The sequence below is a fragment of the Heloderma suspectum genome, chromosome 2 (genome assembly GCF_057233095.1).
Source record: "Heloderma suspectum isolate Gila_16-S chromosome 2, 16-S_ref, whole genome shotgun sequence".
NCBI classification, from domain to species: Eukaryota; Metazoa; Chordata; class Lepidosauria; order Squamata; family Helodermatidae; genus Heloderma; species Heloderma suspectum.
Genome location: NC_139459.1, coordinates 363814503 through 364099678, shown reverse-complemented (window position 1 = coordinate 364099678; position 285176 = coordinate 363814503). Strand labels below are relative to the sequence as shown.

At 47.1% G+C, this 285176-nt stretch overlaps 8 protein-coding genes and 1 long non-coding RNA gene across 27 annotated transcripts; 2 read left to right on the top strand and 7 right to left on the bottom strand.

Moving 5' to 3' along the window:
- The first annotated feature begins 14116 nt into the window (after positions 1 to 14116).
- TNXB (tenascin XB) lies at positions 14117 to 124348 on the top strand. The gene is made up of 43 exons (XM_084830637.1): positions 14117 to 14558; positions 15926 to 16600; positions 17943 to 18055; positions 19994 to 20147; positions 21490 to 21771; positions 23073 to 23858; positions 27205 to 27534; positions 27935 to 28222; positions 30189 to 30470; positions 30650 to 30952; positions 31370 to 31657; positions 32180 to 32206; positions 47411 to 47427; positions 50703 to 50976; positions 52902 to 53213; positions 56076 to 56381; positions 56849 to 57136; positions 58315 to 58602; positions 59161 to 59448; positions 60807 to 61079; positions 61360 to 61365; positions 62063 to 62353; positions 66295 to 66600; positions 67912 to 68229; positions 72684 to 73016; positions 77725 to 78057; positions 79455 to 79778; positions 81027 to 81320; positions 82513 to 82803; positions 85500 to 85787; positions 87435 to 87719; positions 93493 to 93804; positions 97124 to 97246; positions 99034 to 99177; positions 100165 to 100284; positions 104365 to 104508; positions 104839 to 104969; positions 105412 to 105544; positions 106814 to 106965; positions 108905 to 109001; positions 117432 to 117593; positions 118544 to 118707; positions 121461 to 124348. Exons 1-43 carry the CDS (start codon positions 14117 to 14119, stop codon positions 121557 to 121559), a joined length of 10866 nt encoding a protein of 3621 aa, XP_084686763.1. The 3' UTR covers positions 121560 to 124348.
- Positions 53445 to 64259, bottom strand: LOC146355735 (uncharacterized). Its single transcript, XR_014787246.1, has 3 exons — positions 64051 to 64259; positions 53904 to 54357; positions 53445 to 53809 (listed from the first exon to the last, which is right to left on the bottom strand). It is a non-coding gene; the product is annotated as an uncharacterized LOC146355735 (long non-coding RNA).
- Positions 124349 to 129039: 4691 nt separating the features above from the next.
- CYP21A2 (cytochrome P450 family 21 subfamily A member 2) lies at positions 129040 to 157385 on the bottom strand. The gene is made up of 10 exons (XM_084831029.1): positions 156976 to 157385; positions 153490 to 153579; positions 148664 to 148818; positions 146808 to 146903; positions 146534 to 146635; positions 140021 to 140107; positions 138979 to 139182; positions 135640 to 135809; positions 134746 to 134849; positions 129040 to 130626 (listed from the first exon to the last, which is right to left on the bottom strand). Exons 1-10 carry the CDS (start codon positions 157286 to 157288, stop codon positions 130364 to 130366), a joined length of 1584 nt encoding a protein of 527 aa, XP_084687155.1. The 5' UTR covers positions 157289 to 157385; the 3' UTR covers positions 129040 to 130363.
- A 2638-nt stretch (positions 157386 to 160023) lies between these two features.
- Positions 160024 to 175004, bottom strand: CENPA (centromere protein A). The gene is made up of 5 exons (XM_084831131.1): positions 174903 to 175004; positions 170804 to 170962; positions 166318 to 166427; positions 162754 to 162831; positions 160024 to 161375 (listed from the first exon to the last, which is right to left on the bottom strand). Exons 2-5 carry the CDS (start codon positions 170955 to 170957, stop codon positions 161241 to 161243), a joined length of 477 nt encoding a protein of 158 aa, XP_084687257.1. The 5' UTR covers positions 170958 to 170962; positions 174903 to 175004; the 3' UTR covers positions 160024 to 161240.
- Positions 175005 to 175692: 688 nt separating this feature from the next.
- On the bottom strand, positions 175693 to 193660 carry LOC146355731 (uncharacterized). 2 transcript variants are annotated; one of them, XM_084830811.1, is made up of 5 exons: positions 193523 to 193660; positions 192706 to 192718; positions 189320 to 190060; positions 186902 to 186998; positions 175693 to 181848 (listed from the first exon to the last, which is right to left on the bottom strand). In XM_084830811.1, the coding sequence occupies exons 3-5, from the start codon at positions 190037 to 190039 to the stop codon at positions 180620 to 180622; spliced, it is 2046 nt and encodes a 681-aa protein (XP_084686937.1). In that variant the 5' UTR covers positions 190040 to 190060; positions 192706 to 192718; positions 193523 to 193660; the 3' UTR covers positions 175693 to 180619. The 2 variants fall into 2 exon arrangements, with proteins under 2 accessions (XP_084686937.1, XP_084686936.1); XM_084830810.1 differs by lacking the exon at positions 192706 to 192718.
- A 2392-nt stretch (positions 193661 to 196052) lies between these two features.
- On the bottom strand, positions 196053 to 206385 carry LOC146355730 (uncharacterized). Its single transcript, XM_084830828.1, has 5 exons — positions 206057 to 206385; positions 204393 to 204455; positions 201810 to 202511; positions 199839 to 199941; positions 196053 to 198836 (listed from the first exon to the last, which is right to left on the bottom strand). Exons 3-5 carry the CDS (start codon positions 202488 to 202490, stop codon positions 197668 to 197670), a joined length of 1953 nt encoding a protein of 650 aa, XP_084686954.1. The 5' UTR covers positions 202491 to 202511; positions 204393 to 204455; positions 206057 to 206385; the 3' UTR covers positions 196053 to 197667.
- LOC146355727 (uncharacterized) lies at positions 206208 to 281570 on the top strand. 14 transcript variants are annotated; one of them, XR_014787216.1, is made up of 11 exons: positions 206208 to 206301; positions 221052 to 221108; positions 242693 to 242755; positions 246018 to 246080; positions 247065 to 247127; positions 247614 to 247662; positions 249661 to 249725; positions 273757 to 274002; positions 276149 to 276214; positions 280840 to 281093; positions 281245 to 281569. XR_014787216.1 is itself a non-coding variant. In XM_084831072.1 (11 exons), exons 2-10 carry the CDS (start codon positions 221084 to 221086, stop codon positions 277031 to 277033), a joined length of 861 nt encoding a protein of 286 aa, XP_084687198.1. In that variant the 5' UTR covers positions 206208 to 206301; positions 221052 to 221083; the 3' UTR covers positions 277034 to 277078; positions 280840 to 281564. The 14 variants fall into 14 exon arrangements, 9 of the variants coding, with proteins under 9 accessions (XP_084687198.1, XP_084687206.1, XP_084687202.1 ...); XR_014787215.1 differs by adding an exon at positions 276865 to 277078 and having other exon boundaries at positions 280840 to 281564; XM_084831072.1 differs by adding an exon at positions 276865 to 277078 and having other exon boundaries at positions 273757 to 274054; positions 280840 to 281564.
- LOC146355729 (uncharacterized) lies at positions 212113 to 215345 on the bottom strand. Its single transcript, XM_084835251.1, has 5 exons — positions 214854 to 215345; positions 214276 to 214381; positions 212734 to 213517; positions 212528 to 212649; positions 212113 to 212171 (listed from the first exon to the last, which is right to left on the bottom strand). The coding sequence occupies exons 1-5, from the start codon at positions 215343 to 215345 to the stop codon at positions 212113 to 212115; spliced, it is 1563 nt and encodes a 520-aa protein (XP_084691377.1).
- On the bottom strand, positions 223890 to 240733 carry LOC146355728 (uncharacterized). Of its 5 annotated transcripts, none has more exons than XM_084830882.1 (5): positions 240504 to 240733; positions 236607 to 236746; positions 231251 to 231764; positions 230083 to 230164; positions 223890 to 228717 (listed from the first exon to the last, which is right to left on the bottom strand). In XM_084830882.1, the coding sequence occupies exons 3-5, from the start codon at positions 231740 to 231742 to the stop codon at positions 227489 to 227491; spliced, it is 1803 nt and encodes a 600-aa protein (XP_084687008.1). In that variant the 5' UTR covers positions 231743 to 231764; positions 236607 to 236746; positions 240504 to 240733; the 3' UTR covers positions 223890 to 227488. The 5 variants fall into 5 exon arrangements, with proteins under 5 accessions (XP_084687008.1, XP_084687010.1, XP_084687006.1 ...); XM_084830884.1 differs by having other exon boundaries at positions 223890 to 228714; positions 236607 to 236743; XM_084830880.1 differs by lacking the exons at positions 236607 to 236746; positions 240504 to 240733 and adding an exon at positions 234100 to 234229.
- Positions 281571 to 285176: the final 3606 nt, after the last annotated feature.

Genomic DNA, 285176 nt, shown 5'->3' with positions numbered 1-285176 from the left:
CCAGCATAGTTTAGCTGAAAGCTCTTGCAGTTGGTAACAAACCCTTAAGAGGGGCATTCCAACCTTTTATAATGGGGGGAAAACAGCACAAAGGCCGGGAAGGAAGCCACCCAGTGATAAATGGTTGGGGGAAAGAGGGAGGGGCCATGGAAAGGAGTGTGGTCATCTGGGGAAACACGGAGGACTGGACTGGAATCCCAGGTGGGCCAGATGTTGACTATGTGTTGTGTGAAGAAGCACTTCTTTTGCTTGTGCTGAACCAAATCCCGATCAATTTCAGTGGGTGACTGCAAGTCCTACTATTTTGAGAAAGGGAGGGAGGAGGAGATTCTCTCTATCTACTCTCCCCACATCCAATCATAAGATAATAATTAATTTAATATGTGGTTTCAGAAAATGCTGACCACACTGGGCAGTTTTTGTGGCTTGAACTATTATGGCCTTCACACACAAATGGCTACTAATCTTGATGGCTATGTGCTACCTCCAGTACCAGAGGCAGTGAGCCTATGTACACTAGTTACTGGGGAACATGGGCGGGAGGGTGCTGTTGCACTCATGCTCTGCTTGTGGGTTCCTGGTCGACAGCTGGTTGGCACTGTGTGAACAGAATGCTGGACTAGATGGACCCTTGGTCTGATCCAGCAGGGCTCTTCTTATGTTCTTAAATACCAAGCTGCAGCACACAGATGTTTTGGGTTCCTGGCAGAAGCCACCACTGCCAGGAAAACATGTGAAAGGAGATGGTTAGGGAGGGCAAGAGATGATACTGGGAAGACTGAGTCAACATTTCTGGCTGCTTTGTTTCCACTCCTTAGACTGGCAATCAGTCCAAGAGTTGTGGGAAAAACAACAACAATGGGCAAGTCAAAGGAAGTGCTATGCGTAAAGATCTCATAATGGCAACTTGGAGGAAAAGAGAAGTGGGACCTGTGACAAAATGCTGCAGCATGGGCTTCTTCTGTTAAGCATCCCAGTCAGCCAGCCATGCCCTCTTTGAGGATACTCCATTTCCTTTCCCTGAATCTCTCTCCCTCCCCCCAGGTTTCTGTCCTCTCTTCCCAGTATGCACATTTTGGGTGTGCATTTTCCCCAAGACGAGTTGCTTTGGAAAGCTCGCCAAAATGCGGATTTTGGAATGCAACTCTGCCTCGTCTTGCTGAAAGGTTTGGGAGGTAAATCCGTTTTTTAAATTCGGTAAATCCGTTTTTTAAAAAAACGAATGGAGTAAATTTCCCACCCATCCCTTTCTGAGAAGCCATTTGCACCCAGCTCTGTATCCCCACCCCTGAAAATACTGAGCTAGATAGACCAATGATCTAATTCTGCATAAGCAGTTTCATGTGCACTTCTAAGTCTACCTATTGTTCTAGGCCTGCATCATTCATGAGGAGTACTGGCAGGTCTGTTTGGGCCTCAGCATCACAGAGGGTGAACTGGCAGAGGATTCTAGGTAATACACACTCCCCTGTGTGACTGTATATTGCAGGGGAAGTGAAATAATTGCAGGCCAGCTGTCTTTGGGGGAAGCTTGGCCACAGTTACCCATCATCTCATTAGGAAACTCTGCTAAGTGTCTAACACAGGGGTGGGTTCCACACAGGCTTTGGGCCCCATATGGCCCCCCTGGCCTTTTTTGCAGCCCTTACCTTTACCCCCACTGCTGCCATTCTACCGAAATTCAGTGATGCATCAGCTGCATAAAATCTGTGATTTCTCTTTAAAACAAACCATGCAGGGAGCCTGTTTTATAGAGAAATTGGGGCGGGGGGGTTGCTGCTGATGTACCCTTCAGCGTCAGCAAATTTGGTCATGTGGGGTTGGTGATGGGGTGGGGAGGGGAGGGGGGCAGCCCCTGGTGGATTCTGGGGGAAGGGGAATTGGCCCCTGGAATCCCAGATTTTGCCCACCACTCAGTGGCAGAACATATGTTTTGCATGCTGAAGGTCCCAGAATCGATCCCCAGCATCTCCTGGTAGGGCTAAGAAAGAACCCTGCCTGAAACCCTGGAGAGCCGCTGCCAGTCAGTGTTGACACAACTGGGCTAGAAGGCCCAATGGCCTGACTCTGTATAAGGCAGCTTCTGATCTTCCTAAGTCTCCCCAGGAGCACATTTTGAAAGCCACCGTTGTCCTGCATCGCGTTAGGTCTTGTATGAGCCCATTTATAAAAATGTGACAGCCAAATTGGCTCATCCTAGTGACATGTATCATGCTTAGCAAGGGGGTTGTCAGGCTGAGGGTATTTTTGAGGGGGGGTGTCTAAATTTAGACTGGGACTGAGGGAGCGGGAGATCTGTGTTGGAATCTGAAGCAGTGTTTGCATTGATCTGAAGGATATCATTAGCGCTGGCTGCTTATGGGCTCTTCATTAAGAGGACTCTGTTTCCTGAGCAAAAGGAGGATTAAGACTGCGGTTGTTTGATTTGGATCTGCGATTTCTCCCCTTTTGCTCAAAGGTCAACCTTTGTGCAAACATGAGTTGGGGTTCTTTTTTGGAGGATGGGGTGGGGAGAGAAAACTGCAGGGGGACGGAGCCTGCAGCTTGAGCAAAGATGGGGAGCAGATGGCTGCATGTGTGGGGATGACTCAATGGGTAGGTAGCCTGAACAGCCATTGCTGACCAAGGGGGTGTTCAGGTATCAGATGGTTGCAGTGGAAGGGGGGGGGGGCTGTTTGTTTGTTTTGGAAACAGCATAATTTTCAGGATTTAACACTTAGTTTGTATGTACTTTCTCCCTGTTGTGTTTTCAAGGCTGGCCTCTTGAGTCCACCTCCAGTTCTCAGAGCTCTAAATGGTGTACCTGTGAAAAGTCAATATGACTGGCAGGTCACCCTTTCCACGAGAGTTAGTTGAGAAAGGTAGAAGCCCATAGCTTCAATGGTGCCATTATAGCTAGACTTCAGGGCTGAAGTCTGAGGGCCGGGGGACCCAAATAACCATCAGGGCAAGCAGCAGATTATGGGGGTGGGTGGCAGGAAAAAGGCCTGGCATCAGCACCCAGCATGGGCTGACCCACCTGTCACCACAGTGTCTGTCTGTCTGTCTTTTTTCTTTATTCATTAAAAAAACAAACATTTAAGGTGCAACCTTATGCATGTTTATGGTGCAATCCTATGCATGTTTATGGTACAACCCCATGCATGATAGCTGGGACATGCTGGGAGTTGTAGGCCTTTTTGCTGTCTAAACTTGCATAGGATTGTGCTCTTAGAGGGGTAGGGCAGCTGGGTGCTTTGTGCAACAATGCACCAAGGATCAAGACATGCATGCCATCTTCATTTCCACAGAGTTTCTTCACTTTAGAAAAGGCTAAGACCCATCTGTTTACCCCCGGTATTTCCTGGTAGACTTCAGATACAATGGTATTTCCTGGTAACCGTTGCATGCCTGCAAAGCTACCCACCACTGAAATTTCCCACAATGCCCTGGCATAAGACAATGTCAGCCACCAAGGAGTAGTGTGGGAAATTTTTTTAAGGAGGTGGCTTCCCAGGCTCATATACTGCTGCCAGGTAGGTCTGTGGCCAGGGAAATGCATGAGTGGGAAGTGTGATATCGTGAAATGCACGATATCAGCACCAATGGAACTTCAGTAGAGATAGATGAATTTGTCAGTTCTGGTTGGTTTCTCATGTTTGGCTTGTGCCAAACCTCAAGAATGTTTCCTGTCTTTTCAGTTCATCCTGAACTTTTGAGAATTTGAAAAAAAGAAGGTTGCATGAAAATTCGTATGCAGTTTTGTGCTAATTTCTCCTAATATATGCATTTTTTCTACGCAGTTTTGCCAGGTGTACAATTGTTTTTGCTAGCAATTTTTGCAATATTAAACACTTTTGAACATTATTTTCAGTCATATAAGCATTTTGTGTGTGCACACACATTTTTAATTGGAGAACCCCATTGCAAAATCTGGAAATGTGCAAATTTTGAAAGATAACCTAGTTTCAGTTCACGTATTGGTTCAAAAATGTAAAAATGGGCAAGTTTGCATTAAAATGCAAACCGAACAAAGCTCTCCTCCATTCCGAGGCTAAGGCTGGCATCCATGTCATTGGGTCCTGTTGATCCTCTGCAGCTACCCGAGGGTGCTCGGTGCTGAGGATTGCACAAGTGTGTAGAGGACTGGTCCATCGATGGCTATATGGTACCTCCATGTTCAGAAGCCATGCACCTCTGAATGCCAGTTGCTGGGAGGGGCTATTGCCCTCATGCCCGGCTTGTGGTCTTCCCAGAGGCATCTGGTTGGCTGCTGTGGAAAACCAGGTGCTAGGTTAAATTGGTCTTTGGTCTGATCCAGCAGAGCGTCTCTTAAGTTCTTATGTAAGGAAAAGTGTGCAGGTAGCATTCTGCCCAACTGCTCACTAAGAAGTAATATAGTAACTACAAACATATTAGGGAGGCTCAGAAGGTGGCAACAAGGGAAAGGGCCTTCTCACTGGTGGCCCCCAGATTGTGGAACAGTCTCCCGACTAAGGCCTGCCTGGTGCCAACGCTATTATCGTTCCAGCACCAGGTTAAGGCTATCCTCTACTCTCAGACATTTAATGGCCTGTGATGGGGCGCTGATGTCAGCTGTCTTTACCAGGTTTAGTATCTTAATTAAATTGTTTTAGCTGTTTAAATTGTTTTAAATTTTGTATATTAAAAATATTATACTATGTTTTAGTGTCTTGAATTTGTGGTTTGTAATTTTTGTGAACTGCCCAGATTGCTTTGGCTGTTGGGTGGTATAGAAATGAAAATAACAGTAGTAGTAGTAGTAGTAGTAGTAATAATAGGCTACCTGTATTCATATTCTGACTGTTTTCCAAGGGTTTCCCCACCCTGTTCAGCTCTGTCACTACAACTTTTCTGGCTACAGCCTTGTAAGACAATCTTCTGTGTCCTATATATCTGTATGGGAGTCCTCTCCTCCCTTATATCTAGTAACTGTAGTCTGGACTCTTTAAACTTTGCACTACGTCAGTAACTATTTCCAGGGCTGGCTGCAGGGTTGAGGGAACCCTCAGCAAAATCAGTGGGATTGCTTGCAGGTGACAGAGGAGGCAGGCAGTTGAGCACTGGGTATCATGCCACCATTTTAATTTCTCACAGTAATTATCCTGACATAGTGTCATTCTGGCAAATTAAAATGGTGGCTTCCAGAGCCCTGCTGGAGGCCACCATCATCTCCTCTCATATATACCCACCTGGATCCTAAGATATCTTCAGAGGCCCTCTGAGGAGAGGTGGGTGACTACTAAGGGGAGGGCCTTTTCAGTGGTAGCATCCCAGTTACAGAATGACCTCCCCAGAAAGGCTCACCCGTGCCTACATTGTGGTTTTTTTGGCACCAGGTGAAGACCTTTTTATTTTCTCAGGATTTTTAGTCCTTCAGTTTCATTTTTAAATGTGTTATTGTGCTTTTAAATCTTTCCCTGCTGGCAGTTTTTACTTTGGTTATATTCTGTTTTAACGTGTTTTATTATGTTGTATTTTAGGGTTTTAATAATTTTTGTGAATTGCCCAGAGAACATTGGCTATTGGGCAGTATAGAAATGCGGTAAGTAGGTAGGTAAATAAATAAGATTTTCTACAGTGCCCCACAGTGATGCTTCTTTGAAGTCATTGTAGAATTGAAAGGACCCTTGGCAAAATCAGTGGGCTCTCAGGCAGGTGATAGAGGTGGACAGTGAAGTATTGGGTAGCGACCTGCCATTTCCCAGAGTCTCACTGGAAGCCACCATTTTAATTTCCCACAATGCCCCACAGTGACACTACTTTGAAGTAATTGTGGGAAATTAAAATCCAGTGCTGAGCAGATTGCCCAAGGCAGATGCCAGTGATGGCCTGGGGTCCTACCTGAGGATGCTACGTGCTGATGCCATGCTTGATAATTTGTGTGAATGTGGCCTAGGACAGTATAGTTCATAGCTTAGTGGTAGAGCCCCTGCTTTGCCTGCAGAAGGTTCCAGGTTTAGTTCTCCAGGTAAGGGATGGGAAAACGTCCTGCCTGAAACCCTGGAGAGCCGCTGCCCATCAGAGTCGACAATACTGGTCTAGATGAATCCATGGACTGACTCAGTATAAGGCAGCTTTCTATGTTCCTCTCTACTGAGCTCCCTCCCAGATGCTGGACAGTAAAATAAAATAAAGCATATTTCTGACTGTTTGGAAGTTATAAACACCCTCTAGCCATTTGGGCTCAATGGGATGCCCCTAATTTGTGTGTCACATGGAGAGTTGCCACATTAAAAAAAAGAAAAATAGGCCATGCTCCTGTGCCTCAAACAGCAGTCTGACACACAGAAATGCAGCAGGTAAAGCTTTTTTCCCCCATCACTTATTTCTATGCCAAGAAACGTTTCACCTCAAAAATTTCTGTGAGTGAGGTAGCTGCGAAAGGCACAAGAGCAAGGCCCTTAAAATACAGTTAAAGCTGGCAATCCTACTTGCAGTGTGCAAAGAATAAATATAATTCTATTCCTCCACCCCACAAGGCCAACTGATATCAACCGCCCTGTGGAAAGGACCACCAGATGTTGGCTCCTGCTCCAGTAGAGCTGGTTCTGTTGTTGAGTTTTGGGTTTGGGAGGCATGTGGTTTTTTCTGTATCTGTTGTATGTTATAAATATTGTAAGTCACTTTGAGGACCCTAGTTGAAAAGTGGGATAAAAATATGCTAAATAAAATCATATTTTTATTTTATTGATTGATTGATTACATTTCTATCCGCCCAATAACTAATTACATTTATATCCCACCGTTTTTCCTCTTGCAAAGAACCCAAGGCGGCTTACATAGTCCGCCTCCTCTCCATTTTTTCCTCACAACAGCCCTGTGTGTGCGGTAGGTTAGGCTGAGAGTCAGTGATTAATCCAAAGTCACTCAGTGAGCTTCATAGCTGAGTGGGGACTAAAACTTAGATCTCCCAAGTTCCAGTCCTACACTTTGACAACTATGCCACACTGTCTCTCTAAATAAAAGTAAAAGGTGTCTCAGAGCATATGAAGAGTGCCTTTCCCCTTACTGCTGAGTACCTGCTTCCCCAGTGGAGACCCTTGGCACCGAGATCTCCCCTGGCTGTTTTGTCCCAGTTCAGAGCTCTATTTAATCCCCCTTCAGGCTGGGCGTGTGGTGAGGTGACAGAATTGGCTTGTGTCGGGAATACCGGGCCGATGAATCAGAGCTGCCGCTCCTGCCCCCGCCCGATACATTGGGGTGGGGTGGGAGGAATGTGTGGATTTGATTTAGCCGGAGGAGTATCAAGCATGTGTGCTTATCAATCAAAATCTTTCTTATACTAAAAGGTGTCTGTTAAATTTAAAGCTGAGGGGAGTGGCAAGTCAGACTACTGAATCCTCTCGGAAAGGACTGGGGCCTAACTTGTGGATTTGGGAAGTGGGGGGGGGGGCTGAAGGAAGGGGGAGAATTTGGAAGGCACAATTCCTGGTTCTTTTGCTCTGTCCTTCTGTGAGAGGCTATTCATATAACATGAGGATAACAGGCGTTTTATTTACTCTCAATAAGTAACGGAGCAGCCCCTGGAGGGAACGAAGGGAAGTCCAGGAAAAATTATTGGAAAATTGCAGCACTTCAGGCCAACAGCTGGAATAATAATAAATCGGTGCAGGCTTTTCTCCAGAGCTCAGATGTTTGTTAACTCTCATGGATTCCAGCAGTTCATTGACCTGACTCCTGAATTGTGGGGGGAATGTTAGTTCCCCATCTATAGAGAAAGGTTAATTCAGGATACTGTTGTCACCAATCACACCGGGCCCCCGCTGCCGGGACTCTTGTGCCTTCAACAGCTGCATAGCAGGCAGAAATTCCACTGATTAAGCTTTTTATTTTTCCCCTGGCACAGAGATGTAGCTGCAGAGAAAGCTTCAGCTGCTGAATTCCTTGCTGTGATATGGTTGCTAAAGGCACAATAGCCCTCCCAAGAAAAAAAAAACAGGTGGCAACTCTAAGGGAGCCCTAGCTTAAAAAAAAAAGAAATTAAAAAGCAAATGGCTGTCCCAAAGGGCTTCTCTATATGAGGCATTTATCATGTGCTCATCATTCCCCACTCATGGTTGTTTATGGGTTCTTTAGATGACGTTGTGACTCTCCAGTTTCACTTCTGTGTCTAACAAGTACTTTCAATGAGTTTTTTTAGAGCAAGGAAAATGTGGTATTTATTGTAAAAGTGAAACTACTATTTCCACTTGTGTATTTGTGCTATTCTGCTATACCACAGTGCCACCTAGAGGTTATGTAGTGGAAAAGCAGGAAAGGAAACGTTCTTTGGGTAGTGCTCAGATCTCAATTCTGCCACGAAACTGAAAGCAGATACAGCAGATTAACAGCCTTGTGTAGAGAGAAGCTCTTAAGGAGGGGTATTTGCTAGCTTGGAAATTGATAAAAAAAAGAAGAAATGCATCATCTATGAAAGAGGGTAAAAGAGGATGCAGATTTGCATGAAATTTGCATATGCTAATTCATATGTATACACAATTTTAGAGATAGCTTAAATAGAAATAAAATACATCTGACCATAGTGGGGAAGAATGTGACCAGGTGACCTGTGTGCTTGCTCAGTCTGCTCTCCTGGTGCTAACTGTGGATGCGCAACTGCAAGACCCCTAGTCTCCCTTCTGAGAGTTCTTTACCTTTAAACCAGACTTGGACGGAACACTCATTCAAGCAGAGGACACTCCATCCCATTCCATTTTCACCCAGTTTTCCATTCCCCACTAACAGTCAGTCAAGATTTTGTGCTCCCTGAGCATGCTCAGCCCTTATTAGGCGATTTGAGGTATTCCCCACCCCCACCCCCTACTCTGAGATTTTTTGGGGGGGGCTTTAAAAAATTGTACTTCTGCAAACCTATTAGCAGGGTCCCCAAGCCTGCTGATACCTTCCTCTTGTGAACGGATGGTGCCATTTTGGCTGCATAAGTAATGGCACTCGGTGAACAGAGGTCACTGTTAGCATACAGAGAAATTGTGTAAGGCCCTGTTAATGTCAGAGGTGTGACTGGCTGGCACAGGAGAGAGAGACTCCTATATGTGCCTGCCCATACCTTAAGATCATCCTCAGCGGCTCTTCTCCATGAGCCCCTGCCAAAGGAAGTGAGGTAGGGGGCCACTAGGAGAGGGGCTTTTTCTGCTGTGGCACCCTGGCTGTGAAATGAGCTCCCTAGTGAGGTTCACCTGGCACCTACATTGTATTCCTTCCGGCGCCAGGTGAAGACCTTTATATTTTCCCAGGCATTTTAGCATTTTAGCTTTGCTGTTTTAAATCTGTATTTTAAATCTCTACTTTGCTGCTAGGTTTTATTCTGGTTGTATTGTTATACTGTGGTTTTAATGTTTTATATATTTTATATTGTTTTATTGTGTGCTCTTTGGTTTTAATTTTTGTGAACCGCCCAGACAGCTTCGGCTATTGGGTGGTATAGAAATGAAATGAAACGAACGAATAAATAAATAAATCTCCCTTCCTAGGCAGGTTCATTTGGCATCCTCTCTTCAGCCTTTAGCTTAGGATTGGGGATGTATGAGATATTCGTTTCAGTTCATTTCTGAGCAGGAATTACCGCATTTACAGCTTCCAGACTGAACAGGGACCTGGATGCAAGCTGCGGTCGAAGTCTGTACATTTTCGAGCTTGCAATGTGATTCACGGACACCCCCCCAAATTCATTCAACAGCATGTGTGCATTTGAAAACTGTGCATGAAAAAATGGGTACTTTTGAAAAATGTGCACAAATATGCTTTAATGAATGGGACAAGAATGCGTACATTTCAAAGATGCACAAAACTGATGTGTACATTTTGAAAAATACACACAAAAATATGCACAGATTTTCATGCAAAAAGAAAAAACACAATCTGATACGGACTCAAGGCAGAACGAGCTTTGAGATGGAATTCAGAGAACTTTGGCGAGCTTGAGTTTTGTTGATTCGCACACCCTTACTTAGGGTGGCCACTTCCACATCACTAAAACAGAGGACTAAAGAGGACACAGATCAGCATAACTTTTGTATATGCTAATTTATATATATAGCTACAACTTTAGAAATAATTACTAAAATTTCAATAGCTATACAATATGTCTCAGCAGAATAGTGAAAGCTGATGTGATTTGTGTGCCTGCCTGCTCAGTCTGCTATCCAGATGCTAAGAGCTGATGGGCAACTTCAAGGTCCCTGCTCTTCTTTCGTATGGTTCTTTATCTTAATCTGGATTTGGACTGAATAGCCCTTTAAACAGAGGACTGTTTTCTGTAAAGTAGGACCCATGACCACTGTACCTGAAATTCATTCATTTATTGCATTTCTATCCTGCCCAATAATCAAAGCTCTCTGGGCAGTTCACAGCATGATAGAAACACAATACCAAACATTTAACATTCAGAAATTTGAAACAGCTTAAAAACGAGTTTAAAACAATTGATAATAAAACTACCAGGACATGATAAGAAACTAAAATACCCCTTCATTTGCTGTCAAATGCCTGGGAGTAGAGGAAATCTTTACCTGGAGCCATAAAGATGACAATATTGGTGCCAGATAGACTTCACTGGGGAGAGTGTTCCATAATTGTGGGGCCACCACTGTGAAGGCCCTCTCTCTTGTTGCGACCCTCTGAACCTCCCTTAGAGGAGGCACTCTAAGGAGGGCTCAAATGTTGACTGTGGTGTATGATCAACATCTGAGTACCTTCTAGCTGGGGGTGCCATAAGCACTGACTATTGAATTCAAGTTCCATAGGGACTTATCTCACTTTCCCTTAGACTAGGATAAATCTTGCCATAGACCTGAGTTAGGAGCTCTGCCAGGGAAAAGTATATAATATTGTTAAGTTATCCATACCTGCGTGGAGTCTGAATTCAAGCCACTAGAGTTCAACAGACAATGCTATCGGGCAGTATAAAAATGAAATAAATAAATATCCCCATCTCCAAGTTCTGATAGGAATCTCATTAAAAAACACAGACTGCATTCCCAGCTATCAAGGGACTGTCTCCGAACCATTAGCGCCCATTGACAAAGCATCAGCCAATCATCCTGTACTTATTAATTAGCAAATCCAATCAGCAAAGGAATAGTCAGCCACCACCCATTAACAGTACTCTTGAACTAGCCTCTACTTCTTTAACAGCTGATCGCAGCACCGGCTCCAGGTTTTTGAGGGCCTTTTGGCAAGACACCCCCAATGGCCCCCCTCAGTACCTTCTCACCGCCATTGTCACCAGCTGCTGTTGCTCTCCTTTCTCATCATCGCTACCACTTGCTTGCTTGATAGGCGGTGAGCCAGGGAGCAAGTATGCCGTGGCGTCTGCTGTGCTTCCTTCTCATCACCACCATTGTTTGAGCCAGAGCAAGAGGCAGGTGAACAAGCAGGTCGCAAGGGTGAAAGGGAGGAACAAGTCCAGGGGGATCTGGTCAGTGGGCCCCTGCTAGGGTGTGGGCCCTCAGCAGGTGCCCAACCGTGCCTATCCTTGACTTGGTTGTATGGGATTCATGCAAATTTCACACATCAGTTATGGTCATGTAGGACCTTAGTCCCATGTGAAGTGGCTCTAAGTAAGGAGATCCCACAACCTCTGGAGGAAGCTCAATTCATCACCGCACAGCTATTATCATAAGACAGTTCTAAGGAGATGTTTGTGCTCCCTCTGTCCGCTCTGGCCTGCTCTTATCTAAACCTGTTTCCCCTTCCCTGCTGGCTTCCTGCTCTCAGACAGGTCTCCAGCTGCATTCAGAGCACCCTGTGGGTCGTTTTTCTGCCGCTGTTACTGTTTCCCAACCACCCGGCTTTGGCGAGTGCTCTGGGATCCCCGTCTGCAGGCCTCTGTTTGCATTCCTGCTGTCCACATCAATGTGATAGGCGATATCCACATTGTGCTTAATAATTCCCTCAGTGGCTTTTTTTATCCAATGGTGAGGCACTGCAAGAGTGGGGTTGAAACCCAGCCCTTTTATTGGGCCTATCTGACTGCAATGTATTAAAGCCACAGTGCTTGTGTGCGTGTGCATATGAGAGAGATTTTTAACACTTGTTAAGAGGCATGAAGTTGGCTATACCTGATCTACACACATTGCAAGTTTCCCTATTTATGAGGGACACTCTCTGTTGGCCTGTACTTGTTGCTGGCAAATCGTTTTCCCTGGTGTGGTTTAAAAAAAAAAAATCTTATATTTATTTCATTTATATCCCTTCTTCCCACCAAAATCGTGCTCGAGGTGGTTAACCGCAATAAAATACAAATTAAAAACAAAATCTCAATTAAAATAATGTAAAAACAAATTAAAAACACAACTATAAAATCAATAAACGGCATGCAACCAATTAAATTGGGTTTATCAGAACTCTTGTTTCTTTTTAAAAATAGTAATTCTTTTAACATGGTGTTTTTATTCTTTTATCTTATCTGCTGTTCACTGCTCTGAATTCTTTAGATGTGGAGCGGTATACAAATATTGTAAATAAATAAATAAAACCAGCTTCAGCAACAAAGCAGCTTACATGCCAAAGGCCTGCTTGAATAAAAATGTCTTTGTCTGCCAGTGGAAGGACAGTGACGAGGGGGTCAACATAACTTAGCGTCGCTCAGCAAGGAGTTCTGAGTTTGGAAGCAGTCACTGAGATGGCCCTCTGTCTTATCCCTACCAAACGTGCCTCTGATGGTAGTGGGACCAAAACAAGCACTTCCCCCAAAGATCTGAAAACCCGAGCAGGTCGATATGGGAGAATGCATTCTTTCCTGAAGCCTGGTCCCAAGTCAAATTTTGACTTCTCCTGCACAACCAGCATAGAAACCAAGTGGGCTATCAACCAGAGGAGGCAGGCTCCATGCCTCTTTCACCAGCCTGCTATGCTTGTAGCTGGCAACATTTGTTTAAAAAGGTAAAGGTAAAGGTGTCCCCAACCAGTCGTGTCCGACTCTAGGGTGCGGTGCTCATCCCCGTTTCTAAGCCGAAGAGCCAGCGCTGTCCGAAGATGCTTCCATGGTCATGTGGCCGGCATGACTGAACACCGAGGTGCACGGAACGCTGTTACCTTTCCCACCAAAGCGGTACCTATTTATCTACTTGCAATTTCTTGCTTTCGAACTGCTAGGTTGGCAGAAGCTGGGAGCTCACTCCGTCACGCAGCACTCGGGTCTTGAACTGCTGACCTGCTGACCTTCCAGTCTGCAGTTCAGCGTCTTAACCACTAAGCCACCCTAGTCCCTCATAACATTTGTTTACCAAACTGTTTTTTACTTATAAGAGAGGAGCTGGCCAAAGAGGGCCATAGTGCTTTGCCTGAACTCCACCAGCCTGTCTTATTTACAAAACTGGACTAATTGTGTACAAAGAAATGCTTCCTTTTGCCTGTCCCAATTAGTCTTCCTCAAGTCGGCACCCCCCAGATGTGTTGGACTACAACTCCCACCATCCCCAGCCAGCATGACCGATGGAGTTGTAGTCCAGCACCTTTGGGGAAGGCTGGTGCAGACTATCCACTTAGTGACGCCCACTTCTAGTACGTGTTTGAAGAAGGAAAATGTCCATCTCTTCCCACACCCTCCAAGCCATTCATAATTTTATAAACCTATATCAGGCAGGCCCCATCTCCTCAGTTCTTTCCCCCCACCTGTACTTGCTTGCCTTTCCTTGTAGGAAAGAAGCTCTAACCCCTTGATATTTTGGATTGCCCTTTTCTGTAACTTACTTTATTCTTTCTTTCTTCCTTTTTTTCAAGTATTTTTATCCTGCTCCCAAATCAAAAAGGCTCCCGGAGCGCCTTACATGCAATCAGTAAAACAAGACAGTCCCTGCTGACACACTTACAATCTAAAAAAAAGACACGACACACAAGAAAAATGGGATGGGGCGGGAAGAAGGGAAAACTCAAGTAATCTTTCAGCAGGGCTGGTGGAATGGCTTCACTTCCCTCTCATCTCCCGTTGCGCAGCCTGCTGGAATGGGATGGAAGAGCCTTCATAAGGAAGGTCTTTCCTGATGTTTCATCAAGGTTGGTGGAATGGCCCTGTTTCCCAGTCCAGTTCTACTACCACATGTTGCATGACTACCCTCTGCAGCATTGATTCCTTTCTCTTTCTTTTTCATCCCCTCCCTCATAGGTCTATACCATGGGGAGCTTGCCGAGAGCCATTTCCTTTCTCCTGTTTGTCTTTTGGCTGGGGGTCTCGTGGCAGGCACGTGTGCCCCATCCCAGCATCCCCTCCAATGCAACAGTCTTCTCTCACGTCTACACTATAAAACTGGCAGGAGAAGGCACAGAGATTGAAGGCGCTTCCCCTCCACCACAAGAGGCCTTGGGCCCTCCCAGCTCCTCCCAGGGAGGGGACCTGTTTGAGCACACCCTGGAAGGGCCCGACCAAGAGCACGTGGTGTTCACCCACCGCATCAACCTGCCCCCGCAAGCCTGTGGGTGCCCACCTGGCACTGAGGACACCCAGGACCTTCTCAGACGGCTGCAGGCGCTTGAGGACGAAGTGCGGACGCTACGGGACACCTGCCAAGCTGGGGGAGGCTGCTGCCCTGCAGCCACCAGTTCCCAGGCCAGTACAGGTAAGGCCCTGGAGGAAGAAAAACACGGCGGGGATAAAGGATCACTGTGTATCATATTCACAACCAACACTTGACTAGTGTGGCCACTTGCACGGTGTCAAAAAAGAGGAAATGCATCACCAAATAAAAGGTCAAAAGTACATGCTGGTTTGTATAACATTTGCATAGGCAAATTTAGATGTGTGGGGGCAAATTTGGAAATAATTATTATAATTTAAATAGAAATACAATATTTCTCACCATAGTGGAGAAGACTGTGACTGGTCTGTGTGCCTGCTCACACATACGGTGCATGTCCTAGGGTGGCCATATGTCCTACTTTACAGAGGACAATTCTCCATTTGAAGGTGTCCAGAATCTGAAGGGCTGTCCAGTCCAAGGCCTACTTAAAGATAAAGAACCATAAGAAGGGAGGGAGATCAGGGGCCGTGGAGATGCCCATCCACAATTAGCACCTGGACAACAGCAGACAGAGAAGCCACACAAGTCACCTGGTCACAGTCTGCCCCACCATGGTGAGAAATATTGTATTTTTATTTAAATTATAGTAATTATTTCCAAATTTGCACCAGTACATCTAAATTTGCATATGCAAATGTTATGCAAATCTTATTTATTTATTTGTTTATTTCTATACTGCCCAATAGCCAGAGCTCTCTGGGCAGTTCACAGAAATTAAAACCACAAAGCACAGCATAAAACAATATAAAATACGAAAGCTTAAATCTGTATCCTCTTTTAGTGGCCACTGTATCACCATTCCAACTCTTGTGTAGTATTTTCACATATTACTCCTATGTAGGGCAATCACAGATACAATAGGGCCCGGGTGCATGCCACTGGCACAGCCCTGAGATCGAAACCCCCCACTGACCCCACTCCTTTGCCATTCATGTATTTGGTATGGCTATATGGATGGAGGCACGATGAGCTGCAAAGGGGTGGAACCTGTGGGGTGGAACCTGCTTCCCACTGTATCCATGATTGCTCTACACATTCGTAATGTGAGAAAAAGACATGTGTATTGGAGTGGGGGCAGGGGGAAATCTCAAACATTACAGGAGGGGTAAAATAAGAACCAAAATCTCAGACTAGGACCCGAAAGACCTGGGTTCATATCCCCACTCAGCTGTGAAGCTCTCAGTCAGTGGCCTTTGGTTCTGTCATGCTTTCTCGGTGCTACCCACCTCACAGGATTGTTGTGAGGATTAAAATGGGGGCAGGAGAGAACCATGAAGTCCTTTGGTGGGATATAAATGTAAATCAAAACTGTAAAAACAAACTAGATGTTTATAGGTGACCTAGCCCTTTATCACCCCCATCACAAGCCCCTTCCCTACCTCATTGTCTCCCATTCCCTCACCTAGGTCAAACAGACATACGCACCTTGTGTTCACACCATGGCTCCTTCGACCTTTCTCGCTGCCTGTGTGAGTGTGAGCCAGGTTGGGGCGGCCCCACATGTGCCGAGGCAGTCTGCCCAGGTGGGTGCGGTGGCCCAGAGCGTGGCAAGTGTGTGAAAGGCCGTTGCCAGTGCCACCCCGGCTACTCTGGTATCCGCTGCGAGGAGCCACCATCCTGCCCAGACGACTGCAACGACCAAGGCCGCTGCGTGGACGGACGTTGCACCTGCTTCCAGGGATATGTCGGCCCTTCCTGCTCCGATCCAGCCTGCCCTCAGGGCTGTCAGGGTCATGGCCAGTGCGTGGCGGGTCGGTGCGTGTGTGACCCCGGTTACTCCGGAGCTGACTGTGGGACCCGGGCCTGCCCTAGCAACTGTAACCGACGTGGAGAGTGCCACAATGGACGCTGCGTGTGTGAGCCAGGCTTTACAGGCCCAGCATGCGGCACCAAGGCCTGTCCCAATGATTGCAACCAGAGAGGCCGCTGTCTGAAGGGAGCAGTGTGTGCCTGCCACAAGGGATACACCGGGCCAGACTGCGGGCAGCTGGCGTGTCCGGAGGACTGCAGTGGCCACGGAGAGTGTGAAAATGGAGTGTGCCTATGTCACGATGGTTATTCCGGAGAGGACTGTTCCATAGGTAGGCAGAAACATCTCATACTAAACATCTTGTTGGATGACCTTCTTACCTCAGGGACAACCCTACCGTTAGGCAGAGTGAGGTGGTCACCACAAGCAGCTGACTTTATGTGTCATAAAAGGGCAGCAAATTGTTTAATTTAATTCATTATTATTATTGTATTTTACTGCCATGGAGGGGCAGAGGTGCTGGTGGGATTTTCTGCCTCAGATGCCAAAAGAGCTTGGCCAGCCTTGGGTACAGTGCACCATGACTGGCGTGGGGGAGAGACACCATTTGCACTCTGTCTCGGGTAGCAAAATGTCTTGTTCCCCAATAGAGCCTGAGAAGAGTCTAAAACCCTGAAACCTCAGGTCAGAGCCTGATGTCTGGTAACCATATAAACGAGGCTTCATTTTCATAAGGAAATGGAGGTACTGGGAAGTGTGGTGGGTACAGGGCCTGTTCACAGCCAGGCCTCCAGGCCTCATTCGGTAATAAACTAACATGGCCGCCCTTTGTGGATTTGTCTGCTTTTGCTTGAACCAGGGGAGAAACAGCAGCAGGCCTTTTGTTTCTCTGTGAGGTCTTCCTAAGGTTCAGCTACAGAGCTAGGCCAGTGTTGGCCCCAGGGTTTGAGGGCCTTTGGGGGAGGCCCCCTCAATGTGCCCCCTCTCTCAATGAGTCTACCTTCTCACCACCATTGTTATCATTTGCTATTGCTCCTCATCTTCTTTCTCATCATCATTGCTCCCACTTGCTTGCTTAATAGGCAGAGAGCCAGTGAGCAAGCAGGCCGTATGGCATCTGCTGCTCCTTCTTCTCACCACCACCATTGTCTGGCTGGAGCAAGAGGCAGGTGAAGAAGCAGGTTGCAGTGGCAAGGAGTAGGAGCAATTCCAGGGCGCTCTTGTCAGTGGGCCCAAGCTGGGATGTGGGCCCCGGGCAAGTGCCCAATGATGCCTGCCCTTGATACTGACCATAGGCCCAGCCCTACCATTATGTGGAGTGAAGCTGCCACCCTTAGGCAGCTGATTTTGAGTGTCCTGAAAAGGCAGCAAATGTAATTATTTACTTTAATATTCTTGTATGTTTACTGCCAGGGCAGGGAAGAGGCACTTGAGGGGTTTTCTGCCTCAGGAGCCAAAGTAATTGGATCCTTTGGCTGTGCACTTTGACCGGCAGGGTGCCATTTGCTGCTCTGCCTCAGGCAACAACATGTTTGGGCCAGCCCTGTTCAGGTGGACACCATCTTGGCGAGGCTTTGGGGAAGATATGTATGAGAAGAGGAGTGGAGAAATAGCAGCCTCTTATTCTGTTCTACCTCTCCCCAAACACCCAACCTCTCTTCTGGCCTAAACAGAGATTCCATCCATCGGCGTCCGTGTGTCATATCGAGATGAAACGTCTTTCCGCTTGGAGTGGAACCACCCAGAGATTTCTGTGGAGGGATATGAGATCCACGTGGTACCCAAGGTAACCTGCTGTACTTTAGGACAATGTGCTTTGGGAGGGATAGTGATTGTGGGGATGGTACTTGTGGTGTGTGTGTGAGACAGAGAGAGGGAGAGAGATCCTACGTCATTTATTTCGCTAGCGCAGTGCATGCTGGGACTAGTGGGGTAACCTGAGCGGAGGAGATATTGTATATCTATTGAAAAATACAGACTGTAATGTATTTTTTTACATTAAAAAACATAAAAAGAGCCCTGCTGGATTAGACCAAAGGTCCATCTAGTCTAGCATGGTAAATTATGAACTGCAGATGCTCATCATGACAGTCCCCATAGCCATGCCCCCAAGGAGAGTCCAAAAATTCAGACCAGTTCTAGCAGTTTTCATCTCTACCAGGAGCAAGTCTTTGGTAAAGCAAATGGGTCCTCCTTGCCCATTCCAGACCAAGACACCCCAAAATTCTTTGCATTACAACAGGGAGCAATATTTTGTTGCTGGGAAAATCCCTTTCTTCCCAGCTGCTGCGAGGATTGTAACTAAGCTCAGAGAGAGCAGAGAATTCAAGAGCGGTCAGGAGAGGACATCAGTGTCCCTGGCTGGTGCTGCGTTCCTGCGAGCCCTGCCTCTGCTACACCTCTGATTCTGATTAACACAACAAGATGGCTCTGGGAAGCTGGGTGTGGAGGTGACAGCCCTCTCCCGCTGTAGGTGACAGCCTTCTCCCGCTGTAGTTCCCTAGCAACTGGTTTTGACAGACATGCTGCTGTCTCTGAGCCTCAAGGCTGCATGCAGCCATCATGACAAGTGTCCATTGATAGGACTCTCCTCCTCCATACATGTTGTTTAATACCCCATCTAAGGTAACGGCCTTCACCACATCTTTTGGCACCAAATTCCATAAGTTAAATGTGCATTGTGTAAAGGAGGATGTTCTTTTGTCTATCCTAAATCTCTTGCTAATCAGTTATTTTGGATAACCCGTTTTAAATGCACTTTCCCTTTTAAATGCACTAAGAATTGTTTGCCCTCCTCCCCCAGAAAGCCCCCCCACACACACACACACCACCTTCTGCATGAATCACTATCCTGGGTGTGCTTCCTAAACTGAGGACTGACCCATGCAGCAATATCTGTTGCCAAACCTCCCAAAGTCACTGTGGTCTAGCAGCCTGAGCTGTAGATTAAGACCAAATATTACCTTAATCCTAGATCACTATGCAGCTTTGGCCAAAACCTGATTCTCTTAAGTAATGACTTGTGGAAAAACAGAACAGGCAGCTTCCTCCAAGGCTGCGTCATTCTGCTCTCTCTGTGTTACAAGTTAGAGAAAGCTCCAATCACCCAATGCAGAGAAGTGCCAATATTACTGTCCCAGTGAGGTGTGCTTGGATAGAGGCAAGGCCAGAGCAATGAATCATACAGACACACAACAAAGACGCTACTTGCTGAGTAGGTTCTTTGGGCTCACAGGAGCTGTTAGTTAATGTTCAGTGGTGCATTAGGAACTTTCAGTTTCTGAATTCTTGATTTAATCAGACAGAGGATACAGTGATTTGATCAAGTGCTCATTAGGAGACGTGTTGTCCATTTCCTGTTGTTATTATGAAGGCTTTCCAGCGCCAGCCCTTTCAGGAGGCAGAGTGAACCACTTGCCTCAGGTAGCAAAGCAGGAAAAGCAGCAAATTGCATGCTTCCCCCACCACTGGAAGGCCTGCTGCTGCATGCTGCCCACCTACCTACCCCTCCCTTTGCTGTCACCGCGTCTCCCACCCGCCCTCGCCCACCTAACCCCATGGCAGTAGTGGGGGGCACGGCTGCAATGGGGGGCAGCAGCAATGCAGGGGTGTTGTGGTGGCAATGGTGGGCAGCGATGGCACATGTATGCTCTCCCACCTCAGGCAGCAGGAGAGCTTGCAGCGGCACTAATCCTTTTAATTAACTTTTCCTCCCAACATGCAGCAGGATCGTCAGGGAGGTGAATCTGTACGCTTGTCTGGGACCCAGACAGTCTTTGAACGCACAGGGTTGAAACCGGGAGAGGAATACACCGTCACTGTCCGGGCAGAAAAGGGGCAGCGCTATGGACCCGCTGTCACCCAGACCGTGCGTACACGTATGTAGCCTGGAGTAGCATGTGTGTGTGTGTCTCTCTCTTTCTCTCTGTCTCTCCCTATTTTCTTGTTGACCTCTCCAGTGTGTCTGTACATTCCTTTCCCACTTCCTTTTTGCATCAACAGAGGGTTGATTCAAATCTGAATAAAGAGTAGACTGCAGGCAGAAGCATAGTTTGCCAGCCACACAACTCAGTGACCAGGTTTGCAGATCACGGAAGGTAAATAAGCCAATATGATATATTCCCCAGCCTGTGTGTGTATGTGCTGGGGGGTGGATTTGCATAATTACCCTCAGCAGCATAGCTTGTCATGTCATGCTGACCTGGCCAGGGTGGCTTTTTGCCGTGGGTAACAAGCTACCCAGAGCCCATGGGCTGTTATAGGGTTCTGGGTGGCTTGTTACCCACAGCAACAAGCCACCCTGGCCGGGTTCGCATGACACAACAAGCTGCGCTGCTGATTATGCTAATTCCCGCCTACATGCAACAGGCACATGCAGTGGGGGGCAGAGGGATAAGCTGCCATGACTTATTTTCTTTCTGTGATCATACAAACTGGTACAGTATCTTTCTTTGTGGGGAGGCTGTATTAGTGATTGATCAATATATAGAACCAGTGTGTGTGTGTGTGTGTGTGTGTGTGTGTGTGGATACATACAGACGCGTGCGTGCACACACACACACATCTATATATGCTTCTCCTTTCCAGTGGAGAAGATGACAAGTCCCTGTTCCAAGGAATATACAATCTAAAATTAGAGAGAGACAGAGAGAGAGACTTGAAAGCAAACAAATGGCAAAGTAAATAAGTAGGCCTTGAACTTTTTTGCGTCACATCTTTCCTGCATACGTCTCACCTAACATTTGGATGAATTCAAACTGAACCTGTTAATAATGGGCCTGACCTGACCGAATAAGGAAGATCATACATAAACCACTACATGAAAAATCTCTTAAGAAGCATCCTTTCTGGGAATTACATTGATTTATCATGAGATAAATTGGTCTGCTTTCCTAATTTAATAAATTAATGGTTTACATTTGGGACTATATGCTCTCTCTTCCACTTTCCAAAGCTCTCTATACAACCTTCTCCTGCTTTAAATATCTGAATATCCTGTACACACACACACACACACACACACACATAATCTACTTCAATACATCAAGGTTCTAGTCTTTTAAATCACTCTGGCCCTATTCCCTCGTAATTGTCTTGCTACTTTTGTTCTGCACTGTGGTTCTGCATCCTGCACAGGCCCATCCCTCCTCCCAGTCCTGTCCTTCTCTCACTTCCATTTCAGTTTCTTGTGCCGTATCTGTGTCTCTTCCTTTCTCCCAGGAGTGGCTCCTCCCCGCGGCCTGCGGTCATCGCAGGTGACAGAGAACACCTTGACCTTGCAGTGGGAACCGCCTGCCTCTCGCCCCGATGGCTACATCCTCAGCTATGTGCCTCTGGTTGCCGCCCGGCCCGCCCATGCCACAAAACGCATGGAACTGCCAGCTGCACCTGAAAGCATCACGTTGGGAGAACTAGAGGACAGTACCCGGTACCGCATCACCTTGATTGCCCGCCAGAGCGGTGACAGCAGCCGAGCCACCAGCATCGTTGTCAGCACTACCGGTAGGGCACTGGGCGAAGGCTGGGGCATGGCACTGTCTTTTGTCTCAACCTGCTCTAGGGATGGGGACCAGGGAAAAACTTGCTTGTCAGCCTTTGAGAAGCCTCTGATTGAACATGGGTGGATTTGGGCTTGATGGACTTAGGATCCAGCGGAAGAGGAACCAGAGGTGACAAAGAACACAAACATCTGCATTTTGATTTTTCTGTTGTTGCTAATTAGCAGCCCCTTATAGCTGCTTTGAAGATCAGAGGAGTGGTGGAGGGTGTGTGTGTGAGAATCACATAGGTATCTGTATATTTCTCCCCATGGCATGGAGGGAATAGCAAGCTTGGTGGAGAAGGTAGGATGATTTCGATTTGGGGAACAGTGTGGGAAGAAAGGGTTATTTATTAACTGCCTTAAAAGCTTCAACTGAAAGGCAGTCTGACCAGAAATCTTTTAAATAAGATTTTAAACAAGATAATAAAAAGCCCCTTACTTCAATATCACTTCTGCACTTTTCAAAGCGTTCATTTGAAGTTGTCTGATTAGATCATTTTGAAAAACAGATCCTGATCTTGGGACTATTGTGTTACATCCAGTTTGGCCCTCTGTGTTAATTAATTAATTAATTAATTAATTGGGGCTTCCCACAGTGGCCCTTGGACATCGTAGTTCTGTGAGAGGGTTAGGGGTCCTTCATAGAATTTTTCAGCACCCTCTCCAACTACCGCTCCCAGTGTTCTTTGTGGTAAGGCACCCTGACAGATAATCTGGACTCCATTTGCAGTGTTTGTTCGGTTCCTGTACAGAAGAAAGGATACCTGAAAGAAGAGTATGAGATTTCCCACATTTGTTGTCTCAGGCCCTTCACCATAACAGTTTTCTCTCCTTTCTACACAAGGATGAGCTCATTCCTTCCTTCCTACAGCTGCACCTGCTTGTGGTCGCACGATGGTGGATTCTCCCCCCCCCCCTTTTCATCCCTTATTCATCCATTCTCTTTATAGCCCACAGATCGCTGAAGAGCAGACAGATGGAGGGACCAAGAGGCAGTTGTATGAGGCAGGCTCAGACTAAATCCATCTCTTTTATTACAGCTGATGAGAAAACTCAAGACAGGTGCCAGAGAGTGAGGGTGCTCCTGTTTGTGAGGTGCCAACTCCAATACAGGCCTGTTTGGAGAGGATGGGTAAACTGGGAAGTTGGACCAAATGGGGCTCTGCCTCTCCAGTTGGTACCACTTCCCATATCTCCTGCCTCTGCTACTCATTTCCATTCCATTCTTTGACATAACCACCTCCATTTTTGATCCCACCAGCACCTGCTCCGAGCCAACCAGTCCACCACTACTCAACACCGTCCCCTTCTTCCCATCGAAGGTCTGAAGCTAGGAAGCCAGGCACCACCCCACTCATTCCATCTTCTGGGCCTGAAGCCAGACAGCCAGGCACTGCCCCCCTCTTCCCATCCTCTGGGTCTGAAGCCAGGAAGCCAGGCACCAAGCCACACCCAGGCCGCACCCCGTCTAACACCACCTTGTCAACTAAGGAGCTCTTCTTGAAGAAAATGACACAGAACATCTCAGCCAAGCTCTCCCCATACAAGGGGACCCTCCTTGAGCGCTTGGAGAGCTACCTCCGTGCCACCAACTTCCCTCTTCAGGGCAATCGAACCATAGAGAGTGTGGCCAGGGACATATACATTTACCTAATCTACCGGAAGCCGAAGGAGATCCAAGAGAGAGTTGAGGAACGCCTTATTAAAGAGACTAATAATTCATTTCCAAAAAGGGAATTCCCAATAGGGGGAGCAGAGAGCGTCTACTCAGACGGATACCTCCGTCCTGAGCATGTCAAACCAGCGGTGGTAGCCAGCTTCCCAGATGGCATTGAGGTGTCCTTGGATGGCGTGAGGGGGGTCTCGGACAATGTGGTTATCCGCTTCCAAAATATGGGGAATGGAGAAGAAGGGGAGTTAGTGGTGCCTGGAGATGCTTCCACAGCGTCTATCACCGGACTGGCTCCTGGCACAACCTACCACATGGAGATCCACGGTGTTGTGAAAGGACAATCCTCTAAGTCCTACTCCTTTATAATTGCCACAGGTACCAGGGTTGGTAGGACAGCCATCTTCCAGGGTGGTTCACTGTCTTCTTTTGCCTGTAACAGTACCATAACATGCCTTACCTGTCTTGCTGGTACATTGGGCTTCTGCGCCAGCCACATGTGGCTGAATACTTAATCTGTGTTGCTTTCACATTCTCCAGAAAGTCACTCAGACCCCAGCCTGCTAATTATCTTCCTCTTTAAAAAACAAAACAAAACACTTTGTTGTGTTCCTCACCTGTATTGTCCTTGCACAGACGTCACAGTGCCTTTTAGCTTATTATTTTCTTCCTCCTCCTCCAGCCAAGTGATGCAATCACGTTTTGCTCCAGAGTTTGTTCTGTCTGTCCAGAGTTCATTCACATCGCTTCCTGCAGCCAGTGTGTTTGCCTTCAGCCCCTTTCTATGTTGTCCCTAGTTCATTTGAACATCTACTACGGATGAGCTGAATTAGGGCAGGTTGGGTTGGGATTCTCAAACAGGGCCGTCCCAAGACATTTTGCTGCTGGAGGTGAAGGACAAGATGGCCTACTCCCCATTTGGTGAAGTTGATCAGCCTGGCAGTTGAATCTTACTTCAACACTGGTGACAGGACAGTGACCTGGGCCACACCCAAGGGCAGCAGGCTGGCTTACAGGGCTCAAGGCAAAGGTCATGTGGCTCTGTCCTCCAAAACTTCACCATCACTCCCTAACCCCTACCCCCAGTATCTGCTGCCTGAGGTAAATGCCTCACTGCCTCACAGTAAGCCCACCCTCATCTCAAGGCACATTCCCCTATTAATTTGTTCACCAATGGTACAGACGGCCCTGATCTCAAGGCACATTCTTCTGTGAACTTGTTCACACAAAAGGGAAGAAGAGGAAGAAGCATTTATAGTCTTGCTAAAATGTTTACATCAATCCCGTTTTAGAGAAGAAAATGAGGTGATAGTAAAGTACTCAGTGTATTTATATACTGCATGTTAATCCTGCTGTTTTAACCCATCTTTTTATCTTCACAAGTCTCTGAGGTAGGTTAGGCTAAAAGATTGGCCCCAGATCACCCTGTGAGAACTCCCATTTCCTGACAAAAGGTGGTATACAAACTATTCCATACATAATAAATAGAATTTAAGTCCAGTGCTCTCAATATTTAGCAAAACACTTAGCACTATTTAGTAAAACATTTAACACTATGCCGTAAACCCTTGTTAGCAAGAGCCAACGTTTCTGTTTATTCCCCCAAAAGTGGCCCTCAAAATTGAAATTTCAAAATTTTCACATTTGGATTTTGAAATTTCCCTACTTTTCAAATGTCTGTGAAATGTTGTTTCAGTGCTAATTCTTTCGTGTCATGTGATCTTTTTATTTCCCCCCCTTTTTTAGCTATAGTTGTGTGCTGACTCTGGTCAAGAGTATCTGGGTGCCTTTGTGTTTAACTGCTTTATTCTTCTTCCAGGCAAAGCAGTGCTCCCAACTCTTGCCTCCATGTTGCTTCTGTGTGGCCTAGAGATTTCTTTTTTCACAGTTTCCTTTGCAGCCATGTCGGCTTCTGTCATACACCCATCACTCAGCTGCTGCTACCACCGTCCACATCTCAACCTCTAAGTCAGGGGTGCAGAACCTCTTTTCACCTGAGGCCCAAATTCCATTTCAGAGAAGCTCTCAGGGGCTGCATTCCAGTGGTGGGTGGGGCCAAAGGCAAAAGAGGCAGGGGCCCAAACCTAAAATACCTGCATAGTTTACCTTAAAGCTCTTTCTGCCAGTAACTAAGTCTTAGGAGAGGCATTTCAACCTGTTAGAATGGGGAAAGTACAGCAGTTGGGGAAACAGGTGGGGCCAGGGGAAGGGGGCACTTTCTGGGGAACCCCAGAGGGCTGGATTGAGATCCCCAGGGGGCCCGATTTGGCTCCCAGGTCTGAGGTTCTGCACCCCTCTCAAAGTACCCCCCTTGAAATTACCTGGGATATATGTGGGGCTTTGTTTCTCCTCTCAAGGAGGGGCTCTGTCTGTCTGGAGTGGAGGGGAATATATAGGAAATTCTTAACATTTTCTCTTCTGGGAGGAGGGTCAGCTCAGATACGGGTTTCGGTAGCATACCTCTCAATCGAATGTAAATGTATAAGTTGTCCAGCTGTCCCTAATGTGTTTATATTAGGTCTAGATGAAAATGGGGGAAGGGGCTGTTTTGTGCAAATGCTTTCACCTGCTGCAAAAAAAATCCCCTTTTGTTAATTGAGGGGGGGCATTGAAAGGGTGCCACAGCATATGCACATTCAGAACAAGGGCACTGTGATTCAGGAAGCATTGCCTTCACTCTAAATTGGCTTTGTTCACACTTTTCTCAGGAAGAAAGTTGAGTTAAGGGGGGGAAATAGCAATAAAGTTGCTGCAAGTGGAGAATAAGCAGCGTTCAAAACAATGCACACAAAGTGAGTGCTGGGAAACCCTTTGAGGGCCCAGAAAGTTTGTTTTTTGCCTTGAAAATATTCATGGGCAAATATTTGATGCTACCCTAATTTATATGCTAATTACACCACCAGCCACCAGCATTTCCTATTATGGATGCTATCAAATTCAGGAATTTTAGAAAATGCGAAGTACAGAATTATTGAATTTTGCATCATGATTACAGTCTTAATAACTAAACATGTTGTATTTGCATTTTTTTAAAAAAATAACTCATCGTATATATTGAGAGAGAGAGAGAGAGAGAGAGAGTGAGAGATGCTTTGATTCCTTAGCAGGACTTTACTAGGTGTTAGTATGCATGGGATTCTGGATTTGCAGAGATGCTTGAAAGAGATCCACCACAGTCCAGCTAGGAGCAATAAATATGCCGAAGCAAGAAAGATAAAGTGGAATAACTCCACACACACACACGTGCGCGCACGCGCGCCATGGGGGAAGGATGGAATACAACTATAGCAAATACAACGAACATTTCAATGCTAGCATTAACACCTTGTTCATTTTTTTAAAATATTAGGCTTTGTGAAGAAAAAATGAAATTTGAAACTTTTTAAAATTTAAAAATTGAACTTTGGAAGTTTTGCAGAATCTTAAATTTGTGTGAAATTTCATTGCATCTCTAGCACAGAGGCTGGAGAGCTACTGAGATGTGTTGTCACTGACCCACATCCCTAAAGATGTGGACTGCCACATCCTTCATTAGCTGAAGCATTCTGATAGCCTTCAAGTGCAGCCCCCCCCCCCCCCGAGTGGATAACAGTGGTCAAAGAACCTTCTTCCCTCATGTCGAAGTCTAGGGAGTGGAGAGGTCTGCTGCCTGGATTAAAATTGGGGAGGAAGAGGTTGAAGCTTCCACAAAGGGCTGTCTCACCCTGCATCTGTCTTCCTTCAGCTCCAGCTTCACCTACAACTGCCAAGACTCGAACTGCCCCTGCTCCCACCCCAAGCCCTGAAGCACTGCTGAAGGACCTATCGGTGACCGACATCTCTCCCAACAGTCTCCGCGTGACTTGGTCAGCCCCGCCCAGTTCCTTCCACAGCTTTTCCCTTCAGTATAAGGACCCCAAATCCAGTGTACCTCCAGGAGAAATCAGTGTACCGGGGACAGAGAGAAGTGTCAATGTGATGGGTTTGAGTCCCAATACTGAGTATGAACTGGAGTTACGTGGGGAGAAACCTAACGGGGTCTATGATGCTCCACTCGCAACAAAGACATCTACAGGTACCTCACTGGGCTCTCTGAATAATTCGCCCAGGCATAATTACCTTTCTTTTTTCCTTAGTTCTTCTATAGCTGATTTCAGTATCTGAGCAAAGATTTCAAAGTACTTTTTTTTACACAACTTAGGACATTTTCTGACCCGCTTAATCTCATGTTTCTTCCAGATAAGTATTTTTGTCTTTTAGCCACTTGTTTCTGTGCTCAAACGTGTTAACAACTATAAATTCAGTGCCATTTCCCAGGATTCTGAGAGGATGGTGGTTATTACCAGATGTTTGCAGGACAAGTAATAGGGCAAGGGTCCCAACCAGGTCTGGGGTCCCAATCTGGCCATGCCACCTTTCCCTGGTCATCCTCTCCCTGGTGGTGCTCACTCACTCCTTGGTCCTCTCTGTTCCAGCCCCACTGATGGAGAAACCCACTCTGCCACTCAGGCTGGGGGAGCTGATGGCCAGTAACACCAAGCCGAATTCTCTCGATCTCTCCTGGACTGTTGAGGCTGGGAACTTTGACTCTTTTATCGTCCAGTACCGAGATGCTCAGGGCAAAGCCCAAGCCCTCCCTGTCAGTGGGAACCTGCGCTCTCTCCATCTCCATGACCTGGCTCCCTCTCACAGATACCAGATCAACCTCTATGGCATCTCAGGCAGGAAGCGCCTAGGCCCCATCTCCACCAAAGCCGAGACAGGTCAGCTATCGTCCTTCTAGGCCAGAGTTTCAAAACTTCAGGCCCATGGGCCAAATCCAGCCCCACTGGAGTTCTCCGGAAGGCCACTCCTTTCCCCCAGCCCCACCCTCTTTCCCCCAGCCACTAATCATTGGGTGGTTTCCCAGCTTTTGTGCAGTTTTTTTCCCATTCCAAAAGAGTGAAATGCCTCTCTTAAGGCTTAGCTACTGGCAATAAGAGCTTTAAGCTGAAATAAGCTGGTACTTTTGGCTCCACCTCTTTTGCCTTTGGCCACGCCCGCCCCTGGGATGTGGCCCGTGGGCTGAAAGCGGTTCAACAACCCCACAGTAGGGGATGGCTGTCTCTGTCGCTCTTCCTCTTGAGCTTCTGTGTGGCATCAGGTTGGCTGCTGACGTAAACAGAGTGCTTGTGGCTCGTTTAGTTGTGTTTCATTTTGGATCACTCCTTATCCAAAACAAACAAACAAAACACAACCCAAGGCCACTAGAAGTACTTTTGGTCGATGGATTAGATCAGCTTTTTATTTAACCACTTGCCAGGTTGCAGCAATTCCAGGCTGGCGAATGAGTGGGCTGCTGCCTACTTCACCTGCTTGGCAGAAGGCCATTTTTTATTGCCTGCTGATAAACTAGTAGCCTGTGTTTTCATGCTGACTGTGGAGGAGCGGGCTTCTTAGCAGGCTAGGGTTGCTGGGTTTTTTTGTTTTTTTTTTGCAGACTAGTAACTTTTGTAGGTTTAATTACAAGCCTGGGTTGGATCAACAGTGGCTTTCTTCACATTCTCCCCAGCCAAGCAACTTGCAGACCAGTATAATGTGGTCACCCCTCTTTCCTCCCCCACCCCAGGCAAGAGAGTGTGCCCTCCACCACTACCCGCAAAAGGTTCAAGAACCTGGGAGCAGTGGAGGCTGCTGGCTCCGATTTCAGTGGAGCTGTGCATCCATTCCAGGTTTCAGTCAGAACCAGCAAAACTCTACAGGAGCTATCCAAGGTGCTGAAACCTATCCCCCGAATAGGCTCAGGACCTTGGATAGCTTCCTTAGAGTTCTAGCTAGCTCTGACTGAAACCCATCACTTGTTACCCAGTTGACAGAGGCCCCTCCCATCTGGAAATGGGCGACAGCACCAGAGGCCTCTGCCTCGGCATTGTCTGCTACGAGGGGCCCCTGCTGCCCTATGAGAAGCAGCCCCGCCATGTCATGAGGCACAAAGGTGACCCTGGGAGGAGCCAGATGTTGCCCATGGGCTGCTAGTTGGCCATCTCTGCTGGTCTGATCCAGCAAGGAGATAACGGGTGGGCAGAGAATGTCAGTTAAACTAGTTGAAATCAGTATTACATTTTATTATTATTATTATTATTATTATTATTATGTGCCTTGTTTTCCTCTTGCAAGGAACCCAAGATGACTTACATTGTCCTCCTTCATCGTCTCCATTTTATCCTCATAACAACCCTTTATTTATGGCTCATCTTAAAATACATGTTAAGGTGGCTGCTATTGGTGATTTATCTGCTTTTCCTTGTGATCTTGTTGCTATTGATTTAAAAAATTCTTACTTTTACCAGCCTTGGGGGGTCGCTACGTAGATGTAGAAAGTTGGGAAGCAATAAATGGAAGTAATAATCTCAAAGGATAGTAAGTAATTCTTCTAAAATGCTGTTACCTGAATGCAACAATCGATGGTGCAGTTTTATTTCCAGAACAGATGTGCTATCAACCAGTTCTTCCACTGTGTTAATCTGTTTATTAGTCTAGTGAAGAAGGTTCTAGCTCATAAAATTCTTATAAATTTGTTATCCTTTCAGGTTCCTCAAAGCACTTTTTTTTTCTTCCTAGCACAAAAAACAAGAACTCAGGAATAAATCTTATATTTTCCCCAAAACTGATATTTCTCCAGTTGATTTACTTCTGTCCTTCCTAAGAGTTTAACAGCCATCATCCTCTCCTTCTCTTGTTCATTTTTAGCCCCAGCAGCAGAAGCAGAGAAGCCTAGCCTAGGACAGATCTCGATCTTGGAAGTGACACAGAAGTCTGCCCGCCTCTCCTGGGATGTCCCCACTGGGACCTTTGACTCCTTTTTGATCCAATATAAAGATGCTGAGGGCAAACCAAAGGCACTACCTGTGGACAAGGACTTGCGGGAAGCCACAGTCTCTAACCTGGTACCTTCCCGAAAATATAAGTTCAATCTTTATGGACTTGTAGGCCGCAAGCGTCTTGGCCCTGTTTCCACAGAGATCATCACAGGTGAGCAAAGACACCCAGAAATGGGATCCTAGGAGGGCTGGATTTGGTCCGCAGGCCTGAGTTTCAATACCTCTGCGCTAACTCCTACTCCACACCAGTTATCTTTCACCATAGCTCAGTTCTAGTGCTCCTTAATTTCCTCTTCCACTTTCTTCTTCTTTTTTTGCTACCTGTCTTAGCCTCAGTGGCGTCAGAAAAGCCAGACAAGAAACTGACAGCACCACCCAGTTTGGGAGAACTCTCTGCCTCGGATATCACCAGCGACACTGTCCGTTTGTCCTGGAGTGTCCCTTCTGGGAGCTTTGATTCCTTTTTGATCCAGTACAAGGATGCTGAGGGCAGACCCCAAGTATTGCCCGTGGAGGGGGACTCCCGTGAAGTCACCATCCCTAGCCTGGCTCCTTCCCACAGATATAGGTTCAATCTCTATGGCATCTCCAATCGCAAACGCCTTGGTCCCGCCACTACCAATGTCACCACAGGTCAGCGGAAATAATATATTTCCTGTAATATGGTATTTATCACATGGGAGGGGGCAGATCATGTGATAGGTTTCCATGCCAGCTCTGCTGGTCCTCAGCAGGGCCAATGTCAAGGGTAGGCGTGGTTGGCCACCTGCTAAGGGCCCACAACCCAGCAGGGGCCCACTGACAAGAGTCCTCCAGAGTTGCTCTTCCTCTTCACCTTGTCAATCTGCTTCTTCACTCTTCACTTGCCTCTCACTCTGGCCCAGACAACAATGGTGGTGAGAAGGAGGAGCAGTAGATGTAGGCCCTCAGCAAATGCCCTACCATGCCTACCCTTGATGCTGGGCCCTGAGGGGAGGAGCAAGAAATTTCAAGGACTATCAAAGGGTGCTGATAGCTCTGGTTAACTTTTGTTTTACATCCCCACCACAGCATCATGGGAGGAAAAGCCCTTACCTGAGCCTGTCCTTGGTGACCTCTCCGTCTCAGATGCTACCAGCAACTCTGTCCGTCTCACATGGAGTGTCCCCACAGGCAGCTTTGACTCCTTCTTGCTCCAGTATCAAGACTCAGAGGGCAATGATCAAGCCCTGCCCATGAACCGAGATTCCCGTGAGGCAACCATTCCCAATTTGGCTCCCTCCCAAAGATACAGATTCAATCTCTATGGCATCTCTGGGTCCCAGCATCTTGGACCCGTCTCTACTGATGCTTTCACAGGTTAGCAGCTTAACGAGCCAATCCCACTTTCTGGGTTTGTGGAATGCTTGTCCTCTTTCTCCTTTGGGGATGACAAGGCTAGAAAAAGGTATCTTAATACTTTGAAACTCAGTTGCTTTGAGTGATGCTACCCAGAGGATTGGGTCTACACACTAAAGAGTTAAATGAGTTGCAAGCTAGTTTCACTGTCATGAGTCCTACCTAACTAGGGAACCATGGGAACTGTAGTTCTACTATGGAGACATGAGAATTGCAGTTCTACTAAGGAGCCATGGGAATTCTAGTTCTGTACAGAAGCTGGAGATCTCTAAAGAGGAAACCTTAGCATCTTGACAAAGCTACAAATCCCAAGATGAAGAGGGAGGCCACGGCAGTTAGAACATTTTTCTTTTCACTTCCCCCCCGCATTATCATTGTTTTTAGTATTCCTTCCCAGGAATAAAATAAAATACCAGAGGTGGTCAATCCTAAATGTATTGAGTGTTGCTGACTTCAACTGTTGTTCTTCTATGGCCTTCACAGCAGCATCTCAGGAAAGAATAAAGGAGAGTCCGAATGAGATGATATTGACTCAGCCCAGCCTGGGGGAGCTCTCAGCCTCTGACATCACCACTGATTCCGTCCATCTCTCCTGGACTGTCCCTACTGGGAGCTTTGACTCTTTCCTTGTCCAGTTCAAGGACTCAGAGGGCAAGCTTAATTCGCTGCCTGTGGAGGGGGGATCCCGTGAGGTCATCGTCCCCAATCTGACTCCTTCCCGCAGATACAAGTTCAACCTCTACGGAGTCTCTGGCCGCAAGCGCTCCAGCCCCATCTCCACGGATGCCACCACAGGTCAGCAGCAGGAGTCAACCTGGATGAAGGCTTTTCAGAAATTGCCTTCCCATTTTAACAATCCAGCAAGGGCCAGCGCTGGTGTCAGAAGTAGTCATCTACCACTTCAGCTTCTATTTTTTTCAGCAGCTGCTTCTTCAAATACTGTGCTTGTTCTTTTTCTTTCCTGATGTCTTTGGCTCCTGCACCCCCTGCTAAAGATGGATAGCTTTCTCTGTATCCATCGACTCGAGGCCAGTTCACACAAACACCTCATTTGTGATTAGATGTTTAACTTAACTTGTTACACTATGGGTGAATCCAAAGCACTTTTTGACCCAGTGTTTCTCCATTCCTCTTAAAGCTATTCCTGCTTTATGTATTTATTCTTATAATAATTTAGGAATAACACAAAGTGAGCCATCTGTGCTGGCTGCACTAATCACTACTTCTTTCTCTTATCCTGGATTGCAGCCTCGCAGGAGGTAGAGGAGCCCACCACTGTTCAGCTCAGCCTTGGGGAGCTCTCGGCCTCTGACGTCACCACAGATTCCGTCCATCTCTCTTGGACAGACCCTACCGGGAGCTTTGACTCTTTCCTGGTGCAATACAAGGACGCAGAAGGCAGACCCCAAGCATTGCCTGTTGAGGGGGGATCCCGCGAGCTCACCGTCCCCAATCTGGCTCCTTCCCGCAGATACAAGTTCAGCCTCTATGGAGTCTTTGGCCGCAAGCGCTCCAACCCCATCTCTACAGATGTCATCACAGGTCAGATGCAGGAGTCATCCTGGATGGAGGGTTTTCAGAAATTGCACTCCCATTTCTGTCTCTTTATTTTTTCAGGGAGGCAACGTTTGTGTCAGAAGCGGTTGCCTAACTCTTGACTTTCTCATTTTACAGTAGCTGCTGTAGCACGAACTTTATACAAACTGTCTGTCTGTTCCTCCTTTTTCCTATCTGCATTTGTCTTTTCTTCTGCTCCCCTCCCCCCTCGGTAGCTTTCTCTGTATCCATCAACCTGAATCCAGTTCACCCAAACACATTTCTCGTGGTTACATCTTCCTTTCCTACCTGGGTTGCTCGATGCCTGTTGCCAGTGGGCCATCAGAGGGCCTTTCCAGCCATTCCGATTACAGGGCGATAAATGCACAATTACTTCTGATGTGTTGCACAGGATCTAATCATCTTCACACATAAAAACGCTCCCGTTATGAATGTATCAGATTTTACAGATGCTCAAACTACAATATATTGTTATTGGGAAAATGCGATTCCAGAGTGGACTGGTCAGTCTGGAGGGTGGATGAACCTGCTTCATTGCAGTGGCTGAACAAAATGGCTGTTTATGTCATCCAGCTGACGATATTCATATTTTTATATATAGTCGTAATATTCAGTCATGATACTGGACACAAGACTATGTATCTATTTTTGCATTAGCAGAAGGTTCTTACCCCCCCAAAACTGAATACATTTGGACAATCAATAACAGAAATTGTTACAGTATAGATGAAACCAGGGGGTGGTTTCACTCAGTGTGTTTCCCTTTCTCTTAAAGATTTATTTGTATTTCTTTCCTAGCAGGATTTAGGAAATACACAAACTAAACCATCCCTGCTGCTGCCTCCACTGGGCACCATCTCTTTATTTGTTTTATCTCACCCCCACTACAGCCTCACAGGAGGTAGAGGAACCCACCACTGTTCAGCCCAGCCTGGGGGAGCTCTCAGCCTCTGACGTCACCGCGGATTCCGTCCGTCTCTCCTGGATGGTCCCCACTGGGAGCTTTGACTCTTTCCTGGTGCAGTACAAGGACGCAAAAGGCAAACCCCAAGCATTGCCTGTGGAGGGGGGATCCCGCGAGCTCATCGTCCCCAATCTGGCTCCTTCCCGCAGATACAAGTTCAACCTCTACGGAGTCTCTGGCCGCAAGCGCTCCAGCCCCATCTCCACGGATGCCACCACAGGTCAGCAGCAGGAGTCAACTTGGCTGGAGGCTTTTCAGAAATTGCACTCCCATTTCTGTGTCTTTATTTCCTGAAGGGGCAATGTTTGTGTCAGAAGTGGTTGTGTAACATTTGAATTTCTTGTTCTACAGTAGTTGCTGTGGGATGAACCTTCTCCAAATAGTCTGTCATTTGTCTGCCTGTCTTTTCTCTTTCCTCTCTGTCTTTTGCTTTTCTCTCCCCACCCCTCAGCCCCCGTTTGTATCTTTCTCTATATCCGTCCATCCATCCATCCATCCATCCATCCATCCATCCAAGGCCAATTTATTCTAACACTTGACTTGTGGCACCATGTTTCTCTTCCTACCAGGATTGCATTGTGCTTGTTGCCAGTGGGTCACTGGAGAGGCATTCCAGCCAGTTACATTATAAAACAACACATACACTGTTGCTGCTCATTTCAATGGACAGGATCCAACTCATGAAAGTGCCACTGTCATGGGTATATCGTATTTCTCCTGCACTCCTATTGCAATAGATTGGTGCTGGGAAAATACGATTCTAGATTGGACTGGTTAATCTGGAGGGTGAATGAGTCTGCTTTACAGCAGTTGTTGTTGTTTATTCGGTCAGTCGCTTCCGACTCTTTATGACTTCATGGACCAGCCCACGCCAGAGCTTCCTGTCGGCCGTCGCCACCCCCAGCTCCCCCAAGGTCAAGTCCGTCACCTCCAGAATATCATCCATCCATCTTGCCCTTGGTCGGCCCCTCTTCCTTTTGCCTTCCACTTTCCCTAGCATCAGCATCTTCTCCAGGGTATCCTGTCTTCTCATGATGTGGCCAAAGTACTTCAGTTTTGCCTTTCAGATCCTTCCCTCAAGTGAGCAGTCTGGCTTGATTTCCTGGAGTATGGACTGGTTTGATCTTCTTGCTGTCCAAGGCACTCTCAGAATTTTCCTCCAGCACCACAGTTCAAAAGCATCTATCTTCCTTCACTCAGCCTTCCTTATGGTCCAGCTCTCGCAGCCATAGGTTACTACAGGGAATACCATTGCTTTAACTATGCGGACCTTTGTTGTCAGTGTGATGTCTCTGCTCTTCACTATTTTATCAAGATTTGTCATTGCTCTCCTCCCAAGAAGTAAACGTCTTCTGATTTCCTGGCTGCAGTCACCATCTGCAGTAATCTTTGCGCCTAGAAAGACAAAGTCTGTCACTGCCTCCACATTTTCTCCCTCTATTTGCCAGTTATCAATCAAGCTGGTTGCCATAATCTTGTTTTTTTTGAGGTTTAACTGCAACCCAGCTTTTGCACTTTCTTCTTTCACCTTTGTCATGAGGTTCCTCAGCTCCTCCTTGCTTTCAGCCATCAAAGTGGTATCATCTGCATATTGGAGATTGTTAATGTTTCTTCCAGCGATTTTAACTCCAGCCTTGGCTTCTTCAAGCCCAGCACGTCGCATGATGTGTTCTGCATACAGGTTGAATAGGTAGGGTGAGAGTATACAACCCTGCCGTACTCCTTTCCCAATCTTAAACCAGTCCATTGTTCCGTGGTCTGTTCTTACCGTTGCTACTTGGTCGTTATACAGATTCCTCAGGAGGCAGACAAGATGACTTGGTATCCCCATACCACCAAGAACTTGTCACAATTTGTTACGATCCACACAGTCAAAGGCTTTAGAATAGTCAATGAAATAGAAAGAGATGTTTTTCTGAAACTCCCTGGCTTTCTCCATTATCCAGCGGATATTGGCAATTTGGTCTCTAGTTCCTCTGCCTTTTCTAAACCCAGCTTGTACATCTGGCAATTCTCGTTCCATGAATTGCTGGAGTCTGCCTTGCAAGATCTTGAGCATTACCTTACTGGCATGTGAAATAAGTGTCACTGTTCGATAGTTTGAACATTCTTTGGTGCTTCCCTTTTTTGGTATGGGGATATAGGTTGATTTTTTCCGATCTGTTGGCCATTCTTGTGTTTTCCAAAATTGCTGGCATATGGCATGCATCACCTTGACAGCATCATCTTGCAAGATTTTAAACAGTTCAGCTGGGATACCGTCATCTCCTGCTGCCTTGTTATTAGCAATGCTTCTTAAGGCCCATTCAACCTCACTCTTCAGGATGTCTGGCTCTAGCTCACTGACCACACCGTCAAATCTATCCGCGACATTATTATCCTTCCTATACAGATCTTCTGTATATTCTTGCCACCTTTTCTTGATCTCTTCTGCTTCTGTTAGGTCCTTGCCATCTTTGTTTTGGATCATACCCATGTTTGCCTGGAATTTACCTCCGCTGTTTCTAATTTTCTGGAAGAGGTCTCTTGTCCTTCCTATTCTATTATCTTCTTCTGCTTCCGCACATTGCATGTTTAAAAATAATTGCTTATCTCTTCTGGCTAACCTCTGGAATTTTGCATTTAATTGGGCATATCTCCCCCGATCACTGTTGCCTTTTGCTTTCCTTCTTTCTTGGGCGGCTTCCAGTGTCTCAGCAGACAGCCATCTTGCCTTCTTGGTTTTCTTTTTCTTTGGGACGTTTTTTGTTGCCGCCTCCTGAACAACGTTGCAAACTTCTGTCCATAGTTCTTCCGGGACCCTATCTACTAAATCTAGTCCCTTAAATCCATTCTTCACCTCCACTGCATATTCATGAGGAATATTTGTGAGCTCATATCTAACTGATCTGTGGGTCTTCCCTATTCTCTTGAGTCTGATTCTAAATTGTGCAGTAAGAAGTTCGTGATCTGAACTACAATCAGCTCCAGGTCTTGTTTTTACCAACTGCATAGATGGCCGCCACCTTTGGCTACAAAGGATGTAGTCAATCTGATTTCGGTGTCGACTGTCTGGTGAAGTCCATGTATAAAGTCGTCTCTTAGGTTGTTGGAAGAGAGTGTTTGTTATGCACAGTGAGTTGTCTTGGCAAAATTCTATCAGCCTATGTCCTGCTTCATTTTGTTCTCCCAGACCATGCTTGCCTGTAATTCCAGGTGTCATTTGACTACCCACCTTAGCATTCCAGTCTCCTATAATGAAAATAACATCTTTGTTTGGCGTACTATCCAGTAGCTGCTGCAGATCCTCATAGAACTGATCTACTTCTGCTTCTTCAGCATCTGTGGTTGGGGCGTATATTTGGATTACCCTGAATTCGAATTGAGATCCTTCTGTCATTTTTTGGATTGTATCTAAGCACTGCTTTAGCCACTTTATTATTAATTATGAAGGCTACTCCATTTCTTCTGTGGTCCTCTTGTCCACAGTAGTAGATCTGGTGGTCATTTGATGTGAGGTGGCCCATTCCGGTCCATTTCAGTTCACTGACACCCAAAATGTCTATATTTAATCTTGACCTCTCCCCAATAACCACATCCAATTTGCCCTGGCTCATAGATCTTACATTCCAGGTTCCTATGGTGTGTTGATCTTTAGAACATCGGATTCGTCGTTCACCACCAGCACCATCGGCTGCTAGCCGTCCTTTTGGCTTTGAGCTAGCTGCGTCATCACATCTGGGGCTAGTTGAACTTATCCTCTGTTCCTCCCCAGTCGCATTTTGACCATCTTCCAACCTGGGAGTCCCATCTTCCAATGGTATACCGACATATCTCTGGTTGTACTGATCCATTTAGTTTTCATGGCAAGAATGCTGGGTTGGGTTGTCGTTTCCTTCCCCAGGGATCGTATTTAGTCAGACCTCTCTGCCATGACCTTCCCGTCTTGGGTGTCCCTTCACGGTTTAGCTCATGACGTCACTGAGGTGCTCAAGCTGCAGCACCACGACAAGGTAACGATCTCCTTTGCTGGAGTTTACAGCAGTAGCTGAACAAAATGCCTATGACTTCCAGCTGGTAATATTTATATATCCATTTATAGTCATAACATTATATAGTGATATCTGTCCCTGATAGCCATGATAGTGCGGTCACTGAACTTGAGCCGGACATCCTAGAGAGTGAAGTCAAGTGGGCCTTAGGAAGCATTAGTAACAACAAAGCTAGCGGAGATGACAGTATTCCAGCCGAGCTATTTAAAATCCTAAAAGATGATGCTGTTAAAGTGCTGCATTCGATATGCCAACAAATCTGGAACACTCAACAGTGGCCACAAGACTGGAAAAGGTCAGTTTACATTCCAATTCCAAAGAAGGGCAACGCCAAAGAGTGTTCAAACTACCGCACCATTGCGCTCATTTCACATGCCAGCAAGGTGATGCTCAAAATCCTACAAGCTAGGCTTCAGCAGTATGCGAACCGAGAACTACCGGAAGTACAAGCTGGGTTTCGAAGAGTCAGAGGAACTAGAGATCAAATCGCCAACATTCGCTGCATAATGGAGAAAGCAAGAGAATTCCAGAAAAACGTCTATTTCTGCTTCATTGACTACGCTAAAGCCTTTGATTGTGTGGATCACAACAAACTGTGGCAAATTCTTAAAGTGATGGGAGTACCAGACCACCTTACCTGTCTCTTGAGAAACCTGTATGAGGGTCAAGAAGCAACAGTAAGAACCAGAGATGGAACAACCGATTGGTTCAAAATTGGGAAAGGAGTACGACAAGGCTGCATATTGTCACCCTGCTTATTTAACTTATATGCAGAGTACATCATGAGAAATGCCGGGTTGGATGAATCAGAGGTCGAAATTAAGATTGCCGGGAGAATTATCAACAACCTCCGATACGCAGACGATACCACCCTAATGGCAGAAAGCGAAGAGGATCTCAAGAGCCTCTTGTTGAGGGTGAAAGAGGAGAGTGCAAAAGCTGGTTTGAAACTCAACATTAAAAAAACTAAGATCATGTCATCTGGCCCTATCACTTCCTGGCATATAGAAGGGGAAGAAATGGAAGCAGTGACAGATTTTACTTTCTTGGGCTCCAAGATCACCGCAGACGGTGACTGTAGCCATGAAATTAAAAGACGCTTGCTCCTTGGGAGGAAAGCTATGGCAAACCTAGACAGCATAGTAAGAAGCAGAGACATCACCTTGCCGACAAAGGTCCGTCTAATCAAAGCGATGGTTTTCCCAGTAGTAATGTATGGCTGTGAGAGCTGGACTATAAGGAAGGCTGAGCGCCGAAGAATTGATGCTTTCGAACTGTGGTGCTGGAGAAGACTCTTATGAGTCCCCTGGACTGCAAGGAGGTCAAATCAGTCCATCCTAAAGGAAATCAACCCTGAGTGCTCATTGGAAGGACAGATAATGAAGCTGAAGCTCCAATATTTTGGCCACCTAATGCGAAGAGAAAACTCCCTGGAAAAGACCCTGATGCTGGGAAAGACTGAAGGCAAAAGGAGAAGGGGACGGCAGAGGATGAGATGGCTAGATAGCATCACGGATGCAATGAATATGAACTTGAGCACGCTCCGGGAGAGAGCGCAGGACAGGAAGGCCTGGCGTGCTATGGTCCATGGGGTCACGAAGAGTCGAACACGGCTAAACGACTGAACAACAACAGAAAAAAAAAATTTGGAACCAGCTTCAGTGCTTCAGATAGAGGATGGCTTTGATCCAGAGCTCTGGAGTGACATTTTGCTTCATTTTGAATCCAGATTGGAGCCTTGCTTTGGTTCATCGAAGCTTTCAATGTCTTCCCCATTGACTATAGTGGGGAAATTAACAAAAGGTTATAACATTTTTCTTCTTTGACAGAATTGGATGAAATATGGAGGCATAGCAGCCTCCTTGAAGGGGAGGAACCACACCAAATCTCAGACATATATGGGTGCAGGGGGTCTTGTGAAAGATTTCTTTACAATTTCCATTTTTGATAAAGGGATGCCCAACCTTCTCTCTGGTTTGAGGGACAATTTGCATGAACAGAATGTACAATGTGGAGTAAGATTCTTTCAAAATTTCAGAAGGATAGAAGCAGGGGTTACAGAATTCTGATGAATGAAAAACAGTAATAGAATTTGTTTGTTTCACTCAAAATTAGCACTAAAGTCACAGGAAAAAAATTGGATCCAAAGGATTGGGTTTTAGGAAAGGATTACTCTGGACTGGAGTAAGGAAAGGTCACATAAGCGAAACACAACCACCAATAACTCTGCTAAGAGAGCAATCCTATGGCTGCTAGACAGCGTCTAGACAGCTATAGGATTTTTCAGTTCCCAGAAATCTAACTCCCCATCCCCTCCCCTGCCGCCTTGCAGGAGGCACGGTTCATCCCTAGCTCCACACTTGGAAGAGCAGCACGGAGCAGTTGAAAAGGGGGTGTTCCTGGGGGAGGGGACCACGGAAGCGCTGTTATGACACTTCCTATGCGCAGTCCAGCCTCCCCACCCCCACTCTGAGGCACCTTGGTTAGACAGCAAAAATCGTCTGTCTAGCCGCAAATGCAGGGCGGCCAGAGTGCGGAAGAGAGGGTCCCCTCCATGCTCCGCCCACCCTACATTGGATAGTCGTTCGCCTCCAAGTTTGGAGGTGGCCACCTATCCCCATAGGATTGCACCCTAACTTTCTCAGTGCTGCTGCCCCTAAGAGAGCCAACTTGCAAAGAGCACTGAAAACACTAGAACAACATCTGATATGTTACTTCAGCATCCCTCCTAAAAGCACTGTGACTGGAAAGCTCTAGCAAAGTCATTCCCTGATTGGAACCTAGGGCTGTCAGTCACAAAAATACACACACACACACACCCTGGTTGGGGTTTTCCTTTCATGGAGAGCTTGCCTGTGGAACCTTCAACATTATATCATTTTTAGGCTTATAAATCTGAAACTGAAAGCCATTGTCTGAAACTCCAAAGTGGATCTGAATATTTGGGAACAGCCTGCCTCTGTTTTCACTGCTTTGGACACAAGCCATTGTGCTTTGGTGTTAGGACTTCTTCACACAGAGCTTTTATCCTACCATTGAGATTGGTTACTCATGGAAGTTCGTGGGTCCTTTAGATGTCGTAGTCAACCTCCAGGGCGTCTCTCGCACAAATGACCTTTATTCCATTTTTTAAAAGATCAGAGATAATGACCTATCAAATTACAGTGCTTGAGTTGCACTTGAGTTCCCTCCATGAAAAGAGGAAAAAACTGCAATAAGAGGAGCTAGACTGCAGCACCATCTAGTGGCTGTATAATGAAACATATGGAAGACTCAGATAAGGGGGGAAAGGAGAGGCGGGGGGCGGGGAGAAGCATGTGTAAAGGGAGTCTGTTGTGATCCTGCATTTAAAACAGAAGCGGAAAAGCCTGTTTTAAATGTGGGATTTTAGGCTGGTGTAGAGATGTTCGTAGTCTAAATACCTCTGAATGGGGCCACTTTTGTCTGGTATTCAGGTCTTAATACGTTTGCCCACTAACAAACAGTTCTATCCTCCCAAAATGGAAGACATCTGGATAATCAATAATGTAAATTGCTACAGTGTGGGTGAAACCTAGTTTTTTCTCCTCTTCTCTTAAACCTATTCCTGCTTTTGACTTCCCCCCGCCCCAGCATCATTTAGGAACTACACAAACAAACCACGTCTGCTGCTGGCTACACTGATCACTGTGTCTTTATCTATTTACCCTGCCCACTGCAGCCTCGCAGGAAGTAGAGGAGCCCTCCACTGTTCAGCCCAGCCTGGGGAAGCTCTCGGCTTCTGACATCACCACAGATTCCATCCAACTCTCCTGGACGGTCCCCACTGGCAGCTTTGACTCTTTCCTGGTCCAGTTCAAGGACTCAGAGGGCAAGCTTAATTCGCTGCCTGTGGAGGGGGGATCCCGCGCGGTCATCGTCCCCAATCTGGCTCCTTCCCGCAGATACAAGTTCAGCCTCTATGGAGTCTCCGGCCGCAAGCGCTCCAGCCCCATCTCCACGGATGCCACCACAGGTCAGCAGCAGGAGTCAACCTGGATGGAAGCTTTTCAGAAATCACACTCCCATTTTAACTTCCTTGTTTCCTCAAGGTGTAACATCGGTGTCAGATGTGGTTGCCTAATACTTGAATTTCTTGTTTTGAAAGTAGCCACCGTGGCACAAAATTTCTTCAAACATCTTGTCTGCCTGTTGCTTCTCCTTCCTATCTGTCCTTTGCTCCCCGCAGCCCCAGATTTCTCTGTTTCCATCTATGGAAGGGCAATTCACACAAACACATAAGAACATAAGAAGAGCCATAGTGGATCAGACCAAAGGTCCATTTAGTCCAGCATTCTCTTCACACAGTGGCCAACCAGCTGTCGACCAACAACCCACAAACAGGACATAAGTGCAACAGCACCCTTGATAGCACATAGCCATCAAGACTAGTAGCCATTGATAGCCTTTTCCTCCAGGGATTTGTCCAACCCCCATTTATAGCCATCCAAATTGGTGGCCATCACTACATCCTTTGGTAGCGAATTCCATAGTTTAACTCTGCGCTGTGTGAAGAAATCTTTCCTTTTATCTGTCCTGAATCTCCTACCAATCAGCTTCATAGGATGACCCCGGGTTCTAGTATTTTGAGAGAGAGCTTATGATAACATGTCCTTCCTGCCTTGATTGCATATTGCGTGTTGCCACTGGGTCATTGGAGGGCCTTTCCAGCCAATCAAATTACAGAGCAATAAATGTTAAGTTACTTCTCATTTGATGCACAGGATCCAACAGCCATAGAAGTGCCCCTCTTATGGGTATACTGCATTTCATCAGAACACAAATTGCAATATGTAGTTGCTGGGAAAATGTGATTCCAGATTGAATTGGTTAATCTGAAGGGTGGATGAGCTTGCTTCAGGGCAGTGGGTTGAACAAAATGGCAGCTTATGTCATCCAGCTGATAATATTTATATTCCCAGATATAGTTATAAAATTAAGTCATGGTACTGAACACAAGGACATGCATATATTTTAGGGATGTGCAAGGAAACACATTTGCTTCAGAACCAGCCTTGGGGCTTAGGATAGTGGGTTGCTGTAGTTTGGGGTGTCAGACAGATCTCTCACTTCATTTCGGATCTGAAGCAGAGTCATGATTTGAATTGTTTTCCAAAGCATTCAATATCTTCCCCATTGACTATAATGGGGAAATCAACAAATGGCTGTAACGGTTTTTGGCACAATTGGATGACATTTGGAAGCATAGTTTCCCCTTCTCAGGGGATGAAGCCTACCAAATTTCAGACAAATAGGTTCATGTTATTTTGTGGAAGGAGCTGTTAAAATTTGCAGGGTTGTTGTTTCTTAAATGATTCTTTGTGTTTTTCCGAGCAGTTTGCATGAATGTGATGTACAACTCAGAGGTGCCCTGAGTTAAGTTCCCTACAAAATTTCAGAATTATAGGTGCAGCGGTTAGGGCAGTATAAGGAATGAAAAATAGTATTTCAGCTGGGGGGGGGTTGCTCAAAATTGGCACTAAAGTCACAGAAAAAAATGTAATGTAAGGGATTGGATTTGAGGGAAGGATTGGTCTAAATTGGAGTAAAGAAAGGTCACACAAGCAAAAAGCCTACTCTGCTAACTCTCTTGGTGTTGCTGCTCCTAAGGGAGTCAACTTACAAAGAGTATTAAAAACACTGGGAAAACTGGGTTTTTAAAAATTTTATTTGATTTATACTCTGATTTGCCACCAAGAAAATGGTGTTCAAGGCAGGTAACAATAAAACAAATACATTAAAAAATAATTAAAACATAACTATACAGCAATTAAAATATCACTCAAAGCAACAGACCGGCTTTCCTGTGGAAGGCCTGCTTGAATACAAATGTCTTTGCCTGCCGGCAGAAGGACAACAGAGAGAGAGCCACCCTAGCCTTCCTTGGTAGGGAGTTCCACAGCCTGGGAGCAGCCACTGAGAAGGAACAACTTCTGACACGTTACTTAAAAGTTCCTCACAAAAGCGCTATTTATGTATTTTTATGTATTACATTTCTATACTGTCCAAAAGCCGAAACTATGATTGGAAAGCCCTGATAAAGTCAGTCCTTGATTGGAACCTAGAGCTGTCTGTCACAAAACTATATCCTCTCCCTCTCTTCTTCCCTGTGCCTGGCATCTATCTTCCTTCCAGAGAGATTGACTGTGGGAGGTTTTGGTTTTGTATAAATTTGGGGTTAAAAAAGCTGAAACTAAAAAAACACCCTCCAAAATGAGTCTGAAGTTTAGGAACCTCACTTAGAGCCAGTTCACTTTTGGTGGCGTCCTAGCCCCAAATGCCTCTGATGGGCTGCTTCATTTCAGTATTCAGGCAAAGACTGAGGTGGATGCAGACTTCTAATATATTTGTCCACTGTACAAGCTGGGTTTCGAAGAGGCAGAGGAACTAGAGATCAAATTGCCAACTTTCGCTGGATCATGGAGAAAGCAACAGAATTCCAGAAAAACGTCTATTGCTGCCTCATTGACTACACTAAAGCCTTTGATTGTGTGGATCATAACAAACTGTGGCAAATTCTGAAAGAGATGGGGGTACCAGACCACCTTACCTGTCTCCTGAGAAACCTGTACGAGGGTCAAGAAGCAACAGTAAAAACCAGACATGGAACAACCAATTGGTTCCAAATTAGGAAAGGAGTACGACAAGGCTGCATATTGTCACCCTGCTTATTTAACTTATATGCAGAGTACATCATCAGAAACGCCGGGTTGGATGAATCACAGGTCGGAATTAAGATTGCCGGGAGAATTATCAACAACCTCAGATACGCAGATGATACCACCCTAATGGCAGAAAGCGAAGAGGATCTCAAGAGCCTCTTGTTGAGGGTGAAAGAGGAGAGTGCAAAAGCTGGTTTGAAGCTCAACATTAACAAAATGAAGATCGTGGCATCTGGCCCCATCACTTCCTGGAATATGGAAGGGGAAGAAATAGAAGCAGTGACAGATTTTATTTTCTTGGGCTCCAAGATCACCGCAGACAGTGACTGTAGCCATGAAATTAAAAGACGCTCCTTGGGATGAAAGCTATGGCAAACCTAGACAGCATAGTAAGAAGCAGAGACATCACCTTGCCGACAAAGGTCCGTCTAATCAAAGCTATGGTTTTCCCAGTAGTAACGTATGGCTGTGAGAGCTGGACTATAAGGAAGGCTGAGTGCCGAAGAATTGATGCTTTCAAACTGTGGTGCTGAAGAAGATGCTTACGAGTCCCCTGGACTGCAAGGAGGTCAAATCAGTCAATCCTAAAGGAAATCAACCCTGAGTGCTCATTGGAAGGACAGATGCTGAAGCTGAAGCTCCAATATTTTGGCCACCTAATGCGAAAAGAAAACTCCCTGGAAAAGACCCTGATGCTGGGAAAGACTGAAGGCAAAAGGAGAAGGGGATGGCAGAGGATGAGATGGCTAGATAGCATCACCGATGCAATGAATATGGACTTGAGCACACTCCGGGAGAGAGCGCAGGATAGGAAGGCCTGGCATGCTATGGTCCATGGGGTCACGAAGAGTCAGACATGACTGAATGACTGAACAACAACATAAGGTTCTAACCCTCCCCAGACGTCTGGATAATCGATAACATATATGGCTACATTACAGATGAAACCAAAGGGCCCTTTTGCCCAGAGATTCTAACCTTACTCCCTAGCAATCTCTCTGCTTTATGTATTTATTTGTAGCATCATTTAGAAACTGCACAAAGTGAACTATCTGCTGGCTGCACTAACCTCTTTCTCTGACCCCGGATTGCAGCCTCGCAGGAGGTAGAGGAGCCTACCACTGCTCAGCCCAGCCTGGGGGAGCTCTCGACCTCTGACGTCACCACGGATTCTGTCCGTCTCTCCTGGACGGTCACCACCGGAAGCTTTGACTCTTTCCTGGTGCAGTACAAGGATGCAGAAGGCAGACCCCAAGCATTGCCTGTGGAGGGGGGATCCCGTGAGCTCATCGTCCCCAACCTGGCTCCTTCCCGCAAATACAAGTTCAATCTTTACGGAGTCTCCGGTCGCAAGCGCTCCAGCCCCATCTCCACGGATGCCACCACAGGTCAGCTGCAGGAGTCAACCTGGATGGAGGCTTTTCAGAAATTGCACTCCCATTTCTGTCTCTTTATTTTTGCAGGGGGCAATGTTGGTGTCAGAAGTGGTCGCCTAACTCTTGAAATTCTCATTTTACAGTAGCTGCTGTAGCACGAACCTTCTACAAACTGTCCGTCTGTTCCTCCTCTTTACTATCTGCATTTGCCTTTTCTCCTGCTTCCCTCCCCCCTTGGCAGCTTTCTCTGTATCCATCAACCTGAACCCAGCTCACATAAACACTTTGCGTGTGGTTACATTTTCTTTTCCTACCCATTTTGCTCCATGTGTATTGCCAGTGGGCCATCAGAGGGCCTTTCCAGCCAATCTGATTACAGGGCGATAAATACACAATTACTTCTGAATAGCTGCACTGTTTTAACCATCTTCAAACATAAAAGTGATCCTTTTGTGGGTGTATTGGATTTCCCAGATGCTCAAAGTGCAATATATTGTTATTGGGAAAAAGCGATTCCAGAGTGAACAGGTCAATCTGGAGGGTGGATGAACCTGCTTCTTTGCAGTGGCTGAACAAAATGGCTGTTTATGTCATCCAGCTGACGATATTCATATTTTTATACATAGTCGTAATATTATGTCATGGGACTGCATACAAGAATATGGCGGGGGGGGGGCTGCATTAACAAAAGGTTCTTACCCTCCCAAAACTGAATACATTTGGACAATCAAATAAATTGCTACAGTATCGATGAAATCAGAAAGTGTTTTCAGCCAGTGTATTTCCTTTTGTCTTAAAGGGTTTTTAAAAGAACAATTCCTAGCATGATTCAGGAACTACACAAATTGAACCATCGCTGCTGCTGCCGCCACCGGTCAACACCTCTTTATTTGTTTTATCACCCCCCTCCCCACTTCCCACTACAGCCTCGCAGGAGGTAGAGGAGCCCACCACTGTTCAGCCCAGCCTGGGGGAGCTCTCGGCCTCTGACGTCACCACGGATTCCGTCCGTCTCTCCTGGACAGTCCTCACTGGGAGCTTTGACTCTTTCCTGGTGCAGTACAAGGATGCAGAAGGCAAACCCCAAGCATTGCCTGTGGAGGGAGGATCCCGCGAGCTCATCGTCCCCAATCTGGCTCCTTCCCACAGATACAAGTTCAATCTTTACGGAGTCTCCGGTCGCAAGCGCTCCAGCCCCATCTCCATGGATGCCACCACAGGTCAGCAGTAGGAGTCAACTTGGCTGGAGGCTTTTCAGAAATTGCACTCCCATTTCTGTCTCTTTATTTTTTGCACGGGGCAACGTTGGTGACAGAAGTGGTCGCCTAACACCTTTCTTGTTCTTACAGTAGCTGCCGTGACATGAACATTCTACGAACTGTCTGTTCCTCTTCATTCCTATCTGCCCTTTCTTTTCTCTCCTCCCCACTCCCATAGGTTCCACCGTTTCCATCACCTCAAGGCCAACTCACACAAACACTTGCTTGTGGTGACGTCTTTTTCTTCATGTCTGAATTGCACATGTTTATTGCCAGTGGGTCATTGGAGGGCCTTTCCAGCCAATCAGATTATGTTATCTGATTGGCAATAAATGTTCAGCTACTTCTCATTTGATGCACAGGATCCAACCATCTTTGCTCATAGATGTACCTCTCTTACGTATATATCACATTTTCCCGGCTCATATTGCAATATGTTGTTGCTAGGAAAATGTGATTCTGCATTGGATTGAATAATCTGGAGGATAGGTGATCCTGCTCTGTACCAATGGCCTAACAAAATGGGTACGTGATCCAGCTGCTCATGTCTATATTCCCTTATATAGTTATTAAAAAATCACTTGGGAACCTGCTTCAGTGCTTCAGAGAACGGATTGCCTAGTTCAGTTCAGAACTTCAGAGTGACATCTAGGGATTGGGGAGAAATTTGTTCAGGTCTCAACTTGATGCGAATTTACCTAATTTTGCACTTTCAAACCAATGCCTGAACTGAAACTCAATTATCCTTTGAAATTCACACTTCTTTGAAGTTTGCAATGGAATTCTCCAGTCAAAAATCTGTACAAAAAATGTGTATACTAGGGGAATGTGAGTGAACATAATGTTCAAAAATGTGCTTTATTAGGGAAATTACTTGCAAAAATGTGTATATTAGGCAAAATTGCATACGAAAATGCATATATGAGGAGGAACGTGCACGAAAACGTGTAAAATGTTAATGTGAACTTGAAAAAAAATTGCAAGGTTCGGAATGAACTGAATTTAAGACTGGGAAAATGAGAAACTCAGAGAAATTAAAATTGACAGATACGTCCATCCCTGGCGACATCTCACTTTGTTTCAGATCCAAAGCAGAGCCCTGCTTAGGATCATTTTCCAAAGCTTCGGATATGTTCCCAATTGACTTAAGAGGGAGGAAATCAACAAATGTCTGAAACATTTTCATTTTGTGACGGAATTGGATGAAATGTATAGGCATATATTCTCCTTCAGAGGAGATGAAGTATACCAAGTCCCAGACGAATAGGTGCCTTCTTTGTGTGCAAGGAGTCTTTAAAGTTTGAGAGGGCTTGGGCGGGCGGTTAAAAGGGGATACCTATACCTTTTGGTCACCATTTCTTTCTCTGTTATTACCCTCCACTGCAGCCTCGCAGGAGGTAGAGGAGCCCACCACTGTTCAGCCCACCCTGGGGGAGCTCTCAGCCTCTGATGTCACCACGGATTCCATCCGTCTTTCCTGGACAGTCCCCACCGGGAGCTTTGACTCTTTCCTGGTGCAGTACAAGGATGCAGAAGGCAAACCCCAAGCATTGCCTGTGGAGGGGGGATCCCGCGAGCTCATCGTCCCCAACCTGGCTCCTTCCCGCAGATACAAGTTCAGCCTCTACGGAGTCTCCGGCCGCAAGCGCTCCAGCCCCATCTCCACGGATGCCACCACAGGTCAGCAGTAGGAGTCAACTTGGCTGGAGGCTTTTCAGAAATTGCACTCCCATTTCTGTCTCTTTATTTTTGCAGGGGGCAACGTTGGTGTCAGAAGTGGTCACCTAACACTTACCTTTCTTGTTCTTCCAGTAGCTGCCGTGACATGAACATTCTACGAACTGTCTGTTCCTCTTCATTCCTATCTGCCCTTTCTTTTCTCTCCTCCCCATTCCCAGTGCCCATCTCTAGGTTCCACCGTTTCCATCACCTCAAGGCCAAATCACACAAACACTCGCTTGTGGTGACATCTTTCTCTTCATGTCTGAATTGCACACGTTTATTGCCAGTGGGTCATTGGAGAGCCTTTCAAGCCAATCAGATTATGTTATCTGATTGGCAATAAATGTTCAGCTACTTCTCATTTGATGCACAGGATCCAACCATCTTTGCTCATAGATGTGCCTCTCTTACGTATATATCGCATTTTCCTGGCTCAGATTGCAATATGTAGTTGCTAGGAAAATGTGATTCTGCATTGGATTGGATAATCTGGAGGATAGATGATCCTGCTCTGTACCAGTGGCCTAACAAAATGGGTACATGATCCAGCTGCTCATGTCTGTATTCCCTTATATAGTTATTAAAAAATCACTTGGGAACCTGCTTCAGTGCTTCAGAGAACGGATTGCCTAGTTCAGTTCAGAACTTCAGAGTGACATCTAGGGATTGGGGAGAAATTTGTTCAGGTCTCAACTTGATGCGAATTTACCTAATTTTGCACTTTCAAACCAATGCCTGAACTGAAACTCAATTATCCTTTGAAATTCACACTTCTTTGAAGTTTGCAATGGAATTCTCCAGTCAAAAATCTGTACAAAAAATGTGTATACTAGGGGAATGTGAGTGAACATAATGTTCAAAAATGTGCTTTATTAGGGAAATTACTTGCAAAAATGTGTATATTAGGCAAAATTGCATACAAAAATGCATATATGAGGAGGAACGTGCACGAAAACGTGTAAAATGTTAATGTGAACTTGAAAAAAAATTGCAAGGTTCGGAATGAACTGAATTTAAGACTGGGAAGATGAGAAACTCAGAGAAATTAAAATTGACAGATACGTCCATCCCTGGCGACATCTCACTTTGTTTCAGATCCAAAGCAGAGCCCTGCTTAGGATCATTTTCCAAAGCTTCGGATATGTTCCCAATTGACTTAAGAGGGAGGAAATCAACAAATGTCTGAAACATTTTCATTTTGTGACGGAATTGGATGAAATGTATAGGCATACATTCTCCTTCAGAGGAGATGAAGTATACCAAGTCCCAGACGAATAGGTGCCTTCTTTGTGTGCAAGGAGTCTTTAAAGTTTGAGAGGGCTTGGGCGGGGGGTTAAAAGGGGATACCTATACCTTTTGGTCACCATTTCTTTCTCTGTTATTACCCTCCACTGCAGCCTCGCAGGAGGTAGAGGAGCCCACCACTGTTCAGCCCACCCTGGGGGAGCTCTCAGCCTCTGATGTCACCACGGATTCCGTCCGTCTTTCCTGGACAGTCCTCACCGGGAGCTTTGACTCTTTCCTGGTGCAGTACAAGGATGCAGAAGGCAGACCCCAAGCATTGCCTGTGGAGGGGGGATCCCGCGAACTCACCGTCCCCAACCTGGCTCCTTCCCGCAGATACAAGTTCAACCTCTACGGAGTCTCCGGCCGCAAGCGCTCCAGCCCCATCTCCACAGATGCCACCACAGGTCAGCAGCAGGAGTCAACCTGGATGGAGGCTTTTCAGAAATTACACTCCCATTTTACCTTCTTTATTTCTTCAAGGGGAAACATTGATGTCAGAAGTGGTTGCCTAACACTTGATTTCCTTGTTTTACAGCAGCTGCCATGGCACGAATATTCTACAAACTGTCTGTCTGTTCCTTCACTTTCCTATCTGCATTTTCTTTTTTCCTACTCCTGTCCCCTTCCTCTAACTTCCTCTGTATCCACCAATGCCAGGCCAGTTCACGCAAACACTTGGTTTGTGGTTAGATGTTCAATATAAACTTAACTTACTACAGTATGTGTGAAACCAAAATGCCTTTTTTGCCCTGGCTTTCTCCCTTTCTTCTAAAGCTATTCCTGCCTTATGTATTTATTCATAGCATCATTTAGGAATAACACAAAGTGAACCATCTGTGCTGGCTGCACTAATCACCATCTCTCTCTCTTATCCTGAATTGCAGCCTCGCAAGAGGTAGAGGAGGCTGTCACAATTCAGCCCAGCCTGGGAGAGCTCTCGGCCTCTGACATCAGCACTGATTCCGTCCGTCTCTCCTGGACTGTCCCCACTGGGAGCTTTGGCTCTTTCCTGGTCCAGTACAAGGATGTAGAAGGCAGACCCCAAACATTGCCTGTGGAGGGGGGATCCCGTGAGGTCACTGTCCCCAATCTGGCTCCATCCCACAGATACAGGTTCAGCCTCTACGGAGTCTCCGGCCACAAGCGCTCCAGCCCCATCTCCACGGATGCCACCACAGGTCAGCAGGAGGCAGCCAAAGCAGACGTCCTCTTGGCCAGAATTGACAACAGTCCCTCTTGTAACATCTTTGCTTTGTTTAAGGCAGTGATGCAGAATCTCAATCCCAGGAGCAAATCTGGCCCTTCTGAGATCCTACTGTGACTCTCTTGTGTTCCCTACACGGCCACACCACTTTCTGTGGCCCCACCCACTGTCTCCCAACCTTCGATCATCTGTTGGTTTCTCATTTTGTGCAGTTTTTCCCCCACTCTAAAAGGTAGAAATGCCTCTCCTAAAGCTTAAGTGCTGGCAGTGACTGGCAGTAAGCCAAATGGTGTTTTTGGCCCTGCGCCTTTTGCCTTTGCTTTTGCCTACCACTGGGATGGGTCCCCCAAGAGCTTCTCCAAAATGGAATTCAGCCCTCAGGCTGAAAGAGGTTCAGCACTCCCGCTTTAAGGGAACAGATCTAGCAGAAGAAGGCACCCACTGCATTTCAGGGGATAGTCCCTGAAGTATAATCTTGAACAGATGGTGCAACTTGCACTTCTTTCTCAATGGTGTACTTTCTCAAGCATACCTTTCTGGGTTTCATGCTGAGAAAGTATCTCATGACTAGTGTCATTGTAAAGGATATTGTTTCCTATGCATCAAGTCTGCCAATTTTCCGTTTCAAACAACAGAATAGTGCACTAACTTGTGAGTTAGGGTGCATCCAGATGTACATAAATCCAGTGGTGATCACACTGTGGAAGCAGACTTGCCGCATTTGCAACACGTTTACTATCTTTTCCCCAAGAGCCAGATTTTCGCAACACTGATTGGCTGGCCCTTGTGTCAGTCACAAAGCCACCTCCCCCTCCTTCTCCGAGCAGTTTTAAAAGCATCAAACCTAATGAAAGAAACAGTTTTAAAACAGCACTGAACAAATGCCTAACACTTCTACGGGCACTTGAGGGGGGGGTGTCAGAAAGCAAAGTATACAGTCTGCCTTAAGCATGTGGAACTGGGGCATAACTTCATAAAGTCCTTCCTTCAAGCCTTTGCCCTCTTCTGTGTGAGAGCCCCTTAGGTGTACCAAGCATGCTAAATGCCTCACACCACCCTTGTCACATTTAGTTTAGTCCCAAGTCTCATCCCACCACGACGGGTAACCATCTCTCTCTGCTTTAGCCGCTACAGCGACCTCGCCAGAGGTGACCACAGAAAGGGTGGTGACCATTCAGCTAAGCCTGGACCAGCTCTCGGTTTCTGATGTCTCCAGTAACTCAGCCCGTCTCTCCTGGGTCGTCCCCACGGGGAATTTTGACTCCTTCCTAGTCCAGTACATAGATGCAAAGGGGTCGCCTCGGGAGTTGCCTGTGGATGGGGCTTCCCGCACGCTCACTGTCCCAGACCTCGCGCCCTCCCAGAGATACCAGTTCAACCTCTATGGAGTTTATGCTGGCAAGCAATACGGCCCTCTCTCCCTGGAGACTGTCACAGGTCAGCAGTGGCTAAATCAGCTGATAAGAGTTGGGATCATGCTGGGCACCCTTTTGTGCTTCTTTCCACAGGGGGCAACTGCAGCGTCAGAAGACACATCCTAAGATATATACATTTCCCTTATCTTTCAGGCATACCTTGCAAACCCTGGATTTTAGACATCGCTCAACCTCTTTTGGGGGTGGGGAGGCAGGGGGGAAACAGCTTGTCTTGGTGAGCAATAGCCTTGCTGCAGAGGGATATTGATTTGTTTATTAGATGTATATGAATGTTGATGCAAAAGTGCCCCCCCACCACTTTCAGGAGCCCATTTGTAGGCCATTAAGGTGTGTGTGTGGGGGGGAGCATTTTGGCAGTTTGGCAATGGGGCTGAGACATTCTAGAAATTTGTGGGGATGTTTAACAGGAAATGCAACAGCAGTCCCCCTCCCCACCTCTTTATTTCTTAAACATACAACCAATAGGAAGCGTGCCATTGGAAAGGGTGGGGAAACCGAGTGGGATGAAGTCACATCTAAGGAATCTCTCAAGTTCAGTTTTGCTCAGCTTCTCATTTTTCCAATGCTAAGTTCAATCCGTCCTGACTTTGCATTGGGCTGCAAAAAAAAAAAAAAAATTAATACTTTTTTTAGTACTAAATTTTAGATGCACTTTTCTGTCATTCTTTTTCTGTTGAATGTTCCATGTTACCTGGTGGCCACTGACCATGCTCAGTCCTCGTCAGGCTGTTGCTGTGGGGGGTGGGATCCCCCCTTTTAAAAAGTGTTTGCACTTCTGCAAACTTCAGATTTCCTTCAACCATGCCGACACCTCTCTATTTTTTCTCAGGATCCTTTTTGTTGTTGTTTCATTTCTGCACGGCAGCACTGATGTTAGAGGGAGTGTCACTTTGCATGCAGAAGGTCCCAGGTTCAATAACTGGCAACTGTGGTTAAAAAAAGGGATGGGGAAATCCTTGCCTGAGATCCTGGACAGCCACTGCCAGTGAGAATAGGCAATAATGGGAGATATATATATATGACCTAGTATAATTGGCTTCCTATATTCTTAAACAAACTGTATAGCGGAGGCATGCCTTCTCCTTCCAATGCTCTTCCAATGTGTAGTTTTGGTCTCAGTCAGCAGTGTCTACTTTTCAATATTCCTGTTGGGAGAAAAATGGGTGAATTCATACAAGCTTCGATTATGGCGTCATTCTTCAGCCCGTTCTTGCCTTGCGGCAGAGTTGGGCAACCTGCGGCCCTGGGGCCTGGGCCCAATTTCCTGTGACACTCAGCCTAATTTCCAAAGCCCTCTGCATGCAGTCATTCCAGACCTCTGTCAGGCATGGTGTGTCCTTTCCCTGGCAGCTCGCTGCTTGGAAATGAAGACTGAGAAAGACAAACACGAGTGGCAGACAGAGAGCAGAGGGGACCCACCCACTTTTGGCACTGGCACTAGGGATGTACGAAAGTCACTTACCTTTTCGAAGGGTGACATTCGCAGTGGGGGGGAGGCGCTCCGCCCTTCCCCCTGAAATTCTGGCCGGGGGGGGAGGCGCTCCATCCCTCCCCCCCGAATCCTGGCCGGCCGGCTCCACAAATGGCGGCGGCCATAGCCGCCACCGTTTGCGTCCCTGCAGTCAGCCGTGATAGGCTACATAAATGTTTACGTAGCCTATCACGGCTGATTTAAAAGAAAAGAAAAAAAACCGCGTATTTGTGTTCCTTATTTGTGTTTCTTATTTTGGCACGTCTTAATCTACGTAAACATTTACGTAGACTAAGATGGCAAAAATAAGGGGAACGCAAATAGCGTAGATGCTACGCTATTTGCGTTCCCCTTATTTTCGCCGTCTTAGTCTACGTAAACATTTATGTAAATGTTTACGTAGACTAAAATGTGCCAAAATAAGGAACGCAAATGGCGGCGCCCATGGGTGCCGCCATTTGCATATGCACGTTTTTTTTTTCTTTTAAATCAGCCATGATAGGCTACGTAAACATTTACATAGCCTCTCACGGTGTTTTTAAAAAATCTAGCCGTGATAGGCTACGTAAATCTTTACGTAGCCTATCACGTTTTTTTGTTTGTTTGTTTGTTTGTTTTAACTGGAAATGGCGGCGGCGGCAGCCAGTCGGAAGACCGGCCACCGCCGCCGAACCGCCGCCGTAGCCGCCGCCACCAGGAAGATTCACCAAAGGTAAGTCCTGTCCTGGGGGGGGCAGGGGGGGCAGACCATTCCACCACCAATTTCGGGGGGCTGAATGCGCTGGCAGCCTCCCCGAGATTCGTGGCAAAATTCTCTGACATCCCTAACTGGCACTGCCTGCTGCTGGCTTCAGCCTCACTTACTGGGCCTGTTCACACAACATGCTAAGCCACACTTAGCGGTTGGGTGTGTGTTGTTGTTGAACTGTGGGTTACCGTGTTGTCTGAACCCAGGACATTTTCCATAGGGTGGCTTCTAACCATGCAGTGTGGCTGGTTAACCACCCTGAACAACCCAACAACGAACCATGGGTTCTCAACTTGGCTTGCTTGAGAAAAACAAGCCACCCTGCATGGTTAACAAGCCACCCTGTGGAAAATGTTCTGGGTTCAGACAACATGCTAACCCACATTTCAACAAATAATCCACGGTTCAGCAACCACTGATTGTGGCTTAGCATGTTGTGCAAACCCAGTCACTGTCAACATGCAGCCCCTGACAGATTGTCTATGAGGGAATGTGCCCCCCGACAGAAAAAAGTTTTCTCTTATGGGGACTTGACTGGGAGATCCTTGCATTCTTCTAATCACAACTTAATTCTTACAGGAGCAGAAGAGTTTCAGACCACCATGATGTATGCTTCACTCTCCCCCCACCCCTCTCTGTTCTAGCCCCAGCACCAGCATCACTGGAGGAAGTGGAAATCTTGGCCCCACAGCCCAGCCTGGGGGAACTCTCAGCCTTTGTCATTTCTAGTGATTCACTCCGGCTCTCCTGGACTGTCACTACCGGGAGCTTTGACTCCTTCCTGGTCCAGTACAAGGATGCAGAAGGCAGACCCCAAGCATTGCCTGTGGAGGGGGGATCCCATGAGGTCACCGTCTCCAACCTTGTGCCTTCCCGTAGATACAAGTTCAATCTCTACGGAGTCTCTGGACGCAAGCGAATTGGCCCCCTTTCCACCGACGCTGTCACAGGTCAGCTGTGGTCACAATAACCATAATTCTTTCACAGGGGCAGTCTCCCTTCTTATCCTCCTTTCTGTCTCAGGAGGGGGTGCTGCTGCTGCGGGTGGGTCTACAGAGCAGACTCAGGCCACGTACAAAAAAAGGCAGCAGCCACTAGGCTCTGGAAGCACTGTCCACATACTTGTGAACTATACATAGCATAACAAGCCAGCTGTGTACAGCGATGATTGCCAGTACTCGTGACATCATGAACCCCTTTCCCCCTCCTCCGAACAGGATTATAGATAAACCAAATGGGGCAATCGAAAATGTAGGCTGCATGGTGAGGGAGGGAGGGAAGGAGGGACAGCCAAGTGCTCAGTTCCAGGTATTATCAAAGGCAGAAAGAAACTCCCCCTGGCCTAGGTGGTAAGTTGCAACTAGCAGAGCTGTCATCCTGGTGGTGCTCATTCACTCCTTGGTCCTCTCTGTTCCAGCCCCACTGATGGAGAAACCCACTCCGCCGCTCAGGCTGGGGGAGCTGATGGCCAATAACATCAAGCCGAATTCTCTCGATCTCTCCTGGACTGTTGAGGCTGGGGACTTTGACTCTTTTATCATCCAGTACCGAGATGCTCAAGGCAAATCCCAAGCCCTCCCTATCGAAGGGAACCTGCGCTCTCTCCACCTCCATGACCTGGCTCCCTCTCACAGATACCAGATCAACCTCTACGGTGTCTCAGGCAGGAAGCGCTTAGGCCCCATCTCCACTGAAGCCGAGACAGGTCAGCAATCGTCCTTCTAGTCCAGGGGGGCAGAACCTCAGGCCCATGGGCCAAATGCAGCCCCCCAGAGTTCTCCAGAAGGCCACCCCTTTCCCCCAATGCCACACCCTTTTGCCCAACTACCAATCACTCGATGGTTTCCCAGCTTTTGTGCAGTTTTTTGCCCATCCTAAAAGCGTGAAATGTCTCTTCTAAGGTTTAGTTACAGGCACTAAGAGTTGTAAGCTAAAATATGCTGGTATATTTTTGTTCTCACCCCTTTTTCCTTTGGCCCCATCCCTTTTGCCTCAGTCTTGTCCAGACTGGAATGCAGCCCCTGAGATGCTCTCTGGAATGGAATTCAGCCCTCACGCTGAAAGAGGTTCTGCACCCCTGTTCTAGGCAAATGGGTGGTGCTTCTCTCTCTCTCTCTCACACACACACACACACACACACACACACATGCTATGTTAGGGCTGAGGAACTGGAAAGCTGGGTGACCAGCCAGATGGGCGATTAATAAATTTAATAATAATAATAATAATAAAGCCAGATGGAATCAGCTTCTACTGCTTTTATACCTCCTCTTTCTTTAGTTTGGTCTTTCCCTTACCATTTTTCTATTTCAGATAGTCTTTTTCAGGGAATAGCCCTCTTCCACTGTTGCCACCCAGCAACTGGTTTTCAGAGGTTTGTAAGCCTCTACTTCTGGAGGCAGTATGTAGCCATTGGGACTAGTAGCACCCAACAGCCTCATCCACTGGCATTATTGTAACTGTGTGTGTTTTTAAACTGTTTTAAGTTGGTTTTAAATTTTGTATGTTAAGGTTTTTTATATTATGCTTTTGTCTTATGTTATTATTATTGTTATTATTAATAATAATAATAATAAACCTTATACACCACTTTCCACAAAGGTGTTAAAGGAGTGAACATAAGTACAATTACATAAAAACAACAATAAATATAATAAAAACAACACAATATAAATTAATCAGGTATAAAACCACACACTCTGTTGTGTGCTACAAATTGTAGCTGGCTGGGTCATACTTCAGGGAAAGCCTCTTATTTTTATTGCAATATTTTGAGAGCTTTCGCTATTGGGGGTATAAAAATGAAAACGATGAAAGGAAATGAATGAGTTCCTCCATCCAATAATATCTTTGGCCTCAAGTGGTTCCTTCACTGTTTTTCAGCCCCATCACCTACAGAGCCACCAGCCCAGCCCAGTTTGGGAGAGCTCTCTATCTCAGACGTCACCACGGATTCCGTCCATCTCTCCTGGACCATCCCCACCGGGAGCTTTGACACCTTCCAGATCCAGTACAAGGATGCAGAAGGCAAACCCCAAGCATTGCCTGTGGAGGGGGGATCCCGCGAGGTCACCATCCCCAACCTGGCTCCCTCCCGCAGATACAAGTTCAATCTTTACGGGATCTCCGGGCGCAAGCGTCTTGGCCCGGTTTCCGCTGACACTATCACAGGTCAGCAAGGCCTTTGTGGGCCTTTTGAAGATGTTGGAATATTTATATGCGTAAAGATTGCAGTATATTTTAGTTGAGAGTGGGTTGTTATTGAACCATAGGTTGTTTAACTGTGGGTTAGCGTGTTGTCCAAACCCAGGACATTTTCCGCCAGGTGGCTTGTTAACCATGCAGCGTGACTTGTAAACCATCCTAAACAACCCAAAAACAAACAACAGGTATTGAAGGTGGTTTGTTCAAGAAAAATAAGCCACACTGTATGTTGTTCAACAACAACCCACACTCAACCACTGAGTGTGGGTTAGTGTGTTGTGTGAACCCAGCCATTGTGTTGGTAGTTGTTTCTTGTGCTGGGTCTTAAGATTTTTTAATAGACTTGCATGTTGGATTTTTATCTTATTTCATTTTTAAAATTTTCCATTTTTATGGTACCTAGGGAATCTGTTTTAAAAGGTTTTAAAATCAATCTAAGTAACAAACTGTTTCCCCCCTGTGCGCATGGAATATTTGTGCACTCTTCAGTTCACCAATCTCTCTATTGATTTCTGTTTCTCCCAGCATCTTCTCTGCAGGATCCTCCGACTCCTCCCAGCCTCGGGGAGCTCTCTGCTTCTGATGTCACCAGCAACTCTGTCCACCTCTCCTGGAGCGTCCTCACTGGGAGCTTTGACACTTTTCTGATCCAGTATAAGGATACCGAGGGCAAACCTCAGGCAATTCCTGTGGAGGGAGCTTTCCGTGAGATCAGCGTCCCCAATCTGGCCCCGTCCCGCAGATACAAGTTCAACCTCTACGGCCTCACTGGCCGCAAGCGCCTTGGACCCGTTTCTACCGATGCTGTCACAGGTCAGCTTAATTTGAGCTGGGGCTCTGTCTCAGGACCTGTTTTCATCAGTTCATGCAACCAGTCTAAAATGATAAAGATGGTGATTGAATCGTAGAGTTTTAGAATTGGAAGGGGTTTTGAAGGTCATCTAAACCAACCCCCTGGTCAATGAAGGAATCTTGCAATGACATCATCCTGTCTTGAAAATGGCCGTCCAGCCTCTGCTTGGCTTCTAACTAGTGCTGAATCCTGCCCCCTATTTTTAGGAACTTCTTCTCTCCCTGTGAAAGAGGCATTGTTTTTTCTGCCACTTTCGTGGGAAGGAGGAGAATTTCGGAGGGGAACAGAGTTTCCACATACCTTTTTAAGTGTAGGTGGTTCTTGAGGGTTTTCTTTCTAGGTTTTTTTTTTAAAAAAAAAAATCCCCTGCACTTGCAGGAGCCCAGGACTCTTCTCCAGCCCAGCAGTTCTTTCTGAACTCAGGAGACCATGTGACCTGCCCTCTCCAATAGGCATTCAGGAAGAACTCCTGGATGGAGAAGAGTCCTGGGCTCCTGCAAGTGCAGGGGGTGTTTAAAAAAAAAGAAATGGAAAGAAGAGCCCTCAACAACCACCTACACTTAAAAATGTTTGTGGAAAACCTGTCACCCCCCCGTCCGCAAGGAGAAAATTCTCCACAATTCTCACCTCTCCCAGCCTCTTTTGCTAGAGTTTTCGTCCCCCTTCCCCCCTGAACTGCAAAAAAAGGAAGAATCAAAATTTTCAGCACAGCACTACTTGTAACACCATGCTTATGTACAATGCTCATGTACTGGTTCAGCATATTTCCAAAGCTGGTTCAATTCCATTTCATATGGTGGAGCAAGTAAATTAAGCTAATTGGTTTCAGCTAAGGGCAAACTAGATTTTACATGCAGATGCAAGTAACATTCCCTCATTAGGTTTTCTTTTTAACAATAACCAGCCTCAGGAAGCAGTGTTCTGGAATTGAAGAGTGGCAGGCGGGGGGATCAGGGGCGTGCTTAACACTTTCCCTGCCATCTTTCCCCACCACCACCCAAAATCCCCCCCTCCCCCAGCCAGCTCCTGCTTCTTTCCCACACAGGAAAAACATAGGGGTTGTATCTCTTCCCCTGTGGGGAAAAGTAACTGGGATATTGGTGTTGTTTCTGAGTACCGAAAATATGTCATGACAGAGAAAAAAGGTTAAACACACAAACACCCCCCGCCTGCCCTCCACTCACATCTCTCAGCTGCTTTTCATGTATTGTATTTTCTTCCTGTTAACTAACTTGCTGCATTTCTCTCTCTCTCTCTCTCTCTCTTTCTCCTCCCTGCTTCTCTTTCTCTTCTATTCAAGTAGCAGCACCTCCAGCAGAAACATGGTCTCCACCCAGCTTGGAACAGCTCTCTGTCTCTGATGTCACCAGTGATTCTGCCCACCTCACCTGGACTGTCCACACAGGGACCTTTGACTCCTTCTTAGTCCAGTACAAAGATGCTGAAGGCAAACCCCAGGCGTTGCCCTTGGACGGAAACATCTTCGAGACCACCATCACTGGTCTGTCTCCTTCCCGCCGATACAAGTTCAACCTTTACGGGATGGCAGGGCGCAAACGCCTTGGCCCTGTCTCTGCGGATACCGTCACAGGTCAGCACGTGTGCTTTTGGCATAAGAAAGGCTACATCAAACGTTTTCCTGTATTTCAGACAGAATTCTGCAAGAGACCCTGAGGGGCAAATAGCATGTTATACGCAAATGCATGTAACAAAGGCCTGAGGGTCCCTTTTTGAAAAGGAAAGCAGCAGGCCCGGTGTCATCACAGGCCATATTTGGGCAAATGCCAGAGCCCTAGGAGGGCCCGCAGCCAAATCTAACGCTGGGCCTTTAAGCCCCCCTTTAATTGTGGAGGGCCTAGCACTGACAGGAGCGCCAGGTCTGAGTGGCTGGGCTCAGCAGCACGGGCACCATTTTAATTTCCCCACAATGCAATGGCCCACAACACATGCATCATGGGCATTGCATTTTGGGGAGATTTAAATGGCTGCCATGTTGGCAAAGCCAGTCATGGAGGCCCAGCTCTTATCTCAGGGGCATCAGTGGGCCATCCTCCAGTGCTTGCAGTTAGGTAAGCCAGGTGTGATCAGGGGAGGGGCCTGGTACTACCAGAAGAAGGGGCCACTGCTGCTGTGCAGGATGCCAAGGGCACTTTACTCAGTGCCCCCTGGAACCTGGTCCCATCCCTGATAAACAGCTTTCTTGTTGGGAGGGGGAGCAGAAAATTGCCATGGGGAGTGGGTGCTTAACCCTTCTTTGCCAGCCATTTTTCATGCTCAAAATTAGACCTCAACCCCAGCTGTTCCTCCTGCAGCATTTGTGAGGTAAACTTTCCAAAGAACATGCAATTCCCACCAGAGAAGGAGTGATTATTAAAGCAGTTTAAGACTCTAGCATACATCTGCCCAGTGTCAAATTTGTGGCAGATCTTAAGCATTACTTATTAAAATCACTGGCAGAGTCTGAATTTGAACTCAGCACTCAAGTTTAATTTGCCAGCCTCTGAACCACTTTACTTGTCAGAGACTCTTTGAGGAGGATATGGTTTCAATTCCTGTTTTCCCTCCTGGCTCCAGCATCTGCAGTAGAGAAGGAAGACGCAGTGAAGCCCAGCCTAGGAGAACTCTCAGTCTCTGATGTCACCAGCAATTCTGCTCTCCTCTCCTGGACTGTTCCCACCGGGAGCTTTGACTCCTTCCTGATCCAGTACAAGGATGCAGAGGGCAAACCCCAGGCCCTGCCTGTGGAGGGAGCCTCTCGTGAGGTCACCATCCCCAACCTGGTTCCTTCCCGCAGATACAAGTTCAACCTCTTCGGTCTTTCTGGTCGCAAGCGCCTTGGCCCTATTTCCTCGGAAGCCACCACAGGTCAGCAGAAGCAGAGCCCTCATTTAGAGATAGAGATATATAGTGAGGGGGGGGGGCAGGGGGGGTAATTCTCTCTGTTACATCCTCTTTTCTTCTAAGCCAGGGGTGGGGCATGTGGGGCCCTCCAGATGTTGTTGGTCTCAAATGCCCATCAGCCTCAGCCAGCATGGCCAGTAGTCAGGGATGATGGGAGTTGTACTCCAAAAACACCTAGAGGGCGACATGTTCCCCAGCCATGTTCTAAGCTGCATCTTCACCACCAGCCTGCTTCTGTTTACAAACTCTACCATTTTGTTTCTGAAACCATTCTTTTCTTCTATTTTACCTGCTTCCTCAGTCAATAAGAACTTTCCTTTCAGACTTTTACAGAGTTTCCTTCCGCGTGAAGGAGATCTGTGGCATTTACAATATTTGTTTGTTTTCAAATATACACGTTGTGCAAGGAAGGAGCAGCAAACAACTACTAGAGTATTGGTTAGTGCTGGACTGGGACTGGAAAGACCCGGGTTCAAGTCCCCACTTGGCCATGCACTGGGTGACTTTGAGCCAATTACTCACTGTCAGCCTAACCTATCTCACAGGGTGATTGTGAGGAAAAAATGGAGAGGAAGAGGATCATATACACCGCCTTGAGCTCCTTGGAGGAAAAGCCAGGATATAAATGTAACAAATAATAAATAAATAAATAAACAAACAAACAAACTGCTAGACTAAGGGCACAATCCTATGCAAGTTTAGACAGAATAAGTCCTACAACTTGGGAAAGTTCTACAACTGGCTGCAGAATGCTGAGAGTTGTAGGACTTTTTTCTGTCTAAACATGCATAGGGTTGCGCTGTAACAGTGCTAATATTTCAATAATTATCAGTAGCCCCAAAAGCACACAGCATGTTCTTGGTTCCCCTCAAGGTTCCCTCTTGCCAGGTAGCTGTAAACATTCCTATTGTCTTCACTTTCGACTAGTGCCTCCATCCTGGTGGGATGTGGGCAATAGTTAGAGTAGCCACTACAAAAGCCATCAGTGCTCATTTAAGCAAGAATCTTCTAGCCTCGTGTGGCGCAGAGTGGTAGGCAGTAGTATTGCAACTGGAACTCTCCCCACGACCTGAGTTCGATCCCAGCAGAAGCTGGATCTCGGGTAGCCAGCTCAGGTCGACTCAGCCTTCCATCCTTCCGAGGTCGGTAAAATGAGTACCCAGCTTGCTGGGGGAAAGGTAGTTATGACTGGGGAAGGCAATGGCAAAACACCCCGCTATAGTCTGCCATGAAAACGCCAGCATAAGTGGTGTCCCTCTAGGGGTCAGTAATGACCCGGTGCTTGCACAGGAGGAACCTTTCCTTTTCTTCTAGCCATCAGTGCTTAGTCATGAAACATCATTCCCTCCAACAGCGAACGTGGGTGGTTGAGTGCCTATCCGTTCAAAAGCCACTCAAAAATAAGGGAGTGGGTTCTACATACTCAGGGACTCCCTTGGTACGCAGGAATATGGGAGTTTGTAAACTGAAAGAAAACTATTTTTTGTCAGGTGTTCGCTCCCTGTTGCCTTCTGAAATCCTCCGGTAGCCAGAATCAACACGCAGACAATAGGGCTCTTTTCCAAGGCATTATTCCCATTCAACCTAATTACGCTTACAGATGCTAATTGCTTGATCCTACAAGTAAGACTTAAGAGGGCTGCCTACTCAGGGGTTCTAACCTTAGGAATCAGTTGATCTCCGTTTGAAGGGGAAAACAGGAAACCGCTGTACTTATGAGCTAGGAAGAGAGAGTCCACCCCTTTCCCGTGGGGCATCGGGGCGCCGCTGTTGTCGACGCGCCATGCGGGCTGAGCACTGCCTCTCAGCGCCTGCCATCTCACGCTTGAGGGTGCGCCGGTGCCTAGCGTCCAGAAATGGCTGTCGCTCTGCCCGCTCCCTGCCAGGGTCATTATCATTCTCAGGACTGTGTACCGGGAAGGGCTCTCCCCCTGGCTGCTCCTCTGAAACTCACGTGGGTTCCTCTCCCGCAGTTTCTAACTCTTCCTCAGAATCAGAACTGCTTTGGGGCTCTCTGGGCCCCGATCCAACCCTGACAGTTTTTAAACCCCACAAAACGGCTCAACAAAGACCTGCGACCCTCCATGCTCAAAAGCAGCACAGAGATGGGAAAATACAGGAATAACCCATTTCATTGTCTGGAGAAGGAACTTCTGAGTTCACACCAGCACCAGCAGCCCTGCTGCTTGAAGCCCTTTGAACTGGAGATGTGACCTGGGACCCTCTGCATGCGAAGCAGGTGCCACCCGACCCTTCCTCATTCAGGGCCAGAGGGGGACATCCCAAGGTCTCATGCAGGGGTCTTTCCAGTGATGCCAGCTGAGACTCTTTTAGCTGAAGATGCCGGGGATGGGAGATGCCCGGGTATCTTACACACGCAAAGCCTCTGCTCTCCCACCCTGACCTGTGGATCACCTCCTTGTGTTCCGCTGTGGTTCCAGACTGAGTAGGCCAGCCTTCCCCAACCCTGGTCCCTCCGGAGGATTTGGACTACAACACATATCATGCCTAACCACTGGGTTGGGGCTGTAGGGAGTTGGAGTCCAGCAAATCTGGAGGGCAACTGTGGAGTAGGCTGATCAGGGTGGGGCAAGGTGGGGCGGCAGTAAAGAGTGATTGTCCTTTTCTAGAGGAGCAGACTTGGGAGGTGGTGGACTCTCCTTCCGTAGAGGTTTGTAAGCAGAGGCTGGGTGGCCCACCTCTCAGGGCTGCTGTCGCAGCAGATTTTCTGCATTGGCAGGAGGGCTGAATTAGAGGACCTCTGAGGTCCCTTCCGACCCTAAGATTCTATGATTCCATCTCAGCAGTTCTGTTTTCCTCAATCCTCAGTTTTCCATCTCCACTCTTCTATAAAGGACAGACATTTCTTGCTCACTGGGCATAAAGAACTGGACTGGGACAGTTTCTCCTTTACCTTGCCCACAATCTCTCATGGGATTGTGTCAGCCCTTTCATGCTTTCTTTCCCACACTTCATAGCAAAATAATCCTGGTTAGGGATGTATGAGAATTTTGTTTCAGTTTGCAAATTGATAATGCCCTGTTTGCTACCCAAACGGGAGCACACGTTCTCCAGAAATGTTCACAAATTCCCAAAGTTGCATTCGCAAAATGCACACTTTAAAAAAATGTGCACTTTTAAAAATGCACAACTGAAAGTGTGCATTTAAAAAAATGCAAAACTTTAAAAATGCATAGCTGAAAGTGTGCATTTAAAAATATGCACAACTTTTGAATGAACTGAAAAACAGGTCACAAATGAGAATGGGAGTGAGCCCAATGGAGCTTTGAAGTAAAGTTCAGATAATTTCAGTGAGCTTGAACATCCCTGGTTCTCCCATCTCTGATCAAGGCAGGACATAAGCATATAATGAGTGGCTATATATATATATAGAGTGGCTGGGTGACCAGCCAGATGGGCGATTAATAAATTTAATAAATAAAAATAAATATAAGACCCCTGCTGGATCAGCCCAAGGGCATCTGATCCAGCATTCTGTTCACATAGTGGCCAACCAGCTGTCGACCAGGAACCCACAAGCAGGACATGAGTCAGCACCCTCCCACCCATGTTCCCCAGCAACTGGTGCTCATAGGCATACTGGATCTGATACTGGAGGTAGCACATAGCCATGAGGACTAGTAGCCATTGATAGACGTTTCCTCCAGGAATGTGTCCAACCTGCCTTTAAAGCCATCCAAACTGGCGGCCATCACTACATCCTGTAGTAGCAAATTCCATAGTTTAACATTTTTAAGGTTAAATAGCATTATTTCCATAACCTTCCATAGTTTTTAAAGTGCGCATTTTGTCAACACAACTTTGGGAATTTGTGAGCATCTCTGGACATTTCTCATGACCACAGGATCTCTTTTCCTCTCCCCCCCCCCCATTTTTTGATCTAGGTGAAACAGAGAAGGAGGAAGAAGAAGAGGAAGATGGAAGGAGGAAGCCTAGCTTGGGGGAGCTCTCAGTCTCAGAAGCCAACAGTGATTCCGTCCGCCTTTCCTGGAGTGTCCCAGTAGGAAGTTTCGACTCCTTCCTTATTCAGTACAAAGATGGAGAGGACAAGCCTCAGGCTTTGCCTGTGGATGGTGGCTCCCATGACGTCACAGTCCCTAGCCTGGCTCCTTCTCAGAGATACAGATTCGACCTCTACGGCATCTCCGGCGGCGAGTATCTTGGCCCCGTATCCACTGATGCCTTCACAGGTCAGCAGTGCGCGCTCACCCCCGCCTGAGCTCCAGAGACAAAGTGAAATGGGCTCCCCCTCTGCTACAGCAGGATGGGCAACATCCAGGGGCTCAGATGTTGCCTCACCACTGCCAAATTTGCCAGCACCACGTGTGCTGAATTTGCCACTGCAGTGGCAGCAAAAATCATGGTGATTTTGCAGGGAAACAAGACATGTGGGGAGCATGCACCTTGTTGCCAAGCAAAATTGTACTTCCGGGAGACTTCCTGGAGCTTTCCAGGAGCACATGTCTGCCTGCAATCTAGGCGCATGCTCCACGCATGCCTTGATTCCCTGCAAAATCACTGTGAAGCAGCAGGGGAACACAGGGGCTCAGAAAAATTGCCACGGGCAGCATGTTGCCCACCCCTGTGCTAGAGCATTACCCTGTTAGTTTGCATGTAGCAGCTGGGAGCAGGCCTCCAGCCATCTTGGTGCTTAGTAGCCATCTTGGGAAGCAGAACACCATTCTCTCTCTGTTTGTCTCAGAAATGGAACAGTACAGGACAAGCTGCACTGAAAAATCTGGGAGTAGTGAGAGAATGGCTGAGATCTCTAGGGCAAGGACAAGTGGCTCCACACAGAGGCCCAGGCTTCAAAACCACAGCACACGGAGGTGGTGCCATATCACCATGCCATTATCTTACATAACATCCGAACCAGAACCTACCTACGTTAGGTTGCCGATCTGATCCTTCCTTTCCAATCTAATTGGGTAGCAGCTGTTGCAGGTAGAAGATTTGGGGTGGGAGAGCGACACCTCTCTTGGTCAAAAGTATAGTATTAGGCTAGCCAGCTTTCATGTTTCTGGTATGGCAGACACTTGACCCAGAGAGGTTAGTGGGGCTCAACATCTCCGCTACATTCCTAGAGAATTTTCCCTCTCAAGCTCTTTTCAGCTCTGTCTTCTACCCATTTTCCCCATTTTCATTTAGGTTCCTCATTGCAGGGCCCTCAGCTACTGATTTTGTTTTGACAGTGTTTCTGGAAAGGAGCCATTATAGTTTAACCTTTCATCTTCCCTTCCTCTGTATGACTGTTTGTAATCCTTCCTTTCTTATCTACCAGGCTTTTTTGAATTGGGCCCAAACCAGCCCAAATACAGCAGGTTTGGTAGAGAAGTGTAGCTGTGTCCTAGGTCTACCTTAAACCAGGATCAATAAAGCTGTGTCTAACTCAGTATTTTCGCTTCTTCTTTGTACATCCACATCTGGAAGTTCATCAGTTACGGAAGCTGGGCTACACCATCAACTTACCCTTGACTTTTTTTCTTTCCTTTTCTTTACAGCTCCATCAACACCAGAGCAGGACGTGGAGGAGAAGGGGACAGCAACACCAGCCCCAGAACCCAACCTGGGGGAGCTCTCTGCATCCGATGTCACCAGTGACTCTGTCCGTCTCTCTTGGGATGTCCCCACTGGGACTTTTGACTCCTTCCTGGTCCAGTACAAGGATGCTGAAAACAGACCTCAGTCGCTGCCTGTAGACAAGGAGACTAACTGGGTGGTGATTGACTACCTGGTGCCTTCCTACAGATACAAGTTCAACCTCTACGGTGTCTCTGGACGCAAGCGCTTCGGCCCAGCCTCTGTCACTATTGCCACAGGTCAGCAAAGGAGCTAAAAAGTACAGTCATTTTCTCCATAATTTCACTATCTCTTTTAAAAACAACAGCCAATCTCTGAGGTTTTTTCGTTCCTTCCCCACTAGCCCTTCCTTAGTACTTTGCTTTCAGATCTCTTTTCAAGAAGGAGCCGGCCTAAAAGTCCCATCAGGCCATCTGCCCAGTGGGATGGAGACACAGAAAAGTAGAACTACAAAGAGCCTTGTGGCAGCATAAAGTCTCACAGATTTGTTGTGGCATCACCTTTCAGGGCTCATGCTTGAAGTGCTCTCCTTAGTCAGCAGATATATTATTGTATGGTCCTCACTTCTGTCAGTGGGAGCACTAGAAGTGAATGGGGTTCGTGTTGTAATATTTGTTTTATTTTCAAATGAACCAGCATGGAATGGGTTGGATTTAGGATCTGCCTTCTTCAAGAGGAAGGGACGTTCTGCAAGAGTAAGGGCTCCTCTTGTGGAAGCCCCTCTGCCCAATTATGGGGGAACCCCCCTTCCCTTGCAAATGACAGCTCACCCCTGTGAATGTCCCAGTTGGGAGTTTTAACTCCTTCCTTGTTCAGTATGAAGATGGAGAGGATGAGCTGCAGACCTTGTCTATGGATGGTGGCTCCCATGAGGTCACAGTGCCTAACCTGGCTCCTCCTTATGGATACTGATTTAACCTCTGCGGCATCTCCAGTAGCAAACATCTTGGCCTCATATCCACTGGTGCCTCAACAGAGCAGCAGTGCATACACACCCCTGCCCAAGCCCCGGAGACAAAGTCAAACAGGCTACTTCTCTCTTTGAGTGTTTACCCTGTGTTGTTAGTTTGCTTGTAGCAGCTGGGAGCAGGCCTCCAGCCATCTTGGTGCACACGAACCATTTTGGGAGCAGGGCACCATTCTCTCTCTCTCTCTCTCTCTCTCTCACACACACACACACACACACACTCCCTCTCTCTGTCTCATAAATGGAACAGGACTGCACCCAGACATCTGGGACTGGTGAGAGAATGGCTAAGGTCTCCGGCCCAGGCTTAAAAACCATTAGACATAGAAGTAGTATCATATCACCATCCCACTATGTTACATAACATCCTAACCAGAACCTACCTACATTAGGTTTCCAATCTGATCCTTCCTTCCTTTCCAATTAAATTGGGTCGCAGCTGTTGCAAGTAGAAGACTCAGGCGGGAGAATGACCCACTTCTCTCTGTCAAACGTATAGTATTAGGCTAGCCAGCTTTCATGATTCTGGTGTGGCAGACATTTGACCCAGATAGGTAAGTGCGGCTCACCATTTCCGCTACATTCCAACAGCATTTTCCTTCTCAAACTCTTTTCAGCTCTGTCTTCTACCCCTCTTCCTTATTTTCATTCAGTTTGTTTGCTGCAGGGTCCTCGGTTACTGATTTGGTTTTGACAACCTTTCTGGAAGGAGCCATTATAGCTTAACCTTTCATCTTTCCTGCCTCTGTTTGACTTTGATCTTTTCCTCCTCTTCTTCCCCATGAGGCCATTTTGAATTAAGCCCAAATCTGCCCAAATCCAGCAGGTTTGGTGGGGAAGTAGGATTTAACCAGGATCAATAAAGCTGTGTCTAACTCAGTATTTTCCTTTTCATTTTGTACATCCACAACTGGAAGTTCATCAGTTACGGAAGCTGTGCTACACCATCCACTTACCCTTGACTTTTTTTCTTCCTTTCTTTCCTTTTTTTTACAGCTCCATCAACACCAGAGCAGGACGTGGAGGAGAAGGGGACAGCAACACCAGCTCCAGAACCCAACCTGGGGGAGCTCTCTGCATCCGATGTCACCAGCGACTCTGTCCGTCTCTCTTGGGATGTCCCCACTGGGACTTTTGACTCCTTCCTGGTCCAGTACAAGGATGCTGAAAACAGACCTCAGTCACTGCCTGTAGACAAGGAGACTAACTGGGTGGTGATTGACTACCTGGTGCCTTCCTACAGATACAAGTTCAACCTCTACGGTGTCTCTGGACGCAAGCGCTTCGGCCCAGCCTCTGTCACTATTGCCACAGGTCAGCAAAGGAGCTAAAAAGTACAGTCATTTTCTCCATAATTTCACTATCTCTTTTAAAAACAACAGCCAATCTCTGAGGTTTTTTCGTTCCTTCCCCACTAGCCCTTCCTTAGTACTTTGCTTTCAGATCTCTTTTCAAGAAGGAGCTTGCTGAAAAGGCCCATTTTTACAGCAGGCCTTCTGCCCAGAGTAGGGGTGTACTAAACCCTGCTTACCTGGCTCCGCCGGGTTCTGCAGGTGGGGGGAGGCAATACATTCCTCCCCCCCGGAATCCTGCCCAGCTGGCTCCGCTCCGCAGCCAGGCCGCGGAGCTGCCAGCCAGGTCAACCCACAGTGGGGCCACCAGCCACTGCCGGGCTGGTACAGACGCAAATGGCGTCCTGTGTAGGGGACGCGATTTGCATCCCTACGATGGCCCGTGATAGGCTATGTAAATATTTACGTAGCCTATCACGGCTAAAGCAGGGACGCAAATGGGGTTCCCTACGCCATTTGCGTTCCCGCTTTAGCCGAGATAGGCTACGAAAATATATACGTAGCCTATCACGGGCCGGTGTAGGGACGCAAATGGTGGCTGCTACGGCAGCTGCCACCGCCAGAGCCAAAGCCAAAGCTGAAGTTTGAGCCACAGCCAGGTAGGCTCTGTTTCGCGGGGCTTTCACGGGGGGGGGGGCTCCGTTCCGCCACAGATTCCGGGGGGCCGAATTCACTGGAATTCGGCTCCCCTGGGATCCGTGGCGGAATTCTCTAACATCCCTAGCCCAGAGGGATATAGATGAGTAGAACCACAAAGAGCCTTGTGTGAACCTAGCCTCATTAACAAGTTATGGTTTGTTCACCATGGACAACCCATGAAGATAGCCCATGGTTTGTTGTTAGGTTGAGAACTATGGATTGTTTGTGGTTAACAAACCATGGTTTGTTAGCAGGGATGGGTTCACTCAACACATAACCCACGATTCAACAACAGCACATGGTTCAGTGTCAGCCCACTGTCAACCCACTTTCAACCTGTACTCTGGCTTGTCATGTTGTGTGAACATATTATTGTGCAGTCTTCACTTCCATGAGCCACAAGATATTCCAGCACAGTGCTACTTTGGCATTGGATTCCTACCAATGAGGGAGCACTGGAAGCGTAGGAAATTCTTATGTAATATTTGTTGTATTTACAAATGTATAAGCACAGCATACATAGAGGCAATCAGCAGACACTGTTGCAAGATCCCCAGAGAGAGATACCCTGCACCCCCAGGGGAGCATGAATGCACACATCCATCAATCTGAGAGGATCGGGAGAGATGTGTTAGCCAACTGACAGCTACCTCTCTGTGCAATTTATCAAACTGCTATGTCTTCACCCAGCGCAGGGCTTCTCCACACCATGCTTTTTATCCTGCAACTTACCAGGACTTCTGCTTTCAGATTCTTTGCAGGATTAAGATTGGCTCCTTACATGGGCTGACACAGGCTTTTTTCCGGGAATTCCTTTGTCTGCAAGTTTTACATGTTTCATTATACAGCCACTAGATGGTGCTGTGTTATAGCAGAACTGCGCAATTTCATACGGTCATTAAAGGAAATTAACATTTATTACTGCATTATCCCCAATCTTTTAAAAACTGGGATAAAAGTCAGAAAGCCCTGGAGACACTCTGGAGGTTGACAACATCATGTAAAGGACCTGCAAACTTCCGTGAGTGACCAATCATGAGCATGCAATAAAAGCCTTGTGTAGAAATGCTCTTATACACATCTCTCAGATGGATGTGTGCTGTCATCCTCTCCAGGGGGTTATCTCTGATGGTTATCTCCTGAAAACAGTCAGGAGATATGTTATTTATTTTGTTTATAATTATTTTAGGCCACCTTTAATGGTAGAACCCTCCAGCTATCAGGATATGATTTCGTAACTATTAGCTCCAATTAAGAGATATCCATTGATCATTCTGGCCACTAAAAAGCAATCTCCATAACAAAAGGAATGCTCAGTCTGCAGCCAGTAACATCTCTCTCTCTCTCTCTCTGTCTCTCTCTCTCTCTCTGTCTCTCTCTCTCTCTCACTCACACACACACACACACACACACACATTGTGTGTGTGTGTGTGTGTGTGTGTGTGTAAGCCACTTTGAGTGGGCCAGTTTGCATGAAATGACAACTCATGGTGGGTTAATTTACCTCCAGGGATTATTTGAGGGTTAAGCAACCCTTACACAATCCTAAAGCAGACCGTGGGTTATGCAAGGATTATTTAACCCTCAAATAACCCCTGCCGCCCGTGTTCGGAGAGCACGACAAGCCACAGCAACTCCTGGACAGGGCTTGCATATTCAGAATGGCAGGCAGCCTGCACCACAGCTCCTCACAGATAAATTAACCTGCTCACTCACATCTTTGTTTTAATTCTAGCAACCACTGAAAATGAGAAAGGGCATGTAGTGCGAGAAGAACCAGATAAGGAGGTCCCTACTGGAACGGAGCCCCGCTTGGGAGAGCTCTCGGTCTCCGAGATCACCAGTAACGCTGCCCGCCTCTCATGGAGTGTCCCCACGGGAAGCTTTGATTCTTTCTCAGTCCAGTATAAGGACGCAGAGGGAAGACCCCAAGCACTTCCTGTAGGAGGGGGTTCCCGCGAAGTCATTGTCCCCAGCCTGGTCCCTTCTCATAAATACAGGTTCAATCTCTACGGGATCTCTGGACAACAGCGTCTCGGACCCATTTCAGCCAACGCTGTAACGACAGGTCAGCAGATGTGCTAGAGGAGTCGTGGGGGGCTCACAGTTGGTTTCACCCTTACCACCCTTTAACTCAACCTTTCTGCTGTATTAGGTTTTGGGTCAATCTGTAGTCTCTGGAATCCTCTGGAAAGATCATCACCTGTCTCCTTTTCTTTCCTCTTTGGGCTTCTTACAGAGGCTTTTTATACCACAATTTTACCAGGGCTTCTGTTTCTGGATTCTTCGCAGGATTACGATCAGCCCTTTATATGCACTTCCCTTTCTCCCCTTTATCCGCAAATTCTATATGTTTCATTATACAGCCACTAGATGGTGCAGTGATATAGCTCCTCTTATTTTGCGACTTCCTCTTTTCCTGAAGAAATTCGTGCTGTACTTTAATGGCTCATTATCTCTGATCTTTAAAAAAAATGGGATAAAGATCAGAAGACACAGGAGAGGCCCTGGAGGCTGATGATGTCATGTGAAGGACCTGCAAACTTCCATGAGTAACCAATCTCAATCGCAGGATAAAAGCCCCATGTGGAGAAGCCCATTGTCTGCCCATTTCTTTCTCCTGATAGGTAGCACTGAGCGCTTAATGTGGATCCACAGGAATGCAGAAAAAAGTTCCTTATGGGCGTAGAAGTTATCTGTTGGGCACACAATTCAGATTATCAGCTTTCAGTTAAATAAAAGCAAGTTCTAGCAATGATGGACCTGGAAGACACATTTGAAAAGCAGTGGCTGAGGTTTCCGAGATCCAGATGTTTCTATGGGCATTGGTACCTCTTTCATGAGGAACTAGCCTCCCATCAAGCAATCCCTGAACTGCATCCCTAATCTGAACAAGTTATTATTACATTTATATTCCGCCTTTTTTCCTCCTTAAGAAATCCAAGGTGGTGCACATAATCCTCCTCTCCATTTTATCCTCACAACAACAACCCTGTGAGGTAGGCTGGGCTGAGAGTCTGTGACTGGCCCAAAGTCACCCATTGAGCTTCTTGGCCGGGTGGGGCCTAGAGCCCGGATCTCCTGACTCCCAGTCCAACACTCTAGCCACTACACCACACACTGGCCATCTGTGGTGTGGTGCAGACTGCACCAGTTGTTTCTGGATCTTCCTGGGATGCATCATATTTTGATTGATTGATTTGCTTTGCTTTGCTTCATACGCCGCCTTTCTACCAGAAAATGGCACTCATGGTGGCTTACAAAAACAATTTAAAATAGAGTAAAACAATAAAACACATTAAAATACAATAAAAACATAACAGTTGCAGAAGAAAAACAGCACCCAACCCAACAGACCCACTTACAGGCCAAAGGCCTTCTTGAATAAAGTGGTCTTTGCTTGCTGTCAGAAAGATAGCAGAGAGGGAGTGAACCTAGCCTTCCTTGGGAGGGAGTTCCACAGCCTGGGAGCAGCCACTGAAAAGGCCCTCTCTCGAGTCGCCACCAAATGCGCCTCTGATGGTGGCAGCCTCGAATGAAGGGCCTCTCCAGAAGTCCTTAAGAGTCTTTGCGGAAATAGCTTGGGTAGATACACTATGCAGGAGGAAAGTGTCAGAGGTCTGCCTGAAACATGGGATATGTCTCCTGCTTGTACTGGCAGTTTTGCATGTATACTTGGCTTTGGCGTTAGGCAGCCACTGGGTAGGAGCCAGGAGACATGAGCTAGGAGTTACTGTTGTTACCTGGGCAAAGTCCCAGCCTAACTTTTATAGAACTTCCAGGTCATGGGGAGCCAGTGCCTGGCCTGGCAGGTGGAGTCACTTTGGAGCCTTGGAGCACCGCAAGCCCTCGTGGCTCACCAAGAGGTGGGCTGAAGGATGCACATCCTCACTCCTAGCCCTATTATTTTTAAGTCATTTAACCCCGTTTTTCATCTTTAAAAGTTTTCCCAGGCAGTGAAGACATTGAAAAAACATATAAATAAGCCAACTATGAAATTAATGGTGTTAACAAAGGTAGCATAAAACTATAATATGGGACCTGCAAGAAAATGTCGCACTGTGGAGTGTTCCTGTTTACAGTTCTGGCTAGCCAGTCACATCCTCTCCCAAGATACTCCATTCCCCCTCCCACAATTTCCCATTCCCCTGCTCCCCAATTGGCACCATTGCCCATGCTCAGTCCTCACTGGGTTATTTGTGGGGGGATTTCCCACCATCCCTCACCCCTTTTAGTACTTCTGCAGGCCCTGGAGTTCCCCTGAGCCTGCTGATACCACTGTCGTGTGTGTGTTCCGTTTTGGCTATATGTGGATCAGCACATACCCCTGAACATCACTAAAAGAAGGAATAATAAATGGCAGATCAAAACAGCAGATAGAGCATCTAATTCAAATGGAAAGCAGGTAAAACAGAATCATTAAATAAAATCTGTCTGTTTTTAAAGCCTTGGGCAAATGAAAAGGTCTTTACCTGGCCCCTAATGGTTAGTGATGAAGGCATTAAGGAGAACTCTTTGGGGAAGGCATTCCATAGTTGGGGGGCAACCACCAAGAGACCCTCTTCCTGGTCACCTCAGAAGGTGAGACGACCAAAGAAGGGCTCGGAAGGCCCTCGGAAGAAGATTTAATCACGCGTGCCAGTTTGTATGGGATCAGGTGGGCCTTCAGATGGCCAGGTTCCAAGGTAGAAAGGCTTTGTTAAGGCCAGCACTTTGGATGGTGCCTAGAAAAAAAATAGGTAGCCAATGAGGGAAATCTTCCAGCCTTGGTAATATACAGTCAGGGCCAGAAATACTGGAACAAGGATAACTGTTTTGGCAGTTGGCTTCTGTACACCACCACATCGAAGTTGAAAGGAAACACACCCAGATGGGAGCGAAGTCAGGACTTTCAGCTGAAATTCAAGGGGTTTGACAAAAGTGGGGCACTAACCATTCAGGAAGGACAGCCAGTGGCATACAGACACACACATCATTGGTGGCTCATAAGTAATGGAACAAACCAACATCATTTCAAATTTAAGGATCGCCTTTAATACCTGGATGAAAATCCTTTGCAGTCAATGACTGCCCGAAGTCTGGAACCCATGGACATGACCAAATGCTGAGGTTCCTCCCTCGAGATGCTTTGCCAGGCCTTTACTGCAGCTGCCTTCAGCTGCTGTTTGTTTGTGGGTCTTTCTGCCTTCAGTCTTGTCTTCAGTAGAAAAAGCATGCTTTATTGGGTGGAGATCAGGTGACTGACTTGGCCATTGAAGAACAGCCCACTTCTTTGCCTTGAGAAACTCTTGGGTAGCTTTTGCTGTATGTTGTGGGTCATTATCCACCATCTGCAATATGAAGCGGCATCCTATCAGTTTGGCAGCATTCGGGTGAATCTGAGCAGAAAGTATAGCCCTATACACTTCAGAATTCATCTTGCTGCTTTTATCAGCAGTCAGGTCATCAACACCAGTGACCTGGCTCCACTGGCAGCCACACATGCCCATGCCATAACACTGCCTCCACCATGTTTGACAGATGATGTGGTATGCTTTGGATCATGAGCTGTTCCTTTCCTTCTCCATACTTTTCTCTTCCCATCATTCTGGTACAAGTTAATCTTGGTTTCATCAATCCAAAGAATCCTATTCCAGAACTGGGCAGGCCTTTTTAGGTGTTTGCTGGCAAAGGCTAATCTTGCCTGTCTGTTCCTGAGCGTTTCCAGTGGTTTGCACCTTGTTGTGAAGCCTCTGTATTTACATTCATAAAGCTGTCTCTTGACTGTAGATGTTGACAATGACATGCATACCTCCTCAAGAGCATTCTTCACCTGGCTAGATGTTGTGAAAGGGTTCCTCTTCACCCTGAGCAGAATTCTGCGGTCATCCACTTTAGTTGTCTTCCGTGGTCTTCCAGGCCTTTTGCTGTTGCTGAGCTTGCCAGTTAATTCCTTCTTTTTCAGGATGTTCCAAACTGTTGTGTTGGCCACTCCCACTGTTTTTGCTATCTCTCCGATGAGTTTATTGTTTCCTCAGCCTAATGATGGCCTCCTTCACTTGCATGGACACCTCTTTGGACCTCATGTTGGGAGTTCCAGTGAACACTACCAAATGCAAATGTAACACTCAGAACCACCTCCAGGCCTTTTATCCACTTGATTGGTCATAGGGTACCCAGGAAACAGGCCACACCTGGCCATGCAGCTGCTTGTCAGCCATTCGTTCCATTACTTATGAGCCACCAACGATGGGTGTGTGTGTATGCCGCTGGCTGTACTTCCTGAATGGTTGGTGCCCCACTTTTGTCAAGCCCCTTGAATTACAGCTGAAAGTCCTGACTTCGCTCCCATCTGGGTGTGTTTCCTTTCAACTTCAATGTGGTGGTGTACAGAGGCCAACTGCCAAAACAGTTATCCTTGTTCCAATATTTCTGGCCCTGACTGTATATCCTCTTCAGTTGGACCCAGTCAATAACCTAACTGCCAGATTGTGCACTAATTGAAATGAAATGAATTGAGGACTACTCATTGTAGTCTTCAAAGGCAGCCCCATGTACAACACATTGCAGTAGCCTAGTCTGGATGTTACCGGGACTGGGATAAGTGTAGCCAGGTGATCTGTTAATTGGAAGGTCTCTGATCGTTTTCTCTGCTATCTTCAATTTCTCTTTCTAACCTACTAGCATGCTTTTTTCTTCTTATGCCAGATAGCTCATTAGAAGACAAGAAGGCAAAAGTCCATCACATTAATACGCCGGCAACAGTCTCTCACTCATCATCTTTGTTTTGACTCTAGCAATGACAGATCAAGGGAAGGAGCGAGAAGTGGGAGAAGAGGCAGACAAGGAGGTCCCTACTGGAATGGAGCCCCGCTTGGGAGAGCTCTCAGTCTCCGAGGTCACCAGTAATGCTGCCCACCTCTCATGGAGTGTCCCCACGGGAAGCTTTGATTCTTTCTCAGTCCAGTACAAGGATGCAGAGGGAAGACCCCAAGCGCTTCCTGTAGGAGGAGGTTCCCGTGAGGTCATTGTCCCCAACCTGGTCCCCTCTCATAAATACAGGTTCAATCTCTACGGGATCTCTGGACAACAGCGTCTTGGACCCATCTCTGCCAATGCTGTGACAACAGGTCAGCAGATGTGCTAGAGGAGTGGGAGGGGAGCACAACTGGTTTCATCCTTACCACCCTTTAACTCAGCCTTCCCACTTCATTAGGTTTTAGGTAAACCTCTTGTCTCTGAAGGGATCATCATCTCTCCTTTTCTTTCCTCTTTGTCTGCCCATTTTTTTCTCCTGACAGGAAGAGCTACATGCATGACCCAGATCCACAGGAATGCAGAAAAAGTGAATCAAGGGTACAGGATTCATCTGTTAGGCATATAATTCAGCTTCCTCCACTTATTAGCTTTTATTTACAAATAGAAAAGCAAGTTTCTAGCCCTTATGGTCCTGGAAGACACATTTGAAGCATTGTAGTTATGGTTCCAGAGTCCAGATTTTTCTATGGGCATTAGTACATCTTTCAAGAGGAAATAGCTTCTTTTCAAGCAACCTCTGAACTGCAGCCCTAATCTGAATAAGCACCATTTGCAATTCCCGTAAAAAAACCCTAAGAAGCAAGTTTCTGGACCTTATGATTTGAAATATAGGTCTGAAGAATTGTGGCTGGGGCATCAGGCATCCACATTTTGCAACTGGCCATTACAAAAACGTTGGTCCTCTTTAGTGTGAAACTAACTTCTCTTCAACAAGTCCCTGAACTTGAGCCCTTAAAAGATCCTCTGGAAACAAGCTGTGAGAGTGAAGCTTGCTTTGTCTCTGGAATAAGTACTCTAAAATGTAATAAGCTTAACTGAATTTTAGTCAATGCTTACCCAGACTCTGGTTTGGAATGCTGGAAATTGGGAGTCTTTGAGCATGTGCAAAATTCTTTCCCCTCAGCACTTTGTGGCTAATGCCTAGTAATATCTCAGAAACCAGAAAGGTGACTGAATATTATTCCCAGTGGAGAAAGGACATTGGCTTTCATTAAAAAAGATAAAAGCAGATATATCGAAAGGCCACAATGCCTGCTGAAATTTGGAAACCTGGGGGGCCCTCTCCTTGCCTAGCAAAACTAGGATAAATTAGTCAAAAGGGCAGATTAAATTATGCAAAATAAGAGAAATTATGCATATTTGTCCTATGTTCATAATGCATATAGGTCACCAGATCCATTTTTTCCTGGCATGGAATTTCGATTTTCTAGAGGGCACAGGATTTCAGTTCTTTTATTGTAACCCACTCACAGCCCCACAAAACGGAAATGTCAACAACAGCTGAGATGTTTGCATGCTTTGCACATGTGGGCATTTTTCCTCTCTCCCTTTGAGGTCTCAAACAGGAAAAGGAGCTCTGCAAACGAGCATCTCATAGAGGCCAACACTGAAAAAATCGCTACTGCCACCACCCTTACTTCAAGGTCACATTCTTTCCTAGAAATCACATCTCAGGGTCTTCCATCCCTTTCCTCTCTTATTTTTGTAGCTGCAAAAACACCTGGGCATGCGGCAGAGAAGAAGCCAGAGGAAATGGTGGGCGAGAGTGTTCAGCCCAGCCTTGGAGATGTCACCGTCTCTGAGCTCACCCCAGATTCTCTCCTCCTCTCCTGGAGCATCCAGGAAGGCAGCTTTGACTCTTTCCTCATCCAGTACAAGGACGCCACGGGGAAGTTCCAGAAGTTACCAGTGGACGGAGCCATGCGCTCTCTTCACCTCTACAACCTCACGCCTTCACAGAGATACAAATTCAACGTCTTCGGAGTCTCTGGCTACAAGCGCCTTGGGCCTGTCTCGATTGACGCTGTCACAGGTCAGCAGAGGCTTTGCGTGGGCCCCTGGATGCCCACCATTTGGCTGCATTGACACTATAAACCTAATCACCATGCCTCTCTCCCTAGGGTTGCTGATGGGTTTTGCTTTTTATCTGCATCCCTAACAGGTGCACAACAGGCAAGAATATGGCACGGGAAGCTTTTTCTGGGATTGTGGTGCAATGAAAGGCAGAGGAGCATCTCTGTCTAAAACAGTGGCTTTCAAACTTTCTACCTTCAGAGGAGGTACTCCAGAGTTGAGTTGACAAGAAGGACCATAGCTCAGTGCAGAAGGTCCAAGATACCATCCCCAACATCTCCAAGTAGAGCTGGAAAAGGCACACACACACACCCCTCATCTCAAACCTTGGAAAGCCACTACCAGCCATGACTGACTCAGTATAAGGCAGCTTCCTCTGATGTGTTCTAGAACCCCTGAGTGATTGCCAGACGATCCTGGAACATGTTCCCAAGAGCTGAGCTGAATGTTCTTCAGCTGGATTTTTACCTTGAAAGTAGTGGCTGTTCACAAGTGTTTACAGGCAGTCATTAAGGGCAAACAGAGCCACACACTTTGCATATTGCGACATGAGCAATCCTAGCCAATCAGGGATCACTGAACAATTTCTCCGCCCTTTTGCAATGATTAGTTCAAAGAGAGTGCAGGTCAGGCCTATTGGGCTTATCAGTTCAGGTCCTTCTACAAACATCCTGGAATCCCTGACCCCCCAGAAAGTCCCCTGCCTCTAGTAGAGGACAAGTGTCTTTTAGGGAAGTCTTTCTTCCATAACTAATCTCATTGAGGAAGCAGTGATGAGCTTCCAAAGAACCCCAGGGTTCCTCCTTGGAGCACAAGTTTGAAAACTACTTTGTCTGAGGCAGCCTTCCCCAACCTGGTGCCCTCCAGATGCATTGGACTACGACCCCAGCATTCCCACCTGGTGCCCTCTAGCTGTGCTGGATTACAACTGCTACCATCCCCAGCCAGCATGGCCTTTTCTCCATTCGAAACTACCATCACCACTCCATCTCCCAGACCTGAGGAATTTTAGTTCAAGCCTCCCCCACCGGCTTCCTCGACTCCTAATTCTTCTCTCCAACAGATTGGCTTTCCACATCAACTTGCTCCAAGCTGTGGTTCTTTAACTATTATTCCGTGTGTGTGTGTGTGTGTATTAGGGTTTCTATTTGTGACAAGAACCTGCTTTTCTTGATCCTTCCCTTCCCACCCTTCTCTTCCCCTCTAGCTCCAGAAGCATCTCTGGGAGAAGTTACTGTCCAGCCCAAGCTAGGAGACCTCTCTGCCTCCAAGGTCACCAGTGACTCAGTCAGTCTGTCCTGGAGCGTGCCTGCTGGGGGCTTCGACTCTTTCCTAGTCCAGTTCAGAGACGCGGAGGGCAAACCCCAGGTGTTGCCCCTCAGCGGTGATTCCCGCGACGTCACAGTGCCCAGTCTGGCTCCTTCCCACAGATACAAGTTCAACCTTTATGGCATTTCTGGGCACAAGCGTCTGGGTCCCATCTCCACAGATGCCGTCACAGGTCAGAGGGAATCTTTGCTGTGGGGCCTTCTCAGTGGAGCCTGTTCTCTTTCCCCGGCTCACCTCTTTACTTCCTTAGGGAAGAAGTGTCTGTCTTCACACCAACTCTGACTTCAGCTTAACAAAAACTGTATTGTTACTGTAATGAATACAATTAACACAAACTGTATCATTTATATAGATAGATTATATTTCTATCCTGCTCTTCCCCCACAGAGATCAGGGCAACATACATGATTCCTCCTAACTCATTTTATCCTCGTGACAATCCTACGAGATAGATTAGGCAGAGAGGAAGGGACTGGTACAAGTTCAATCCATAAGCTTTGTGGCTGAGCAGGGATTTGAATCCATGTCTCCCCAGTTCTAGTCTAATCCAGGGGTGTAGAACCTCTTTCAGCTTAACGGCTGCATTCGGGGGCGGGGCGGGTTTGAAGGCAAAAGGGGTGAAGCCACAAAAAACCACCCCAGTACCTTAAAGCAACCATTCTTATGGGTCTTCATCTTTAAACCAGGTTTGAAGTGGACAGCCTTTCAAACGTAGGACTGTCCTCTGCAAAAGAGGACACATCGCCACCCGAATAGTCTGAACTGTAATTTTCCCTGTTTATTTGACCAGATAAGGGCCTGCTCCATCACCAGTTTGTCCACAGTTTTCCTCACAAGATAAATATTTTGGGTGACTCGTTATTTCTATATAATTATCAAACTGAAGTAAGTTGAAAAATCAATGAATAGGTTTGTTTCCCAAAAACGAAAAGATGGAGAACAGATATGGTATGTAATTCGATAGCCTCTCGTTTTAGTTATTTTTATTGTTTCCTTGTACTTTGCATTTGTTTTAAACTGTAACATTCACCAATGAAAATAGATTTATTTATCTTTTAAAGGCCACCTTTGCCTTTAAACTGATTACCTAGGGAGGTTGTGGGCGCTCCCACACTGGAGGCATTCAAGATGAAACTGGACAGCCACATGTCAGGGATGCTTTGAATTGGACTCCTGCATTGAGCAGGGGTTTGACTCAATGGTCTTATAGGCCCCTTCCAACCCTACTATTTTATGATTCTATTATTCTTTGATTGTAATTATTAAATAATTTAAATAATTCAAGCACTATCTCCTTAGTAACTCTTCTCCTCAGCAAAGGCTCACTATAGCATTTTCAGTCTGGCATCCTGTCTCTGTTCCAGCCGCAGACACTCAACCAGAAGGCGAAGCTCAGCTCAAGTTTGGCGAACTGTCAGCCCACGACGTCACATCAGAATCGGTCCTCCTCTCCTGGACTGTGGAGACCGGGAATTTTGACTCCTTTATCATCCAGTACCGGGACGCAGACGGGAAACCCCACGCTTTGCCTGTGGACGGGAGCTTGCGCTCACTGAGGCTCCACGACATGCTCCCCTCTCACAGATACCGGTTCAACCTCTACGGAGTTTCCGGACGCAAGCGCCTTGGGCCCATCTCCACGGAGGCTACGACAGGTCAGCTGTGGCCCAGTGGTAACCTAGCAACCATTTCTCTCTGTCATAATGCTTTTGCTTTCTAGGTCAGAAAATTATCTCCCCCACCCCACCCCCTCCTTTAAGCAAACTTGCACAGCCTTCAGAGTTGGAAAGATTATGCCTGCCCTGTCTGAATGAAGCCATGTCTGCTGGCACCCCTTGCTATGGCACACCCCTATAGCTGCCTGAGGATAGTGTCTGTCCACTCCATTACCCTGGGGAGGTCTCTGCCCCACAGCAAAGAGGAGGGGGCAGAAGCCTACTAATCTCCCCTGGCTTCAAACTGTATGGACTGCAAAGCTATGAGCTGGTTAGGGAAGTCTGCCTCAAGTGGCTGAAGATGTTACTGCAGGCTTCAGCTGTATGGGCACATTAAAATTATTTAAAACTAATGAATGCATTACAAAAAACAAAATAACCCGAAGGTACACAGCCCTAGGGTCCCCTCAGTATGTATGCCAGGTTTAGATGTCTTGGTAAATGCTCTCCCAAGGCGGCTTACATAAAAGAAAACTGTGCATGTTTACTCAGAAGTAAGACCCACTCTGTTTACTTGACCTCTTGATCATTTGTGAAGCTTTTTTCCAGGGCTGGAAGGGTTGCTATTGCAAAAGGACAGGGCAGGGAGATCTGATTCCGCCAGCCCAAGTTGCACATGCCTAAATCTGGATCCAACCCTACATTTTAGATGATAGATAGATAGATAGATAGATAGATAGATAGATAGATCACACAGCACTTGTTATAACCTTTGGTTTTAATTAGTCTTCAGTGGTCTCTGATCAGTAACACTCCCATTCTAACCCCAAGGATCACTATTTGAATTACACACACGCTATTACATGCTGCTAGAGATAACTGCTCCCCCTAGTGTATCATGTGTAAATGTACCCTGCAATATAGCTTGTTGTACAATTAGACATGGACATATAATCATAGGGTTGGAAGGGGCCTACAAGACCATCAAGTCCAACCCCCTGCTCAATACAGGAAGCCTGGTTCCCAGGCGATCTCCCATCCAAGTACTAACCAGGGCTGACCCTGCTTAGCTTACGAGATCAGATGAGATCAGGCGCATCCAGCCCTTCTTAAAGTTCGGGCTTTTCTACACAGGGTATTTATCATGCGCTCATCATTCCCTTCTCACAATTATTTATGGGTTCCTTAGACAATGTCATGACCCTCCAGTTTCACTTCTGTGTGTAAAGAGCACTTTTGGGGAGTGTTTTTAGAAGAGGGAAAATGCAGTATTTAATTGTGGAAGTGAAGGAAAAAAGTGAAGATTTTTCACTTGTGTATTTGCACTGTTCCGCTAAACTGCAGTGCCCCCTAGAGATTATATAGTGGAAGAGCAGGAAAGGAAACGCTCTTTGTGTAGCGCTCAGATTTCAGTTCTGTTACAAAACCAAAACTAGATACATCGGATTAACAGCCTCATGTAGAAAAGCTCTTACACTCTAGGAAAAAAACCCAGGATGTAATGTCGTCATCTTTATAGCAACTTTAAATTGTTATAAGGCAGGATATAAATGTAATAATGAATAGTAAATAACTGTTTAACCTCACCTTCAAGAAGGAGGGTTTAAAACCTGAAGAATGGCAATCACTTTTTAAAAGTCTTTCCCCAAAACTCCCACAAAGGCAAAAAATAGGGGGAACATAGGAGCGGTATTTTACCAGGGGCAGGCATCAGGAACAGGTCTGGCTCCATAACAACATAAAAAGAGCTGTGCTGGATCAAACCAAAGGCCTACCCAGTCCATCATCTTGTTCCCACACCAGATTCCCCAGTGGGAAGCTCACAAGCAGGCAGTGGTGCAATAGCACTTCCTGCTCATGTTCCGCAGCAACTGGTATTCAGAGAGATGCTGCCTCTGATACTGGAGGTTAGCGTATAACCACCTCTCCCCAGCTTTGCTGTGCCTGTCGTTTTTCTGACAGCTGCTGGGATGTGGGGAGGGGGCAAGTATATGGCTCAGGCAACTGTCATGAGAGATCGTGTAAAAACACACAACGTTGCTCAGCATCAATGCTCCCATCAACTTTAGACATCCCGTACCATTTAAAGTGAGAAAAAGGATGTCGGGAGATCCAATCACAGGTCTCCCTTGTCACATCCACCTTGGCCCTTAATTGGTCCTAAGAAAGGTATTGATGCGACTGTTGATCTTGGAGCTTCCCCAATGGACCAGCATAGCAGCCTGCGTGCCAATGTTGCTGTTGCTGGTTTTTCCACTGTGCCAAGAGAAAGGGCAGGCTCGTGTAATGTATTTATTTATTTAGGTATGTATTTATTATTTAAATTAGTTATATACTGCTTGATATCCTAAAACCTTTAAGCAGTTTACATAAAAGTACATATAAAACAATATAAAAACCAATGTAAAAACAATATAACATAATAAATGAATTACAAAAGTTACAACTAGAATAACAAATTGCAAATCAGGGAAAAGCCTGAATAAACAGATATGTCTTCAAGAGGTGTTTAAAGCTCGCCACAATTTCCACCTCTTGAACCACACATGGGAGAGCCTTCCAGAAGGTGGGTGTCACTACTGAGAAGGCCCTCTTACGAGCTGTTACCTCATGATATACTTTTAGTTGTGGGACAACCAAGAAGGCCCATATCATCCAAAGAATGAATCGTCTGCCTCTCTCTTTTCTAAACCCAGCTGCTTCGGAACAGCTCGCCCCTCCACAGCCCAGTCTGGGGGAGCTCTTGGCCTCCGACATCAACAGCACGTCTGTACATCTGTCTTGGACTGTCAAGACTGGGAATTTTGACTCCTTCATCATTCAGTACCGAGATGCAGAGGGCAAACCCCAAGCGTTGCCTGTGGACGCAAGCTCCCATGATGCTGTTGTCTCCAAGCTGGCACCTTCCCGTAGATACAAGTTCAACCTCTACGGCATCTCTGGACGGAAGCGCTTTGGCCCCATCTCTTCCGAAGCAGCCACAGGTCAGAGACCCAGAATTTCTAGGGAGGATACAGAACTTCCTTTCCCCCTTCCCTGATTTTCTTCCTGATTTTTTTCCCTTCAAGGCCCTTTTTATCCAGCATTTCCAATATCTATAGCAGGGGTGGGGAACCTCAGGCCAAGAGCCAAATCTGGCCCTCGTAGGCTTCTCTGAGGACAAACCCCCTTTTCCTGGCCACACCCCCTTTCCCCCAATCACTGATCAGTGCTTTGTAGATTTGTATAGTGCCAAACTGGTCAATGCCTTCAGGGAAGTTTACAATCATAAAACCAAGCAACAACAACAAAATACAACGATAGAAGTCAAAATGATACGATATTGAAGATTAAACTATTTAAAACATTGAGGAGCTATCAGCAAAATTAATAATCAAACAACAGATTAAAGATTAAATGACTGCTTAAAGAAGATCTTAACCTGATCTCTAAATGTATATAATGATGTTTGGTCATTTCCCGGCTTTTGTGCAGTTTTTTCCCCATTTTAAATGCTTGAAATGCTTCTCCTAACACTTGGTTACCGGCAGGGAGAGCTTTAAGCTACAATGCGGTGGTACAGTGGGGGCTGGGGGCTCTAATGCCAGTGGGGCAGTGAATCCGCTCCGGCTTTCAATGAGTCAGAACTCTAAAGGAGCTATCCAAGGTGTTTGGGTGGCATCAGAGCCACCAGCCTCCACTGCACTGGTAGTTTTGTATTTTTTATTCCACCTTCTTTGCCCATTATGCTGAGTTGGACCCAGGACATTTCCCCCAAAGTCCTGCCCTGGCAGTACCATGGTCCAAATGGAGAGCTCACAGACACCTTTTATTTATTTCATTTCATTTCTATACTGCCCAATAGCCGAAGCTCTCTGGGCTGTTCACAAAAATTCAAACTGCAAGTGCAGCATAAAACAATATAAATGAAGAAAGTTTAAAACTACAGTATAAAAGTGCAACCAGAATAAAACCTAGCAGCAATGCAGAGATTTAAAATATGGATTTAGAACAGCAGAGCTAAAAGACTAGAGTGCTAAAATAATGCTGGGAAAATAATAAGGTCATCACCTGGCGCCAAAAGGAGTACAACATAGGTGCCAGGCGAACTTCTCCAGGGAGCTCATTCCACAGCTGGGGTGCCACAGCAGAAAAGGCCCTCTTCCTGGTAGCCACTCCCCTCACTTCCTTTGGCAGGGGCTCCTGGAGAAGGACCCCTGAAGCTGATCTTAGGGTCTGAACAGGTACATATGGGAGGAGGAGATCCTTCAGCTAACCTTGCCCCACACTGTTTAGGACTTTGAATGTCATTACCAGCACTTTGAATCAGGCCTGTAAATGGACTGGCAGCCAGTGCAGCTGGAAAAGTACTGGCGTAATATGATCATATTGGCCAGTTGCCATTAACAATCTCGCTGCCCTGTTTTAGACCAGCTGAAGTTTCCAGACCATTTTCAAAGGCAGCCCCATGTATAACGCATTGCAGTAATCCAGACAAGAAGTTATCAGAGCATGGATAACTGTAGCTAGGCTATCTCTGTCCAGATAAGGGCGTAGCTGGTATATCAGCCTAAGCGTAGTTCGTACATCAGCCTTTTGAAATGAGGCCCACACTTGGCCTGAAGGAATTTCTTTATTTTTGTTGGTTCCAGCTCCAATGGCAGAATCGGAGATCGGGCCTGCACTGGGTGGCCTCTCCATCTCCGAGGTCACTAAGGAGTCTGTTCGCCTCTCGTGGACTGTCTCTGCTGGGACATTTGACTCTTTCCTCATCCAGTACAAGGATACCCAAGGAAAGACCCAGACGGTGCCTGTTGATGCCGACTCCCGCACGGTCGTCATCTCTGACCTGAAGCCTTCCCACAGATACAAATTCAACCTCTATGGCATCTCTGGGAGGAAGCGGCTTGGACCAATCTCTACCGATGCTGTCACAGGTGAATGGTCCTCACCTAGGGCATCTCTACATCAGCCTAAAATCCTGCATTTAACTCGGGGCTTTCTGCTTCCATTTTAAATGCAGGATCACAATGATTCCCTTTTTCACCCGCTTCCTTCCCCCCTCCCTTCCCCCCTCTTTCTCCCATATCTGAGTCTTCCATTATCTGTCATTGAGCTCGCTCCTCTTCTTGCCGCTTTTACTCTTTTCATGGAGGGGACTCAAGCGGAACACAACAGGGTAATTTGACAGCTCATTATCTGCTATCTATTTAAAAATGGAACAAAGGGCATTTGGTGCAGGAGACGCCTTGGTGGTTCATGGTGTCACGTGAAGAGCCCGCAAACTTCCATGAGAGAGCAATCTCAATTGCAGGATAAAAGCTTTTTGTGAAGAAAGCCCTAGACCTGAATCACCGATTCAGTATCTTCAGTACTATCTGTAGATCTCTCTTCCTCTTTTTTTCTTACACTTTTATCCATCTCCTCTCCCCCTTATTCTTATTTTATCCTTCCCATTTTGCCGCTTCTTCTAATCTTCTTCCCTTTCTCATTTTTTTTTCAAGAAGATAAGAGCTGTGCTGGATCAGCTCCATCTAGTGCTGTTTCCTTGCAGTGGCTGGCTGGGGATGATGAGCATTATAGTATAACACACCTGAAGGACACCAGGTTGGGAGAGGCTGGAATAGATAATACTGAGCTCAATGGATGAAAAGTCTGACCTGGTTTAAGGCAGCTTCCTATGCTCATGTCTTCTCATAGAGACATACCCACAAATGCACAAGACTTCTATCAGTGTGTGGGGAGTGGGCAGGGGAAGGAAGAGAGCTGACAAAGCTAACGGGGGAGATGTGTGCATGATCATGTTCTCATTTGATTTAGAGATAGAGATGTGTGAGAAATTTGCTCCGTAGAGGGTTTTTTTAAACGGACGTATCCAATTCACATCTCCCAGCCCCGAACATGAACCTGAACACAATTTGTGGTTGGAAATCTGTACGTTTTTGAGTTTGCAATGCGTTCTGCAAAGCAAAACAACAGTGACATGCACACATCTGAAAAAATGTGCACAAACGTGCTTTAGTCAATGGGTGTACGCGCCCAAAAATGCATATGTCTAAAAATACATACATTAATGCATACATTATGGGGGAGGAAACCCCATAACCTTGTGCAGAAATGGGAAAGAATGAGCTTGACCTCAAAAACCCGACAATCTCATTGAGACCGAGACTGACACATCCATCCATCCCTATTCAGAGACTGCCCAACATTCATTTTGGTGTCTGAGGTAGAAAATCCAAATGGCACTAATCACCCCACCTTATCCACTGTGGTGGTAAAAGTTTAATTGAACACTAAATAATTGACCATTTGCTTCCCTTGAATGGTACGCAAATCTGCCTTCTGAGGTTGAGCCCCCTTCAATGCCTCGTGGTAGGCCCAGCCCTGTTTTGCTAAAGGAAAGTGGGATAAAATCAAAATCAAAACCGGCATCAGCAGCTCCCTGGGGAGCTGTCAGGGCCCCAAAACCCTGCGGTGACTACTGCTGACGACTGCCCTTAATTGTATAATTTTTTTTCTAGAGGGTGGTGCTTGGACCAGCAACCAGGTGTCTGAGCCTGGCCACCATTTTAATTTCCCACAATGCCCCTAATGCACTAGGGCATTGTGGGAAATTTAAATGGCAGCCCTCAGCCATCCAAAGTTGCCAGTGGCCACCACCATGGCCAGATAAGCCCATGAGGGCCCACCAGCAGAGGAGGGGGCTTACTAGTGTGCACTTTGCCCAGGGCCTCCTCAGTCCTAGAGCCTTGGGAAAAAGGATTTTTTTCCCTAGAAGCCTTGGGAAATAGGATTAATAGTCTATTTCCCAAGGCTCCATTTCCTCCCTTGTTTTTTTATACTTTGTCTCAGCTTTTCACAACTCCTCCTCCCTTTGCCCCCACCCATCCCTTAGCATCTCCCGGTCCCTGGTGGTTTCCTCTTGTCCTGGAGCTGAAATAAGCTTGAGAACTCCAAATTCTTCATAAGATTGCCAACTGAATGGGGGCGGGGGGTGGATAAGAATAAGAAAACATCTCCCTCCACAGAGCTTCAGTTCTGCTTTTCTAAGGAGCAGCTTGAGCTGCAGAAATCAGCAGGTGGAACTTTTCACAGATCAAGCACGATCTGCTCCGGTTCATGGCTGCAGAGCCAACATGGTCTAGCGATCAGCATGTCAGAGCAATGGCCACGTTACTAAGGAACTGATAGCCCTGGATGCCTGCATTTGGCAAACAACCCGCAGGGGGTGGGGCGGGGGGGGGTGAGACATGCTAACCTGTGTGCAGCTGCTAAAGCATTTGAAAAATGAGGCAAGTGACTTATTACACACAGTTCTCTGTGTCGAGGCCAACCCTGAAACTGAGAAGAAGGGAGGAGGCTGGGGGGGAGAGGCACGGCTGGAGAATCAGCCACGGCTTTCAGTCAGAGACAGGCCGCTAGTAGGAGGAGGAAGGAGAGCGAGATGTAAATCCCCACTCAGTTGTGACGCTCACTGGTTGACCTCGGGCCAGTTACTATCTCTCAGCACAGGGTTGTTGTCACGATAAAATGGAGGGGGGATAATGTACACCGCTTCAAGCTTGTTGAAAGCTCTGCTGTGTAGTCCACCAGGGAGAAGTGTGAGATTAGATGGTACCAGGAACAGGGCCTTTTCTTTCGAAAGTCCTCCCCCAGGAATTGCATACAGCCCTCTCCTTGCTGGTCTTTAAGAGGATTTTATAGACTCATTTATTCCATTCTGTATTTGGTTCATTTTATTGTATTGTGCTTTTAACGGAGGTTTTACCTGCTGCTACTTCTATCTTCTTCGTTATTTTAATGATTTATGCACTGAATATTGTTCATTGTTTTTATGGTTTGATTATTCATTTTTTTATTTTATAGTATGTACTATAGTATATACCTTGTGTACTATAGTATATACTTATTAAAATAAACTTAGTTTATGTTTGTATGCACATTATCAAACAATAACAATAACCATGATAATCAGAGGAGAGTTGGGATATAACTGTACTAACGGAGCAATCCTATGGCCACTAGTCAGCGGCTAGACAGACATAGGATACGTCGGTTTCCAGGAATCAACCTCGGAGCCCGTGCTCTGGGGTCAGTTCCCCAAGAACCGACCTTCCCCCACTCCCGCACTGCTTCGCAGGCAGCTCAGAATGGCCCCATACTTTGCACTCGGAAGAGGAGCGTGGAGCAGTGAAACTGGGGAGTTCTGGGGGGGCATTCTGGGGCGGGGAAGGCAGAAATGCCAGTATGACACATCCTATGTGTCATCCAGCAGCCGCTTCCCCCACTGCGGCTTCACGCTGTAGCTAGACAGCCAAAATCAGCTGTCTAGCCGCAAATGCAGGGTGGATGAAGTGCGGAGGGGATGATCCCCTCCGTGCTTCTCCTGCCCTGCATTGGATAGGCATTCTCTGAGTTCGGAGGTGGCCACCTATCCCAATAGGATTGCTCTCTCCATAAATCAAGCTGCTGTTCAAGGCACAGGAGCAGAGGACAATCCCCCCCACAATTAGAAACCCTAATTCATTACCTTAATGGTTTTCTACAGCCAAGGATGTTCAAGGAAAATATATGTAATGAATCTGCCTTCTGCAGAGTCAAATCACTTGTCCATTTAGCCCTGGTAACCTCCCTGCAAAGAAAAGCATTACGTTTTGCTTTGCTTTTCCTTGAGAAAAAAAAAGACAACTAAAGGTAGGCATGACAGAGGTTTGTAGAATTATGCACGGTGCAGTGATGGGGGATAGAGAAAAGTTTTCGAGGCCCACAGGAACCAGCTTAAACCAAGCCAGGGCATGGGTCCATTTGGCTCAGTACTGTCATCTACAGCAGGGGTGCGCAGACTTCAGGCTTATGGAATAGAACCCCAAGAATAAGGGTGCAGAACCTCAGGGCTAGGAACCTCAGGGGGTTCCCAGAAGGCCACGCCCCCTTCCCTGGCCCCACCCCCGTTCCCCAACCATCGATCATTTGGTGGTTTCCTGGCTTTTGTGGAGTTTTTCCCTAATTCTAAAAGGTTGAAATGCCTCTCCTAAGGCTTCGTTACTGGCAGGAAGAGCTTTAAACTAAAACATGCTGGTAGTTTTGGTGTTTTGGCCCCACCCTGTTTGCCTTTGGCCCCGCCCACCACTGCAATGTGGCCTCCAAGAGCTTCTCTGAAATTGAATTGGGCTCTTGGGCTGAAAGAGGTTCAACACCCGTGCCCTAGATCCAAAACTTCAACAGACTTGCTTTCAGAATGACAGCATGCTAAGAATTAAAGAATTCTAAGAGCAGGAATTTGTTTCGAATACTAGAACTGAACAGAGCTCACAGTCCTTCTGCACACAACAACCTTTCAAGCTTGTGGGATCTATTTTCTTTTTTAAGTACTCTTCTTGGGCTAATGGGAGCTATTTTTCTAAGGCTAATAGCAGCCGGGGAGGAGGTGGGTTTTGTCAGGACCGCAGCTGGGGAGGGTGGAATTAAACCTCCCCATGCATTGCGGTTCCAATGAAAAGGGGGAGAGGGCTGATGTACTTCCTAATGACGCATTTCATGTCGCATGTAGTTTGGCCCTGAATGGACTAACTTATCAGAGTGGGAAGATTTGTATTTGGATTCTGCTCCATCCCCTTGGCTTTCAAAACAAGACAAATGGCCTGGAGCAACAGCCTGCACTCATCAAAGGGAGCAGGACGCACAAAATGTAGAAATGTGCATAAAGATTAATGGTGCGAGTCAGACCACTTACTAATGAACTGACAGCGGCGGCCGCTTGTGTTGAGTAAACACGCGAAGAAAAGAAAAATGTGCTGGTGTCTGCAGTTGCGGACATGTTTGAAAAGCGAGGCCAGTGACTTGTTCCATACCTTCTTCCTCTGCGTCAAGGCCATCCCTAAGAGAGAGCAGAAGGTCAGGGCAGAGAGGGGGTGAAAGGCAGAGCTAGAGAACTGGCCATGGCTTTCCACTTAAGACAGGACTGAGGGCCAAACCAGATATGACAGCAGCACTTTAAACCACAAATTGGCCTTAGTCCCACAGAAATAAAAGGGTGGGTGTTGGGTTTGAAAAGCAAAAGGGGTGTGGGGGGGCAGGGGCAGGTGAGGAGTGCAGAACTTTCCCCCAGTCCTACCCACTGAGTACCTCCCCACAGCCCCCTCGCTACGTGTGCTTTCATCCTAGGTGAACACATCTCCAATATCGGAGCTTGGTTGAAGAGAACAATGCCCGTGGGGAGGCAAGCTGCAGGCAGGCAGCAGGGGGAGGGTTCTGCAGTCCTCACCCCTTTTGCCACTACTAAAAAATAACTGCCAGGATCTGCTGGTGAAGGTATACGACAGCCTTCCCCAACCCGGTGGTGCCCTCCAGATGTGTGGGACTACGATTCCCATTGGGGATGATGGGAGCTGTAGTCTAACACATCTGGAAGGCGCCAGGTTAGGGAAGGCTCATATAGGACTTCTGTTTTTGGTAACTGAAGATTATTTTGACAGGAGTCTTTTCAGCCTTCTGCATGTGAGAAAGACAAACCCCGAAATTGAGGGCATAATTAGATGCAACTCAGGAGATGCATGAACAGGATCTCCTGTAGATTAAAAAAAAAAGATCAAGGAGTCAAATGTGAAGTTAGGATTTTTTGCTCTGGTGTGCATCACTTTATACTTAATTTGAACCTCATTTGCTATCTTTTTGCCCATTCACTCAACCCTGTACTCTCTTGTGTAGCTTTCCCAGATGCCCCTGGTGGACCAGCGGCCCTGCTCAGTCACCTGGTTGTCTCTGAGGTGACACCCACAACTCTGCAGCTCACCTGGGAAGCTCCAGAGGGAGGATTTGATTCCTTCCTGGTCCGATACAAGGACTCTCCTCAGGGGAGGAGCCCCCCACCAGCCAAGGAAGTGACAGTGCCTGGGGGTGAGACCACTGCCACGCTTCGGGGCCTTACACCCAACACTGAATACAGCCTTACAGTCTATGGCATCAAGGATGGGTCAGAAGTGGCCAATGTCAACACAGCAGCAAGGACGAGCGGACTAGGTAACAAGGCCACATGTGCCATCTCACTGCCAAAAGAGCAGGAGGAAAAGAATATTGGGGCCAAAACATGTTCATTTCATTTACTATATTTCTATACCGCCCCATAGCTGAAGCTCTCTGGGCAGTTTACAAAAATTAAAAGTCTTAAAACAGATACTACTTTAAAGCTGTGTCTAGCAGCTATATCGTTTTCATGTTTACTCTAGAGTAGGTGCAGGGGGACTGATCCAGCTCTCAACACACACCCCTCAACCCTCCTACTAGGGTCTTGATCCAGATTGGGCTCCCTCACCCTAGACTAAATGTTAAAAAATGCAGCTACTAGACAGATTTAAAGTAATCCCTGTTTTGGCCTATAATCAAAGCATTTGCACAGTGCATGAGGAAACAGTCACCTGTATTAAGTTCTCACACATGGATAATGCTGAGCAGAGAGACTTGGAACCCCCATTCTGTGGCAAGGCTTAAAACTGGCTGCCTTTTGCTTGTGAGCCTTGACCCACAGCTATTGGCTGGGTTTCCATGATGTCACGGAAGGTTTGCGATAAGAAAGTCTCTAGCTGCTGAAGTGACCATCAATGCAGTTCTTGCCAGAGAAGAAGAAGTCCTGTAGGAGCTGGGGTGGGACTGGGGGCAGAAACTTCACACTGTGCCTTTGGACATGAAGGGATGGGTGTTGCTGACAGAAATTGAATGAAGAGTGGGGAGGACTGTGGAGGCAGAGACCCAATGGGGAAAATGACTAGTTTTGCTCGAGAAGAAAGGATTGAATCTGAGAATATTTGTCTAGAAATTGGAGGGGTAAGGGGAACAAAATGGCTACCCTTTCTTTACCGTTTTCACCACTGCTGCCAGACTCACAAGCGAGACAGATAAGTGACAGCAGCTGTGGCAGTGCAAACTTTTCCCAGTGGCTGGTGAGAATCATCTGTGAACAACATTGCGTGACAATGTAGACTTGTTCCCATGGGACTTCTGCACGGGGCGGGCGGATGTTTGCATTGCCACTGGTAAGCCCCCTTCCCCATTTCAACCCTTTTTGACATCCCACTCTTAAAAAAGTCACCCTAATGCCCCTCCCCCATTTCCCCACCCACACACGGGGCATCTCAGCTTGGCCCTAATGTGCTCCACAGCCACAGATTTTGCAAGCGAAAGCTGGATGGTTGTGTATGTGCCTGTCCCCGCCTCCCGCAGCCAGCTGCAGCCCTCAAGATTAACTACCAGTTAACCTGTGCTAAGCGGGCCATCAAGAGGAGCGGGTGAGTGCAGAAGCCATTACATTATGCTGAAGGATCCGAGCTGATCTTTTGGGAAGCAGCAACTCAACATCTGCGTCCCTGGCTTGGTGCACAACGGGCTGGGCCGGCTTCCAGCTGTGGTTTCCTTTGTGAGACCCAAGGAATTAATCTCTGGCGCGTCTCTGTTTCCTTTGCGGTCAATCAGGTTGGCCGCAGCTAATCCCAGGAGAAAGGGAGGGAGGATTTCATGGGTGGGGGGCAGGGGGGGTTGAGTAAGAGAGAGGCAAATGCCAAAGCGTGGATCTTGTTCTGTGCTCCCCGCTTCTTGGAGGGCCAAACTTACAACCACGTCACATTGGAGTTCCACAATTAGAAATCCGTTTCAACGTAATTTTTTCCTTCATCTTCCTCCTCTTTCTCTTCCCTCTCCTCTGTCTTCTTCTTCTTCTTCAAAAAAAAAGGCAGCCAATTTGGATTGGGACTATGACAGGGGGCAGGTAGCCCTTGGCCCCCAATCCAAGTCAGCCTTCCTCCCTCCACTGCCACTGGTGCTTTTTAAAGAAGAAATTTACATTAAGTTCCAGTCACGGAACTCACCCCCCACCCCGCCAACCTAAGTTGCTTCTTTGAAACAGCAGCCAGTTTGGATTTGGGCTATTGTACAGGGAGAGGGGCAGTCCAACCTCTTGCCCCCATGCAACAGCCCTAATCCAAGTCAGTTTCCTTCTCCCCCCCAAGCCCCAATTGCTGCTTTAAAAAAAAATTTAAATTAGGATCTCCAATCATGGAACTCCAAAACTGAACCTCTAAAACAGCCCTGGAACTCCCTGACATGGTTCTTAGCTTTACCCTGCCACTGCCAAAGGTTTTTCATCGAAATGCGTTTAATGCACCTTAGAGCAGGGACAGAGAATGTGTGGCCTACCAGATGTTGTTGGACTTCAACTCCCATCATCCCTGACCATTGGCCATGCTGGCTGGGGCTGATGGGGGTTGGAATCCAGCAATATCTGGAGCTTCACAGGTTTAGGGCTCCCCTTCTTTAGAGGTCTTCTCCTTCCTGTATTGGTGCTTTCCAGCATAAGAACATAAGAAGAGCCCTGCTGGATCAGACCAAGGGACCATCTAGTCCAGCGTTCACACAGTGGCCAACCAGATGCCCCTATAGGAACCCACGAGCAGGACTAGGGGTGTACAAAGTACTTACCCCATTCCGGTCCGGGGCAGGTGGGGGGAGGTGATCCAGTCCTCCCCTCAGAATCCTCCCTGGCCAGCTCTGCTCCGCGGGGAGTCCGCAGAGCCACTGGCCAGCTCCAGCCGCTGCCAGACTTCCGGCCGCGGCCGGTCTGCGGATGGAAATGGCGTCCAGCGTAGGGGACACCATTTGCGTCCCTCCCATTGGTTGTGATTGGCTACGTAAATATTTACGTAGCCTATCACGGCAAAGAGCAGGGACACAAATGGCATAGGGGACACCATTTGCGTCCCTGCTGTTGGCCGTGATTGGCTACATAAATATTTACGTAGCCAATCACAGCCAACGGCAGGGACGCAAATGGCATCCCCTACGTCGGACGCCATTTTGTTCCGCAGCCCAGCAGCGGAACGAAGACAGTGACCCAGACCAGCCGCCATCAGGTAGGTTCCATCCCAGGGGGATTTCGGGGGGGGGGTAGGGTTCTGCCATCCCTAAGCAGGACATGAGTGCAAGAACACCCTCCCACCCGTGTTCCCCAGCAACTGGTGTACATAGGCACACTGCCACTGATAGTGGACGTAGCCTATAGCCATCAGGACTAATAGCCATTGATAGCCATCTCCTCAAGGAATTTGTCTAACCCCCTTTTAAAGCCATCCAAGTTGGTGGCCATCACTACACCTTGTGGAAGCAAATTCCATAGTTTAATTCTGCACAGTATGAACTCCTTCCTTTTATCTGTCCTGAGTCTCCCACCAATCAGCTTCATAGGATGACCCCATTGGGATCTAGTATTGTAAGTATCCTTTTCTAGTATCCTTTTCCGAAGTGATTCCCACCCAAAGCCCCCTCTCATCTGTTCCCTCCTTGCTTCCTCCAGAGCTGGACAGTCCCCGGGACCTGCGGTTCAGCGACATCCGCGAGACCTCCGTTGTGGCCAACTGGAGAGCACCGTCCTCTCGCATCGATCGCTACAAAGTTTCCTTCCAGCCCTCCGATGGGGGTGAGCATGGGCACTGCTAGGCCCTTCCGAGATCCGGGGCCCAGACCCATAGGACACAAAACTGGGTGCAATCTACATAGGCGCATTCAGAAATCATTACGAGGGTTTATTCACATTTCACAGGCGGGCAAAGCCAGCAGTTTCATTTCTCATCCAAATCACCTCCAATGAAACAAACTCTCCAGTTCATTTGCACCCTGACCCAGATCATCCTGAAGTCAGAGAATTCCACCACGGACCCCAATGAGGCCAGATTCCAAGAATCCGGCCCCATTGAGGTCCGTGGCGGAACAGAGCACTCACCTCCGCCCCCTCCAGAATCTGTCCAGGCCTGCTCCTCCACGTGGTGATCCTGATAAATTATATTTATCTCCGTAAATATAATTTGCATTGCCTATTGTGTGAAAACAGGGACGCAAATGGCGTAGTGGACGCCATTTGCGTCCGGACTTAGCACACTGATACGGCATGGCAATGGCAGCCGGCCGTATTGCCAGCGCTGCAGAGCCGGTGGCTGGCTCCGCAGGATCACCACAGAGTGGATCTGGCCTGGATGGATTCCGGGATGAGGGACGGATCGCCTCCCCCCCCCACGGACCCCCCCCACCTGGAACGGGGTAAGTGATCCACCCATCCCTATCCTGAAGCCATGGGAAAAGTTTTTTAAAGTTTAATTTCCATGCAGGAGAAGATTTTTTTTGGTGTAGGTGGTGTTGCAGTATGTGGGAAGGGGAAGCCTTCCCTCCCTAGCTACAATCCCCCTTGAATATCACCCCTTTCATGGCAATTAAGCTGAGGAAAGAACTTCCTATTGGCACCAATGGACACTTGGGGCTCTGTGGAATAGATCCAACCGGTGCCCTGGGAAATAGATTCGGGGCTGGGATCCCATGGGCCCTGGCCTAGCAACACCCCTGGGGGTGAGGCTCTGATTCCTCCTGTCCCATGGGGGCTGGCATTAGCAGCTGGATGGACCTCCTGTGGTCCATCCTTAGTCTTCAGCCTTTTCAGACCCAAGACCAGCATGTAGCCCAAACATGCTTCTTAGGTTTTTTACCATGGGTTGGATCCAAGACCTGCCTTTCTTGAGAGGAAGGGACATTCTGCAAGAAGAAGGGCTCTGCTTGCAGAAGGTCCCTCCTCTCGATTTTTGGGGATTCTCCCCCCCCCCCACACACACACACACCACAGCTCACCCCATTCAGCATGGTCCCCTGACTCTCTGGCTGGATTCACACAACAAGGTTGTGTGTGGGTTGTTGAACCTTGGGTTGTTGTGTTGTCTGAACCCAGCCATGCTAACAAGTCATGGTTTGTTAACCATGAACAACCCTTGAAGAGAACCCATGGTTTGCTGTTGGGTTATGAACTGTGGGTTGTATGTGGTTAACAAACCATGGCTTGTTAGCACAGCCAGATTCAGACAACACAACAACCCATGGTTCAACAAGAACCCATGGTTTAATGACAAGCCACACTCAACCTGTACTCAAGCTTGAGTGTGGGTTATCCTGTTGTCTGAACCCAGCCTCTGTGTAGCATTTTCAGGGGGCTGGAGGAGCTGCTGTGGGAAGGAGGGAGTGGGAAGTCCACTTCTGCCAGTGCAGTGGATCCAGCGTAAATCTGGATCCAGCATCACATATATTTGCACAGTCGTAGTGCTGCTGTTGCAGCCCGCCCACCTTAGGTCTGTTCACCATGACCCCCAGCAGGTCCCCACCAATCAAAGGCCAGCATGCTACCTCACAACAGTTCATGTGGTTTTGCATTCTGGTATTGTGTTGCAGGAGAGCCCAGAAGCATCTCTGTGGATGGATCCAAGCTCAAAACAACCATCGACAGCCTGACCCCCGGGGCCAGCTATGAAGTCACCGTGATGTCTATTCGTGGGTTTGAAGAGAGTGAGCCCTTGGTGGGCTACGTCACCACAGGTAAACCCATGGGGCGGGGGGAGTTTACCACTTATGTATCGGTAGTCTTGTTTGCATTTACTTACTTACTTAGATTTATACCCCATCTTTCAATCAAATGAATCTTCAGGTGGCTTGACAAACTACTGGCAATCATACAAAAAAACCTTACGCGGGCGTACCTACAACACAGCGGTCAGTGCCGGCTGCAGGCTTTGGATGGCCTTTTGGCAATGCCCCCTCAGTGGCCCCCTCCCTCAGTGAGCCGTGGTCACCGGCTGCTCTTGCTGCTCCTCCTTTTCCTCCTCATTGTTCCCACTTGCTTGCCTGACAGGCGGAGAGCCAGGGAGCATCTGCTGCTCCTCCTCCTCTCCACCTCTGTTGTCTGGGCCAGAGCAAGAGGTGGGGGAACACGCAAGTTTCAGTGGGGAGGGGGAGGAGCAACTTCAGGGGGCTCTTGCCAGTGGGCCCCTGCTGGGTTGTGGGCCCTTGGCAGGTGCCCCACCATGCCTACCCTTGATGCTGACCCTGCCAGCAGCCCTTAGCCCTCTGGCTGAAGGCTGACCTGCAGCTGAAGCTGGATGTTCTTTCTGGCAGGGAAGGGGGATGGGAGCTTCCTGCAGCTGCTGCTTCTCTGGCTGATGGATGGGGCCAAGCTGGCCTTCCTCTTGCCATGATGTTCTTCCTGGGAGGCAGGAGTGCAACCTCCCAGTAGCCCTTGGTGCCCTGGCTGGCAGCTGAGGCCAGAGTGTGCTTCCCTTCACACCTCTGTCTTCAACCCAGGACCTAAATGTAGCCTCACCCAGGAACCAGGAACCCAGTTTTATGAAGCAGCCTGCCTTGAACTAAGACAGCCCATTGGTCCACCATCACACCCGTTTATAGCTGCAGCACTCCAGGGTTTCAGCTGGAGGGAGATATTTCCTGTCCTTGATACCTACCTGGGATCCCTTAGCTGCAGGTGCTGGGGCTGGCAGCTCCTTTCAACAGCTGTCTCTCTCTTCACAGTCCCAGATGGTCCTTCCGACTTGCGTGCCATCAACGTAACCAATTCCTCAGCCGTGCTAACATGGCATCCTCCTGTGGCCGAGATGAACAACTACATTGTCACCTATGGACCCATTGGTGGTGAGAGATGGGACCTGGCTAGGGATGTACGAAAGTCACTTACCTGGTCCCGCAGCTTGCTTCGCGGTGGGGGGGAGGCACTTTGGTTCTCCCCCCGAAGTTCAGGCCGGGGTGGGAGGCGCCCCGCCTCGCCCGGCCGAAATTCAGGCCGGGGAGAAGCGCCCCGTCTCCCCGGCCGCAAAATACAAAAGTAAATGTAAAAAAAACACACACACACACACACGTGATAGGCTACGTAACGATTTACGTAGCCTATCATGGCTAGATTTCCAAAGTCAGCCATGATAGGCTATGTAAATCGTTAGGTAGCCTATCACGGGTGACTTTGAAGAAGAAAAAAAAAAGCGCATCCGCAAATGGAGGCGCCCATGGGCGCCGCCATTTGCGTTCCTTATTTGGGCCCGGGTAGTTTACGTAAATCTTTACGTAGACTACCTGGGCCCAAATAAGGAACGCAAATGGCGGCGCCCATGGGCGCCTCCATTTGCGTACGCGCTTTTTTTTTTTTTTTCAAAGTCACCCGTGATAGGCTACGTAACGATTTATCTAGCCATGATAGGCTACGTAAATCGTTACGTAGCCTATCACGTGTGTGTTTTTGTTTTTTTACATTTACTTTGTAATGGCGGCAGCGGCGGCAGCCGGTCGGAAGACCGGCCGCCGCCCCCGCCGAAACGCTGCCGGGACCTGCCGCCAAGAGGGACATTTGAGGGAGGTAAGTCCCATCCCGGGGGGGGCGGGGGGGCGGAGAATTTCACCGCCAATTTCGGGGGGCCAAATGCATTGGCATTCGGCCTCCCCGAGATTCGTGGAGAAATTCTCCGCCATCCCTAGACCTGGCCAGGGGCGGGCAGTGGTGTAGTGGAGCCAGGACTTGCAAGGATGCCGCTCTGTCGCTCTTTGACTGGCAGGGAGGCTGACGTCAACTGCCAGCCGCCTCAGACTTCCCTGTTCCCTCTGGGCTATGCTGCAATTCCCCAGGAACTGGGGCGGGAATGATTTTCCCAGCAATGATATATTGTCCCCTGTTGTCATGTAAAATATTTTGGGGCGGCTTGGTCTGGAATGGGCTATTAAGACTTTACAAAAGGGGCTTTACAAAAGACCGGCTCCTGGTGGAAATAAAAACTGCCAGAAGTGGTTTGTGGAAATGGATCCACACAGCAGCAGCCTGCATTTCTGGACTCTCCTTGCAGGCGTGGCTACAGGAGACTGTTCCGATGAGCACCCACAGTTCACAATTTGCCACTACGCCACTGGGGGTGGAGGTGATCGTTTGAGGACTGGCCCTGCATCTCTGTTCCCTATTCCATGCAGGAAAAGGCTGAACATGTAACTGATGGACGATATTCCTTGCCACAAGACTTTATACCTTTAAAAAAAGGGTTACAAAAAAAGCTCCTCTGGGTGATTTTGGCCGCTGTTCGCTGCCATAGCTAAATGAAACTTCCATATTCAGAGGCAGTGTACCCCCGAGCACCAGTTGCAGGGGGTCAGTCAGTAGGCGATGCCTTTTGCCTCCGTGGCCTGCCCGTGAGCTTCCTCGGAGTGTATGGCCAGCGACTGTTTGAAAAGGATGAATATGTGCGGGATGAACAGGATGAATGTTCTCCCACATTTGATTTTTTTAAAATCTCAAGTTTTTTCTCTCCTGAATATACACATTTTAGTAAATTCCTATTTAAAAAACCCTGAAATGAAATTCTCACCCATCTGCACCAGCCAAATTCAATAGGCAAAACTATTCCCAGCACAGAAAGGACTGTGATGTACCCACTGGAGGCTGGTGGCTCCAATTGCGGTAGGGCTGTGATTCCATTCTGGGTTATAGTCAGGACCAGCCAGAACTCTCGAGGAGCTATCCAAGGTGCTGAACCCTTTGGGGGGGGTTAGGGTTCAGCACCTTGGATAGCTCCTTGAGAGCTCTGGCTAGCTCTGTCTATAGCCCTGAATGGATCTACAGCCCCACCAAAATCGGAGCCACCAACCCCCACTGGATGTACCTGCTTGCCATGTAGCTGTCAAGGAGGAGGAGCCTGTCAGAGGACAAAAAGATGTCAGCCCTAATTAAGCACTAACAAGGATGACAATGTAGGGATTCAAACCCAGACTTTTAAGAGCAAAGCACTCAAACGCCCTGGGCTGGAATGGACAGATCTGTCGGCTTCAATTTCTCCCACATTTGAATTTCTTAACCTCACATTCTTTTTGTCCTGAATATGGAGAACTTTGTGAACGTTGGTAAATTCTTATCAAAACTGAACTGAAGGGAAATTCTCACGCATCTTTGGTGAAGATGTCTTACAGTGATCAAACCACTGGTGTGCCTAGCCGGTCTTGTCTACTCCAGGCATGGGCAGACTCCAGGCATGTGGGATCTACCTTTTCTCTTCTGTTTTTGATTCCAAGAACTCCAAGGTCCATCAAGTTGTGAAATAGTAGCTTGGGGGTGGAGCTGGATGCAAACTGGTGGCTGGGACTGAAATGAACTGAAACAAATTTCTCATACATCCTTAAGTGGCACATCACCCCATGCACCACTTTGGGATGTATGGGAAATTACCTTCAGTTCTTTTTTGATGGGGATTTAGTCAGTTCGCACCTTCCGGATTGAACATGCACTCGGACGCCATCTGTAGTCGCAGTCTGTACATTTCTGAGCTTGCAAAGTCATTTGCAGACCAACTTGTGTTCGACGGCATGCACACATTTGAAAACTGCGCATGAAAAAATGCATACTTTTGAAAAATGCACACAAATATACTTTAATCAATGGGAGAAGAATGTGTACATTTGAAAAATGTGCACACTTGATGCGTACATTTGGAAAAACACACAAAAATATGCATGGATTTTCATATGAAAAGGAAACAGAAAAGCTCACAATCTGATACAAACTTGAGTCAGAACGAGCTTCAGAGAAATTCAGCAACTTTTGCTGGTTCATACATCCCAACATACATCGAGATAACCTGCATATACAAGTGCTAAATCTGCATCTGAATAACTACAAATCAGGACATCTAATTTGGAGAAGCTTTTTCTTTTCTTTTCTTTCCTTTTTTTTGCTGCTAGTATTGTTAAATAATTGGGAGTCAGGAAACTAAGCAGGGTCAGCCCTGGTTAGTACTTGGATGGGAGACCACCTGGGTATCAGGCTTCCTGCACTGAGCAGGGGGTTGGACTCGATGGTCTTGTAGGCCCCTTCCAACCCTATGAGTCTATGAGAGACCTTGGTTGATCTACTGTAGCCTTCCCCATCTTGGTGCCCTCCAGGTGTTTTGGCCTTCATCTCCCATCAGCCCCAGCCAGCATGGCTAATGGTCAAGAATGCTGGGAGCTGTAATCTGCAATGACCCTGGCTGGATGCACCCAGTCTCGTCTGATGTCAGAAGCTAAGCAGGGTCAGCCCTGGTTAGTATTTGGATGGGAGACCACCTGGGAATCAGGCTTCCTGCATTAAGCAGGCGTTGGACTCGATGGTCTTGTAGGCCCCTTCCAACCCTATGATTCTATGATATGATATCTGGAAGGCACCAGGTTAGGGAAAGCTGATCCACTGCAAATCATCCAGTCTACCTTCTACCCTCCCCTGATCTTCTCCCAGCTGGCATCAGTTCTCCAAGGACTCAGGCAGGGTCTCTTTTCCAGACCCTCCTACCTGAGATGCTCTTTCTTTGGAGATGCCAGGGATTGAACCTGGGACCTTCTGCATGCAAGGCCTGTGCCCTGCCACTGAGCTACAGCTCCTGCTCCAGGGATGCTCAAGTAGACAGACTCTTGATCTGATCCTAACAACGTAAGAAGAGCCCTGCTGGAACAGACCAAGGGTCCATGTAGTCCAATATTCTGTCCACACGGCTGCCAACCAGCTGCCCAAGGGAAGCCCACAAACAGGACATGAGTGAAACAGCACCCTCCCACCCATGTTCCCCAGCAACTGGAGCATACTGCCTCTGATACTGGAGGTAGCATGTAGCCAGCAGGACTAGTAGCCATTGATGGCCTTATCCTGCAGGGTTTTCTTCATATGTTTTTAGCCTGTTCTGTGCAATACCTTCTCTTCTCCATTTCTCCCAGGCCCGAGGGTCTCTGAATCAGTGCCAGGGAATCGCGTCCAGCTGCGATTGTCAGGGCTGCGCCTGGACACGGAATATCGGGCCAGCGTCTATGGGGAGAAGGAAGGAAACCGTACCTCTCCGGTCAGCGCCACTTTCACCACTGGTATGTGGATGGGGCTCAGGTGACACAGGGCCATTCAGTGCCTCACATTCAAGGCCTCTTCGGTACCAGATGCTCAGAGACAAATGGGGGGTGGCCAACTCCATCACATGTTGCTTGTGGGTTTTGCAGGGGAAATTCTGTTGGAGGTAGAATGCTATTGTACAAGGGGGCCCTTTGGCCTGATCTGGCAGGACTCTTTGTAGGTCCCTCTGGTTTTACACTTGCTGGGATGCAGCATGTAGCATTGGGAGGGGTAGCAATTTCCCCCAAGTCAGACCTTGAATTCTATTGGCTTTTTTTTTATTATTAAACCCTCTTCTCCTCCTCCAGGAGCCGATGGGCCCCGGGACCTCCATGCTACTGAGGTCTCACCTCGCAGTGCTCATCTCACCTGGTCACCTCCCCGTGTCCCTCCTGGCGGGTATCTGCTGAGTTATGAAGCCCCGTACGGACAATCAAAGGTACCTAAGTGTCTAGCACAACTATTGTTATTCACTCCCCAGTTGCCCTGAGGGGGCACTATAGGGCTGTGGTTTGCTGAAATATAGCAGCAGAGCGCTTGGGGATCAAAACACGCTGCCTCTGTAAGTTGTTGTCTCCCATTTCAAACTAGGCTCCAAACTGTTTCCCCACCCCACCCCACCCCATAGCTTGAAGGAGTTCCCCATTCCAAGGACTAGGAGAGAGAGATTTCCAGCTATCAGGAGAGCATCTTCTGTCAATAGTTCCCACTGATGAAACAAGAGCTAGTCATCCTGGACTATTAAGCCATCGGCTTAAGGAAGGGTGACCTCCCAGGTGGCCATCCTGGCTGGGGCTGATGGGAGCTCTAGTCCAAGGCTGCCTTACTGCTTAATGCTCGTTTGGTTTTCAACCCCCTTGCCGTTATTCTCCATTGCGCAGGAGATCCCCTTGGATGCTTCCGTCACTTCGTATGAACTCCAAGACCTGATTCCTTCCAGCCGGTACCAGGTTCAAGTCCAGGCACTGAGGAGAGGCACACCGACAGCCCCCACCTCCACTTCCTTCACCACTGGTAACAGCCCTACAGGCTTCCCACTGGGGGCGGGGGGGGGGCGCAGTTCTTGTTGTGGAGCAGGCTACGCACTCCTGTCCTGGGGCATTTTCACCCAGGAGACTTCAGCCAGAATGCTCATTTCCATTACAAATTCCTCTCCTCCTGGTTTCTGTTCTGCAGTAATGACAGCTGGACATTCAAAATGCAAATACAGCACACCGGAGGTCGTGGATCATTTCAGCCATGCCTGGGAAAGTTCTCCTTGAAGAGGGAGGGAGGACTGCTGTGCTTCTCGAAAAAGACGCTGCTCTCCTGCGATCCAGCAAGTTGGGAGCCACACGTGCAAACTCTTCTACCACTGGAGCTGGAAGGTTCCCCTAGGTGTTCCTGGGACTGTGCCTGTAAGGCACCACTGGGGAAGCTTGGCCCTCGAGATGTTAATGGACTACAGCTCTCATCAGCCCAAACAGGCAATAGGCATGGGTGATAGGAGCTGCAGTCCATTAACATTTCAAGGGCCAAGCTTCCTCACCTGTGCCTTACAGGCAAAGTCCCAGGAACGCATAGGGGAATCTTCCAGTTCCATAGCTTAAAGAGTTTGCATGTGTAGCTCCCAACTTGCTGGATCGCAGGAGTGCAGCGTCTTTTTCCAGAAACATAGCAGTCCACAGCAGATGGACTAGGAGACAGTAACTCTGTCTCCTAGTCCATGTGGACTAATAACCACCTTGCTGGGCTGGATCTAGGGCTCATCTAAGCTAGCCTTCTGTCCTCAGCATTGGCCAGGCATCAGATGCACCTTGGGGTGCTCACAAGCAGGACATGATAGTGAGAGCCAGCCCTATTGTATGCCCCCTACAGCTGACATTCAAAGATGTACTCCCCCTGAAGATAGACGTTCTCTTGCTGTCTCCTATGACTAACAGGTGGGAGCTGCAACAGAATGTTGCAGTGTGGAGTGATTCTGTTTAGGGTTTGAGCCAGCCAGCCATGCCCTCTTCCTCAGCACTCCATTCCATTCCCCATCCTTCCCTCAGTTTTCAAGTTTTTTTCCTTAGCATTCTGTGGCCATATTCAGTCCTCATTGGGATTTTGGGGGTGTACCCCCTTTCTCTTTTTTGTTCTTCTGCAAGCCTTGGAGTTTCCCCAAGCCTGCTGATACCTCCTCCTTGTCTCTGGGTGGTGCAATTTTGGCTACATACGGATCGGCACTTGGAAACTGAGTTTGCTGTTGGTATGTCAGGTATATATCATCATTGACAGATCCATCCTTTCTTCCCTTGGCAGGGCATCTGACATACCCCTTCCCTCGGGATTGCTCGGAGGAGAGTCAGAATGGGCCAGGACCCTCGAGGGTAACAACGGTTTATCTGGGGGGCAACCGGGACCACCCCTTGCAGGTGTACTGTGACATGGAGACGGATGGAGGAGGCTGGATAGTGAGTATTGAGGGTGCGGCTGGAAGGTGGTGGTGCTGTTGGTGGTGGCATACATATGCTCGTAATTGGAGTCTTGTATCCTCTGCGTGTCTCCCAGTCATGTTCTGCATGTGCAGAGTTATGTTGTTTGCCGCAGAAGTTCACATGCTGGAAAGCTCAGCTTTCATTTTTGTCAGGGGAAGTATGTGTGTTTATGTAAGAGAGCTTCAGTTATTGGGCGGTATAGAAATAAATAAATAAATAAATAAGTGGGGGTTGGGGGGGAACATGCCAGCTGTAGGGGTGGCCCTGCCTTACATGCACTGCCCCACCCCCAAGGCTTGCCTGGAGCCAGTTCGGCCCTCACACCGAAAAAGGCTTCCCGCCCTGCCACAGAGGCCATTGTGAATGTTTCCAAGCAGAGCATCTGACACATCAGAAGCCAAAGAACAGATCGTGGGGCTTAAGCGTTCTGCATACATTAATCATAGAGTTGGTGCGCAGGCAGACACACACTCGCAGGCAGGCAGGCAAATACACACACACATGGTTGTGGGGAGATTGTAAGCAGTAGGGGCAGAGGAGAATGAAATGCAAGCAATACAGACAGTGATCATTATGTTAAAAGTTAGATGTTTATAAAATCATTACCGTAACTGTTTGCAAAATACCTGTGAGGACAACTTTCCATGCCTCTGTTGAAATGGACTCTGATCTGCCAGCCTTTGCCAACCTAGTGCCCTCCAGGTGTGAATACAACTCCCATCACTCCCAGCCAGTGTAGCCATTGATGCCAGGTTGAGGGAGGCTGGCTTATGCCATAAGAGATGTGTTAATTTTGAAGTAGGGATGGCTGTGGTGGGGAAATCTGGCCTTTTTGTGCTTGCTGAATTTCCCTGGAGCCCCAGATTGGCTTGCATTCACGAGCCGAGATTTGGGCTTTTCCCCCAAATCTAGGAACTTTTTTTTTTTTTTCTTACATCACCATTTACAGAAATTGCAGGTGCAATTTGCATAATTTACACAAATTTCTGTTGTCATTTGCTTAATTTGCGCAAAGTGCGGCAATAATATGCTTAGCTCTGAGCAAATTGCAGGTGCGATTTGCACAAACTAAGCATATGATGGCCATACTTTGTGCAAATTAAGGCTGAAATTTGAGTAAATTACAAATGTTATGGCTGCAATTTGCATAAATGGCAGTATAAGAAAAATAAAACCCCCAAAATTCGCGAGCTGGCTCAACTCAATATAGATCGAGTTGGGCCAGTTTGCGGGTAAGCGAGCCGGAGTCCGGGGGGCTGAGCTGCTGAAAACTCAGCAAGCTCCACCCCCGGATGGATTCCTCCAACATCCCTATCTTGAAGGCGCCACAAGACCCTCTGTTGTGTTTGCTAGCCCTAGCAGAGCTCCTGCTCTTAGAATAGGCATCCCCTTCTGTGTTTGAGAGGGGATGCCTCTCCTAAGAGGGCACCTGCTGTGACATGTACATGCATCACTAAAAAGAAATCCATTACGTTGCTTTCTTCAGTAGCAGTGTTTTAACCCTCTTACGCCAAGGATCGATGTGCTTTTGGCTTCAACTGAGCCCTTTAAACTCCCAGGTGGATTTTGCTGAAGACTCGGGCCAAGGGATATAAATGGTGCTAACCTTCCCTCTTGACTGGTCTGTGTAAGCGCATCACCTGACATCACTTTTCCCATCCCCATGACTAGCAGAGCAACTCATGCAAAACAAATCTACGCAATGGCTTGGCTTTGCATGTGTTGTGCCTGCCTAGAACTTCCACAGCACTTGGCACCAAATGTTAGCCACCCTGGCACCCTTAATGTTTGAAGCAGCAGACACACAGGCACACATACACAGGTGCGTTTGGACAGCAAGGAGCCTGCCCGCATAGGCACAAAATCACACCCACGCTGTTCTGCTCTTCCTCCCCCTCCTCTTCCTCCTCCTCAGGTCTTCCAACGTCGGATGAATGGCAAGACGGATTTCTGGCGTGACTGGCAGGATTACGCCAAGGGCTTTGGCAACCTCACACAAGAATTTTGGCTGGGTATGCACATTGCTTCGCCAGTCTTTATCTCTCCCATGCTGCAGGATGTTCCTTCCTACCATTTGTCATAATGGTCATTTTACAAATCGGGAGCTGAGGCTGAGAACACCAGGCATGACAAAAAAGCCTCCCGCAGTTGAGCCAAGATTTCAAACCAGGCCTTCCAAACATGAGCCAGGAGGGCAGCCTTCCCCAGCCTCGTATCCTCCAGATGCTTTGGACTACAGCTCCCAGCATTCTTGCCCATTGGCCATGGCTTGATGGGAGTTGAAGTCCAAATGCACCATGTTGGGAGAGGCTGCTGTAAGGTCTACTAATCATGCTGTCTCTTTTCCCCCCACTAGCATCCAGGGAGCTAATATAGCCTAGTATAGTTTAATACAGCCTAGAGCTGGTACATAGCAGGCCACCTTCCTTTATACGTACCCTTTAAGATTGTCAGAGGAGGCCTTGCTGGTCATTCCGAAACTAATGGAATGTCTCCATGCAATACCGCAACGGCGGGTCGTCTCAGTAGTGGCGCCCACCGTTCGGAAGACCCCTGTGCAGTTCGGGAAGCAGAACATGTAGCATCTTTCAGACGCCTCCCGAAAACACGCTTCTTCACCCAGGCTTTCCCTGGGCTGAAATTAAATGAATCATGCCGCTCCATCTTACTCTTCCTTGGATTGCTTTCATTGTAACTAGAATTGGTTTTAATGCTGTATGTTTAATATTGTGTTTTTAAATGTGATTTTAATATTTACATGTGAACTGCTTAGAGACTTCATTACATTTTGTTGTTGTTGTTCAGTCGTTCAGTCGTGTCCGACTCTTCGTGACCCCATGGACCATAGCACGCCAGGCCTTCCTGTCCTGCGCTCTCTCCTGGAGCGTGCTCAAGTTCATATTCATTGCATCCGTGATGCTATCTAGCCATCTCATCCTCTGCCGTCCCCTTCTCCTTTTGCCTTCAGTCTTTCCCAGCATCAGGGTCTTTTCCAGAGAGTTTTCTCTTCGCATTAGGTGGCCAAAATATTGGAGCTTCAGCTTCAGTATCTGTCCTTCCAATGAGCAGTCAGGGTTGATTTCCTTTAGGATGGACTGATTTGACCTCCTTGCAGTCCAGGGGACTCGTAAGAGTCTTCTCCAGCACCACAGTTCGAAAGCATCAGTTCTTCGGCGCTCAGCCTTCCTTATAGTCCAGCTCTCACAGCCATACATTACTACTGGGAAAACCATCGCTTTGATTAGACGGACCTTTGTCGGCAAGGTGATGTCTCTGCTTCTTACTATGCTGTCTAGGTTTGCCATGGCTTTCCTCCCAAGGAGCAAGCGTCTTTTAATTTCATGGCTACAGTCACCATCTGCGGTGATCTTGGAGCCCAAGAAAGTAAAATCTGTCACTGCTTCCATTTCTTCCCCTTCTATATGCCAGGAAGTGATAGGGCCAGATGACATGATCTTAGTTTTTTTAATGTTGAGTTTCAAACCAGCTTTTGCACTCTCCTCTTTCACCCTCAACAAGAGGCTCTTCAGATCCTCTTCGCTTTCTGCCATTAGGGTGGTATCGTCTGCATATCGGAGATTGTTGATAATTCTCCCGGCAATCTTAATTCTGACCTCTGATTCATCCAACCTGGCATTTCTCATGATGTACTCTGCATATAAGTTAAATAAGCAGGGTGACAATATGCAGCCTTGTCATACTCCTTTCCCAATTTTGAACCAATCGGTTGTTCCATTTCTGGTTCTTACTGTTGCTTCTTGACCCTCGTACGGGTTTCTCAGGAGACAGGTAAGGTGGTCTGGTACTCCCATCTCTTTAAGAATTTGCAAGAGTTTGTTGTGATCCACACAATCAAAGGCTTTAGCGTAGTCAATGAAGCAGAAATAGACGTTTTTCTGGAATTCTCTTGCTTTCTCCATGATCCAGCGAATGTTGGCGATTTGATCTCTAGTTCCTCTGCCGCTTCGAAACCCAGCTTGTACTTCCGGTAGTTCTCGGTTCGCATACTGCTGAAGCCTAGCTTGTAGGATTTTGAGCATCACCTTGCTGGCATGTGAAATGAGCGCAATGGTGCGGTAGTTTGAACACTCTTTGGCGTTGCCCTTCTTTGGAATTGGAATGTAAACTGACCTTTTCCAGTCTTGTGGCCACTGTTGAGTGTTCCAGATTTGTTGGCATATTGAATGCAGCACTTTAATAGCATCATCTTTTAGGATTTTAAATAGCTCGGCTGGAATACTGTCATCTCCGCTAGCTTTGTTGTTACTAATGCTTCCTAAGGCCCACTTGACTTCACTCTCTAGGATGTCCGGCTCAAGTTCAGTGACCGCACTATCATGGCTATCAGGGACATTCAGATCTTTCCTGTATAGTTCTTCTGTGTATTCTTGCCACCTCTTCTTAATCTCATCTGCTTCTGTTAGGTCCCTGCCTTCTTTGTCCTTTATCATGCCCGTCTTTGCACAAAACGTTCCCTTGAGATCTCCAATTTTCTTGAAGAGATCTCTAGTCTTTCCCATTCTGTTGTTTTCCTCGATTTCTTTGCATTGTTCATTTAAGAAGGCCTTCTTGTCTCTCCTTGCTATTCTCTGGAACTCTGCATTCAGTTGGGTATATCTTCCCCTTTCTCCCTTGCTTTTCGCTTCCCTTCTTTCATGAGCTACTTGTAAAGCCTCATCAGACAGCCACTTGGCTTTCTTGCATTTCTTTTTCTTTGGGACGGATTTCGTTGCTGCCTCCTGAACAATGTTACGGACCTCCGTCCATAGTTCCTCAGGCACTCTGTCTATCAGGTCTAATCCCTGAAATCTATTCCTCACCTCCACTGTATATTCATCAGGGATATGATTTAGATCATACCTGAACGGTTTAGTGGTTTTCCCGATGTTCTTCAATTTAAGCTGAAATTTTGCAAGAAGCAGCTCATGATCTGAGCCACAGTCAGCTCCAGGTCTTGTTTTTACTGACTGTATAGAGCTTCTCCATCTTTGGCTGCAAAGGACATAATCAATCTGATTTCGATACTGATCATCTGGTGACGTCCATGTGTAGAGTCGCCTCTTGTGCTGTTGGAAAAGAGTGTTTGCCATGATCAGCATGTTCTCTTGGCAAAACTCTATTAGCTTTTGTCCTGCTTCATTTTGTGCACCAAGGCCATGCCTGCCTGTTATCCCGGTGATTTCTTGACTTCCTACTTTAGCATTCCAATCTCCTATGATGAAGAGTACATCTTTTTTTGGTGTTAGTTCTAGAAGGTGTTGTAGGTCTTCATAGAACCGATCAACCTCAGCTTCTTCGGCCTCAGTGGTTGGGGCATAGACTTGAATTACTGTGATGTTGAATGGTTTGCCTTGGATTCGTACTGAGATCATTCTATCATTTTTAAGATTGTACCCCAGTACTGCTTTTCCCACCCTTTTGTTGACTATGAGTGCTACTCCATTTCTTCTAAGGGATTCTTGCCCACAATAGTAGATATGATGGTCACCTGAATTAAATTCGCCCATGCCTGTCCATTTTAGTTCGCTGATTCCCAAGATGTCAATGTTCAATCTTGCCATCTCATGTTTGACCACCTCCAGCTTACCTTGATTCATTGATCTGACATTCCAGGTTCCTAAACAATATTGTTCTTTACAGCATCGGATTTATATAAATATCACAAATAAATAAAATAGTGCAGTGGTGCAGAAACTCAGGGCTGGGGCCCCAAACTGTCCCTCCTGAGGGTCCCAATCTGACTCTCTGGGGTTATCCTGGAAACCACTCCCCCTTCCCCTGGTCCCACCCTCTTTGCCCCAACCACCAGTCCTTTGGTGGCTTCCTGGCTTTTGTGGGATTTTACCCCATTGTAAAAGGTTGAAATGCCTTTCCTGAGGCTTAGTTACTGGCTGTAAGAGCGTTAAGATAAAACCCATGAGTAGTTTTGGTATTTTGGCCTGGGCCCTCTGCCCCACCCACCGCTATAATGAGGCCCCCGAGAGCTGCTCCAAAATGGGATTCGGCCCATGGGTTGAGTTTCTGCACCCCTGGCCTAGTGGCTAAAGGTCGAAGTATGTTGTTGTTCAGTCGCTCAGTCATGTCTGACTCTTCGTGACCCCATGGACCATAGCACGCCAGGCTTTCCTGTCCTCCAATCTCTCCCGGAGCGTGCTCATGTTCGTATTCATTGTATCGGTGATGCTATCTAGCCATCTCATCCTCTGCCATCTCCTTCTCCTTTTGCCTTCAATCTTTCCCAGCATCAGGGTCTTTTCCAGAGAGTTTTCTCTTCGCATTAGGTGGCTAAAATATTTGAGTTTCAGCTTCAGTATCTGTCCTTCCAATGAGCACTCAGGGTTGATTTCCTTTAGGAGTGACTGATTTGACCTTTTTGCAGTCCAGGGGACTCGTAAGAGTCTTCTCCAGCACCACAGTTCGAAAGCATCATTTCTTCGGTGCTCAGCCTTCCTTATAGTCCAGCTCTCACAGCCATACGTTGCTACTGGGAAAACCATAGCTTTGATTATACGAATCTTTGTCAGCAAGGTGATGTCTCTGCTTCTTACTATGCTGTCTAGGTTTGCCATAGCTTTCCTCCCATGGAGCAAGCGTCTTTTAATTTCATGGCTACAGTCACCATCTGCGGTGATCTTGGAGCCCAAGAACATAAAATCTGTCACTGCTTCCCTTTCTTCCCCTTCTATATGCCAGGAAGTGATGGGGCCAGATGCCATGATCTGAGTTTTGTTAATGTTGAGTTTCAAACCAGCTTTTGCACTCTCCACTTTCACCCTCAACAAGAGGCTCTTCAGATCCTCTTCGCTTTCTGCCATTAGGGTGGTATCGTCTGCATATCTGTGGTTGTTGATAATTCTCCCGGCAGTCTTAATTCCGACTTGTGATTCATCCAACCCAGCGTTTCTCATGATGTACTCTGCATATAAGTTAAATAAGCAGGGTGACAATATGCAGCCTTGTCGTACTCCTTTCCCAATTTTGAACCAATCGGTTGTTCCATGTCTGGTTCTTACTGTTGCTTCTTGTCCCTCGTACAGGTTTCTCAAGAGACAGGTAAGGTGGTCTGGTACTCCCATCTCTTTAAGAATTTGCCACAGTTTGTTGTGATCCACACAATCAAAGGCTTTAGCGTAGTCAATGAAGCAGCAATAGATGTTTTTCTGGAATTCTCTTGCTTTCTCCATGATCCAGCGAATGTTGGCGATTTGATCTCTAGTTCCTCTGCCTCTTCAAAACCCAGCTTGTACTTCCGCTAGTTCTCGGTTCACATGCTGCTGAAGCCTAGCTTGTAAGATTTTGAGCATAACCTTGCTGGCATGTGAAATGAGCGCAATTGTATGGTAGTTTGAACACTCTTTGGCATTGCCCTTCTTTGGAATTGGAATGTAAACTGACCTTTTCCAGTCTTGTGGCCATTGCTGAGTGTTCCAAATTTGTTGGCATATTGAGTGCAGCACTTTAATAGCATCATCTTTTAGGATTTTAAATAGCTCAGCTGGAATACTGTCATCTCCGCTAGCTTTGTTGTTACTAATGCTTCCTAAGGCCCACTTGACTTCACTCTCTAGGATCAGGATGTCCGGCTCAAGCTCAGTGACCGCACTATCATGGCTATCAGGGACATTCAGATCATTCCTGTATAGTTCATCTGTGTATTCTTTCCACCTCTTCTTAATCTCATCTGCTTCTGTTAGGTCCCTGGCTTCTTGGTCCTTTATCATGCCCGTCTTTGCACAAAACGTTCCCTTGAGATCTCCGATTTACTTGAAAAGATCTCTAGTCTTTCCCATTCTATTATTTTCCTCGATTTCTTTGCATTGTTCATTTAAGAAGGCCTTCTTGTCTCTCCTTGCTATTCTCTGGAACTCTGCATTCAGTTGGATATATCTTCCCCTTTCTCCCTTGCTTTTCGCTTCCCTTTTTTCCTCAGCTACTTGTAAAGCCTCATCAGACAGCCACTTTGCTTTCTTGCATTTCTTTTTCTTTGGGATGGATTTCGTTGCTGCCTCCTGAACAATGTTACGGACCTCTGTCCATAGTTCCTCAGGCACGCTGTCTATCAGGTCTAATCCCTTAAATCTATTCGTCACCTCCACTGTATATTCATAAGGGATATGATTTAGGTCATACCGGAATGGTTTAGTGGTTTTCCCTACGTTCTTCAATTTAAGCTGAAATTTTGCAATAAGAAGCTCATGATCTGAGCCACAGTCAGCTCCAGGTCTTGTTTTTACTGACTGTATAGAGCTTCTCCATCTTTGGCTGCAAAGGACATAATCAATCTGATTTCGATATTGACCATCTGGTGATGTCCATGTGTAGAGTCACTTCTTGTGCTGTTGGAAAAGAGTGTTTGCTATGATCAGCGTGTTCTCTTGGCAAAACTCTAGTAGCCTTTGTCCTGCTTCATTTTGTACACCAAGGCCATGCTTGCCTGTTATCCCGGTGATTTCTTGACTTCCTACTTTAGCATTCCAATCCCCTATGATGAAGAGGACATCTTTTTTTGGTGTTAGTTCTAGAAGGTGTTGTAGGTCTTCATAGAACCAATCAACCTCAGTTTCTTCGGCCTCAGTGGTTGGGGCATAGACTTGAATTACTGTGATGTTGAATGGTTTGCCTTGGATTCGTACTGAGATCATTCTATCGTTTTTGAGATTGTACCCCACTACTGCTTTTCCCACCCTTTTGTTGACTATGAGTGCTACTCCATTTCTTCTAAGGGATTCTTGCCCACAGTAGTAGATATGATGGTCACCTGAATTAAATTCGCCCATGCTTGTCCATTTTAGTTCACTGATTCCCAAGATGTTGATGTTCAATCTTGCCATCTCATGTTTGACCACCTCCAACTTACCTTGATTCATTGATCTTACATTCCAGGGTCCTAAACAATATTGTTCTTTGCAGCATCGGATTTTCTTTTCACCACCAGACACATCCACAGCTGAGTGTCCTTTCAGCTTTGGCCCAGCCGCTTCACTTTTTCTGGCGCTACTTGGAAATTCCCTCTGCTCTTCCCCAGTAGTATTGGACACCTTCCGACCTGAGGGTCTCATCTTCCGGTGTCATATCTTTTAGCCTTGTGATATATTCCATGGGGTTTTCTTGGCAAGAATGCTGGAGTGGGTTGCCATTTCCTTCTCCAGTGGACCACATTTTGTCAGAACTCTCTGCCATGACCTGTCCGTCTTGGGTGGCCCTGCACGGCATAGCTTATGGCTTCACTGAGTTACACAAACCCCTTCGCCACATACATGGCACGTAGCTCCATGTGAGTTCTTTGTTTACTTTAAAGTAAGTGCACCCCCCGCCCTCCAATATGGGTCAGGTTTCATCCTTCCCTCCTCAGCCTCTTTCCTAGAAGAAAAATGCCCACCCTGTGTACCAAATATTGGCAGATGAAAAGATCCCATTGCCACCAACAACCTACCTTGCACAGATGTTGTAAGGATTACCAGATAACGTGTGTGAAGAGTTTCAGCACTTACAAGCTCTTTGAAAAAGCTTAGTGTTTGTCTAAGAAGGGGAAGATAATCTGCAGGTCACGCTTGTCAGTGGAATGGGAAGAAGGGACCACAGGTGTTGCACATAGGGCGCTGCGCACAGCTTAGCCTCTCTATGAGTGCATAGCAGCCCTATATAGGGGTTAGATGCTTTGGCCACAATGCTTAAAGCTGCTGGACTTGAAACTGAGAGGCATTCAGGGATGGGGGACCTAGAAAGGAAGGACATCCACCCAGGACCTTTTGTCTTTTGTGACTCTGTACAAACACCACATCCACCCAGGTTATTGTATGAAGTATAGGACTTGGACCCAGTCTTGTGCTCCCTGCTACTGCCCCATCTCTTTTCTTGGGTCAAATCCAACATAAGTCCAACTGAGAGTATTCTGCGGGTCTCCAACCTGTGTTGGAGGTCACATTTGGAATTGTGAGAGTGTTGTGAGCACTCTTACAAAAATGGCTCCATTGGGGTGGGGAGATGGCCATTCATAAAATGGCTGCCACGGTGGACATGGCCAGTCACAAAACACCCATTTCCCAGAAGGCAAACTGGTGAGACTAAATGAAAAGTAACTGGTCCAGGAACTTTAAGTTGAAGGCAGAGGTGGGGGTCTGAGCTCAAAAACAAAAACCACTCTTTGGAACCCAAATAAAGATGGTGCTGGAGCTCTAACTTTGTGCTGGAATGCTCAGGACTAGAACCACTGAAATGAATAAGGCTTCTTAAATCCCATTCATTTCAGTGGGCCTACTCTAATAACATAATCCACTTATGCTGGGTTTTGCCCCTTGTAAACAAAGAGATTTCCCCAAAGGCACCATAAGCCTGTCCGTCAGAGGAAATTAAGCATGTAAAGGTTAGTCTGATGTTCTTTCAGTGTCATGGGGCGGGGAGAAGAAGAGGGGGATTCATCCTGCTTTCCCGCTTGCCCCCAGGGAATGACGCTCTGCACCAGTTGACGACATCAGGGGACTACGAGCTGCGCGTGGATCTCCGTGCCGGGAACGAGGCCGTCTATGCAACCTACCAACATTTCCGCGTGGACTCCCCTGCCGATTATTACCGTCTGCACCTGGGCAGTTACAGTGGCACGGCTGGTGAGGGGGCCTGGGATCGCCTGGGGAGACTGCTGATTGGTGGGGGCAGTGCACGCTGATGTGGTATGAGACACGCAGGGGGGATTAGAATCCTCAGAGACACGGGAATGGAGGAGGATGGGGCATGCTGGGTGATATAGCCCAACCCACCGGAAGGCACCAGGTTGGGGAAGGCTGCATTATATGCACACACACACACACACAGATGTGGCTCAAAAATAGGGCAGGCAGGTGTTAACGCTTCCCAAGGCAGGTCTTCTTCCTCACCTGAGCTGCTAGTGCTCATTGGCTTTTCTGCACAAGGCAGTTATCATGCATGCATCATTCCCTACTCACGGTTGTTTACGGGTTCTTTAGATGACATAGTGACCCTCCAGTTTGGCCTCTGTGTCTAACCAGCACTTAGGCAAATTGTTTTAAAGCAGGGAAAATGCAGCACTGAATTGTGAAAGAGAAAGGAAGAGCGATTTCTTGTGTATTTGCTCTGTTCTGCTATGCCACTGTGCCAGCTAGAGGTTATATAGCAGAAAAGCAGGAAAGGAAATGCTTCTCGTGTAGTGCTCAAATGTCAATTCTACGATGAAACCGAAAGTAGATACACCGGATTAACAGCCAGTTAACAGCCTCATACAGGAAAGCTCAGTGTCTCTCACAGCTTCTGGCTCTTGGTGGCAGCTACAAAAGGCACTGCGGGAGTGAACAGTAGTTTTTTTACCAGTCTTCCCACTCTCCTCAGATTTTCCAGCTGCCACGCACATATACATACCACAACATGCCAACATGCTCCATAGATTTTTTTTTATATTGCTGGAGCAAGGTGGGTCAAGGAAACTCTTGAGACAGGATTGTGGGGTCAAGGAATTCAAGGTTGAGCCAAGGGATTAATAGGGAGAAACATTCTCACTTTTCACTCTCACTCTCGTAACACCACTGCCTTCCTGCTTCCACAGGTGACGCATTCAGCTATCACTCAGGCAGCGTCTTCTCCACCCGGGACCGGGACCCCAATCGGGTCATCATCCCATGTGCCGTCTCGTACCGTGGTGCATGGTGGTACCGCAACTGCCACTATACCAACCTCAATGGCCTCTATGCAAATAACCGTGACCACCAGGTAGCCACCAGATGGGGGAGTGAAGGGAGGCAAAGAAAAGTGGTGCTGTCCTTTTTTTTTAACAACGTACTTTGAATTGTTGAATAGCAGGCAGGAGTTCAGCTGGTGAAACTTTCCCCAAAGGCATCACCTCCTACTCCAGGGGTTCTCACCCTGTTTGGGTCCGTGGTCACATTTGGAATTTTGAGAGAATGTCATGGGCATTTTCACAAAATGCAGGCTTGCCAATTCATAAAATGGCTGCCATGGTGGGCATTGCCAGTCAAAAAAACCACTCATTTCCCAGAAGGCAAACTGGTGGGACTAAAATAAAAGTAACTTTTAAAATAAAAGTAAGGAGGCAGTGATAAGACCGCTCTTAAAGAAGCCCTCCTTGGATCCCCAAGTTCTGAACAACTTTCTCCCAGTCTCAAATCTGCCATTTTTGGGCAAGGTGATTGAGCGGGTGGTAGCGATGCAGTTGAAGGCACACTTGGAAGAAACCGATTATCTAGACCCATTTCAGTCAGGCTTGGGCATGGGACAGAAACGGCCTTGGTCGCCTTGGTGGATGATATGAGGAGGGCTCTGGATAGGGGTGAATACTTCCTTGTTCTCCTCGACCTCTCAGTGGCTTTTGATACCGTTGACCACAGTATCCTCCTGGACCGCCTGGAGGGGTTGGGCATTGGAGACCCTGTATTGCGGTGGTTCCGGTCCTTCCTCTCCGGCAGGTACCAGAGGGTAGCACTGGGAGAGGAGGTTTCAGACCCATGGCCACTCACTTGTGGGGTGCCACAGGGTTCCATCCTCTCCCCGATGCTATTTAACATCTATGTGAAGCCGCTGGGGGCTATCATCAGGAGGTTTGGGGTGTGGTGTCATCAGTATGCGGATGACACGCAGCTCTACCTCTCGTTCAAATCTTCACCAAGGTTGGCCGTAGAATCCCTGTCCAAATGTCTGGAGATGGTGAGTGGCTGGATGGGGAGAAATAAGCTGCAGCTGAACCCTGACAAGACCAAGGTACTTTTGGTGGGAGACAAGAGGAGGCTGGGGGATGGTGACCTGGTGTTGAATGGGGTACGGCTACCCTTGAAAGACCAGGTCCGCAGCCTGAGGGTCATTTTGGACTCCCAGCTGTCCATGGAGGCTCAGGTGTCAGCTGTGAGCCGGACAGCGCTGTATCAACTCCACCTGATACAGCGGCTGCGCCCCTTCCTTCCCGACCATCTGCTCCCATCGGTAATACATGCCCTGGTCTCCTCTCATTTAGACTACCGTAATGCACTCTATGTGGGGTTACCCTTGAAGACGGTTCGGAAGCTGCAGCTGGTACAGAACGCGGTGGCTCACCTGATTAAAGGCAGCCGCCGGCAAGATCACATCACTCCAGTGCTGAGGGAGTTACACTGGTTACCAGTTGTTTTCCGGGCCAAATTCAAGGTGTTGGTTTTGACCTTTAAAACCCTATATGGTTCTGGCCCAGCCTATCTCAAAGAGTGCCTCCAGCAACACCAGACAGGCTGCTCAACAAGATCAGCCTCGGATGGCCTTCTCTCTGTCCCATCAGCCAGGACAGCTAGACTGGTGGGGATGAGGGAGAGGGCCTTTTCTGTGGTGGCCTCTACTCTGTAGAACTCCCTCCCTAAGGAACTCCATCATGCCCCCTCTTTAATGAGCTTCCGCCGTGCATTAAAAATGTGGTTGTTGAGGCAGGCATTTGGGGGCGTGTTAGGGTATTTTAGAAAATGTTTTTATTGTAGAATTTTATGGTTTAAAACTGTTTTATTATATGTTGTACATCGCCCAGAGTGGCTGGGTGACCAGCCAGATGGGCGATTAATAAATTTAATAAATAAAATAAATAAAATAAATTTGCCCAAGAGCCTAAGTAAAGTTGGCACTGGTGGGCAGCACTTCACTTGCAGCATGCCAGACTCCCAGCGGGGGGGGGGGGGGGGTTAAATTCAAAATCAAATTCAAAATCAAATCAAATCTAGGAGACCCGGGTGGGTGCCAAGAGAAGTGCCCGCAGGCACCATATTGGGGACCCCAGTGCATCTCAATTTCTACCGCCGGTGCAACCATTTAAAGCAACAGGGGAAATTAAAAATGTAAGGTAGCACCCTCGAGGAAGGGAAAAATAGGAGGAAGACTGTTCCGTAAAGCGGAGAAGGGAAGCTCTTCCTAACTCAGGAATCTGTTCCTTCCCTGGCAGCCCGCTGGGTGGGAAGGAAGACAGGGAGAGAGAAAACGGGGTGGCAGAAACAGAAAGTAAAGAAGGTGGCAGAAAAACAGAAAGAAAATGTCTCACCTACCCACCTTTTGGCTCTGGCCCTGCCCACCGCTGGCTTCGGTCCTGCCCACTGCCAACATGCAGTGCCTGACAGATTACCTGCAAGGGAATGTGGCCTCAACACAAAAAATATTCCCCTCCCACTCTGCCTATTTAGTCCAGCATGCTGACCCCACACTGGCCAACCAAATGTTTGTGGGAAGCCCCTGAATGGGCCATGAGCGCAACTCCACCCCCCACCCCACCCCGCTTATGTTCCCAGCAACTGGGATTGAGAGGCATAGTAGTTTTCAGATACTGGAGGTAGCATAGAGCCATCAGGACTAGTAGCCATTGATAGCCTTCTCCTACAGGAATTTGTCTAACCCCCTTTTAAAGCCATTCCAAGTGCTGGCCATCACTACACCTTGCGGTAGCGAATTCTGTAGATTAACTACCGTCATCCCCCCCTCCCTTTCTGTCTTTCCTATCCAAGGGAGTCAACTGGTTCAACTGGAAAGGATTCGAGTTCTCCATCCCCTTCACCGAGATGAAACTACGGCCGCGCGGCTTCCAGCCTTTGTGGCGGGCGTGAGCAAAGGGAACGAGGCTGCACAAGTGACTGAGGGGGAGAGCGGCGGCGGCGGCAGGGGAGGAGCAGCTGCGGGAAGATCTAGCGACTGCCCCTCCACAACGGGATACCTCACACCCTGCCTCAATTTCCCCTTTCCCATCCTGAGAAAAAGAAGAAGCATGGCACAAAACAAAGGAAATGGACAAATATTAACAAGCACCTTGTATTATTTTTATTATTATTTTCCTGCCGCAGACCAGCCACAAAATGTCAGGGATGTGAAGCATCCAGAGGCATCGAGGTAGGTTAGCAGAAGGGACTGCTGAGGGACAGGGTTAAGGGGATGGAACCTTTGAGTTTGGATCCTGTTTCAGGATGCTGTCAGCCCTGGTCAGCCACTTTTCCTGGGGAGCATCGAGAAGGGAATGTGCGGAGGTTGGCCAGCAACCAAACCCTTAAAAATGGGTCGGCAGCAAAGCCTCTCACCACCGATGCCGTTTTCTTCTCAGTTCTCTTGCTCCTAGGCTGACAACTGAATGGTTCCGTTCACATCCCTCAAAGGGGTGGATTTTGGCCCAGGGTTCTCCAGTTGCTGACCCCTTCTTTACAGGTTCCTACTCCCACAGATCTCTCTCTTCCTCTGTCCAGTCTAAAGGTTCCTACCTTCCTCCTCCAGCTCCACTCAGTATCCAGGCCTCCTCCCCCTTGTCCCCCAAACTCGATTCAGAAGGGAAATTAAACTCATCAACAGCCGCTGAAAACAGGTTAACGTAAAAGCACTTTTTGTTTGTTATTTTTGCATTTATTTTGCCCTTCCTGGGAGCCTTGTGCACTCAAGCTACATATCCTGCCTGCCCCCCTCCACTCCCACCAGCTTTTTGCCTCTTGCACCCCATCTCTCCCTCCATCTCTCCCTCCCACTCAGAGTTCATTAGAAAGGAGGGACAGAAGTCCAAGAACAGTCAAATAGAACAAGGAGACAGGGGATGACTTAAAGATTACAGAATGGAAAGAGTGGAACATGACGTTAAGAGTGGAAAAAGACCTTACGATGAGGATGATGTGGGGGTGGGGGAACAGATACCTGTGAGAACACAAAGTAATAACCATAGATTAACTTAAGGCACTGAGCAAGGATGAGTTTTCTACCTGCCTATAGAAAGCAAGGATAGCCAACGTCTGTTACTTAGGGGGCCTTTTGAAGGGCTTAAGGCAACAAATAAATAATTTTAAAATCAAATGTTTAAAAAGGTACAAGTTGGCCACCACAGTGAGAATTGGGCCTGTGTTGCTGCCAATTAGGAATACATACAATGCCTGGTGATTTAGCACTTTATAGAGAACAACTCTTATCAGTACGGCCTTCACAGTTGCATATGCGCTCAGAATGAGAGAGACAGACAGACAGACAGAGAGAGGCAACGCTGAAGTGGAAAATATATATTTACTGCAGCAAAAAAACTATGTTTCCTTTTCCATACAAGTGAAATTGTGGCCATTTTTTTTAACCACCTCTTGAGACAAACCAAAAGCCCCCTTTTCCTCTGTGCCATTAAAAATCAAATAGGTCTCAGTCCAGAGCGGACAGTGTATGTGTGTGTTATGTTGACCTATTACTTCAGGTACTTTTTCTTTTTTAAAAAATAGACCATCATCATCCCAAAGGCAGAATGAAACTAGGAACTGATCTGATGGATTAAAGACTCTCCTGGGTGCTGATCATAGAATCATAGGGTTGGCAGGGGCCTACAAGACCATTGAGTCCAACCCCCCCCACTCAATGCAGGAAGCCTGATTCACAGGCGGTCTCCCATCCAAGTATTAACCAGGGCTGACCCTGCTTAGCTTTTGAGATTAGACAAGATCGGGCACATCCAGCCCTGAAGTGCTAGATGAAAGATTAGGGATCAAAGATGAATTGTTAAAAGAGAAATTAGTGACATGAAGCCAAAAACACAAAATAGTGAATTCTTGGATTTGTGGAAAAGTAGGCGGCCAACAGTTCTGACGCAAAGCAGAGCAAGGAGAAAGGGCAGGAGCGGGGGCCCTTAATGAAATCCATAAGCCCCTCCTGATCCCTCACCAATGTTTTAGCCAAATTCCACCTCCCCGTGGCCTTCTGAAAATAGTAGCCACCACAAAATGCACAGGAGCTCATCCCTGAAATGTAAGCATTGACCACAACCAATTCAGGTCTCCTGCACCCCAATTCCTCAGACAGAAAAAGATGGGAGCTGGAGGGCCCATCTGCAAGATGGGAACTCAAGCCTGCTGGGGAAAAGAGGGGGGGCAGGATGAGAAAAGGGGGGCAGGGAGGATGTCGCCAATCTCCCTGGCAGGATCTCGATTGATTGCTATCAGTTGTCCAATCCAAGCAAAACACTGACTCTCCCCTTGCACACCCAGCACCGTTCTGGACACCGTCATCAATTACTCTGGTGGGTGCTCTGGTCTCAACTTGATTAAGATGGCACAAATACAATTGCAGATTTAGTACTCTCGTGGTTTTCAAATAGCAGCCTCCACCCCCAGCAGCTTGCTGTTAGAAGCTGAGGGAAGGAGGGGAGATGGGAAAGAGTTCACAAGGAGTTCACACGGAAGGATTCTTGTGGGACAGCAAGGGTGTGTTGCACGGCAGAAGTGGTCCTTACAACCTGAGGCAGAGCAGGATATGTGCATGGGGTGCGTGGGTGGGCAGGACAGGCTGTACAGTGTTACTTGTTTTTTCGGGTTTTTTAGAGGATTGGGGGTAAAAATTTCTCTATAAGAAGCGCTTGAAAAAAAGTTATTTTTTAGATCATGGTGAGAAAATGTTTAAAAATAAAAAATAAATTTAAATAAGATGGAGAGGGAATAATTACTTTCTTTTGATGATGTTGGGGTGTGTATGTGTTTAAAGGGACATTTAGCTCTGTGGCTCACAAGTGGTGCAGGCTTGAACCTGACGCTATTTTGAGAGCAGAATAGAGTTGCTGGGTTTCTTGATCAGCGATAGCGCCAGGTTTTTCAGGGCCCTTGGACAAGACACCCTGAGTGGGGGCCCCCTTCCTCGGTGAGTCTATCTTCCCACTGCCATTTCACCATCTGCTGTTGCTCCTCATCCTCTTTCCCATCCTTGCTTGTTTGACAGGCACGGAGCAAGTAGACAGTGGCATTATCCACTGCTCCTCCTTCTCACAACCACCATTGTCTGGGCCAGAAGGAAAGGAATGTGAACAAGGAGGTTGTAATGGTGGAGAGGAGGAGCAACTCCAGGGAACTCTTTTCAGTGAGCCCCTGCTGGGATGTGGGCCCTGGGCAGGTGCCCAACTTGCCTACCCTTGACGCCAGCTCTGCTCTTGATTCTAAGGGGGAGGAGCCTGGCAGAGTGGGGGTGGAGCCTCGTAGCATCTAACCTGGATGGTACTTAGAGAATCAGGGAGAAGAGCGTGGCGATGCCAAGAAGCAGGGCTGGCCCAAGCCATTTTGCTGCCTGAGGCAGAACAGCAAACTAGCCCCGAGTCAAGGTGCAAGCCTGCAGCTGGAGGCAGAAAGGGCCTGGGGCATTGCCATTCTTTTTTTCCTTCCCCTCTCAGATTCCAGCAGCAGCTGCGGGACAGGAGAGACCAAGTTCACTTCAGACCTCTGGGTGCAGGGTGGGGGGAGGGAAAGAGGCAGCAGCTCTTGTGTGACTGACAAGAAGACACACGCTGTTTGGCAGCATCTCTCTCTGTCTCTCCCTCACACTAGCAGCAGGGACCACAGGGCTGTGCAGGACGCATCTCACAGCTGGGGCAGAAGAAATAGGAGGTGGAAGCAACAGCAACGGCTTGGTTTGGAGGCTCAGGGCACCAGGCTGTGTGTTGCAGCAGCCCCAAGCACTGTAAGCACAACGTAAGGGTGGTGGTTGGGATGGGAGGGCAGTGGCTCAGTAGGGGAGAGGGCCCCAATCCGTCGCTCCTCGTGATCCGCCACTCAATCTGCTGCTCCAAGCAGACGTTTCACTCTCTTTCATTAAAGGACCGTCTCTGCATAGAAGCGAGTGTGTGTGTGTGTGTGTGTGTGTGCGCGCGTGTGTCCTGGGGGTTCATCACACGGGGGCAGAAATCAGCATCAATGCTGGGGCTTTGTCTGTCCGGTTTCATCGCAGGATTGGATCGCATTCCTTTACACAGTAATTTTATCCTGTTATATTCCGTTCTTTACCTTTTCATGGGGTGGCTACTTTTCAGTGAAAAGCCATTACACATGCTGGGGACATCACGAAATTTCCTCCCTGGTTCCCTCCCCGCTAGGGATGTACAAAAGTCACTTACCTTTTAGCAAAATTGATTCGCGGTGAGGGGGAGGCGCTCCGTCCCTCCCCCCGAAATTCTGGCCGGGGGGGGGGGAGGCGCTCCATCCCTCCCCTCCGAAATTCTGGCCGGCTGGCTCTGCTCCGCAGGGATTCTGCAGAGCCGCCGGCCGGCTCCGCCAGCGGCCGGACATCCGGCCGCTGGCTAGCAGGGACGCAAATGGCCATAGCCACCGCCGTTTGCATCCCTGCAGTCAGCCATGATAGGCTACATAAATGTTTACGTAGCCTATCACGGCTGATTTAAAAGAAAAAAAATGCGCATATGCAAATGGCGGCGCCCATGGGCGCCGTCATTTGCGTTCCTTATTTTGGCACGTCTTAGTCTACGTAAACGTTTACGTAGACTAAGACGGCGAATTCCCCTTATTTTCGCCGTCTTAGTCTACGTAAATGTTTACGTAGACTAAGACGTGCCAAAATAAGGAACGCAAATGGTGGTGCCCATCGGTGCCGCCATTTACGTACGCGCGTGGTTTTTTTTTTCTTTTAAATCAGCCGTGATAGGCTATGTAAACATTTATGTAGCCTATCACGGTGTTTTTAAAAAAATCTAGCCGTGATAGGCTACGTAAATATTTACGTAGCCTATCAGGTTTTTTTTTTACTGGAAATGGCGGCGGTGGCGGCAGCCGGTCGGAAGACCGGCCGCCACCGCCGCACCGCCAGGAAGATCCGCCCAAGGTAAGTCCCGTCCCGGGGGGGGGGGGGGGCAGACCGTTCTGCCACCAATTTCGGGGGGCCGAATGCGCTGGCATTCGGCCTCCCCAAGATTCGTGGCGAAATTCTCTGACATCCCTACTCCCCGTGCGGATTACTGGTGGTTGTGATGGACACGCAATGCGAGTGGACAGCAACCTCCAGCGAACTGCCTGAACCCGGCCCCCGCAGGCACCGGTTTCCCAGCAAATTGCTGGCGTGCCGGCCATCCTGTGCTGTGGAGTAAGCAGCCGAAGTCGGGAGTGAAAGTCGGTGCGCTGCATTTAGTCACGATGTGGTGGCAAGCCGGCAGGTCAGTACACTGACCTGCCCACCACCCTGATGTCACTGCTGTCATCATCATGAATATGCCCCCAACAACCTCAAACAAAGCGGGTTTTTCACGCTATGGGAGACGTACACGAGCAGGCCATGGCGCTCCTATTGCGCGGGTGGAAAAAATACTGCATCTTTTCCGTTTGGGGATAACATGGGCTAGGCCAGGGGAAATGGCAGGAAAATCACTGGAGGATTACAACATCGTGTAATGGACCTGCAAATGTCCATGAGTGGTGAATCATGAATGTGCGATAAATTGCAGGTGTAGAGATACTCCTGATGAGCAGAGTTAGAGCTGCAATATGCCCACTTTTTGCTCCCCTGTTTCCTCCCACACCCCAATCCTTCCAACTCCTCCATCTTACAAAAACATATCTCTTGAGCTGCAATCCTATACACATTCTCCTGGATGTGAGCCCCCCTGAACGCAACGAGGCTGACCTCTGAGTTGATATACATAGGGCTGCATTGAACTATGGATGTTACCTTAAGCTTTTTGGTGGAAGGGAGGAATAGGGGAGGTTGCCCAATTTATCATTCCCTCTATTTCCGGTGTTCAGGCTAGGAGTGCCATTTCTTTTGTAGCCAAATCACCACCACCCACACACAAGAAGGAGGTATCAGCAGGCTTAGAGAACCCCAAATGTATTTTAATTTTGTTTACACAAAACTGCAGGGAAGGGATCTTCAAAAACAGCCCCATGAGGGGGAAGGGGAAATGGAATGGAGTATCACAGAGCCCTGGAGAAGGCAGGGGGAATGGAAACAGAATCATAGAGAAGGAGATGCCTGACTGACAGGACAATGAACAGAAGCACTGCAACTTTTTTTGCAGATCCCACTCCTTTAAACACATTATTAACATAAAATTATACCCCACTCTTCAACTCTAACAGTGTTTCCAGAATGGATAACAATGAAATTGTTGCACTAAAACAATTCAGCATGTTAACGCCATTAAAACAGCAGAATATCAACAGGAGCACTAGATGTTAAACTAGTGCCCATGCCATAAAAACTTATACCAAACAGTATTTTTTAAAGGCCTGGGTGTTTTTTTTAAGGGATCTTCACCTGGTACCAAAGAGATAACAAAGCAGTTGCCAAGTGAGCCTTTCTTGAGACGGTGCTTCAGAAATAGGGGGCCACCACTGAAAAGGCCCCATCTTGGATCACCACCTGCTTTTCTTCCGTGGGCAAGGAGGCCCAAAGAAGAAAACCTGGGCAAGTTTGTGTAGGAGCATGCAGACCTTTAAGTATGCCTAAAGCCCCCCTGTGTCCCCCCCCCAGTTGCTTAGATTAAATAAAAACAAAGAAAAGATTAGAATTGCATACATTTTAGCTTATTTTCAGTGACTGACCCTCTACGTTGCAATCCAGAGAGGAGAGAGAAGTCATGATGCCATGGACTAAAGACCCCAGTCCCTTCCCCCTGGGAGTCTGGCATAGTTGTCTTCTGGCTTCTGAGATTACACCAGGTATGACCCAAACTCACATCCTTAAGGACTAGAAACTTGCTTTTAAAATCTTTTTTTTTAAGATTCTTGGAGACCTTGAACCCTGAACAACTGACAACTCTGGTAACTCACACTAAATACATTTTAAGCAGTTTATACTTAACAGGGTCACTTTTGAAAGATGTTTGCAAAAAGCACAGAAAATAAACTGGGGTAGTTTGGTATGCCAATTCTTTATAATTAGGAGAGGGAGTCACAAATTTGCCCCATATGCAAATGTCAGTTGTGTATGGGATACATTTCTGCACCCTGGAATGTATGTTTATTCCCAGAAAATAAAAGGGTAAATGGCACTCGAATATCTGTTGGATGTGTCATGTCACAAAGTTTTGGTGATAACGTCTTAAAAGAGCAATGCTGCAGTGCCAAACAAGACAAAACATTATTTAAGGCCTCAGCCCTCGCCTGGGTGGTTTTTGTGTGCTTTAAAACCAACACCAAAAGCAAGCGGGGAGGCCCAATTCGGACCTGAGCTAGGACTGGGGGGAAATTTGTTTGATTTTAAGGCGAACTTAGCTAATTTCACAGTTTTGAACCAATATGTGAACCAAAACTCAGTTATCCTTCAACATTCACACTTCTCTGAATTTTGCCATGGAGTTGACCAATGAAAAAACATGTACAGAAATGTGTTTATTAGGGAAAGGTGCACACAAAAATGCATATTTCAGTGAAAATAACATTAAAAAATGCATTATATTAGGAAAATTGCTTGTGAAAAACATGTGTATTACTCAAAATTGCATACAAACATGCCTGTCTTAGGAGAAATGCACACAAAAACATGCCTAAATGTTCAAGTAAACTTTTTTTTATAAGTTTGGTATGAGCCAAAACTTAAGATTCAAAAAATAAGAGACTGAGAAAACCAAGTATCCTTACTCAGGACTGTAGCTTATAGCGCCCCCTTCTCTCCACATCATGTTTCTGATCCAAAAGAAAAATTTTCCTGCATTGAGCAGGGGGTTGGACTCGATGGCCTTGTAGGCCCCTTCCAACCCTACTATTCTATGATTCTATGATTCAATCCCATCCCCTGCCCTGCTATTGGGAGTTGTTTTTTTTAAAGCCACACAAGAACTACAGGCAGCAATAACGTCACATCTCGTTTGGCTCCAAGTTGTATATTTTTGCAAATTACCCTCATGCAAAAGAAGAGTTAAATCACCAAGGGAACCCCAGAAGCCTCCAAACAGGGGACAAACCAGCGTCAGTGATTTACCAGGGAAAGGTAGCAAATTAAATAAATAAAACAACAAGGACTGTCCCTGACCAAGAGAGACAGTTAAAGCTTCCTTCAGTGGGTCCCCTCGTTCTCGCTCCTATTACTGACCGCTCCTGCCCCTCTTATCTGCTTGTCCTCTACGCACTTGTTCAACACCGAGAGAGTTGGTGAGCGAACTCCTCCCCGCAGCTGTCCCCAGTCGTTCTCGAGCCTGAGCATGGCTGCCAGGCAAGGAGGGGGCAGTCTCCTCACCACCACTGTCACTGCTTACTTGGTCACCCCTTCTGAGCCAGAGGAAAAGGGTGCAGGAATGAGCAGGGGGCAAGGGGGAGGAGCAGCAGCAGCAGCAGCAGCAGGGCCCTAATGGGGTGAGCTTGCCTGGTCATGCTGATCTCAGGCAACAGACCCTGTGAACAGGGGCTGTGAGCCCAGAGCGCCAAAAAAACAAGCCTGGAAATGTTGGGGATGAGGCAGGTTTGGAGATGTAGGATCAAGTCTTTGGGCTGCTCATGTTCAGCAGAAGCGGCATGCCTCTGGGGCGCACATGTTCAGCAGAAGAGTCTAGCCCACCTTTCATGACATGTGATTTAGGTGAAATTGGTGAATGTTGGGGACACTGTGTGAGGACAGTACTGGGAGTGAGAGAAGAACGGAAAGAACAGGGCCAGGGCAGATGAGGGAGGGGGTTCCGTCCTCCTGACACGCGGAGGCCTCATTCTGCATGGTCAGCCACTGCCCGGGGCACCAGCTGCACCCTGAACGGTTTGCACTGCACAAGGAAGCTAAAGTGTATCCGGAGGTCGGGGAGGCACCCGGACGGTGAGGGCAAGATCTGGAAATCCCGCAGGATGTGGGCGAGGAAGAGAAAGGACTCCATGCGGGCCAAGCTTTCCCCCAGGCAGATCCGTGCCCCGCAGCTGAATGGCACCAAATGCCGCTGGGCCTCAGCTGAGGCATCACCCTCTAGGAATCTCTCTGGGCAGAAGGAAGAGACACAGACCAAGTCAGAAATGGAACTGTAAGTCCAGGGAAGGGAATCAGGCCTGGGACTGGGGCCTCTTGCTTTGCACACGCTTCCTCCGACCCTGCTTACCCACGGATGGCTGCAGGATCTTGGAGGTGCCCAAGTAAAAAAAGTCCATGCCCTGCCCATCCCCACAAAGACATCTGCCCCCTTGCCCAGTGGCAAGATGTTTCCAACCACTCCATTCCACGCATCCCCAATTTTCCATCACCCCCCCCCCAGTCAATTAGCATCTGCCACCACTGATCACAACTCAGTCCTCATTGGGATATTTTTGGGGCTCTCCCCCACTTAGAATCCCCCCTTTTTTATACTCTGGCAAACCTGGGGGGTTCACCCATACCTGCTAATACTTCCCTCCTGTGTGTGTCAGTGGTGCTTTTTAGGCTACATAAGCAACAACATGCACAGCCCGAACACTGGAAATAGGGAGAATGACCCCATCCCTTGGGGATCAATGGGTACATTTGGAATTTTGGGAGAGTCTAATGGGAGCTCTCCCAAGATGGCTGCCAGGGCAGGGGGCGGGGTTGCCCATTCATAAAAAGGCTGCCATGGTGGGCATGGGTGGGCATAAAACACCCATTTCTCAGAAGGCAAACTGGTGCGACCAAAAGTAAACTACTGTGCCCAAGAAGCTAAGTCCAAAGCAAGAGGTGGGGTCTGAGCTCCAAAACACAAAACCATTATTTTGAGCCCAAATAAAGATGGGGCTGGAGGAAAGCCCTTCACTTTGCAGCATGCCAGCCTCCCAGTTTTTTAAAAAGTGCAATTTAAACAAATCTTAAGAAATAAACATCAGGAGGGTTAGGAAGCTTGGTGGGTGCCAAGAGAGGTGCCTCGGAGCACCACACTGAAGGCCCCGGGATTAGACTAAGATATGGAGGATAATTCTTTCATTTTTTACATTTCTATACCACCCAATATCCAAAGCTATCAACAGGCTTGAGAACTAAATGGAACCTCTGTGTTATCAGGCACTTTGCTTCTGAGTACCCAACACTGAGGACAAACAGCCTAACCTACTTCGCAAGATTGTTGTGAGGCTACATTACCACGTATTCCAATTAGCCGCAGGTAGATCCTTTGAGGGGTATTGGTAGTGGAGCTAAACAGAACCCACCAGATTTACAGAGGCAGCTTACCTCTGAATCCGAGACACCTGGGATAAACAATGGAGAAGGCCTGTTGCCTTCATGGAAGTATGCAATTGGCCAGTGTTGGAAAGAGGGTGTTGGGCTAGGCCAGGAGCGCTGAACCTCTTCAGCAGAGGGCCAAACTCCACTTTGGAAAAGCTCTTGGGGGCCACATTCCACTGGAGCCTTCCAGGTATTTTGGATTACGTGCTGGCTGGGGCTGATGGAAGGCGTAATCCAAAACAGCTGGAGAGCACCCCTACCCTTGAACTAGTGGGGTGGATTAGGGACTGTACTGGGTCTAGGGCCCAGCAGAGCCTTCAAATATCCATGGATACCAGGCAATAGCATGATCTTGTCAGATGTTAAAAACAGGCATTCTCTGCCACAGACACACATGCGCGCACAGAGAACACACACACACACACACACACACACACAGAAATACAGTCAGGGCCAGAAATATTGGAACAAGGATAACTGTTTTGGCAGTTGGCCTCTGCACACCACCACACTGAAGTTGAAAGGAAACACACCGAGATGGGAGAGAAGTCAGGACTGTCAGCTGTAATTCAAGGGTTTTTACAAAAGTGGGGCACTAACCATTCAGGAAGGACAGCCAGTGGCATACACACACACACCCCATCCTTGGTGGCTCATAAGTAATGGAACAAGCCAACATCATTTCAAACTTAAGGATCGCCTTTAATACCTGGATGAAAATCCTTTGCAGTCAATGACTGCCCGAAGTCTGGAACCCATGGACATGACCAAATGCTGAGTTTCCTCCCTCGAGATGCTTTGCCAGGCCTTTACTGCAGCTGCCTTCAGCTGCTGCTTGTTTGTGGGTCTTTCTGCCTTCAGTCTTGTCTTCAGGAAGTGAAAAGCATACTCTATTGGGTTGAGATCAGGTGACTGACTTGGCCATTGCAGAACATCCCACTTCTTTGCCTTCAGAAACTCTTGGGTAGCTTTTGCTGTATGTTGTGGGTCATTATCCACCATCTGCAATATGAAGCAGCGTCCTACCAGTATGGCAGCATTCGGGTGAATCTGAGCAGAAAGTATAGCCCTATACACTTCAGAATTCATCCTTTTATCAGCAGTCAGGTCATCAATAAACACCAGTGACCCGGTTCCATTGGCAGCCATTCATGCCCATGCCATAACACTGCCTCCACCATGTTTGACAGATGATGTGGTATGCTTTGGATCATGAGCTGTTCCTTTCCTTCTCCATACTTTTCCCATCATTCTGGTACAAGTTAATCTTGGCTTCATCAGTCCAAAGACTCTTATTCCAGAACTGGGCAGGCTTTTTTAGGTGTTTGCTGGCAAAGGCTAATCTGGCCTTTCTGTTCTTGAGCGTTACCAGTGGTTAGCACCTTGTTGTGAAGCCTCTGTATTTACATTCATAAAGCCGTCTCTTGACTGTAGATGTTGACAATGACATGCCTATCTCTGCAAGAGCGTTCTTGACCTGGCTAGATGTTGTGAAAGGGTTCCTCTTCACCATGAGCAGAATTCTGCAGTCATCCACTTTAGTTGTCTTCCGACTTCCGTGGTCTTCCAGGCCTTTTGCTGTTGCTGAGCTTGCCAGTTAATTCCTTCTTTTTCAGGATGTTCCAAACTGTTGTATTGGCCACTCCCATTGTTTTTGCTATCTCTCTGATGGGTTTATTTTGTTTCCTCGGCCTAATGATGGCCTTCTTCACTCGCATGGACACCTCTTTGGACCTCATGTTGGGAGTTCCAGTGAACAGCTACCAAATGCAAATGTAACACTCAGAACCACCTCCAGGCCTTTTATCTGCTTGATTGGTCATGGGGCACCCAGGAAACAGGCCACCCCTGGCCATGCAGCTGCTTGTCAGCCATTCATTCCATTACTTATGAGCCACCAATGATGGGGGCATGTGTATGTCACTGGCTGTACTTCCTGAACGGTTAGTGCCCCACTTTTCTCAAACCCCTTGAATTACAGCTGAAAGTCCTGACTTTGCTCCCATCTGGGTGTGTTTCCTTTCAGCTTCAATGAGGTGGTGTACAGAGGCCAACTGCCAAAACAGTTATCCTTGTTCCAATATTTCTGGCCCTGACTGTACATACACATACGCACAGATACGCACATAGACACACACACATCCAGAGATGCACACATAGAGAGAGTGACAGGCTTTCCTCACACGGAGCTTTTATCCTGTGATTGAGATGGCTCCCTCATGGAAGTTTGTGGGCTCTTTACATGACGCCGTGATCCTCCAAGGCGTCTCCTGCACTAAATGCCCTTTGTTCCGTTTTTAAATAGATCGAAGATAATGAGCTCTCAAATTACCCCGTTGTGTTCAGCTTCAGTTTCCTCCATGAAAGAGGAGCGAGATCAATGAAAGATAATGGAAGGCTCGGATACCGGAGAAGGAAGGGGAAAGGGGAGGGGGGAAAGGAAGTGGATGAAAAAGGGAGTCGTTGTGATCCTGCATTTAAAATGGAAGTAGAAAGCTCCATTTTAAATGCAGGATTTTAGGCTGATGTAGAGATGCCCATACAGACACAGAGAGAGACACACAAAGAGAAAGCAAAAGAGAGAGAGATACACACACACATAGAAATACACAGCGAGGGAGAGGGAGGGAGAGGCACATTCATACAGATACACACGACAGAGATACACACATACAGACAGCTACACAGACACAAAGAAAGACACACACACACACACACGCACACACTACAGAGATACACTTACGCAGGTACACAGACACAAAGAAAGAGACAAATGGACTGACACAGATATACACACACAGACACACTACAGACATACACACACACACACGTGTAGACAGCGACACACGCAGAGACGCACAGAGACAAAGGGAGAGAGAAACAGACACAGAGAGAGAGAGAGAAAGAGAGAGAGGCATCAGAGAGCAATACCTGGTCTGAACTCCAGAGGCTGACTCCATTTGCTCTCATCATGATGGGCCCCATAGAGATTGGGGATGACCGTTGTGCCCTTGGGGATCGAAAAGCCAGACAGACTCGGAGGGAGGAGGTGTGGGGAGGAGAGAAGGAACAACGGATTGAAAAACGCCATCCCACAGGCTTGGCTTCCTCCCCGCTCTGCTCTGACCCCTGGCCTGTTCCTTCAGTGAGCCCCGGGCCCCTCGCTCGCCCGGCAGTGATGAGGAGGGTTCCGTGCAAGGCCTCCTCCCTCCAGGTGCCAATGGCAGAGAGGGCAGCTGGCTAGAGCCAGGAAAGGCCTGCTAGGCCTCACCCGTAGCAAGCCATGATGCTGGCGGGGAAAAGCAGCCCCAGGCACAAAGAAGCAAAAAAGGAAAACAGGGAGAGGTAAGACGTGTGGCTGAAGCCAGTGCCAACTGTGGGTGGGTCAGCCATTTTCTCTTTGTCTTTCTGCCACCCCCTTTTCTCTCTCTCCCTCTACCTTCCTGCCCAACGAACTGCCAGGGAAGGAACAGATCACTCTTGCCAGAGCTGACTGCAGGCAGAGGGCTTTTGAAATGAGGCCAAGGGCCACATGAAATCAGGCCAGCTGCAGCCTTAGGGCCACCAGGTGGCCCATCAGTGCCTTACGCTGGGCTTGTGAATTCCTTGGAGACATTGCAGTGGACACTGGAGGGAGCAGAATGCTGAATTACGCGGACCTTTGGTCTGATCTAGCAGGGCCCCGCCTTATTTACCTACGGAAAGGACTGCCAATGTCTGAAAGTCCAGGGGGGCCATCCCTGCCGTGCAGGGGGTCAGAGGTCGGGCCAGCAGCCAGATACTACATGTGGGAAATGCCCCAATGGGACTGTGAGAATCTAATACCTGGTATCACGGATGGTCATATGGGGCAAAGCAAGGGGAGCCGAAGGGCGCAGGCGCAAGGTCTCTGTGATGACGGCACTGAGGTAGGGCAGGTGCTCGCGGTCGTTGTAAGTGGGGTCACGACTGGGTCCGACAACGGTCATTAACTCTTTGTGGATTTGCTCCTGAACCTGGAGTGGCAGAAAGGCAGGAACAAACATGGAGGGTGGGGGGGAGTAGGACCCCAAATATCCACAAACGCCTGAGCTTGAGTCTCCACATTCCTACACCAACCCCTGCAAGTTCAACATCTGGTCCACTCTTTTTCATATTTATTTATTTGTTACATTTATATCCCACCATTTTTCCTCTTGCAAGGAACCCAAGGCAGCGTACATGCTCCTCCTCCTCTCCATTTTTATCCACACAGCAACCCTGTGAGGTAGATTAGGATGAGAGACAGTGACTGGCCCAAAGTGCCCCAGTGAGCTTTATGGCTGAGTGGGTTCAACTTCAAGGGCTCTGTAGCTCTCCCTTCTTATGGTTCTTTATCTATAAACCAGACTTGAACTGGACAGCCCTTCAAACAGAGGACACCTTCAAAATAGAGGGCAGTCCTCTGTCAGACCTTCAAAATAGAGGGCAGTCCTCTGTCAGACCTTCAAAGAGAGGACTGTCCTCCATATAGTGAGTAGCCACCCGAATTTCCAGTGGTCATAGAATTATAGAATAGTAGGGTTGGAAGGGGCCTACAAGACCATCGAGTCCAACGCCCTGCTCAATGCAGGAATCCAAGTCAGAGCATCCCCGACAGATGGCTGTCCAGCTTCATCTTGAATGCCTCCAGTGTGGGAGAGCCCACCACCTCCCTAGGGAATGGGTTCCATTGTCTTATTGCTCTAACAGTCAGGAAGGTTTTCCTGATGTTCAGCCGGAATCTGGTTTCCTGTTACTTGAGCCCATTATTCCGTGTCTTGCATTCTGGGAAAATCAAGAAGAGATCCTGGCCTTAAGTTGGTCTGATCAGCAGGGTTCTCTTCTTATGTCATGCTGTAAAGCAGGAGTGGGGAACCGGTGGCACTCCAGACATCAACACACTCCAACTCCCATCAGTTCCCATCAATTCCCGCCACCATGGCCTATGGTTGGGGTGATGGGAGTTGGAGTCCAGACACATCTGGAATGCCACAGGTTCCCTACACCCTGGTGTAGAAAAAGTGGACAGAGAGATGTTTTTCTCACCCTCTCGTAATACTAGAACCAGAGTCATCCAGAGACATCAATCAGCACTTAGATTCAGACGAAAAGTTAACTTCCTCACACAAATACATGATTAAATGTATTGAAGTCACTGCTACCAGATGTCGCAGCTGTTCCAGCAGCCATACAGAGAGAGATAAGAGGGGAAAGCAGGGCCATTCCATCAGCCCTGCTGAAAGACTACTACATTTTTTCCTCTTCCCTCCTCATGCCTTTTTCCTTGTGTGTTGTATCCTTTGAGATTGTAAGCCTGGAGGCAGGGATTGTCTTGTTTTACTGATTGAATGCTAGTGGCTCCAGGAGTCTCTTTGGTTGAGGGTTGCGATAAAAATACTTTAAATAAATAAACAAACAAACAAACAAATATATTGCAGTCATTGCTAAAGGATGTTGCAGTGGCTTTTGGCTAAAAAGTCTTTAAAGGGGGGTGGATTAGACAAATTCATGAAGAAGAGGTCTGTCATTGGTAATTACCGACAATCATGAAATTGAACCTCAATGTTCAGAATGAATGGGAACCTCCGTGTAGTGAAATGGAACCTCCGTCTTCACCAAACACCACTTGCTTGGGGAAAGACAACGAGAGAGACTACTTCCCTCATGTCTTGCTTGTGGGCTTCCCAGCCGGCCATGAAATGGTGGATAAGATGGAGCCTTTGGGCAGGGAAGTTCTGGCCCTCCAGATCTCGTCAGACACCAAGGCCCATCAGCCCCAGCCAGCCAGGGAGGATGGGGTGTTGGAGTCCAGCAACATCTGGAGGGCCACAGCTATAGCGCTTTGACTCCCTTCCATGACCCTTGCATGGAGAAGTGGTGATGGAGGTCTTTGGAAGAGATGTGGGGGGAACTATCAGAGAGACAAACCAAAACATAGGCTGAGAGGGAATCTACTTTGGCACAGGGGACCACAAAGTCCAGGGTGTCTCCCCTCTAAGCAGGGCTGGCTCCAGGTTTTAGGGGGGCCTTGGGCAAGGCACCCTCGGTGGGCCCCCTCCCTCAGTGTGAGCCGACCTTCTCACCCCCACTGTAGCCAGCTGCTCTTGCTCCTCCTCCCCTTTCTCCTCATTGCTCCCACCTGCTTGCCTGAGAGGCACAGAGCCGGGAGCAAGCCGGCCGTGGCGTCTGCTGCGCCTCCTTCTCACCACCACCGTTGTCTCGGCCAGAGCAAGAGGCCGGCTGCAAGGGCAAAGAAGAGGAGGAGCTCCAGGGAGCTCTTGTCACTGGGCCCCTGCTGGGATGTGGGCCCTGGGCAGGTGCCTGACCATGCCTGACATTGGCCCTGCTGGAGAGTATGCCCCACTGCATGCAGTGGGATAGGTGTGAAGGGAGCCTTTCTGGCAGGCAAAATACCTCCCCCTTTTTCGCTGGCAAATTACACAACAGACCAGAAAACAAACCCAGGCAAACACACCACACTAAAACAAACCAGCTCACTCATGGCAGAAAGGTAAGGTAAGAGGTAGGGGAAAGCAGCGCCAGCTCCAGGTTTTGAAGGGCCCTTGGGCAAGACCCTCCACAGCCCCCTCCCTCAGCGCGTCTGCCTTCTCACCACCACTGTCACTGGCTGCTCTTGCTCTTCCTCCTCCTCCTCATTGCTCCCACTTGCTTGCTTGACAGGCGGAGAACCAGTGAGCAAGTCAGCTTTGGCATTCATTCATTCATTCATTCATTCATTCATTCATTCATTCATATCCTGCCTTTTTTCCTCCTTAAGGAACCTAAGGCAGCATACATAATCCTCCTCCTCTCCATTTTATCCTCATAACAACCCTGTGAGGTAGGTTGGGCTGAGAGTCTGTGACTGGCCCAAAGACTCCCAGTGGCCGAATGAGGGACTTGAACCCGGGTTCCCCCGACTCCCAGTCCAACACTCTAGCCACTGCACCACACTACACTACATATTTGCTGCTGCTCCTTCTTACCTTCTTGTTTAGGCCAGAGCAAGAGGCAGGTGGAGAAGCATGTTACCATGGTGAGGAGGAGGAGCAACTCCAGGGGACTCTTGTCAGAGGGCCCCTTCTGGAGTGTGGGCCCTCAGCAAATGCCCAACCATGCCTACCTAGCCTTGACGCCAGCCCTGCCCCTAAGTCTTCATCCTACCTGTGGGTGGTGCAGCAAGAAGGCCACAGCCCAGACGAGTAAGGTAGCAGTAGTCTCGGTACCTCCGATAAGCAGGTCTATGACGGCCATGTGGACGTGCTCTGGCATGAGGCCAGTTTCTCCCCACTTGCCAGCACTGTGGTCACGCACGAACTGCAGCATGTGATCCACTATGTCCCGTATCTCTGTGGGCTGATGGGTCTCCTGAGAGGGTGAGGGCATACGGCACAACAGAAATCCTGCCTTCCTCGGTTCGATGATTTCTACACTGCCATTCCAGAGGCATAACTGCCCTCCCAAGCCGGTGTACAAAATGTCATAAAACCATAACCATAAAATATAACCAGCCAATTAAAACCACAGTACAAGCTGAGGGAAAGTATTTAATTAATCCCAGTAATTCATAAAAAGCAGACTGAACTAAAAAGGTTTACAACTTTTTCTTTAACAATTCCCAAGGACGAAGCCCATTGCTCCCGTTTTCCTTTATGGGGTTAGAAGAGTCCAAGTTGATGAGAACCGGAGTTAAGCAATGGAATTCACTACGATGAGGCAGAGGGATGGCCAACAATTTGGATGGCTTTAAAACGGAGTTAGACAAATTCATGGAAGAGAAGGCTATCAATGGCTACTAGTCCTGATGGCTATGTGCCACTACCAGTGTCAGAGGCAGCGAGCCTCTGGGGAACATGGGCGAGAGAATGCTGTTGCCCTCATGTCCTGCTTGTGGGTTTCCATGTGCAGCTGGTTGGCCACTCCGTGAAGAGAATGCTGGACTAGATGGACCTTTCATCTGATCCAACAGGGCTCCTCTGATGTTCTTCTCCAGAATTAAACTCCCAGTTTGATTTCTGTTTACTAGGACTTCACCCATGCTTTCTCAGAGAAACCAGGACCCCAATTTAATCCAATTTTAATGCAGTTTCACGTTATTTTACAGTTGTGTGCAAGGAAGCTATAGGCTGCCCCTTCTAGTCATCTTCTCTTAGCCCATCGCCATGAGAAAATCCCAACCCAACTTACCCAGTCTCCACATTCTCACCTGGTGTTTCTTCATCTGCCTTTGGATAAAGGTGTCCCGGGTTTTGATGCAGGAAAGCAGGTGTTGCAAGGTGGGGTTTGGGAAGACCTAGGGTGCAGCAGGGGCCCAGAATTTATTTGCTTTCAGCACAAGCACCCAGAGAGGGCCCCCACCCCCATCACAGCTCTGTTTCAGTTTCCCGCCTCCTGATTCCTGAACCCTTTAGTCCCCTCTGCTGGACAACCTCATCCTCTTTCATACCCCAAGCACAGTGCCCTTCCTCTACCAGATTCCCTTTCTATGTCCCAAACAGAAGCTGCACTATTTGTCAGCATTTCGTGGATGATCATTCCCACTCTACAATGGGAATGCATATGAACTTTCTACAACATCACAGCAAGCAACACATTTTGCAGCCACTCTCATACCTCCTACATTTGGAAGGATAATCTAAGCCTTCCCATGACCTTGAAGAAGACCCCTACCATTTATTTTAATAATGGGATGATCAGGGTAATTTTATATATGGGGTGTGTGTGTAAAGCAGCAAAACAGCAAAGCAACAAGGAGGCTCTGGATCCATTGTGGATGCAGCTGGTCTTAATGTAAAATATATAAGAACAGAGTTCAAAAATATCTATTTCAGGCAGCTAACCATTTTGGCTTCCGCCCTCATTAGTAGCTGTGCAATATATATGTGTGTGTGCACGCGCACACAACAAACCAGGGTTTGGTTTGTTTCTTTTTTCCTAAAAGCAAAAACATTAAGAGGCATTACACTGCTGAGTTTTAAGGCTGATCTGAGCAAGCCAGTAGGGTATATTGGTTACTGTGTCAGACCAGAACTGAGGAGCACTGAGTTCAAATGTTGCCAGTTGGCTGTGAAGCACCCTGGGGATGTGTTTCCACCAGCAATTTACTCCAACCTGGCTGTGTGTGGAGGCTGCATGGTTTACATGACATTGTGGCCATCCAGCAGGCATCCCGGAGTTTATCGTGGAAAAACCGGTTCTTCTGAGACTGGTTATAGTCCGACTTTTCCATGGGGGTGTGTCGCTCACCTGCCCGTGACCTCACTGACCCAACCCTTTCCCTCTCTGTTTTCCAGAAGTTTCAATGCCATTTTGGAGCAGGATGCCACAGGACCAACTTTTTAAAAAACATTGAAAATAAGTGCTAGATCACTAGTGAGTATAAGCATGCTATCACGGGCTAACAAGTACTCCCACTACAGCCTGAAAATCAGGTTTATCTCAGGTCGCTTCCCCAGAACTACATGTGGGGAGGATCCACTGCTAATATTCCTTTGTGTCCTTCGGTCCCATTTCGCAAGCATCAAAGTTCAGCTTTCGTTTTACATGCTAAGGCGCTTTCTCATTATAGCACCATTACACAGATCTTCCATCAATATCTCGCTATCACTCTGTCACTCTATCACGAAATAGTACTAACATGCATTTGCACCATCGAGCGATAGCGCATTAGTTCAGCGGCGCCTGCTGACTCCTGTTGTAGTCAAAGAGGCTTGCTCCCGAAAATGCGCTACCACACATTTGTGATATCACACGATAGCGCAAGTATTCAGGGGTGCCTGCTAATGCGGTAGCCTGGTATTTATAGGGAAAGGGGGGGAAATGGACAGAATGGGGCTTTGGTCCGAGAAGTCTACTCAGAAGTAACTCCTGTTGTGGTCAATGAGGCTTGTTCCCGAGATTGCCATTAAAGGGAGTAGAGCTCGGGGGTGGGGGGGCTCTCTTATTGGTTGAGCAGCCCCTGCCAGTCTGATGATGTTCACTTCCAATCCCCCCACCCCACCCGGAAGTATGTTTCTGTCAGCAACTTATAATGGTGTGGTGCAGTCCTTCGTGGAGCCCCGTGCAGAGCCATGCCGATTCCATAAAAACTCCGGTATTCCTTTGTTTGCTTTACCCTTCCATTGTCATGGAAACATGGCCTGGGTAACTTTAGGCCAGTCACTACTATCTCTTAGCCTAACTGACCTCACAAGGCTATTGTGAGGATAATGAGAGCAGAGGGGAGAAGGGGGGTAATATATGATGCCCTCGGGTCCTCAGAGCAGGGTGGGCAAATTCAGGGGGTCTGGAGGCCATTTCCCACACACAGCCCCCCCCAAGTGAGCCACACTCCTGCTGCCCTCCTCCCCTGCAGAATTCTTGTTCTCAAGCTCAATGTGACCTTTTTATCACTCCGTGGGGGGGGGGGGAGGAACAGAGGATAAGTTCAACTAGCCCCAGATGTGATGACGCAGCTAGCTCAAAGCCAAAAGGACAGCTAGCAGCCAATGGTGCAGGTGGTGAACGACGAATCCTATGTTCTAAAGATCAACACACCATAGGAACCTGGAATGTAAGATCTATGAGCCAGGGCAAATTGGATGTGGTTATTGGGGAGAGGTCAAGATTAAATATAGACATTTTGGGTGTCAGTGAACTGAAATGGACTGGAATGGGCCACTTCACATCAAATGACCACCAGATCTACTACTGTGGACAAGAAGACCACAGAAGAAATGGAGTAGCCTTCATAATTAATAATAAAGTGGCTAAAGCAGTGCTTGGATACAATCCAAAAAATGACAGAATGATCTCAATTCGAATTCAGGGTAAGCCATTTAACATCACAGTGATCCAAATATACGCCCCGATAGTACGTCAAACAAAGATGTTATTTTCATTACAGGAGACTGGAATGCTAAGGTGGGTAGTCAAATGACACCTGGAATTACAGGCAAGCATGGTCTGGGAGAACAAAATGAAGCAGGACATAGGCTGATAGAATTTTGCCAACACAACAAATTGTGCATAACAAACACTCTCTTCCAACAACCTAAGAGACGACTTTATACATGGACTTCACCAGACAGTCGACACCGAAATCAGATTGACTACATCCTTTGTAGCCAAAGGTGGCGGACATCTATGCAGTCGGTAAAAACAAGACCTGGAGCTGATTGTAGTTCAGATCACGAACTTCTTATTGCACAATTTAGAATCAGACTCAAGAGAATAGGGAAGACCCACAGATCAGTTAGATATGAGCTCACGAATATTCCTCATGAATATGCAGTGGAGGTGAAGAATAGATTTAAGGGACTAGATTTAGTAGATAGGGTCCCGGAAGAACTATGGACAGAAGTTCGCAACATTGTTCAGGAGGCGGCAACAAAAAACGTCCCAAAGAAAAAGAAAACCAAGAAGGCAAGACGGCTGTCTGCTGAGAAACTGGAAGCAGCCCAAGAAAGAAGGAAAGCAAAAGGCAACAGTGATGGGGGGAGATATGCCCAATTAAATGCAAAATTCCAGAGGTTAGCCAGAAGAGATAAGCAATTATTTTTAAACAAGCAATGCGCGGAAGTGGAAGAAGATAATAGAATAGGAAGGACAAGAGACCTCTTCCAGAAAATTAGAAACAGCGGAGGTAAATTCCAGGCAAACATGGGTATGATCAAAAACAAAGATGGCAAGGATCTAACAGAAGCAGAAGAGATCAAGAGAAAGTGGCAAGAATATACAGAAGATCTGTATAGGAAGGATAATAATATCGAGGATAGATTTGACGGTGTGGTCAGTGAGCTAGAGCCAGACATCCTGAAGAGTGAGGTTGAATGGGCCTTAAGAAGCATTGCTAATAACAAGGCAGCAGGAGATGACGGTATCCCAGCTGAACTGTTTAAAATCTTGCAAGATGATGCTGTCAAGGTGATGCATGCCATATGCCAGCAATTTTGGAAAACACAAGAATGGCCAACAGATCGGAAAAAATCAACCTATATCTCCATACCAAAAAAGGGAAGCACCAAAGAATGTTCAAACTACTGAACAGTGGCACTTATTTCACATGCTAGTAAGGTAATGCTCAAGATCTTGCAAAGTAGACTCCAGCAATTCATGGAACGAGAATTGCCAGATGTACAAGCTGGGTTTAGAAAAGGCAGAGGAACTAGAGACCAAATTGCCAATATCCGCTGGATAATGGAGAAAGCCAGGGAGTTTCAGAAAAACATCTATTTCTGTTTTATTGACTACTCTAAAGCCTTTGACTGTGTGGGTCATAACAAATTGTGGCAAGTTCTTGGTGGTATGGGGATACCAAGTCATCTTGTCTGCCTCCTGAGGAATCTGTATAACGACCAAGTAGCAACGGTAAGAACAGACCACGGAACAATGGATTGGTTTAAGATTGGGAAAGGAGCACGGCAGGGTTGTATACTCTCACCCTAGCTATTCAACCTGTACGCAGAACACATCATGCAACGTGCTGGGCTTGATGAAGCCAAGACTGGAGTTAAAATCGCTGGAAGATTAACAATCTCAGATATGCAGATGATACCACTTTGATGGCTGAAAGCGAGCAACTTGATCAATAACTGGCAAATAGAGGGAGAAAACGTGGAGGCAGTGACAGACTTTGTCTTTCTAGGCGCAAAGATTACTGCAGACGCTGACTGCAGCCAGGAAATCAGAAGACGTTTACTTCTTGGGAGGACAGCAATGACAAATCTTGATAAAATAGTTAAGAGCAGAGACATCACACTGACAACAAAGGTCCACATAGTTAAAGCAATGGTATTCCCCGTAGTAACCTATGGCTGCAAGAGCTGGACCATAAGGAAGGCTGAGCGAAGGAAGATAGATGCTTTTGAACTGTGGTGCTGGAGGAAAATTCTGAGAGTGCCTTGGACTGCAAGAAGATCAAACCAGTCCATACTCCAGGAAATCAAGCCAGACTGCTCACTTGAGGGGATGATATTAAAGGCAAAACTGAAGTACTTTGGCCACATAATGAGAAGACAGGATACCCTGGAGAAGATGCTGATGCTAGGGAAAGTGGAAGGCAAAGGGAAGAGGGGCCGACCAAGGGCAAGGTGGATGGATGATATTCTGGAGGTGACGGACTCGACCTTGGGGGAGCTGGGGGTGGCGACGGCTGACAGGAAGCTCTGGCGTGGGCTGGTCCATGAAGTCACGAAGAGTTGGAAGCGACTGACCGAATAAACAACAACAAAGAGGTCAAATTTAGCTTGAGAACAAACTAATATTGACCTGTTTTTCACCCCATAGCGGAAAACAGACCCATTTTTTACCACCTCCCCAGATTTCAGTGGTATGGCAGTGGCATCAGCAAGGGGCAGCGGGGGTCTGTGGGAACCACAGCAGGAGGCAGTGAGGGCCACATGCATGCTGTGTGTCACCCACCCCTGCTTTAGGTGAAGGGTGGGATACAAAATAAAAGAAGTTAACTTTAGTAGTATACTGCCCTCTTTATAATCCAGGCCAGCCTTCTCCAACTGGCTTCCTCCAGCTGGGTTGGACTATACCTCCCACCATGGATGAGAATTGCAGTCCAGCACATCACAACATCTGAAGGGCACCAGGTTGGGGAAGGCTGATCTACACATTGCCTCCTTAGCTTGTGGGCAGAGAAGCAAGATTAGGGGGTTAATAAGCTGCTTAGCAGCTCAGATCTAAATTCATGCAAGCAATCCTGAAATCCAAGCTCACACGAGGCTTTTCTATTTTGCAGTTTGCCAGGGCATTCTAGGTGAGATAAAGATTGATCAGCTCTTTTCACAGGCAAGTTCTCTCCATGGTCGCCATCTTCTTCTTCTTCCTCCCTGGCCAGCTCTGCACTCACTTGGAGCCTCTCCTAACCTGGTCAAGAAGACTCCTCCCAGCCCAGGTCAACAGGCAGACATGCTGGAGGAGGTGGGTGGGGAAGGGCAATTGTGATTTTCCTTCTAGCCCAATGGCTTCTTCTTCCCAGGAGGTGGTGATAGCAGAACCACACATTTACACACAGCCATTAAAGCAGATTTACATTTAAATAGTCGATTATCTCCAGGGTGGGGTGGGGGAGGTTGCAGGATAAAGAGAAAAAACAGCTGGATGTGCCCTGGAGGTTGGCAGCATCATGTAAATGACCCACAAACGTCCGTGATTGACCAATCACAAGCACACGATAAATGCCTCATGTAATGACAGCCTTTGTAGCTCAGATATACTACATTTATCTCAGGCCAACCTGTAAACAAGCTGAGGTCAGCTTGCTGAAAGCTGTGATAGCTGTGCTCTAACGTTTTGGTTTGATCTGGCAAGCTCAGATCTCCAAACAGTTGGATTTAAATACCAAACAGCACTCCTTTACAGAGGACCTAAACTGTGTTAGCAGAAGCACTTGGCAAAGAGCTAAAGCCACTTGCTTGAGCTGTGTACCGAAGTGTCGTGACTTGATCCAGCAAGCTCAGCTCTTGGATAGTTGAGTGGTCAGTAACACTGTTGTTCACAATTCAGCCAACTGTATGACTTGGCCAACCCCAGAAGGTGGGAATTGTAATCCAACACAGCTGGGGGGGCACCAGGTTGGGGAAAACTGTCCTAAAACAATGTCTCTGACCATTACACTACCCAAGAGCTGCATTTGCTAGATCAAGTAAAACACCAGGAAAGTGAAATTGACCCTCGTCAAGGCAAAGGAAGTCCAAGGTGTCTCTCTCTCCCTCCGAATTATTCCTACCTTGAGGAAGGGCAGGAAATCCAGAATCTGGACAGGAAACGCATGCCATGTTTCTACCAGCTCGCTCAAACAATCTTGTATTTCTTCAATGGTGGACACATCCTGCGGTGGAGGAAAGAGCAAGAGTCAGGCTGGAGGAGACAGACTGCAGGAATTGCTGCTCTGGAGTCAGCAGGGCAGCCTGTGGGCAATAAGCGTGACTTAAAAGGAAAGGAAGGCTCCTGGGAAGACAGAGAGAATTATTCATTTTCTGCCTGTACACCTGACCACTCACCATAGGCCCAAACAACATGGTACAGATGACCCAAGAGGCATGCAGGGAAAAGTTTCGAGCCACATCCACAGGTTCCCCATCGTAACCACGGAAAACCTGTTGGGAGCCAGAAGAAGGAAACATCCCTTAGATTCAAATGTCTACATAGCATCAGGAGGCACCCAAGGGCCACAAGTGAAGTGCACTGTTGGGGATTAGGGACAAATTTGTACAGTTCCCATTTTAAGCTAGATTTTGCAGCCTAGGAAATCTTTCTGTTCCAGCATGACTTTGGGTTTATCAGAGGTGCAAGTGATTATCGCCAACACTATTTTGTTCTCAACTTCACTGCTGTGTATTATCTGCTGCTCTGTTAGCCTATTTTAAGTGTGTGTATATATATTGTTGTTGAATTATGTGTATTTAATGCTTTATTGTAAGATGCTTTGAGCTGAGAAAAGAGGGATTATAGTAAATTATCTACTATTTAAAATAGTAAAAGGAAGACCTTTTTATCCTCCTAGGCATTTAAGAACTGTTTTTAGTCCTTGTAGTACTTTCTTCTGCTGCTGGCTTTAAAAAGGTAAAGGTGTCCCCAACCAGTCGTGTCCGACTCTAGGGTGTGGTGCTCATCTCCGTTTCTAAGCCGAAGAGCCAGCACTGTCTGAAGATGCTTCCGTGGTCATGTGACCCGCATGACTGAACACCAAGGTGCACGGAATGCTGTTACCTTTCCCGCCGAAGCGGTACCTATTTATCTACTTGCAATTTCTTGCTTTCAAACAGCTAGGTTGGCAGGAGCTGGGACTGAAGACGGGAGCTCACTCCGTCACGTGGCACTCAGGTCTCGAACTGCTGTCCTGCTGACCTCCCGGTCTGAAATTCAGCGTCTTAACCACTAAGCCACTGCGGCCCCGCTGCTGGCTTTAATTTGCTTCTATTCTGGCTGTTTTTATTCCTTGTTTTAATGTCTGTATTTTATGTTTTTAATGTATTGTACACCGCCCAGAGAACTTGATTATTGGGCAGTTTAAAGGACGGTAAATAAAATAAATATATAATTTGCATATTTTAATAAACAAGCATAGTTTCTCTAATTAGCCAGCATGGTGTAGTGGCTAGAGTGTTGGACTGGGAGCCAGGAGATCCGGGATCTAGTCCTCACTCGGCCATGGAAGCACACTGGGTGACTTTGGGCCAGTCACAGACTCTCAGCCTAGCCTACCTCACAGGGTTGTTGTTGTGAGGATAAAATGGAGAGGAGGAGGAGGAGAATATAAGCTGCCTTGGGTTCCTTGCAAGAGGAAAAAATAAATGCAATAAATAAATAAATAATTTTGAATAATTAATTCCACTGTTTTGTTTGTTTATGTTAAAAAAAACCCTGCTTTGTATGATGTTTTCTGGTTTTGTTAGACATGGGATGGAAAGCAAAAGGTTGCTGTGCAGAACACCGGAGGTCACTCTCAAAAATTTCAGCGATTGTTGCCCACCACACTTTCAAGCATACCTTTGCAACAATGAGGGCCAGAAACGTGTTTCTAAAAACCTAAGAACCTGAGGAAGAGGAAGCTGGATTCTGCTCCCAATATCACACACTCTGTTCTTGGGAATTCAGGAGATTCCACACAGACAGAGACACGTATACACACACACACACACACACGTATCAGTAACGGTTGTACGATTAAGCTAAGAATCAGGAAATCTCTGGTTCGAATCTCACCCCTGCCAAGACTTTGCTCGGAGGCCTTAGGAAAGCCGCTCTCTCTTGGCCTGTCTCCCTCATCAGCAATATAGGGAAAGTAACACTAACCCCTTTTTAAACACACACACACACACACACACACACACTTTTTTTTTTTTTAAAATCTCACCTTACAGAGGCATTGAGCCTTGTTCTGCACAATCTGCTCTACATCTCCCCTCAGGCCACGCTGGATGGCAACATGGGCCATTTTCCTCTGCAGCCGCCAGGTTGGGGTGTAGTTACCCAAGGACAAGTCTTTGCCTCCCAGTGAAACAAGATTTGCTGCAGGTAGGAGAAGGCAGGGAGAGGGGGGAGGAGAGGGCTTAGAAAACACCCTTAAAGGAAAGGGCCAATGCTCAGAGGTAGAACAACTGCTTTGCATGCACAAAGGATCCCAGATTCAATCCCTGACACCTTGTAGAGCTGGGAAAGACCCATCTGAAACCCTACATTGCCACTGCCAGTCGGTGTAGGCCAAAGATGGACATCACGCAGTCTGCAGGCTGTATGCGGCTCCCTGGCACTTTTTGCGGCCCCTTACTACCACCCCAAAAGCAAGCCTGGGGAAGTTGCCCACCCCTGGTGTAGACAGTACTGAGCTGGGTGGCCCAATGGACTGACTACCAGTATAAGGAAGCTTCCTATGTTGCTTCCCAGATTAAGAGGCGGCTACAGGATCAACCAGTAAGCTTCATGGCCAAGTGGGGATTTGAACCCTGGGCTCCCCAGAACTCCACTACACTGGCTCTTAGGTTGAAGGGTGGGGTGAGGGAAGGAAGGACAAAGGAAGAGCCCATGCCAATGGTGATGAAATCGCCAGTGCCGCATCACGACGGTGTGTTGGGAGGCTCAGACAACAGAAGAAGAAAGAAGGCAAAGACAAATGTCAGCCAAGGTCTCCCACACAAACTTTGAGGGGCAGGGTTTCATCCCAAGGGTGTTTCAACACACCAAACAGACTGCTGTGAAATCCCACGTAGTTAACTTTGGCTTGGCTGGTTTGATCTATTTTATTTGTTTGGGTTTTATCTAGGGCCCTTTTCCCAGTGGCTTCACTGAGAAGGATGATCCCTTTTTTTCTGTTTTGGCTGGGCTTTATCTGCTGTTAATGTATTTTCCCAAGGACCTCCGAGATCTGCAGAGATGCTACAAAGACATCTTGGTGCCTGACGTGGAAAACCCAAAAGGCATCCAGCCCCACTCATCATGTACCCTTTGGCCCACAGCCGAAGCTTATTCTCTTCTCTAGCCTTTGCTGGTTGGCTGCTGGCAGGGAATGTAATTACTAGAGCTGTGCACAAATGGCCTCTCAAAATTCCCCACCCTATTTGTGGGCAGAAAAATTGGGGGGAGAATTTCACCAAATTTCTCCAGGGAGAGGAGGAATTCTCAACAGTTTCTGGCAGGTAGGGCTCTCCATTCGCAGAGGTTGTAGCACAGCTTCTTTCTTTTTGCGTAAGAGTTGGGGGGGGGGGGCTTGTGCCGCCACTGCAAGTGGCCACAGCATCAGCTGTGCTGGCAGGCCGATCCCCATTTTGCACCCACCACAATGCAGGTGTGAGGGGGGCAGTGTTGCATCTAGCTCCAGAGAAGAGGTGGAGCTAGCGGTATGCCAAAATCTGTCCTCCGATTTCCCTCAAGTTTTCTTCCCCACGAAAGAGGCTTGTTTTTCTGCTTCTTTCTCATGGTGCTTTCTTTGGGTGTTGTTATCTAATAACTGTGAGGTGGCCAAGGATGCTCTGTGTGTTTTCTTCTTTTTATTACACATCTCTCCATGGCTTTGCAGCCTCCCAGACTGCCTCTACTTCCTGATTTGAAAAAGCCCTATGGCAGGAATTACCTCACCATGTCTTCCCCTAGGCTTTAATTGAAGTGTGGGAAGCAGAGGAGGCTACAGGCTGCTGGAGAGATGATTGTACAATGAAAAACAGGCCACTTGTGCATACCTTCTAAGAGAGCAATCCTATGTCCCCTAGACAGCATCTGGGGGAGATAGGATTTTTCGCTTTCCCAGCTACAAGCTCGCAGACAGTGCTACAAACTCATAGCTGAGAAACCGTGCTCCCTGCTCCCTTGTAGCCGGGGCGGAGAGAAGTGCATCGCCACCGCCTCTGAGCTCGTAACACGGAGCACAGAGGGGTGAAAACAGGGTGTTCCTGAGGGCAGGGATGGGAGGAAATTGCAGAAGTGTTTTAGACAGCTTCCTATGTGGTCTCCTACCCTGTTCCTGCCCCCTCCCCGAAGCCGCACAAGGGGCTCCTTCACACTGAGCTTTATCCTGCTCCTTGAGATTGCTCCTTCACGGAAGTTTGCAGGCTCTTTACATCTGCTGTAACTCTCCAGGGCGTCTCCTGCACTAAATGCCCTTTGTTGCATTTTTAAATAGATCGCAGATAATGAGCTGTCAAATTACCCCGTTGTCTTCCACTTCAGTTTCCTCTGTGAAAAGAGTAAAAGCAGCAAAAAGAGGAGCGAGATCAATTAAAGATATGGAAGACTCAGATAAGGGGAGAAGGAGGGGGAAAGGGAATGGGGGAAAGGAAGAACGTGAAAACGGGAGTTGTGATCCTGCATTTAAAATGGAAGCAGAAAGCTCCATTTTAAATGCAGGATTTTAGGCTGGTGTAGAGATGCTCTTATACATGCAAAATCACGCGTCTAAGGCAAAGTGCAGGGCAGCTGTAGCATGGAGAGAATCCTGTCCTCCGTGCTGCTTCTGCCCTGCATTGGTTAGGGGATCACCTCCAACTTCAGGGGAGGTTAGAGGTGCCCGTCTATCTCAATAGGATTGCGCCCTGAGTAAGGTAAACACAAGAAACCCAAACCCAACTCCAAAATGTTCTTCACCATTGAATTTCTTGTTGAAAACAATTCCCTTTCTGTAAGATTGAATGAGAATGGTCTAAAAAAATGTGGGAGAGATTTTCGGCATAGCACTAAAAACATGCCAGAAGGTTCTCCTGGTACGACCCATTAATATGAAATGAAATTGTGCCAGGACACTGTCGTGCTCTTGCACAATGCCCATTCTCTCTCTTAGTTATTAATTTTCCAATGACAAACAAATGGAGAAAGAAAGAAAAAATACCTCAAATTTAATCTAGTTATTGACAGAGAGTAACACATTTAACATATTTTTTCCCCTTGACTTTTCAAGCAAAAATATGGATGGAATCCATTGGCTGCTTGGAGGTCTGCTTTATGGTTCTCTTCAGAATAACACATTATATTTAGTTTCTTTCCCATAATCTAAGGAAAGGCTTTGACAAATATTGCTGCATATGTCTCTGATTTATATATGAAATAAAGTCACACCATATTTGATTTTAAAAAATAATATATTTGAGTTTGCCTTGAGCGAGTTTCAATTGGCATATCAATTTTTCTGCCCTGGCTATTTCTTACAGCTCCATATACCAAGATTTCAGTGTCAGAAGTCCTGTAGTTTCCCAACTTTTAGCTATTACACTGCAGGCCTCCATCGACATGAACACAATTCATTCCTTTGATGTCACTTTTACGTTTTGTTCTTATATTGTTAACAGAGCCCATGCTGATGTAACATGTATAGTTTGATGTGTAACGTTTGCCATTTCTGAGAACAGCATGTGGCGAAAAATGAAGTGGGGAAAAATCAATGAAGTGGTGAAAAATCAAAGCGCTGTTCTGGAGCATCCCACACTCCTTTAAACTTCCTTTCTTGCCCCTAAAACAGGTGCTTATGTGTGCATCCTTTCATCTCTGCCCGACTGCTCCCTCCAGAATCATCTCCCCTTCTCCTTCGCACAACTTCAGTGTTCCCACCTCCTTGGCTGTGTTTCCAGGACAACAGAAGTAGAACCCAACAACCTAGGTTTTTAAACAAACCTACGAAGGTTGTGGAATAAAAATGGAAGAGGTGTTTGCAACCCACTCCCATGAGCAGGAGAGAGCACACACACCTCTTCCATTTTTACTCCACAATCCACAGTTGGCTCCTTCGTAGGCTGTGGAGCATAACGACCAAACCTGGACCCCTGGGTTGTTGAGGGGCTAAACAACCCAGCAGTTAACCCATTGCGTGTTGTGGGGTTCACTGCTGGGTTGTTTAGCCCCTCAACAACCCAGCTGTCCAGGTTCAGATGTCAGGCTCCACAACCTACAAAGGAGCCCATCATGGGCTGTGGAGTAAAAGTGGAAGGGGGGGGTTCGCTGTAGGTAGTGTGCCTGCTGTCTCCTGCTTGTGCATGTGTGGGGTTCTCTGCTCAATAAGGAATGAGGCTGGAGGTCCAGGCTGAGTTAAACACTTCTTTATTCATGCATTAAGGTTGGTCGCCAACAGGTGGGAACAACAACCCTCTTCTAACAAACACACATTCTTATACCTGAGATATGAGACAGCGCAAGGGCCAATCATAGTACAGCCTAATGGCCAATCATAATACAGCGTACTATTAGCAAATGTCATACATTACTCAAGATTATTCCTTATCATATCATGATTCCGAAATTAGTACAGATATTGCAAAGCTTCCAGAAACCATTTCTTAGCAAACAGCAAATTTCTAACTGTAGGAGAAAAACAGCACCCCTACCATGTTCCCCTTTCCATTAGACCTTGGGACCTGGGAGCTTGACCCTTGATCCAGGACAAGGTTAACCAGGCCAAATGACCACCTTAGGATAATTAAATCCTTTCACATGACAACCCATCAGTTTTTAAATGGATGGGTTGTCGTTACATGCAAACAGGCCCTGTAACACAACAGGACACGACCACAACATATGAATATATGAACTTTGCTGATTACAATTTCTTCAACGGCTTGTATAGTTTGTGTTTGGCATTCTCTGCACAGGAAGCTGCCTTCTACAGAGTCAGAGCTTCGTTGTTATATCTGAACTGGGTCTGTAAGTTTAGCCTCCCATTCAACCGCCAGCCTTTAACTTCCCACTCAACCAGGCCAAGATTACCTACAAAGCTGTGAGGCCGTCCAGCAAAGTCACCCCATTTCCGTATCAGCGCCTCACGAATTAGATCCGAGCTGTTCAGAACCACCACGTCTAGCAGGTACCCGGATAGGGGCCGGGGAAGCGGGGAGGCAGGAGAAAGAAAGAGAAGTTGGAAAGATGTTTAGATCACTAATTACCAGCCATAATAGCACCAAAATATTTCTTAGCAAAAGCTGGACATAGGCTTTTCTTGAAAAGAGAGAACTGGAGGTAATTTCAAAGAAGGACCCATGCTCAAGTTGTAACCACAAGTTACCACTTGTGACTTTGCTAAACAGGTGTTTGTACTGTTTCCAAAATCTTGCAAAACCTGTTGGAGTTGAAGTGATAACAGGACTAGGGTCACTAACCAAACAAAAGTCAAAACGAGAGAACGAGATCCTGCCTGGATGTTGTTCTTTTTCATCTTTAGGTCGGTTACCCAAATTGTGTGCATCAAAGTCAAACATTTCACCTGGTTCCCAGATTTGATCTTCCTTTTAAAAAAAAGTAAAGCAAGCACACTTATGGAGTAAAGCAGGGATGGGGAACTGTGGCCCTCCAGATGTTGTTGGATGACAACTCCCATCATCTGTAACCATTGGCCATGGTGTTCGGGGGGATGATGGGAGAGAGTCATTCTATATCTAGAAGGCCATCTGCCATCATTCCTGGCTATGCTGGCTGGGGATAAGAACGTAAGAAGAATCCTGCTGGATCAGACCAAGGGTCCATCTAGTCCAGTGTTCTATTCACACAGTGGCCAACCAGCTGCCCCAGTAGGAAACCCACAAGCAGGACAGGAGTGTAACAGCACCCTCCTGCCCAAGTTCCCCAGCAACTGATATACATAGGCATAATGCCTCTGGTACAGGGGGTAGCATAGAGCCATCAGGACTAGTAGCCATTGATAGCCTTCTCCTCCAGGAATTTGTCCAATTCCCTTCTTAAAGCCATCCAAATTGGTGGCCATGACTAGATCTTGTGGTAGTGAATTCTACAGTTTAACTATGAGCTGCATGAAGAAGTCTTTCCATTTATCTGTCCTGAATCTCCCACCGTTTAGCTTCATGGGATGACCCCATGGGGTTGTAGCATGACGAAAGAGAAAAATATCTCCTTAACTACCTTCTCCACACCGTGCATAATTTTGTACACCTCTATCATGTCTCCCCTTGCTCGCTTTTTCTCTAAACTAAACGGTCCCAGCTGTTGTAACCTTCTCTCATAGGGGAGATGTTCCAGCCCTTTGATCATTTTAGTTGTCCTTTTCTGCACTTTATCCAGCTCCACAATAGCTTTTTTTAGGTGCAGTGACCAGAACTGTACACAGTATTCCAAGTAAGGTCACACCATAGATTTGTATAAGGGCAGTATGATCTTGGCAGTTTTATTCTCAGTTCCTTTCCTAATTATGCCTAACATGGAATTTGCCTTTTTCACAACAGCTGCACACTGGGTTGACATTTTCATTGGACTGATGGGCTGATGGGAGTCCAATACCATCTGGAGGGACAAAATTCCCCACCCCTGGAATAAAGTAACCAGTATCAGTACCAGTCTTCATGGAGGGAGTCAACCTATATCCTGCCTTTACCATGTAAGATTCCAGGGGGTGCCTCATGTGATAAAATTCTCTTCAGTACACATTTTTTTAATGCCAAAAATGGAAAACCAGCCCCAACGATGAAACGGAGAAGGAGTGCAGGGAACAGCACCTGCCTCAATCCAGTGCAGGGAAAGGAGCCTGCCTGCCACATCTCAGCATGGGCACTATTGCTTCCTTCCAGTTGGGAGGCAAATCTAAAGTGACTCCTGCAGGAACACAGGAGTGTGGGAAAAGGGGGGCAGTCTGACACACTCCTTCAAAAAAAGCAAATGCCATCTTAAGCTGCATTAACAGAAACCTAGCATCCAGTTGGCAAGAACATTAGGAGAAACTTCCTAATGGTAAGATCTGAAGGACAGTGGAACAGATTTCCTTGGGGGGTTGCAGTGGCTTCTCCTTTCCTCAGTTTATTTGTTTAGTTCATTTCTAATCTGCCCGATAACGAAGGTTCTCTGGATGGATTACAACCAGTTAAAAAACTAAAATACCATTTTAAAACACAAAAGATATAAAATACAACACAAATATTTAAAAGAATAAAACACAGTAGAATGCAAAACAATAAACAGCACAGGAATTGATAAACAGCCATAATAACCTAGACCTAGATCTCTAAAATGCCTGGGAGAAAAGCAAAGATCTTTGGCTGGTGTCAAAAACATAACGTACATGCCAGGCAAACTTTGGGGAATTTATTCCAAAAGTGGGATGCCAACACTGAGAAGGACCTCTGTCTTAGCACCACCGTCTAGCTTCCTTTGGTGGGGGCACCTGAAGGAGGGCCCCTGAAGAAGACCTACGGGTCAGAGCAGGACCCTTAAATCCCATCAGTAAAGGAGAGCCCATCACCTCCCAAAGCAGTCTATTTCACTGTTCAACAGCACTTACCGTTAAGACCGTTCTTCTAGTATTAGCTAACATCCAACTCCCTGCAATTCCTTTTTTGAAAAAAATAATTTTCCAAATACAATGAAAAACAAACATCAAATTTAAATCTGGTTATTGACAAAGGGTAGTACATTTAACACATTCCCTCCCCCCTTTTACTTTAGGGACAAAAATAGAGGTGGAATCAATCCGTTGGCTGCTTGGAGGTTTTCTTATGGTGCTTCATAATAACAAGTTATAATTAGTCTCTTTTCCATAATTTGCGGAAAGGCTTTGATAAATATTGCTGTGTCTGTCCCTGATTCATATGTGACATAAAATCATGCTATATTTGATAAAAAATCAGCTATTTTACCTTTACCTTGAACCAATTTAAGTTGGTATGTAAATTTTTCTGCCAGTTTTTCCCTGCTTCCAGTCTTGCCCTCTGGAGCGACAAGAGAATAAGGCTGCCCCATTTTCTCCATGACAGCCCTTCACATATTCAAAGGCAGCTATCATGTCCCAGTTAAATTGTCTTTTCTCTAGTCTAAATGTTCCCAGCTCTTTCAACCTTTCCTCCCAGCACTTGGTTTCCAGACACCTTCCCTTCCCAATCGTCCTGATGGAAAACTTTACGAAGCACTCCTAATTTCCCCAGCCTTTATTCATTTAACACATTTATAAGCTACTTTAAAAAAAAAACCAAAGTACTATTCAAAAGCAGCACATTAGAAGTATCCATTGAGATCAAGTTAGAAATGATTTCAGTGGATCTACTCAAAGCATGATGGGATCTGGATCCAACTCAGAAGCAAGAAGACCACAAAAAACAAAAATCAAACACCCAGCAGCAGTAAAGATAATAAAACTATAAAGAACCACTAAAAGCCTCAGCGAAGAGGTCGTTTTTAATTTAGTTGCTAACTGCAACCACTGCCTGATCCCCGCCCCCATCCCACTGCTACCACCTGTTACACACTTAAGCTCACCTTTATTTCCAAAGCGGAGGCGATAGATGGGTCCGTAGAGCTGGGCTAACTTGAGGAAGTGGATGGGAAGGTCGGCGTGGAAGAGGTCGGGGATGTTTCCGATGAAGGGCAAGGCCCAGGGACCGGGCATAGCCTCCCCCGCACAGGCCCTCCCATGCTGCCATCTCAACAGTGCTAGAGCCAGGAGCGCAAGGATGAAAAGAGCAGCAGCCAGCATTGTTTTGGTGGGCATGAGGGGGCCTTCTCCCGGAGGATATAAATCCAGGGACAGTTGGGGGGGGACGTTTGGGAGAGAGCCAGCTCCTCCCCACATAATGCTCTCCACCCACAGGCCTCCGTCATCCCAGAGCAACACCGGACAACTCTGCCTCGGAAGTGGAGCAGAGGTTTCTTTCCTTCATGAGATCCAAGAGGCTCACCCCACACCGCCTTGCATAAATAGCATCCCCCCTCCCCAAACGTTGACAGTTTAGTCACCATCCTCGACACTGTGACAGCCTTATCATTTTGAAATAACGCTTTTCACCTTGACTTGGGTCCGCTAGTGTGGAAACGCCAGCAAGTGGGAGCAGGGAGGTTGTTTTCACACCCTCTGAAGGTCGAGGGGGGGAGGTTTGGGGGCTTGTCGTACATTCCTTCATGGATTTATTTTATTTTTCCTGAAGCCTCCATTTGGACAATCGATCGAGGGCCAAAACATGTCACTTTAAATCTGTGTTTAGCAGGTGTGTCTCCCCCGCTTTCCTTTTTATCCTAGAATAGGCCCAGGAGGCTGCTTGCTGGAGATGATGGAGTTTATAGTACAGATGGATGATGGGGTTTGTAGTCCAAGGGGTTTGTAGTTCAACAGATTCAGAGGGCGCTGGGTTGGGGTATGCTGAGCACTGCACAGCATACAATAAAGTACAGTGAGGCTGGGCCTACCACAATTCTTCCTTGCCCCCCTTCCCCCCAGAATAACCATCCCTGAACTCATTCCAAAATCTCATTTCCGGGTTTCGAGAGATACATTGGAGGTTGAAATGGCCCAAGATTAAATACAGTCATGTTGCTCTCCACGCCTGCCTCTAAAAGTCATTGCAAATCTGGCAAGGTTGTTAGGCCCAAGGCCACCCGCTGAATTTTGCAGCTGACCAGGGATTCCTGTAGCCACTTCTGAAGTTCCAGCTGCCTGCATCACACGGCAAGAAGAGAGGGGAAACACTCAGGCTGCAATCTTATGTGCCCTCACAGAGATGGAAAAGACCTCTGCCCAAGACCTTTGGAGGCCCACTACCACTCAAAAGTTTGTCACGGGGGTCCTAAATGAGACCAGTAATGACTAGGGATGGCGGAGAATTCCGCCACGGATCTCAGTGAGGCCGAATACCAGCGCATTCAGCCCCCCGAAACCCATGGCGGAACGAAGCCCCCTGCCCCACAAAAGGCGTTCGCGCTGCTCTGCAAATGGCGGCCGCGTCTGCAGTCACCGTTCGCTTCACCATTTTAGCTGTGACAGGCTACGTAAATACTTACGTAGCCTATCACGGCTAATGCAGGGATGCCATTTGCGTCCCTGCGGAGGCTGTGATAGGCTACGTAAATATTTACATAGCCTATCACGGCAAAACAAAAGGGACTCAAATGGCGGCAGCTATGGCGGCCACCATTTGCGTCCCTGCGCAGCCTAGCACCGGCCGGATGTCGCTGCGGGCTGCCCTGGCCGGCGGCTCTGCGGAGTCGCCGTGGAGCGGAGCCAGCTGTCGAGGATTTCGGGGGGAGGGACGGACCGCCTCCCCCCCCCCCAACACTGATGTACGAAACGAACCAGGTAAATCATTTCGTACATCCCTAGTAATTACAAGCTTCACTAAAAGACAGCTTGCCCTTCCACTATTGACCATTTCCTGCAACAGGTCACTTCAAAAGAATTCAAGGTGCTGGTATTAACCCGCCTGGACCCAAACATCATTTTCACAAGCCCTCCTCTGGGTGCCCCCACTGAATGAGGTGAGGCAGATGGCAACTAAAGGGTGCCTTTTCCATGGTGACACCCCGCTTGTGGCACACCCTGTCCAGAGAGGCTCACCTGACACCTATGTTGTGGTCTTTTGAACGCCTGATAGAGACTTTATTCTTTCAGGCATTTTAGTCCTTCAGTTTTTAACTACGATTAGCTATAGCATGTGCAAGGTGTGTGCAGCCGCCATTTTGAATATGTGACTTCAGATCAGAGACTGTGCTTCTTTGTGCGAACCCAGCCATCGTGAGGGTTAAACAACCCAGTTAATCCAACTATTAATTGAGGGTTAAGTGTGGGTTGTTTAGCCCTCGATTAACCTATGATGGCCGGGTTTGCACAACATGCCACAGCTCCAATTGCCCCAAATGGAGGTTGCATATTCAAAACAGTGGCCACATGCACCCTGCATGCGCTGCAGCTAATTGTGGGTTAATTGACCTATGATAACCCACCATGTCATGTGAACTGGGCCAGAGTGGCCAAATTGATGCTTGTGGGAAGCATACAAGCAACTCGAAGGCAACAGCCCCCTACACCTGCTTTCTCCCCACCCCTGGAATTGGTATGAAGAGGAATTATGCCTCTGAGCATGGAGGTCCCACTGAGCTAAGGTGGCTAATAGCCATTGGTAGACCTCTCCTCCACAAATTTGGCTAATCCCCCTTTAAATTTCATATTAATTGTGCATTGTGTGAAAATGCACTCTCTTTTGTCCACCCTGAATCTACTGACAATCAGTTTCATCAGGTGGTCCCATATCCCAGGGTCCCCAAATGTTTTTGGGCTGATGAGTATATTTGGAATTTTGAGTGTCATGGGTGCTCTCACAAAATGGCTCCCATGGGGGTGGCTGGCCCATTGACAAAACGACTGCATGGCTAACTACCAGACACCCATTTCCCAGAAGGCAAACTGGGGCTAAAAGAAAATAGTGCTGGGAGAATTCATGGCTCTAGCTTTCAAAGTCTGTACCTGAGACCCTGACCCCAGAGCGCCAGTGAATCAACTCCACCCCCAGAAACACAGTAACACAAGCACATCCCAAGGACAGGCAAAGCGTACAAAAGTTCAAACCCGCTTTATTCAACTTAGACGTAAAAACACGTATTTTAGAAAAATAGATTGAAAACAGCCTCTCATGATTGGCACGTTCCACATCTCTCTCCCCACCCCCTCAATGTCCTTGCTGTTGTTCAGGGTCAAGTCTGCATGTTTTGTTATCCAGCTTAAACTACCAGAGAGGCTTCCCCGGCTAGGACTCCAACAGGATTTTTTCTCTGCACATTCCAGCAGGGATGAGGCAAGCCTGCTTTCCCCTGAGGCCGGGATGGAGGGTTTCTCCTATTCCTCTCCCATTAGAGTCCCATTTCTGGAGTGAAATGTGAGGGTAAGAAGGCAACGCGTAAAGGAGGCAATAACAGCAAGAAGAATATGAGATGGGCTAGATCCAGGGTGGGCAAATTTGCCCCCACTGGACCCCCTCTTGGAAAATAAAAGATGACAATTAATATTTAAGGTGTCCGTAGTGGCTACATAGCCCCAAAGGGTCAAATGTTAGCTTTGGCGTTCTTTAGCCACTACAGACACTATTTCCACCCCTCAAACAGAAATTACTGAATGGGAGGGGGGAGGGATCCCTGTGTGGCCTGTGGGGCATGTGCTGCCCACCCCTGGGCTAGATGTCTATTGGAATTGGGAGGGGACGGGAGGGGACATTGCAGTAGATGGCAATATCTAAGGGCATCAAGAGCAGCTAATATAAAATGTTACTTTCCAGAAGTCTAAAGAAGTTTAAAACTCCAAGTAAAAAACTATGGCTACAATCCCGCTAAAAAAAACCTGAAGCAATTTTCAAGTCCCTCTGGTTCCCATCAAAGAGATTTAAAGCTTGCACTTTGTAACTCCCCCCCTGGAAAAACCAATAGAGCTTTAAAAGTGCTTAACTTGTGGTGGAATTGTGACCTTCCGCCGATGAACAATCCAACTCACTTCTTCTCATACCCCTAGAATTCAGAATTGCATCAGTACGACAGGGAAGCTTTTGGGGAGTGGAGCAGGAAGGCCCAAGTCTCCTCAGAGTTCAAATCAAAGCCCATTCCAAAGGAGTCAGACCATGCTGCTCCTCGCAGGTAGTTTTAGGCCCAAGGTAGGAACTGCTCTTCAGAAACAGGTCCTGGAGCACGTGGTGTTTTCCGAGGCGCTCCCTGTGGCTTTTCGGGTCGCAGAAGAAACATCCTCAGCTCAGGGAGACAGGAGCAGGAAACTAACCCAAGCCCTCATGGATGCCACGGATCCGCCGAGCCAACTGTATGTCCTTGGGGTAGAGGGTGACACGCTTGGCATGGATGGCGCAGAGGTAGGCGTCCTCCATCAGGTGCACGAGAAAAGCTTCAGCCGCCTTGCGAAAAGGGCGAGAGAAAAAGGGAGGGCAGTGTGTAGTGTCAACTTACGGAATCTAGGCCGGAAGTACACCTGAAGTTATGGACAGCTTTAAAAGGAGATTAGACATATTCCTGGAGGAGAAGGCTGCCAGTGGCTACTAATCCTGATAGCTATATGCTACTTCCAGTATCAAAAAGGATATGCCTATTTACATCAGTTGCTGGGGAACATGGGCGGGAGGGCGCTATTGCACTCGTGTTCTTATGAGCTTCCCGGCTGGCAACTGGACTAGATGGCCCTTTGGTCAGGCCTCCTCATACAGGCCCAGAATGGAGGGAGAAATGCAGAGGACCCGGTGTGCCTTTACAGCTACCTTTTCGTTCAGCTCTATCCTAAGGCAGGGAGGGGTGAAGAGAATAGTGGTGTGTGTGGCAAGCTGAGGGGAACTCCCCGCCCCATCACAGCGCCCCAGCAAAGAAAGGAAAGAGGTGATTTGGCATCTAGTCTCTCGGTGAAACAACTGGTCCTGACTTCCCTCCACTAGACTGTTCTGTGCAGTGCAACAGGGGGAGAGAGAGACAGGATTTGATCCTTCAGCCAATACAATAGTGGAAGACCCAGTGTGGGGCAGTGGCAGTGGGGACAGGGACTGCAGAGACCCTGGTTCAAATCCCTCTTCAGCCATGAAGCTCAGTGAGCGGCCTTGGGCCAGTCACTTTCTCACAGTCACAGGGTTTCTACCTCACAGGTAGAAACTTTCTACCTCACAGGGTTGCTGTGAGGGTAAGGGGGGCAGAAGAGATTGGGGATGTTTCCTTAAACTCCTTGCGGGGGGAAGGTTGGGCAGAAACGTAATAAAATAAATTACGTGTGTGTGTGCACGTGTGCGCGGAGAGAGAGAGGTGTGTAAAGCGGCACAACAGCAAAGCAAAGCAATGGACGCAGCCAGTCTTAAGGTGAAATATATAAGAAGGATAGAAAGACCAACAACAGAGTATTTTTAAAATTATATTTTGAGGTAAATGTTTCGGCTTCCCTCCTCATCAGTAGCACAGCTCATGAGCACAGCTACTGATGAGGTTGGAAGCAGAAACATTTAGCTCAAAATATATTACTCTGTTCTTCGTCTTTCTATCTTTCATATACATATACACACACACACACACACACACACACCCTTCACGTTGCCTGCTACCCAAAAAAGAAGGCAACAGCTGGCACACCCATTAGTGTGTGTGTGTGTGTGTGTGTATAATAGACGGGTGGAAAAGCATAGGGTGTGTGTGTCTGTGCATGCACGTAAGCCGGCCTAACTGGCCAAAAAAAGTCTGGGCTAGCCCTAGATGCTTCCCAAAGGAGCCCTGTTCTCTCCCCGACCCCCTCTCAACACTCACCTCTTGCAACGCCAGCAAAGCCATCGCCTGCCACTGCATGTCAACCCCCCGGGTGAAATCCAAGCAGATCTCGCGCACCTGTTGGGTGGGAAGGAAGAGAGGAAGACTGGAATCAAAGCAAGGCAGGACTCGGGCCCTGCTGGAGGGACCCGCACAGCAACCTTTTCTCCCTCGGTTGCTATGACGGAAGGGCATACAGCCCATATCGCAAAACAATAATTACTGTGCAATCCTATACATCAGGGGTGAGCAGAAGGTAGATCTCCAGAAGTTTTGGACTTCAACTCCCATAAGCCCCTGTTAACATGGCCAATACTAAGGATGGCTGGGAGTTGAAGTCCAAAACATTTAGCCCAAAATATCTGCCTACTCCTGCTCTACAGGTGTACTTAGAAGTAAGCCCATTGAGTTCAATGACGTTTACTTTCAGGTAAGTGGGTATAGCAGGGCTAGACAACCCAGTGCCCTCACATCGCTTTGGACTATGACTCCCGCAAGACCCACCCAGCATGGCCAACAGTCAGGAGCTGTAATCCAAAACATCTGAAAGGCATCAGGTTGCCAATCCCTGGAATATAGGATTGCAGCCTTAAGGGTGCACGTAGAATACCTTCTGCATATTCTAATCAGTAATGTGCACAACAACCCTGTAAAACGGGCCAATATTATCAACGCTGGTTTATAGACTGGGCGTTGGGAGGAGCTTCAGCTGGTGCCGAGACACGAGCGAGGCTTGAACGCGTTTAAATGGGTTCCTGCCTAAGCCGAAATTTGCTCCAGGAACACTCTTAGTCTGAAAGACCCATCATTCTAAAAATATCCTATGCTATAGCTTTACTGAAGTTAAGCAGACCCAGGCCTGATCAGCAACCTCAATGGGAGTCTACAAGGAACTCCATATAAGAGTACAAGAGGGCCAGTGCAGCGTAGTGGTTGGACTGGGAATCGGGAGACCTGGGTTTGAGTCCTCACCTGGCCATGAAGCTCACTGGGTGACTTTGGGCCAGTCACTGACTCTCAGCCTGACCTACCTCACAGTGTAGAAAGAAAAGGACCACGTAAGCTACCTTGAGTTCCTTGCGAGAGGAAAAAAGGCAGGATATATATGTAATGATAATAGTAATTATAGTAATTACAGATACTGAAGGTGAAGCTCCAATATTTTGGCCACCTAATGCGAAGAGAAAACTCTCTGGAAAAGACCCTGATGCTGGGAAAGACTGAAGGCAAAAGGAGAAGGGGACGGCAGAGGATGAGATGGCTAGATAGCATCACCGATGCAATGAATATGGACTTGAGCACGCTCCAGGAGAGAGCGCAGGACAGGAAGGCCTGGCGTGCTCTGGTCCATGGGGTCACGAAGAGTCGGACACGACTGAACAACAACAACAATAATAATAATAATGGATGATGATGATGGATATAGATATAATAACTCTTATTTAAAAACAAATCTATACTGCTTTTCTATTTGAAAATAAAATACCCAAAGCAGGATGTGCACTCTCAAGACTATTAATAAGGTTCTTTATTGCAGGGGCTGGCATGGAGAGCCCCAGAGCTTCAGCTGCTACCAAATAGGGTAGCTCAGCCTTCCCCAATCTGGTGTCCTCCAGATGTGTTGGACTGCAAGTCCTATCCAGCAAGGCCAATGGCGTTGCTGGCTGGGAATGATGGGAGTTGCAGTCCAACACATCTGGAGGGCACCAGGCTAAGGAACGCTGCGGGAGTTTATCCAGGGCAGGTCACCAGAAGGATGCTGTGACAGCATTTTCACGGGCTCTTCATGTTAAAAACTAGGGCTAATACTTAAAAATAAAGTTGATTAAGGGCCCAATCCTACACATGTTTAGACAGAAAAAGGACTTTTTTCTGTCTAAACATGCATAGGATTGTGCCCTAAGTGATCTGCCTTTTAATTGATTCTTCACTTAAAATGGAACCCTGGAACACCGTTTGAAAGTCACTGATCTAGACAAAAAATCTTACATGGAGAGACTGAAGGAACCAGATGCATTTAGCTTAAAAGGAGAGAGGAAAGGGGTAGGTGGGAACAGGTTGGATATTTTTCCAAATATTCAAAAAGGCGGCAGAAGCAAAAAAAAGAAACCACAGCTCTTCACCCCTGTTCATGAAGGAAAAGGCCAGGAAAAAAGGGTTTAGTGTCACAGAGAAAGAGAGAAATTGAGGCTAAGGATTAAAAGGGTCAGCAATTAGTGACTGAAGAGAATATTGGTTATTGGGCGGATCAGAAATGTAATGAATAAAAACAATTACACGTTTTATTTTCTTTAAAATATATATATATATATATATATATATATATATATATATATATATATATATATTTCCAGGACTGCTAGAAAGAACCCTTTGCGAACAAAGCTTCTGTGGCTACTTATCAGATAAATGGCACCACCATGTGGACAAACCATGAAATTGCACTTCGAGGGGGTCGTGGAGGAATGAAAAAGATGTAACTGGAGGGTTGCGTCATAGGTTATGTGTTTCCCTACCTGGAAAGCAATTCTGTGTAGAAAAGAGCGTGTGCAACTGGGTCATGCAAACTTACCGTACATGCATGTAAAGTGCACCTGTGCTGGAAAGCCGCAATGGGCTAAACGGTGAAGGCACATAATGTGTGCATCGGCATGCGGCTGCCCTTGTCCTAATCCAAGCTTTCCCGATCTGGTGCCCTCCAGATGTGTTGGGACTGCAACTCCCATAATTCCCACCAAGCACTGGGAATGATGGGAATTGCAGTCCAACACATCTGGAGGGCACCAGGTTGAAGAAGGCTGTCCTAAACCTCCTTGGAAGGATTAAGAAATTATGTTTTAGATACAAGATGTCCTGGCTGAGACCCCAAGGAGCTCATACAGCAAAGGGTCAAAATTGACCATGTGGTAGGGGATTGGGAACACACCATACAGTTCTGCCCCCCACTCCCGCTTTAGCATTCATCCCAGCCCCTGTTGGAAGAGCATAACATTTGTGCATAGAGGCCTACACGCACAGAACCCAAGATGTGCAGACTTGATTTGAGCCAAAATCAAGGGGTATCTCAATTCTGCAAATCAAGTCTACACATGTAAATAAGTCTCAGTCGCTCACTGACTCACTCACGCACACACTTTTAACTAGCTAAATTCTTGTTAGGAAGGGTGAAGTGTATTCAGAGGGAAGAGATGACAGCAGGTAGGTCCAGGGGAATGCTGCACCGCAGGGGTGCTCAGGCCTGCGGGCCAAATCTGGCCTTCCTGGGGTCCCAATCCAGCCCTACATGGTTCTCCAGACGGCCACACTCCGTTTTCCTAACCCTACTCACCGATCATTTGGTGGTTTCCCGCCTTTTGTGTAGTTTGAAATGTCTCTGCTAAGGCCTGTGAGAACTTTATGCTAAAATAGGCTGGTATTTGGGGGGCTAACCCTTTTGCCTTCAGCCCCACCCACCCCTGGAAGGCGGCCCCCGAGAACTTCTCTGAAATGGAATTCGGCTCTCGGGCTGAAAGAGGTTCAACACCCCTGCTGTGCTGGCACTCAGCCTTCATGTGGAGGACTCACCACACGGGCGAAGGGCAGCTTACGGATGAGTAGGTTGGTGCTCTTCTGGTACTTCCGGATCTCCAGCATCGCCCGCTGGCCAGGTCGGTACCTTCGCCGACGCCGGCGCCCTGCAGGGGGAGAAGGAGATTTATGGAGCACACGCAGTCAGTTGTAGGAAAGGAGGCTCACATGGCACAAAGCTGTCACGTCAGGGGGGTATTTCAGAATGGGGGGCAGGTGGCACCAGCAGTGAACATCTCTAGAAATAGTGTTTACTGCAGGAGTCCAGGACCTCAGGCCTAGGGGCCAAATCCAGCCCTCCTGGGTTCCAGAGATGACCACAGCCCCTTTCCCAAGCTCCACCCACTCTCTCCCAACCACCAATCTTTTGGTGGTTTCCGGACTTTTGTGCCATTTCCCCTCCATTCTAAATGGTTGGAATACGTCTCCTAAAGCTTCATTACCAGCAGTAAGAATTTTAAGACACAATATGCTCTGGGGGGGGGGGGGGAGCGATGTGGCTCAGCCCCGCCCACCACAAAGATGCGGCCCCCGAGAGCATCTCTGAAATGGAATTTGGCCCTTGAGCTGAAACAGGTTCAACACCCCTGGTCTATCATTTCCAGGAAAGGTGTATTTTCTCCTAGTTTCTCAGACAGGTGCTGAGGCTCCTAGAATGGTCAAACTCTCAGACTCGGAAGCTCTGCCGCTTAACCCCAGATGTGCAAGTGTGAACGGTGCTTACTCAGAACCGAGATTCCCAGACCACTTTGTGCAGCACAAGTGGGTCATGCAACAAGCTGTTGAAATGCAGAGGGCTCATGTTCACTGATCTAGTCAGTCAGCCATGCCCTCTTGCATTCTCCCGCTCCCATCCTGGTTTTCTGTAAACTCCTCCCCATTAGTCAGGATTCTGTGGTCACTGAGCATGCTCAGTCCTCACTGGGCGGTCTTTGGGATTCCCCCCACCTTAGGGTATTTGTTTGTTCATCATGTAAGTGAGTAGTGCTGTTTTGGCTACATAAGCAACAGCACTCCCACCTGGAGATTGGAAACAGAAGGAACAATAGGTCTGCACCAGCACTCACACTTATGCCTGGAACCAAACTAGAAGCAATGTAGATCTTTCCACATTGAAAGATGTGGCAAGATAGGATCATTCCAGCGAGTTCCTACTAATCTGGCAGAAGTTATTTTGAAGCAGCTGAAGTTTCGGAACTGTTTTCAAGGACGGCCCCATGCACAATGCATTGCAGCAGTCAAGTCTGGACGCTGCCAAAGCAAAGTTAATGGCAACTAGATTGTCTCTTTCCAGATGGGGTCGCTCAGTTCACATAGTTCATCAAGGACCTCACTGTTGCCCAGTGAGAACTGAGACTGTCTCCTAAAATGCTCCCATAATTTTTGTGCCTGGATACTGCAGGGGGGAAATGGCTGGCCCTACCATTAGACAGAGTGAGGTAGCCACCTCATGCAGCTGATTAGAGGTTCCATGAAAGGGCAGCCAATTGCTCAATATATAATTTATTATTGTTGTATTTTTACTGCCAGAGAGAGGTGCTTGTGGGATTTCCTGCCTCAGCTGCCAAAATAACTTGGAGTAGAACTTTTAGCATGCTGGCTCCCTCTCTGTGGAACTCCCTGCCTGTTGACGTCAGGCAGGCACCAACGTTGTTTTGTTTTCACTGCCTGCTGAAGACATTTTTATTTAAACAAGTGGTAGGCAGCAGTATTGCAATCAAAACTCTCCCCACAACCTGAGTTCGATCCCAGCGGAAGCTAGGTCCCAGGTAGCCGGCTCTGGTCGACTCAGCCTTCCATCCTTCTGAGGTCAATAAAATGAGTACCCAGCTTGCTGGGGGAAAGGTAGTCACGACTGGGGAAGGCAATGGCAAACCACCCCGCTATAGTCTGCCATGAAAGCGCCAGCGAAAGCAGCGTCCCTCTAGGAGTCAGCAATGACTCGGTGCTTGCACAGGAGGAACCTTTCCTTTCCTTCCCTGACTAACCAGCCATGGTTTTAGATAACGTAATCTAATTTTAAATATTTTAATTATGTATTTTGATACTTTCCCCCCTTTCTTTTTATTGTTCACTGCTCAGGAATCTTTGGAGATATAGAGCCATATATAAATCCTGTAAATAAATAAACAAACAAACAAACTTCAGTACTTCGTAACTTGGCTGAAGGGAGCACCATTTGCTGCTTTACCTCAGGCAGCAAAATGTCTTGGTAAAAACAGTCCTGGGTGGGCAACCTGTCTTTCAGGGAAACCTTCCCTTTTCACTGAAGAACCCATGAACACCTTCTGAGGACCCCCACCCCCACCTCCGGTCCCATAGAATATGGTTTGAAGGCCACAGCTGAAGAGGTGGAGGTGCCCAGAGTGATTCGGCAAGATGTACTAGCGCAGCAATATATAAGGCAGTTTTGTAAATAAAGCCCATGGATGTTACCAGCCAACAAAAATGTTTACTTGCTGGGAGCTCCGTCCCTCCTCCAAAAGTCTGCTGCATTTCTCACTGAGGGTGGAGAGAGGAGTGCTTCCATTCTCTGGCAGCACACGTGATTTCTCCACTGGGGCTGGGGGGTGGCAACACACTCCATCCCTCTTGCATCAGCCCACTCATATGGGGGGAAGAGGAGGACTATGTAAGCTGCCTTGGGTTCCTTGCAAGAGGAAAAAAGGTGGGATATAAATAAAATGTAAACGGCACTCGCCTGCACGCAATTCTTGGTCACCTATGGCGACTACGCTAGTACTGAAATACAAGGCTGACATAAGGTACTAGACTCAATCTCTCTAGCAAAGTGGTGGGGAATCTCCAGTCCACGGGCTGAAAGCAGCCCACCTGGTCTCTCCATCTGGCCCACTTCATCTCTCTGCCAGGCCACACCCCTCACCCGTCCCTTCCCTGCAATAATCTGACAGTGCAGGAACAGAATCATCTCTTCCTGCATCTAGAGATTGCTTGGCTTCCTCTCTGTGCACTGAGAAAAAGGAATCCCCTTTTCTCAAGTGTCTAGAAAGGGAGTGGGGGGAGAAAGAAGGGGGAAAGAAGGGAGGAGAACGAGGGGGAGAGAGGAGATGTTGCTTGGCTTCACCTACTTTTTGTGTTGGCCATGCTTACCTCTGGCATGCAGCCCCAGAGGCTTACACAAACATGAATGCGGGCCTTGGGCTGCGGAACCTCGTGCCTTCCAGATGTTGTCCAACTCCAGTTTCTATCAGCCCCAGCCAGCATGGCCAATGTCAGGTATGATGGGTATTGTAGTCACAACAACATATGGGGGGCCACAGGTTCAGAACACCTGAGCTATAGGACTTCTGGTAGCATACCTAGGGAGGGGGGAGGTTCTCCTAGGTTCTCTACCTAGGAGAACCACTGAAAATTGGGAATTTATTGGAGCCAAATCAAACTGCTAATTAGTCCCAGACTGTATGCACCAGTCAGATCAAGATTATTCGGCTGCACTCCCGAGCAGACATACTTGGAAGCAAACAGCAGTGGAATGATCTGCCGACATTCCTGGTTCCCATCCCATCTTTAGGTTTATTCCAGATTAAACTGAAATGCCAAGCGAATTGCTGCCAAGAGCACGAGTCTCTTTAATCAAGGTCAGAGAAATCCTTCAGAATTCCCAAGGCCAAGGTCAGATCTCTGGTGGCTCATCTAGCCTTGCGCTCAAGGGTCAGCCCCCAAAGCTTTCATCCAAACCGGGTTACATGTTCTCCAAATATTTACTTGATGAAAAAAGACAACTTTGGTTGGTTTACATCTGTTTGGAACACCCGTTCCCATGCATCAGCAGGAATGTGTTGTTTTTTTGAAAGGCACGTTTGTGCCAAACATCACGTTACAGGAGTGTGTGCGGGAAACTGTTAGCTCTTATGAAGCACTATGATGAAGCAGAGCAGGGGTGCAGAACTGGTCTGCCCGGGGACCAGATCTGGCCCTTCGGGATTCCATGCTCCTTTCCCCTGGGCCAGCCCCTCTCCCTCACAACCATTTGGGGTGGCTTCCCTGTTTTTGTGCAGTTTTCCCCCCCATTTTAAAAAGGCTGAAATAGAACATAGGAAGCTGCCTTAGACTAAGTTGGACCCTTGGTCATCTAGCCCAATATTGTCAACACAGGTTTGCAGCAGCTCTCCAGGGTTTCAGGCAGGATTCTTTCCTATCCTACCTGGAGAATCCAGGGATCGAACCTGGGAACTCCTGCATGCAAAGTATGTGCTCCATCACTAAGCTTCAGCTGAAATGCCTCCCCAAATGGCTGAATGACTGAGTGGCGGTAAGAGCTTTAAGCTAAAATATGCTGGCATTTTGGCTCCGCCCCTTTTGCCTTCAGCCCTGCCCACCACTGGAGGGCAGTCCCGAGAGCTTCCCTGAAATGGATATTGGCCTTTGGCTGAAAGAGGTTCAACAGCCCTGAAGCAGGGCAAGACCAGCACTTTGCATCAACTCACTCTGGCCCCCAAAGCTGGGACTCGGCACTTCTTACCTGCCTCTTCTGCTGGGGGTTGCCTCTGACGAGGACGGCGTGGAGAGGTTCGAGGTGACTGTCCCTGGCGTGACGCTCTGGGAGATCGCCCCCGGCGTGAAGGGGGGGTTGAGGGGGTTCTTCTGGAACTGGGGCCAGCTGGCGAACGCCTCATGATGCCTAGTGAGAACAAAGAAGGATAAGTCTTGGCTCAGGGAGGGATTTGGAGAACATAGGAAGCCCAGATGGATTGAATGAACATCCTTCTCACAGTGGCCAGCGAGATGTGTCTGGGAATCTTTCAAGCCTTAACTGCAGGAAATCGCCCTCCTCGGCTTAAATACAAACTTGGCATAAGTGCTAGGTGCAACCTCTTTGCAAATGGTTTTCAGAGCTAAACTGCCCCCAAACATGGAGGTTCAAAACAGCCTCTACGGCTCATGGCCATGGATAAACCAACCCTTGGATTGGTATAACTCCCCTTTGAAGCCCATCACTGCATCCCGTGGCACAGAACTCCAGAGGCGAATGAAGAAGTAGTGCAGAACTGGGGCATTCTCTACCCCTTTGCTATCTTGCTTGGTTAATTGCAGGCTATCTGCAAAGATAAACTGCACAGCATCTACTTCTTGCATCTACTTTAAAACTGCACAGCATCTACTTCTTGCAACATCAGACGCCTTATAAGTACTCATAATAGCAGTAATGATAGTAGGGACACCAACAGGAACAAGAGGGAGAAAGAGAGCAAAAGCCCAAATACATTCTTGTATTATGAGGGCTGCAACAAACTAGAGTTCTTGGGGTTGTGGTGGAGAGCTCAATGAAAATGTCAACCTAGTGTGTGGCTGCTGTAAAAAAGGCAAGTTAGGCATAATTAGGAAAGGAACTGGGAATAAAACTGCCAATATCATACTGCCCTTATACAAATCTATGTGCAACCACACTTGGAATATTGTGTACAATTCTGGTCGCTGCACCTAAAGAAGATATTGTAGAGTTGGAAAAAGTGCAGAAAAGGGCAACTGAAACAGTCAAGGGGCTGGAGCATCTCCCCTATGAGGGAAGGTTACAACAGCTGGGAAAAAAGGAGGGTAAGGGGAGACATGATAGAGGTGTATAAAATTATGCATGGTGTGGAGAATGTGGAGAGGGAGACATTTTTCTCCCTCTCTCAAAATACTGGAACCTGGGATCATCCTATGAAGCTGATTGGTGGGAAATTCAGGACAGATAAAAGGAAGTATTTCTTCACACATCACATAGTTAAACTATGGAATTTGATACCACAGGACGTAATGATGGCCACCGATTTGGATAGCTTTAAATTCCTCCAAATGCCTGGAGGAAAAGACTATCCATGGCTACTAGGCCTGATGGCTATGTGCCACCTCCAGTACCAGAGGCAGTGAGCCTATGTGCACCAGTTGCTGGAGAACATGGGTGGGAGGGTGCTGTCGCGCTCATGCACTGCTTGTGGTTCCCAGTCGACAGGTGGTTGGCTGCTGTGTGAACAGAATGCCAGACCAGGTGGACCTTTGGTCTGATCCAGCAGTGCTCTTCTTATGGTCTTAAGAGCACTTTGATCAGTTAAACAGGAGCTCCCAATAAACTGGTCAGCTGATTTCTTAAAGGGTTGAAATGCTTATTGTTTAAGAGAGCAATTCATAGGATCGCTCACTGCTTGGAAGCCCCGATCTCGGAGATGCTGAGCTTCCTATGCCCTGCCTAGCTGAAGTCTAGTGAGGGCGCTTTCCGTTGGAAGGGGAGGAAGCTGGAGGAGGCTAAGGGTATCTTGTATCCTGGCCTCTCCAGTTTCCTCCCCTCCCCACCCACCGGGATGTCCCCTTTCCTCCTCCAAGTTTGCTTTTCCGACCTTGGAGGGGCAGCCAGCATGGTCTGGGGTGGATCCCCAACTCCCCTTCCAAGGCTGGAGCACTGTCTCCAACCTTGGAGGGGTTTTCTATGGTCCCTGGGATGCTCACCATAGGATTGCTCTCTAAATAGTTTAGTAAGGCCACACTACTGCTTAAGCATATTGTTCTACATGCTAGAAAGCAAATAAAACCCCAAATATACGTAACTGGATTCAAAATATATTGACCTTAGTTACCCAACGAAAAGGTATATTACACCAAATTACTAAAATAAAATAAATTCCAATATATATGGGGAAATTTTCTTGAATTATATGCAGAGTAATATGATTCAGCGCTAAACCAGTGCAGGCCAGCAAAGAGACGTCCATGACACAACCCTTTTATTTTCAATCTTATTCATTTTTTCTGTGTCACTATTTATCCCATTTTTGCTTAATGAATTTACTTATATGCATGAAACCTTTACTCTTTAAATACAGGATGATATGAAAAAGGGAGAGGAAAACCTAAAATGAAAGGAATGGGACAGGGACGGGTTTACTCTTTGTATTGTATTGGAAAATGAAAGAAAGTAACAAATTGTTAATAACAAAAAAAAGCATCAATCTGCTTTTAATACACATTACTTCTATAGAAAACTGCAGGTGGCAAGCAACCGCAGAGAGGCAGCACCCCCTCACCCTGTGTGGGACAGAACAGAGGCAGCGGAGGCTGGTGGCTTCGATGTCAGGGGGGTGGTGAATCTGCTTCGGGTTTTAGCCAGAACTCTAAAGGAGCTCTCCAAGGTGCTGCTCTGCCCTGCTGACATCCGAGTCACCAGCCTCCACTGTTACCGCTGGTCTCCTGTGACTGGCAGCTGTCTGGGCACCTTGGAGAGCTCCTTTAGAGTTTTGACTGAAACTGAAGCAGATTCACCGCCCACTGACACTGGAGCCACCAGCCTCCACTGGAGAGTGGGATGCCTTGCCCAGGAATGCTTGAGGTGCATTTCAGCTCAGCTTCAGGTCTGGTGGTGTCTCTCCTTCACCCCTGGACCTGGCAGCAGTCATGCCCCCAAGAAGTGCCAGGTTGCTGTGTCGATCTGCCGCCTTAATTTCTGGGCATCACTCCTGGAGCATTGTGGGAAATTAAAATGGCTGCCTAGCGCTGTTTGGAGGCCCAGGCCAGACTTTTTCTTTTTAAGGGCGGGGCGAGCCCAGAGCAGGTGTCAGCAGTGGCCCATGGCAGCAGCCTAAGGATGCCAGGTGCTGATATCAGCCCTGCGTGCATAATTTTTAAAAATGTATTTTTCTTTTACAGCATTATGCGGTGCATGTGGACTCAGAAGGGTGTCCCACTAAATTCAATGGGGCTTACTCCCAGGTAAGTGTGTTCAGCAGCCTTCCCCAACTTGGTGCCCTTTGGATTTTGGGACCACAACTCCCAGCATTCTTGACCATTGACTATGCTGGCCAGGGCTGACAGGATTTGAAGCCCAAAACACCAAGTTGGGGAAGGCTGCTGTATACAAATTCAGCCTTTGTCAGCTAATGGCTCATACAATTAGGACACAATCCTATGCAGGTTGAGACAGAGAAAAATCCTACAATTCGCAGCCTAGCTGGCTAGAGGGATGCTGGGAGTTGTAGGGCTTTTCTGTCTAAATATGCATACGATTATACTCTTAGGCTGCAATCCCATGCACACTTACCTGGGAGTAAGCCCACTGAACACAATAGGACATACTTCTGTCTAGGCCCGCATAGGCTTGCACTGTTAAATCAATCAAGATTTCCGATATATATCTATATCTATATATATATATACACACACAAAACTACCCTTCAACATAATGTTATTACTATGTATAACATGTATAATGTTATTACTATGATCACAGTATAGCAGAATCCTATTTTCGAAATGAAGCGTCTTTTGCATTCTATTACAGTATCACGTCACAGACAGCCCCCAGTGACGTCAGTGCCTAACTATTTTTCTAAGTAAAGTCAATGCGAATGTTAAGGATCTCCCCATGCCACTGAAGGGGGGAGGGTTGTGACGTCACCACGCAAGAACACAGCCCTCTCGTGATGACGCCACAAGCTAGGAGACGGAAGTGGATAATGGGAGAAGCCGCCGCTTAGTCGCCAGGGCGAGGCCGGCGCTTAGATGAGGCAGCGCGCCGCGCCCTCCATGGCTGTGATGTCACAATGCCCAGAAGCGGGGGGGGGGAGCAACAATCCCACTCGCGTTCTCACCTCCTGCTGCTGCTGCGGCGGCGGCGGCGGCGGCGGCGGCAGAATCGCCTTCTCGCCGTTCCCTTCCGCTACATTCGCACCGCGCGCCACGTTCCAAACCCCGCCCCACGCCAGAGCCGCCAGCCAATCCACTCTTCGAACGGCGCCTTTCGAATCATCGAAGGCGAATGGGAAAGGAAGGAGGCGTTGCGAGACGCGCAGAGACAAAGCGGCCAATGAGGAGGCACGGCTGGGCCCGGAGGGTGGGGGAAATGCCGCATCATAACCGTTCCTCGGATTCTTGGTGAGAATTGGTTGAGTGTCAGGGAAAGGGCAGGGCTTTGGGCCAACCGAAGCTGAGATTCCTTGCCGCGAACGTGTCGGCCCGCCTCCAAATGCCTCGTCTTTGACTGGTTCCCTCGAAAGCCGTTGTTAGCCAATCAGAACGTATTAAAGAGAGGCGGTAGAACGTCGGGTGTCGCTCTGCCCCGAGACGGGCCGCTGCCTTCGCGCGCACTCACGCGGGGTCAGGCTCAGCCTTGCGCGGAGGGAGGCGGGGCTTGCTCCGAAGCAGCGGAGGCTGGTGACTCCGATGTCAGTGGGGCTGTGAATCCGCTCTGGGTTTCAGCCAGAACGCTAAAGGAGTTGCCCAACGCGCTGAACCTGATTTTGGGGGTTGGGTTCAGCACCTTGGATAGTTCCTTTACAGTTCTGGCTGAAACCCAGAGCAGATTCACAGCCCCACTGACATCGGAGCCACCAGCCTCCGCTGCTCCTGAGTAAGCCTGTAAAAGCGGCCCAAGCCCCACTGAACGCTGCGGGCCTGACTTCCAAGCAGGAAGCAAGCTTAGGATCACACGCTGCCCAGAAAGGCCCATCATATCCGGGGCCCATTTTGCCAATGGTCACTTCCGGGCATATAGAAGGGGAAGAAATGGAAGCAGTGACAGATTTTACTTTCTTGGGCTCCAAGATCACCGCAGACGGTGACTGTAGCCCTGAAATTAAAAGACGCTTGCTCCTTGGGAGGAAAGCTATGGCAAACCTAGACAGCATAGTAAGAAGCAGAGACATCACCTTGCCGACAAAGGTCCGCATAATCAAAGCTATGGTTTTCCCAGTAGTAATGTATGGCTGTGAGAGCTGGACTATAAGGAAGGCTGAGCGCCGAAGAATTGATGCTTTCGAACTGTGGTGCTGGAGAAGACTCTTACGAGTCCCCTGGACTGCAAGGAGGTCAAATCAGTCCATCCTAAAGGAAATCAACCCTGAGTGCTCATTGGAAGGACAGATCCTGAAGCTGAAGCTCCAATATTTTGGCCACCTAATGCGAAGAGAAAACTCCCTGGAAAAGACCCTGATGCTGGGAAAGACCGAAGGCAAAAGGAGAAGGGGACGGCAGAGGATGAGATGGCTAGATAGCATCACCGATGCAATGAAGATGAACTTGAGCGCACTCCAGGAGAGAGCGGAGGACAGGAAGGCCTGGCGTGCTATGGTCCATGGGGTCACGAAGAGTCGGACACGACTGAACAACAACAACAAGCCAAGCAGATGATATTATTTTTTTATTTTAACGCCCCTTGCAATAAAAACAATGCACCCTGCATATAACAGCAGAACTAAGGGCCAGAGATGATGATGATGATTTTTAATTGTGTTTGTTGTACTTGAATTGTTTCTTACAGCTTTTGGAAACATACATAAATTTATGGTGGTGTGGGATATAAAGTAGATAGAAATAAATACAATATAAATAAATGAGATCATAAAACTAGTGAGCAGAGCCAAAGTAATAAACCCAATTTAAAATAAGGATGTTCTGACCTGGCACTGAAAAGACTGCAGCGTCAGAACGTCTTAGGCAGGCTGTTCCAGAGTTGCGGTACCATCACACTAAAGCCCCTCCCTTTGTAAACGCGAAGTATCTCAACAACTCGAAGGGCCGTAGCTGACTACCTTAATCAGGGGCAGGATGGTACATTTATATGCTCAAGGTGGAGTATGCGATTCCATGACGTGGTTAGAGTGTTGGACTAGGGAAAACTGGGTTTGTTTTAGTCCCAACTAGGCCATGAAGCTCACCGGGTGACTTTGGAGTGGCCACTCAGCCTAACCTACCTCACAGGGTTGTTAGGATAAAATGGAGGAGGAGGATCTTGTAAGCTGCCTTGGGTTCCTTCGAGGAAAGGGGGGATATAAATGTAACGAACAAACCAACTCCCACAATTTCATCTTCACACCCAGGGAACTTTGTGGCTGAGGTTCAGCGTCTGGGTGGCTCCAATCCTAGTCTGACATGCTAGCCACTAGCAATTAGTGCTGGACTTGGGCCACAATCTTATATACCCACTTACATGGGGCTTACATCTGAGTAGACATGTATAGGATTGCACTGTAGGACCAGGGGGAGGGGCCCAGGTTGAAATCCCCACTCACCTATGAAGCTCATTGAGTGACAGTTGCTATCTCTCAGCCTAGCCTACCTCACAGGGTTGTTGTGAGGATAAAAGGGGCAGAGGAAGAGAGAAGAATCTTGTTCTTCAGGTGTACATCATCCTGAGCTCTTTGAAAGAGTGGAATATATGTGCTCTATTACATAATTTCAAACATATACACACAGTCATCTTCATGCCAGAGAGGTATTGCCTGTCAACCATCAGAACATGAAGGTTTCATCATATATGACAGCTATTGATAGAACCTATCCTTTGTGAATACTATTTTTCTAAAAAACCATCTACATTAATGGCTATTGCTATATACTGAATGGGTGGAGTACGTGCAGTCCTCCAGATGTTTCTGGACTACCATTCCCATCATCCCTAACCATTGGCCATGCTGGCTGGAAGTGAGGGAAAGTCCAACCACATCAAGAGGGCCACCGATTCCCCAGCCCTGACCCCTAGGAAGGTAAGGAAGCTGGGCTTATATCAGGTCAGATTATTTGTGGATGTAGGGGCTATGTAGTATATTATCAGCATGAAAGCTCCCTCAGCCTATGTAGCCCTGGTGTAGATGTACTGCTGCCTGCTCTATCCGTGGCTCGATTAGGAGTGCTCCATGGGCTCATACAAGATCCTCCTTCTCTCCTCTTCTTTGAATACAAATTTCACCATTCATTCATTCATTCATTCATTCTCAATGTTAATCACAGCCTACCGTTACTCCTGCACGACTTTTTAAACTAACCATGGTTAGCTCAGATTACAGTTCGCAAATCCACTGTGGACCATGGGTCCAATCTTGGGTTTGGAGCTAACTGTGGCTTGCCAAACAAACAATGACAACATGGTGCAGACTAGGAAATTAGGAGCAAGAAATCCATCAGTATGGGACACACAAGGGTTAGAGTAGGACCTGTGTGCTCTAAGTTCAAATCCCTACTCATCTTGAAAGCGCACTCAGAGACTCTCTTGGCATAAACAGGGTTCACAGGGTTGGTCTGAGGATATAGGAAATATGTGAGGATATGCGGGGAGGGAGAACCATTCATGCCACATTAGGGTCCTTAGAACAGCCTTCCCCAACTTGGTGCCCTCCATGTGTGTTGGGCAGCAACTCTCATCATCTCCCAGTCAACATGGCCATGCTAGTTAAGGATGATGGGAGTTGTAGTAGCCTTAGAGGAAGTACAAGATAATAAAAATAAAAGAAGTATCTCCCTTCTACTCAGTTCTACGAGAAACACCAGATAAGACATGGCACCTTGAATTTAATGAAGAACTGGAATAATTTTAAGACAAAAGCTACAGTCAATGCATCTGCATAAAGCTAAAACCCGTTTTTTAAAATAAATTTGTACATTTATCCCCATAGCCAAACCCAGTCTTTTCAGCTCCGGCCAGGTAACAACGACTGACACCAAATGCAGACATAAAAATAAGTATTTAAAAATGGCAAACTCTAAAGCGTCCCAGTATAATACAACAGAATGGAATCCCCCCCACCCTGCAACACTGCCACCATTTCTATTTTGCTTTTCCAGCACTAACCTTTCAAGCCACCAGCCCTGCACGATCCAAACTAGTCTTTGAAAACCCTTAGTTTGAAGAACTATATACCACTGGTTGGATCCAGATTTACACTGGATCAACTGTGTGGAGAGGTGGACTTCTCTGCTCTGTCCTTCCCACAGCAGCACCTCCAGCCCCCAGAAAATACTACACAGAGTCAGGAGACCCTGTTGAATGGGGTCAGCAGGCAGTGGGGAGAGAAATCCCCCAAAATCGGGTGGAGGGACCTTCTGTGAGCAAAGCATTTCTTCTTCCCTTCCTCTTGACAAAGGCAGATCCTGGATCCAACTCATATGATCTCCCAGGTGGCTTACCACACATTAAAACAATACCAAATAGCAAGCCAAGAAGGCCTTCTTTCACCAGCCAGTGGCCGAGGCCAGAGGGGGCTTCCCTTCTGCCGTGGAGCCTCATGGCAACCGGCACTTGGAGACACGTGTTCTTTCAGGCGGGGGGGGGGGAGCAGACTCCCTTCAGCTGCTCCATCTGTGGCCGAAGGATGGGACCAGGCTGCTCATCCCCTTGCCACCATGTTCTTCCTGGGAGGCAGGGGGACGTAAGAAACCTGCTGGATCAGACCAAGGGTCCATCCAGTCCAGCATTCTGTTCACACAGTGGCCCACCAGCTGTCGACTGGAACCCACACAGGGCATGACTGCAACAGCACCCTCCCGCCCACGTTCTCCAGCAACTGGTGTACATAGGCTCACTGCCTCTGGTACCTCCCCCAGTGGCCTTTATTCCCCTGACTGGCGGTAGAGTGGTCCTTCCTCTCACTTCTAGGCCCTAGGGCAAGTGGTCGTAGGCGCTGACATCAAATGGCTGAGTGGCTGCAACTAGGAACAAAAGGGTTGGAAACGTCCTGAGAAGCCACGTTCAGCCATCGCCCAGGGTTCTCTGTGGACTAGTAAGCTGGGAGTGATCACGAGTTTGGGCCCCAGTCAGGTTGACTGAGACTCGATTTACAGTAGCCCCCCTGGCCCCCCGGTGCTGGACTACAGCAGGGCCGGCGTCAAGGGGTAGGCATGGCTGGACACCTGCTGAGGGCCCTCACCCCAAGAGGGGCCTGCTGGCAAAAGCCCCCAGGCATTGCTCCTACTTTTCACCACAGCAGCCGGCTTGTTCCCCTGCCTCTCGCTCTGGCCTGGGCAACAATGGTGGTGGTAAGGAGGAGCAGGACGTGCTACTCCCTACTTGCTCACTGGCTCTCTGAAAGCGGTAGCCATGAGGTGGAGGAGGAGGAGCAATAGTGGCTGGTAGCAACGCCAGTGAGAAGGTAGACTTACTTATTCATATTCATTACATTTATATTCCGCCTTTTTTCCTCCTTAAGGAACCCAAGGCGGCGTACATAATCCTCCTCCTCTCCAATTTATCCTCACAACAACCCTGCGAGGTGGGTTGGGCTGAGAGTCTGTGACTGGCCCAGAGTCACCCAGTGAGCTTCCATGGCTGAGTGGGGACTAGAACCCGGATCTCCCAACTCCCAGTCCAACACTCCAGCCACTACGCCACACTGGCTCTCAGACTGAGACTGACTGAGGTGGAGGGAGGAACCATTAAGGTGGCTTGCCCAAGGGCCCCCAAAAACCTGAACTACACTTCCCATCTTCCCCAGCCAGCATGTCATCCAACACATGTGGAGGGCACCCAGCTGGGGGAAGGCTGGCCTAGGCCTGTAAAGGCTTCTTGCCGCAGTCTCTCCTATCACCTAGAGTGCCTTTACGGTTTCTCCCTTGCGTGGATTTTCTGGTGCCTAGAAAGGTTCGAGGAGCTGGAGAACGTTTTCCCGCATTCAGGGCACTTGTACGGCTTCTCCCCGGTGTGTGTCCGCATGTGCTTTTTGAGCCCTTGGCTCCACCGGAAGCTCTGCCCGCACTCGGAGCAGATGTAGGGCTTCTCCCCCGTGTGCGACCTCTCGTGTTTGGCGAGCTGCGACCTCTGGATGAAGCTGTTCCCGCAGTACGAGCACTGGTAGGGCTTCTCCCCCGTGTGCGTCCGCTTGTGCGCGGTAAAGTGGGAGCTGGAAATGAAGCACTTGCCGCAGTCCGGGCACTGGTAGGGCTTCTCCCCTGTGTGCGTCCGCTTGTGCGTCGTCAAGTGAGAGCTGTAGGTGAAGCACTTCCCGCACTCGGAACATTGGTACGGCTTCTCGCCTGTGTGGATCCTCTCGTGCTTCCTGAGCTGGCAGCTGGAAATGAAGCTCTTCCCACACTCAGAGCAGACGTATGGCTTCTCCCCCGTGTGGGTCCTCGTGTGCGTGATCAGGTCCGATTTCTGGTTGAAGCTTTTGCCGCAGACGGCGCATTTGTGCGGCCTCTCCCCGGTATGGGTCCACTTATGTATCACGAGATGCCGGGTCTGGCTAAACGTCTCCCCACAATCTGGGCACTTATAGGGCTTCTCCCCCTTGTGGGTCCCCTCATGGATCACCAGTTGCGGCCGGTACCTGAAGCTTTGCCCACAGTCGGCACACCGGTACGGTTTCTCCCCTGTGTGCACCCTCCGGTGCCTCAGGAGGTTACAGCGGGTGCCGAAGCTTTTCCCGCACTCAGAGCACTTGTATGGCTTCTCCCCGGTGTGGGTTCTCTCGTGGATCAGGCGGCCAATCTTATCGCTGAAGGTTTTGCCACACACCGAGCACTTGTACGGCTTCTCGCCGGTGTGGAATCTCTCGTGGATAATGAGGGATTCTTTCCGGGTGAAGCTTTTCCCGCAGGCCGAGCATTTGTGCGGTTTCTCTCCCGTGTGGGTCCTCTCGTGGATGATCAGGTGGGCCCTGCAGTCGGAGAGCTTCCCGCAGTATTGGCATTTGTGCAGCTTTTCCTTTGGCGCCATCTTCTGGTTCTTGGGAAGAGGGTCAAAGCTGGCCTTTTTCCGCACGCTGCTGTAAGTTCTCTCTTGCAAGCTGGCTCCTTCCCCGAAAATATACTGCTGCTGGTCATTGCCTCCTAGAACAAGAAATCATATATTTTTAAAATAAATTTATTTTTTAGTACTTTTGACATAGATTTGTATATATCCATATCAATGAAACAATCATTTTTTAAAAATATTTTATTAATTTTCCAGAACAAAATTAAACCAACCAACAATAAGGGGAAAAAATGGATAAAAAGAAACACAGTGGATTTAAATCTCATTATTGACAGAGGGTAATTCATTTAACATATATGTATATTTTTCCTTTCCCTTACAAACCAAGGTATAAGTGGAATCCATAGGCTGCTTGGCGGTTTTCTTTATAGTTCTTCATTGTAACAGATTATATTTAGTTTCTTTTCCATAGTCTGAGGAAGGGCTTTGACAAATACTGCGGTGTGTGTCCCTGATTAGTACATAAAATAAAATCCTGCCATATTTTATAAAAGTCAGATGTTTTGCCTTTGGCTAGTTTCAGCTGTAAAGTACAATATTGTTTAGGAACCTGGAATGTAAGATCAATTAATCAAGGTAAGCTGGAGGTGGTCAAACATGAGATGGCAAGATTGAACATCGACATCTTGGGAATCAGCGAACTAATATGGACAAGCATTTTCCATTTCTTTTCCAACAGCACAAGAGGCGACTCTACACATGGACATCACCAGATGGTCAATATCGAAACCAGATTGATTATGTACTTTGCAGCCAAAGATGGAGAAGCTCTATACAGTCAGTAAAAACAAGACCTGGAGCTGACTGTGGCTCAGATCGTGAGCTTCTTATTGCAAAATTTCAGCTTAAATTGAAGAATGTAGGGAAAACCGCTAAACCATTCAGGTATGACCTAAATCATATTCCTTATGAATACACAGTGGAGGTGAGGAATAGATTTAAGGGATTAGACCTGATAGACAGAGTGCCTGAGGAACTATGGACAGAGGTCCGTAACATTGTTCAGGAGGCAGCAACGAAATCCATCCCAAAAGAAAAGAAATGCAAGAAAGAAAAGTGGCTGTCTGATGAGGCTTTACAAGTAGCTGAGGAAAGAAGGGAAGCGAAAAGCAAGGGAGAAAGGGGAAGATATACCCAACTGAATGCAGTTTTCCAGAGAATAGCAAGGAGAGACAAGAGGGCCTTCTTAAATGAACAATGCAAAGAAATTGAGGAAAACAACAGAATGGGAAAGACTAGAGATCTCTTCAAGAAAATCGGAGATATCAAGGGAACATTTTGTGCAAAGACGGGCATGATAAAGCACAAAGAAGGCAGGGACCTAACAGAAGCAGATGAGATTAAGAAGAGGTGGCAAGAATACACAGAAGAACTATACAGGAAAGATTGTAATGTCCTTGATAGCCATGATAGTGCGGTCAACGAACTTGAGCCGGACATCCTAGAGAGTGAAGTCAAGTGGGCCTTAGGAAGCATTAGTAACAACAAAGCTAGCGGATAAGACAGTATTCCAGCTAAGCTATTTAAGATCCTAAAAGATGATGCTGTTAAAGTGCTGCACTCAATATGCCAACAAATTTGGAACACTCAACAATGGCCACAAGACTGGAAAAGGTCAGTTTACATTCCAATTCCAAAGAAGGGCAATGCCAAAGAGTGTTCAAACTATTGTAAAATTGCGCTCATTTCACATGCCAGCAAGGTGATGCTCAAAATCCTACAAGCTAGGCTTCAGCAGCATGTGGACCGAGAACTACCGGAAGTACAAGCTGGGTTTCAAAGAGGCAGAGGAACTAGAGATCAAATCGCCAACATTCGCTGCATCATGGAGAAAGCAAGAGAATTCCAGAAAAATGTCTATTTCTGCTTCATTGACTATGCTAAAGCCTTTGATTGTGTGGATCATAACAAACTGTGGCAAATTCGTAAAGAGATGGGAGTACCAGACCACCTTACCTGTCTCCTGAGAAACCTGTAAGAGGGTCAAGAAGCAACAGTAAGAACCAGACAAGGAACAACTGATTGGTTCAAAACTGGGAAAGGATTACAACAAGGCTGTATATTGTCGTCCTGCTTATTTAATTTATATGCAGAGTACATCATGAGAAACGCCAGGCTGGATGAATCACAGGTCGGAATTAAGATTGCCGGGAGAATTATCAACAACCTCAGATACGCAGACGATACCACCCTAATGGCAGAAAGCAAAGAGGATCTAAAGAGCCTCTTGTTGAGGGTGAAAGTGGAGAGTGCAAAAGCTGGTTTGAAACTCAACATTAAAAAAACTAAGATCATGGCATCTGGCCCCATCACTTCCTGGCATATAGAAGGGGAAGAAATGGAAGCAGTGACAGATTTTATTTTCTTGGGCTCCAAGATCATCGCAGACAGTGACTGTAGCCATGAAATTTAAAGACACTTGCTCCTTGGTAGGAAAGCTATGGCAAACCTAGGCATCACCTTGCCGACAAAGGTCCGTCTAATCAAAGCTATGGTTTTCCCAGTAGTAACGTATGGCTGTGAGTGCTGGACTATAAGGAAGGCTGAGCGCCGAAGAAATGATGCTTTCGAACTGTGGTGCTGGAGAAGACTCTTACGAGTCCCCTGGACTGCAAGGAGGTCAAATCAGTCCATCCTAAAGGAAATCAACCCTGAGTGCTCATTGGAAGGACAGATACTGACGCTGAAGCTCAAATATTCTGGCCACCTAATGCGAAGAGAAAAGTCACCGGAAAAGACCCTGATGCTGGGAAAGACTGAAGGCAAAAGGAGAAGGGGATGGCAGAGGATGAGATGGCTAGATTGCATCACTGATGCAATGAATATGGACTTCAGCACGCTCCGGGAGAGAGCGCAGGACAGGAAGGCCTGGCGTGCTCTGGTCCATGGGGTCACGAAGAGTCGGACATGACTGAACGACTGAACAACAACAAAGTTTCAGCTGAACCAATCATGAGCGAAGTGGTATATTCCAGACGACAAGAAAAGGAGGCCTCTACCACAGGCAGTGGTGTAGCGGAGCCAGGGCTTGCAGGATCGAAGCCCCGAGACTGTTTAATTAGCAGGGCAATGGCCTCACCCCACCTCTCAGGTTTTCCTGTTCCCGTGGAGCTTAGCTGCAATCCTCACGGGGTGGGGAGAATGGATTTTCCCACCAACAGTGTATTGTTGTGAGCTATCCATGTTGGAATGAAAGGTGTTTTGGAAGTAGCTTGGTCTGGAATGGGCAATGTAGACCCACTCGCTTTACAAAAGACCTGCCCCTGCCAGAAATGAGAACTGCTAGATCTAGTTTGTGGACACAACTCAACACAGCAGCCTGCAGTTCTGGACTCTCCTTGGGGGCATGGCCTTGGGGACTGTCATGATGAGCAGCCGCACTTCTCAATTACCACTGCACCGCTGACACCAGAGAGGGCAAACTGCAGCCCTCAACCTAATTTCATGTGGCCCTAAGCCTAATTTCAAAACTGTCTGCCCTGCCAGACGTCTGAACTCATTGTTTGCAATCTGTCCCTTCCCCGGTAGCCCCCTGGGCTGAGAGAGAGAAAAACGGGGGTGGCAGAGAGAGTGAGAACAGCAGTGGCCCCACCCACCAGCACTGGCTCTAGGTTTCTGAAGGCGCTTGGCCAAGACACCCACAATGGGCCCCTCGCTCAGCGTGAGTCTGCCTTCTTACCACCATTGTCACCAGCTGCTCCTCGCGCTTTTTCTCATCATTGCTCCCACTTGCTTGCTGGACAGGCAGAGAGTCAGAGAACAAGCTGGCCGTGGCATCTGCTACTCCTCCTCCTCACCACCACCACCGTTGTCTGGGCCAGAGTGAGAGGAAGGTGAACAAGGAAGTTGCCATGGTGGAAAGGAGGAACTCCAGGGAGCTCTCGTCGGCAGGCCCCTCCTAGGGTGTGGGCCCTTGACAGGTGCCCGATCATGCTTACTTTTGACACCGGCCCTGCCACCCACGTTTGCCTCTGGCTCCTCCCACCGCTGACTCCAGCCCTGCCCATTGCTGGCATGTGGCACCCAAAAAACACCCCTGAGGGAATGCAGCCCTCGAAAGAAACAACGTTTCCAGCCCCTATTCTACACCATGAACGGAGAAGCAGTTTTACAGTACTTGGGCCAAGTGTCAGGCTAGAAGTGGGGAGACCTGGATTCAAATTCATCAATGGCTCTGAAGTTCACTGGGCAACCTTTGGCCAGTCACTCTCTCTCAGCCTAACCTACCTCACATGATTGCTGTGTCATCAACATGGGTAGCGTGACATGGGTCGTGTGAAAAATCATCCCAGACACCACCAACAAATAATTAAGGGCGCAATTCTATCAAGATAGGTGGCCGCCTCCGAACTCGGAGGTGACTGCCTATCCAAAGCAAGGCAGGAGAGGCATGGGGGAATCATTCCCTCCGCGCCTCTCCTGCCTTGCTATTTTTCGCGAGACAGCTGCTTTCGGCTGTCTAGCAGTGGGGGGGCCAACCGGGAGAGGAAGCTGCTGTACGACACATTAGATGTGTCATACACGCAGCTCTGCTCTCCCCACCCCGGAACACCCCTTTTCAGTCACTCTGCGCCAAGGCAGCATGGACAAGGAGGGAAGTCAGTTTTCCGGGAACTGACCTCGGAGCACGGGCTCCGAGATCGGTCCCCGGAAATGAGCATATCCTATGGCCCTCCAGACAGTGTCTAGTGGCCATAGGGTTGCCCCCTAAATGAATCAACCAGTGCAAAACAAGAGCAGTAACGAGCTCTGGCAAGGCCTGGCTCAAATTAAACACTGCCCTGAAGCACCTTGTCCACCTTCTCTCCTGAATCCATTTTCTGCCTCCTCCTTCTCCATGCCTTCCACCCTTCCTCTGGACTTCTGTGACACCACAGCAACTAAGCTAATGGCTGGGTGGGACTTGCAGGCTGACATACAGCTGTATTTAACTAGTCTAAGCTGAAGCCAAGTTCATCGTACAAGCAGGAACACACAGACATACACCAGCGGCAGTAGCTTGGGGGGCAAGTGGGTTTCCACATTGCCCCAGAATCAGCCAGCAAAGCATCTGCCAGAACCACCCCAGAAATCCCCCATCAAGAGATGCAGCCCCTGACTTTACTCCAGTATTTTGGGCCTCCTCACCATCGCTGTCTATGGGGAGCTCGATCTTCACAATGTCAGAGGGATCCAGGTCCGACTTGGGCGATTCGGCAGCCAACCCGTCCAAATCCTCTGGGGGCTGAAACAGAAACAGGGGCAAGGTATAGAAAACAGAGGAAGCTGCCTTATTCTGAGTCGGGCCATGGGTCCACTTGGCCCACGACTGTCGACGCTGCCTGGCTGGGAATAATTGGAGCTGACGTCCAAGACAAATGGAAGGCCCCAGGCTGGGGAAGGCAGATTGCAATCACAATTGAAGGAGTGGTGCTTGCAGGGGCTTCCACTCTCTCTCTGCTCTGCCTGCCCCACTAACTGCCTGGTCCAGCTCCTCGAGACGCTGTATAATCCAGACTCAGAAATGTGCCCCAAGAAAGGCTGAACTCTGTGACTTCTACAAACAACACAAACTTGGGCTCAGCTCCATAGTTTCCTGCGGCAGGAGCAGGCAACCTGGTGCCCTCCAGATGTTGTTGGTTTTTTTACTACATCAGCCCCAGCCAACATGGCCAATGGTCAGGGATGATAGGATTTGTTGTTCGAAGCATCTCGAGGGCACCAGATTGCTTATTCCTTTTTACAGTGACTCAGCCTGAATCCAAGCTGAAGCACATGTAACTGAAACAAGAGCCTATTGCTTCTCTGCCTCTATCCCTGCCTCCCCTTCCTTCCTTGGCCATTTCCCCATGTTGAATTTTACATTGTAAGCTCCTATGGGCAGAGACCTGCCCTCCTCTGCTCTGTAAGGCGCCATGCACAGCGAGGGTGCTAGAGAAATAGGGAAGTCATAATGATGACAATAATAATAAACTGATGTAAATGTGCATGATTTCTCTTAAGAACATAAGAAGACCCTGCTGGATCAGACCAAGGACCCTCTAGTCCAGCATTCTGTTCACACAGTGGCCAACCAGCTGCCCCAGTTGGAAGCCCTCAAGTCGTACATGAGTGCAACAGCACCCTCCCACCTATGTTCCCCAGCAACTGGTGTACATAGGCATACTGCCTGTAATACTGGAGGTAGCATACAGCCATCAGGACTAGTAGCCATTGACAGCCTTCTCCTCCAGGAATTTGTCCAAACCCCTTTCAAGGCCATACAAATTGGTAGCCATCACTATACCTTGAAGTAGCAAATTCCGTAGTTTAACTCTGTTCTGTGAAGAAATCCTTCCTTTTATCTGTCCTGAATCTCCCACCAATCAGCTTCATGGGATGACCCCCTAGGGCTCCAGTATTATGAGAGAGGGAGAAACATGTTTCCATAACTTGTGTAACTAAGGGCACAATCAGCAATGCTGGCTGGGGCATGCTGGGAGTTGTAGGCCTTTTCTCTGTCTAAACATGGACAGGATTGCACCCTTAGTCTAGTTTTGCCAATCATGGGGGAGTAATAAGGAGCGATACAGGACTCTGAAAATCATGCCAACCACCCCATCCCCCCAAATATTAGAGGTTGGATCCAGATTTAAACTGGATCAAGTGTGCTGGCAGAAGCAGACTTCCCCATCCCATCCCTTCTTTCCAATGCAGCCCCGCCAGCCCCCTGAAAATCTGAGCTCCAGATTGTCAACCCTGCACTGAGCAGGAGACTGGATTAGAAGCCCTCCAAGGTGCCCCGTACAACTCTTACGATTTGACAAACTGTGGGTTGGAGCCAGATTTACCGTGGATCTACTGCGCTGGCAGAAGCAGACCTCTGCAGGAGGCCCCAGATCATTTTAAATAAATAAATAAAATATCTTCCTGCCCTCCCCTCCACCCCTTCCAACAGCAGCCCTTCGAGCCCCTGGAATTGCTACCCAGGGAGAGCCAGGAGATCGTGCTGAATGGGGTGAGCTGTGGTATGTGGGGAGATGGGGGATCCCCCAAAATCAGGCAGAGGGACCTTCTGCAAGCAGAGCCTTTCTTCTCACGGAAAATCTCTTCATGTCTGTCTGGCACTTTGAACAGGAACAACCCATACTGAAATATTGTGTTGCAGATCTCACCTGTTACTACTATTTTACATTTATATCCCACCAATTTTCCTGTTTTCTGCAAGATCACTAACCATCATCATCATCAGCATTATATCCCACCCTCAAGCAAGGAACCCAAGGATGCTTGCATGGTCCTCCCCCGCTCCATTTTATCCTCATCACAATCCTGCAAGATAGATTAAGCTGAGAGTCAATGACTGGCCCAAAGTCACCCAGTGAGCCTCGTAGTTGAGTGGGGACTAGTACCCGGATCTCCCGACTCCCAGTCCAACACTCTAACCACTACCCCACACTGGCTCTTACTACACCAGACTGGCTTTCCTGGAAGACAGAACCTGGATCCAACCCTGTGCGTGTGCGTACGCGCGCACGTGTGTAAAAGAGAGAGACACTAGGGGTGATTAGAATGAACTCTTCTCACCTTCTGCTCTGACCTCTGAACCTCTTGCGGCCTCCAGAGGAAATCCTCGGCCAGGGCCACCGCCCGGCTGCCGCTCTCTGGGCCCCGTTCCCTGACCCAGCACTGCATCTCCAGCGGCAGGATCATCAGGAATTGCTCCAAGGTCACCAGCTCCAGCATCTGCTCCTTGGTGTACCTTGCCGGCTTCAGCCACTGACGGCAGAGCTCCCAGAGCTGGCAGAATGTCTTTCGGGGGCCCTCGCCCTCCTGGTAGCCAAAGTGCCGGAAGCGTTGGCACCGCAGCTCCATGGGGACAGCCTCCTCATCTGGGATCTCCTCCTTCACTTCGATCACAGGGTCCACGCTCCCATAGGCCTCAGGGGCTGCTTGGCCACAGAGGCTTGGCGGGGTTTGGCCCGCAGCCTGTCCTGTAGGGGACCACTGGTTGGTGTCAGCTCCTCCTTTGAAGGGCTGCCGATAATCTGTAATGTTGTCCTCAGACTGTGGCAGAGGGAGTGGTGAGTTCCCCCATCCTGAACACGGTGACGGGGTCTTTGAGAGCTCCTGCCTCTGGGCTTCCCAGAACTGCTGCAAGCCCTCTTCAGGTTCTTGCTTAATCTGAGCTGGAGTGCCCCCGGTCAGAAACTCCTTGATTGTCTCCACTTGGACGATGCGAAGATCTTTCCCACCCGCTGCCAATCGCTCCCCCGCTTTGGGTCGCCGTGAGTACTGCTCCTCCATCTTGCTTCCTGCTGACAACTCCTGGATGGGAAAGGGCATCCAATCAGTTAACTCAGTCCAAAGGGGGAAAGCGAGGTTGGGCAAAAACAGCTCTTCCAAATGGAGAGTGGTGCAGCGTCTTATGACACAAGGGCCTACTAGTGGTCACAGCATTCTCTCCTCTTATTTGTAAACACGTTTTACAGTCAGGGGGTGGCCGACCAGGCACATACATACATGGCTTGTATGTATGAACAACTGAACAACAACAAAGTTTCAGCTGAACCCATCATGAGACGAGTGGTATATTATTATAGCCTTACTTGCATCCCGTTGTTGTTGTTGTTGTTCAGTCGTTCAGTCATGTCCGACTCTTCATGACCCCATGGACCATAGCACACCAGGCCTTCCTGTCCTGCGCTGTCTCCCGGAGCGTGCTCAAGTCCATATTCATTGCATCGGTGATGCTATCTAGCCATCTCATCCTCTGCTGTCCCCTTCTCCTTTTGCCTTCAATTTTTCCCAGCATCAGGGTCTTTTCCAGGGAGTTTTCTCTTTGCATTTTGTTGTTGTTCAGTCGTTCAGTCGTGTCCGACTCTTCGTGACCCCATGGACCACAGCACGCCAGGCCTTCCTGTCCTGCGCTCTCTCCCGGAGCGTGCTCAGGTTCATATTCATTGCATCGGTGATGCTATCCAGCCATCTCATCCTCTGCCGTCCCCTTCTCCTGGCTATAGATTATTTTTATATCATTTTTTACTTTCACGTTACATTGTGCTTTTCTGCAACTAAATGCTGCTTACTGCCAAGTAAACATGTTCAGCAGAAGCACGTTCCATTTTATTCCTGTAATCATAATGGTGCTCTGAAGTAAGTGAGTTTAAAATGCAAAATTGCACATGCTCGGAGTATTTCTTTTTTATTGGGGTTGATAAACTGCCCTTTGTTTGTTTTTTGGCCTAACTTATCGGGAATGTAGTTGCAGTTGTAAAGCATGGAACAGTGGTGCGGAAGGGTGTTGGAGAAGAGAAATGTCAATTGTGTGCTTCATCACTGGAAGCACATGGCTGGACAGCATCACCGATGCCATGAATGTGGACTTGAGCACGCTCCGGGAGAGAGCGCAGGACAGGAAGGCCTGGCATGCTCTGGTCCATGGGGTCACAAAGAGTCGGACACAACTTAACGACTCAACAACAACCACTGCAAACAGAAAACATTCCCCTCACTTCCCACTGGGCTTCAGAGGAAGGTAGAAGGCGGCTGACGTTTTGTGGATAGTTTCCTCAAAAAAACAACAACTGTGGCCACATTGTCCGGACAAATTGACTCCTGGTGATTAGAATTAAAACCAGTTGCCCTTGAGAACTGTTCTGAAGCTTCAGTTAGGGCATAATCCTATGCGTGTTTAGACAGAAAAAAGGCCTACAATGCCCGGCATGACCCAGCCCAATTTTTGGCCTTTTTTCTGTCTAAACATGCATAGGATTGCACTTTTAGCGCTCTTCGTTCCATGGAGTATTCCTAAAGGTTCAATTATGGTCCAAACCTGAAACGGCACCATCAGTTGCCTATTCATTTCTGGGCTCGTTTTATAGCAGGCTTCCCCAACCTGGATTCCTCTGGATGTTGTGACACAACAACTCCCATTAGCCCCAGCCAGCATGGTCAGTCATCGGGGAATTATGGTCCAACATCTAGAGGCGCTCAGCAAGGGAAAGTAGCTTTAACGTGCTGGTTTTAACCTTTGAAGCTCTAAACCAAGGATGGGCAACTGGTGGCCCTCCAGATGTTTTGGCCTACATGATCCCTCAGCATTAGCCATGCTGGCTAGGGCTGATGGGAGTTGTAGGCCAAAACATTTGGAGTGCCACAAGTTGCCCACCCCTGCTCTAAACATTTGGCCTGGGGCCAGGAGGTTGCTTCAAGGCCTGTTTTCTCCCACACGGGCTTGCCTGCAGGTTAAGATCAGCTCTAGAGGATCTGCTCTCAATCCAGCCCTTATGTGAGATCAGACGAGTGGGTAACCAAAATGGGGACTTTTCAGTGGTGGCACCAAGACTGTAGAATAACCTCTCCATGGAAATCCATCAGTCCCCTTTTCTTTTAATTTTCAGGCAATTGCGGAAGACTTTATTTTATTGTTGTTGTTGTTGTTAATATTGTAGCTGCTATTACTATTATTGCATGCTGTTAAAGTTTATTTATTTATATTTATTTATTTAGTACATTTCTAATCCGCTCAATAATTAATGTTTTCTGGGCAGATTACAACCAGTTAAAAAACTAAAATGCCATTTTAGAACAGTTAAACACATAAAATACAATACAAATATTTACATAGGAAGCTGCCTTATACTGAGCCAGACCCTTGGTCCACCTAGCCCAGTAGTGTCAACACTGACTGGCAGCCGCTCTTCAGGATTTAAGGAAGGATTCTTTCCTAGCCCTACCTGGAGATGCTGGGGATCGAACTGGGGACCTACTGCATGCAAAGCATGAGCTCTACCACTGAGCTTCCGCCCCTCAATATTACCCTTCCGGTAGCTCAGTAGTAGAGCAGCTGTTTTGCAAGCAGAAGGTCCTGGGTTCAATCCTTTCCCGGGATAAACAACAGAAGAAGGGGGGGATGTTGGCAGGGGTAGACAGGGCAGGAATATGTGGTTGTTCCAGCTGCACACACTTACATTTAGTTCTGAGCTGAGTTGCAGGAGGGCGTGGAAAGGCGGCAGGGGTATTCACAGGAAACGGTAGGTTTTGAGGAGAGATTTGGAGGAAGCAGGCAAGACGGCATCATCACACAGGTGTTCTAGGAGGCAGTTCAAGGCATACTGGGCAGCAAGGGAGGTGGGGAGGTGTGTCTTTTGGAGGGACCAAAAGGATGGTGGTTGGAGAACAAAATGTGAGGTTGAAAGCCCATTGGGAAGAGCCAGGCTATTAGTGGGTTAGACCCAGACGTAGTCATACATGAGACCTACTGAAATCAATGGGGCTGCCAGTTAGCCATGACTAATTCACGTCCCGTTGCTTTCAATGGGTCTGTTCCAAATTGTGTAATGCCTTGTAAAACAAGATATTATACAAAACACATAGGGTTTTGTGTTTTGTACAATACCTTGTTTTAGCAATGATGATCGTAATTACAATATAGTCCCAACATCCATATGAGTGTAATATCTTTATTAGGCCCACCGAAAGATCACCCAAACTATGCAAGCTTTCTCTTGCGATCTTTTCTTGGCCTAATAAAGGTATTACACTAATGTGTTGTTGTTTTCTTACGGTCAACACGGCTACCTTTGTTTTTAATAATATAACCGGAACGTTTATACGTGCCTAGGCCCCCATCCGTCAGCGGTGCTGAGGAGGCAGTTTGCTTTCTCGATGCACCCCTGATTTAGTCCTCTCTCTGCAGTGATGGATCAACTCCAGGAATTTGTTTTCTTCCTACTTCCCCGCACCCCAATCCAGACCCCACCGCGACGTGCCCCGCTTTTAACTCACCTGCTCCTTCCACCGCTTTGGCACGATTCCCTCCTTTGGGGGATTATGGCTCTTTGCAGGAGCAGGAGCAGAGGGCAACCCAAGAAAAAAGCTTCACACACCAGGAAGGGGAGAGGGTGGAGCAGGAAAGTGACCTCACTGGGTTTCTCTCCTCCTCCTCTTTCCACAACCCTCCCTCGCCATGTGTTCCTGGTCACTCCTCTCTAGGCCTAGAAAGCTCTGTGCATTTAACCCCTTGAGCATATGGGTGGGGGGAGGACTTCAAAGCAAGAGACTTACTTTTAGGGTGGCTACTTATGCAGCCCACACCACCGCCCAAAAAGAAAAAGAGGGAATGCATCACCAAACGAGGGCACAGGTCTGCATACAATTTGCACGCCCCGATTTATATGTGCAGACGCAACTTTAAATAGAAACGCAATACATCTGGGGTGACCTGTGCGCCTGCCTGTCAGTCTGCTGCCCAGCGGGATGCTGGGATTTGTAGTCCAACACATCTGGAGGGCGCCAGGTTGGGGGAAGGCTGGTTAGAATACTGGAGTGGGTTGCCATTTCCTTCTCCAGTGGACCACATTTTGTCAGAACTCTCTGCCATGACCTGTCCGTCTTGGGTGGCCCTGCACGGCATAGCTTATGGCTTCACTGAGTTACGCAAGCCCCTTCGCCACAACAAGGCAGTGATCCATGAAGGGGTCAAACTAACCAGAGCTTGCCAAATCCCGTTAGCTGATATGGACATTTACAGTCTCTTCCTCATCACGAACATGGCAGAGCGGGAGGAAGGCGCGTGCAAGCTACGAAACTTGCTGAGACCTGAGCTAAACTATGTTTTAGTGTCATGTATTATTTTAAAATGAAAGTAATAAATAAAAATATATGAACCGGGCCAATAAATATTCTAGTTAGTCTTTAAGGTGCCACAAGACTCTCTCTTGCTTTTGAATGAGACAGAACGTCTCCGAGAGGAGTTGAAGGAGTCTGGGGCTCCCCCTGCTCCCGGGTGACCAAACCCACATTGTACATAACACAATAACTGGCCAGATTAACTCTGCCTCGACCGCTATCCCAACTTCACAGAGCACGTAGGACATCGTGACGTGGGAAACCTAAAATTCAGTCGGCAGGAGTGGGCAACTCGTAGCCCTCCAGATAGTTTGGCCTACAACTCCCATCAGCCCTAGTCAGCATAGCCAATGCTGAGGGATGATAGGAGTTGTAGGCCAAAACATCCACAAAGGCTAACCACCCCTGAGTAAGATAAATGATGTGTTCTAGCAGCCACATGCATTGATCAACAGGGCTGGAAAAGATTACACATATTTACATGCTCCCAGTATGAATAGTTAAAATGGCAGACCTGCACAAAAGCGGAAATATTTCAAATATATTTGATGAACGGAAGTTGTCTTTAGCAGCTATGGCAGATTCACTGGGGAGTGTGCAGACATGCAAACAAGGTGCCATTTTGCCCCTCTTTCATTGCTCGGATGGCATGTGTGCTTGCTTTTAAATTAAACATAAGTATTTATCCTTTATTGCCAGGGGTGGGCAGAAAGTAGATCTCCAGGTATTATGGACTTCAACTCCCAGCATTCCTGACAACTGGCCATGCTGTCAGGGGCTTCTGGGAGTCCAAAACATCTGGAAATCTACATTCTGCCCACCCCAGCTATACACCAAGGGTGAGGTACATGTGGCCATACAGATGTGGGTGGATTCTATCTCCCATCATCCCTGACTACTGGCCATGCTGGCTGGGGCTGATGGAGTTGGAACCCAACAACATTTGGAGGGCTACAGGCTCCCTGCTATATACTAATAGCAAACTCATTCTCTGAGTGTAGATCCTTTTGTAGCTAAAATGGCACCGGCTGCACACATCAGCAGGCCTGGAGGAACCTCAGGGGTTGGAAAACTACAAAAAATAAAGAAAAGAGCCTAAAAAACTATCCAATGAGTACTGAGTATGCTCAGCAGCCACTGAATGCCTGTTAGGGAAGAAAAGGAAAACTGGGGTGGAGGAATGGAATGGAATATTCTGGAAGACAGCATATCTGGCTGGCTAGCATCTTGAACAGGAACACTCCATGCTGCAATATTGTATTACAGATCCCATGTGTTATTTTTTTACATTGATATCCCACCAGTCTTCTTATATTCAGCAACATCGCTAACCATTATTATTGTTGTTGTTATTAACTTTTATATTCCACCGTTTTTCCTCTTGCCAAAAGCCCAAGGAAGCTTACATAGTCCTCCTCCTCCTCTGCATTTTAACCTCACAACAACGCTGTGAGGTAGGTTAGGCTGAGAGTCGATCTCTGGCCCAAAGTCACCCAGTGAGCTTCATGGCCAAATGGAGACTAGAAGCCAGATCTCCAGAGGTCCAGCCCAACATTCTAACCACTACACCACACTGGCTCTCATGTGTCTTCAGATCACAGCTCTGCCCCATGAAGTTACCCTCTTCACCCCTCTTCCCATACATTTGTCTGCCTTTCCCACCCACCCCAACACCTTGCAAGTTTATCAGATTCAATATTTATTTGTTCAGTGCCTTTTCTCTCTCTCTCTCTCTCTTTTTAATTTTTACAACAGCAAATCAGATTTCAAAACTTGATAAACTGCTCCAGGGGAAAAAAGGAGGGTTGGAAAAGTTACAAGGGCTAGCCAATCCATGCTGTGCACATGTGGCTTCTTTTGGAAACTAGATAGAGCAGTTTCTCATGAATGCAATCCTGCTGGGAAGATAGTATTAGTCTCCTCTCCACAGCGGCCCATCTCGATTGATGTATGTCTGTAGATACCATGATAATGAGTTATGCTGGGTGCTAACTACCACCGAAGGTTCAACTCTAAGGGATGTATTTCAAGAGTCTGTTCACAATGTGCCTTTTAAAATAATGAATAATGTGTGATCTCCTCCTGACCGTTTTTACACAGAGAAAATTGCAACCAAGTCTGTGCTCCCCCCCTCCCCCCATATCCCAGCTTCTCTCACTAAACAAAGCAGGACTGCAAAAAGTGCAGGCCTCAGGCAATCCCCCCCCCCGCCCGCCCGCCCGCCCCCACAAGCCCCCAACATCTGCTTTCGACAAAAAGAAGAAAAAGAAGGGGAAATGCTCTACGAATAGGCTCTATGGTTCCTGCCACTGAAGGAGGAAAAGAAGAAGTGAGGAAACTCCAGATGCTGAGGACTTTGTTTTTAATGTAGGCCCATTGCATTTCAGAAGATCCTTCCTCAGGGCCACATTTGCTACAATAATTCACCAATACAAGGGACACTCCAGCAACTCCTATATATTGGGGAATCATTGTAGAAATTGTGCCCCTAGGGAAAGATCTTCCAAAATGCATTGGGCCTATATTTAAAAAACACACACAAAACTTCAGCATCTGGAGTTTCCTCCCTTCTCTTTTCCTGTTTGTGGTGCCATCCCATTTTTGTCATTGTTTTTGTTTATTTGCTCCTGCTATAGAAGCCTAATTCCTAGAGTGTCCTACGAAGCAGTGCTCAAAGGTTCCTGCCTGCTTCGGAGGACACTCCAGGGGTGCTTTAGGAACAAGGCTTCTATGGCAGGGACCATACAGGCTGTTCCCAGAGCATTTTTTTCTCCTTTTTGGGGGTGGCAGTGGAGGGAAGGGAAGGGTTAAAGCTGTGAGAGGGTAGGTGTGTGTGTCTGTGTGTGAGTGAGTGAGTGAGTGAGAGGAACCAATTCTGTGTGTGAGTGTGTGAGGGGGAGAAGTGAATGGATGTGAGTGGGGTAGTTTGTGTGTGTGAGGGGGAGCATAAGGGCCCCTGGCCCCTGACAGATTACCTCCAAGGGATTGCAGCACAAGTTGCCCACCCTAGTCTTAAACTGAAGGTTTTAAAATATTAGAATGTATATAAGACAAACACAGTGAGTGAGTGGTGTGTGTGTGTGTATGAGAGAGAGGGGGGACGAGAGGGGGAGGGAGTCACCCCAGCAGGCACTCCTTGGGGCCAAAAAGGTTGTGTAACCCTGGACTCATGTTTAACAGGGCTTTTCAGTCATAGCATTTCCTACAGCTTGAGCATCCTCAGACTTTCACTCTGGTTTGCATTTCCTGATATTTACAAAGGCCAGAAGAACTGGAGCATCTTCTCACTGTCATTAAGCATTCTATGGCTTTTCTAGCACATGGGTGTATTCCCTTATGTTCGATAAGCACCAGTCTAGACCTGCAACACTTCCCACAGTCTTGACATTTTTCTCTCGTGCGTGGATCGACTCGTGCCTAAGAAAATGTATTCTCTGCGTAAAGCTTTTCCTACAGTCCATGCATTCATAGGGCTTCTCTCCTGTATGAGTTCTTGTGTGTGTAATGAGATTTCCTTTGCGGCTGAATCTTTTTCCGCACTCTGAGCACTCATATGGTTTTTCACCAGTGTGGGTTCTTTTGTGTGTAATAAGGTTTGCTTTACGACTGAAGCATTTCCCACACTCAGAGCAGTCGTATGGCTTCTCTCCGGTGTGGGTTCTCTTGTGCCTAAACAGGTCTACTTTAAAAATAAAGCCTCTGCCACACTCAGAGCACTCGTACCGCTTCTCTTTCGTGTGGGTTCTCTTGTGTGTGATAAGGGTCGGTTTGCGACTGAAACGTTTCCCGCACTCGGAGCATTCGTGTGGCTTTTCTCCTGTGTGGGTCCTCTCATGCGTCATGAGGTTTGGCTTACGGCTGAAGCATTTCCCGCATTCAGAACATTCGTATGGCTTCTCCCCTGTGTGGATTCTCTGGTGCCGAAAAAGGTCTGCTTTGTAAATGAAGCCTTTCCCGCACTCGGAGCATTCGTGCACCTTCTCTCCAGTGTGTCGAAAAAGGTGCGATTTGCGACTGAAGCTTTTCCCGCACTCGGAGCATTCGTAAGGCGCACGTGTCATCTCACAGATGCTCAGTAGGTGTGCTCTCCTACTGGAGATTTTCCCCCGGTGCGGGCACTGGTATGGTTTTCCTCCTGTTACCATTTTCCGATTCTTAGTGAGGTCACCGCCCTGATGGGGGTTATGCCTAGCGACAAGGCCCCTATTTTCTCCCTGACGCATGCCAATTTCCCGTGGCAAACTTCGTTCATCTAAGCCTTCATCACCCTCTACAAAATGCAAGGCTGCCTCCCCTGGGTGGTTTTCCTGGTTACTTTCTGGCCCCTCTTGACTTCCAAGCATCTCTTCCATCTCAGAACCCTGGAAAAAATCCCCTTCGGCTCTTTCCACTGGCATGCCATTGACATGCACTTGCTTAGGTATTTGTAACTCAAGTATCTCTTCCTCATTCTGCTGCATTTGCTCATCACCTGTTGGAACAGAGAATGTTGGCATGAATAAAACCCCCTAGAGGAGAGGCAAAGCCTCTAAACAGGGAACCATACAAACTCACAATCAGCAGAAGAAGGCAATACGGATGAGCTGTGAGAGGTTAAAAACGTAAGAAGAGCCCTGCTGGATCAGGCCAAGGGCTTACCTAGTCCAGCATCCTGTTTCCTACAGTGGCCAACTAGATGCCTCTAGGGAAGCCCACAAGCAGGACATGAGTACAACAGCGCCCTCTTGCTCGTGTTCCCCAGAAACTGGTATTCAGAGGCAGTGAAGGCTGGTGGCTCTGATGTCCCTGGGATGGTGAGTCCGTTCCAGGTTTCAGTCAGAACCAGTCAGAACTCTGTAGGAGCGATCCAAGGTGCTGAACCCTATCCCCCAAATAGACACAGTAAGCTCCACTGTTCAGAGCTTACAGCCATCATGACTAGCCTTCATCGATAGCCTTCTCCTCCATGAATTTATCTAATCCCCTTTTAAAGCCATCCAAGTTGGTGGCCATCACTACATGTTGTGGCTTCAAATGCCATCGCTTAACCATGGGTTGTGCAAAGTTCTTTGTTTTATCCGTCCTGAATCTCCCACCCTTGGGATGATCCCAGGTTCTAGTATTATGAGACAGGAAGAAAAACATCTCCCTGTCCACTTTCTCCACACCATACATAATTTTTATACACCTATATTATGTCTCCCTTTACTCGCTTTTTTCCTAAGTTAAAAATCCCCAAATGTTGTTAAGCTTTTCTCATAAGGGAGTTGCTGCAGCCCCTCGATCATTTGGGTTGCCCTTTTCTGCACTTTGAACAACTCTACAATATCCTTTTTGAGGTGTGGTGGCCAGACTTGTACAGAGTACTCCATGTGTGGCCGCAGTCACACCACAGATTTGTATAAGAGCATTATAAGCCATTTAGAAATTTCAGGTAATAGTGCCAGCCCATGTCAGAAGCACCCTAGAAAGCTGACCACATCCTGATCCTTACCCAGCAAGCTAACCTTCTGCTTGGCATCCATGGAGACCTGTATCTTCATGATATCAAACAGGTCCTCCTCTAACTTGGGGGAATTAGCAGACCCATCTTCCACCTGTAGTTGAAACAGATATGCAGATAACACTAGCCATATTCAGGCATTCTACTTCTGTGAACAATTGCCATGCAAGGGAGGAGAACAAGAATAAGCACGCTAATTCCACCTTCCCTTGCCGCCGGTCCCCTCACCCTCCACAACTTGGAGAGAACTTCTGAAGCAGGGAACCTTTTCTACCCTTGTAGGTTCCTCATGTGATGGCAGAACCCTGATTGTCCCTCCTCTCCTCTAACAAATAAAAGAACAACAATTAAAAGAAAATAAAAGCAGCGGATGAAGCAATAGAGCTGCATGGTTTAAAAAAAAAAAACCCCCGAGGAAAATAAGCAGCAAAAAGGCACTCTAAAAGGTCTCAGACATTGTTAAAAGTATGGGAGGTCAGAACAGATTACAGCCAGCATTTAAAAGATATTAAAGGTGACACCAGTGCCATGTTTTGGGGGCGCACGCGGAGAATTCCACTATGTGAGTGCCACCACAAAAAAGTCCCTCTCTCTGGTGGTTGGTCATCCACCTAAACTATGAAGTGGGGACACTTGGAAGAGATCTCAACCAGTGAGACTACAGGGAGCTCAATATAAGAGTACAAGAGAGCCAGTGTGGTGTCATGGTTATAGTATTGGACTGGGACTTGGGAAATCCGGGTTCTAGTCCCCACTCAGCCATGAGCCAGCCATTGGGTGACTGTGGGCCAGTCACTGACTCTCAGTCTAACCTGCCTCACAGGGTTGTTGTGAGGATAAAAATGGAAAGGAGGATCATGTAAGCTGCCTTGGGTTCCTTGGAGGAAAAAAGGCAGGATATAAAGATATAATAATAATAAATAAAATACATAAAACAATGGAGGCAGGTAGCTCCTATTTCAGTGGTGTGGTGACTCTGCTCTGGGTTTTAGTCAGAACCAGTCAGAACTCTGAAGGAGCTATCCAAGTGCTTCCATATGTTGGATAGCTCCTTTAGAGTTCTGACTGGTTTTGACTGAAACCAAGAGTGGATTTACCACCCCACTGACATAGGAGCCACCAGCCTCCACTGAAATAAAACCAATGAGCCAGCTCGTGTGGGAAAAGAGTTTTGTGGAGGTTGAATACTCTGAGTATCAGCCATGTAAGTACCAGCTAAATATCAGCCTCTGAGTATTCTCCACTTTTGTCTCAACCCACTGTATACAGTGGTACCCCACAGCAGGACTTTGAGGTAGATGTCCGGGTCTCCACTCAGCAAGAGTGGCTACAGAGCACTAGATTTGGCCCCTTTAGCACACCATATTGCCAAGACCGCCATTTTGTGGGTGTTAAAAACTAAAAAAAAATGCCACGAGTTGCCTGCCCCGTTCTGTATGCGTGTTCCCAGGGGGCCTACGGTTCTGCCTTTCCACACTGAGGAAAACAGAACGCAGCCATTTTCTCGGTACCCCATTTGCACATCCTTGCACACTCGAGGAATTTGATCTTTGCGAATTCCAATGCAAACTGACCCAACCTGCACTAATCTGCAGCTTGGATTGTAATCAGCTTTCAGATTTTGCACAGGGCTGAATTTCATGTTGCATTTCTTGGCTCCCCCCGCCACCCCCCAAATGTACCAAAACACACTTTAAAATGCTAAAATTTGAGGATAAAAATACATTTAGAAGTGTGTACACTGAGGGAAAAATATGTTTTAAAATACACATTTTGTGATAAAATACATCCAAAATATACATTTCAATCCGTATTTCAACATGAATGTTAATGCGGATTTTAAACACACACACACACAGGTTGGCGCAGAAATGGGGTGAAGAGACTTATGAACCCATGGAGACATGAACCAGAAAGAGTTAGATCCATCCATACTTGCATGACACGTTGAACCGCTCTCACCTTTTGTTCTGGCCTTCCAGCCTCTTTCTGCCTCAGGAAATCCTCTGCCTGAGCCACCACTTGGGCGCAAGTCTCCGGGGCGTGTTCTCTGACCCAACTCTGCATTTCCTTGGGCAAGATGGCCAGGAACTGCTCCAGAATCACCAGCTCCAGGATCTGCTCCTTGGTGAGTCTCTCGGGCATCAGCCATTGGCGGCAGAGTTCCTGGAGCCGGCTGAAGGCCTCTTGGGGCCCCTCGGCCTCCTGGTAGCAGAACTGCCTGAAGCGTGTGCGGCACATCTCTGCGCTGGCTGGGTCCTCATCCAGGTGCTCTTCCTTCACTGTTACAGAAGGAGCCAAGTGTTCATAGGCCTCCCCAACCAGTCCTGAGGGAATCTGAGTGAGGCACTCTCCTGTAGGCCACTGTGTGATGTTAGCTTCTCCCTCAAAGGGAGCGGGAAATTTCTTAGTTTCACCTACTAACTGGGGCTGAAGGAGAGGTTGGTTTCTCCAAGCTGACTGCAGGGTCTGGGCGGTCTTCAGGAACTCCTGCCGTCGGGCTTCCCAAAACTGTAGTAGCCCCTCATCTGGTTCCCGCTTGACTTGTTCTGTCAGGAACTCCCTTGTGGTCCCTGCGTGGCCTCTCCCTCCAGACTCCAGTCTCTCACCTGGTTGACATTCTGCCAGGCCTTGCTCTTCCATTTTTATTTCTGGCTGTGGCTCCTATATCAAACATAACATTCATTTTTACTATGGGCAAAGCCATGCAGATTTGGACCATGCTCCCTTGAAAAACATCAGCATGGATTGTTGCTAGGGGTTTTTAATTACTTTTTTCCCATTTTTTAAAAAACCTATTTAAAATAGCAAGCTGTACAGAAGAAGATGAGGGGTGAAGCAGGGCAATTCCACCAGCCCTGCTGATCAGGACAAATAAAAGGAAGAATTTTTTTCACACAGCGCAGAGCTAAACTATGGAATTCACTTTCACAAGATATAATGATGGCCACCACTTTGGATGGCTTTAAAATGGAGAATAGACAGATTCATGGAGGTTAAGGCCATCAATGGCTACTAGTTCTGATGGCTCTGTGCTAACTCTAGTATCAGATGATCTGATCCAGAATGGCTCTTTTTATGTTCTTATGTTCTTAAAGGCTACTTATTTTTCCTCTTCCCTGCCCATCCTTTTTTCCTTGTGTGTCGTGTCTTTTTAGACTGTAAGCCAACAGGCAGGGACCATCTTGTTTAACTGATTAACGGAGACTTTTTGGCTGAGGAACAGGACTTAAAAATACTTTAAATAAACAAACAAATAAATAAAATATCTTTAGGCACCCTTTTAGGGCAAAGCTACTCCCTTTCTGTGGAACTCCTTGCCTTTAGAGGTCAGGCTGGCACCAACATTGTGTTGTTTTCAATGCCTGCTGAAGACATATTTTTTTAAGAAGCCTGCCTTCATTGACCAGCCACGATTTTTATTGATATTCTGTTTTTCAAAAAAACTTTTAATATGGTATTTTATTCTTTTTATCTTTTATTGTTCACTGCTCTAGAATCTGTTTAGAAGAGGAGCGGTATATAAATGCTGTAAATAAATAACTAAACTAAATAAATAAATAAATAAGGATTACATTAAGCAACTAGAAAATACAATATTGTATTTGTGGGGGAGGGATTTAAAAGAGCAGCCTGGAACAAATTTACAGGCCAGCAACATACCAAAGGGGAGCAGTCCTACGGCCCCTAGACAGTGTCTGGGGGGCCATAGGATTTTTCAAATTCCCGGATCAGAGGTTGGAGAGAGCACTCCGACTTCGGAGCCAGGAATCTGTGCTCCCCACCCCTCCCCCTTGTCAAGAGAACCACGCCAGCTGTCTCTCCGAGGTTGCAAAACTGACCTTGGAGAGGAGGTACAGGGGACATTTCTGTTGCTGGGGAGGAGACTGGAGAGGCTGGCTTATGAAGCATCCCCAGGCCTCCCCAGCCTCCTTCCCTCCCCCTCCGCAGTGCCCCAGCTAAAAAGGCAAAAAACACCATCTAGCCAAAATGCAGGGTGGGAGGCGCAGCGGAGGCAACGATCGCCACACCTCCCACTCTGCACTGGATACCCATAAGCCACCAAGTTCAGAGCCTTACAGGCATCGAGGCTGCAACTGATAGCATTGAGCCCTTATTAGATTAACTAAGAACGCAAACCTATGCATGTTTAGATGGAAAAAAGTCCTACAACTAGCTGGGGTATGCTGGGAATTGTAGGACTGTTTTCTGTCTAAACATGCATAGGATTGCGCCTTAAAGGTATTTATTTAAAAAATGTATATGCCTCCTTTCACAGCAAACCCCTTCCAAGGCAACTTTCATTAAAACCATAGCATCCAATACATCATGGTGTTAATGTAATATCAATCTAAAATGAAAACCTGAAGTTAAAACAGCAGCAACTGAAATAATACAGAGTACCACATATCAAAATGCAGTTTGAAATTCAAAAAAGTTTTCAATGTCCATTTAAAAGCCAGTAGAAGAGGGGCCATACATACCTCCTCCTGAGCAGAGACGCCTAGGATAGCACTGTACAGCTGTAAACCTGTTCACACTTACCTGGGACTACATCCCATTGAACACAGAGTGCCTCACTTATGCATAAAAGTGCCCAGAATTGTGCTATAAAGGAAAACAGAGAAAAACATTAACAAATGAGAAAAGTAAAAGAAAACGTGAACAGAGAAAACAAAGGAGGGGAGACCAGCCCCCCTGCACCACCAATCCTGAATCCATTCCAAAACACTAGGGACACAATCCTATGCATGTTTAGACAGAAAAAAAGTCCTACAATTCCCAGCATTCCCCAGCCAGCATGGCCGGCTGGGGAATACTGGGAGTTATAGGACATTTTTCCTGTCTAAACATGCATAGGATTGTGCCCTAAATAAAGCAGGACCAGAGTGAAGTCTTTGTATATATGGGAAAATGCTTCATATCAAACAGTTCAATGGCCATTTATTCCATATTTAACTTCTCCTCCTTCAATTCTTATCTTTCTGAGCATAGCTTATTTTCCCAGTTCCTTCTTTTGATTCATTTTCACATCCCCCTGACTCTGCTCCTGGTCTGGCTGGAATAAGTTGTATTTGGGATCCTGGCAAGACCAGCTGCACAGACACCTCCTGATTGGGGGGGGGGGGTCTTTGCAATTCTGCTTCCTCCCTCCTGTTCCTTTTTGTTTTTTCTGTTTTGTTTCCCCATGTAGCTTTGGGGATTGGGACCATAACTTAGCAGCAGGCCACGAGCTTTGCAGTTCACCCCTTGGCAGTGTGCACTGCTGGAGGCTTATCTGGCGATGAGGGGGGAAAGGCACCTGTTCAGAGGCACTGTCACTTTTTATTGGTTGTAAAAAATGTATGAATTCTTCTCGTGGCCTGTGTTTTATACAGGATTTCCCAGTTATATGGGAAACCATGCTCCTAACACTCTAGCACAGCCTTCTCCAACCTGGTGTCCTCCAGATGTTTTGGACTACAATTCCCAGTATTCCTGACCACTGGCCATGCTAACTAGGGCCAATGGGAGTTGAAATCCACAACATTTGGAGGGCACCAGGTTGGGAGAAGACGGCTCTAGCATCTCTCCAGAGTTGTTGTTTTACAGGATCTTGAAGTCAGGAAAGACCTTCTGCTTGAATAGTTGGCTAGGAGGACCTAGAATCTGACTCAGGATATGTTAAAAAGATGATATGATTGAGGTGGGTTGAGATGACTTCTTTCCTCCTCCCTCCCACTTCCTTTCCCTTTTGTGTCATGTCTTTTAGCATGCAATCCTATGCATGTTTAGACACGAAAAACGTCCTACAACTCCCAGCATGCCCAAGCCAGCATGAGACATGCTGGGAGTTGTACGACTTTTTTCTATCTAAGCATGCATAGGATTGCACTGTTAGATTGCAAATGTGAGGACAGGGGGTGCCTCATTATTAATCTTTGTACACCACTCTGAGAGCCTTTATTTGGCTGAAGAGTGGGGTAAAACTGTTATACATAAATAAATGAACAAGAAAGACATAAAACACATGCTTTGCATGCAGAAGGTTCCCAGATTCTAGTCTCCAGAAGCAGGGCTGGGAAAGGACTTTGCTGGACTAAATGGTCTGACTCAATATAAGGTTGCTTCTGATTTTCCCTCCCTATTGATCTCCTTTCCCAGCCACCCAGATCTCCCTCTTGGCTTGCCTCTCCCAAAGGCTGGCTCTACAAGGCCTCCCTGGATACCTGCAATCCAAATGCTCAACTTCAGACCAACAACCCAAGGGCTCTTTCCACCCAGCCATAAGAAAGAAGGGGGGAAAAGGAGGGAAGTCACCGCAACCCAACTCTCCTGCTGGCCTCTCTAGCCAACAGAGCTCTGTCGGTTTAACTCCTCGAGGCCCACATAGAAAAACAAGATGGAGCAAACTCAGCCAGGCAACGTGAGATGATCGTGTTTTGTTGCCAGCAAAGTGTCGGAGAAACCCTGGGTAAGATGCTCTCAGTAGGCCCCATTCCCTGGGTATAACAACACTCTCCCTCTCCTCGCCACTCTGGCTGCTGCGTATTTGCTTGCTTCGGTGTGGGCGTGGCTCTGTGTGTGGGGAAATATAAGGCTTTTGCAAGTTTGCAATAGTTTGGAGGAGAAGGCTGTCAATGGCTACTAGTCCAGGTGGTTCTGTGCTACCTCCAGGATCAGAGGCAGTATTCCTATGTACACCAGTTGCTGGGGAACATGGGTGTGAGGGTGCTGTTGCACTCATGTCCTGCTTGTGGGTTTCCCGTGGGCAGCTGGTTGGCCACTGCATGAACAGAACACTGGCCTAGATGGACCTTTGCTCCGATCCAGCAGGCCTCTTCTTAGGTTTTTAAGCTGGCCATGAACAGCACTGATTGGCTACTGCCCAGTAACATCACCAAGACTTCACTCACCGTGGCCACCCCAAGCCTCCATTTTGCAATTAGGGTGGCCACATACAAAAGGAAACGACTAATTCTGCATCTTCAGTAAGGGTATGATCTCATGCATGTTTGTTGTTTATTCAGTCAGTCACTTCCGACTCTTTGTGACTTCATGGACCAGCCCACGCCAGAGCTTCCTGTCGGCCATCGCCACCCCCAGCTCCCCCAAGGTCGAGTCCGTCACCTCCAGAATATCATCCATCCATCTTGCCCTTGGTCGGCCCCTCTTCCCTTTGCCTTCCACTTTCCCTAGCATCAGCATCTTCTCCAGGGTATCCTGTCTTCGCATGATGTGGCCAAAGTACTTCAGTTTTGCCTTTAATATCCTTCCCTCAAGTGAGCAGTCTGGCTTTATTTCCTGGAGTATGGACTGGTTTGATCTTCTTGCAGTCCAAGGCACTCTCAGAATTTTCCTCCAGCACCACAGTTCAAAAGCATCTATCTTCCCTCGCTCAGCCTTCCTTACGGTCCAGCTCTTGCAGCCATAGGTTACTATGGGGAATACCATTGCTTTAACTATGCGGACCTTTGTTGTCAGTGTGATGTCTCTGCTCTTCATTATTTTATCAAGATTTGTCATTGCTCTCCTCCCAAGAAGTAAATGTCTTCTGATTTCCTGGCTGCAGTCAGCGTCTGCAGTACAAAAGTCCTACAACTCCCAACATTCCCAGCCACCTGCCTGGGGAATGGTGGGAGTTGTAGAACTTTTTTCTGTCTGAACATGCATAGGATTGTGCCCTATGTCGTGTAGAAAAGGGCATTTCAGCAGGTGAAATTCCCTCTCCTACAGAATTATTAAAGGTGTAGGAACACTACCTTCTTTTGCATCTGGCCACCTTTTTGCATTATGTATGTACTTTCTGTCATGCCTTTCTACCCCCACCCCCCAAAAATGGCTCTCAAGGCAGGTAACAATAAAACCAGATTAATAAAATTCTAATTAAAACATGGCATTTAAACATATATTTTATTTATCCATTCATTCCATTTCTATACTGCCCAATAGCCAAGGTTCTCTGTGTAATTCACAAACAATAAACAAGAAATAAACAGCTCCAACCAATTTAAAAACCACTTCAGCAACAAACCTGATTATATCACAAAAGCCTGCCTGAATAAAAATGTCTTTGCCTGCTGGTGGAAGGACAATAGGGAGAGAACCAACGGAACCTCCCTCAATAGGGAGTTCCAGAACCTGGGAGTGGCAAATCTTAAAAGATGTTTCTTCTTTTAAAAAATAATAATGAAGTAAGGGAAGATGGATCAATAAATGAATGTACATGTGGCGCTTTTAAAATGGGGGGGCACTGTCAAGCCAAAGCATGGGGTGAGCAAGACTGATAGCGACTGACCCTGCAGGTAATTCAGGCTTGGCTCCAGGACCTGGGGTCCCCCGGCCGGGTGCTATCCTGGGCCCCCTCCTATCCATGCACCTGCGTGTGTGTTTCTCCCAGCAGCCGCAGTTGCAGCCACTGTCTTCCTTTTCCCCAAACTTAATGCTCTGGAAGTTATGGTTTCCCCACATTGTGGGGTGTGTCTGTGTGCTTTTTAAAAAAGAAAGCACACATATTTTTATGACAGCTGCCAGGGCATTTACCCACAGTGCACTGGAACTGGAACTCTGGGGAAAATAAAGATGATTGCTGAGGAGACCAGAGCATGGGTTCAGGCAGCAGGACACCCCCTGCAGGCATCACCAAAGTTGTGGGCCCCAGAATTTGCCTGACCATGCTGTGTTGTGGTGCTGGGCCTGGGTTGAATCATTGGTAGACATGTCTGTCATGGAAATAGCCAAGCTAAAAGGAAGGCCAAACTCAAATTATGGCAGAAGAACCTGTGGTGACTTCTCTTTAACTATTATGCCTGTAGTAGTAATAACAATAATAATAAGGATGTGTGTCAGCCTGCCTGCCTATCAGCACCACAGCGCCAAGACTATGAAACTTAGGTACCTGACACATGGCATGCATAGTAAGGGGATCCTAGGGGTGTGCACCTCTGAGTTATTTTGTTTTTAAAATGCGTTAATTTTAATGTGTCTCTGTGTTTGAAGCCTGCAGTATTATCTTCAGTCACTAGGTGGCTGACTTTCCTAACCAGCACATAACTTTGATTGATACAGTTTGAAGCCAGGGGAGATTAGTAGGCTTAGAGGCAGAATTATGCACCAACGCCAACCAGCACATAACTTTGTAATTGATACAGTTTGAAGCCAGGGGAGATTAGTAGGTTTAGAGGCAGAATTATGCACCCCTGTGCTGTAGGGCAACCTGCCCTCAGGGGAATGGAGTAGATAGACCCTTTCCTCAGGAGGCTATAGGGGGGTACCATGGCAGTGGATGTGCCTAGTGGTGCAAGTGGGCATGCTTTCACTCAGACGGAGCAGGCATAATGTGTCCAACTCGAATTGGACGCCATATCAAACAAAGGGCTCTTCCAACCCACATGAAGTTGGGTCCATTTGCTACTTAGAAATAATTGTGGTAGCTACCCCATTTTGCAGTCTCAAGCAGGAGTTGTATTGATCCGCTGGTGTGCTGTGATGACAGGCCTGGACTCTTCTGATGACAACCCAAAACTAGAACCACATAACAAGGGATGGCAATTCAACATCACGCTCTGCTTCCAACCTTCTTAGGAGAACCGCAATGTTGGCTGCAGATTTTGGGGAGACCTAGGGCAAGATGCCCCAAATGCGCCCACCTCATTGCCACTGTCACCGCTGGCCATCCCCTGGCCAAAACCCCATGTGCCTCATCTGCATCACTGTCAAGAAGGAGGAGGTGAGACACGTGAAGACCACTGCTCCTCTTTGTTCTTGTCGCTGCCTGCACACCTGGAGACAGCAAGGGAACAACAAGGAGGCAGGGAGAACAGCAAGGAAGAAAGGGGAGAACAGGGGGTGGCTGTGGGGGTTAGCAGCAGGCCCTCTGCTAGGGTATGGATGCCAGCAGATGCCCAAGAATGCCGACTCCTGACACCAGCCCTGGGGGAGCTGAACAGCCACAGTCACAGACTGTGCTGAGGTAGACCAGCCTTCACCAACCTGGCACCCTTGAGTTGTAATCCGACACATAAGGAGGGCATTGGGTTGGGGAAAGCCACCTTGGATCCCCATCAATCCCCCGTGAAAACAAACCTTACAGCCACAGTCCTAAACACATTTACTACAACAGGGATGGGCAGCAGCCAGTGAGTTTTACTATAATATAGCAAGCAGCCATTATACACTGTAAAGCTCTATGTACATTTATATACAAGCTGAACCAATTCCATCCCAGGTGTTCCTTAAAAGAACTATTATTTTACTTTAAGAATTAGTGTCTCAGCCTTCTTTCTCCATCCCTTTTTCCTTTTGTGTCATAAGAACATAAGAATTGCCCTGCTGGATCAGACCAAAGGTCCATCTAGTTCAGCATTCTGTTCACACGGTGGCCAACCAGCTGCCCACAGGAAACCCACAAGTAGGACATGAGTGCAACAGCACCCTCCCGTCCATGTTCCCCAGCAACTGGTGCATGGAAGCATAGTGCCTCTGATATTGGAGGTAGTGTATAGTCAACAAGATTAGTAGCTATTCATAGCCTTCTCCTCAAGGAATTTCTCTAACCCCCTTTTAAAGCCATCCAAATTGGTGGCCATCACCAAGTCTTGTGGTAGCAAATTCCATAGTTTAACTATGCACTGTGTGAAGAAGTCCTTCCTATTATCTGTCAAGTCTTTCAGCTTATATGCCTGTAGACAGGGAGGAACTGACTTGCTTTATTGATTGTATGTAGGTTGCTCTAAAAGGGGCTGCGGTGGCTTAGTGGTTAAGACGCTGAACTGCAGACTGGAAGGTCGGCAGGACAGCAGTTCGAGACCCAAGTGCTGCGTGATGGAGTGAGCTCCCGTCTTCAGTCCCAGCTTCTGCCAACCTAGCAGTTCGAAAGCAAGAAATTGCAAGTAGATAAATAGGTACCGCTTTGGTGGGAAAGGTAACAGCGTTCCGTGCACCTCGGTGTTCAGTCATGCCGGCCACATGACCATGGCACATGACCATGGAAGTGTCTTCGGACAGCGCTGGCTCTTCGGCTTAGAAATGGAGATGAGCACCACACCCTAGAGTCGGACACGACTGGTTGGGGACACCTTTACCTTTACTTTTTAGGTTGCTTGCTCTAGGAGCCTTTTCAGCTGAAGAGCGGGGTAGAAATCAGGGGTGTAAATCCTCAGGCCTGGGGGCCAAATCTGGCTTCCCATGCCCCCTTTCCTATGGCCCCACCCCCTTTTCCCAACCACGGATAGTTGGTGGTTTCCTGTTTTGCGGTGTGTTTGTTTTTGCAGTTTTCCCCCATTCTAAAAGTTTGAAATACCTCTCCTAAGGATTAATTACTGGCAGTAAGGGCTTTAAGCTAAAATATGCAGGTGCTTTGGCCCTGCCCCTCTTGCCTTCAGCCCCGCCCATCACTGGAATGTGCTCCCGGGAGCTTCTCCAAAATGGAACTCACCCCTTGGGCTGAAAGAGGTTCTGCACCCTGCTTTAAATAAATAGATGAATAATAAAACTGCCAAACTGTTTCTTTCAGTCTCCACCCAGCAGTGATGTGTTTTCCCCCCAGAACGTTCTGAATCAGAACATTTACCACTATCCTAGAAATGACTGAGAGCTGATTTAGCATGTTCGGCTCATATTTACTAAACAAAACTTCTTTTTTTAAGTGTGCCATTGTTAATTTTACATTATGCGGAAATGTCTGAAACTTCCCCCTGATAGTATTTGACCTGAAATATTTCATTAGGAAATAACAATCAAGAAAACACAATTAATTTGGTTTAAACGTTACATTCAAACAAATTCAAAGTTTTACTTGGCTATTTTTATGTTTTTACTACCTACAAATATTTTAAGATACGATAATTCAATAGAAAACACTTCCTAACATTGTTTATATTTTATTTTAAAAACAAAGGCACTAAAAATCATTCTATGATTCTATGAAAAACCATTAAAATACTTATTTTAGTATACCCCCCAAAAGCTATGTAATAATATTTATCATACATGCATGTTTCCTGGGGGTTGGTCACATTAATCCTATGGGCTCCATCGGACCCCTCCGTCCATCCTAAGCCTTCCCAGCAAGAGCTGTTCAGGGCGGGAGGAACGGCAGAGGCTTTTACAGCCTCCCTGCCCTCCTTTGCAATTTTTGCTAGACAGGCCTCTCAGCCCCTGCAGCTGCCTTATGCTGCCAGGCGTGGGACTGAGAGGCCTTTGAATCCAGCAGATCCTTGGCTTCTCCTCTCCCCTCCCCCTCCCGGCATTACTCCCTCAGTCCCTTTCTATCCTCTTCCTGAGTTCAGAGCTCAGTCTCAGGTGAGGAGCCAGTGTGCAGCTTTCCCCAGTGGCTGGGAGGAGCTGGGGAGGGAGGACAAGGGGGAGATTTACAATCAAATCTCCCCCTCTGAGGCCATAGCTTGGTCTCCAGCCTCAGAGGAGGAGACCCGCAGCATCCTATGGTGTACCAGGCGCTCTCTAGGGGCCATAGGATTGCTCCATTAAAGAGTCAATTACAACTCTGAAAATGTCCAATTTGACTGCCATGGTAGCCATGCCTTATGTTACCACTTAAAATTCTAAAACGATGCATTTCGAGAAACAAAATGTGTTCCGACTAAAGCATTGACTATCATCTGAGCACTCCGATCACTTTCCTCCCATGTGCCCTCTTTTATGCCATATAAGGTTAGACATAAAAACGAAGTTTTCCGTACATTTGGAGCATTTGTATGGTTTTGCTCCCATATGCAGCCTTTCGTGACCCTGGCGGCTGGATTTCCGCGCAAACCCCTTCCCACACTCAGAGCATTGGTATGGCTTCTCGCCCACGTGGGTTCTCCTGTGCCCAATGAGGGAGGCATTACAAACGAAGCTTCTCCCACACTCAAGGCATCCATGTGGTTTCACTCCAGTGTGAGACCTCTTGTGGATAACCCGGGTTGCGTTCTCACTGAAACCTTTGCCGCAGCACAAACATTTGTACGGTTTCTTCCCCGTGTGTACTCTTTGGTGTGCAAAAAGGTGAGAGCTACAGCTGAAGCATTTCCTGCACTTGGAGCATTCGTATGGCTTCTGTCCTGTGTGGGTTCTCCTGTGCATGATGAGGGAGCCTTTCCGGCCAAAGCTTTTGCCACATTTGATGCATTTGTATGGTTTCTCTCTGGTGTGGATTCTCTGGTGTACTGCAAGGTCGCCCTTCCGACCAAAGCATTTCCTGCACTCAGAGCATTCATACGGCTTCTTCCCAGTGTGGATTCTTCTGTGAACAGTGAGGGAGCACTTCCAACCAAAGCTTTTGCCACACTCAGAGCATTCATAGGGTTTCTCTCCTATGTGGGTGCCCACATGCAGAACAAGGTGAGCTCTGCTAATAGCGATTTTCCCACAATATGAGCATTTGTGCGGCTTCTCTGCCATTGGCATTCTTGGATTCTCAAGCAGATCAAAGATATGCCTGATCCCCCGTTGGATGGTGCTCTCATTTAAGCCTTTGTCACCTTCCTCACAGAAAGAGGCCTGTTTTGATGCCTTCCCTGGATGGTTGTCCAAATGTTTTTCTGTTCCCTGCTGAGAACCAGGCTTCTCTTCCTTGTCATGAAATTGGGACATATTCCTCATGACTTTTAATGTCTTCTTGAGTTCCACATGCTCAGGTCTTTCCAGTTCAAGGTGATCGTCCTGTTTTGCTGCCACTTGCTTATCACCTGCTGGAGAAAAGAGGTGGGAGGGTCTCAAGATTTGTTTGACTGGTTTTTGGTTTTTGTGTTTGTGTTTCACCCTCACTAGCCTATCACCTGCTTTAAAAAAAAAAGTCTCATGTTTTGTTGGAGGGAGTGGGATTTGGTTTTTTTGCTTTCTAGCACTGCTTTGGATTACCACTTTTTCAGAGTGCCATTAGTTGCTACCTTTTTCTTTTTGGTATAATTGTACATAGTTAGATTTTTAATTATTGTTCTGACATGTTTTGTTGATATTTTTGTTAACTGCCTCAGATGCTGACAGTGGGAGAAAGCAGTGTGTAATTTAAAAAAAATTAAGAACACTCTTTGCTTCTAGGTATTGCATGTATGCTTTTCCTCTATCATAATATCTTCAGCGTTCATGATGGCTAAAATTCAAACCTGAATTCCATACTCTGATATGTGCAGCATGGTGTAGGGGAGATCCAAGTTTAGATACCCACTTGGCCATGAAATTCCTTGGGTGACCTTGGGCCAGTCACTCTCTCTCAGCATTACAGGGTTGCTGTGGTGATAAAACAGACAGGGAGAACCATGCACTTTGTCATGACCAAAGTAGAAGAAAGGCAGGATATAAATCATATAAATAAATAAAAAGTCCAGTTGCAAGCAAGAAAGCAATGCATTTGGTTCTTAACATATGACCTTCCTCACATTAGCAGCTGGCCTGCTTTTATGCCAAAGTGGAAATGGGACATCTAATAATTCCAAAAAATCCTTACCAAGAAAATTGGCCTCCATCTCATCCTCCTGCTTGGCTTTCCTGGAGAGCTGAGTCTTCCCAGAGTCTGAGGGATCCTCCTCTGACTTTGGGGAAGATCCCAGTAGCTGCAAAGAAATGGAAATACAGTTAAAGACACAATGAGAACCTGGGGGACAGCTGCTGTAGCGTAGTGGCCAAGAGACTGAGCTATGAATCAGGAAGTTACCAGTTCAAATCTCGGCTCTGCCATGCACTCAGTAAGTGGCCTGAGGCAAGCTACTCTCTCTCATCTTCAGTCCTTCCCCCACCCAACCCACCCCATTTGCAGTATGGGGGATAATAAGACTGACTTAATTTCCACAGGTGTGGTAAGGAATACAACTAGATAATGTGCTTTGAATACAAATACAAATATTTGTATTTGTGAATACAAATACAAATATACAAATGTTGAATGTTACAGGAGGGACCTGCAACAAAATGTTACAGTGTAAAGTGCTGCTGTTCAGGATTCCGGCCAGCCAGCCATACCTTATTTCAGGATACTCCATTCCATACCCTCTCCCTTTCCCCTGTTTTTTGTTTCTGTCTCAATACCTCTTGGAGACCTTTGCTATCCTGGCATCCAAACTGCCTGGAGTGCTGTTGTCCCATCTTCATATTGACCCTCTCTTCCTCTTCCAGAGGCTCCTCCTTCACTTTTCCAGAAGAATCCAGCCTTTCATGGGCATTTTGGATTTCTCCAACGAGATCTGACAAGGTTTGGGTCACCTTCTCCCTGCTAGGTTTCTGGATGGCCCCAGCTTCTCCTGGGCAGGAGGCCTGAGGTTCTTTTGGATCCTCCCCGGACTGGGACTGAGGCAGCCGTGGGCTTGTCCATCCAGGCTGAGGGGCCTGCATGCTCTTCAGGAATTCCTGCCATTGGGCTTCCCAGCCCTGCTCTACTCCCTCCTCTGCTTCCAGCTTAATTTCTTCTGGCTCTGCCCCTGTCAGAAACTCCCTGAGGGTCCCAACTTGAACAACACGGGGGCCTCTTCTTCCTCCTGTCTCCAATCTCTCCTCTGCTTTGTTTCCTGCCAGGTCCTGCATTGCTGTTATTTCTGCTGCTCGGCTGGGAAGGAATTTAAATGCCAATAAGTGCAAAGTGATGCAAATCGGAACAAATATACCTTCCCTCAGTATTAAGATATAATTTTGGAATGTTTCCCTCAATGTATCAGCATGAAGAGCCAATGTGGTATAGCAGTTAGTGTTGAACTGGGGAGACCTGGGTTCTAGTCCTCACTTGGCCATGAAGCTCACTGGGTGACTTTAGGCCAGTCACTGACTCTCAGCCTAACCTACCTGACAGGGTTGTTGTGAAGATAAAATGGGCGGGAGGATCATGTATGCCCCTTTGGGCTCCTTGGAGGAAAAATACAGGATACAAATGTAGTTAATAAATTAGTAAATTGCCACCACCACTAAAGAGACAATCTGATACTTTGAGACTAGAATTAGATAGCTGGAAGGACCTCATCAGCTATATAGCTATAGCTGACTAGCTCCTGCAAATCAGTAAAAATACCTCTCCAAGCAGAATGACCATTGCTGAAAGCATCCCAAACAAACCCGTGTCCTGCATTGATGTATTGGAGGCAATCAGTGTGGTATTGATAGGGATTATATTATTACAAAAATGACTCTGAGTTAGGATTAGCAGAGAGACAGTAATAGGCTCAAGGTCACCCAGTGGACTTCATGGCTGAGTGGTGGATTTGAATCTAGGACTTCCTAGTCCAAGTCTAACACACTGCCCACCATGGTTTTGCCATTAAGGCCTCCAAGGAAGAGAAATCAAAACCAATGAGGGCAGGTTTTTCATAGCCATGCGGATCCAACAGGAAACTTGTTCTGTTTGACTTAAATAGTCTTGTTATTATTAGTCTTATTCTGAGCCTATTACTTTTTGTCTTATTCAGCTCAGATATTAGCTGATATGATCAGAACATCCATATTTGGAGAAATTTGGATTTTAAATGGAAGATGCAATGTGGGTTTTCCCACTGCTGTTCCCCTTTTTAAGACTATGGAACTCCCTGCCACAGTTTTTAATACAGTTCTCAAATTTGACCATACGTTTAGAGATTGCTGTCACAACTATAAAACCTATAATGGCTGCCAGCCTGGTTCCTATGGTGTAGGCATGGGTCTGACACCACCACTAGAGACAAGATGAACACAGCTAAGATTTACCAGATTTATTTACATAAAGGAATAAACTGTCACTATTTAAATCAGAGGTGGGTAACAGACTCAGCAGGGGGGAATCAGCTATTTCAGCCTCTATGGAACACTAAAAGGATCAAATTTAGTGTGAGAACAAACTAAATTTGACCCTTGAAGCACTCCATAGTGGTTTGCCTTCAACAGGTTCAGGGGGGGATGGCTCCGAGACCCCCCAAAGTTACCCACCCCTGATTTGAATAGCTTGAGATTGCTGAAATGTACTTAGATTAAGTATGTTTGGCTACCATTCTTAATATTCAAGTCTTCCACAGCTAATAAACACTCGGTAGCTTTTTCCTCAGGCCAGATTTCCCAAAACTCCTCCCCAGCCAATCCCTCACAACCAGGAACAGATGGTCAACAGCAGTCTTCCTCTGCCTCCAGCTCTTCCTGTTGCTTCTGGCTTTTAGGATGATGGAGCGAGCAATCCTATGGTCCCTGGGCAAGCATCCCAGGGACCATAGGATGGCTTGGAAAAACCCTTTTGAGGTTGGAGACAGTACTCTGACCTTGGAAGGGATGGTCAAAGATCTGCCCCCCTGCACAACCAGCACGGAAAGAACTGTGCTGGCTGTCTCTCCAAGGTCGAACAGTTGACCTCGGAGAGGGGGGAAAGGGGGTGTTCTGGTGGGAGGGGAGGAGACGGGAGAGGCCAGGACACTATTTATCCTGAGCCTCCTCCAGCCTCCTTCCCTCCCTCCAAAGCACCCTTGCTAGATGGGCTAGGAGATCAGAGGATGAGGAGGCAAGGATCACCTCCACTGCTCCTCCTGCCCTGCTGGCTTCAGCCCATCAGGGCATAGGAATTTCGGAAGCCTCCGAGTTCGGAGTCTTCCAAGAAGCTCAGTTTCAAGGATTCTTGCTGACATTCCCTTTGGTCAGACCTCTGACTGAACCTTGCAGCATGGCTTTCTGCCACCAGCCCCAGATTCTGTGCCTCCTTCACAGACGAGCTCCCTCACACTAGGCTTTCTCCTTCCCAGCTCTGAGCCTCTCCAGCCTCTAGTTCTGGTCTTCTAGTGCTCTCCTCTACCAACAACCATTCACTATCACCAATTGCCACCAACTGATTTTAAATCTCCTGGTCAAACCTCTGACCAATCATGTTCCTTAAGGAACTTCTAATCACATTTGTTGACTCACCCCTACCCCACCCAGGGCCAATCCAATCAAAGGTTGTTGTTGTTGTTCAGTCGTTCAGTCGTGTCCGACTCTTCGTGACCCCATGGACCATAGCACGCCAGGCCTTCCTGTCCTGCGCTCTCTCCCGGAGCGTGCTCAAGTTCATATTCATTGCATCCGTGATGCTATCTAGCCATCTCATCCTCTGCCGTCCCCTTCTCCTTTTGCCTTCAGTCTTTCCCAGCATCAGGGTCTTTTCCAGGGAGTTTTCTCTTCGCATTAGGTGGCCAAAATATTGGAGCTTCAGCTTCATTATCTGTCCTTCCAATGAGCACTCAGGGTTGATTTCCTTTAGGATGGACTGATTTGACCTCCTTGCAGTCCAGGGGACTCGTAAGAGTCTTCTCCAGCACCACAGTTCGAAAGCATCAATTCTTCGGCGCTCAGCCTTCCTTATAGTCCAGCTCTCACAGCCATACATTACTACTGGGAAAACCATAGTTTTGATTAGACGGACCTTTGTCGGCAAGGTGATGTCTCTGCTTCTTACTATGCTGTCTAGGTTGGCCATAGCTTTCCTCCCAAGGAGCAAGCGTCTTTTAATTTCATGGCTACAGTCACCGTCTGCGGTGATCTTGGAGCCCAAGAAAGTAAAATCTGTCACTGCTTCCATTTCTTCCCCTTCTATATGCCAGGAAGTGATGGGGCCAGATGCCATGATCTTCGTTTTTTTAATGTTGAGTTTCAACCCAGCTTTTGCACTCTCCTCTTTCACCCTCAACAAGAGGCTCTTTAGATCCTCTTCGCTTTCTGCCATCAGCCTCAAGCCTCTTTCCATAGCAACCGTAACCAAGACAACCACTACTGTCTCATGCCCAGTACACAAGTAGCAAACCTAGGCTTATGGCCTACACAGATACATTATGATTTCACTCAGAGCCCACACACAATATTTAAACGTAACACTATATAAACAAATGGATAAAAATGCAGTGTTTCTTCACATAGTCACACAGGCACAACTCTTCCTCCGGCAAGCACAAGAGCACTTGCAGAAAAGAAAGCTGACAACCTGGAAAATGTTCAGTATCTTCAGGCTCTGACTTGGATTCCTGCATTGAGCAGGGGGTTGGACTCGATGGCCTTGTAGGCCCCTTCCAACCCTACTATTCTATGGTTCTATGTTACATTTTTTAAAAAGGAGAAAACATTTGATTTCCATAAACTGAGGACAGTTACATTTAAGCAGCTAGTGTTGGGAAGCTCCTTGATCTCCACCCAGTTTGGACAGTTTGCCTGGCCTGTTCCTTGGAGGAGCTGAATGATAACACACCAGTACAATCCTACCCAAATGGATATATAAAAATATGAAAAGGGATCCGGATAGATGAAGCTGCTTTAAACTGAAAGACTTTGGGTCCATTTAGCCTGAGCATCGTCTCCTCGCACTGGAAATGAGTCTGCAACCATCAGGCAGCTTCCCAGTCCGCCCAGAGGAGATCCTTTTTAATCAGTGATGACAGGGATCAAACCTGGGAACTTCTTGCATGTAAAGCAGGCACCCTGTCTGCCACATGGACCTACACAGCTGCCTTATACGGAGTCAGAGCATCGGTCCACCCAGCCAAGCACGGGCCGCTCTCATCCGCAGCCACTCTCCATGGTCCCGGGCAGAAAGGGTGCTCTGCCATCACCTGTAACTGGAGGTCCTTTAAACTGGAGAGCCCAGACTTGAACCCGGGACCTTCTGCCTGCAAAGCATGGGCTCTCTCCAGACCACTGAGCTGCACCCCCAGATTTCACTGCGCATGGGAGGGAACCGGATGGACACAAACCTCCAGATGTGGAGGGGGAATCTGGGGTGCCTCTCACCCCTTGCAGCCTCCTCCCCCTCTCTTTGCAGCCCCCGCACCCTGCCTCTCTTGCAGGGTCTCCCCTTCTTCCAGTTGCATCCAGGTCTCCCCTCCCTCCTCGCTTTAACTCGCATAACACCCCCCTCCCGCCCCTTCTTGAAACCTTTCAGTTGCAGCTCCTGCTCCAAAACTGGGAAATCCACAACAGTCCTCCTCTGCACACCCCCTCCCCTTCCCAGGCAGGAAGGGGTCATAGCTCTTTTCAGGGCCTTTTCTTCAACTCTGATGTCATCTTGAGGAACCAAAACTCTGTCATTTTAACCCTTTTTAGACCATCCGCTTGCTCTCCATCAGGACTTCATTCTGATTAATTCCACGTTACTCTACAGTAGCAAAAGCAACTGCTTACAAACTCTCCCCGTGTGTGTGTGTGTGTGTGAGTGAGATGGACTTATAGATAAATAGATTGTTGTTGTTCAGTCGTGTCCAACCCTTCGTGACCCCATGGACCAGAGCACGCCAGGCCTTCCTGTCCTCCGCTCTCTCCCGGAGTGTGCTCAAGTTCATAGATAAATAGATAGCACTATATAAATTATAAATTTATATTTAAGATTTATATAATGCTATCTATTTGCATGAATAACTTGATTTGCTGATATTATCATGTTTGGTATTGTTGTTGTTGTTGTTGTTCAGTCGGTCCGACTCTTCGTGACCCCATGGACCATAGCACGCCAGGCCTTCCTGTCCTGCGCACTCTCCCGGAGTGTGCTCAGGTTCATATTCATTGCATCGGTGATGCTATCTAGCCATCTCATCCTGTGCCGTCCCCTTCTCCTTTTGCCTTCAGTCTTTCCCAGCATCAGGGTCTTTTCCAGAGAGTTTTCTCTTCGCATTAGGTGGCCAAAATATTTGAGCTTCAGCTTCAGTATCTGTCCTTCCAATGAGCACTCAGGGTTGATATCCTTTAGGATTGACTGATTTGACCTCCTTGCAGTCCAGGGGACTCGTGTTTGGTATATTAAACTATAAATTGGTAACAGGGTTCCGTGCACCTCGGTGTTCAGTCATGCCAGCCACATGACCATGGAAGCGTCTTCGGACAGCGCTGGCTCTTCGGCTTAGAAATGGAGATGAGCACCACACCCTAGAGTCAGACACGACTTGTTGGGGACACCTTTACCTTTTATATTAAATTTAAATGGACATTTTATTCAGACAATAATTGCAAATTTAGAATTTACTTTTGATTTTTTTTATTTTAATGATAATTTTATGAGCAACCAAGTTATACTTAATACATGTTACATTCCTGAAGTAACAAAGTGATATCCAATCTGTAAAGAGCACTAAAAAAACAAGTACTGTATATTTTTCAATTTTTCATCTCTGTGCATGGCATTTCCCAAACAACAGGTTTGACAGGCTCCTGCCCATAAGGGGCTTACAATCTAAAATCAGAGGCAAATGCAACAGAAGAGGATGGGGAGGAAAATGGAGGCCAGGGGAAAAGGGAAGAATATGTCACTCCTACATTCTGCTTCAATTGCAGGAGAGTCTACTTCAGAGTCATGGGACTAAGGGATGATGCCAAAGTCTTCATGGAAAGGTGAGTTTCGAGGGGCTTTGAAGGATGTAAGGAGTGGGGTGTCATGCAGATGTTCAGGGCAGCAGTTCCAGACATAGGGGGCAGCAAGGGAGAAAGGGGTGGAGTTTTTTCAAGGAGTTGGTCATGACTAAGGGATGTGTCAGAATGTAAGAATGGAAATGGGGAGCAAAATGGAGGGTTTTGAAGGTAAGTACAGGAAGCTTATGTGTACGTATATACATCTCTTGTCTGCCTGTCTCTTTGTATCTCTCTCTCAATATGTGTGTGTGTGCATGCGTGTGTGTGTGTGGGTGAAAGATAGAAAGACTAACAACAGAGTGTTCCAAAAATATATTTAAGCTAAACATTTCAGCTTCCACCCTCATCAGTACCTGTGCTGTTAAAGGGATATCTGGAGTGGCAGTTTCATATGCCTGGAGATGAAAGTTCCTTAGGAGAAAAAACAACAACAGAGGTTTGTTGGTATAATGCTTACAAATTGTCCTCCAGATTAAGGCCATTGGGACTAAGGGTTTTCAGTCTATAGATCCAGAAATTTTCCCTTTTGTCAAGCATGTCATTGTCTTTTGTTTGTTCTATTGGAAGCAACTGTAAATCCAAGAGACTATGTGAAGATGAGTTGAAATGTCTTGCACCAGGCTGCTCCAGTTTTTTGGTAAGAGAGAGAGAGCGAGCACGCTGCAAAAGCAGACCTGTCCCCCTGTTCCCACCTAAGGCTGATATAACCTAGGTGGTTTTTGACAGAAACAAAGGGGACAGACTGCAGTCTAAGTGAGATGGAGACAGAGAGCTGAATTTGGGTTCTGTAAGCAGACAGCATTTGGAGTGCCAGCTGCCTCTTTCTAGCCCGGGTCCAGCCACTCCATTTTCCACCCTCCCCTACCTTTCCTCCTCTGATCCATGACTCATGGGCCCAGCTTGGCTATTGGCCTCCAACCAACCCCAAATCCTGCTCTCTGAACAGAATGGATGTTGGCATCTGCAATGAACACCCAGGGAACAACAGCAAGCAAGCAGAGGAGTAGCATGGACTGGCAAGGCCATTTTAGCTGCTTTAAAAAATAAAAGCAATCCAGCAAGGAGGGAGCAGATTCTATGGCAGGCCTCTGGGGGAGCCATGTCACCCATGGGCACCATGTTGGAGCTCAAGAGATCGGCTGTAGGTACAGTGCATTTGGCTGCCTTGCTGGTGTGTTTAAGGCAAGGGTCCCCAATGTGGCACCCGCAGGCACCCGAATTTTATTTTTCCCCCATTTTTTAAATATACATACATGGATTTGTATGAAATGCATACAAATTTTCAGCAACAAAAGGGGATCAAATATCCAAATAAGTATCTATTTGAAGGTGACATCTATATGCCACCCTTTCAAATACTGAAAGTGTTGTAAGGTCCTCAGTCCATTTCATAATAGGAGGTGAATGTTCCAGTGTTGTAGTATTAGTCTTTTAGCTGTCGAAAGACAGCTGACCATTTGTTAATTTCCATGAAGCAGGTAACTAATTTAACAGAGCATGTACACCAGTGAATATTAAAAGAATGTTCCAGTACAAAATTTATTCTGTACAATAACCTCTTCCCCAAAAGAAGCAATTTGGCTATTGCCAAAACATGTTTGGAAGAAGCATTAGCTGTATTGCACCTCCAGCAATCAGCCAAAGTAGACAATCCCTTATTAAAGAGACGTTGCGGTGTCCAATAGACACGGAGCAAAAGTTTTTCCTGACTAAGATGCACCCCAAGATCTATAGATGTGAAAGGCAGATGCCAAAGCAGCAACCCACTGACTAGGCATTTTGTGGTGGTGTCCACAGCAGTATCTCAAATTCCCAAATGGATCCATGGGTCCAAAAAGGTTGGGGACCCCTGGTTTAAGGTGTGCTGCCACCTACTTTCACTCTGTATAAAAAAGTAAAGGTGTCCCCAACCAGTCGTGTCCGACTCTAGGGTGTGGTGCTCATCTCCGTTTCTAAGCCGAAGAGCCAGCACTGTCCGAAGACGCTTCCGTGGTCATGTGGCCGGCATGACTGAACACCGAGGTGCACGGAACACTGTTACCTTTCCCGCCGAAGCGGCACCTATTTATCTACTTGCAATTTCTTGCTTTCGAACTGCTAGGTTGGCAGGAGCTGGGACTGAAGACGGGAGCTCACTCCCTCACGCGGCACTCGGGTCTCGAACTGCTGTCCTGCCGACCTTCCGGTTTTCAGTTCAGCGCCTTAACCACTAAGCCACCACAGCCCCATTTATCACTCTGTATACATATAAATAAACTCAAATATTCCAAAACACCATAAGCTTCCACCGACCTCCTTCTGAACCAAACTAAACCTATATTCAATTATCAAAAAACCTGCCAGTTTAAGACCAGAGTTAAGGCTATCTTGTGTTGGCTCAAGCTCCACAAAGTCAGGGAATTGGAAGCTTGGGCCAATACCTTGACACATGTGGCCTGTGATCGGTAATTATGTTTGTGCAATGTCACACATCGTGCTTGCTTACAACTTACCCTCCGTGTACCCACAATTTTCCTTGGTTCTTCAGGCCTAGATCCAGATGGGGAGGATGGAATGACTGGGACCAGTAAAAATGCACCATGTTGTCTTGGTTTTGTATTGCCTTATGAAGCATTGGAGTCTTACGGTATTGCTAGATGAATCCTTCTGCGAGTTGACCTGGGGCAGTTTGTTTTAAATCCCCCATAATTTACATCACAACCCTATGCATTCAGATCAAGTCCCATTGAGATCAATGAGGCTTACTCTCAGATAAGTGTGCAAAGGATTGTATCATTAACCCGTAACTAAACTTAAGCATGTGTAACGAAACCAATTGCATACAACTCCCCTGTTCATCCTTGCCTCCATGTCCTTCCCCTTCCTTCCTTGTTTCCTGTGTCAAATTGTTTATATTTTATGGAGCAAAATGTATAGTCACCAAAATCTGTTGAAAGTATTAAATTTAGCAGCCCTAAAAGTTTTGCAGTCTTTATTAGATATGCTTGTATGCCCCCTAGGGGTAGTCACCTTTTAAAAAAACTGATTACAATTTTGAAACAGACCATTTTGATTGGTATTGTATCCATTCATTATGTTACTAATTAATCTTACGATGCAGTGCATTTTTTAGAAATTGTCCATTTTGCATTCTGGAAAAAAAAATCCTCCCCACAAAGGGGGATGCAGCAAAAATTCTAGTGCTTTGAAGGAGCCCCCAGCCCCCAAAGGCCATTAAGCAAGCACCTCCAATTATCAAGTCACATCAGTGGTCTTAATTGACCTGCAATGGGTACTTTGCTCAGAGCTGCAACACATTTTTCCCCTTGCACAACCAACTCCAATCATTTCTATGGCTTCTGTCCCTGATGTGCAAGATAATTTAAGCTCCAACTGCAGCCTTTTCAAGTCAAGTGTATAGGGCCTTCTTCCACTGCTACTATCTTTCCTGACATCTTGAGCATCCTTCCTCTTTGTATTCATGCTCCATCTGAGCTGCAATCAAAGTTTTGGCCACATGGATGCCATAGCAGTGGATTTCATGCATTAGTTGGGGGTTGGAATAGATGACCCCTGAGGCACCTTCCAACTCTGATTCTTTGTTGTGTCTCCTCCCATACGGCTTTCATCATGTTTAATAAGACACAATCTCTGACTAAAGCAAGATTGGGGAACCATTTTCATCTCAAGGGCCTCATTCCCTTGTGGATAACTTTCTGGAGGTGGCATGTCTGTGGTGGGTGAGGCCAGAAACCAACATGAGGGAATGTCACACAAAAGTGGGAGGGAAAAAAGTTCTCAAAGTGCCTAAAAACTCTTTGTTCTGCCCAACATGTTTTGGAACTGTTATTTCTTCTTCAGGGGCTTCTGAAGATTCAGATGAAATTTATATGTAAATGATTCTCCTCATTTTAAAAACATAATAAAAAGTATAAAGTATAAAAGTATTGAGAGCCAGTGTGGTGTAGCGGTTATACTGTTGGACTGGGAATTGGGAGTTCTGGGTTCTAGTCCCCACTTGGCCATGAAGCTCACTAGGTGACTTTGGGCCAGTCACTGACTCTCAGCCTACCCTACCTCACAGGGTTCTTGTGAGGATACAATGGAGAGGATAAGGACCGTGTACACTGCCTTGGGTTCCATGCAGAAGGAAAAAAGGTGGGAGATAATTGTAATTAAAAATCATAAAATATTATTAAAAAATTGCAACCAATCATTCACATCCCAGAAGAGCCCCACTGACAAGAGTCCCTTGGAGTTGCTCCTTCTCCTCACCATTGCAACCTGCTTGTTCGTCTGCCTTTTGCTCTGGCCCAGACAATGGAGGTGGTGTGAAAAGGAGGAGCGGCAGATGCCACAGCCTCCTTGCTCCCTGGCTGTCTGCCTGTTAAGCAAGCAAGTGGCAGCAATGATGGGAAAGCAGATTGGGATCAACAGCAGCTGCTGACAATAGCAGTGAGAAGGTTGACTCACTGAGGGAGTGGGCCCATTGAAGGTTCCTTGCCCAAGGGCCCACAAAAACCTGGAGCCAGCACTGACAGGACTTTTGGTCTCACATTACTTTTTAAAACTTTTCAAGTGTTATATTTGTGTCTTCTTACTAACTCACTCATCTTCCTAGGACCAGCCCTACCATTAGGCAGAGTAAGACAGTTGCTTCAGGTGGTAGATGCTGGGAGGCAGCAGCAAAGTGTTGGACAAGAGAGCTCTGTGCAATGCAGCCCGCCCTGTGCCCCCTAAACTAGCTTGCTGCCTTCAGGTGCAGTGGGGAACACTGTCCTATCCCCAGTATTGAAGTAAGATTCAACTGCCAGTCCAGTCAGCTTTTGTACATGGAATGGGAGGGGGTGCCTTTTTGTCCTTTGCCTCAAGCAGCAGAATGTCTTGGGCCAGCCCTGCGTCTTCCCTCAAGTATACTACAGGAAGCTTTTCTGGTTCTTCCTCTGCTGAAAACTGACTGAAAAATAGGGAAAATGTAACCTATTCTTATCCTTAAAAGGCTACAGGTATGCTGGGATGGTACCATTTCTTACCGGAAAGAATTCCTTTTGTCCTTCTTCCTACTGCCTCCTCTACTCATGAGTAATCCTCCAAAATTCTCACCAAAACCTTACAACAATGGCATGCATTCTAGATTCTCATTTAGACCTTCTGGGACAAAGCTTTCCAGTTTCAAAATCCAAAACTTTTCTCTTCCGAGGAGAAGCTTAGCACCTGGTTTTTACAATTTTTCTTATACCACGAAAGACAATTCCTCAGTGGACCGGGTTTGCTGCAGAAAATGGCACCCTCCAAGGGTCATCGGAGCCTAGGGGACATTATTACCCATGTGGACACTGCACGTACTGCAAGAATACTAAAAAATGTAATTCTTTCATGAATACAGTGGAAAGAGTATCCAACATTTCTCAACGTGCAGTCACGCATTTCTGGCATTTGCAATTAGATGTCCTTGCCAAAAAATATACGTAGGGCAGACTCAAAGAATGTGGAAGAAACAAATGAGTGAGCATTTCAGCAACATACAAAATAAAAGATCAGGAGACCCTTTTAGTAAACCATTTTCTACAGCAAAACCACTCCACCAAGGAATTCCCTTTCGGGTTCTTGTTTGGATCTTCAGAAGCCCCAGAAGAAGGAATAATAGTTCCAAAACACACTGGGCAGAATAAATAATTTGTACGCACTTTGAACACTGTTTCTGTCCTGCTTTCAGGCAAGGCCAAAGCCATACACACTGCATTGATACACATAAATCCACACACTTTCCCCATCCACACACATCCACACAAGCCTATTCTTACTAATCAGCACTCCACACTCTCTCTATCCCCATTCTCTCTTTCTCAGAAACATCCCCATCTCCCTGTCCCCCACATCCATCCGTCTGTCCACACTCCCCCGTCCATCCATCCATCTGTCCACACTCCCCCTTGTCTGTCTGTCCATACTCCCCATCCATCCATCTACACTTCTCCCATCCATCCATCCTCCCACCTGTCCAGCTGTCCACACTGCCCACTGTCCATCCTTCTGTCCATACAACCCCGGCTGTCCATCCACACACACACCCTGTCTACCATCCCGTCTGTCTACACTCCCCCCATTTGTCCATCCATCCGTCCACACTCCCCCATCTGTCTGTCCACACACACACCCTCTCTATCCTCCCCCATCTGTCCACACTCTCTCCTCATCTGTCCGATGGTAGCTTTGGCTGTAGGGATGCTGTAGCATTGGATTTCCTACATCGGCAGCAGGATGGACTAGATTATCTTTCCAACTCTAGAATTCTAAATAATCTCTCCTCCCATTTGGCTTTCCTCATATTTAATGAGCCACAACTTCCAAATAGAGCTTTGACCACAATCTATGCACTCCTGTTACTTTTCTCCTGTGTGCACACTTTTATGACGTACAAGGTTAGACATAGAAACAAAGTTTTTCGCACATTCAGAGCATTTGTACGGCTTCTCTCCCGTGTGTTTATTTTTATGTTCTATAAGATTGGAGCTCTTGCTGAAACACTGCCCACACTCAGAACACTCGTATGGTTTCTCTCCCGTGTGGACCCTTTGGTGATTGGTGAGGTGGGAGTTGCAAACAAAGCCTTTCCTGCACTTGGAGCATTTGTACGGTTTCTCTTCCATGTGTGTTCTCTCATGTCTGAGAAGGTATGTTCGTTGGCTGAAGGTAATCTGACAGGTTGGACAGTTAAATGGTTTCTCTCCTGTATGGATTCTTAGATGTTTCCTAAGGTCAGAGTTGGAAATGAAGCTTTTCCCGCACTCAGAGCATTCGTGGGGCTTCTCTCCTGTGTGGGTTCTCTTATGTCTAATAAGGGAGGTGTTACGGCTGAAGCTTTGTCCACAATCTGCACATTTGTATGGTTTCTCCCCTGTGTGTAACCTTATGTGAGTTATAAGATTAGAACTGGTTGTGAAGTTTTTCCCACACTCGGGGCATCTGTACGGTTTCTCTCCTGTGTGAGTCCTCTTGTGTATGATCAGGGTTGCGTTCTCAGCAAAACTTTTGCCACAGCATAAACACTTATATGGTTTCTCTCCCCTGTGCACTCTCGTATGCGCTAACAGATGAGAGTTACAATGGAAACCTCTCCCGCACTCAGAGCATTCATATGGCTTCTCTCCAGTGTGGCTTCTCCTGTGCACAATAAGGGAGCCATTCCGAGCAAAGCTCTTGCCGCACTCAGAGCATTGGTAGGGTTTCTCGCCTGTGTGGGTTCTCTCATGCATAATAAGGTGTGCTCTGCTAATAGTGATTTTGCCGCAGTATGAGCATTTGTGTGGCTTTTCCACTGATGGCATTCCCGAATTCTCGAGGAGATAAAAGATCTGCCTGATCCCCCGTTGGATGGTGTTTTCATTCAAGCCTTTGTCACTTTCCTCGCAGAGAGAGGTTTGTTTTGCTGCTTTCTCTGGATGGCTGTCCATGTATCTTTCTGCTCCTTGCCGAAGTTCAGGCTCTTTGTCATGAAGCTGGAAAATATTTCCCTTCTTTTTTTCCAGTAATGTCTCCTTGAGTTCCACATGCCCAGATCTTTCCAGCTCAAGATTATCTTCTTGTTTCGCCCTTACTTGCCTGTCACCTGCTAGGGAAAAAAGGGAGTCTCATGATTTGTTGGACAGAATGGGATTTGGTATTTTTCCTTTTGCTTTCTAACACTGCTTTGGATTACCACTTTTCCAGAGTGCCAGTAGTTGCTGGCTTTTGTTGCATAATTCTGCATAGTTAGATTTTTAATTATTGTTTTATATGCTTTCTTGATATTTTGATCATCTTCAGCAGTTCTTCTCTGGGAGCCCCTGCCAAAGGAAGTGAGGCAGATGGCTACCAAGAAGAGAGCCTTTTCTGCTATGGCACCCCAGTTATGGAATGAGCTTCCCAGAGAGGCTTGCCTGGCACCTATAGTACATTGTGCTCTTTCTGCTGCCAGGTGAAGACCTTTTTATTCTCCCAGGCATTTTAGTCTTTTAGCTCTGCTGTTTTAAATCTGTTATTCTATTTAAATCTGTGCATTACTTCTAGGTTTTATTCTGGGTTGTACTTTTATACTGTAGTTTTAAACGTTTACATTTTATATTGTATTTTATTATGTATTTTGTGGTCTTAATTGTGGTGAACCACCCAGAAAGCTTTGGCTATTGGGTGGTTTAGACATGTAATAAACAAACAAACAAACCAACAGCCTCGGATGCTGCCAGTGGGGAAAAAATAAAATAAAACACACACTTTGCTTCTAGATATTGCACCTGTGATTTTCTTCTATGATAACTACTTCAACATTCATGACACCAGTATTCAAATCTAAACTCCATACTCTGATGTGACACACTCACACCCATGTGCAGCATGGTGTGGCAACCAGAGTCTGAACTAGGGTTCAGGGGACCCCAGTTCAAATGCCCACTTGGCCATGAAGCTGCCCAGGTGATCTTGGGACAGTCACGCTCCCCCAGCCAAACCTACCTCACAGGATTGTTGTAAGGATAAAATGGGGGTATAGAGACAACCATGTACTCTTTCATAAGTTCCTTGGAGGAAAGGCAGAATATACATTATATAAATTATGAGGGTGTCACTTGTTCTCCCTCAGCAGTCACCACCAGCCATTCCAGCAGGCTGAGCTGAGGGAGATGAGGAAGCAGAACCATTCTACCAGCCCTGCTAAAAGATTTCCCCCCCTCTTCCCTCCCCATTCCTTTTTCCTTGTGTGTCGTGTCTTTTTAGACTGTAAGCCTGCGGGCAAGGACAAGCTTGGTTAATTGATTATATGTCAGCCACCCTGGGAGCCTTTTTAGTTGAGGAGCAGCATAAAAATACTTCAAATAAATAAATGAGGTGTCTACTTCCAAGGACGCAGGAACAATATATTTGGCATGCCTCAGAATGGCAGCATATCTGATTTTATATCAACGTGGAAATGGGACATTTAATAATACTGACAAATCCTTACTGAGAAAACTGGCCTCCACGAAGACCCGTGTCTTCCCAGCATTCAATGGCTCCTGGCCTGGCTTGGGGAAAGGCCCCAGCAGCTGGAACAGAATTGGAAAGGCAATTAAGCAGACAATGAGAATGCAGAAGAAAGAGGGTGGGAGAGGAAAGAGATTGAGAGAGGGGGAGAAGGCACACAGAGAGGGAGAGAGAACAGTTTTCCCTATGCAAGCGAGTAAGTAATTGCTCCATTCATTTGCATGGGTGGGGGTAGCCAGAAAATGGCTGGGGAGCAGAGATAATGTCTCCCCCCACACCTCCCACCAAGACCCCATTCCCCCAATGGTCATTGGATGAGTGCATGGGCTCCTCCTCCAGCTAATTTTTGGCAGGGCAGTCCTCCATGCAAGTGAGTGGAGAAATAGCTCCATTCACTTGCATGGGGTGGGTGAGCAAGAAGATGCTTGGCAAGAGCAATTGCCTGACAGCCAGGTGTCTCAGGATGGCCTCATGGGTGCAGTGGGGCCCACAGGCATCACACTGCACTGCAGATCCCAGAGCTAGATCATGCATACAAAGCCCTTTCAAGACTTGAAAACAATATACAAATGTTACGTGTTAAGTACTACATGCGGGGCCATCAACAAAATGTTGCAGCGTGAAGTGCTGCTGTTCAGGATTCCAGCCACTCCATTCCATTCCACCTCCTGATTTTCCATTCCCCCACCCCCACCTTCAATCAGGCCACTTTCCATGGTCACTAAGCATCCTTACTGGGCCGCTTTGAGGGGGTTTGCCACTGTTCTGTGGGTTCTTAAAAAAGAAAACGTGTGCACATCTCCGAACTTCAAGGTTCTCCCAGGCCTGCTGATACCCCCCACCCCACTTGTGCATGGGTGGTGCCATTTTGGCTACATAAAAATGGCACTCCAAGCCTGCTCATTGGAAACAGAGGGAGTGATTATGGAGAGATTTTGTACAAGATGGACTGCCCAGGTTTTCTCTCCAGCCCAGTTTGAAACAACCACCTGGGCACAGGCCGCTGGGCGGCATTCACCAGCCCAGTCTGCCATCTCCAAAAGCAGAAGACTCAAGAACTTCTCCACAACTGGCACCACCGGAATTTCTACTTTTGTATTTTTCTCTTGCTTTGTAGCCAAGGATAGCAACATTTCTTATCTGATTACCTCTTGGAGGCCTTTGCTATCCTGGCATCCAAACTGCCTGGAGTCCTGTTGTTCCATCTTCATATTGACCCTCTCTTCCTCTTCCAGAGGCTCCTCCTCCCCTTTCCTAGAAGAATCCAGCCTTTCATGGGCATTTTGGATTTCTCCAACAAGATCTGGCAAGGTTCGGGTCACCTTCTCCCTGCTAGGTCTCTGGATGGCCCCAGCTTCTCCTGGGCAGGAGGCCTGAGGTTCTTTTGGATCCTCCCCGGACTGGGACTGAGGCAGCCGTGGGCTTGTCCATCCAGGCCGAGGGGCCCGCATGCTCTTCAGGAACTCCTGCCATTGGGCTTCCCAGCCCTGCTCTACTCCCTCCTCTGCTTCCAGCTTAATTTCTTCTGGCGCTGCCCCTGTCAGAAACTCCCTGAGGGTCCCAACTTGAACAACACGGGGGCCTCTTCTTCCTCCTGTCTCCAAACTCTCCTCTGCTTTGTTTCCTGCCAGGTCCTGCATTGCCGTTATTTCTGCTGCTCAGCTGGGAAGGAATTCAAATGCCAATAAGTGCAAAGTGATGCAAATCGGAACAAATATACCTTCGCTCAGGTCAAACAATATTAGGATATAATTTTGGAATACTTCCCTCAATATATCAGCATTTTTTGTTGCTGCCACCACTACCATGTATACAAACAGCTGCTTAGGTATTAAAATAGGTGGACGGAGCCCAGTGAGACATTACAAATATTAACACCACAGTTAAGGCCTCCAAGGAAGAAGGATAAAAAACCTCCTACAGGAGTCTTTTTGGAGCCATACAGATCTGACAGGAAATTTTTCCACTTTTGACTTTTGTACTATTATTTTTTATTATTATTATTATTATTATTATTATTATGGTTTTACACTGAGCACATTCTTTCTTGTTTATAGCTTGGATATTTGCTAAGATGATCAGAACAAGACATGGAGAGATAAAAATGATTTTAATAAATGGAGGACTCTTCCTTAGGAAAATGCAAGTGCCACATCGAAATGGGAGTTCACAATCCTCAAAACCAGCCTTCTCCAACCTGGTGCCCTCCAGATGTGTTGGAGTGCAAATCCCAACATCCCCAGCCAGCATGGCTATTTAATTAAATTAAAGAATAAGGAAGAAAAGTGTTTGATTTCTATAAAACAGAGAGCAGTTAACAACCAGTTAACAAAAAGCCTGTCAGGAGGCTTTTTGAAATCACCCAGCATTGAGGCAATCAAATAAGAACATAAGAAGAACCCTGCTGGATCAGACCAAGGGACCATCTAGTCCAGCATTCAGCTCACACAGTGGCCAACCAGCTGTCGACCAGGAACCTGCAAGCAGGACACAAGTGCAAGAGCACCCTCCTGCCCAAGTTCCCCAGCAACTGGTGTACATAGGCTCACTGCCTCTGATACTGGAGGGAATATACAGCCATCAGGACTTGTAGCCTTTGAAAGCCTTCTCCTCCAAGGTTGTCTAACCGCCTTTCAAAGCCATCCAAATTAGTGGCCATCACTAGATCTTGTGGTAGTGACTTCCACAGTTTGACTATGTGCAGTGTGAAGAAGTACTTCCTCATATCTCTCCTGAATCTCCTACCAATCATCTTCATTTGATGATCCCTTTGGGTTCTAGTAGAAAAACATCTCCCTATCCACTTTCTTCATACCATGCATAATTTTGTAGACCTCTATCATGTCTCCCCTTACCCCCTTTTTTCCAAGCTAAACAATCTCAGCTGTTGGGACCTTCTCTCACAGGGGAGATGCTCCAGCCCCTTGATCATTTTAGTTGCCTTTTTCTGCACTTTTTCCAGCTCTACAATATCTTTTTTTAGGTGTGGTGACCTAAGTCTGCAACCATCAGGCAGCCTCGCACTCTGCCCAGAGGAGATCCTTTTTAATCGGGGATGACAGGGATTGAACCTGGGAACTTCTTGCATGTAAAGCAGGCACCCTGTCTGCCACATGGACCTACGAAGCTGCCTTATACAGAGACAGAGCATCGGTCCACCAAGCACGGGCCGTTCTCATTGGTAGCCACTCTCCATGGTCCCGGGCAGAAAGGGTGCTCTGCCATCACCTGTAACTGGAGGTCCTTTAAACTGGAGAGCCCAAGACTTGAACCCGGGATCTTCTGCCTGCAAAGCATGGGCTCTCTCCAGACCACTGAGCTGCACCCCCAGATTTCACTGCGCATGGGAGGGAACTGGATGTGTTGCAGAACCCAGAGTCAGAGAGATCACGGAGTGAAGGAAAAAGAGTTTCTTTATTTAACGTGCGGGCGTAAGGCTGGAATCATTTCCAAAGAGCCAGAAGCCCCGATTTACATTAGCACATTGTTTTTATAGATATTGTGACACATAGGAAACGGCTCCTCCTTTCCCTCCCATATGGGGTTGCAGTCCTCAACATTTCTTCTCTTAGCACCATTGTTTATAATACAAGAACTGGGTTATAGGGTAGCCATGATAAGCAGAGAACAGAAGAGAACAGCAGAGAACAAGATATACAATTGTATGACCTTTGACAAGATAAGGAATTCCTGTGTCTCGTCAGCTTACAACAATATATTCAAGGGAGAAAGAGCTCAGCAAGAACATGAAGCATGAGACTGCATGAGGCTACTTAGTCTGACCCCCGATATGGCTGCTACAGATGGACACAAACCTCCAGATGTGGAGGGGGAATCTGGGGTGCTTCTCACCCCTTGCAGCCTCCTCCCCCTCTCTCTGCAGCCCCCGCATCCCTGCCTCTCTTGCAGGGTCTCCCCTTCTTCCAACTGCATCCAGGTCTCCCCTCCCTCCTCGCTTTAACTCGCATAACACCCCCCTCCCGCCCCTTCTTGAAACCTTTCAGTTGCAGCTCCTGCTCCAAAGCTGGGAAGTCAGCAGAAGAAAAGAAGGGTCCAGGCTGTCCTCCCCTCCCATCACCAGGCAGGAAGAAGTCATCATTCCTTTCAGGCCCAACTCTGATGTCTTCTCTAGGAAGCACAACTCAGTCATTTTAACCCTTTTTTGGACCATCCACTTGGTCCCTATCAGTACTCCATTCTGCGGAATTCCAAATAATGGGGTAGCTCAGTTGTGTGCGTGTATGGCAGCAAAGGCAATTCCTTACAAAAGTCTGTGTGTGATGTATATATAATACTATCTACATCTATGGCCCTTTACAAACGAGAGGTTTGACAGTTCCCTGCCCCCAAAGGGCATACAATCTAGAAACAGACACTTAACAGAGGAAAGGGAGGGAAACCAAAGCAAGGTTAAACATTGGGGAAATGTGCATTTATTTCAGTTATATGCACTTTGGCTTAACAGAAAAAGCGAGTCCATCTGTCATGAAGTATAAATGGATCCAGACGGAGCTGTGACGATTCAACTTTCACACTGATGGAGCTAATAATATGGGTCTCATGGAGGAGAAGGCTATCAATGGCTACTAGTCCTGATGGCTGTATATTCCCTCCAGTATCAGAGGCAGTGAGCCTATGTACACCAGTTGCTGGGGAACTTGGGCAGGAGGGTGCCCTTGCACTCGTGCCCTGCTTGTGGGTTTCCCGTGGGCAGCTGGTTGGCCACTGTGTGAACAGAATGCTGGACTAGATGGCGCCTTGGGGTTAGTCTCCAATGTTAGTCTCACGTAGAGTAAACCCATTGAAATGAAGTTAGTTGTGACTAACTTAAGCCCCATTCATTTCAATAGGTCTACTCTGCATAGGGCTAACATTGGATACTACCCCTGATCTGATCCAGCATGGCTCTTTTTAAGGCTGACCTGCTTTAAGCATGTTAAAACTCATATCTGAAAGAGTGTCTTGCTAGCTTGAATTGATACTTCGACATGGCTCTAGATTCATTTAGTACACTGAAATTCTGTCATTCTTCAAAGTTTCTCAGGTTTTCCATCCAGATGCTGAGGACAGCCAGGCCTACTTGTCCTGCTTCAGCTGGTTCAGATTCTATGCTAAGCAAGTATGGGGCAAATCTAATAGGCAAGTCAATTAAGCTGGCAAATGGTCAAGCACGGTATGGTGTACACATCCTATTAAAGATGAGGTGGTAGAAATTAATTTCAACTACACAACTAACCACTGGTATAATGTGGTTACAATAATTCACATGTGACACCAGTCAAGTGGAGGCATTCTGTATGAGGTATTGTCTGCACAGGCAGCACCACATAGACCTCACAGTAGTAATCTAGCCCGTTAAGGAACAATAACTGGGAAAATGCTCTTCCAAGAGCAGTAGTATAAAATGCTTTCTCTGAGGCAAAGGTGAGGGTGGTGCAATTGGACTCATTTATGTTTCATTGACAGTAAAAGCCCCTGAATATAAGGGATTGTTGACATCACTAGAGCTCAGCCAATCCCTGAAGCTCATGGTACCTGGGCAGCTCATGCTACTGGGTCTTTGTGACATCACTGACCCTTTGTCAGCTAAAGCTGATAAAGAGGAGGACCCTGTAGCAAGAGCAGGAGGCAACTGAGAAGGCAAGTTCACTAGCAAAAGCAGGTGGACTTGCTGAGCGGGAGGCAGGTTTGCAGCTGAAGCCAGCAGATATCCTGGGCCAGAAGCTGGCTGATGTCAGGCTGACAGACATGGTGGAAGCCGGCTGATGGAAGCTCAGCAGATATTTGTGGGTGGAAGTCAGGCCGCTTCTGTGAATGGATGATGGAGTGTCAGATGGAGTGGATGTCATCCGGCACGCATCCCTCAACAGATGTCACCCGGGGTGTGCTTGTGTGCGTGTCTGTGAGGGGGAGAATGTGATTGCAGTGAATGCTGGTGCGTGGGTGCGTTCAGTGGCTGGCGGAGGTCAGCTCCAGATGCAGGATGCAAAGAAACCGGCGGATATTCATGGATGGAAGCCAGTGGAAGTTGGCTGGCGGAAGCTGCCAGACGATGTCTCCAGACAGAAGCCAGTGGATGCGCCTGTGGTGATGCAGGCAGATGGTAGTGGATGAGCCGGCCCACTTACCGGGTGCCTTCCAGATCTGAGATGCCTCATCTCAATGTTTTGTCTGAGGGCCTGTGAAGCCACCATCTTGCTAATGCTAAGTCAGTGTGGATCTGCTCAGTGCCTGGATGGGAGACCACCTGGGAAACCTATGTACAGTGTCTTGGGTTTCCCGATGAATGGCAGGAGATAAATGTGCTAAATAAATAAATCTAGAGAGCCGTATTTAAGTATCCACTCAAGCTTTCTCTCCTACAAACAGATTCAACCACACTGGCCAATTTGGAGGGAAGCAGATGAGCTGGGCCACTGATTTTTCAGTTTAACTATCTTTAAAAGATTGGGGACCCCTGGTATGAGGCAAAGTACTGTGTGGAGTACTGACATCCCCTCCTACCTCATGTCCAATGCAGGTTTCCTTCCTAGGCTAATAGCAGTTGGGGGGCAATTTTCATCAGGACCATGTGATGAGAGAGGAAAGGATTCCACGTGCACTGTAGTCCCGAGGTGTATCTGGGGATGGGGACGAAACAACTACTGCATGTAAACAAAAAGAAACGGAGTTGCAAGTGACATATTTACATCATGTATTGCATACGCACCTTAAGCCTAACTTTGCAATCGTAAGGGCTAGAAACTGGCTGTAAATAAATAAATAAATAAGCAAAGCGATAGCTGAGATTCTCACAATCCTGAATTTTGCACTCAGCAAATTTCTGTGCAATTGCAGAATATGAACAAAACCTTGGTAATAACACTTTGTATATGAAGGAGGAGGATGCAAGGATGGGGGGATTTATGAACCCCATTAAGCTCAGTCTTGTCCCTCCCTCAAATCATGGAAAGCATAATCTCATTCCTCCCTTACCAATGAGAGCAGCTGCAGTCTCTCTGTAATCTACAGATTTTTTACATGAGGCATTTATTGTGCGTTTGTGATTCCTTACTCACAATGATCTTCCAGTTTTGCTTGTTTTTTCAGAGCACTTTCCAGGCTATTTTTTTTTTAGAACGGGGGAAATGGTGCAGGAAAGAAAAAGCTCTTTGTGTAGAGCTTGGATCTCAATTCTGCAACGAAACTGAAAGGAGATATGGCTGTTCTACATGAGGCTTTTAACCCGCACATTTACCGAGTCTTCTCCTTCCAGTTTCTTTGTGGGATTAAGCTCAGTTCCTTTACACATGTTTTTCCCCCGGAGATTGTTCTTTCTCTGCCTTTCTATATGCTCCATTACACAGCCACTAGGTGGCGCTGTGGTATAGCAGAATTCCAGAAATACACAGGATTTCATGTCGCCATTCACAGATATACCAGACTTTCCTCATTAGGAAAACACACACACAAAATGTTAAAATGGATGCAAAGCGCAGGAGAGGCCCTGAAGGATGACGACATTGTGTAAAGCACCCGCAAACTACCCTGAATGAGGAATCACAAGCGCACAATAAATGCCTCATGTTGAAAGGCTCTCAGAGTAGACAATGCTGGGGCTAGATGGATAAGGCAGCTTCCTATGTTCCCATAGGAACATCCACAATGTCATTTATCTAACAGCCTCATGTAGAAAAGCTCCTAAACTGCAGAGTCTTGTAATATACTCTCGCCCCCTGCCACAAATGCTTATATGCAAGATGGCCCTTTCCCTTTCCCCCAGAAGGCAACGCAGTGAATGCATCAAAGAAACCCATGTCATACACAGCTAGGCAAGAGAAGCAGCAGCAGGATTTCTGATTGGGGTTTGACCATTTCATATCTTCTCTGGCAATACTTCATTTGAATCAGAACTTGGTCTGAAACTTGTTTTTAGTGCCAGGTGGCCTTGCACAGATCTGAGGGAAGGCCCAGACAGCTCAGGGGTATTTACCTGCTTTGCACATATCTGTGAGGAGCCGGGATCAACCCTCAGCATCTCCAAAGGACTTCTGAGGGAGCTGGTCTGGGAATGAATCTGTGCCCAAGACAGGGCAACTTGGGACTTACTTCAGAGTAAACACACAGAGGACCAGGCTTCAAACCTCCCTCCAGAAGTAATTTACAGTGCAATCCCATGAAGGTCAAGTCAGAAGTAAGTGCAATAGAATTCAATGGTACTTACTCCCAAGTAAATACATATACCTGGAGAATTCATATGCACAGTTTCCTGGAAATAAGCTCCATTGGGAACAATGGGACTTATTCTCGAGCAGACATACTTAGGATTGTATAAGTGAGGAGTTTTGTTGCAAAAACAAATCAACTCCGTTTTCCCCTTTTTACTAAGGCTTGTAATGAAGTGGCTGACAAAAGAAATAACTCCAGATTTTTTCCACTGCAACCAGGTGAACTGACTTTTCCCGAAGACTTGAGGGAGGAGGCGGGAAAAAGAGAAGAAAAACAAACCCTTGTGTCCCCTTGTATAAAGTTGTGTCAAGTCCAGAACTTCTCTTAGTTCTGGACTTCTTCCCTGCTGGAGGCCCCCCAGACTTGCTCTGGGTGAAATAAAGAAGGGAAAGAAAGACCGGAGCCCATCTACACCAGGCTTTTACTCCGGGGCAGGTGCGAGATGAGGTCCCTCATGATAGATGACGTAGTCACAACTTCGCAGCCATCCGTGGTTTTTGCCCAGAAAAAGTGGAGTTCCAAGGAGTCGTTTTACTGCAATTTTGGGGGTTTGCTGCGGGTTCCCCCAAAGTTGTGGGCCGTCTGTTCCTTCCCCAATCTGACTTCGCATCATACAGTGGGTATGTTGTAGGCGTGTGTAGTGCCTGCATCACCATTTGCTCCCCCCATCCCTTCGCAGCTGCGCAGTTACAGAGGCACACAGGGACGTTAGCATTTATTTAATCACACTTTTGCACATTTTTGCAGCTTCGTATCTTTGCAACGATTGTGGACTCAGTACCCAAGGGCTGGGGGGGCGGTGTCTTGGGGGAGAAACAACATCGCTCTGGCCACCATTTCGGAGCAACAGCTAGGCACGGAGCGCTCACGCTTCTGAGTGCGAACCATTGTGAGAATCTCGGGCTGGGGAACTGACAAACTGATGCTGTGGAAAGGAAGGAGCACAAAATACCCAATTTTTACCGAAAACAGGGTCAGAAAGACACAGCAGAGCCCCTCAAATATAAAACAGCCACTGAAGTGTCGCACCCCCCACATTCATGGGTCTGCACAGCTGCGCATTTCAGTATAATGGCAAAAAGAAGGACACCGCGAGTCTCTTAGGGAAGCGCACAGTACATCGCGAGTGTATCGCAGGGCATGGTGATTCGAAGCCGCATTGCTGCGCAGTTGCGACGGGATGGGGGGCCAAAGCGGTGCCATGTAGATGGGGCCCAGGATGGAGGAGGAAAGGGAGACTTGTGTTTGGAAACGGAGCAGGAGAGAGAGAATTCCCCAAGCCAGTGTCTCCCTTCAGAGGAGTAGCACTGCATTGGAACCTAGGAAGCTGCCACACTCTGAGTCAGAACGTTGGTCCATCTAGCCCAGTACCGTTGATGCTGACTGGCAGCAGCTTTCCAGACTTTCAGGCGTGAGCTTTTCCAGCCCTACCCGGAGGTGCCAGGGGTTGAATGGGGGACCTTCTGCTTCCAAAGCAGGGGCTCCACCACTGAGCCATGGAGGGGGTAAGAAGGTTGCACGTCTGTCGTTTTCTGTATGAAGAAGCCAGACTAAAGGCACAATCCTGTGCATGTTGATTGCCACCTTGGTGGTTCTTTCTCAGAACAACTTTACTAATTAACAAGTACAGAGCTCAGTTACTGTGCGGCACGAAGCTCTCTCCTTCTCTGCAGCTGGCCACACCTTGTCCTCTAGCTCAGGGGTCCCCAACCCCCGGGCTGCGGACCGGTACCAGTCCGTGGCCTGTCAGCAACCGGACTGCAGGGGTGTGCGAAACCCCCTCACCTTGGGTCTGCGGGGGGGGGGGGGAGGCAATCCCTCCCTCCCCGCCCGGAATCCTCACCGGCCCCGGCCAGCTCCGCGGCAAGTCCGCAGAGCTGCCGGCCGGCTCCGGCTGCTGGTGGACTTCTAGCCGCTGGGCCATTTGTGTCCTTGTTCTACAAGTAATAGGCTATGTAAATCTTTACGTAGCCGATTACTGCAAAGAATAGGGACGCAAATGGCGTCCGAGTGGCCAGAAGTCTGCCAGCAGAAAACACCCCCCTCCCCCAGTCCATGGAAAAATTGGACCGGTCCCTGGTGCCAAAAAGGTTGGGGACCACTGCTCTAACTAGTCTAAACCAGTTCTTTGTTAACATTACTAGATACATAACAAGTCTTAAAGAGACAGTGCCCTATTCCCACAGCACATACTTTCATTTCCTTGAGGAGGTGAAGGAGCTGAGGGCTGTTCCTTGCGTCTTCTCTTTTTTAAGTGATTTATAAAAAGTGTTGCGCCTGCCAGCAGTGCTGCAACGCAGCCCTCAACGCACACTGCCCAGCACTTCCTGGGAAGCTGCATGCGGAGGGGAAGAGAAAAGCCAAGGGGGAAAAGGAGTTCGTGGAGGCTAATAAAATGCCTTCCTGTGCCAGTCAGCTTCTGCAGAAATCAAAGGTTGCGCTTTGGGGCAATACGATCAGAGGTTGTGTGAAAGTCAATATTTTTAAAAGAGGTTTTGCTCCTCCCTCTTCCGGCGGTGAAAGGAGCAGAGAACAGCCTGTAGCAAAAAGACCTAATTTGCATGAAACACTAAAGTGCTTACATGGAATATTGAAGGGGAGAAAAAGCCTCAGAGATTTAGAATAGTACTTTTGGCCATTTTCCTCAGTTAGAATCGATGTGAGTTACACAAATCATATGAAAAAAATGTTAGCGGCTTCTTGGTCTCCATACTCTTTGAGAGATGGGAGCTTAATAGGAACCCAGGAAATGAAAGAGCTTTTTAGTTCTACAAAGCAGCCAAGAGAAAAGGTTGTGGATTGTACATATTTAAAAACTAGCTTTTTAATCTGTTTTTAGGCTGCCTTTCATCTGTATTTTTTAAGAGCTATAGAAATACTCTTACTAAGAGACTTTAAATGAATGAACTTTTTTCTATTGGAACACATTATCTTTTTAGACATTATATAAAAATTTTTGTTAGGTCTGTAGAAGTGCTCTTACTAAGAGACTTTAAATGAATGAACTTTTTTCTATTGGAACACATTATCTTTTTAAACATTATATAAAAATTCTTGTTAGGTCATATGAAATAGATTTTTTTTTTCACAGTCCAACTACTTCAGATAGACTTTTCCTTTGAAAGTGTCTTCTTCTTTTAAACAATACAAAAGGACTCTTAAGCCACTTCAGATAAATAGACTTTTTTCTTTGAAACTCTTTGGCTTTTTAAAGAATACAGAAAAAATACAAAAGAACTCTTAAGCCACTTTAAATAAATAGACTTTGTTCTTTGAAACTCTCTGGCTTTTTAATATTGACTACCATGCAAGCTATAAATTTCTACAGGACCTCTGGAAGAGAGACCGGTATGTTTTTTTTCTCTAACTTCCCCCCCCCACCCCCCAGTATGTAGGCACATATGGGTCTATAATATCGTGGGGGGAGGGGTTTGGGGCGGCTGGGCCCCCACACCCTTGATGTCACTGCTTCCCTTTCTTTCCCTTCTGTATGCCAGGAAGTGATGGGGCCAGATGCCATGATCTTAGATTTTTTAATATTGCACAATATTGGCCTATTCAGAGGACATCTGCTACCAAGACTTGGAAAAGACAGTCTTGGTATTGCTGTGCAGGGACCGCCCAATCCGACCCGGAAGCCGCTTTGTGGTTTCGGAGGCGGGCCTGATTCGGCTTGGGCAGATTCGGGGGGGGGGGGGGGAACCCGACTTGGCCCCAAACCAGGATTCAGATTTCGAACCCTGCTTTGGGTTCCCCCCAATGACCCAGTGCAAACCACCTTACCTTGCCGCTGCCACCACCTCTGCTGCTATCCTCGCCGCTGCTATCCTCGCCGCTGCCTCCGGTGCTGCTGCCGCTGCCACCTTCACCACTGCCACCTTTGCCATTGCTGAGGCCTGGACGCACGCGCCGACTCTTACTGCAGGGAGTCACCATTTTTAAATTGGCAACTTCTAGGAACTTCCTGGAGATTCCTGGAAGTTGCCATTTTAAAAATGGTGACTCCCTGCAGTAAGAGTCGGCACGTGCATCCAGGCCTCAGGAGTTGACGGCAGCAAGGATGGCGGGGGCGGAGGCGAGGGCGGCAGTGTCAGCAACGGAGGCGGTGGCTCAGGTAAGGACCTGGCGTGCCTGGGCCAGGGCTGCCGAAGTGCCAAAGCACACCGGGTGCTTTGGAGAGCCCCCGACTCACTCCGGGTCGCTTCGTGCCCCCTCTGCTTCGCCTTGGAAGGGGCTCAAAGTGACCCAAAGCAGCCCGCTTCGACTCGAGGTTCGGACCTCAGGCCAAAGTGATGCACAGCCCTAAATCTTGCAAGGTAATTTGTTCCAACTTTTGGGACGTCAATCACGTGCCTCAAGTTGTCTCTAATTTTTTTTGGTAGGTGGAAGGAGATTCCAGACCTCTTTGCATCTTGACATACAACCACATCTTCCCAGATTCATTGGTAAGGCTTGGGGACACTGAGATCTTGTGTTTTGGACATACTTGTGTTTGTGGCATTTCCTGCTATACAACAATCCTGTATAATGGCTTTGTCTGGGTTTTCTCTTATAAGCAGAGTTACATCTAAAGGGAGCATGGTCAGGGGAACAATTTTATGCACCTGGTTCATCTAATTCAAGGGGAGTGGCAGTACTGCTGGCAAAAAAGTGCCCACTAGCAGTGACAGACATAGTCAGACACCCAAGAGGGAGATACATCTATGTTAAAGGGAATTTGAGGGAAATGCAGCTCATGTTGGGTTCGCTCTATGGTCCCAACAAAGGACAGGACATCTTTATGAAAGAAGCAATGGGAATATTAGAAGAATTCCCACAAGGTATGGTCATAGTAGGAGACTTCAATGAAGTGTTAGATGCTGTCAGGGTGGACACTGAGCCCATAGAATCCCAGAGTAGTTCTGATTCTGAGGAAGAGCAGTCGCTCCTGGGAGGGGAGCGCGCTCCTCTTTCCCAGGGCCAACAGCTGACGGAGATTCCTCCCACCAACATTCCTAGCTTAGATAGCAGTCCAGGGAGTAACAGAGAGCAGATAGCAAACTTGGTGGATGCGCGACACCGACACAGAGAGCGGCGCCAGATGGAGGGCGCGGAAAGGAGGCGTAGTGCCCGGTTGGCGCGCAAACAATGGCTGCGCCCAGAGGATCCAAGGGAAAAGGGGAGGGACTCTCCCTAGTCCCTAATTTCAGGGGTCTGCCAGTAATTCTCTTTCAAACGGGGACCAACTGTTCCAACTTAGGGCATAGGTTCGGTGCTGCTCAGATCTAGTTGCAAACGGTATAGTTGTTAAGTTGAAAAAGAAGAATAAAGCTTTGAAAAGAATCCCTTCGTCTGTGTCTGGACTTGGCTACTGGATTAGACTGAGAGAGGCCTCCAAGGAGCCCTTGACAGATGCCACATTAGATAGAAGTGGAAGACTGGTAAGAGGTGAGAGGGGCCCAAATGCTTTAGCAGAGATACTCAGCAATCACGGTTTGACAGACGTATGGAGTAAGCTGAATGCAAACATCAAAAACCATACTTTTTATTCTCCAAGGCATAACACCTATTCAGGGGTTGATTACCTTTTAACTACTCAGACAGGGGCTATCACAGTCTCTGATCATGTCCCAATAAGCTTAATTCTTGCTCTTCAGGACAAGCAACCAAGGAGATATGCTTGGCAGCTTAGTCCAAATTTAATAGCAAGTAATATCAGTCAGGTTAAAGGAGGAAATCAAAACCACCTTTACCATAAATTCAGTTCCTGATATGAAGAAATAGTGTGGAATGCAATGAAATCAGTAATAAGGGGATTGTGTGCTCAAGAAGCCAGCATTTTTTAAAAAGGCTGCTAAACAAAAATGTCTTGCTGACATACCTAAACTGGAATCAGATCACAAAACGACCGGGAACCAGAAAACATATAAAATTATTGGGGAAAAGAAATGAATTAAAGGTGTTTGAAATTGGAAATTGGTAAAATATATGACTCAATTATATATTTCAACAGACTATATTATAAATTAGAGAACTGCAATTCTAAATTACTTGCAAGGAACAAGAAATTTTATTTGGGCAGTTAGGGACAAAGAAGGTCAAATGTATCACAAAGCATCCAAAATAAATAGCACTTTCACAAAATTTTATCGGAATTTGTATACTTCTGGCAATCCAGACTCCAATCAAATAGAAACATATCTAAGAAAAATTAATTTAAAACCACTTAGCCAAGATCACTCCAGATATTTAAACCAACCAGCTTTGAGCAAGAAATTCAGAAAGTGATAAAGCGGTTGAAAAGGGAAAACTCCAGGATTAGATGGATTCAGTGGGGAATTCTATCAAGTCCTTGAGTTGGCATAACTCTTTAAAAACATCTTGGAATGAGTTGTGGGGAGATACCAGGGACATGGAAATGGACACACTTAATAGTAATATTAAAGCCAGGGAAAGACCGCATGTCCCTGGGATCATGCCGTGCCATAGCATTACTAAACCAAGATGCAAAAATATTATCTGTCTTGGTTAATCAAATTAACACATTTATAACAAACTATATAGCAGAAGATGAAGTTGAGCACACGCCAGGAGAGAGCGGAGGACAGGAAGGCCTGACGTGCTATGGTCCATGGGGTCACAAAGAGTCGGACACGACTTAACGACTGAACAACAAATATAGCAGAAGACCAGGCAGGGTTTATGCCCCGGAGGCAATTAGCTGATGCAGTAAGAAGAACATTAAACATTATTCATTTTGGAAGCAAAGAAAAAGTTTATTTAGCTCTACTATCCTTATACATCTTTAAGGCATTTGACAGAGTGGATTGCATTGGAGAGGGGGCATTGAAGGCAACTTGCTCATGGGGTGTCCGCCCCCCCCCCCCACACACACACACACAGGACCGGGAGCTGACATGGGCATCAAACTTTGCTTCAGGTTGCTTCAGGTTGTCAGGGGCCGAGGCCTGGGGAAGGCGTTAGCCCTGAGGGTCAAGACAAGGGCTGGTCCAGAAGAGGTAAAGCTAAGGTGAAGGAAAGGAGGTCTGAATCTGAGGCCCAGAGACACGGGGGCATAGTCAGAGCCAGCAGACGGTTGAGAGAAGGCAACAGCAGTCTGTTGCTGTCACTCCTAGTGAAAAGTTCCTCAGACCAGACTAATAAGCAGACTAAGCTTCATAGGCCTAGATGAGCAGGGATTGTAGTGTCAGCTGATAATTACGGAAGCCTAGGTGGCATGGCCCCCTTGTGCTGCAAATGTAATCTGCCAGGAAGTAAAATGCCAGATTCTGATTACTGGAAGCTCTGGTTTGAAGCACATGGGCCATCTGCCTTACAGATGTGCATATGCTCTCTCTCTCTCTCTCTCTCTCTCTCACACACACACACACACACACACACACACAGAGTTTCCTTGACAGATGTCAGTGTGTTCCCAGGAGACTGAAAGTCTGAAAAACCACTGTGCCATTGCGTAACAGTACTGTCAATTTCTAAACGCCAATGCATGTCAGCTATCAAATACTACAGAATATGAACTATCGGATATCACACCGGGCAACTAAATATTGCTGGTGTCGAATACGGATGTCTGTTCTCTGGAGAACGTTCATGTATGCTACCAAAATCCACAAAAGAGAAGCTAGAGGAGAATTTTAGAGCAAATTTGTTTCAACAATCTAGGGATGTTGAGGCTCATCAGACTGACCCCATATTATTTTCTTGCAGGGCTACGTGAATTCCATGCCATTGCACATTTTTCTTTGCAATTAGGACTTTCTGTAGTTCATGGTGAGTCTTGGAACACTGAGATCTTCAGCATATCCTTGTTTGTGATACTCATGACATATCTGACAGAATGATACTACTAGATACCAATGTAGTGATACCTAGGAAAAATTCCCCAAGTTGATTGGGAAATGAGAGCCAGCTGTGCTTGACTCATGGGGGGGAGGGAGGTCTTTATCTGCCAGGCCACAAGCAGGGCAGCGATGTCCAATTGAATTCCCAAAGACCCATTTCGACATGGGTCTTTATCAAGGGAACTGAAGCATACAAAATATGAAATACATTTATATATATATATAGAGAGAGAGAGAGAGAGCACACCAAAGCATTTAAAATACAATTTTACTTGTTTCCAAAAGAACTCTTGAATAATATGTATTGACTAATTAAAATCTTCAGAGTACGCTAAACTATCAGAGTACGCTAAATTCTCTGTAGTATTGCTCATATGGCTCTGGGTTATAGAGAGCAGAGCATGAAGAAACAAAATACAAGATGGCTTGAGTGCAGATGGAGAGAAACTCCTAGTGGATGCAATGGTGTGTGCCTATGGTCGGGTGTATTCAGGGGTGGTGAGGGCGGCAAGAAAACATTTTGCTGCCTGTATTCAGCCGTCTATGTGCCGCTCAGCAGAGCTTTTTAGGGCTATCCAGGGGCTATTACAAGACAGATGAGCAGCTCCAAGTCTCCCCCTTTTATGCTCAGAGCCCTGACAACTCCAAGAAAATTTCAAGGAGCCAATCACAGGTTGACTACTGCAAGCATTCCTGAACTCTCTAATGGGTGGGGGAAGTTCCCACAGGAAGAGAATGGAATCCTTGACAAAATGACCACAAACTCACCTTTGAGTCAAAATATTTGGAGAATATTTACACTTTCAGGAAATTTTTACTACCAGATTAGGAGAGGAGAACTTTTGGAACAAATTTGTTACAACTCTGAGGATCTTTGCTGCTTCAAGTTGTGTTTTGTGTTCTTTTCTTGCAGCTCAAGGTGGCTTCCAGGTGACTGCACATCTTACGACGCAATCTGGACTTTTGGTATCTGATGGTAAGGCTTGTGGAATCTGGGGACCACTCTGATTAAAGAGGTTGCCAAGATTTCTATGTCCCGTCTTGGATATCCAAGTTGGGGGCTCATAAGTTTCCCAGTTTGCAAACCACTGTAATATACCATAGTATATCAACTGTCAGCAGTTTCAACTACCAAATGCTACTGCATGTCTATCAAATACTGCCAAATGTGCCAGATATCAAATAGTGAATGGAAATATCGTTAGGGGTTAAATACAAATATCCATTATTTGAAGAATATGTGAGCAGTCAGAAGGCATCTGGATCTTGCCATCAATATCCACATAGGAATGTTTTGAAGATTTTTGGGGAGCTAATTAATTCCAATATTCTAGCAGCAAATCTCAGAAAAGGCCTTAGAAATGATGTTTGTGCAAAGTTAACTTTTCCAGTATCTACATCCAGACCACAACTCTGCAGATGTTCAGGTGCTTCAACTTTTCTCCCTGTTGTTTTGTTGCAGGTCAGGATTTGTCCATGGTGGTTCCATTTTTCAATTTTCACTGCCTATTGTAAGTCCTGTCCCAGTGATCACTGCATCAGAAAGTTGCTGGCAAAGCTCTGTGGGAATGTTGGGCATGATCAGCTATCCAATACCAAATAGTGAAATGAAATATCTGTAGGGGTCAAAACCAAATATCTACTATTTGGAGAATATTAGGAGTGCACGAAAGCCACTTACCTGGTCTCGCAGCTTGTTCGCGGTGGGGGGGAGGTGCTTCGCTGCTCTCCCCCCGAAGTTCAGGCCGGGGGGGGAGGCTTCCCGCCTCGCCTGGCCGAAATTCAGGCCAGGGGGGAGGCTTCCCGCCTCACCCGGCCGCGAAATAAAAAGTTAAAAAAAAACCAACGCCCCGCGATAGGCTACGTGACGATTAACGTAGCCTATCACGGCTAGATCTGCAAAGTCAGCCGTGATAGGCTACGTTAATCGTCACGTAGCCTATCACGGGTGACTTTAAAAAAAATATATATATAAGCGCGTATGCAAATGGCGGCCCCCATAGGGAGCCGCCATTCGCGTTCCTTATTTGGTCGCTGTAGTCTACGTAAATCTTTACGTAGACTACGGCAACCAAATAAGGAACGTGAATGGCGGCTCCCTATGGGGGCCGCCATTAGCCGTACGCGCTTTTTTTTTTTTAAAGTCACCCGTGATAGGCTACGTGACGATTTACGTAGCCTATCACGGCTGACTTTGCAAATCTAGCCGTGATAGGCTACGTTAATCGTCACGTAGCCTATCACGGGGGTGTTTTTTTTTTTAACTTTTATTGGAATGGCGGCGGCGGCAGCCGGTCAAAAGACCGGCTGCCGCCTCTGCGCCCTGTCGAAGACCTGCCGAACTGCCGCCGGGACCCGCCACCGGGAGGGACATTCGGGAAAGGTAAGTCCCGTCCCGGGGGGGGGGTGCGGGGGGCGGTGCGGAGAATTTCTCCCCGAAACTTCTTCGGGGGGCCGAACACGTTGGCGCTCGACCCCCTGAAGTTTTGGGGAGAAATTCTCCGCCATCCCTAGAGAATATTCAAGTACCCAGAGAAGAACTTTTGGAACAAATTCATTCCAGCTCCAGAGGTGTCCAGTGGCTCAAGGTGTCTCCTTACTGAAGGCTCAAGGTGTCTCCTTACTGAAGGCTCAAGGTGTCTCCTTACTGAAGGCTCAAGGTGTCTCCTTACTGAAGGCTCAAGGTGTCTCCTTACTGAAGGCTCAAGGTGTCTCCTTACTGAAGGCTCAAGGTGTCTCCTTACTGAAGGCTCAAGGTGTCTCCTTACTGAAGGCTCAAGGTGTCTCCTTACTGAAGGCTCAAGATGTCTCCTTACTGAAGGCTCAAGATGTCTCCTTACTGAAAGCTCAAGATGTCTCCTTACTGAAGGCTCAAGATGTCTCCTTACTGAAGGCTCAAGATGTCTCCTTACTGAAGGCTCAAGATGTCTCCTTACTGAAGGCTCAAGATGTCTCTTTACTGAAGGCTCAAACTGTCTCCTTATTGTTTTGTCACAGGTCAAGAAGGATCTATGGCTACTATATATTTTATCATGCAATCAGGATCTTCCACAGTTGGTGGTAAGGAAACTGCCAAGTCTTACATCTTGGGCATCTCCTCTTGTTTGTGGTGTTTCCAAGGGCACAAATGACCAGCCAGAGAGCGGCAGCAAACAGGCCTGGTGTCAGCACTCGTAGAGGGAGACTGCCGCAACAGCTGGGCTGAGCCAGGACATGGGCTCCAACTTTGGAAAATCCACTCTGAGGTCGGAGCTCTGTCTATGGCTTTGGAGGGGGTTTTTCTGCACAATTGTATGGCCCCTGAAACTGTCTAGGGAAGCACAGGACTGCTCTCTCCGTCCACAGTCTAAAATTACCTCGCTGCACCACTGGGCATTTGTCATGTTTTTGGCAGAATGTTTCCTGGAGATACCCACAAAGGAGGAGTTCTGGAGCAAAATCATTGCAACTCTAGCCAGAACTAGGGATACTCCAATACCTCAGCATGTCTGCTTTTTGTTTCCTTGCAGGTCAAGGAGGTTTCCAGGCCTCGGGACATCTTATTTCTTCCAACCACACCTTCCCAGATTTATCAGTAAGTGTTATGGAAGCTGAGATCTTGAATACTGGGCTTGGGTACATTCCCATCCCTGTGATTCACCTGCTGTTAGGCAATAGGAGATCAAAATGCCACTGTGTAAAAAGCACAAACTTGCCCATGCTTTGGCGGCTGCCTGTCCCCTTCTGGGCTGGATGATTACAGCTACGAACGTGGCAGCGTGAACTTCTTGGCACAATTGAACCTTAAGTTTCATTGACCTCCACTTCTGGGATCTGTCTATACCCAGATATGCTCCCTTCAGCCTGTTCTGAATCATTTCTCAGAGCAAACCCAAACCATACTTGAGCTTTGAAGAGAAAGTCCTGCGAGTCCATTTTTGATTAGTTTAGCAAATCTTCCCATCCATATGGAAGGGAAGGTATGGAGCGCACAGCCTCCAAACTGACAGTTCATTCATTGATGGGTATGAAGCTTTGAGGCCTACAGAGGCAAGGCGGGGGGGAGGTCAGACTGAGAGGCCTGGAGGGGGGAGTTGTTGGGAGGGGGTTTCCCAGAGAGGAGTAGTTTCATTTCCCTAGTTAATTTTCAGTATCTTCAGGTTTGAAGCAGTACTTTTGGTTCTGAGGGAGGAGGGTATATAAAGAGAGAGTCAGTGAACCTGTAGGGTCAGTCAGGAAGACCAGAGTATGAAGAGACAGCAAGAAGAAGCAGCCTGGAGAGGTAAGCGGCAGAGCACTGGCTCCTTTCAGAGAGGTGGTACTTCAGAGGAATTTTGGAGGCTTTGGAGGGTTTGCAAGGATTGCACGAACTCAAATGAACTTTACAAGGTGAGGTGGCTGAGGGCTTTTTCTAGCTTTTTTAAAACTGTAGAACCTATTTAAAAGCCCCAGCAGTTTCTCGATCATGACACCACATAGTCCTAACCCCCCCGCCTTTAGGATTATTTGAGTCCCACAGCTATTTAGGAGAAATTAAAGTGGAGGGGGAGAAAGCAGTTTGTGGAGACTGATTGCATCCTTTGCTGTACTGAAGCTATTGAACTTCCACAGAAGCCAAAGGTTCCAGTTTGGGGCCGTAAAATGAGATGCTGTGTGAAATACCAGTATTTATTTGTTATTTATTTATTTGTTTATTTCATTTATTTATTTCATTTCTATACTGCCCAATAGCTGAAGCTCTCTGGGCAGTTCACAAAAATTAAAACCAAACAACACACAATAAAACAATTTAAAATATATTTAAATTTAACCACAATATAACAATACAACCACAATAAAACCTAGCAGCAGTGCAGGAGTTTAAAATACAGATTTAAAACAGCAAAGATAAAGATTTAGAAAGCTAAAATGCTAAAATGCCTGGGAAAATAAAAAGGTCTTCACCTGGTGCCGAAAGGAATACAATGTAGGCGCCAGGCGAACCTCACTAGGGAGCTCATTCCAGAGCCAGGGTGCCACAGCAGAAAAAGCCTTCCTCCTAGTAGCCACCCGCCTCACTTCCTTTGGCAGGGGCTCACGGAGAAGGGCTGCTGCTGATGATCTTAAGGTCCGGGCAGGCACATATGGAAGGAGGCGATCCTTCAGGTAACCTGGCCCCAAGCCGTTAAGGGCTTTGAATGTTAACACCAGCACTTTGTATCGGGCCCGGAAATGGACTGGCAGCCAGTGCAGCTGGAAAAGTACTGGCGTAATATGAGCTCGCAGGCCAGTCCCTGTTAACAATCTTGCTGCCCTATTTTGGACCAGCTGAAGTTTCCGGACCGTTTTCAAAGGCAGCCCTACATATAACGCATTGCAGTAATCCAGACAAGAAGTTATCAGAGCATGGATAACTGTAGCTAGGCTATCTCTGTACAGATAAGGGCGTAGTTGGTATACCAGCCTAAGCTGATAAAAAGTGCTCCATGCCACTGAGTTCACCTGTGCCTCAAGTGACAGTTCTGCATCCAAGAGCACCCCCAAACTACGAACGTGATCCTTTAGGGGGAGTGCAACCCCCTCCAGAACAGGTTGAATATCACCTAGCCGGGCAGACGAACCACCCAGTAACAGTACCTCCGTCTTGTCTGGATTGAGTTTCAGTTTATTGGCCCCCATCCAGTCCATTACTGTGCCCAGGCACTGATTCAGAACAGCCACTGCCTCACCTGGTTTTGATGAGAAAGAAAGGTAGAGCTGGGTGTCATCTGCATATTGATGGCACCTCAGCCCACACCTCCAGATAACCTCCCCCAGCGGTTTCATGTAGATGTTAAACAGCACGGGGGATAAAATAGAGCCCTGTGGAACCCCATGGCACAATTGCCATGGCACAGAGCAATAATCCCCCAGCACCACCTTCTGGAATCGGCCATCCAAGTAGGAGCGGAACCACTGTAGTGCAGTGCCTCCGACTCCTAACCCAGACAACCTATCCAGAAGGATACCATGGTCGATGGTATCGAAAGCCGCTGAGAGGTCCAGGAGAATCAACAGGGTCGCACTCCCCCTGTCCCTCTCCCGGCAGAGGTCATCCCACAGGGCGACCAAGGCAGTTTCCATTCCAAAACCAGGCCTGAAGCCCGATTGAAATGGATCTAGATAATCCGTTTCATTCAACAGTGCCTGGAGCTGTCCTACAACCACCCGCTCAAGCACCTTGCCCAGGAAGGGGACGTTGGCCACTGGCCTATAATTGTTAACATCCTCTGGGTCCAGGTTAGGCTTTTTCAGGAGTGGTCTAATTACCGCCTCTTTTAAAGCGGCAGGCACCACTCCCTCTCTCAAGGAGGAATTTACAACCTCCTGGACCCAGCCAGACATCCCCTCCTTGTTTGATTTAATAAACCATGAAGGGCAAGGGTCAAGCACAAAAGTGGTCGATCGGACTTGGCCAAGCACCTTGTCCGCATCCTCAGGCCTCAGTAACTGAAACTCATCCAATAAAACTGGACCAGACGGTGCTCTGAACGCCTCTACCAATGGAACTGCATTAATTGTGGTATCCTATTCATGACGAATCTGAGTGACTTTATCCTCAAAGTGCTGTGCAAACTTGTCACAGCGTGCTACCAAGGATTCCACCATCTCTCATTACTACTACATCTAGCATGATGTAGTAGTAATGGGGGACTTCAATTTCCCCGATATTTGTTGGGAGACAAATTCTGCAAAACATGGCCCCTCCAGGAAATTCCTGACTTGTGTGGCGGATCACTTCCTCCTACAGAAAGTAGAGGAAGGAACTAGAGGATCGGCTATCCTTGACTTGATCCTAACCAACAGAGATGACTTAGTGGATAAAGTAGCAGTTACAGGAACTCTGGGGGAAAGCGACCATGTTGTACTTGAGTTCTTGGTTCTAAGGGAAGCAAAAGCCGAGTGTACTCAAACGCGTACCCTGGATTTTAGGAAAGCTGATTTTAATAAACTCAGAACAATGATCAGTAAGGTCCCATGGCAAGCAATGCTAGCGAGAAAAGGAGTCCAAGATGGGTGGGAACTTTTAAAAAAGGAAATTCTCAAGGCACAATCACAAACAATTCCAACAAGAAGAAAAGGTGGAAGACAACAGAAGAAGCCAATGTGGCTTCACAAAAAGCTTAGGGATGCCCTGAAAACAAAAAAGGACACATATAGGAAGTGGAAAGAAGGCCAAGTAACAAAGGAAGAGTACAGGCAGGTAGCACAGAATTGCAGGGATGGCGTCAGGAAGGCTAAAGCGGAGAACGAGGTGAGGTTAGCGAGGGATGCTAAAAACAACAAAAAGGCTTTCTTCAGCTACGTGCATAGTAAAAGGCAGAGGAAAGAAATGGTTGTTCAGCTATTAAATAAGGATGGCAAAATGATAACAGAGGACAAAGAAAAGGCAGAGGTGCTCAATTCCTACTTTGGCTCAGTCTTCTCCCAAAAGAGGGTCTATGACCCCCCTGGCAAAGGCGAAGTACAGGCTGAAGGGGCAGGATTGCAGCTTGAGATCGACAGGCATATGGTCAAGGAACACCTCATTACTTTGAATGAGTTCAAATCTCCAGGGCCAGATGAACTGCATCCTAGAGTCATAAAGGAACTGGCAGAAGAGCTCTCAGAACCGCTGTCTATTCTCTTTGAGAAATCATGGAGGACCGGGGAAGTGCCAGATGACTGGAGGAGGGCTAACGTTGTCCCTATCTTCAAAAAGGGTAAAAAGGAGGAACCTGGGAACTACAGACCAGTCAGTCTGACATCAATCCCTGGGAAAATTCTGGAGCAGATCATAAAGCAATCCATCTGGAAGCACCTTGACAACAATGCAGTGATTACTCGAAGCCAACATGGATTTGTCAAAAACAAGTCCTGCCAGACAAATCTGATCTCATTTTTTGATCAAGTCACCTCCCTTGTAGACCGTGGGAATGCTGTAGACATCATATACCTCGACTTCAGCAAAGCTTTCGACAAAGTGCCCCATGATATCCTGATGAGCAAACTAGCTCGAAGTGGGCTAGATGAAACAACGATCCAGTGGATCCACAGTTGGCTACAGAATCGGACTCAAAGAGTGCTTATCAATGGGACCTTCTCAAGCTGGGGAGAGGTAACGAGTGGGGTACCGCAGGGCTCAGTCCTGGGCCCAGTGCTCTTCAATATTTTTATTAATGACTTGGAGGAGGAGGTGCAGGGAATGCTGATCAAATTTGCAGATGACACAAAATTGGGAGGGATAGCTAATACTTTGGAAGACAGAAACAAAATTCAAAGTGATCTGGATAGACTGGAGTGCTGGGCAGAAAACAACAGAATGGCATTTAATAGGGACAAATGCCAAGTTCTGCACCTAGGAAAAAGAAACCAAATGCACAGTTACAAGATGGGGGATACGTGGCTCAACCACACTACGAGCGAGAAGGATCTTGGAATTGTCGTCGATCACAAGCTGAATATGAGCCAACAATGTGATGTGGCTGCAAAAAAGGCAAATGCTATTTTGGGCTGCATTCATAGAAGCATCGCTTCCAAATCCCGGGAAGTACTAGTTCCCCTCTACTCAGCACTGGTTAGGCCTCATCTGGAGTACTGTGTCCAGTTCTGGGCACCACACTTTAAGAAGGATGCAGACAAGCTGGAGAGGGTTCAAAGGAGGGCAACAAAGATGATCAGGGGACTGGAAACAAAGCCCTATGAAGAGAGACTGAAAGAACTGGGCATGTTTAGCCTTGAGAAGAGAAGACTGAGGGGAGATATGATAGCGCTCTTCAAGTACTTGAAAGGTTGTCACAGAGAAGAAGGCCAGGATCTCTTCTTGATCATCCCAGAGTGCAGGACACGGAATAATGGGCTCAAGTTACAGGAAGCCAGATTCCGACTGAACATCAGGAAAAACTTCCTGAGTGTCAGAGCAATACGGCAATGGAACCAATTACCTGGGGAGGTGGTGGGCTCTCCCACACTGGAGGCCTTCAAGACGAGGCTGGACAGCCATTTGTCAGGGATGCTCTGACTTGGATTCCTGCATTGAGCAGGGGGTTGGACTCGATGGCCTTGTAGGCCCCTTCCAACCCTACTATTCTATGATTCTATGATTCTATGATTCTCTCCCTGGCCCAGAATGTAACAGGCCGCGAACCACTCGGAAAAGCTCCGCTGGACGACACTGAGAAGATGCAATGCTGGTGGAAAAGAACTGTCTCTTTGCCACCCTCACCGCCACAGAGTAGGCTCGATAGTGGGCTCTTACCTGTGTTCGGTCAGACTCAGCACGAGTTTTCCTCCACCTGCGTTCTAGCCGTCTCCCCTCTTGCTTCATTGCCCTTAGCTCAGGTGTATACCAAGGAGCTGGCCGCGCTCTGCTCAGAGGGAGAGGGCGCTTGGGCGCGATCATGTCAACCACCCGAGTCATCTCTGCATTCCACAGAGCGACCTGGGCTTCGACAGGAGCACCAGCCATACCAGCAGGAAAATCCCCCAGAGCCCTCTGGAATCCATCGGAATCCATTAATCTCCGGGGGCGGACCATTTTAATAGGTCCCCCACCCTTGCAGAGGGGGAAGGCTGCCAGGAGTCTAAACCTCAGCAGGAAGTGATCTGACCATGACAAAGGGACAGACGTTAATTCCTCCACTTTCAGATCACCATCCTCCTGCCCAGTCGAGAAAACCAGATCAAGCGTGTGTCCTTTTATATGCGTTGGGTCGATGACATGCTGGGACAGCCCCATGGTTGTCATGGCAGCCATGAAGTTCTGAGCTGCCCCGGATACAGCGGCCTCAGCATGGAAGTTGAGATCCCCCAGGATCATCATCCTAGGGGTCCTCAACACCAAGTCCGAGACCACCTCCGTCAGCTCAAGCAGGGAGTCTGATGGGCAACGGGGTGGGTGGTATACCAACAGAATCCCTAATCTGTCCCGGGTACCCAACACAAGGTACAAACACTCAAGATCTGCACTCGAATGAGCAGGAAGCCTGGAGAGGGAGATTGAATTCCTATAGACCACAGCAACCCCCCCTCCCCGACCCTCAAGGAGGGCACAGCTGGGAGAGAGTGACCCCTCCCAGTTCCCCCACCCAGGTCTCAGTAATACATACCAGGTCAGCCCCCTCATCCACAATCAAATCATGGATGAGGGAGATTTTATTTTGGGCCGACCTGGCATTCAGCAGCAGCACCACCAGACCCGAGGGCAGACTGGTAAGGCTGCCAGGAACCAGAAGAGGGGAAGCTGTAAGGTGTCCAGCCCCTCTTCTCCTTAGCTGGCCTGTTAATCCCCCAACGCCATACCTCCCCCTGCCCGTGACCACAGTTATAGTGGCACCTCCCCGACCCCCTCAGTTGCCCAATAGTCCTCCCAGGCACATATTAAAATGTTAGGATATAAAATGCACAACAGTTTAAAAGAATATAAAAGATAAAAGAGATAAAAGAGAACAGCAGCTAAGAAGGAGCAGATAAAGTCCACGTTTGCCCCTTTCCCCTTGTCTTTAAAGCTGCTGCCCTCTGCTGCTGCTATTTGCTGCTGGTATCTGTGGCTGCTGGTGTCTCTGGAGAGGCAGGTGGGTAGGTCTTCAGATCCTACGTGACTCCAAGTGCGATGCTAAGTGTGCACTTAGCGTCGCACTCGGGCGACGCCGAGGTGCTGCCTCTGGCAGCCCCGCCTTAAGTACCTATTGGCTGGGGCAGAAGCAGGCTCAGGATCCACCTGGTGCAGCTGCTGGCTGGTCCTCCTTCCCTAGGCTCCTTCCCGAGCAGCCTCTGGCAGCCCCGCCTTAAGTACCTGTTGGTGGGGGCAGAAGCAGGCTCAGGATCCACCTGGTACAGCTGCTGGCTGGTCCTCCTTCCCCAGGCTCCTTTCTTCCCGTGGGCATGTAAGAGCAGAAAAGAAAATTAGGGGGGGAGAGGTTTTTTGCACCTCAGAACAATCCTACACCAGAGATTAGGGATAGTGACCTCCTAATGGTCACCTTAAACACCTTCTGATTAGGATCGCTCATCCCCTGGGTGACTTGACAGTTTTTACTTTGTGTTTTAGACTTTGAGAAAAGGAAACTTTACGCATGGCTAGTGCAAAAACCACTGGACCTTAACTGTCTGAAATTTGGTAGGTTCAGTCAGCTCTATAGGGCCTGCTAAGTCCCCAAATTCCATGAATTTATTTGGAAGCACAAAAAAATTACAGCTCTTTACTTTGACAGATTTTCTAGGAAAAAGCAAATTTTACCTGTGGCTAGCACAAAAGCCACTACACCTAACTGTCTGAACTTTGGCAGGCTCAGTCATCTCTATGGGGGCTGCTAGGTCCCCAAATTCCATGCATGTATGGGGAAGCCCCCCCCCCAAAATAGCCCTTTGCTTTGACGCATTTTCTTTAAAAAAGCAAACTTGACCTGTGACTATCACAAAAATCACTGGACATAACTGCCTGAAATTTGGCAGGTTCCATCAGCTCTATGGGGGTTGCCAGGTATCGAAATTCCATGCACGTGTTTGGAAGCACAAAAAAATTACAGCTCTTTGCTTTGACAGATTTTCTTGAAAATAGCAAATTTTACCTGTGACTAGCACAAAAGCCACTGGACTAAACTGCCTGAAATTTGTCAGATTCAATCAGCTCCATGGGGGCTATCATGCCTCCAAATATCATGTATTTATCGTACAAATGAAAAAAGTTATGGCCGTTTTTGTTTTCCAATGCAAATCAATGGGAAAATGTAAAAAATTAGGACAGCTCAAAAGATCCGGTGCACAGCTCAGAAAGATCCGGGGCCTGTGCCCAGGTGGGCCCACATCTAATGATGCCCCTGAGATGCAGCCTCTACCTCTTTCTGTATAAGCTTTCTCAGTCCTCATGGTGGCGCTCTCTGGTTGGATTTTTAGGACATCTTGTGTCTGTTGATACCAGGATCCACGTGGTGGCAAATTGAGCTTCTTCGGCACAACTTCTGGAAGCCTTGACCCAGACCATATTGGGATGCCTCAGCTAGACAGGCCCAAGGCCTCAATATGCTGATGCCATGCTGCTCGCTCGCTTTCTTCCATCTGATGCCAAGGAGGCTGTGAAGGCCCTGGATGGTGGGCTAGTGAACTGAATCTTAACTCGGGCAGGCCCAAGACCTTTTGCTGCCTGAGGCAAGAGGCAAGGTGGCACCCTTGCCCATTCCATGTACTGAAGCTGACTGGACTGGCAGTTGACCCTGATTTCAACACTGGTAATGGGAGGGCGGTTTCATTGACTACGCTAAAGCCTTTGATTGTGTGGATCACAACAAACTCTGGCAAATTCTTAAAGAGATGGGAGTACCAGACCACCTTACCTGTCTCCTGAGAAACCTGTACGAGGGTCAAGAAGCAACAGTAAGAACCAGACATGGAACAACCGAGTGGTTCAAAATTGGGAAAGGAGTACGACAAGGCTGCATATTGTCACCCTGCTTATTTAACTTATATGCGGAGTACATCATGAGAAATGCCGGGTTGGATGAATCAGAGGTCGGAATTAAGATTGTTGGGAGAATTATCAACAACCTCCGATATGCAGACGATACCACCCTAATGGCAGAAAGCGAAGAGGATCTCAAGAGCCTCTTGTTGAGGTTGAAAGAGGAGAGTGCAAAAGCTGGTTTGAAACTCAACATTAAAAAAACGAAGATCATGGCATCTGGTCCCATCACTTCCTGGCATATGGAAGGAGAAGAAATGGAAGCAGTGACAGATTTTATGTTCTTGGGCTCCAAGATCACCGCAGACGGTGACTGTAGCCATGAAATTAAAAGACGCTTGCTCCTTGGGAGGAAAGCTATGGCAAACCTAGACAGCATAGTAAGAAGCAGAGACATCACCGTGCCGACAAAGATTCGTATAATCAAAGCTATGGTTTTCCCAGTAGTAACGTATAGCTGTGAGAGCTGGACTATAAGGAAGGCTGAGCACTGAAGAATTGATGCTTTCGAACTGTGGTGCTGGAGGCCTGCTGTCGCCCGCCTCCCCCCACTGCCTGAAGCAGTTGCCTCACTCTGCCTAATGCTAGGGCTGGCCCTGGGCTTAATCCAGGCAATAAAGAGGCACAGCTGGTTGGCACGAAAGCTGATCTTAGATCAGGTATGCAGCCTCTGCTGGGTGTGGGATGCTCTCCCTTTGAAGGGCCTGGTTGGAAGCTTCAGGTGCTCCTGGGGTTCTCTGTTTCTCCGTTCAAAAGCCACGGGGCTGAAATGTGCCCAACTTTGCATGCATACCCCCACCAAATACTCAGAAGATATGTATTTTCTGCTATAGGCTGAACTTGAAGCACTCGCCTCCTGCTGTCTATACTCTTGCCACTAGGGGGAAACAGAGTTCTGTGTTCTTAATGTTAACACAAATGCCGCTTTCCGTTGCCGTCCAGTACTTCGTGATCGCTTGAGTTTTAAGGTCGGATCCCAAAATTAACATATGAGCTATCTGAATTTGTATGATTATACTTTTAAGGCATTCCTAGCTGTGTATGTTTTCTGCGTGTCTAACAGAAAGCATTTTTATATTCGTACGGAGACTGACTGTACAAAAACAGACTTTTGAAGAGAGAGTACAATAACACTGTCAACATCTCGTTGAAAACTCTATAGATTGGTAGGAAGGAGATCTCCCACCATGACAAATTAGTCTACCTTTTTAAAATCATGTTCTAAGAAAGCCTTGCTCCCTAAAGGAGGGCTTGGTTGTTTAAGCCTCTGTTGCTGGAATGTACACTTCACAACGTGCCAATTCATTGTCACCCAGCCGGCCGTAACACAGATTCAGTGTTTATAATGCGGTTTCTTTTATGTTTTGCCTCAAATGTGAATCTTCAAACGTCGTGGACTATAGCGGCGGGTAGGCAGACCCAATATTGTTATTGACTGATTGGTTTTTATGTGCCATGAAAACTCTTTAGGATATAGCCTGGAATCTTATGAACCTTTTATGTTGTCCCTCTGAAGAAAATGAATCTGATGCTTCAGCACTTACTGTCTTGGGGGGGGGGGGTTATGTACCTCTGTGCCCTCTCGAGGATGGAGCATTAATTCTGTAACAGAACACTCCCAGGGACAATATTGCACAACACCATCCTTTGTAATCTGACATTTTCCCCAGTGTATAGATTTTCAAATCAGTTGTCTGATGGACTTGTGACATTTTTCTTCAAAAACCAATAAAGTGGTACTTTTCAATCAATGTTTGTTGTCCTGCACTTAGTTAACTCTGCCAAGGTCATCCTTCCTTCCTTGGGTATGACTAATTCTCTCTCTCTCTCTCTCTCTCTCTCTCTCATGATCTTCAGTTCGCAGTGAAACTCAGTGCTACAAAACGTGGCTAATGCTATAAACGCTTGTGTCATTCATAGAGGCCAGCCAGGGCAGTTTACAAAAAGTTCAAAATATAAAAACCATAATCAAACAAGAACATAGTAAAACATTAACAACAACACTAAAAACCACCACAATGATTTAAAAAGCCAAGTTAAAAAGATGCTGCTTGACCCTGTACCTGAACACACAGTTGCGACTCCAGCAGGAGAGCATTCCATAGTTCGGGAGCATTGCAGGAAGAAGCCCTTTCTGGACAAGCAGGCCCCTACAAGCAACGGTGTCTTCAAAAGGGCCTCTCCTGCTGATCTTAATAACTGAGCAGGTTCATACCAAGATATGTGGTCCCACCAATAGCCGGATACAAACAATTTAGAGCTTGCAGGCAACTTGTGGCCCTCCAGAATTTTTTGGCCTACAACTCCCATCATCCCTCACCATTAGCTATGCAGCTAGGGCTGATGAGAATTGTAGGTCAAAATGTTGAGAGGGCCACAAGCTGCCCACCATTGCTTTAAAGGTTCACAGTGGCACCTTGAATTGAGCCTGGAAAACAATAGGCAGCTGGTGCAGGTTTTTCAGGACAGGTGTAACATGGTCTCAATACTGTGCACCAGTTAGCAGCCTAGCAACTCTTCATAAAAACCGATGTTTTGTGTAACTCTCCTCTACCTCTTCCTTGTTATGCACAAGCTCTCAATGTATCTTCCACCCCATTTGTCCCCTTCATGGATCACTGCCTTGTGGCGAAGGGGCTTGCGTAACTCAGTGAAGCCATAAGCTATGCCGTGCAGGGCCATCCAAGACAGACAGGTCATGGCGGACAGGTCATGGCGGAGAGTTCTGACAAAATGTGGTCCACTGGAGAAGGAAATGGCAACCCACTCCAGCGTTCTTGCCAAGAAAACCCCATGGAACGTATCACAAGGCTAAAAGAGATGACGCCGGAAGATGAGCCCCTCAGGTCGGAAGGTGTCCAATATACTACAGGGGAAGAGCAGAGGGAATTTCCAAGTAGCGCCAGAAAGAGTGAAGCAGCTGGGCCAAAGCCGAAAGGACACTCAACTGTGGATGTGTCTGGTGGTGAAAAGAAAATCCGATGCTGTAAAGAACAACATTGTTTAGGAACCTGGAATGTAAGATCAGTGAATCAAGGGAAGCTGGAGGTGGTCAAACATGAGATGGCAAGATTGAACATCAACATCTTGGGAATCAGCGAACTAAAATGGACAAGCATGGGCGAATTTAATTCAGGTGACCATCATATCTACTACTGTGGGCAAGAATCCCTTAGAAGAAATGGAGTAGCACTCATAGTCAACAAAACGATGGGAAAAGCAGTACTGGGGTACAATCTCAAAAAGAATAGAATGATCTCAGTAAGAATCCAAGGCAAACCATTCAACATCACAGTAATTCAGGTCTATGCCCCAACCACTGAGGCCGAAGAAGCTGAGGTTGATCGGTTCTATGAAGACCTACAACACCTTCTAGAACTAACACCAAAAAAAGATGTCCTCTTCATCATAAGGGATTGGAATGCTAAAGTAGGAAGTCAAGAAATCACCGGGATAACAGGCAAGCATGGCCTTGGTGTACAAAATGAAGCAGGACAAAGGCTAATAGAGTTTTGCCAAGAGAACACGCTGATCATAGCAAACACTCTTTTCCAACAGCACAAGAGGCGACTCTACACATGGACATCACCAGATGGTCAATATCGAAATCAGATTGATTATGTCCTTTGCAGCCAAAGATGGAGAAGCTCTATACAGTCAGTAAAAACAAGACCTGGAGCTGATTGTGGCTCAGATCATGAGCTGCTTCTTGCAAAATTTCGGCTTAAATTGAAGAACGTAGGGAAAACCACTAAACCATTCCGGTATGACCTAAATCATATCCCTTATGAATATACAGTGGAGGTGAGGAATAGATTTCAGGGATTAGACCTGATAGACAGAGTGCCTGAGGAACTATGGACGGAGGTCCATAACATTGTTCAGGAGGCAGCAACGAAATCCATCCCAAAGAAAAAGAAATGCAAGAAAGCGAAGTGGCTGTCTGATGAGGCTTTACAAGTAGCTGAGGAAAGAAGGGAAGCGAAAAGCAAGGGAGAAAGGGGTAGATATATCCAACTGAATGCAGAGTTCCAGAGAATAGCAAGGAGAGACAAGAAGGCCTTCTTAAATGAACAATGCAAAGAAATCGAGGAAAACAACAGAATGGGAAAGACTAGAGATCTCTTCAAGAAAATCGGAGATATCAAGGGAACGTTTTGTGCAAAGACGGGCATGATAAAGGACAAAGAAGGCAGGGACCTAACAGAAGCAGATGAGATTAAGAAGAGGTGGCAAGAATACACAGAAGAACTATACAGGAAAGATCTGAATGTCCCTGATAGCCATGATAGTGCGGTCACTGAACTTGAGCCAGACATCCTAGAGAGTGAAGTCAAGTGGGCCTTAGGAAGCATTACTAACAACAAAGCTAGCAGAGATGACAGTATTCCAGCTGAGCTATTTAAGATCCTAAAAGATGATGCTGTTAAAGTGCTGCACTCAATATGCCAACAAATTTGGAACACTCAACAGTGGCCACAAGTCTGGAAAAGGTCAGTTTACATTCCAATTCCAAAGAAGGGCAATGCCAAAGAGTGTTCAAACTACCGTACAATTGCACTCATTTCACATGCCAGCAAGGTGATGCTCAAAATCCTACAAGCTAGGCTTCAGCAGTATGCGAACTGAGAACTACCAGAAGTACAAGCTGGGTTTCGAAGAGGCAGAGGAACTAGAGATCAAATCGCCAACGTTCACTGGATCATGGAGAAAGCAAGAGAAGTCCAGAAAAACGTCTATTTCTGCTTCATTGACTACGCTAAAGCCTTTGTGTGGATCACAACAAACTGTGGCAAATTCTGAAAGAGATGGGAGTACCAGACCACCTTACCTGTCTCCTGAGAAACCTGTACAAGGGTCAAGAAGCAACAGTAAGAACTGGACATGGAACAACCGATTGGTTCAAAATTGGGAAAGGAGTACGACAAGGCTGCATATTGTCACCCTGCTTATTTAATTTATATGCAGAGTACATCATGAGAAACGCTGGGTTGGATGAATCACAGGTCAGAATTAAGATTGCTGGGAGAATTATCAACAACCTCCGATACGCAGATGATACCACCCTAATGGCAGAAAGCGAAGAGGATCTCAAGAGCCTCTTGTTGAGGGTGAAAGAGGACAGTGCAAAAGCTGGTTTGAAACTCAACATTACAAAAACTAAGATCATGGCATCTGGCCCCATCACTTCCTGACATATGGAAGGAGAAGAAATGGAAGCAGTGACAGATTTTATGTTCTTGGGCTCCAAGATCACCGCAGACGGTGACTGTAGCCATGAAATTAAAAGATGCTTGCCCCTTGGGAGGAAAGCTATGGCAAACCTAGACAGCATAGGAAGAAGCAGAGACATCACCGTGCCGACAAAGATTCGTATAATCAAAGCTATGGTTTTCCCAGTAGTAACGTATAGCTGTGAGAGCTGGACTATAAGGATGGCTGAGCACTGAAGAATTGATGCTTTCGAACTGTGGTGCTGGAGAAGACTCTTACGAGTCCCCTGGACTGTAAGGAGGTCCAGTCCGTCAATCCTAAAGGAAATCAACCCTGAGTGCTCATTGGAAGGACAGATACTGAAGCAGAAGCTCAAATATTCTGGCCACCTAATGCAAAGAGAAAACTCCCTGGAAAAGACCCTGATGCTGGGAAAAACTGAAGGCAAAAGGAGAAGGGGACGGCAGAGGATGAGATGGCTAGATAGCATCACTGATGCAATGAATATGGACTTGAGCACGCTCCGGGAGGGAGCGCAGGACAGGAAGGCCTGGCGTGTCCATGCGGTCACGAAGATTCGGACACGACTGAACAACAACAACCCCATTTGTATCTTCATAAAAACAGATGTCTTGTGCAACTCTCCTCTACCTCCTCCTTGTTATGCACAAACTCTCATTGTATCTTCCTCCCCATCATTACATTTGTGCTAAGACTTCACCAGGATTCAGCCAATGAGTCTGTTTCCTAATTGCCATTTTTTAACATTTTCCCATTGACTTGCATAGGAAAACAAAAATGGCCATAACTTTTTTAGTTTTTATGATAAATACATGGAATTTAGAGGCTTGGTACCCCCCATGGAACTGATTGAATCTGCCAAATGTCAGGCAGTTAGGTCCAGTGGCTTTTGTGCTAGTCACAGGTAAAATTTGCTATTTTCAAGAAAATGTGTCAAAGCAAAGAGCTATATTTTTTGTGTGCTTCCACATAAGTGCATGGAATTTGGAGACCTGGCAGGCCCTATGAAGCTGACTCAACCTGCCAAATTTCAGACAGGTTTAGTGGCTTTTGCTCTAGCCATGCGTAAAGTTTCCTTTTCTCAAAGTTTAAAACACAAAGTAAAAACTGTCAAGTCACCCAGCAGATTAGAGATCCTAATCAGAAGGTGTTTAAGGTGACCATTAGGAGGTCACTATCCCTAATCTCTGGTGTAGGATTTTTTTGAGACGCAAAAAACCTCTCTCTCCCTACTTTTCTTCTCTCCCCTTACATGCCCGCTGTTGGGAGCTTGCCTGCAATGAAATTTTGAAGAGGGAGAAGGAGGGGAAGAAAGACTCCATGTAAAATACTGGTGTTTCACACAGCATCTGATTTTACTGCCCCAAACTTAGGAATGTTAGGGAATTCCACCACGGACTCCAATGAGGAGTCTGTGGCGGAACGGAGCAATCCCCCCTGCCACCCTGCGAAATTTTCCTGAGATGGACCCTACCTGGTGTCAGCCAGTCCGGTCTGTCCGCTGCCCAGGTCGGTGGCCGCCATTTGCCTCCCTACTTTAGCTGTGATAGGCTATGTAAGTATTTACGTAGCTTATCATGGCAAAGAGCAGGGACGCAAATGGCTTAACGACCGCCATTTGTGTCCCTGCTCTTTACCGTGATAGGCTACGTAAACATATACGTAGCCTATCAAGGCTAACACAGGGACACAAATGGTGGCCGCTATAGCGGATACCATTTGCAGCCACAGCCCGGCAGCAGATGGAAGTCCAGCTGCAGGTGGGCCCGGCCGGCGGCTCTGCGGACTCACCACAGAGCACAGCCGGCTGGGGAGGATTCCGGGGCGGGGGGAGGGACGCATCACCTCCTCCCTCCAGCAGACAGCCCCACCTGGAACAGGGTGAGTAATCCGTACACCCCTACCCAAACTGGAAACTTTGGCTTCTGCAGAAGTTCAGTAGCTTCAGTACAGCAAAGGATCCAGTCAGCCTCCACAAACTTCTTTCTCCCCCTCCACTTTAATTTCCCCTAAATAGCTGTAGGACTCAAATAATCCCAAAGGGAGGGTTAGGACTATGTGGCTTCATGATTGAGAAACTGCTGGGGCTTTTAAATAGGTTCTACAGTTTTAAAAAAGCTAGAAAAAGCCCTCAGCCACCTCACCTCGTAAAGTTCATTTGAGTACGTGCAATCCTTGCAAACCCTCCACAGCCTCCAAAATTCCTCTGAAGTACCACCTCTCTGAAAGGAGCCACTTGGCTATGTATGCCACAAGCCTATGTATGCCTACTCAGAAGCCCCACTATGTTTAATGAGGCTTACCCTCAGGAAAGTGTGCATAGGATTCCAGCACAAGTTATTCTGCAGGGAGGTTTGCACCTTGATGTTCAGCATGTTTACTCAGAAATAAGTCCTGAGTTGTGAGCATGGGACTGCAGGCTTAATACAGTGCCTACCCAATTCCATCTAATGAATTGACTACCCTTTCAGCTCAGTCCTATGCATGTTTTGTTATTTGTGGGTTTGGTGGTGTTGTTTTTTTGCATGAACTCTAGCTTCAGTGGTGAGGGAAAGGCACTTAGTGCATGCTCAGAGTTTCTCCATAACTTAGCCCTAGTTTTACTAAATATTTACGTAGGCTAAAACAGTGAATCAAAAAGGGACACAAATAGCGCCCGCTACGCTATTTGCGTTCCCCTTTATTTTCGCCGTCATAGTCTACATAAATATTTACATAGACTAAGATGGCCAAAAATAAGGAACACAAATGGCGGCGGCCGAAGCCACCACCATTTGCGTACGTGGGTTTTTGTTTTGTTTTTTAACCCACCCAGCCATGATAGGCTACGTAAAGATTTAAGATTAAGACGGCAAAAATAAGGAACGCAAATGGCGGTGGCCATAGCCGCCGCCATTTGCGTACGCAGTTCCCCCCCCCCCCGAGCCCTCCGCGGCTGGAAATCCGGCTGCGGACGGCTCTGGCCTGGCTGGGCCTGGCCAGCTGCTCCGCGGAGCTGCTGTGGAACACAACCGGCCGCAGAGGATTCTGGGGGGGAGAAACGGATCGCCTCCCCCCCCGTCGAGGATTCCGGGGGAGTATCAACATTATCAACATAATGTTGATAACATTATCAACATATTATCAACATAATCCACGAAAGGTAAATCACTTTCGTACATCCCTAGTTATATCTCTCTGCCACTGCTTAAAAGGTAAATCCGATGTAATAATGGGTATCATTTGAAACAAAAATAACATTCTAGGTAATACATTCATTTTGATCATTGCAATTCTTCCCAAAAGTGATAGTTGTAATTTTTCCCATTTTACTAGGTCTTGTTTAATTTCATTCCACACTTTAATATAGTTATTTTGAAAAAGCATACAATTCATATTTGTCAAAAGGACTCCCAAATATTTTACTTTCTTTTCAATTTGGAAACCAGTTTTATCCATCAACTTTTTTTTCTTGAACATTCATATTCTTTGTTAAAATTTTTGTTTTCTGTTTATTAACTTTGAACCCTGCCACTGCTCCAACTTCTTTTAATTTTGTCATTAAAATTTCAATTCCCTTTAAAGGTTCTTCCAACATAAACACCAAGTCATCTGCAAAAGCCCTCAGCTTATATTTCTCCTTTTTAATCTTTATTCCTGTAATTTGATCATCTTGTCTTATATCTCTGTTCAATAATTCTAAAACCAATATAAACAATAGCAGTGACAATGGGCAGTCTTGTCTTGTTCCTCTTTCTATCTCACAAGGTTTAGTCAAATCCCCATTTATAATTATTTGAGCCTTTATCGGTATATACTGATTTCACTGATTTTATAAAGTTTTCTCCAAAGTCCAGTTCTTCTAGAGTCTTAACTAAAAATTTCCAATTGAGATTACCAAATGCTTTCTCTGCATCTAAAAAGATCAGAGCTGCTTGTTTTTCTTGATGTTTTTCCAAATATTCCACCACATTCAAGACCGTTCTTATATTATCTCTCATCTGTCTCCTTGGTAAGAAACCACTTTGGTCCTCATATACAAACTCCTGCAATATTTTCTTGAACCTTTCTGCCAAAATTGTTGCAAATATCTTATAGTCATTGTTTAATAATGAAATTGGTCTGTAGTTTTTTGTCGAGGTTAAATCCTGTCCTACTTTAAGTATTAATGTTATATATGCTGTTTTCCATGTTTCTGGTATCTCCCCCTTTTCTAAAATACTGTTCATCATATTTTTCAACGGTTGTAAAATTTCTTTTTCACACTTCTTATAATATAATCCTGATATTCCATCTGGTCCCAGAGTTTTTCCCAATTTAATTTTTTTTATTGCTTCCACCATTTCATTTACTGTTATTGGGCCATTCACCATTTGTTTTGGGTAAATTTTGTTTATGAATATATTTGTCCATTAATTCTGGGGAGATATCCTGTCCTTTATACAAATTTGAATAATATTGATAAAAGGCTTTCTGAATTGCCACATTATCGGTTAATTCTAATCCACTTTCGCTTATTTTCAAAATTGTTTTCTTTTCTTTTTCCTTTCTAAGTTTATAGGCCAACCATCTTCCTGGTTTATTAGCAAATTCAAAATTTCTTTTACAAAGTTTAATTTTTTTTGCATATCCTGGACTGTTAACATCAACAATTGTTGTTGGAGTAATTTAATCTGTCGGAGGACATTTGCCTTTGCCAGGTTTTTCTTTAGGAATTCTTCTTTCTCCTGTATCTGTTTTAGAATATTTTGTACCTTGTCTTCTCATTTTTCAGTTGTGTGTTTTGTTGTACAAATTACCTCTCATATACACCTTACTTCCCCTTCATGGATCACTGCCTAAAAGATATGACACCGGAAGACGAGCCCCTCAGGTTGGAAGGTGTCCAATATACTACTGGGGAAGAGCAGAGGGAATTTCCAAGTAGCGCCAGAAAGAGTGAAGCGGCTGGGCCAAACCCGAAAGGACACTCAGCTGTGGATGTGTCTGGTGGTGAAAAGAAAATCCGATGCTGTGAAGAACAATGTTGTTTAGGAACCTGGAAGAGGATGAGATGGCTAGATAGCATCACCGATGCAATGAATATGAACTTGAGCACACTCCAGGAGAGAGCGGAGGACAGGAAGGCCTGGTGTGCTATGGTCCATGGGGTCACAAAGAGTCAGACATGACTTAATTACTGAACAACAACAACAATAGGCCCTACTTGCATCCCACTGTTGTTGTTGTTCAGTCGTTAAGTCATGTCCGACTCTTCGTGACCCCATCGACCAGAGCACGCCAGACCTTCCTGTCCTCCGCTCTCTCCCAGAGTGTGCTCAAGTTCATATTAATTGCATCGGTGATGCTATCTAGCTATCTCATCCTCTGCCGTCCCCTTCTCCTTTTGCCTTCAATCTTTCCCAGCATCAGGGTCTTTTCCAGTGACTTTTCTCTTCGCATTAGGTGGCCAAAATATTTGAGCTTCAGCTTCAGTATCTGTCCTTCCAATGAGCAGTCAGGGTTGAGTTCCTTTAGGATGGACTGATTTGACGTCCTTGCAGTCCAGGGGACTCGTAAGAGTCTTCTCCAGCACCACCGTTCAAAAGCATCAATTCTTCGGCGCTCAGCCTTCCTTATAGTCCAGCTCTCACAGCCATACGTTGCTACTGGGAAAACCATAGCTTTGATTATATGAATCTTTGTTGGCAAGGTGATGTCTCTGCTTCTTACTATGCTGTCTAGGTGTGCCATAGCTTTCCTCCCAAGGAGCAAGCGTCTTTTAATTTCATGGCTACAGTCACTGTCTGCGGTGATCTTGGAGCCCAAGAACATAAAATCCGTCACTGCTTCCATTTCTTCCCCTTCTATATGCCAGGAAGTGATGGGGCCAGATGCCATGATCTTCATTTTTTTAATGTTGAGTTTCAAACCAGCTTTTGCACTCTCCTCTTTCACCCTCAACAAGAGGCTCTTGAGATCCTCTTCGCTTTCTGCCATTAGGGTGGTATCATCTGCGTATCGGAGGTTGTTGATAATTCTCCCGGCAATCTTAATTCCGACCTGTGATTCATCCAACCCGGAGTTTCTCATGATGTACTCTGCATATAAATTAAATAAGCAGGGCAACAATATACAGCCTTGTCGTACTCCTTTCCCAATTTTGAACCGGTCGGCTGTTCCATGTCCAGTTCTTACTGTTGCTTCTTGACCCTCGTACAGGTTTCTCAGGAGACAGGTAAGGTGGTCTGGTACTCCCATCTCTTTCAGAATTTGCCACAGTTTGTTGTGATTCAGACAATCAAAGGCTTTAGTGTAGTCAATGAAGCAGAAATAAATGTTTTTCTGGAATTCTCTTGCTTTCTCCATGATCCAGTGAATGTTGGCGATTTGATCTCTAGTTCCTCTGCCTCTTCGAAACCTAGCTTGTACTTCCGGTAGTTCTCGGTTCACATACTGCTGAAGCCTAGCTTGTAGGATTTTGAGCATCACCTTGCTGGCATGTGAAATGAGCGCAATTGTGCGGTAGTTTGCACACTCTTTGGCATTGCCCTTCTTTGGAATTGGAATGTAAACTGACCTTTTCCAGTCTTGTGGCCACTGTTGAGTGTTCCAAATTTGTTGGCATATTGAGTGCAGCACTTTAACAGCATCATCTTTTAGGATCTTAAATAGCTCGCTGGAATACTGTCATCTCCACTAGCTTTGTTATTAGTAATGCTTCCTAAGGCCCACTTGACTTCACTCTCTAGGATGTCCGGCTCAAGTCCGTTGACCGCAGCATCATGGCTATCAGGGACATTCAGATCTTTCTTGTATAGTTCTTCTGTGTATTCTTTCCACTTCTTCTTAATCTCATCTGCTTCTGTTAGGTCCCTGCCTTCTTTGTCGTTTATCATGCCTGTCTTTGCACAAAATGTTCCTTTGAGATCTCCGATTTTCTTGAAGAGAAAGAAAAGAAGAGGCCTTTTCTTGAAGGCCTCTTTGCCTTCTTGCGTTTCTTTTTCTTTGGGATGGATTTAGTTGCTGCCTCCTGAACAATGTTACAAACCTCTGTCCATAGGTCCTCAGGCACTCTGTCTATCAGGTCTAATCCCTGAAATCTATTCCTCACCTCCACTGTATATTCATAAGGGATATGATTTAGGTCATACCTGAATGGTTTAGTGGTTTTCCCTACGTTCTTCAATTTAAGCCGAAATTTTGAAAGAAGCAGCTCATGATCTGAGCCACAGTCAGCTCCAGGTCTTGTTTTTACTGACTGTATAGAGCTTCTCCATCTTTGGCTGCAAAGGACATAATCAATTTGATTTCGATATTGACCATCTGGTGATGTCCATGTGTAGAGTCGCCTCTTGTGCTGTTGGAAAAGAGTGTTTGCTATGATCAGCGTGTTCTCTTGGCAAAACTCTATTAGCCTTTGTCCTGCTTCATTTTGTACACCAAGGCCATGCTTGCCTGTTATCCCAGTGATTTCTTGATTTCCTACTTTAGCATTCCAATCCCCTATGATGGACATCTTTTTTTGGTGTTAGTTCTAGAAGGTGTTGTAGGTCTTCATAGAACCGATCAACCTCAGCTTCTTCGGCCTCAGTGGTTGGAGCATAGACTTGAATTACTGTGAAGATGAATGGTTTGCCTTGGATTCGTACTGAGATCATTCTATTCTTTTTGAGATTGTACCCCAGTACTGCTTTTCCCATCGTTTTGTTGACTATGAGTGCTACTCCATTTTTTCTAAGGGATTCTTGCCCACAGTAGTAGATATGATGGTCACCTGAATTAAATTCACCCTTGCTTGTCCATATTAGTTCGCTGATTCCCAAGATGTTGATGTTCAATCTTGCCATCTCATGTTTGACCACCTCCAGCTTACCTTGATTCATTGATCTGACATTCCAGGTTCCTAAACAATATTGTTCTTTACAGCATCAGATTTTCTTTTCACCACCAGACACATCCACAGCTGAGTGTTCTTTCGGCTTTGGCCCAGCCGCTTCACTCTTTCTGGCGCTACTTGGAAATTCCCTCTGCTCTTCCCCAGTAGTATACTGGACACCTTCTGACCTGAGGGGCTCATCTTCCGGCGTCATATCTTTTAGCCTTGTGATGCATTCCATGGGGTTTTCTTAGCAAGAACGCTGGAGTGGGTTGCCATTTCCTTCTCCAGTGGACCACATTTTGTCAGAACTCTCCGCCATGACCTGTCCGCCATGACCTGTCTGTCTTGGATGGCCCTGCACGGCATAGCTTATGGCTTCACTGAGTTATGCAAGCCCCTTCGCCACAACAAGGCAGTGATCCATGAAGGGGATTTGTTCCCTTATCCAGATTCAATTCAAAAAATTCTCTCAATTTCTTTTTAGTGTCATCCACAGCTTTTATTTTGAAATATCATTTCATTCAATCTCCATCTAAAAGCAGTGCTTCTTTTCACATATAACATAGATATAGGGTTATCATCTGAAAATGATCTTGGTAGCACTTGTATTTTGCCAATATTTGTAGCAAGCTCTTTAGTTGTCAAAATCAATCCTTGAAAAAGATTTATGTCTTTCTGAAAAATATGTATATTCTTTTGAGTTTCTATTTTTATCTCTCCATACATCTACTAAAGCCAAATTGTCCATCAGTTCAAATAAACTTTTAGGTAATTTCCCTTGATTACGCTTAATTTTTTTCTCCGATATTCTATCCATTTGAGGTGCAATCACCCCATTCCAATCTCCCATTAAACATGAACTGTCAAAAGTTAGATCCACGAGTTTGGATAAGAGATCCTCATAAAATTCTGCTTTGTGGTCATTAGGTGCATAAACCCCTAAAATCAACGTTGATACACCATTCAGTGCAATTTTAACTCCCACAAAACGACCTTGTTCATCTGACAATACCAATTCCAGTCCCAAATGTGGCTTAATATATAGAACTACTCCATTTTTCTTTTTTCAGCTTGCAGTTATAAACTCTTCACCTAATTTTTTATTAATTAAATATTTGGTATCTCCTTTCGTAATATGCGTTTCTTGTAAGCATATTATACCTTGTTTCAATTTTTGTTAATAGTAAAATATTTTATTTCTCTCTTGAGGAGCATTCGCCCCATTAATGTTCCAAATTAAAAATGTATAATCCATTTTTTAGAAAATATAAGATTAAGGTATATTCTTAATTTCCGCCTGTTGCACCGTGAGTGCTGTCTTCTTCTTGTACATCAGGTTGTAGGTCTGTCCAATCTTTTCCATAGGTTCAAAGGAACTCTCTTGCTTTTTGAACTGAGTTTAACTTAAATCTCTGTTCTCTGTAAGAGAAGACCACACCTTCTGGGAATTCCCATCTAAACATGATCTTTTTCTGTTTCAGGAATGTTGTTAAAAATGCATAATCTCTCCTTTTCCTCAGAAATCTTCCAGGAATTTCTTTCATGACTATAATCTCTTTGCCCACCATGTTCAATTTAGTTTTATAGTGTTTCTGGAGAAGTGAATCCCTTGTAGTTTTCTTTACAAAATGGACAATAATATCTCTGGGTAGACCTTTTGTTTTTGCACATGTCGAATTCAGTCAATAAGCTCGATCTATTTCCATTTCCATTATTTTCTCTTCTTTACTCAAAAAGGCTGTGATAGTCTTTACCAATTCAGTTCTGAGGTCAGGTTCTGCACTGCCATAACTTTCCGCGACCCCAATTAAAAAAATTAAATTAACGTGATAAGACGTACCTGGGAATGTGTGGTTCAATCCAGCTGGGTGTGTGGACGTTTCTGTTGGAGGGGGGAGATATAATGAAGGCGCTAAGGGAACTCCATTGGGTAAGGTTGGGGCACTAAGGGAGTGTGCAAGGGGGCTGATTAAATGAGAAGGGATCTGTCCATGAGGGCTGAGGTGAGAGGGTGAAGCTTCCACTGAGTATCATATTCCGAAAACCTAAAATGCTTGTGAGTGCGTGAGTGAAAAACACCCCTGCATTTTTTCTCAGGCATCCAGTTGAAAGACCTCTGCCTGACTCTCAGCTGCACTGTTTTTGGATCCCAGCTGAAGGTTGGATATCTTACAAGGTTGCACAGTCTTAGAAGGCGGCATGGCTGTGAGGGGTCACGAAGGGGCCCTGCGCGTCTGAATTTGCCACTACACCACTGGCCTTCGGGCAACGGGCAGAGCTCGCTGAAACCTGCAAGGAAGGAGTCCGGGGGAGCGTGTTTTTCTCTTCAGCTCCAGGCAAGAGGTAGCTTCTCCCAGGCAGCTAAAGCACACTCCCAGGCGGGGCCAACAAGGCAGTAAGTTTGGCTCATCCGCCCCCGACTGGAAAGGACCGCTGTCGCGGAGGCGGGCGAGGCGAGGCGAGCGCAAGCGGCTGGACCCAGGCGCGCAACCCCGCACAGACGGGCGAGGACGCCAGGCAGGGCCGGGAGGAAGGCGGGCCGCGGCCGCGAACCTGGGCGGGACTGATTTGCGTGTCTGCCCGCCCCGTTCCCTTCTCATTGGCCGGGAGGCGAAGCCGGGGCCGGGCGCCGCTGAAGTGGCCGCCAAGGAGGGCAGCCGGGGCTGCCGGTGCATGTTGCGCAGCCCTCCGTGCGTTTGGGGAGGTTCCGTCCCGCTCCTTGCGGGGCTTGTGGAGCGGAGGAAGCAGCGGGTCGCCGCCTCAGGGCCTGTCTGTTCCGCAGGACGGAGCGGGGCCGTCTTTCTCCTGAGCTCCGGAGTTTGGCGAGCGGAGGCTTCCCCGTGGCGCCTGTCCTGCGGGTTCGGCGTCTTCGCAGCGCCGTCCTGGGCGCGCCGTGGAGACGAGTTCGCGCTCCGGCCGTCATGCCCGCCTGGAAGAATTAGTTGCGCGGGGGGGGGGGGGGCTTGTTCCTTGCAATAAGTGGGGGCAGCCACGGGGCCTTTGGGGCCTGATCCAGCATTAAATCCCAGAAGAAGAAGAGCCGACTCTCGCTTGGCAGCAAGCACGCCGCTCGCAGCATTTTGCTGGTAAGAAGCGGCGCCGTCTTCGGTTTGTTCTTGCCCCTGTTTTGTGGGGGAGCCGGAGAGAGGAAAAAAATTAGCACGATAGCACCTGGCTGCGCTCTGTAGGATACAGGCAGGAGCCCATAGTTTATTTCTCTGGTTTGTTCGTTTCAAAAACCTTTTTGAAGGAAGTAGGTGCGTGTAAAACCTTCCATGCCTAGGTAATTGAAAATATACTTGTTAATCTCCGTGTCCGTTTGTAAATCCATGGCGCTGAGATGTTGTTCTCGCTGGTAGATCTTAAGGTTTGCTCATGTGACGTATTCAGGGATGTTAAATTCTGGTGCGTCAAGCTGGATGCCTCCGAGCATGTGCAGAGACCTCTTCCTCCAAGAAAGACAATGTCTTTTTCTTTTAAAGGACCCCAGGGCTAATGCTCTCTCAGTAGGTCAAGAGGCGTTAAAAAGAATTTTATGTAAGAAGAGGGTTGGGTCTCCTCCCCTCCTGGCTATGAACTGTACCCCTCTCTAAAAAGAACGGAGGAAATTGTAAAGATCCTTCACTCTCCCCCCCCCACCCCGCAGCTATTAGGGAAGATTAAATTCTGCCCTGTCCAGTAAGATTTTGCTAGAGAAAAGGGGTACATTTGAGCATAAGCAGTGTGCATTTTCCTGAGTACTAAGCACAGCCCTGCACTTCTTCTCAATATTTGGGATTGTGTGTGGGGTGTGGTCGAGTCTTGAAGCTTCAGCTGCAGTTTGAATTTCACATGCCAGCAAGGTTATGCTCAAAATCCTACAAGCTAGGCTTCAGCAGTATGTGAACTGAGAACTACCGGAAGTACAAGCTGGGCTATTATCTTAAATAATAACACATTATTCTTTAAGATTTTTACTGCCAGGGGTGGGGGTGGGGGAGCTTGTGGGCTTTTTTCCCTCAGAGCCCAGAATAACGTCATTGGCCGTGGGTGCTGTTCACCTTGACTTGCAGGGTGGTGTGGTGTCATGTGCTGTAATACCTCCGGCAACAAAGTGTCTTGGGCTGGCTCTGATGTGGAGGGGCTTCCAGGAGAGCGGTGTTGTCTGGCTTTGGTGTCCAGGGCAATTCTCGCTCCCGCCCTGACACTTCCTCCGAGCCCATGGTCTCAGCCCTAGAAGTCTGACCGAGAGTCACGGCACTGTCTGTCCCCTCATTTGGAGATCTCTCTTGCGCATGTGTGCGCCACTTCCCGCTCATTGCCTGTCTCTTTGCCTCTAGGGTCACCATCATCAGTGCAGCCCCTTCCAGGAAGGCACTGAGTGGGACTGGCTTCTGACTAAACCTTCTGGATCGGGGCACCTTTCTCTGTTTCCCCGCCCCCAATGTTATTTTGGAAGAACACAAGGCTGTCAAAAGTAATAATACCAATGTTCTCTTTTTGCATTCAGTTCAGTTTTGGTGCTCCCCTTCTGGTTTTGCCTAGAGGAAAAGACCTCCATCAGACACAAATTTAGGTGAGTCTCCGGAGAAAGCAGTTCACAGAGAAATCTTTCATAATAGGCCAGACCTGTGCATTTCCACCAGAAACCTGTTTTAATTCTCCCCTCCGTTCCAATTTGGCCTTGCTGGTTGTATCTTCCTGACAGTGTTCTCCATTTTGGGTTTATTTGCAGAAAGCTGTATAAACTTAATCAGTAAAAACATGGCCGTGATATCCTAGGGAAAGATCATAGTTCCCTACTTATGAATATCTCTTTCCACGCAATCAGAGCTTTCTGTCAAGGTTGATGAAGCTGGGACAAGATGTGTGGGTTCCCAGTCACCAGGGCTCAAATCAAATCCTCCCGCAGCTAGGAAGCTCTCTGGGTGACCATGGGCAGGTCAGCTAAGGGATAAGCATTTCTTGTCCTATGGATTTGGCCTGCGTCTTTCGGAATTTTCTTTAACTAGAAGAACTACTCAAATTAATTCCAGACCCAATATAATTTACCTCAGCCTTTGGATCTTCATTTGCCTTTCCCCACTTCCCACCACATAACTGATAGGGCCTTTCAGATCCCCCATTTGTTGAAACAACATGTGAGGGGGCTTCATGGGACTGCGTGGGCTGCCCCACCCCTGACGTGCACAGCAGCCACCTCCCACCACGTGTGCATTCGGTCAGTACATGTACAGGCTCTACGCAAATACTGAGGAGGGTACGTGCCAGCCGACTTTGGAGCAAGGCAACGCCACAGCATCCCACGGCATCTGGGCAGTGCCAGGAGCAGCCACGGAGGCCCTTTCGCTGCTTTCTTCACCCAGAAACACAATTGGGGAAGGAACTGGTGTAAACAGCTGCCGGAAGAGGCACAGCAGGAGGAATGGAGCACAGCGGGGTCTGTATTTATTTTCACAGGCTTTAACCCATAATTCCATCCCCTTTCCACATTAATCTGCAAATATTAAAAAAAATCCTCTCAAGATACTTATCTAGATACACATTTCAATATGTATTAAAATATGTATCTTCTCTCAAGACGTGTGTTTAAATGCCTATTTAGATACGTTTCAACTGCTGAAAACTCAGTCACAATATTTGGAGTCGTGAAATATCTGCTAAATGCTGAACCTCTCACTAGTCGTTTAGATTGGGATGTTTCCTAAAGGGCTTCACCAAGATGGAATTCCTCCAGGATCCCTCTACTGAGAAAAGGGAGGCAATTGGCCAAGGTGGATTGCCGCCCTCTTCGCTTTCTTAAGGTGCTCAGGGGCCCTCTTGTGGCAACATTTTGGCACTGCAAGCAGTCATTACTACTGAGGCCATCCCCTGCACACCACGCACAACCTACCTCGATACGACTGTATACACAATGGTATTGTGGTATTGTGGCTGGTGTGTGTGTGTGGTTTTATATGAATGTAGACATCTGCACTTCCCCCTTTGCACTGCACAAAAAGGATCGAGATTTCTCCCCCCACCATGTTTTATAAGTGCACATATAGGCGGATGACGGAACAAAAGGAGCCCGACAATCCTCGAAACACAGATGGAATGGATTTTACACAGTCTGTACATCCTTAAGTCGGATGGCCCCGCCCACGTTGGGACGTATCCCCCATCATGCTTGCTTGGAAATAATTTGGCCCTGCTATTTGTATGATGCCTAGAGCATCCTATGTGATCAGATGTTTAATTCATTAATTATTGTATGTATTTATTAAAGGTCTTGGGAGACAGTGAAGTTCACGACAACAAAATTTGTTTGAAAAGGTTCAATTTTATTGCCTTTTACAAAAAAAAAATAGCACAATACTCTCAGACTCTTGATTTAGAATATATACCCTGGAAAAGTTTGTAAATTAGAAAATATTCAATATTGTCTCTTTAAGGGCATTCTTACAGTATTAATGCTTCCTCCTCAAAAAGGCACAGAATTAACCCTCCTGTCCAAGGTATTAGGTATTAAAGTGTATGATTTCTTCCTTCAGAGGGACAACATAAAGAGAGAATCCAGTGGCTTATATCATAAAGAGTTTTCTTGGCACTTGAAAAAACCAAACAATCAATAACCATATCATATCAGTCCACCCCACTAGAGTGCATTGGTATTGGAGGTTCACAGCTGATATAGACGTAGATATAAAAGAAATCCCAGAATAAAAATTAAAATCTGTGTTTCCAGCATGTGACCAGGAGTTGCTACAGACTCACCAACATCTGAGGTCATTAAATGTTCCAGCCATAGAGGTTTTGAACATCCTTGAAAAATGATTTTTCTTAGAGCCCAATAGAACTGATCGGGGGAGAGCTCTTACTTATCCAGAGTTTGTGATGAGAGAATATAAATACATCAAACTTTTACCTGTACAAATTCTAATAGTGCAACTTCAGGTTGTTACAGTGTTTTGGCTATATGTTCTTTGGCGTATTTGGCTGTAAAACTCAGATTTGCTGTAAAGCTTAGGCAAGAAAAAGTGGTGTTTGCTTAGGGATGTACGAAAGTCACTTACTTGGTCCCGCAGCTTGCTTCGCGGTGGGGGGGAGGCGCTTCGGTTCTCCCCCTGAGGTTCAGGCCGGGGGGGGAGGCGCCCCGCCTCGCCCGGCCGAAATTCAGGCTGGGGGGGGAGGCGCCTCGCCTGGCCGAAATTCAGGCCGGGGAGAAGCGCCCCGTCTCCCCGGCCGCGAAATAAAAAGTTAATTAAAAACACGCGCACACACACCCGTGATAGGCTACGTAACGATTTACGTAGCCTATCACGGCTAAATTTCCAAAGTCAGCCATGATAGGCTACATAAATCGTTACGTAGCCTATCACGGGTGACTTTGAAGAAAAAGGGGGAAAAAGCGCATATGCAAATAGCGGCGCCCATGGGCGCCGCCATTTGCGTTCCTTATTTGGGCCCAGGTAGTCTATGTAAATCTTTACGTAGACTAGCCAGGCCCAAATAAGGAATGCAAATGGCGGCGCCCATGGGCGCTGCCATTTGCATATGCGCTTTCCCCCCCCCCCCAAAGTCACCCGTGATAGGCTACGTAACGATTTACGTAGCCTATCACGGCTGACTTTGGAAATCTAGCCATGATAGGCTACGTAAATCGTTACGTAGCCTATCACGGGTGTGTGTGTGTGTTTTTTAATTCACTTTGTAGCGGCGGCGGCCGGTCAGAAGACCGGCCCCCGCCGAACTGCTGCCGGGACCCGCCGCCGAGATGGACATTCGAGGGAGGTAAGTCCCATCCCGGGCGGGGAGGCGGAGAATTTCAATTTCGGGGGGCCGAATGCGTTGGCATTTGGCCTCCCCGAGATTCGTGGAGAAATTCTCCGCCATCCCTATGTTTGCTTGACATTAACACAGAGAACTTTGTCTCTCCCTAGTGGCAAGACCGCAAGTTGCAGTGCAAGTGTGCTTCAGTCCTTGGCTGAAAACCTAAACCTTCTGATTTGTGGCGGGGAATACATTCAAAGTTAAGGACTGTCAAGTCCCCCTCTTTCCAAGGACAGAAGATTCAGGAACACCCCCAAGCTGCAAACATAGCCTACTAAAGGGAGTACAGCATTAGTTGTATACCTGATCTGGGTTCAGCTGTTCTACTGGCCAACCACACCTCTGCCCCGATTCCCATCCCAGACAGATGCCCTGGAAGGAGACCATGGTTGATGGTACTGAAGGCCACTGGGAGTTCAGAAGAACCAATGGGGATGCAGCCCCCCTGTCAAGTTCCAGCATGGGTCACCCATCAAGGTGACCAAGGCAGTCCCAAAACGGCCTGAACCCAGATTGGAGGAGATCTCTCTCGTTTGGCCCTTTTGTAAGCCTCACCGGCCCCAGGTGTTTTACACCAAGGTAGCACTGAGCTCATGTGGATTTACAATAACCATCCTCGTGCTGAGGTCATCTTCTAAGCATATAGATCAGGGGAGGGGAACGTATGGCCCTTGAGATGTTGTTGGACTACAGCTCCCATCAGCCTCAGCCAGCATAGCTAATTGTGAGGGGAAAAGAGAATTGCAGTCCATCAACATCAGGAGGGTCACTGTTCCCCATCCCTGTTAGATCAACATTATTTTATTAAAACCTCCAGATTTTTCTGAGCATTGGAAGAAGAATTGTAAATATTTTTAGCACGTAAACATTGCATAGTAGTTCAAAGGGTTTTCATTTCTGCATAGCCAATGACTATAGGTCGGGGGATAGAAGCAAAGTGTTGGTTTCAGTGTAGAGTTGGTCCTTCTTTGGCATTGCTCTGGGCCAGCATTTCCAGAAACTGTCCTGAGGGAGCTCAGTTTGCCACCAGCTGGATCCTGGCATGGACAGAACGTCCTAAAGATGCAATTGCAGAGAGCCACAGTGAGGACTTATACCAGGGATGGGGAAGGTGTGGCCATCCAGAAGTTGTTGGACTACAATTCCAATCACCCTTCACCATTGGCTAGGGCTGATGGGAGTTGTGGCTGGGCCTGGGGAAAGTAGCAGTAGCTGGAGACTGAGTTTGAAATCCCTCCCCCATTATTCTATAAGCCCTGAGCCTGCCTTTTCTAAAACATCCGGAGGACCATATATTCCCCACCCCTGGCTTGCAGAGAGAGAGAGAGAGAGAGAGAGCAAGCACTACTTATGTAGAATCATAACAGAAGTTCTATGTTAACATTTCAGATCTAACCAGATCAACAGCTCTCGGAATCCATCAGTCTCATGAAGAGGACCATCCTCAGTAGTCCATTATCAATGGGTGAATCATGAGTTTGGAGGCTGTGTGCTCCATATCATGTCTTTGTATGAATGTTGTGTTGCTGTCATTGAAAAGGGACTAGTTGGAATTTCTCCTACAAGTTAAAATATGGCGTAGATTTACTTCAGAAGATGGTTCAGAATGGTTCGAAAGAAGACTTTCTTGAGAATATCTGAAGGTCAGTAAAGTTTAAGGTCAGTTGTGCCTAAAGGTTTCTGCTGCCAAATTCATGGCACTGGTTGGCCCAGAAGGGAACAAACAGCTGCAAAAGCACAAGTAAATTTGTGGTAATTTGCAAAGTGTAAATTTGATCTCATTTTGCCCAATAGAAAATCATAGGAATATGCCCAAGACCAATATTCAACATTACAGCTTCCAAAGGCCTTACCGATAAATCTGGGGAGATTTGTCTGGAAGCAGTAAGATGCATGGAGATCTGAAATCCCCCCTGACCTGCAGGAAAACAAAAGGGAGACAGGATAAGGCACATGGATAAGCTAAATGTGATTTAAGTCCCATTGATTGCTCTGATTGACCTGAAATTTTATTTTGTTTTGTTTTTTATTTGTATTGGAATAGTATTCTAATGCTGAAGTTCTAGTTAATTGTTATATAATATGGAAATATATAAACTATGCATATATGAGCATATATAAATTCCTGTCTCATGTTTTATTTTGTAAACCACTTTGGGAAAGTTTTTATCTTTTAAGGTGATATATAATTATTTCAAAGAACTGAACGGTCAATTTTCACATCTGAACTAAGTGCAACTAAGAGAGCCTAGATCCAACCCTTTGTTTCCACTACTCCATCTATCCCTCTCTAATCCCTTCTCATTGCACACAGGCAACAATCTGGTTTGGTTTCACTTTAACCCATGTCTAATCAAGACAGCAGACACTAAGGGATCCAAGATTTTGAGGTCGATGAAATTTAGAGCTCAGTTTTGTCAACCATTCCATGCTGTCACATTCACTGGGGTGGTTTTGCAGCTCAGAAATCCACAGTCAGCTACAAAAGCTGATCATTGGAATTCTGGTATCTAATTCTGGTATCCAGATACAGGGCAGTTGCTACGGGAATATGCTCAAAAATGTGAGACTGCAGTTTCCTGAGGACTTACCATAAACTGCAGAACATCCAGAATGCATAGTGAAATATGTAGTGGCCTTGGATCCAATTCGGCCTGTGACAAAACAATAAGGAAACAACTTGAAACATCTAGACATCTTTAGAAGTGCTTCAAAAATTCTGTCACTGATGATTTCCTTAACTAAGTTCACTTCCCTAAATAAAATAACCATTAGTCCACACTGCTTCAACTCACTCCTGACTGCCTCTACTGAGCCTTTTTATATTATTCCAGTTGGATCATCTGACAAATGACTTACACTTATCTGAGTATCTGCCAGCTCATTGGCCTATGAATATGAGCTACTGAGGGCCAATAGAATGTTTGTAAATGACCTATCAAAATGGTACCTTTTTAATCCTCCTGTCTAATACATAAGCCAACAGATCTGTGATAGACAGAGGCTGCCCACAGTAAATTTAGAATAATGTAGTGATTAGGCTTCAGCTTGAACTGACCTTTTCATCTCTCACAATTAATGTTGTTTACAAGTGGGTATTAACCCTTCATGGATCACTGCCTTGTTGTGGTGAAGGGGCTTGCGTAACTCAGTGAAGCCATAAGCTATGCCGTGCAGGGCCACCCAAGACGGACAGGTCATGGCAGAGAGTTCTGACAAAATGTGGTCCACTGGAGAAGGAAATGGCAACCCACTCCAGTATTCTTGCCAAGAAAACCCCATGGAACGTAACACAAGGCTAGAAGAGATGACACCGGAAGATGAGCCCCTCAGGTCGGAAGGAGTCCAATATACTACTGGGGAAGAGCAGAGGGAATTTCCAAGTAGCGCCAGAAAGAGTGAAGCGGCTGGGCCAAAGCCGAAAGGACACTCAGCTGTGGATGTGTCTGGTGGTGAAAAGAAAATCCGATGCTGTAAAGAACAATTTTGTTTAGGAACCTGGAATGTCAGATCAATGAATCAAGGTAAGTTGGAGGTGGTCAAACATGAGATGGCAAGATTGAACATCGACATCTTGGGAATCAGCAAACTAAAATGGACAGGCATGGGCGAATTTAATTCAGGTGACCATCATATCTACTATTGTGGGAAGAATCCCTTAGAAGAAATGGAGTTGCACTCATAGTCAACAAAAGGGTAGGAAAAGCAGTACTGGGGTACAATCATAAAAACAATAGAATGATCTCAGTAAGAATCCAAGGCAAACCATTCAACATCACAGTAATTCAAGTCTATGCCCCAACCACTGAGGCTGAAGAAGCTGAGGTTGATCGGTTCTATGAAGACCTACAACACCTTCTAGAACTAACACCAAAAAAAGATGTCCTCTTCATCATAAGGGATTGGAATGCTAAAGTAGGAAGTCAAGAAATCACCGGGATAACAGGCAAGCATGGCCTTGGTGTACAAAATGAAGCAGGACAAAGGCTAATAGAGTTTTGCCAAGAGAACACGCTGATCATAGCAAACACTCTTTTCCAACAGCACAAGAGACGACTCTACACATGGACATCACCAGATGGTCAGTATCGAAATCAAATTGATTATGTCCTTTGCAGCCAAAGATGGAGAAGCTCTATACAGTCAGTAAAAACAAGACCTGGAGCTGACTGTGGCTCAGATCATGAGCTTCTTGTTGCAAAATTTCTGCTTAAATTGTAGAACATAGGGAAAACCACTAAACCATTCAGGTATGACCTAAATCATATCCCTTATGAATACACAGTGGAGGTGAGGAATAGATTTCAGGGATTAGACCTGATAGACAGAGTGCCTGAGGAACTATGGACGGAGGTCCGTAACATTGTTCAGGAGGCAGCAACGAAATCCATCCCAAAGAAAAAGAAATGCAAGAAAGCCAAGTGGCTGTCTGATGAGGCTTTACAAGTAGCTCACGAAAGAAGGGAAGCGAAAAGCAAGGGAGAAAGGGGAAGATATATCCAACTGAATGCAGATTTCCAGAGAATAGCAAGGAGAGACAAGAAGGCCTTCTTAAATGAACAATGCAAAGAAATCGAGGAAAACAACAGAATGGGAAAGACTAGAGATCTCTTCAAGAAAATTGGAGATCTCAAGGGAACGTTTTGTGCAAAGACTGGCATGATAAAGGACAAAGAAGGCAGGGACCTAACAGAAGCAGATGAGATTAAGAAGAGGTGGCAAGAATACACAGAAGAACTATACAGGAAAGATCTGAATGTCCCTGATAGCCATGATAGTGCGGTCACTGAACTTGAGCCGGACATCCTAGAGAGTGAAGTCAAGTGGGCCTTAGGAAGCATTAGTAACAACAAAGCTAGCGGAGATGACAGTATTCCAGCTGAGCTATTTAAAATCCTAAAAGATGATGCTGTTAAAGTGCTGCATTCAATATGCCAACAAATTTGGAACACTCAACAATGGCCGCAAGACTGGAAAAGGTCAGTTTACATTCCAATTCCAAAGAAGGGCAACGCCAAAGAGTGTGCAAACTACCGCACAATTGCGCTCATTTCACATGCCAGCAAGGTGATGCTCAAAATCCTACAAGCTAGGCTTCAGCAGTATGCGAACCGAGAACTACCGGAAGTACAAGCTGGGTTTCGAAGAGGCAGAGGAACTAGAGATCAAATCGCCAACATTCGCTGCATCATGGAGAAAGCAAGAGAATTCCAGAAAAACGTCTATTTCTGCTTCATTGACTACGCTAAAGCCTTTGATTGTGTGGATCACAACAAACTGTGGCAAATTCTGAAAGAGATAGGAGTACCAGACCACCTTACCTGTCTCCTGAGAAACCTGTATGAGGGTCAAGAAGCAACAGTAAGAACCAGACATGGAACAACCGATTGGTTCAAAATTGGGAAAGGAGTACGACAAGGCTGCATATTGTCACCCTGCTTATTTAACTTATATGCAGAGTACATCATGAGAAATGCCGGGTTGGATGAATCAGAAGTCGGAATTAAGATTGCTGGGAGAATTATCAACAATCTCCGATATGCAGACGATACCACCCTAATGGCAGAAAGCGAAGAGGATCTCAAGAGCCTCTTGTTGAGGGTGAAAGTGGAGAGTGCAAAAGCTGGTTTGAAACTCAACATTAAAAAAACGAAGATCATGGCATCTGGCCCCATCACTTCCTGGCATATAGAAGGGGAAGAAATGGAAGCAGTGACAGATTTTAT

Bases quoted from the DNA above. Each gene is read 5' to 3' on its own strand.
- TNXB (XM_084830637.1), top strand. From the start codon at position 14,117: ATGGGGAGCTTGCCGAGAGCCATTTCCTTTCTCCTGTTTGTCTTTTGG. The intron at 59,449-60,806 runs GTCAGCTTAATT...CACCTCCAGCAG, and splicing joins TTCTACCGATGCTGTCACAG to AAACATGGTCTCCACCCAGC. The intron at 62,354-66,294 runs GTCAGCAGAAGC...TTTTTGATCTAG, and splicing joins TTCCTCGGAAGCCACCACAG to GTGAAACAGAGAAGGAGGAA.
- LOC146355729 (XM_084835251.1), bottom strand. From the start codon at position 215,345: ATGCAGGACCTGGCAGGAAACAAAGCAGAGGAGAGATTGGAGACAGGA. The intron at 213,518-214,275 runs GTAAGGATTTTT...TTTCTCCAGCAG, and splicing joins GATGGAGGCCAATTTTCTTG to GTGATAAGCAAGTGGCAGCA. The intron at 212,172-212,527 runs GTACGGAAAACT...CTCCCTCCCCAG, and splicing joins ACCATACAAATGCTCCAAAT to CTCCTCCCAGCCACTGGGGA.
- LOC146355728 (XM_084830882.1), bottom strand. From the start codon at position 231,742: ATGCAGGACCTGGCAGGAAACAAAGCAGAGGAGAGTTTGGAGACAGGA. The intron at 230,165-231,250 runs GTAATCAGATAA...ATTCTGTTCCAG, and splicing joins ATAGCAAAGGCCTCCAAGAG to CTGCTGGGGCCTTTCCCCAA. The intron at 228,718-230,082 runs GTAAGGATTTGT...TTTTTTCCCTAG, and splicing joins CGTGGAGGCCAGTTTTCTCA to CAGGTGACAGGCAAGTAAGG.
- CYP21A2 (XM_084831029.1), bottom strand. From the start codon at position 157,288: ATGTGGGGAGGAGCTGGCTCTCTCCCAAACGTCCCCCCCCAACTGTCC. The intron at 153,580-156,975 runs GTGAGCTTAAGT...GGTACCTGCTAG, and splicing joins CCTCCGCTTTGGAAATAAAG to ACGTGGTGGTTCTGAACAGC. The intron at 139,183-140,020 runs GTGAGAATGTGG...TCACCCTCTCAG, and splicing joins GGCAGATGAAGAAACACCAG to GAGACCCATCAGCCCACAGA.
- LOC146355730 (XM_084830828.1), bottom strand. From the start codon at position 202,490: ATGGAAGAGCAAGGCCTGGCAGAATGTCAACCAGGTGAGAGACTGGAG. The intron at 199,942-201,809 runs GTGAGAGCGGTT...TTTCAACTACAG, and splicing joins CTGGAAGGCCAGAACAAAAG to GTGGAAGATGGGTCTGCTAA. The intron at 198,837-199,838 runs GTAAGGATCAGG...CTGTTCCAACAG, and splicing joins GCAGAAGGTTAGCTTGCTGG to GTGATGAGCAAATGCAGCAG.
- LOC146355727 (XM_084831072.1), top strand. From the start codon at position 221,084: ATGATGCCAAAGTCTTCATGGAAAG. The intron at 247,128-247,613 runs GTAAGGCTTGTG...GTTTTGTTGCAG, and splicing joins TGGACTTTTGGTATCTGATG to GTCAGGATTTGTCCATGGTG. The intron at 249,726-273,756 runs GTAAGTGTTATG...ATTTTTTCTCAG, and splicing joins ACACCTTCCCAGATTTATCA to GCATCCAGTTGAAAGACCTC.
- LOC146355731 (XM_084830811.1), bottom strand. From the start codon at position 190,039: ATGGAGGAGCAGTACTCACGGCGACCCAAAGCGGGGGAGCGATTGGCA. The intron at 186,999-189,319 runs GTGAGAAGAGTT...TTTCTGTTTCAG, and splicing joins TTCAGAGGTCAGAGCAGAAG to CCCCCAGAGGATTTGGACGG. The intron at 181,849-186,901 runs GTGAGGAGGCCC...TTCTTGTTCTAG, and splicing joins GCTCCCCATAGACAGCGATG to GAGGCAATGACCAGCAGCAG.
- CENPA (XM_084831131.1), bottom strand. From the start codon at position 170,957: ATGAGGCGTTCGCCAGCTGGCCCCAGTTCCAGAAGAACCCCCTCAACC. The intron at 166,428-170,803 runs GTAAGAAGTGCC...CTCCCCCTGCAG, and splicing joins ACCCCCAGCAGAAGAGGCAG to GGCGCCGGCGTCGGCGAAGG. The intron at 161,376-162,753 runs GTGAGTGTTGAG...CCTTTTCGCAAG, and splicing joins CTTTGCTGGCGTTGCAAGAG to GCGGCTGAAGCTTTTCTCGT.